This window comes from Heloderma suspectum, chromosome 1 (genome assembly GCF_057233095.1).
Source record: "Heloderma suspectum isolate Gila_16-S chromosome 1, 16-S_ref, whole genome shotgun sequence".
Classification (NCBI taxonomy): domain Eukaryota; kingdom Metazoa; phylum Chordata; class Lepidosauria; order Squamata; family Helodermatidae; genus Heloderma; species Heloderma suspectum.
The window spans coordinates 187,349,877-187,593,669 of NC_139458.1; the positions used below are offsets into that span (position 1 = coordinate 187,349,877).

The window sequence follows — 243,793 nt, forward strand, 5'->3', positions numbered from 1 at the left end:
GCTCCGGGTTATACCTTCTTCCAGCTTCCACCCTTTGAAACTGAAAACCCCCTCAGGATGTCTGCCTCCACTTTGCTCACTTGCCCTCACTGACACACAAAGCTTTAGCCCTTTTTACTCCCTGGGTTAAAGAGACACCCAATATGCCTAATTGGTTCCCTCTACCCAATAAAGGAGAAGTAACAAGGAAATAGATGTTCTAATGGTAGTACAATAAGGAACAATAAGGAGCCTTCAGCAAAGGAGATCGTTACCTTGTCGTGGTGCTGGAGCATGAGCACCTCAATGACATCATGAACTAAACTGTGAAAGGGACACCCAAGACGGGAAGGTCATGGCAGAGAGGTCAGACTAAATACGATCCCTGGGGAAGGAAACAGCAACCCACCCCAGTATTCTTGCCATGAAAACTAAATGGATCAGTACATCCAGAGATATGTTGGTATACCATCGGAAGATGGGACTCCCAGGTCGGAAGATGGTCAAAATGCTACTGGGGAGGAACAGAGGATAAGTTCAACTAGCCCCAGATGTGATGACGCAGCTAGCTCAAAGCCGAAAGGACGGCTAGCTGCCGATGGTGCTGGTGGTGAACGATGAATCCGATGTTCTAAAGATCAACACACCATAGGAACCTGGAATGTAAGATCTATGAGCCAGGGCAAATTGGATGTGGTTATTGGGGAGATGTCAAGATTAAATATAGACATTTTGGGTGTCAGTGAACTGAAATGGACTGGAATGGGCCATTTCACATCAAATGACCACCAGATCTACTACTGTGGACAACAGGACCACAGAAGAAATGGAGTAGCCTTCATAATTAATAATAAAGTGGCTAAAGCAGTGCTTGGGTACAATCCAAAAAATGACAGAATGATCTCAATTCGAATTCAGGGTAAGCCATTTAACATCACAGTGATCCAAATATGCGCCCCTACCACAGATGCTGAAAAAGCAGAAGTAGATCAGTTCTGTGAGGATCTGCAGCACCTACTGGATAGTATGCCAAAAAAAGATGTTATTTTCATTATAGGAGACTGGAATGCTAAGATGGGTAGTCAAATGACACCTGGAATTATAGGCAAGCATGGTCTGGGAGAACAAAATGAAGCAGGACATAGGCTGATAGAATTTTGCCAAGACAACTCACTGTGCATAACAAACACTCTCTTCCAACAACCTAAGAGACGACTTTATACATGGACTTCAGACGATCGACACCGAAATCAGATTGACTACATCCTTTGTAGCCAAAGGTTGCGGACATCTATGCAGTTGATAAAAACAAGACCTGGAGCTGATTGTAGTTCAGATCACAAACTTCTTATTGCACAATTTAGAATCAGACTAAAGAGAATAGGGAAGAGCCACAGATCAGTTAGATATGAGCTCACTAATATTCCTCATGAATATGCAGTGGAGGTGAAGAATAGATTTAAGGGGCTAGATTTAGTAGATAGGGTCCCAGAAGAACTATGGACAGAAGTTCGCAACATTATTCAGGAGGCGGCAACAAAAAACGTCCCAAAGAAAAAGAAAACCAAGAAGGCAAGATGGCTGTCTGCTGAGACACTGGAAGCAGCCCAAGAAAGAAGGAAAGCAAAAGGCAACAGTGATCGGGGGAGATATGCCCAATTAAATGCAAAATTCCAGAGGTTAGCCAGAAGAGATAAGGAATTATTTTTAAACAAGCAATGCGTGGAAGCGGAAGAAGATAATAGAATAGGAAGGACAAGAGACCTCTTCCAGAAAATTAGAAACATTGGAGGTAAACTCCAGGCAAAAATGGGTATGATCAAGAACAAAGATGGCAAGGACCTAACAGAAGCAGAAGAGATCAAGAAAAGGTGGCAAGAATATACGGAAGATCTCTATAGGAAGGATAATAATATCGGGGATAGATTTGACGGTGTGGTCAAATCTAGAGCCAGACATCCTGAAGAGTGAGGTTGAATGGGCCTTAAGAAGCATTGCTAATAACAAGGCAGCAGGAGATGACGGTATCCCAGCTGAACTGTTTAAAATCTTGCAAGATGATGCTGTCAAGGTGATGCATGCCATATGCCAGCAAATTTGGAAAACACAAGAATGGCCAACAAATTGGAAAAGATCAACTTATATCCCCATACCAAAAAAGGGAAGCACCAAAGAATGTTCAAACTATCTAACAGTGGCACTTATTTCACATGCCAGTAAGGTAATGCTCAAGATCTTGCAAGGTAGACTCCAGCAATTCATGGAACGAGAATTGCCAGATGTACAAGCTGGGTTTAGAAAAGGCAGAGGAACTAGAGACCAAATTGCCAATATCTGCTGGATACTGGAGAAAGCCAGGGAGTTTCAGAAAAACATCTATTTCTGTTTTATTGACTATTCTAAAGCCTTTGACTGTGTGGATCATAACAAATTGTGGCAAGTTCTTGGTGGTATGGGGATACCAAGTCATCTTGTCTGCCTCCTGAGGAATCTGTATAATGACCAAGTAGCAACGGTAAGAACAGACCACGGATCAACGGACTGGTTTAAAATTGGGAAAGGAGTACGGCAGGGTTGTATACTCTCACCCTACCTATTCAACCTGTACGCAGAACACATCATGCGACGTGCTGGGCTTGATGAATCCAAGGCTGGAGTTAAAATCGCTGGAAGAAACTAACAATCTCCGATATGCAGATGATACCACCTTCATGGCTGAAAGCGAGGAGGAGCTGAGGAACCTCATGACGAAGGTGAAAGAAGAAAGTGCAAAAGCTGGGTTGCAGTTAAACCTCAAAAAAACCAAGATTATGGCAACCAGCTTGATTGATAACTGGCAAATAGAGGGAGAAAACGTGGAGGCAGTGACAGACTTTGTCTTTCTAGATGCAAAGATTACTGCAGATGCTGATTGCAGCCAGGAAATCAGAAGATGTTTACTTCTTGGGAGGAGAGCAAAGACAAATCTTGATAAAATAGTTAAGCGCAGAGACATCACACTGACAACAAAGGTCCGCATAGTTCAGGCAATAGTATTCCCCGTAGTAACCTATGGCTGCGAGAGCTGGACCATAAGGAAGGCTGAGCGAAGGAAGATAGATGCTTTTGAACTTTTGGTGCTGGAGGAAAATTCTGAGAGTGCCTTGGACTGCAAGAAGATCAAACCAGCCCATACTCCAGGAAATAAAGCCAGACTGCTCACTTGAGGGAATGACATTAAAGGCAAAGCTGAAGTACTTTGGCCACATCATGAGAAGACAGGATACCCTGGAGAAGATGCTGATGCTAGGGAAAGTGGAAGGCAAAAGGAAGAGGGGCCGACCAAGGGCTAGATGGATGGATGATATTCTGGAGGTGACGGACTCGACCTTGGGGGAGCTGGGGGTGGTGACGGCCGACAGGAAGCTCTGGTGTGGGCTGGTCCATGAAGTCACGAAGAGTGGGAAGCGACTGAACGAATAAACAACAACAGCGCAATAAGATAAACAAACACCTGGGATTTTGTATTAACAACAAACAAATAAAATTTATTAAACACAAAAAGAATTCTATATAATATTATTAATAAATCCATACCTGATCCTAACCGACCTACTCTACCCCTTCTAAATTCTGGTTCCCAAACTCCACTAACTAGATGTAGCTTCCTCAATCCCTAAGGCTCTATCTATCTTCTAACTCTCCAGTTGGTTTATGAATTCAGAATCTGCACACAAGCCCCTCTCATCTTGCACTCCCTCCCTCCCTCCCACCCACCCACCCACTCTATTAACCCCATCTTACCTGGGTCACATCTAACAAACACATACATCAATATAACAGGCATACGTTACACAGTGAGATTGCACCTCTTTACTATAGTGCTAAGAAAAAACTATGCCTGGAGCAATATTTATGGACAGACACATGGCTGTTGCTAGGCCCGGGCCTGTGAGGCCCAAGCCCTAAATCTGTTTCCCAAAGCCCTGAGCGTCCCTGGGTGCCAACATAAGAGTTTCTCTCCTAAGATTAACTGCCAAACAGGGGTGGGGAGGGGGTGCTAATTCTAATGGCTGCTTCAACTGGTAATAGGTAAGTCCTAATTGAACTGCTTTGGGACTGGAACACCTCCAGCTGTCCAGCTTTGGATACCTTTGAAATGGGAGGTGGCCAGGAAGTGATGTACACACATTCAGTTATAGGATCACCTTGTGGGGCAGGGGGTGGGGAATCTCTCTCTCTCCAGCACGGGAAAGGCTGCTCCTGGCTTGCTGAGGAAGTGGTGCATGTCCCTCAGGCATGCGGGTGTTTAGCTTGGGCTGTGTCAAAATCCCGAACAGGGTACCCATTCTCAAGGCATGACACTACTTACGCCAGCAGCGGTGCAACGCCCCATCTCTGAACTGGCAGGGGCTGGAGGCTGGATGACTCACCAGACGCCGGTTGTGAAATCCCACTGAGCCTTTTCTGAGTCACTGGCCCAGTGTATTTAAGGTGTGGCAGTTATGATCCACAACAGAGCATCCTGACCTACTCCATCTGTGCTTTCTTCAACCTCGACAGTGCTGTGTTGCTGGCGGAAGTGCGTACCATGGGCGTTGTTATAGAAGAGGCACATCAGGGCATGTGCCCTGAATGTTTTGATCTTCCCCAAGGCCATCAAACCCTCCTCTCTGAGCTCAGTAGCCTTGCAGTCACCAGGAGACCTTCGGACTCACTCCCTTAGCAGACCAAGAGGGGGTGCAGCATGAAGGCACTATCCTTTCCCACTATAGGAGACACTCACCTTTCCTTCCACAGTCTGCTCATTGTTTTTCTCTCACCCTACCTTCCTACTCTTACATGTCTGCTGCTGGGAGCTTACTTGCAATGAAAGTTGAAGAAGGAGGGGGAATGGCAGGAAGAGCTCCCTGTGAAATACTGGTAGGTCACACAGCACCTGGTTTTACTGCCCCACACTGGAACTTTTGACTTCTGCAGAAGCTCAGTAGCTTCAGCATAGCAAAGGATTTAATTAGCCTCCACAGACTTGTACCTCCCACTCCAATTTTAACTTCTCTCAAATAACTTCCGGCAACAGATTGTACCAAAAGTAGGGTTAAGAGTAAGACACAGTGATGTCATGTTCCAGGAAGTACTGGGGAGGCTGCGTGCGAAATGCACCATGGTTCTGCCAGCAGGTGCTGGGCTTTTAAGCAGGTTTTACAGTTTGAAAAAGCAATAAAAGCCCTCAGCTACTTCACCTCAAAAACATAATTAACGTATGTTCATCCATCCCACCCACTCCCAAATTCCTCTGAAGCGCTACCCCTCTGAAAGGCGCCACTTGACTTGGCTTGTGTAATTCTCTCTCCTCTATTTCCAATCACCATTTTTCTTTTCATCTTCCCTCCCCTGTCCTGGTCTGTCTTTCTCTCCTTTATTTGAACCAGAGCAAATCTTGGGGAATTCTCAAGAGGGCAGGTTCATGGATAAAAGAAGTTCTGAACGGTATTTGACTTTATACAAACAGACAGGAGGATTTGTTTTTCTCAGTCTCCTCCTCTTTGGGAAAGTGAGTTCACATGGCTGGAGAGGAAACAATCTTGGCCTCTTTTGTTTGTCAGTTGCCATTAACCAGCAATAGTATGACGAGCTTGAATAAAAACAGAAGGTATTCTTTGGGGAGTGGGGGGGAAGATAAATACTTCTCACTTATACAATTCTATGTATGTCTACTCAGACATGTCCCATTATGTTCAATGGGGCTTACTCCCAGGAAAGTGTGCATAGGATTACAGTCCAAGTTACATTTACAGGGAGGTCTGCAGCCTGATTCTCATGTTACTCAGATATAAATCCTGAGTTGTGAGTGTGATACTGCTGGCTTAATAAACTGCCCACCCCATTCCATTCCACTGACTTTGCTACCCTTTCAGCCCAATCCTATGCCTGTTTTGTCATTTATGTTTTTTTTTCTTTTTGCATTTGTGTTTTTTCTTTTAACTGCAGTGGTGAGGGAAAAGCACTTGGTCCATGCTTAGAGGTACTTTCTCCATAACTTAGCCCTAGTATTGAAAGACTCTTTGGCTGAATTCTGGTGAAATCTCAGCACAAATTTATTTATAGCAAGGAGGAGACAAGGAGAGTTTGCACACAAGGAGGAGATAGAGGAGAGTTGAAATATAATCTGTTTTTATTAAGAGTTGCTGGAGGAAAGAAAAATGAAGAGAGATTGTTGTCCGGAGAGAAACAGAACGTATGAGATCTGGTTGTAGTTTTCTTGCAACTGGTGTGGTCAGTGCTTAAAAGGGAATGCTAAAGCTTTGATCGGTGTGGGATATATTCCATCACTATTAAGTATGTGGAGAGCTATAATTGCTCAGTGTGAGAGAAAAGTATTTTGCATATGCTCAGAAGCACTTTTGCTAACACTGATGAAATCTAAATAAATGCTAGCATTTCTGTGTGTGTGTGTGTGTGTGTGTGTGTAATGCAAATCTGTGTCATGGGCCTGTGCCCCGGGGCTTTTAAGTACCTAGCAATGCTGTAGCCGCTTTTCAATACTTGTGGATTTGTGTCTCCTTTGGACCTCCTTTGCACATAACCTCAGGTCACTGGGAACTGCTTTCCTGTCCTGTAGCTGCCGATTATCCAGTGTAACACACTGTGTGTGTGAATACTGCCACGGGGGGGGGGGGAACAGCAGGGCTGATCATGTGGGTCTTTCCCACCTGATTACCACCATGTCAGCAGGGAGGGCAATGATTGTGTAGGATCGTGACATTGGCCACACTTGGGTGGCCAGGTGCCCTACTTTAAGAGGACAGTCCTCTATTTTGAAAGTGTCCTGTATTTTAAGGGCTGCCAGTCCAAGTCTGGTTTAAAGTCAAAGAACCCTAAGAAGGGAGAACCTGGAAGGGGCCTTGAAGTTGCCCATCAAGAGTCAGCACCGGGTGGGACAGCACACTGAGCAGGCGCATGGGTCGCCTGGTTGCAGTCTTCCTCATGATGCCGAGATGGATTGGATTTCTATTCAAATCATACTTATTTCCAAATTTGTACATATACATGCGCATACGCAAATGAGATGCAAATTAGTGTCCTTGTTTTGGTGGCGCATTTCCTCTTTTTTGGTGATGCTGTAAGTGGCCATCCTACTACACCCCTGCATTTCCAGTACAGACACAGAGGGCACTGCTGTGTGGGGCAGCACCATGGGGAAGCAGCCTCAGCGTGGCCGTGGCTGTGGCTGTGTGTGTGCAAGGGACCCAAGGGAGACTTAAAGCCACAAGCTCTGTACAGCAGAATGATGATACTAAACAGCAAAATGAGTCAACCAAGCATTCGCTACGCTGGACCAACTACAGTTGCATTAAAGCTATTCCCTACATCAGACTTCCCTGATCTGGCGCCCTGCAGATGTGTTGGACTGCACCACCCACCAACCCCACCCGGGGTTGATGGGAGTTGTAGTCCAACACATCTGCAGGGCTTGGGGAAGGCTGCCCTGCTTGCTTTTCTTGGACAAAAGCATGATCCAGTCAAACAGCTGGTTTTTTTAATGCCAATTTGTTAGAAAGCCTACAGTATTCTTGAGTTATATACATACCTACACACCTACATACGTACATACATATATATATATATATATATATATATAGTAGATGTATAGTTATATTTTCTCATGAACAAGAGTGCTCTGATTTTCTGTGAAAGGGAGATCTGAACATATGATGTGATCTGCTTGAACAGCAGCTGGTGGAATGTGAGGCTTAGGCAGGATTTCAAATGAAGGCAAATTTGTTATGAGCGAGAGAGCAACTGTAAGCAGAAATAGCTTTTGCTGGGGTGTGGTGGCGGTGGCGGGGTGGTGAGACCTGCCAAATGGAAGGTGGCTTGACGTCAATAAGGTTCTGGCATTTTTTTCAGGTATGGAGTCATTTAACACGTCATCAAGGGGAAGAAGGTATAAAGTTTAACAATTAGCAAAAAGGAAGATGGGGATTTAGGTTGAAATGTGAAATCACACTGCAACTCCTCCTCCAGGACCCACATTTCTTGCTTGATATACCACTGAACCCATCCGTCTTTTAAAATGTTATAATTGTTTGGGCTTGTTCTCATCCAGGAATAACTTTGTTGTGTGAATAAGCCACTGCAGCTCTAACACTAGAGAGAACGTTCCTATTGCTTGATTTCATCTCAAACACGCTCTTTCTTTCAGTGGAGTCCATTCACATGTTCCGCTGCAGCAATCAAGAGATGCATGTGTGGATTTCACTGTAGGTGCTGAACACATGTATCCCGATCCAGAGCTCCCTATGTGCACAAAACTCCTGCACATGTACTTCTCTGTCCGCATGGACGGCAGATGCAGCTCCACAGGTACAGCCACCCCTCTGTGTCCATGGAGCACATGGTCTTGCAAGCAGAGGAATGATAGGCGTGCACTGGATTTCCTATACCTGCAAAGGATTCCTGCTCTGCAATGAATATGTTTTAGGATCCCAGCATTGGTACATCTGTACCATAAACCAGAGAAACAACTTCCCTAGCTTCTTTCCCTCTTGCACAGTCCAGCATAGATTTTGAAAGTAATTCCACTTTATTAAAAACTTAACACCAAATATGGCTGCACTATATTCACCTGGGGCAGGGGGGAACTACGTGGTGCTATTATGTAACTGCCTAATACATTTTGTGGGAATTGAGAAAACTGGTTTAAAAATATTACGGTCAGTAGACACTGTTTTGTGTCATGTTTCTACCTAGAAGCTTGTTTAATTAAGGTGGGATTCCACCGAAACATTCAGGAAGCGATAACTTAATTTTCACTGATGTTCACTGCTTCTTGATCAAAGGAAACATTTGTGAAAATAAATATTCTGTTCACATGATGACAAAGCAACCTAGTTGCTCCTGATTTCCAAAAATCCTCATATGTATCTCACTGGCAAAAGGTTCTAACATTGCAGCATTATCTTGTCTTTTTTCCAGTGTCAATTGCTGGAGTTTGAAAGCCCAGCCTATTAGATATCTAAATGGCAGCAGAGTCTGCCTGGGATTCTGGTCAGTTGTTTAGGTTCATAAATGGGAGTTACTGCCAGGCCATTAAGTCCTTTGCAGGCCCAGCCCTACCATTAGGCAGAGTGAGGCAGCTGCCTTATGGAGCAGATGCTGAGTGCCAAGGAGCAGACAAAGCTGTGTGTGCCACACAGCCTTCCCTGCATCCCCTGAGACCCCGTGTTGCCCTCAGGTGCAGTGGGGGATACAGTCCCATCACCAGTGCTGAAGTAAGGTTCAACGGCCAGTCTCGTCAGCTTTTGTACATAGAACAGAGGGAGTTCCCCCCTTTTTTTTTTACTAGGTAAAAAGTAATTTGCGGTCTAATAAAGGTATTGCCCAATTATGGATCTTGGATTTTTTCCCCTCAACACCACTGTCTTTGTATTTTGTATGTGCTTTGAAAAATACCGTATTTAGCAATTCAGGGAGGAATCTACCAGCAGAAGAAGGTTTCCTTCCACCTGAAGGGGGACTTTGCATTAAAGGATCCATCCCCTCCAACCACAGGTAATATTCAGAATTTGGCCTCGATAGGCTTTTTAACCTAGTGCACCTTCTAAAATCAATATCTGGTTTTGTATATATATATTTGTTGATATGAGGGCTGTCTTGTTTCGCTGCACTTCTGCTCTATGCCACCTCAGGGACCTGTGTTTTTGCCCAAGGCAAGAGGCAGATCAGAGGTACAGCCAGCTTTTGTGTTTTCGGAAATGGAGATCAGCCATTGCTTCTCTATCCCCAAATGCACTGTTAGGTGTAATCTGATACCTGCAACCCCTACCACTGACTAATTCATTCAGACAGCAAATCTCCGTTTTGAGACTGGGTCTATCTAAACTGCAGACTTCATGGCCACAGCACCTGGCCAAATTTTGGGACTTTTCTGTTTCTTTCCCCTACCCTCTGCTTTTTGTACCACTTAGCCTGATGAAAAGTTCTGGAGAACTGGAAAGCTTGCACATTATTATGGGATTTTAGTTGGTTCTAGTAAAGGTATTGCCCAACTGAGAGTCACTAACAGATTACTAATATTCAATGTTTCATGCAGAAAAAGTGCTGGGAAACTGTCAAAGGTATAAACTGTGGATACATGAGATGTGGCCATGCATGCTATTTATTTATATGACAGTCCAGCATAATCTACAGAGGGGAAAAAATCTGCTATGGACTTCAATGGGATTTTCACCACAGTTATATCCTTTTTGTTTTGTAAGCTTCTAAACATACCTTTCCTAGACTTGCTGAAAGTTTCAAGCTCTTGACCAACAGTTGTGTTGAGTTTATTTTTAAATAGGGCGAATGAAAAATGATGATTTGTGTGAAAGGTTGGTTTAGTTTTCATGAGAGTTCTTGTGAAACTAGCCCAGCCTTCCTCAACCTGGGTTGGACAACTCTCGTAGTCCTCAGCCAGCATGGCCAATGCTGAACTAGGCTAAGCAAGATTAGAATGGATCTAGCTCCTTCCTTCATGAGGAGTTAATGGTGTCCAAGTTCCTGGAAAATGCAACTGAGTTCAGTGCCAGCCCAACTCATTTTGTTGCCTGAAGCGGAACCCAAATGGCATGTTCTGCCCCTCTTTTCTTTTGAATGAAATTCTGGGCAAAAATGTCTGGCCCTGTCAAGATCAAAATTTAGCAGAGCTGTTGGGTGCCTGAGACAATTCCTTCATAGCCTGGATTTGGTCGACAGGCTGCTATCTGGCTATCCCTGGCTTAAAGGTACAAGAATGAAATAAAAATGAAAAAGTGCATTCACAGTCTTCTGGGAATGTAGTTACTAAGGTAGCAAACAGTCAAAGACACCAACAGTTTCATGAAGACACACTTGCTGCTATATATGAAGCTAGCTGATAAGCAACCCTATCACCTAAGAGGGCTTCCTATTTGCTGATGAGTAAAGTAACCTCCTTTCGAAGCATATCCTTTCACTCCTGCCAATTCCCTTTATCCGACAGCTTACAACTTTGATATGTTTCAGTGCTGCTGTCCTTGGGAGAGGAAAGAAAGTTCTCTGCTTGCCAAGCTTGCAGAAGCCACTCAATAATTGCTGAGGGATTTGAAATCTCTGAGCTCTAACAATAGCATACTTCCCAGCCAGCACCTTCTTAGTAAAGACTCTGGTTTGTTTCCTGTTATGGCAGGGCTTCTCGTTATTTCCTTAGCATGCTCATTAGATATAGCATGCTTAATGAAATCATGTGGCACAAAAAAGGAGTCTACTGGGCCTATGCAGAAAATATACCTCTGTCTTATTCTGAACAATCTAAAGCAGCCTTCCTGAACCTGGTGCCCTTGAGATGTGCTGGATTGCAATTCCCACCACCCCAGCCAAAGTTAAGTTTATGAGGTGAGGTAGCTGAGGGATTTTCCTTGATTTTTAAAAAACTGTAAAACATATTTAAAAGCACAGTGTCTGCTGGCAGAACCATGAGGTACTCTTGCACGCAGCCTCCCCAGTACTTCCTGGAACATGATGTCACATACAATTTTTGGTACAATCAGCTATGTGAGAGAAGTTAAAACTGGAGGGGGGAAAAGTTTATGGAGGGTAATTAATTGTTTGGTGTGCTGAAGCTACTGAACTTTTGCAGGAGCCAAAGGTTCCAGTTTGGGGCAGTAAAATCAGACGCTGTGTGAAAACCAGTATTTCACAGGGAACCTTTCCTGCTCTTTCCCTTCCCTCTTCAAAATTTCATTGCAAGTAAGCTGCCAGCAGTGGGCATGTAAGAGTAGAAAAGTAGGAAGAGAGAGAAAACAATGAGCAAATGGTGAAACGAAAAATGGCAGTCTCCTCTCTCGTTTAAAAGGTTGCTGTCTTCGTGCTGCACCCCTTAGCTGTCTGCTAAGGGAGTGAGTCCTATGGTTTCCTAGTAACTGCAAGGCTACTGAGCTCAGAGGGAAAAAGCGGACTTATGAAGACAGATGATGGCATTGGGGGCAGCTCTAAAGATCTGGGGCACAGCTAAGAAGATGAAGGGCACATACCCAGATGTGCCATGTACAATGATGCCCATGCACTTGAGGCTCAGGTGGTCCCAGTGGCATGGAGTTCCTTCTAGCAGCTTTGGTTGGTGGCCCAGTAACGCCCCTATTTGGACAGGGATAACCTGGCTTCAGTAGTCTATGCTCTGGTCATCTCCAGGTTAGATGATTACAATGTATTCTACATGGGGCTGCCTGTGAAGATGGTTCAGAAGAGCAGCTTGTGCAAAATGCACATATAACACCAATTCTGGCCTTCTTGCACTGGCAGCCTGTATATATCTGAGCCCGATTGGAGGTGCTGGTTTTGACCTATAAAGCCTTTCATAGCTCAGAACCATAATACCGGATGAAGCGCCTCTCCCAGTATGAACCTACCCATACACTACGATTGTCATCTGAACTCCTCCCCTGAGTGCCTCCTCTGAGGGAGGCTCAGAGGGTGGCAACATGGAGGAGGGCTTTCTCAGTGGTGCCCCCCAATTATGGAATGATCTAAGTGAGGCCCACCTGGTGCCAACACTATCATCTTTTTGGCTGCAGGTTATGACCTTCCTCTATTCTAAGGCATTTGACAGCATATGATAGTGTTTTTAACAGGTCCTGGGATTTCTTATTGTTGATTGTTAAAAATGGTGTGTGTGTGTGTGCGTGCGCGTGCGTGCGTGCGCGTTTGCGTGTGCGTGCATGTGTGTGTTTATATGTTGTATGCTAATGATCTTATATTGTGTTACAATATTGTATTTTAAGGTTTTTTAATCTTTGTAAATTGCCCAGAGAGCTTTGGCTATTAGGCAGTATAGAAATGAGATGAATGAATGGGAGCAAGCAGGGGGCCAGGGGTATGATGTGAAGGGGGCCCTGCCCATCCAAGCTAGTCCAGGGAGAAGGGCAAGGAGAGGCTCATTCTCTTTGATACTTTGGTCCTCCTCCCCAATTGTTCTGTGCTCTGTATTGTGTTTATTTTCTTACATGCCTGAATGTATGTCCTGGATAAGCTTTTTGTCCTTGTTTCAGAATATTCCTGTGTTTTTCCTTGGGGAGTCAGGAGCTCTGGCCTAGATCCACAAGCCTCAGCCTGCTTGTCTCTGCACTACTTTGATGTATTCTCCTTGACGAGGGTGGATTCATGCCAAATAGGAAAGGGGTGTGTTCAGACTCCACCTTAGTTTGGGTCCTGCTTTCACTTCTTTTCATTCTTGGCTATGCAGTGAAGTAGCAGACGCTCTCTTTAGTGAGGTGCTTGCATGAATGCTGGTTCCTGTTCTTGCATGCAAAATATCATCCACCTTAGGCTGCTTCACACCTTATTAGAGGGCGTGTATGTCACGATGCATAAAGCAGAGACATATGTTTCACTGCAGATTACACTTGGCGGGGAGCTCCGAGAGCTGCCGAAGGGTGCCCTCTTTTAAAGAGGGCAGTCCTCTATTTGAAGGGCTGCCAGAGGACTGCCTTCTGTTTGAAGGTGTCCTCTATTTGAAGGGCTGACCTGTTCAATTCCAGTTTAAAGACAAAGGACCCTTAGAAGTGCTGCCTAGCAACAGTTAGCATGTGAACAGCAGACTGAGCAGGCAGGCACACAGGTCCCCTGGTCATGGTCTTCTGCACTGTGGAGAGATGTACTGTATTTCAATTTAAATTATAATAATCATTTCTAAATTTGCATCTATGTATATAAAACAGCACATGCACATTTTATGCAAATTTTGTCCTCTTTCGTCTTCAGTTTTGGTGACGCATTTCCCCTTTTTTGGTGATTCATAAGTGGCAAACCTATATTTCTGTGCTGTTGAGAAGTAGCTCCAGCATGAAAGATGTGTGTGAGAGAGAGAGAGGGAGAGAGAGAGAGAGAGAGAGAGAGAGAGAGAGAACTCCTTTCATTATCTGGATTGAGGTGACCTTGTCCGATGTACCTGGCTCCTTGGGAGCACGCAGAAACTGCCATTTGGCTCCCAGCCTGGCAGCACTCATGCAAGGGTGCCATTGGTGTGAATCATGAATAGCATAATAAACATTGACTTTGACAGAAGTAGTTTAAGAGATAATGTGAGCCTGAAATAAGTGAAGAAAGACTAAAGTGTGTGTGTGCGCATGTGGGGGAACAATACACCCATCTCTGATCATGTCCAGAAGGCTTTGCTCTCACCACTCAGGAAACCAGATCCTTTGCAAATTTGGGATGGTGAAATTCCACATTGGTGGGGGGTCGGGGCATGTCTCTGAAAGCCAAGCACCTCCCAGGTGAGAAAAGAATTATGGATTAGTTTGCAGACAGGGGGTGCTGAACCCCTCTTTCAGCCCAAGGGACAAATTCAGTGCTGGAGAAGCTCTTGGGTGCCACATTTAAGTGGTGGGCAGGGCCAAAAGCAAAATGGGTTGGACCAAAAATACCAGCATATTTTATATTAAAGCTCTCACTGCCAGTAACTAAGCCTTAGGAGAGGCATTTCAATCTCTTAGAATTGGGGGGAAACCCCACAAAAGATGGGAAACCAACAAACTCTTGGTGGTCAGGAACCTCAGAGGGCCAGATTCGGCTCATGGGCCTGAGGTTCAACACCCCTGCTGTAAACCTGTTCAGATGGTAGTACTGCCCCAGCCTTACCTCACATCTACACACAATGGGATTTGGAGTATGATCGATAGGGTCTGTATCACAGGGCCATGTTTATTTATTTTAGGGTGCAATCCTATTAGGATAGGCAGCCGCCTCCAAACTTCGAGGTGACCGCCTATCCAATGCAGGGCAGGAGCAGCGTGGAGGGGATCATCCCCTCTGTGCTCCAGCTGCCCCGCATTCACGGCTAGACAGCCGATTCCAGCTGTCTAGCTGTGGGAAGTTGGACTGGGGGGCGGGTGGATGTTGGATGATGCATAGGAAGCATTGGAACGGCACGTCTGCCCTACCACCCTGGCACACCCTGTTTTCGCTGCTCCACGCTCCTCTTCCGAGCACGGAGTGCGGGGCTGTTCTGCGCTGCCTATGAGGCAGTGCGGGGCGGGGGAGTGGAGATCTGTTCTCAGGGAACCAACCTATCCTATGGCTGTCTAGCTGCTGACTAGCGGCCATAGGATTGCACCCTTATTTTATTTATTTAAAATATTTATATGCCACCCTATATCATTAGGATCTCAGGGCAGCATACAGATAAAATCAATTTAAACAGTGTAAAACAATAAGTAATTTAAATAGCTAAAAACATATTAAATCATTAAGCTAGCTAATACCAATTTAAAATCGAAAACAATAAAACAGTTAAAACAGTGTGCAAACTCAGGGAATCCAGATAGCCCTCAAAGGCTTTGGTAAAAAGCCATATTTTAACTTGGTGCCAAAATGCAACCAGTGTCTGTGCCAATCGGGCCTCTAAGGGGAGGGCATTCCACAACCAGGGTGCCACAGCAGAAAAATATTCAGATAAACGCAGTTTTATTGTGCACTTCCCTCCACAGTGATGGCTGAGGAGGAAGCTCATAAGACTGGGACCTGCCCACAATCTCACCATGAACAGAGGCAAGAGAGAGAGTGATGTCTGAACTGGCCCTAAGTGTGGCTGCTCCAGACCGACAGTTCCTTCCTAGCGCTGCCATTCAAAAGACATTCTGCAGCTATAGCATCTTTTTCTCCTTAATGGATTGTTCTGGTAAGAAGAAAGATGGAAGAAGCAGTGGGAAAACATGGGAGGGTTACAAGCAGAAGAAATTCCGTGTCTGAGGCAGGGTGATGGCACAGTAAAGGCCTCATCTGGAAGCACCTGGTGACAGAGCTTTGCAGATGACCCTGCCTATACAGGACAAAAGCGGTCTTTAAATTCAAGGACACATTTTTATTTAATCAAACTAGTCTAAATCTCCGTTTGTGCAGTGAGTGCTTGTTCAATGGTGGGGTTTGCGTGGAGGCGTGTGGCAAAACCCATAACTTTATTCATCAGTCCAGGCCGTTGTGGAAAAGGCAAAAGACTACACTATGCATGTTTTTATGAATTTTTATTCACATGGACTTGTCCATTAGCCAAATCGATCTACTTACATGAATGGAGGTTCAGTTGGTTATTTAATTAAATAATAAAAACAAGGGCTGTGTGTTCCTAGTGATTTTTTTAAAAAGCAAAATGTTGTTTGGCAGCCAAATGTTTGGCAGGTATTGCTTAGCTAAAATGGCCCTTTTCCCCTTCTAAATCGAAGCCTCTCAATCCCTTCTCTTTAAGCAAGCGATTTCAATGGGGACCATGTTGTCTTTGAGGCCTGGTAGCCTTCGGATAATGATTTATGTCAGTAATTAAAATGCCTCTGTAGGATGAGGATGAAATTGATTGATTGTCCATGCAGCCTAACAATAGCAGTTGTGTGTCTTCGTAGCTTGCTTGCCTAATGCGTTTCCTGGAGAGCTGGTATGTCCCATGGACGGCTTTTAGAGCAGATGTTGCTTTCGCAGTCTTATCTGGCCAATAATCCTTTCGTACAGCCTCACTGTTTTACTTACACAGTGGAGGATGCTACAACGCCTTCAAGACTACCCAATTTTATTGTGGCATAAAGATTTTGTGGGCTAGAGACCATTTCGCCAGTAGGCCAAATGCTGGGAGAATAAAACAGTTTTACACAGTGTGTCCAAAAAGGCCAAGAAAATGCAGTGTGCCATTTATGTGCCAATCTTACGTACAGCACAGATAAATTCAAGAGCGAAGCCAGTCTTGATAAACTGGGATATGTCAGAAAGGAAAGGTTCCTCCTGCGCAAGCACCGAGTCATTGCTGACTCCTAGAGGGACACCGCTTTCACTGGCGTTTTCATGGCAGACTGTAGCGGGGTGGTTTGCCATGGCCTTCCCCAGTCGTGACTACCTTTCCCCCAGCAAGCTGGGTACTCATTTTATCAGCCTCGGAAGGATGGAAGGTTGAGTCGACCTGAGCCGGCTACGTGAGACCCGGCTTCCGCTGGGATCGAACTCAGGTCGTGGGGAGAGTTTCGTTTGCAATACTGCTGCTTACCACCCTGCGCCACATGAGGCTCTTATGTCAACTCAGGACTTTTTTTTTAAATTTTGTGTGTGTTTGTGTTTGTGATTCTCTGAGCATCATCAGTTTGTCTTCTGTTAAGGTGGTATTTTGTTGGCGTTTGTGGGGCAAATATGTGATTTGGCATTTGGAGATCAGACCCTACCTCTGATCACAGTTCCTCAGCCAGGTTACTTATCTCTGAGCCTCCTACATCTGTGAAATGGGTGCTGGAAAGGAAAACAGTGGGTTCACCTCTCCCTTGTACTTAGGTTTTTGGGCAAATTACTTTTCTTTTAGTCTCACCAGATTGCCTTCTGGGAAATCGGTATTTTGTGACCTGCCATACCCACCATGGCAGCCATTTTGTGAACGGGCAAACCCTGTCCCCATGGCAGCCATTTTCTAAGAGTGCCCACAGCACTGTTAAATCTCCAAATCAGCCCACCAACCCCAAAAGTTTGGGAGCCCCTGCTATTGCTTGTGTTTTCTTGTCTCTTCAGCCCATGTAAACTATTTTTCCCCTCATGAAAAAATATACCCATGAATATATTTTCACATTGGGAATTCAAATTGCTTTCTAGACCACATCATGTATGTGGTGAAGTTAGATATAGCCCACAAAATGGTACTATGATTTATTTGTTTTTCAGGTGGGACTGGATTCTTAGTTGGTTTTGCTACAAGATTGCTGCCCTTCTAGTATTTTGCTCAACTAAGCACACAATCCTATGGAGATAGGCGGCTGCCCCCAAACTCGGAGGTGACTGCCTATCCAATGCCGGGCAGGAGAAGCACAGAGGGAATCATTCCCTCCGCGCTTCTCATGCCCTGTATTTGCAGCTAGACTGTTCATTTCGGCTGTCTAGCCACGGGACAGCGGAGCAGGGGAGGAGGCTGCCAGACAACACATAGGATGTGTCATACCAGCATTTCTGACTTCCCCACCCTGGAACACCCCCTGCAACTGCCTGTTTTGGCCACTCTGCACTCCTCTTCAGAGCATGGAGTGCAGGGCTGTTCCGTGCTGCCTGTGAGGCAGTGGAGAAGGTCGGTTCCCGGAAAACCACATATCTTATGGTCATCTAGCCACTGACCAGCGGCCATAGGATTGCTCCCTAATTTACTGTCTCCTTATGTAACCTCCATATGTCCGGAAAAGGTCAGTTAAGTTCACAGAATGTGCTCCTTTCCCAGAGGAGACATATACAAGCCTCCCTTCTTTATCTCAACAGTGCTGATGCTTTGCTTAGGGAAGAAATAAATAAATAAATAAATAAATAAATAAATCACTTCCACTCCAATCTTAGTTGCTGTGATAGCACAGAGAGTGGCTTATATTGAGGAAGCTAAAGCAGCAGCTTAACCTGCATTTGCCAATGCAGCTTCTTACAGGATGGAACTGTTCATTTTTTACGGTGTTGCCTGTGGGGATGATGGGCCAGTGCTTTGAGAGAAAAATCAATCAACAAGAGGCAAAATACTGTGACAAGGGCTCTCAAGGTGACAGGTGACAGGAAACCTCTATGACATTGGGCTTCTCTACACAAGGGTAAAATCCCTCACCCTTACTGGGGCTTCTGCTTCTGGATTCTTTGCAAGATTAATATCAACTCCTTTACATGGGCTGACACAGACTGTTGGGGGGGAATTTTCTTTCTCAGCAAATTCTATATGTTCAATTATACAGCCACTAGATGCTGCTGCTGCGGTATAGTGGTATAGCTCATTTTCATCTCGCTTCTATGGTGGGATATAACGGGATAGCGAGAAAATACTAGAATTCCGTCATGAAAATAACCTGCGATAATGGTTACAAAGAGCGGGAGAGGCCCCGGAGGATGACGACGTCGTGTAAAGGACCCGCAAACTTCCGTGAGTAACCAATCTCAATTGCAGGATAAAAGCCCCATGTGGAGAAGCTCATTATCTGTTCCTGGGATGTAGTCAGATTTCAGAGGGGGGAATCAAATGTTTGAAATAATAATGTCACCAAAGTGCATCATTACCCATTTTGGTATATGCATGTGTCCAGATCATCAAGCTCATCTTTATTCCAGAGTTGGCACCATTTTCCGCCAGATGTCCTCCCACAACTTGGGATGTTAAACAAAATTCTGTGTATGTACAGTCAACATCCAGAAGACCGGGCCACCAAAGCCAGCTGCGTTGAAGGTGCATACAAGAACATTATTTAATATTAAACCTTTTGTCTCAATGCAGTTGTCATTCATTGGTGGCAAACAATAGTCCTTTTCACCCATTATGTCCCTCATGTGAGTAGAACTGCACTGCAGGGAGGGTTTGGGATGCACCGGCTGGCCCTACCCTCTCTGTCCCATCCCTGTCACCTGGCCCCTCTGCTGACTGTGTGTTGAGGGCAAAGGCTTGCAGTGGGGAGTCAAATGTACTCATCTAGGTTCTCCCTGTGATTTAGAACCCTGCACAATCAGGGTTCTAAGTCATACAGGGAGCCTACTTAGTACAGCAGCCCCTCCCACCCTGTGCTGTAGACCTGCAGCCTCAATACGTGGGGAGGCCATTGGATTGGGTGACAGGGATGGTACAGAGTGGGCAAGGACAACCGGCGCATCCCTACTCCCACCCAATGGGATTCTGACCAATTTGGCTCTCTGGATTTCCCCAGGTGACTCCACACTCCCTCCCACCCCCCAATAGCCCAGTGTTTAATGGCTTCCTGGTTTTGCACATCCCCCTCCCCACTAAAAGATTGAAATTAGGGCTGTGCATGGGCCCCCTGCTTTGCTTTGGATGCTACTTCAGACCTTCCAAAGTGGCCCTGTTTTGCTTCTGACCAATTCAGACCCCATCCGCTTCAACTCGGATCTGAATCCAAAGCGGGATTCGGACATCCGAATCACTCATTTTTAGTGTTTTCCCATTGACTTGCATGGGAAAACACAAACAGCCATAACTCTTTTAATTTTCATGATACATACATGAAATTTGGGAAACTCTCAGCCCCTATGGAGGGGTATCCACCTGCCAAATCTCAGACAGTTTGGCCCAGAGGTTTCTGTGCTAGGTGCAGGTGAAATTTGATTTTTTCCACCAAAACTCTCAAAGCAAAGAGCTGTAACTTTCCACTGCTTGCACAGAAGTGCATGAAAACTAGGGAACCCCCAGCCCCCTGGAGGGCATCCCATCTGCCAAATCTCAGACAGTTTGGCCCAGGTTTTTTTGTGCTAGGCGCAGGTGAAATGTGCTGTTCCCAGAAACTCAGACCAAACTCAGAAGGGATAGAATCATAGAATAGTAGTCATAGAATAGTAGAGTTGCAAGGGGCCTACAAGGCCATCGAGTCCAACCCTCATATAATGTGCTGAAGCGGAGGTCACTATCCCTAATCTCTGCTGTAGGTTTCTTTGAAGTGCAAACAGCCCTTACTCAGAAAAATCACCGGCTCAGCTTGTCTTACAAAAATGATGCAAGAGAACTGAAGGAACTGAGAGTGTAGCAAGTGCACATCATTATCCAGTTTAAATGTTATATATATGCTGTTGGTGATCTCCGATGACCTCAGGCTCTCTGTGGTCTTCTGACAGAGGCAGGAAGACACCCAGGCATGGGGCATGTGGGCAGGCAGAGGCTGGTGGAGGCAGGCAGGGGGAGAGAGAGAGAGCGAGCCGTGGGTGCAGCAGGGTGTGAATATGCAATAGGCCTGTGGCATCAAAGCCACCAACCCCAGCTATTCCACCCAGGCACAGGGCAAGTGGCAGGAAGGTGACCTGGCTGATCCTGCAAGGCTTCTCTGACGGATAAGCCATGACTGCAGATGGGCGTTACAATGACACTGGGAAAGGCTCATCATTAAATCATTTACAGTCCCTTTGAGCGGGAAAGTGGATACTAGAACCCAGGGATCCAGTGAAGCTGAATGGTGGGAGATTCAGGACAGATAAAAGGAAGGACTTCTTCACACAGCACATTGTTAAACTATGGAATTTGCTACCAGAACATGTAGTGATAGCCACCAATTTGGATGACTTTAAAAGAGGATTAGACAAATTCATGGAGGGTAAAGCTATCAATGGCTACTAGTTTATGTAAATTTGTTATTAGTATTGTACACCGCCGAGAGTGGCCAGCCAGCTGGCCAGGTGGGCGGCTAATAAATCAAACAAACAAACAAACAAACAAATAGTCCTGATGGCTATAGGCCACCTCCAGTATCAGAGGCAGTATGCCTATGTACACCAGTTGCTGGGGAATATGAGTGGGAAGCTGCATACAGTTTCTAGTGTGGGTGTCAGATGGGAGACACTGTTAGAATGATCTCTTTGAGAATGATGGGATTATTTTGTAGTAAATTATTTTAGGGAGTCATCACTGATGCTGCTTCTCTCATAGAGAGCCATTTGCACAGTGATTTTCTTTCTCTTGATGAAATTGGTTTAGTTATCTGTGGGGATTGTTTTGTTTGGTTGTTTGGCTGTTTTTTTAAAAATAGGCTGGTTGCTGCAAAAGGGTTTCTAAACATCTGTGTTCTGGTGATTTCAGAAAATTGTCTGCATTTTTAAAGGAGAAAGCTTATAAATGTGCAACAGCTGCCCAGCTGCCTATGTCCCGATATTCTCATTGCACTCTAAAATGTCTTCTCAGCCAATCAGTCTGCAGTATGTTTACAGAGTACAAACTTCACTCAGTAATCCATGACGACTCCCTTTCATTTTAGTGGACTGCTGATGTTCCAAGGCTGTTTGTTATCTTTCAGCCAGCCTGTCGATAACAAGTGTGAGAAAGGAAAATCATGTTTAACAGGCTGGAAAAGGAAGACAATTGTTTGGTTACAAAGATGTGGCACTAATTTTTAAAACATATGTCTCCTTATCCTGGTGAAGGAGAATAAATATGCAGATGGAAACTTCAGATTTGCCAATAGATGGGAGGATATAGTCACAGCAATATGGAGACCCTTCTGATTTGGAATAAGTCATCTGTGATGGAAGGGAAGGGGTTGCAAATTAGGATGCCTGCAATTTTGCCACACAGTGGGAGGTGATGGGAGAGAATGTTGTTATTTAGTGCAAACAGAAACCTGTGGATCTCTTGTAGCCAAACTAGACAAGATGCTAAGTGCGACTTTGCACTTAACAGTGCAGGTTGGGAGCCAATGGGAAGGGGATATTTTGGCAAGGCAAATGCCAGATTCAGAGGAGGGATTCTTCTCAGGAACACAGCAGTGGAGGAAACTGTTACATCCCCCCTTTATGCCTGCTGTGATAATTATCAGCCCTCCTCCCAGGGCTGATGCCATCTGCATTTTTTAAAAACTCTGCATGTTAAATGTAAACATACATTTAAGTTGCAGTCCTGGGGTTCTGGTCCTTGCATCTCCTGGGAAGGTGATCCAGGAACCATTGGATCGTTTGGATCTCACTCTCTGAGGGCGGAGAGAGTGGTCTGTGCCCAGAGAGCATTATCCAACTTTGAACACACCCACACCCCACCTGTTCCAGCGGAAACCTCCGAGGCCCTTGCCTCTCCGATATTGGAGCTCTAATCTCAGAAGAGGCAAAGGAGTGGGAGCAGATCAGAAGGCATGTTGTGAGCGGATTGGGGGAGGCTTTAGATCCTACCGCAGATTGCCTGCAGTATATGTGTGCGTGTTGGGGGGGGGGGGTTAACTACACCAGCTCCAGGGCTTGCACATCTCTTGGCTGGTTTGGGGGCATGTCAGGAAAAGAGGATGACTTTGGATGTTGTGGCTCCAAGGCTTCCCTCAATCTGCCCCCAACCTGCCCCTTTGCAGACCCTGCCACTGTCGGAGCACTGAGGGTGGAGGAGTGATGGTGGTGGAGGTGTCCACAACTGTAATGAGAAGGCCACCAGTGGCAGCCGTCTGCAAGGTTAGCCCTGCATAGACCACATTCCTGTAATCAGTACAGGAGGTTACCAGAGCACGGATGACCATGACCAGGTCCCTGTCCTCAAGGCAGAGTTGCAGGTGACTCACCAGTTTAAGTTGGTCAAAGGCACTTCTGGCCACCACCTGAGGATCCAAAGCCAATCGTGGGTTTAGGAGCAAGTCTAGGCTATATACTTCTAATTTAATGGGAAGAATGGGAAGATGGCCCTGTCATGAGCAGGAAAACTCACCTCCTGTGTGTCAGCAGGCCTGCCCCCTTCAACACCTGTTCTGTCAAAGTTCAACTTGAGTTTGTTCACTCTCATCCAATCCATGATAGCATCCAGGAACTCTTGCTCTTGGGTCGAGTGAAAAAGAAGCATGCAGTTGGCTGTCCTAGGAAGCTGCTTTATACCAGGTCATATTATTTGTCTGTCTAGCCCAGCAGTATTGTCTAATTGGAGTGGTAGTGGCTCTCTGGTGGAGGTCTTTCGCATCATTGATCCTCTGAACTAGAGGTGCCAAGGACTGAACCTGGAACCTTTGGCATGGAAAGCAGGCACTCTGCCACTGAGCCATGGCTCTTCTGCAGCCTGAGCCATCGTCCATGTATTGACGACCAAGACTTTTTGATTAGTGGAGATGATCACATCTGTCACCCCCACCCCACCCCTTTCAGGCTACCTTCTTCCCTCTGAGCTCAGCTGCAGTCCTCAAAGTAGGTTTGCAGAAATGGAGCTGCCCCTGTTGTAATGCAAAGTACTTTGTGGTGGCCTGGTGAATGGGCAATTAAGAGCCCTTAGCTTTACAAAAGACCTGCTGGCTCCTGGTCAAGATGAAAACTGAAAGAACTGGTCTGTTGATATGGGTCAACACAGCTGCTGCATTTTTGGACTGTCTTTAGGGGCGCTCTGGGGATTGTTACAATTATTGTTGAACTCTTCAAAGTTTACTGGTACGCCACTGATGATCCAGCTCTAGAAACCGATGGAAGGTATCTACCAGTGGCTGTATATTGATATTTAAAATAATGGGGATAAGATGGAGCCTCATGGCACTTCTCAAGCTGATGAACAGCAGCCATCCCATAATACCCTTTGACACCAACTGATCAAATAGTATTGTAAGCAGTGCACAACTGGTTAGACCAGCCTTCCCCAACCTGGTGCCCTCCAGATGTTGGACCACCTCCCATCAGCTCCAGCTAGCATGGCCAACAATTAAGAATGCTGGGAATTGTAGTTCAAAACATCTGAAGGGTACCCAGTTGGGTGAAGCTGGGTTAGACCTAAACTATTACCATTTTACAGAGACATGTTGTAAACATATATTGTGATAGTCCAGACCTGATGAAGGCATCACAAGGTCTTCTGGTGGCAGAGCTTTGGAGTGGGCAACTTGTGGACCTCCAGATGTGTTGGCCTACAACTCCCATCAGCCCTAGCCAGTATAGCCAATTATGAGGAATTATGGGAGTTGTAGGCCAAAACAGGGCCACAAGTTGCCAATTCTTGCTCTAAATAGTGGAGCACATTATAAAATACAAATATATAGATGTACTGAAGAATCATGCATATGTCAAATTTTATTTTAAAACTTCTGTGCAGTTTTTTTGTTGCTGTGCCTTGGACAGAAGAGAAGGCAAATGTTTTGTTCTTTTATAAAGTTGCTTTGGACAGAAAAGGACTAAGTGAAAGTGACTCGCTTATGTAGGTCAAGTGCATATAGCACAGTCTAAAGGGAATATTTATGGCTGTGCTGAAAATAGGGGGGTGGGGAAATGGGATGGTTGAAACAACAAGCTCTTTTATACAGCACAGCAGACAGAATCCCCTATGAGCTGGGCTGGGGAAGAAAGGAAGAAAAGAGGCTGGTGATGTTTTGTTCAGCAGAGGAGCCTTCGTAGGAGTAGCTGCTGAGTAAAATGTGTGTGGCTCCATCAGTGCCATGAGCTGAAAAGCAAATCCCTGCCAACCAGATGGCCCCAGCTGTGCAACTGTAGCTCCATCAGCAGAGCACTTAGCAGCCATCTACCACCGGCACTGGCTGGCCATGCGGGAAGTGGAGGTGGAGCTGTTCAAAAGAAGGCCTCCTGCAGCAGCCGCATCCGTTTTTGGCTTCTCACTGCCTTGATTTCCCCTCATATCTCAGGCCTTCATTTATTATCATCGTTGGGGATAGGGCTGGAGTGGCATATTAGCTCCAGTATATTCTGTCCCATATATGGGCATCAGTTAGAAGTTAGCCAGAATTCCGTATGGGTCCCAAACCCTACAAGTTTCTTCTTCAGGAGAAGGATTACCTGAAATACAACGTTATTTGCTTTATTCTTCCAACAAAGGTAGGCATAAAACCCAATGCGATAGATCACCATGAGGTCTGGGGTGCAAGACACTTATTTTCTACTTCTCCAGTATTTTTATGTCAGCAGCTAAGACAATAGACGACAATGGTCATTTAAATATCAGTCGTGCTAATTTCGAATCTCTCTGTCTGCCTCTGTCTCTCTCTCTGCCTCCCTGTCTCCCCTGCTGCCCCATGTGTGTGTTAAAAACCAAACCAAATCTAACTTGCTTGACTATGCAAGCTTCAGCTAAATTAATCAGATACACCTTGCAAATAAGTACACAAAAGTTACTAGCCCACAATTTAAAAAAAAATTGTTCACCTGTCCATGAAGCAATTCTCATTTGCCTCAGGCAAATGGCAATGCATAACCACGATGCGATCCAGGGAATGGTCTCAAGGCTCCTTGTGTAGCAATCTTGTTAAGTAAGTTGAGTTCTGGTCAGTGTCTAGATGCAAGACTGCCTGGGAACCCTGTTATGCTGCCCTGGGCCCCTGGGAGCAAAGACAGGAGATAAGATGTCATAAATAATTTTACACACCTGCATTAGACATATTTTCTAGCAGCTCAGTTTTATTTAATTATATCTATCTATCTATCTATCTATCTATCTGTCATGTCTGTGAATTTCACAGCTGAGCAGGGCTTGGAACACGTCTTCCTTAACCAGATCCAGTGCTCTAGCCTTTCAGTTGAGCCAAACAACCATTTAATGAGATAAAATTGTGCTGTCATAATGAAATATAGCTAAGGGCAGAGCCAACATGGTACCTGCCTGATCTGTCTGGCTTTGTGCCTTTAGTGCTGTGTAGGAAGTATTCATGGGAAAGGCAGGTTCCTTTTGTTTCAGGAGCCTCCAGTGCTGAGAAGATCTTTATAAAATTTAAAAATGTGAAGATATTCATTCCCTCCACATAGACCTGATTGATGGTATACACAGTGTATTATTTATTACATGTTAACTCCACCATTTCCCTCAAGGAGCTGAAGGGCAGCAGACATGGCTATTTTATCCCTTCAACAATCCCGTGAGGTGAGTTAGGCTGAGAGATAGCGACTGGCCCAAGATCATATCATAGAACAGTACGAATAATAGAACAGTAGGGTTGGAAGGGGCCTACAAGGCCATATAGTGAGCTTCATGGTCTAGAGGGGATTTGAACCCAGATCTCCCCAGAACTAGCCTGACACTATTCCTGGGGTCTCCAAGTGGTGTCTGTGGGCACCAGTATGCCTGTGGACACCTCTCTCGGTTCCCGCCTGGCTCCCTGCCTGTCCTGATTTTTATTTTATTTCCTAATTTCATTATTTTTTAACTGAGAAGCTGGCATGCTGCAAAGCAAAGGGCTGTCCTCCTAGGGATGGCAGAGAATTTCTCCCTGAAACTTCGGGGGGCCGAGCGCCAACGTGTTCAGCCCCCCGAACAAGTTTCGGGGAGAAATCCTCCGCACCCCCCCGCCCCCCGCACCCCCCCCTGCGACGGGACTTACCTTCGCCGAATGTCCCTCCCGGTGGCGGGTCCAGCCAGCAGTTCGGCGGGTGTTCGAGCGGGGCGGGAGCGGCAGCCGGTCTTTTGACCGGCTGCCGCCGCCACCATTCCAATAAAAAACGCCCCCGTGATAGGCTACGTGGCGATTAACATAGCCTATCACGGCTAGATTTGCAAAGTCAGCCGTGATAGGCTACGTAAATCGTCACGTAGCCTATCACGGGTGACTTAAAAAAAAAAAGCGCGTACGGATAATGGCGGCCCCCATAGGGAGCCGCCATTCCCGTTCCTTATTTGGTCGCTGTAGTCTACGTAAAGATTTACGTAGACTACGGCAAAAATAAGGGCAACGCTATTTGCGTTGCCCTTATTTTCGCCGTAGTCTACGTAAACATTTACGTAGACTACAGCGACTAAATAAGGAACACGAATGGCGGCTCTCTATGGGGGCCACCATTAGCGTACGCGCTTTTTTTTTTTAAGTCACCCATGATAGGCTACGTGACGATTAACGTAGCCTATCACGGCTGACTTTGCAGATCTAGCCGTGATAGGCTACGTTAATCGTCACGTAGCCTATCACGGGGCGTTTTTAAAAAAAAAAAAAAAACAATGGAGTTCGCGGCCGGGCGAGGCGGGAAGCCTCCTCCCCGGCCTGAATTTTGGCCAGGCGAGGCGGGAAGCCTCCCCCCCGGCCTGAATTTCGGCCGGGGCAAGGCGGGAAGCCTCCCCCCCCCGGCCTGAACTTCGCGGGGGGAGCAGCGAAGCGCCTCCCCCCCACCGCGAACAAGCTTCGACGAAAGGTAAGTGCCTTTCGTCCACCCCTACCTCCCCCGCCACCTTGATTTGGGTTCCAAAGAGTGGTTTTGTGTTTTGGAGCTCAGACCCCCACCTCTGCCTTGTACTTAGGTTCTTGGACAAGTGACTGTTCTTTTAGCCTCACCAGTTTGCCTTCTGGGAAAAGAATGTTTTGTGACCAGTCATGCCCACCATGGCAGCCATTTTACAAATGGGCAAGACCCCTCTCACCATGACCACCATTTTGTGAGAGCACCCATGACACTCTCAAAATTCCAAATGTGCCCACCACAAAAGTTGGGGGGCCCTGCAGTCATCAACACTGACTCAATATGCAGCACAGTTTCTGTTCCACATAGCGAAGGAGAGCCTAATGCTGGAGCCACGTTTCTTTCTCAGCAGTATCACTCGGCCAGATTCCAGACTCTTATGTTGAATCTGCATTACAAGCACTGTAAGCGAAACATATGATGGCAAGATCTTTCTCAAAGGAGTCACATATTCCATTCTCCTCTTCCTGAATGTTTTATTCTCTATGTTTGACTTTACAAGGATTATGACTTTCATCACATTAGCTCTCAAACAATTGTGTCGGTTGTATTACTAGTGAGTGGCAGAGAGCATATCATTGCATGAATCTTTTCAGGCTCACGAGGGATTTGAAATCCTTCCCCTGACTTTCATGCAGAAAACTTGGACTTCACTCAAAGGCAGTTCCCTGTTCGCATCCCTGCTTCAGGGGCTGATCTGCCCTCGGACACAGCCAGAGCTAAGATCACGCTACCCGAGTTCTTTTGCTGTTCCCAATCAAATTCAATTCCTGATCAAATCATCCAGTGTTAACATGGGAAAGGCAACAGCAAACATACTAAAAATAGAGATAAACAGTTCAGGCAGAAATCAGCAAACTGATCAAATGAAAGTATGTCTGCTTTGGAGATGTGGGAAGTGATAGCATGGTTTTCCCCATCTTTTTTAGTAGTGTCTACTGTATGCATTCTCTGGATATCTTTGCTGCTGAACTCCCCCCTTGTCTCTCTCTTGTACCTCATTTCCCCCTTTCTTCTTCTATACTCAGCCTTTTATTTGTATTTACCTCTTTCTATCATGGTCCTTGTTCTAGTAGCCTATTACTTTCCCTCTATTGAGTGGGCTAGATTAGGGAAGGCTGTACCACCCAGCCTGCATGGGTGGCACAGGCTGTGGGCTTCTCCACATGGGGCTTGTATCTTGCTACTGCTATTAGTTACAGAAATTGGTGAGTCCTTTACATGACGTGATCAACCACCAGCACCAGTTCCATGCTTTCCTACCATTTCCATGGCTTTATTTGAAATGGAGATAATGAGGGGGGGGAAACAAACAAATTGAACTTGTCTGTGTAAAGAGGAAGTTGTGCTATAACAGCAGCACCATCTAGTGCCTGTATAATGAAACATATAGAATTTGCAGATAAAAACAACTCCTGAAAAAAAGAGAGGAAGTGTGCATGAAGGAGCAGATTTTAATCCTGTGAAAAATCTGGAAGCAGGTCCTGGTAAAGTTGCAGAATAAAAAGCCTGGTATGGAGAAGCTCTGTGTTTGTTGTCAGCTATAAGTCCCGCAGGACCTGATCCCCTATTCCTCTATCTGGCTCATTTCCACCAGGGCCAGGAAGGCAGCAGGGGCAGCCCAAGGCGGTTTGCTGCCTGAGGCAGAGCAGCAAATGGTGTCCCCTCCCTACAAGTCCGCTTGCCTAATTTCCCAAGTTTGAGCCAATATGCAAACCAAAACTCAGTTATCCTTTGAAAATCACACTTCTCCCAATGTTGTAATAGAATTCTCCAATTGAAAAATGAGTGGAAAAATGTGTATATTAGTGAAATAGTGCACACATAAATGTGTATTTTCATGAAAATAACATTCAAAAATGAATTATCTTAGGAAAATTGCTTGCAAAAAATGTGTGTACTAGGCAAAATTGCATTTAAAGGGCATCTATTAGGATAAATGTGCCCAACAATGCTTACAAATTTTCATGCAAACTTTTAAAAAAATGTTCAAAGTTCAGGATGAATCAGCCTTAAGATTAGAAAGATGCATTTGAACATATATCTCTGCATTTGAACTATATCCTACAGTCATCAATCTCATTTTGATGCTTACTTAGATATATGGACTGCCTATATGAATGTATACATTTGAAATAGGTATTGTGCTTTTTTTTAATTAATGGTGTTGTGAACAGTTATTGTGAATGGATATTTGTTGTTCTTTCTTTCTTTCTTTCTTTCTTTCTTTCTTTCTTTCTCTCTCTCTCTCTCTCTCTCTCCCCCTCCCCCCTTTCCCCCCTTTTTCTCTGTTATATTTGCAAATAATTTTTTTAAAAGACTGGAAAAATGCTCAATGTACAGGACAAATCAAACTCAAGATAGGAAAAACAAGAAGCTGGGAGAAACCATCCCTCCTAATAACCATGGTTACAGATGCGTCTTGCATGCAATAACCATGTGGATTCCAGCTGCACTTTTCAGTGCTTAGACTGTGAAGCATTCCAAGCTAGAACTCTTGAGAGCAGCATCATGGTAGATGCTTCCTATGGTAGTTACAGTACATGTGTGAAATCTGGAATGATGTGGGAAAAGCCAAGTGAATCGGTCGTTCCCATGCAATTGTTTCTCTCCTTCCCGAAAGACTCATGCAGTTGGCAATACCAGTGAGGTTCTGGAAGCAGCTTCCATATTGTTTTGAGTGCAATGAATACCTAAATCATGTGGGTGGAGCCAACTGCATAGGTTTTTCATATTTACTTGTCACCTTCATTCCCCCAAAGACCCACGTAACTGAACTCATGGATGCAGTTCCATACTGAAGCCATGTGGTATCACACCATGGGAAACAGCTCTCATTCTGCTGTGGGTAGGCATGAAGGGGACTTCCATAGTCTACCAAAAAACCAAACTACATAGAGTTCTGCATGCTGATGTCAGGGTTGGATCTGAGCCCACAGAGTCCCAAAGTAGCTCTGATTCTGAGGAGGAGATACAATCCGTGGGAGAGGAACCCTCTCAGGTTTCAGAGGCTCAGCTGGAGGGGGAGCCCCCCCCAGCTCACATTCCTGGGAGTGATACTGACCCTGGCATGGAAAGGGAGGGACAACTTGAGCTTTTAGACATGAGGCGCAGGTGCAGGCACAAGCAAGGGGTCGCGGGAGCCGAGCTGAGGTGCTCAGCCCGGTTGGCTCGACGTCAGCAGCTGCACCCCGAGGCCCCATGGGAAAGCGGGAGAATTTCCCCTCCTACTCCTTAAGTTCAGAGAGTTGCTGCGCTTTTCTCCAAACAGAGACCAACTGACGTCCTACTCTTAGAAACCGCTGGTAGGCTGTTCCTTTGTATTTCCTCTGAGTCTCAGGCAATTAGCATCTGTAAGCCTCATTAGGTTGAATGGAAATAAAGCTTTGGAAAGCAGCCCTTTTGTCTGACTGTTGATTCTGGCTGTTGGAGGGTTCAGAAGACAACAGGGGTAGTCCTGACAGCCACAAGCAGTCCTGCAATTACCTCAGGACCTGTCCTCTGCAGCTGGAAGTCAACATAGATTATCTCTAAAACGGCTGCCGTTTATGGAGAAGGTCGTGAGATACAGAGAGAGTGATGTGAACAAGCCTGTGAAAATCTAACCAACAGGAAACTCTGGAGGATGTTTGGCCATATAAACACTCCACTGTACTTCAAATCCTTTCCCCACCCCCTCTGCTAAAAAGGACTATTTTTCATCCCATCTAACAACAGTGTGTCTCTGAGGGGCAAGTGAGGTCTCTCTTATCTCAGAAGCATCTTGGCTTATTTTGGAAGGCAAGCCCTGTATGTGCAAAGTCTGCCTGGCTTAACAGAAGCTGCAAATGTCTTGTTTTTCATCAAATTTCCCCCTTTTCCCTGCTTCAGGAGAGGAAAGATTTTCTTCCTTTTCCCAGAGTAGTTTGAATCTTCCTGAACTATTTATTGTTTAGTACTTGATTTTAAGTCAGAAGTATCTGAAAGAATATAGGGCAAAGCACAGGCCAGGGCTTGCCAAATGTACTGCTTATGCAGTATTGAATGCATCCTTCTCCGCATACCTTAATTCCTTTTCAGTAGATATTACGCAATATTTTTGCTCTATTATGACTACCTGGTGCATGTATCAAATACCTTTACCTTATGAAGCATACCTACCAGGTAAACATTTGCTCTCCATGTCTCATGCTGAAGTGTGGTTAGCTAGAATTTCAGCTTCCCCACCTTGTTCCAAGAAAGCAACCAAACAATTGTAGCATGCTACATTCTCTTAGAATGATTTTCTTTTGATGCCAACAAACTATAATCAAGTGTCTGGATTCCCTTGGCACAGTCTGGTCAGCATTCATGTGGATTTCTAATGTTGTGCTCCTCATCAGTGACAATGGAGTATGACATAAGAAACCCAAGATGGAAAAATGTATCGTAATTGTGTTTTGTATGCTCACTTCTCTGCTTTGAGTACTTTGCAGGACCAGAGGGGAAAGCTGCTTACCGTGAGATATACAGAAATAGATGAGGTACTGGGGGGATTCTCTACATGAAGCTAAAATCCTGTGATCAAGATTGCTTACTGACAGAATTTTGTGGGTCCTTTACATGATGTCAACCTTTAAAAGATGTCATCAACCTCCCAAGGTTTGTGACCATTTCTGCAGCTGTATTTGTAACGACGGAAATGCGCTATTTTAAAATGGAGATTTGAATCTCTCTGTGTAATTACAGAGTTGTGCTATAATCACAGTGCCATCTAGTGCCTGTATAATGAAACATGTAGATAAAGGAAATCCTCAGGGGAAAAAGGGGAAGTGCGTGTAAAGGGCCGATCTTAATTCCGCAAGGAATCTGGAAGCAGAAGCCCCGGTAAAGTTGCAGGATAAACGTCCTGGTGTAGAGAAGCCCTTATTGGCTACAGTGAATCTTGTGAATTACGTTAAGCTAATAGAGAATGACTGACCCAAGATCACCAGCTTTATGGTTGAGTTGGAATTTGAACTCAGGTCTCACCTAATCCAATAAGCACTACATCACACTGACTCGTCACCACATGTTCACCGCTTGTACATTTAGCACAGCATGCATGAAGCTGTGTGAGGGAGCTGAGCATCTGCGGTGTCTGGATGCATGGCAAGGTGTCATGTACCACATGTACCAAAGGGGGGCTAAGTTGCTTCCCTTCTTTTTAGTCCCCATAGGGGGAGGGGGATTTTAAAGAAAAAACAGATAGTTGGGAAGGTTTAAACCTCCCCTACCCACATGCAGTGGTAAAGATCTGGACTGGGCCTTTGCACGCTTTCACAGAAGTAAATAAAACAGTGAGGACCAGCAGGATGCTATGTATTTAACATAGCATGTAATTTAGCCCTAAGTTGGAACAGATCTGTGCGAACTGATCCGCAAAGTGCCTCACACAGTGAGCTACTGAGCAGTCCCCCCCTCCGCCTTGTGAGCTAAGACATAACAGTCCTCTAACTACTAGCAACAGCTTCATTTTAGCTAGCTTTGCATGGATGCAAAGGTGGCAAAACAGTAGGATTTTTCTGCTGCCATTGCCGTTGCCACAGAGTAGGCTCTAATATGAGTTCTAACCTGTGTTCGATCCTATTTGTCGTGAGTATTCTGCTGGTGTCACGCTAATCAGCTTTCCTGCTGCTCCACTGCTGTCAGTTCCTGAGACTACCAAGGGGCTAACTTAGTTCCATGTCCAGGGAGAAGATGTTCAGGGGCAGCCATGTCAACTGCCCAGGCCATTCCTCCTCATTCTGAAGGCCAGCCAGGGCTTGCTTCCACAGAATTGCCAGCTTGGCTGGCAGGAAAATCCCCAAGAGCCACCAGAAAACCATGTGGATCCACCAGTCTCCTGGGGCAGGCCATCCCAGGAGATCCCCTGCCCCTCCCTCCTTTAACCTGGGCTCCCTCCTTACCTCCTTCTCTTCCTCAGCCCCCTTGTTCATAGCATGTGGCTGCAAGACGGAAAGGCAGCACGCACATGCCGCACCTTGGGTTGGATCCAGTTTAGCACTTAGTGGAGTTCTGCTTGAGGGCGGGGAGAAACATTTGTGATGCCTCCTTCCCCCCTCGGTGCCTCATGAAGAGCTGCTTTGGAGGCCTAGGGGATCTTCCGGAGCAGAATGAGCGGTGAGGCAGGGGACTTCAAGGGGAATTGGTGAAGATCGCGTCCCCACCCCCTTCCTCCAGCTGGGAGCCTCTGCTGGAGCTTGTCACCTTCTGTTCCCAGAAGGAGCTCTTCCATTCATGAAATAGTCAGTCTGGATCCAACCCCTTGTGTTTTTCTACTCCGCTTCAATTCACTTCCTTGAACAATTTGAGAGCCTCAGAGAGACTGAAAGCTACAGTTTGGCTTTCTTTTTTTGTGTGATATCTACCTCAGTGTCTCAGAACTTGTGATAAATAACATAGCATCCTCTTTAATCCAATCAGCTTCAAAAAAGGAAACTGATTTGTCCTGCAGTTAAATATATCACCAGCCTGTCAATACTGTCCCTCTTTCTGTTACCACACCTTTGCTATGTAAATATCCCAGATAAGTGTTTAATCAGAAATTTCAGTTCTCTGTGTCCAAGATTATGTTGTCTTTCAGTGCAATTAAACTAAATCTAGAGCTTTTTACACCAGCCTAAAATCCTGGGGCTTTCAGCTTCCGTTTTAAATGCAGGATCACAATGACTCTCTTTTTCACCCGCTTCCTTTCCCCCCTCCCTTTCCCCCCTCCTTCTCCCCATATCTGAGTCTTCCATATCTTTCATTGATCTCGCTCCTCTTCTTGCCACTTTTCCTCTTTTCACAGAGGGAACTCAAGCAGAACACAACAGGGTAATCTGATAGCTCAGTATCTGCAATCTATTTAAAAACAGAACAAAGGGGATGCCTTGGAGGTTCACAGAGTCATCTAAAGAGCCCGCAAACTTCCGTGATTGAGAGATCTCAATAGCAGGATAAAAGCTCCATGTGAAGGAGCCCCTAATCTTAAAACAGGCATAAATCCCAGATAAATCAAACATTAGGATACAGAAAAGCAATCCTTTACTTTTCAGAGAATGCACAGATATTAAAGGCAAACTACATGGAGTCCAATACATGAGACTTTTAGGGCGCAATCCTATTGAGATAGGTGGCCACCTCCAAACTTGGAGGTGACCGCCTATCCAAAGCAGGGCAGGAAAAGCATGGAGGGGATCGTTCTCCTGCCCTGCTTTTTCAGCCAATTGCGGCTGTCTAGCTGCGGGAGGGCTGAGCGGGGAAAGAGGCTGCTGTACGACACACTGGATGTGTTGTACAGGCATTTCCGACCTCCCCACCCTGGAATGCCCTCCTGGAATGCCCTCCTGGAATGCCCCTTTTTGGCCGCTCCGCACTCCTCTTCCAAGCACGGAGGATGGGGCTGTTCTGCACTGCTTCAGAGGCAGCGCAGAAGTGGGAGGAGGTCAGTTCTCCGGGAACTGACCACAGAGCACGAGCTCTGAGGTCAGTTCCCAGAAGACAACATATCCTATTGCCGCCTAGCTGCTGTCTAGCGGCCATAGGATTGCTCCATTGATCTACTTAGCAGGATCAAGTTGTATGATTTATATAGAATTAGAAAGAAATACAGCTAGGTTTTCATTGCATGGGAGAAATGCTGTATTCACGCCAGTCCATGGGATACTATTTAAAATTCTATGGTGGTGATCATAGAATCATAGAATCACAGAATAGTAGGATTGGTAGGGGCCTACCAGGCCATCGAGTCCAACCCCCTGCTCAATGCAGGAATCCAAGTCAGAACATCCTTGCAGATGGCTGTCCAGCCTTGTCTTGAATGCCTCCAGTGTGGGAGAGCCCACCACCTCCCTAGGTAATTGGTTCCATTGTCGTATTGCTCTAACAGTCAGGAAGTTTTTCCTGATGTTCAGCCAGAATCTGGCTTCCTGTAACTTGAGCCCATTATTCCGTGTCCGTGATTCTTAATAGCTCTTGTCTAGTGAACTAAAATTAATTCAGAGAGTTCTCATCACTCATATCTGTTATTATGCTGTGGCTGTATTTAAGCAAAATCACTTTGTATTTATGAGGAAGTGGAGAGGAATGGGGTGCTCATTTGGCTGCTTACTATAGCTTATTGAAACAAGCCAGGCTCAAACCAAGGTTTCTGGTCTTGACTTGTTCATTAACCATAGCGTAAGCTAACTGTAATTTGTCCAGGTGTAATGACAAATCATGGTTAGTTTAAAAATGGAAGTGGATGCTCATATCTCCTCCTTCTAGCTACACTGAAGGAGGAGTTAGGAGAGCCCACAGACTGAAGCTCACCCAGGTTCACTCTCCAAAGCTCACTTTTCAAACCAGGTCATGCGAGCAGGGAGACATCAGTACTAGCATTTATCACAATTAGTACTAGGATTTATCACATTTATTTACCTTTCAAAGTGATAGCACAAAAAATACGAATGGGAACATTTACCACCATAGTAACTTCCTTGAATTCATGTCACAGGTGCAATGTGACATGAATAACACCCTAAGTTATACTGAAACTGCTTCCACACAGTAACCGTCGGGCATGTCAGCTTGTAGGTGATTAGAAGGGTTGTCAGCTCTGTGCTAAGGAAGACACATAGCTGGCTGATAGGGACTATGATGGAGACATTCATTTCTAAGCCCAGTTGCTCTTATCTGGAAGACTGCATATGTTGGTACACTTGCAAACCTTACTGCCAAAGTGCTGGCACTGCAAATTTTGCTATGCAAGGGCACTCTTTCAAGCTGTGCCCACTTAAATCATATAATAGTCTACTTAATCTTGATGGCATGACTAAAGTCAGTGCAGTTGCTTCTAAGTCACTTGAGTGATTAGCTGCAGTGCCCCTCCCCCCGTATATTGGCTCAAGACTAAAGAGACACATTCATGCCAAAAGAAACGATATGTTAAGTTGCTACCATTGACTATTATTTATTGAAAACTTCCTGAAATCAAAAAAGAATCAAATCTGTTCCCAACATTGTTCATATTTTTTGGCCCCATATTCATATATAATTTTTAGTCTGTTGTTGCAAAACTGGTTTGTTTCCTTGTAAAGGCAGTTTCTAGTTCCAGAAGAGTTTGCTATAAAAATTTATCTTGGCCCAACATTTACATATTGCTTGATATCTTTGTTATCAGCCACTGGTCCTAGGCCCCAACTTTAGTTCAGCAAATATTGCCTTGCTTTTCCTCAAGGTGCATTCTAACAATCTTCCATTTTTTATTGCAGTTATTGAGTTTTATAAACTAAAAAAAACTAATTGGCTGCTGTTCAACCCCAAAGCTCCCAGAATGGTATACAAGGTATAAAACGCAATAGGTAACAACAGTGGTCATAGACAGGAAATGAATTCAGTTCAGTTCCATAGCTGGATTACTTTCATTCTGTAATTTTCTTCCCACTTGGAATTGATGTAAGAGTAGGACATGACTTAACGACTGAACAACAACGTATGTTGTTGTTCCTTAAGTAATTTACATCTAACTCTGCAAGTATTGCACCCTGCATCTGAGCCAGAAGTTCTGTTTGAACATGTGAATGAAATCATTGCCAGCTCCAGGTTTTTGAACGTCTGGAGCAATACACCCTCAGTGGGCCCCCTCACTCAGTGACTCATCGCCTTTGTCCCCAACTGCTATTGCTCCTCATCCTTTTTCTCATCATTGCTACCACTTGCATGCTTGATAGGCAGTGAGCAAGAAGGCAGTGGCATCTACAACAGCATCCTTAGAAAATGTCAAGAAGGGTTAAAAGGGGGTGTGCCAGTGGGCGGAATGGGGACAGTAATGAGAACACCCTATTATCCTTCAAACTCCCTGAAAATCCTCCCCATTTCAATTTCTGGGGTAAACAATCTGGCTACGAAGTCTTGCAAATTTGGCCATTTCCTCAATTTCTCTTCCCATCATATCTCAAAGATATGATTTGAGAGAAGCAATGTTAGCATCTTAGTCCTGAGAACAACCATAAGTCTATCTATCCACTGGTAGAGATAAGATAAAGGAGTTCAATCTACTTGTTATCCTCTTTCAAGAACTTGCAAGAAAGTCCGCCTTTAGTTTTTCCAACTACAAATGGAATATATTGTAAGCTGTGCCTTACATGTCTATGTACATTTCCCTCCAAATGTAAAGTGTTAACACAGAAGTTTGTTTTCACTCAAAAATTCCACATTTTTGAAGCATTAGCCATGCCCCAAAGTTAAATTAATCAAGGCTTATTTTGGCAAATTCCTGCTCCACCTACTTTTCTGGCAAGGGAGAACTGAATAGCAAAGCGAGAGGGCTGAAAACTGGAAAAGATGATCATCACGAGTGGTTTATTGAAACTAGAAATAAAAATCCAGGACGTACCTTAATTTAAAACATATTCAAGAACACAGAGCAATGGAGTGGTATTTAGCAAAACAAACATTGCTATTAACTTAAGGTATCTAGAACAGGTCTAGCCTCTGAATGGAGCAAGCAGGAACAGTTGCTTCAGGTAGATAATTCCAAAGAGGCCAATTCCTGCATCCCGTCTCCATCTCTCTGTGTGTCACTGAAAAGAAAAAGAAAAAAAACAAGCAAAGGAAGGATGGCATTCTTTGGTCAAGTCAAGTGATGCCTTTGGCTTACTGGCCCATTCAATACTCAATTTGGATGTCCGGTTGTTTATAATGCAATGACTCTATTGAATGCTGAGAAAACAGACTGAAATTTTGTACACGTGTTTGGGACACAATTCTAAATTTCAGACTCAAATACCAGCTTGAGCCTTTTTAAAGGGGATAGGGAAATGGAAAATATGTTGTAATGCCATATCTCCCTGGAAGACTGAGATAACAGAATGAAAGCTGGTGTGCATGTTCAGGACACCATTCTGTCTTTCAGGATTAAACCCTAATCTTGTCAGTCAGGAAAGATGCTGTGAGCTTGCTTGCAATGAAAGTTTGGATAGGGAGGGGGAAGGGCAGGAAGAGCTCCCTGCAGGGTCTGTGGCAAGGGTAGGCATGATTGGGCAACTGCTGAGGGCCCACACCCCAGCAGGGGCCCACTGACAAGAGCCCCCCAGGACTTGCTCCTCCTCTTCGCAGTTGCAACCTACTTGTTCAGCCACTTCTTGCCCTGGCACAGACGCTGGTGATGGTGAAAAGGGGGAGGAGTAGATGCTACTGCCTGTTTGATCACTGCTCTCTGCCTGTTAAGCAAGCAAATGGTAGAGAAAGAGGATGAGAAGCAGGAGCAGCTACTGACAATGGTGATGAGAAGGTAAACTCACTGAGGGAGGTGGCCAGTGGAAGGTATCTTGCCCAAGGCCACTCAAAAACCTGGAGCCACACTGGCTCCCTGTGAAATGCTGGTATTTCAAGCATGTGATCTGACCTTACTGCCCCAAACTGGAACTTTTGGCTTCTGCAGCAGCTCAGTGGCTTTACTACAGCAAAGGAATTAATTAGCCTCCACAAACTTCTCCCCCACCCCCCATCTTTAACTTCTCCCACATAGCTGCAGGCAGCAGACTAAACCAAAAGGAGGGTTAGGACGATGTGACATCACATTCCTGGAAATGCTGGGGAAGCTGTGTGCAGAGTGCCTCATGTCGCTACCAGCGGGTACTGGGCTTTTTAATAGGGTTTACTTAAAAAAAAAAAAAAAAGCAAGAAAAGCCCTCAGCCACCTCACCTCATAACATTAATTAAGGCAACATCCCCATAGCCCCCCTTCATGGATCACTGCCTTGTTGTGGCGAAGGGGCTTGCGTAACTCAGTGAAGCCATAAGCTATGCCGTGCAGGGCCACCCAAGACGGACAGGTCATGGCGGAGAGTTCTGACAAAATGTGGTCCACTGGAGAAGGAAATGGCAACCCACTCCAGTATTCTTGCCAAGAAAACTCCATGGAACGTATCACAAGGCTAAAAGATATGACGCCGGAAGATGAGCCCCTCAGGTCGGAAGGTGTCCAATATGCTACTGGGGAAGAGCAGAGGGTATTTCCAAGTAGCGCCAGAAAGAGTGAAGCGGCTGGGCCAAACCCGAAAGGACACTCAGCTGTGGATGTGTCTGGTGGTGAAAAGAAAATCCGATGCTGTAAAGAACAATATTGTTTAGGAACCTGGAATGTCAGATCAATGAATCAAGGTAAGCTGGAGGTGGTCAAACATGAGATGGCAAGATTGAACATCGACATCTTGGGAATCAGCGAACTAAAATGGACAGGCATGGGCGAATTTAATTCAGGTGACCATCATATCTACTATTGTGGGCAAGAATCCCTTAGAAGAAATGGAGTAGCACTCATAGTCAACAAAAGGGTGGGAAAAACAGTACTGGGGTACAATCTTAAAAATGATAGAATGATCTCAGTACGAATCCAAGGCAAACCATTCAACATCACAGTAATTCAAGTCTATGCCCCAACCACTGAGGCCGAAGAAGCTGAGGTTGATCGGTTCTATGAAGACCTACAACACCTTCTAGAACTAACACCAAAAAAAGATGTCCTCTTCATCATAGGGGATTGGAATGCTAAAGTAGGAAGTCAAGAAATCACCGGGATAACAGGCAGGCATGGCCTTGGTGTACAAAATGAAGCAGGACAAAAGCTAATAGAGTTTTGCCAAGAGAACATGCTGATAATAGCAAACACTCTTTTCCAACAGCACAAGAGGCGACTCTACACATGGACGTCACCAGATGGTCAATATCGAAATCAGATTGATTATGTCCTTTGCAGCCAAAGATGGAGAAGTCAGTAAAAACAAGACCTGGAGCTGACTGTGGCTCAGATCATGAGCTGCTTCTTGCAAAATTTCGGCTTAAATTGAAGAACGTCGGGAAAACCACTAAACCGTTCAGGTATGACCTAAATCATATCCCTGATGAATATACAGTGGAGGTGAGGAATAGATTTCAGGGATTAGCCCTGATAGACAGAGTGCCTGAGGAACTATGGACGGAGGTCCGTAACATTGTTCAGGAGGCAGCAACGAAATCCATCCCAAAGAAAAAGAAATGCAAGAAAGCCAAGTGGCTGTCTGAGGAGGCTTTACAAGTAGCTGAGGAAAGAAGGGAAGCGAAAAGCAAGGGAGAAAGGGGAAGATATATCCAACTGAATGCAGAGTTCCAGAGAATAGCAAGGAGAGACAAGAAGACCTTCTTCAATGAACAATGCAAAGAAATCGAGGAAAACAACAGAATGGGAAAGACTAGAGATCTCTTCAAGAAAATTGGAGATCTCAAGGGAACGTTTTGTGCAAAGACGGGCATGATAAAGGACAAAGAAGGCAGGGACCTAACAGAAGCAGATGAGATTAAGAAGAGGTGGCAAGAATACACAGAAGAACTATACAGGAAAGATCTGAATGTCCCTGATAGCCATGATAGTGCGGTCACTGAACTTGAGCCGGACATCCTCGAGAGTAAAGTCAAGTGGGCCTTAGGAAGCATTAGTAACAACAAAGCTAGCGGAGATGACAGTATTCCAGCCGAGCTATTTAAAATCCTAAAAGATGATGCTGTTAAAGTGCTGCATTCAATATGCCAACAAATCTGGAACACTCAACAGTGGCCACAAGACTGGAAAAGGTCAGTTTACATTCCAATTCCAAAGAAGGGCAACGCCAAAGAGTGTTCAAACTACCGCACAATTGCGCTCATTTCACATGCCAGCAAGGTGATGCTGAAAATCCTACAAGCTAGGCTTCAGCAGTATGCGAACCGAGAACTACCGGAAGTACAAGCTGGGTTTAGAAGAGGCAGAGGAACTAGAGATCAAATCGCCAACATTCGCTGCATCATGGAGAAAGCAAGAGAATTCCAGAAAAACGTCTATTTCTGCTTCATTGACTATGCTAAAGCCTTTGATTGTGTGGATCACAACAAACTGTGGCAAATTCTGAAAGTGATGGGAGTACCAGACCACCTTACCTGTCTCCTGAGAAACCTGTACGAGGGTCAAGAAGCAACAGTAAGAACCAGACATGGAACAACCGATTGGTTCAAAATTGGGAAAGGAGTACGACAAGGCTGCATATTGTCACCCTGCTTATTTAACTTATATGCAGAGTACATCATGAGAAATGCCGGGTTGGATGAATCAGAGGTCGGAATTAAGATTGCCGGGAGAATTATCAATAACCTCCGATATGCAGACGATACCACCCTAATGGCAGAAAGCGAAGAGGATCTCAAGAGCCTCTTGTTGAGGGTGAAAGAGGAGAGTGCAAAAGCTGGTTTGAAACTCAACATTAAAAAAACTAAGATCATGGCATCTGGCCCCATCACTTCCTGGCATATAGAAGGGGAAGAAATGGAAGCAGTGACAGATTTTACTTTCTTGGGCTCCAAGATCACCGCAGACGGTGACTGTAGCCATGAAATTAAAAGACGCTTGCTCCTTGGGAGGAAAGCTATGGCCAACCTAGACAGCATAGTAAGAAGCAGAGACATCACCTTGCCGACAAAGGTCCGTCTAATCAAAGCTATGGTTTTCCCAGTAGTAATGTATGGCTGTGAGAGCTGGACTATAAGGAAGGCTGAGCGCCGAAGAATTGATGCTTTCGAACTGTGGTGCTGGAGAAGACTCTTACGAGTCCCCTGGACTGCAAGGAGGTCAAATCAGTCCATCCTAAAGGAAATCAACCCTGAGTGCTCATTGGAAGGACAGATACTGAAGCTGAAGCTCCAATATTTTGGCCACCTAATGCGAAGAGAAAACTCCCTGGAAAAGACCCTGATGCTGGGAAAGACTGAAGGCAAAAGGAGAAGGGGACGGCAGAGGATGAGATGGCTAGATAGCATCACGGATGCAATGAATATGAACTTGAGCACGCTCCGGGAGAGAGCGCAGGACAGGAAGGCCTGGCGTGCTATGGTCCATGGGGTCACGAAGAGTTGGACACGACTGAACGACTGAACAACAACAACAAAAATAGGTACCGCCTCGGCGGGGAAGGTGACAGCGTTCCGTGCACCTCGGTGTTCAGTCATGCCGGCCACATGACCCCATAGCCCAGTAATGTTGACACTGACTGGCAGTGTCTCTGCCTGGAAAAGCCAGAAATTGAACCTGGGGCCTCCTGCATGCTGATCACATGCTCTACCACTGGGCTATGGCCTGCATCAGTTTGCAAGGCTGATTGGGTAGACAGATGCAAAATAGATTGCAATGTTTTATCCAAGGTACAGTCTCTTGAACACTGGGCTTCATTAGTAACTTTTTGCTAAAGGTCACAAATGTCTGAAGCTGCTGCTGACTGACCTAGACTGATTCATGTGATGACAAAATGTGAATTTTGGATTTCAAGAACCATCTATTTTGTTAAAGTGTTTTTTAACCCATTCAATGTGAAAGGGCAGGTGTCAGTCTACAACTGGAAAAATGAGACATTTGTGTAATGTTGAAGTCAAGTTCTTCTTTTAATCAGGCGGTTCCTCGCGAACACAGTTCACAGAGGAAAATCAAATCTAATGAAAGGTTTAACTTAGCCGAGTTTCCTGAAACATTCAAAGTGTAGGTGTATCTTAATTCCTTTATGATTTGTTTACAGGCCGTATGTTACTGGCATATCATTGTGCTTTGGCCTGCACCTGTGTTTATAAAGGTGTACAGAGACTTTTTTTGTGTTCATATTTCATTTTGCTCCAATTTGCAGTTAATTGTTTGTTTAATTATACTTGACATTTTTTCATATTAAAATGAATATGAATTTTAAAATAAAATATAATAAAACTTTATAGTACATTGTTATAGAAGATAGCTTAATTCTAAAAAACAACAACAAGCTTTATGGACATAAATAAACTCCTAACTTTGAATTATACTGAAAACCGTTGTTATTTCTTGGAATCTGCATGTCAAAAGCCTTCCAGTGAAGTCTGTTTCATGAGAATCGGTCAACGGGAAGGCTGTCAAAAAGGGATGACTGACTAACTCCCGACTTCGAATTATATATATATATATAAGATTACACAGTGCAGATCAAGAGTGAGTGATAAATACGAGAATATTTTGACTTCTAATTTAGGACAGGCAGGCTCAGGATGTAGCCTGCCAGGCTAAATGCAACCCAGCAACTATGTAGCTTATCAAGTGCTTAATAGCCCCCTCCCTGCCCTTTTGCAGTCCCAGCAGGTAGCAAAAAACTAGGACCTTTATTGATTGCCACCATACACAGCTAACAGGTTCCATTAGGCTTGGTGGGATATATTCACTTCTCGAGTTATTTTTTCCTAGATAACCAGAGTAAAAAACAGTCTTATGGATGCCTATATCTCTACCAGGAACTTCATCACCATCATTATCATGATTCATTTAGTGCAGGAATGGCCAATGTGCAGCCCATGGACCACATGTGGTCCCTACCACCCCACCACAGTGCAGCCCCCCGCTTCCCCCCACTGCTCCCAAGCAAAGAAATTACCAAGAAATTGTGTCCACAGCAGCTACAGAATGCCAAAATGGCCAAATGTAGCTTGTTTGCAACTTTTTGGCACTCCATAGCTGCTACAGAGTGCCACAAGGGTAAAATTTAATTTGTAAACAAGCTAAATGTAACCATAGTAGCTCTGTGTAGTGAATTTTGGCAGTAAACCAGCAATTTTACTTATCTTTCAGGTTGGGGTGCCCCACAGCCTGCATCACCCCACAGTTTGCGGCCTGTGGGTGAAAATGGCTCCCAGACCTCCCAAAGTTGCCAACCACTGATGTAATGGCTTGTGGGTTTCATTAAGACCCACCTAGGTCTCCCCCCATAATTTGAATGGTGAGGTTGTGGCAATCTCTTTTTGGATAAGAATTGCCATGAAGTGGCTGCTTCAGATGAAGTGAGAGGTGGCGGCGGTAATGGAGTTTGGGAGGCAGAAGGTACATCTGTGCTTAGGTCTAGGAGAGAGGGTTGCAGAAGTGTGCAAGTCTATAGGAAGCTGTGTGAGCTTTGGGTTTGAAGAACAGAACCAGGGAGGAGATTCTGGTAACATGAAGCAGGGTGAAATCATGACTAGAGAGAGACCAATAAGGCTGCAAGACAAGGTGCCACATCATTGTCCTAGGGTAGACAGCTTCTTAAGCCTCTCAAAACTGGACACAGATAGGGAGAGGTTTTCCTTTTCTGCTGCCATGGTGGCTTTCTTTTGTGGGTTCATGAAGTCCTTATCTGTCATCTCTCATTCCAAGAATAAAATGTGTCTGAAGAAACCCAGTTGACCATAGTGCCTTACGAACTCACCCCATTGTTGATCTCTGACATGCATGTTCTAGTCCTCAATTTCCAATGGTTGTTTTTACTGTGTTTTGTCTTTTTAATGACCGGTATTGTTCCTGCTGTCTACAAAAAGTAGAAATAAAATTCACCAGTCACAGCTCCCTTCCACTGGAACAGTGTAATGAAGAACTGAGAGGTTTCAGGGGTGGGTGGGGAACGGGAAAAGCAAACACAAATTCTTGTCTACCTGTGTGAATATAGGACAGGCTAATGAGCGTGGAGCCATCAAAAGCAAAAATAACATCAAAAACAGAGGAAAAGTCTACCTCAAAAACAGCCATGCATTTTGTTTAAAGACTCCCCCCCACACACACCCTCCCACAAAGCAGAATAAAGGTTAGCAATTTGTTGTATAAAATTGTCAGGAAAATGACAAAGCGAGCATTACATGCAGGAAACAACTGTTTCCTTTTTCTCCTTTTTGGGTGCTTATATAAACAGTGCAAAAGTTACATAAGGCAACATGCTCTCGTCTTTATAGCATTTTTTGTATTTATCTTATGCCAGCCACAATAAATACCACCACTGCTTCCCTTTCTTTTCTTTGGGAACCGTTTATCTACTAGGAGCAGTGTAAATAGGGAAGATAATTTATAAACGGTATGAGACACACTTGTCAAAAGACGCTCTGGAGAACCAACTCGGTACCAGTTACTATGCGATGTTTACAAGAGCAACTGTTCCCTGGTTTATAGTATAGAACATGAGGGGTGGTGGTTTTCGGATGTAGTGGTTTATTCACATCACAGAGGCTTGGTTCTTTCTCTCAGATACGGTGTCATCCCAGAATCCAGGGGTGACTTCCTCCTTGTCTTCAGCACCTGTTGTTATCCTGACAGCTGAAAAACAAGTAGCCTGGTGATCATGACAGCCAATGGGCCATCAACAGGTCAGTGCGATTCCTTGGTTTCCTCATTTAGAAAAGGTCACATTCCTGAGTATCATACAAGGAAGACAGATAGCGGAAGGCAATCCAAAAGCAATGGCTAGGCCTGATACTGAGGAATTGCCAAAGAAAAAAGGTGCCCACAATTTAGAAATCAGTTTGACTCTCTTCGCTGGAAAGCTTGTAAATATATTGGGCACTATCCAACATTGCCCACATGTCAGCAGGACCCACCGCCTGCACAGAAAGCTAGTGGATCCTGCAGCCATCAGAAATGAGCCAAAATGCTCATTTCAGGAACAGGACACGTCCATGGAGCTTGCAGAGGGGAGCTGTTCTGGGAATTAGGGCTTCCAGGGTTGCTTCAGAAGCATGAGTGGTGGGTGTGTATAGACAGACAAACAGACAGACACACACACACACACACACACACTCACCCCGCCCCAAACAACATAAAAATGTAAATCCAAAGAAGACGAGAAAATGCAGTATGCATATTACAAGTCAAACTGAACCTTGTTATCAGTGAAGACAGGTCTTCATAAAATAAGCAATCATACAAAAACAAATCCTTCCAAAAAGATCGCTGTTAGCAATACTGAAGGATTATTGCGTATCTAAGAAATAAAGATAAACCATCTATCAATAAATGAGGTGTAGAAGGGACTTCTGCTGACCTCTCCTGTTTTGGAAACTAGCATTTTGGCTTGTTTCTGGGGTTGCTCTTGAAAGTGCCAGCTTCCTGTTATGCCGGCAGTGGGTCCCACGGGTGCAAAACAAATGCCCCCACGCACACATATCTGTCTGACTAGGTTTCCATTGTAGTGCACATTGTCAAAATTCATTATCTATTTTTGTAACATCAGCCAAACAAGAACATCAACGCTTTTAATGTCTAGTACTTCTTGATAGGGGAAGTGAACACTGCTACTGAGCTAGCAGTAATAACAGAACTAGACAAAGTTCAGGTCTAGGGACAGGAGATCAGCTCCCTCCTCTAGCCCTCTCATAGGATCACTGCTTTTTTCTCTAGTCCTGCAGCTTTAAGAATAGGCCCACACAAAGCAATTAGCCAGACAGGTTTTTTCTGGCATGGAAATAAATAAAGACGAGAAATCTTCATCTGTGGGCAAAAACAGATATTACTTTATATCTGCATCTAGCAGCTATGTCTCCCCCACCCCATATTTACTCTAGAGTTGGTGCAGGGGACCCAAGCCAGATCTTAAAAGCCCCCCTATGCCCCATGTTCAGGTCCTAATCCAGATCAGGGGCCCTGTGCCTACTCTAAAGTAAAACATTTAAAAAGATGTAGCTGCTACAGATTTAAAGTAATGCTTGTTTAGGCCCCGTTTGTCAGGCTGCTAGAGCACAGCCCCACAAAGAACGTAACAAGCACTGGGCTGGATCAGTTCAAAGACCCATCTAGTCCAGCATCCTGTTACCCATACAGGCCAACTAGATGCCTCTGGAAAATCCAAAAACGGGATGAGTGCAATAGCACCACCCACTCATGTTCCCCAGCAACTGGTATAGAGAGGCGTACTGCCTCTGATGCTGGAGGGAGCATTTCACTATCACAACTCGTAGCCACTGATAGCCTTATTTTCCATGAATTTCTCTCATCCCCTTTGAAAGCCATCTAAGCCACTGGCCGTCTCCACATCCTGTGGCAGTGAATGCCACTACGTGACCTGAATCCCCCGCCATTGCTGGCACCAGGTTCTTGAGGGCCCTTGGGCAAGACCCCCTCCCTGGGCCCCCTCCCTCAGTGAGTCCACCTTCTCTCCACCATGGTCCCCAGCTGCTCTTGCTTCTCATCCTCTTTCTCATCGTTACTCCCACTGGCTTGCTTGACAGGCCAAGAGCCAGGGAGCACGCAGGAAGTGGCGTGTCTTGCTTCTCCTCCTCACCACCACTACCTTCTGGGCCAGAACGAGAGACAGGAGAACAAGCAGGTTGCCATGGTAAGAGGAGGAGCTACTCCAGGGGGCTCCTGACAGTGGGCCTCTCCTGGGGTGTGGGCCCTCAGCAGGTGCCCATCTATACTAATCCTTGAGGCTGGCCCTGTCTTCTGCTATTCATGGCATGGGAGCAGTGGCAAAAAAAAATAAAATAAAGTAACATCCTTGCTTTCTTCCATTTCTTGATCTCCCACTTAACCACCCTAGACTCTGCCTTAAGGGGCTTCTTCATACAGAGCTTTTATCCTGCTATTGAGATTGCTCACTCAGGGAAGTTTGCAGGCCCTTTAGATGACGTCGTGAACCTTCAGGGTGCCTCCTGCACTAAATGACCTTTCTTCTGTTTTTAAATAGATAAGAGATAATGAGCTATTAAATTACCCTGCTTGTGTTCTACTTGAGTTCCTCCGTGAAAAAGGAAAAGCTGCTGGAAGAAGAGCTGGACCAGTGAAACGTATGGAAGACTCAGATAAGGGGAAGAAGGAGGGGAAAGGGGAGGGGGGGAAGGAAACACATGTAAAGGGAGTCCGTTGTGATCCTGCACTGAAAACGGAAGCAGAAAGCCCCCTTTTAAATGCGGGATTTTAGGCTGGTGTACATATGCTCAAGTTCTCAATTCTGTAAAAATAAACAAAAATAATATAAAGTAAAAATGAAATCAGTACAATTATTCATGGACATGCCAATGCTACAAATTTAAACCAGTATTAAGAAGGTTTAACTTCCATGCTTCCCAAATAAAGAAACCTATAAACTGTAGTTCTGTGAGGGGGCTGGAGACGTGTAAGAAGACTGTTCAGGACCTTCATAAAATTACAGTTCCCTGAGTTCTTTGGGGAAGCCAAGACAACTAAGTGAATTTGAAACTAGTTAATTTGTGGTGTAAGGCCCATAGAACCCTGAAAGAGAATCCACAGTGCTCCCAATGACTAGGCTTCTCTGGGACAAACCTTCCCTAGTGGTAGAGCCAGTTGAATGTGTAGACACTGCAGAGTAAATGGGGAACTATCTCTTTAAGAGCCACTCTTTTTCGAATTTATTCTGCAGAGTGTGGTTTTAAAATTCAAAAATCCTGCAGTTCCTATCTAAAGACACAGAACCACCTCCCGGGTTTTTGGAGCACCAGGCTGGGTAGTATCTATTTGGATAGTGCAACATTTGCATACGTATCGGCTTGCATACCAATTAATTAGGGTTAGGTAATACTTGTAATAATGTCATATGTAATTACATGTTACCTAATGTAATAATTACCTTGGATTATTCAATATTTATTATGGAATATTTACATATTGGTCAGTGAAAAAGATATGTTGATTTGTGCTTCATCTATTCACCCAGCAGAATAACAGCATGTTGGCTACTTCCAGTTCAGTTATATTTTTTTTATTATTTTTATTTTTAAGTAATTTAAGAAACCAGCCATTGTAATTTCATGTCTGTGCATCATTATGCACAGACATTAAATAATTATAAAAAAACCAAGTCAACAAAGTGTTGTTGTCAAAAATAGCTCCCATTTTATTAGAACTAGAAGATCGGGCAGGAAATAACTTTTAAATCCAAATGGGAAACTATTACCAGTACTGTGATTGTTCAGGAAGTTTGGGAGCAGATCTTTATAAAAGGCTCAGCAGCTTGTTCCTGTATTAACCTTAGAGGAACTCAGCTAAAAAAAATCTGTAAAAATACTCAAGATACATGTTGACAAAGGGTTGGATCCAGGAACTGCCTTCCGCAAGACGAAGGGACTTTCCATGAGAAGAAGGGCTCTGCTTGCAGAATGTCCCTCTGCCTGATTTTGAGGGATCCCTCTCCCCCACATACCACAGTTTCTGCTTTCTTTCCACTTTGGTAAACAACCCAGGAAGGTCCTACTCCTGGGTTGTTTCTCTGTGACGTCCAAGCCCAGCACTATGGGCGTGGGAGAAACAACCCAGAGTTTTAACTCATGGTTTGTTGTTGGGTTAAAACTGGGTTGTTTCTTCCTCAACAACCCAGAGTGCTGGATTTGGACGTCACAGAGCACAACCCAGGTATGGGGCGTTCCTGGGTTGGTTACTAAAGCAGAAAAAAGCAGAAGCAGGCAAATGATTGGGAGGCAGCACTCTCACTCACTCCGACACAGTGCCAACTACCCATGGTTTAAACAACCGATTAGGGATGTCAGAAAATTTCTCCACGAATCTCGGGGAGGCCGAATGCCAGCGCATTCGGCCCCCCGAAATTGGTGGAGAAACGGTCTGCCCCCCCGCCCCCCCCGGGACGGGACTTACCTTGGTCGAATGTCCCTGGTGGTGGCAGCTCCGGCGGCGGTTCGTTGTCATCGTCAGCCGATCTTCTGACCGGCTGCCGCCGCCGCCATTTCCAAGTAAAACAAAAAACAAGCAAACGTAAAGATCTACGTAGCCTATCACGGCTAGATTTTTAAAAAACACCGTGATAGGCTATGTAAATGTTTACGTAGCCTATCACGGCTGACTTTGAAAAAAAAAAGGAAAAAAAGCGCGTATGCAAATAGCGGCGCCCATGGGCGCCGCCATTTGCGTTCCTTATTTTGGCACGTATAGTCTATGTAAACATTTACATAGACTACGGTGAAAATAAGGGCAACGCAAATAGCGTTGCCGTTATTTTCGCCATAGTCTATGTAAATATTTATGTAGACTACACGTGCCAAAATAAGGAACGCAAATGGCAGTGCCCATGGGCGCCGCCATTTGTGTACACGCTTTTTTTTTTTTTTTAAGTCAGCCGTGATAGGCTACGTAAACATTTACATAGCCTGTCACGGCTGACTGCAGGGATGCAAACGGCGGCGGCTATGGCCGCCGCCATTTGCTTCCCGGCAGGAGACAGCAGGAGACGAGGTTTCGCGGCCGGAGGGACGGGGCGCCTCCCCCCGGCCAGAATTTCGGTGGGGAGGGATGGAGCGCCTCCCCCCCCGGCCAGAATTTCGGCGGGGAGGGATGGGGCGCCTCCCCCCAGCCAGAATTTTGGGGGGAGGGACGGAGCGCCTCCCTCCCACGGCGAAGCAAGCTTCGGGATCAGGTAAAGGACTTTCGTCCATCCCCACAACCGATGGGTAGTTGTTATGTGTGAACTGGGTCTCTGTGTAGCATTTCCAGGGGGCTGGGGAGGCTGCCATGGGAAGGAGGGGTGAGGAAGTCCACTTCTATCAGCTCAGCTGATCCTGCATAAATCGGGATCCAACCCAAAGGTGGATCCCGAGCTGACTTTTATTCACATAATCAAACTGACGACCAATTCTGACATTCCTTTTTTACCTGATAAATATGGATTATGATATATGCATAATAAAATTAAGGAGCATCAAGCTCATATATGAAATCTCTTTTAAAAACGTGATGACCTCCAAATGGCATAAACCAACTGCTCCTGCTATTAGAGAATGATTGTGAAAAATGAGAAAATCTGCAGATATTGTGAAATTGACAGAAGGGAGAAGAAAACACAAACTTCTGAGCTACATTGTGTCAAGGGCTCCTTGGAGGCCTCTCTCAGTCTAATCCAGTAGCCAAGTCCAGACACAGACAAAGGGATTCTTTTCAAAGCTTTATTCCACTTTTACAACTTAATAACTCTACTGTTAGCAACTAGATATGAGCAGCAGAGTACCTATGCCCTAAGTTGGAACAGTTGGTCCCCGTTTGAAAGGGAATCACTGGCAGACCCCTGAACTTAAGGACTAGGGAGAGTCCCTCCCCTTTTCCCTTGGAGCCTCTGGGCGCAGCCGTTGTTTGTGCACCAACCTGGCATTACGCCTCCTTTCCGCGCCCTCCATCTGGCGCCGCTCTCTGCGTCTGTGTTGCGCATCCACCAAGTCTGCTATCTGTGCTCGGTCACTCCCTGGACTGCTAACTAAACTAGGAATGCTGGTGGGAGGAATCTCCGTCAGCTGTTGGTCCTGGGAAAGAGGAGCACGCTCCTCTCCCAGGAGCGACTGCTCTTCCTCAGAATCAGAACTACTCTGGGATTCTATGGGCTCAGTGTCCACCCTGACACATTGGTTGCCATTTATTAATTTCTTGGAGCAACATTATGATATAAATAAGAATTTTGTCATCTGTAATCTGTGTTCTATTATACTCTGTTTGATCTATTTATTCATTTACTGTATTTTTACTGTATTTTTATCCTGCATTTCAGACAATTATTGATAGGTTTCATAGAATAGTAGGGTTGGAAGGGGCCTATAAGACCATCGAGTCCAACCCCCTGCATGATCATTTTCAGCCACAGAGGCTTAAGTAAGCCACCATGGTTTGTAGCACATGCCAGAAATAGCCCATGGGTTCTGGGTGCCAACCCAGAACTATGTGAACAACTCACCCTTACCAGGTTTGGATGACACGACAATCTACTAGTGTGGATTGGGTTACAGAATGGGTGCCCACTGGTACCCAGCACATGCTGCAAACCATGGTAGCTTATTTACGCAACTGTGGCTGAAAGTAATCATGCAAACCTGCCCATTGTCTTCCAAAGCAGCTTGCATCAATAGCAAAGAGACATTTTAAGTTCATGATTCTTTACAGTTATTCATTTCCCATGTCTATATCTTGCTATTTTGCTTGTTTGACAGATGCATAAATGTTTAAAATTCAATGCTATGCAGTATGTCATAAAGACATATACATTATTTGAAATATCATTCGCTACAAAGATTAAAAACATAATGAGTAGTAGACTTGCATGTATGATGGTTTTGATGTGATCTCTTTTGTTTCTTAATTAGAACTTTGTAAAAAGATAAGCTTTTAAAAAATGTTCGTAATGCTGGTTTGCTGACATTATCTGTGAGGCTTGCTGTTTTCTTTGTCTGCTGGCTACTAAGCAAATTCCTTTTAAAATTCTATCATTGAAATGCTCTGCCTAAGCTAGAGCTGTGACAATCTGTACATGTAATTATAACCCCACTTGCCCTACTGGAGCCCCTTGTTGTGGAGCGAACTTTGGGACCTGCTGTGGGATGGGTGAGAGGGGGAATGCCACCAGCCCCCATCATGTTTCCTGAAAAGAAGTAGGGGGAACAATTAGTGGAGAACCACATGGAATTAGGGTGGTCATGACCTGGTTCACACATAACACTAACCCATGGTTTATTTAACCCATGGGTTGTTGAATTCCAGGTTGCAGTGTTGTGCAAACCCAGCCACACTAACAAGCAATGGTTTGTTAACCAGGAACAACCCAGAAAGAGAGCCTGTGGTTTGTTGTTGGGTTGTGAACTCTGGGTTATTTAACCTATGGGTTATTGTTATATTAAAGGCTACAGAGGCGGCAGACAAGAGTGGTCCAACAAAACAGCCACTCTAAATGCTAGTACTACAATGCCACCAAGGTATTTGGGATACAACCCAGGGACTGAGAAGACAAACCATGGTTTATTCGATGTTCTCCTGGACAAACCCTGGGGAGGACAAGATACCATGGGTTAGTGTTATGTACAAACCAAGTCCACATGTCCTACTTTACAGAGGCCAGTCTATTATCTGAAGGTATCCTCTATTTGAAGGGCTGTCCAGTCCAGGTGCCAATCTGTGGTAGAGCACATTGGGGTCATTTGCGACAGATGACACTGTTGCCAATCTGCTGCCATCCCTCAGCATCCGTCCCCAAAACTGCACATTTTCAGGAAGTCCTTTTACTCCGTTGTTTTTCTTAAATGCAGCTCTGGAACAGTTCTCCTGCAGTACGCCCAGTCCCTCTGCATTAAATCCTGGGCGTGCCTCCGTGACCTGGCAGTGAGGTGGTCAAGAGGTGGGGCTGTTCCTCCCTACTCCCCACTCCCTCTTTTTCCCCATTTGCAGGAGGGCTGCTTTCACATAAGTAGCCTCCTTTTCCCATTCATAATATCAGAAGCCCTGTTTCATTCACAGTAGGGGAGTAGCCAGTTAATATGTACTGCTCAATAAAGAATACACACAGCAGAAGGAGAAAGGGCAGCCAGTAGCAGGAGCCTCAGCCCCTGTATTTTGCAGTCGGGTTACTGCGATACATCTGCAAAGTCGCAGTCACGCTATACACCTACAATTAAGGAATACCCAGAAGGGAAGGAGAAAGGGTGGCCAGTACAGCAAAGGAACATGGACAGGGCTGGGACCAAACCAGTCCGATCACGAAATCACGCTGGGTTGCCCCTTCAATGTAACACAGCAGTTTGCTTTTTCCATTCACAGATAACAGCTGCTGATTCATTCATGTCTCCCTGTGAGGAGGCAGCAGGGGTCACTGTACAGTCACTAGGTATTCCTGGTTGCCTAGCAGCAGTAGCCAGCCACAAGGCATCTCTACACCAGCCTAAAATCCTGCATTTAAAACGGGGCTTTCTGCTTCTGTTTTAAATGCAGGATCACGACGACTCCCTTTTTCACCCATTTCCTTTCCCCCTCCTTCTCCCCTGAGTCTTCCATTATCTTTCATTGATCTCGCTCCTCTTCTTGGCACTTTTCCTCTTCTCAGGGAGGGAACTCAAGCAGAACTCAACCGGATAATTTGATAGCTCGGTATCTGCGATCTATTTAAAAATGGAACAAAGGGCATTTAGTGCAGGAAATGCCTTGGAGGATCATGGCATCATGTAAAGAGCCCTCAAACGCCCCATGAAGGCAATTGCAGGATAAAAGCTCCGTGTGAAGAAAGCCACAGTTAAGGCTGGCTAAACAGAAGAAAAGGGAATCAGGACAGGGGCTCTTTAAATGGGTCCAGGACTCTGACGGAGGAGGAAGAGATGGGGCAGAAGCACAGGATAAAACCCTGAAGGCTAGAAGCTCAAGGAGGAAGGAAAGGAGGAGCTGGAGTAAAGAGGCTTAGGAAGAGTGGCTGAAAAGAGCAACTAGAAGTAACAAAGACTGGAAGGTAAAGAAGGGGAGAAGAGCAGCTGGGCTTCTTTGAAGGCCAGGAACCTAACGCAGAGGAGGGTCTGCTAGCAAACCCCAAAGAGACCTACCTGTGCAGTCAGCAGCAGTCAGAAGCCTACAGGAACCAGTGGATGAGAAAAGACGGGCTTAATTCCCCAGCAAGCTCAGGAACAGGTCCTCCTGACCCTTTAACTACCCATCAACCTCAAGCAGCAGTATGTAAGCAGTCCCTCAGATTCTACTACTCTGCGGTTATGCACTCCAACCCACAGCTACCTGCACTGTACAGCTTCAGCAGATACTTACCAGTATTGCCCTGAGAATGTCCATCCCAGTTCTGCAGCTTTTTACCTCATGCTGTGACCTTGTATCCAGGACCCTACAGATACTCACTGTTATTGATGGGGAGACTCTGTGCCCTTCTCCTGGAACTACTTACTACAGGTGCCACAAGGAGATCCTGATCCTGCAGCTACTGATTTGACTGATCCTGTGCTGTAACAGGAATTAATAAAGTCTATAATTGCAGCATTTATGTGGTCCCCATCGTCATTTGGGATGGAAAGAGGACAGAAGGACATGTTCCCCTTGGTAGAGGGGACACACATTGTGACACTCTCATGTGTGTGATTTTCCTGCATGTTTGTGGGGAGGAGGAGGAGGTTTTGTTCCAGTCAGGGAAGTGGCTGCGGCGGAGGCTGCTGCTGACTCCAGAGTGGTGAGAGAGGGAGGCATTTCCAGCCCTTTCCCTCCATGCAGGACAGAGGCGCCTCCTGCCTGCCTGCCTGTCAGTGTATCCCTGGGTTTCAATATTGGTGGTTCACTGTGGGAGGATGGGAGGGGGAGAGATGTAGGGTAAACTATCCAACTTTACTCATCTCGTCCATTAAACTTCCCCGAGCAGTGGGGCATGGAGAAGGGCAGGGAGGACGCCTCTCTCATTGGCTGAGCAGTGTCTGTGGGGTTGATGACGTTCACTTCTAGTAGCGGGACTCCGCCCACTCAACTGCAAAGCAAGGAGGACTGAACTGCAGTTTGACTTCTGAAAAGTGGGTTTCAAGGTAGTTCAAGCCAATTTCAGGAAAATCCGGACACTACCGAAAGCACTTCTCATTCTGTTTCCATGTAGACTCCCCATCCCAGGTCTAGTTTAAAGATAACCATAAAAAGGGAGAGTCTTGAAGGGGTCTAGAAGTTGCCCATTAACAATTAGCACCAAAACAGCAGACTCAGGTCCCTTACAGTCTTCCCCACTATGGTGAGATGTGTCATGTTTCTATGGAATTATATTAACTGCTTCTAAATTTGAATCTATACTTCTAAATTAGCACATACACATTTTAGGCAAATCTGTGTTCTCCTTTGCCCTCTTTTTTTTGGCAATGTGTAAATAGCTACCCTAAATAGAAGAAAAAGAGTGCCGGGCTGGGAGAACACAAACATCAGGGTAGGAGTTAACAGGGAGGAGGAAAGAGGGGAGGAAGCAAGAGGAACAACTCAGGTAGAAACGACTCAATGGCACTCCATCTAGAATGTTCTGCTAGTTGTCCATATATTGAGCTGTGCCTGCCCAGTTTCAACATTGCTCTCTTGTAATGCAGTGATCCAGTCATTTGACTTCTTTTCTCAGTTGAGTTGCTTGTTTGGAATCTATTGGGTGGAAAGCTTTCTTTGCAGGAGATGTTTCCACATGCCACACAACATTAGACCATTCTGCTATGTTTGGGGGGCTTGTGAATTTTGCAGTATTCCTGTGGATTCTGCTGAGTGCCTATTGTTTAGATTCCCAACATCATCTAGATCTTTGGTGTTGCGGCATAAAAATGGGTTGCCAGCTATAGTCAAAGCCGAACTGGGGTGTTGCCAGAACTCCTTTGTAAGAACGTCTGTTTTATTGTTTCAGAAAATGCCTTTGCCATTTAGATACAAACCCCACATACAAACAGCCCAGGGGAAAACTGAGGGGAAAATGACAGTTTTCTATTGTCTACTGTTTACAACAGAGTTCTATTGTGCAACTTGCATGACTTTCCAGCATAGGCTTCTAAATTAAAGTTAATAGCTTTAAAAGCTTTCTTAACTTGCATGGTTATGTAGGTGAATTAAAAGTCTTTAAAATATCTACAGGATTTCAAGATTACAAAAGAACAATCCTTGTCCACCCATCCCAACAACCCATTCTCCGTTGATAGGGCCAAATCAATGAATAATGCCACAAAAATGCCAGGCTTCTGCCATCTAAGCTGAAAATACAGCAGAAACATAAAAGGGGAAAATCAGTCAGATCTGCATTTAAATCTGGTATAACAGAGTGGCAATTGTATTAACCAGGGGTTGACTGCAAAGCTGCTTTCCCATGTGTTGAATTATATTCAACATTAGGCAGTTTACGGACGGAGAGAAGAAGTAACAATGGAATAAAGTCTTCAGGTCAATAAGCCACATTCAAATAATTAAAGAGTTTAATCTTTGCTATATATCTTGAATCCATTACTGCCAGATCGGCAGTCTTAAGTGGTTGGACGCCCTTCATGGAGTGGGAGACTGTCTAGAAAGTGCTGTTGCTGCCACTGTGCAACCTTCACTCCTTATAACAAAGCTTCTCCGAGCTCTGCTAAAACCAATGGAGGCAACAAAGCCCCAAGAGTGCCAGATGAATGGCTCCCATAGGGCTTCAAGTCACCTGGCTGGATATCCACCAAGTGCTTGAATTAGTTAAGCATATTTCCATTTAACCGGTGGCCTCTAAATTATATGCTAAATATTGTTTACTATTATTTGAAACACATTTGTTGTTGTTGTTATCTAAACATTTTAGTGGTTAATAACCATACATATTTAATTTGTAGCAAATAGAAATTGCCTTATACTAAGTTACACCCTTGATCTATCCAGCCCTTGATCTGCTTACTCCCTGCAATAGGAACATAGGAAGCTGCCTTATACTGGCTGGGTTCACACAACACAACAACCCATACTCAAGGTTGAGTGTGGGTTGTCATTGAATTGTAGGTTGTTGTTGAACCCTAGGTTGTTGTGTGAACCCAGCCGCACTAATAAACCATGGTTTGTTAACCAATGAACATAGTTCACAACCCAAGGACAAACCATGGGTTCTCTTTGTGGGTTGTTATAACAAACCATGGTTTGTTAGTTCATCTGGGTTCACAAAACATAACTCATTTGTCAACAACAAACTACAGTTTAACAACAACTGTGGGGGGGAAATCAATATAGTGAGAGTGGGAAGGGCATTTGCAGAGGAGAATTGGTGGGTGAGGGAAAGGTTAAGCACCAGCCAGCATGACCAATGGTCAGGAATCCTGTAGTCAAAAACATCTGGAGGGCACCAGGTTGGGGAAGGCTGAATTACCGAATATGCATGCATATTGCAGCCCTGATCTCCCCTAGGTATGATCTAATCCAGTGCAGGCAGGTGGCTCTGTTTCGGTGGAGCTGTGATTCTATTCTGGGTTTTAGTCAGAACCAGCCAGTACTCTAAAGGAGCTATCCAAGGTGATGAACCCATTTGGGGATAGGATTCAGCACTTTGGATAGCTCCTTTAGAGTTCTGGCTGGTTCTGAGTGAAACCCAGAATGGATTCATAACCCCACCGAAACTGGAGCCACCAGCCTCCACTGATCTAATCCCAGATCCAGTGGAAGACTGGGGATTACCCAACTTTTGGGGAAAAGTCACAGCTTTGATTAACATTAGTCACAGCACTGCCTTGATTAGTTTGGCCCAGTCAAGATCTCCAGATGCATCTCATGATGAGTCATCCTCACATTTTGTGATTACGATAGTCTCCTTTTGCCCTTTGTGTTATTGTCATGTTAGGACTGGGCAGCGATTGTCCCTTTGAAGCCTTTGTTTTAACCATCCAAGAAACCTGGGTTTCAAGCCTGCAGTGTTCTGGTTCCATGCTGCTGAAATCACTGAATTCCTTGCCATCCATCCACCCTAGACAAGGTTCCACTCTGCTGCTGAAATCACTTGATTTCCTAGCTGCCCCACAGAGGCAGGTTACCATAACCTTTTTACCCAGTTGACCAGAGTCGGTCCACCTAGGTCTCTGCTTAGCCAAAGCAGTGACCTGGTGCAACCTCTTTTTAAAAGCCCCCTTTCCCCGTCACTGAAACCGCAGGAGTTTCGACATGCCCCAGCACCCTTCTTTGGGAAGGATCTAGTATCAAGACTCAGGGAAAGGTATCTTTCAAAGCACTTTCCTATCTTCTTGTGGTCCCTTCTCTACAAATGGTAGCCTCCACCCCTGTACCTGCTTTTCTATCATGTGCTGAGTGTGTTCAGTAACTTGGCCTATTTTTGAACCAGCATTTGGTTGGTAGCCCAGCCCCTTTGGCTGGTGTGAGTGCTCTGCGTTTAACTGTCCCAAATGTTAGGGTCTCCTCTTTTGCCACAGTAACTGTGCATAGACTAGTCTTGGCACACAACCTGCTCTGAAAGACCAGCCCCCGTGAGCTGTCTTTCCTCCCTGCTCTTGAAATCTCACCCTTGCATGCCTCTTTCTCCCCCTCTCCCCCCCCCAACCTAGTATTGTTGGGGACCCCAATTTGTTTAATCCCAACCTCCCTAACTCCCCCAGAACCATATTCCAGCCCTTTCTGACCTGGAGGCTTCACACATGTTTGCAGCCTAGACTTCCATGCACAGCAGCCTTTACAGTGGCACCCAATCGTCATGCATTTTTTGTGCTACCTGTGAACAGTGGTGCCATCCTCAGTCATCCACTTGCCCTTTCTTACATTGAGCTGTATACATCTGTGGGTGTTTTTGTGGTTGAATATTTACAGCGGTTTATTTCTGCAAATGTTTCAATTAAGAAACCCAGTGCAGACATAAGAAAGAAGGAAACAGGACATTATTTTTTCCATTTTACAGATCAGAGACATGTCATTTCATCATGCAGCATCAGTGGAGTCACCAAGTGGATTTGATACTCCCCCCCTCTATTTCTTGCCTGTACCTCAGTTTCTCTTTGGTCTCTCTTAATAGATGCCCAACGCCCTTACCCAATTCATCCTCTTCCTTTTCCATGACTGGACATGAGAAGCTCAGATATTTCCTTTAGAGTTCAGCCCCAGGTCACCCCACCCCAGTCTCTGATGAAACTGACATCCTCGTGAATTACACCATGTGTGCTTATTTTTCTTCAAAGGGGCATAAAAACTTACTAGCGTGGTTGAACATAGTAATTTTTTAATTAAAAAGAAACAAAGGAAGCATTTTGTGAAATTGACGGGTCTGTTCCTGACTCTGTCATTTTCACCTACCTTCAGAGAGAAGGTTCTGTGATATTAACAAAGATCCCTCACAGCTCGTCAATTTCATGGAGACCAGAGGGCAGGGACAGTCAAGGAAACCATGTCATGATGGGATTGAATCCAAATAGTGGTGCAGGCAGAGCTCAAGGCCAATATTCTGCACTTTTCGTATGTTTTCCTTTAGACAGCACCATTTAGTGGCTGAAATATAGCACTATGGCAGCATTACATGCTACCAATTCTGTGCATTACAAAAAAATACCTGATTTAATCCGGTGTTTTTTTTACAGGGGGATAAACCTGAAAAGGTGCGGGAGGGGCCCTGGATGTTGATGACATCATATAATGGACCTGGAAAATTCTGTGAGTGGCCAATCACGAGTGTGCAATAAATTCCTGGTGCAGAGAAGCTCATTGTATAGTTGGGGTGGCTGACTGGGCATGTACATGGTTATGGATGCTCATTTTGTTTACTTTTAAAATATATCACTCTTTTCTATTTCAGAATGGTGCTTATTGCCAAATAAATGTGTTTAGTATCAGGGCATCAAAAGCCAACTCCATTTTATTCCTTTAGTCATGATGGAGCTATGATTTAAGTAAGTTTAAAATGTGAAACTTCACATGGTCAAAGTATTGCTTTTTTAAAATGCAAAAAAACAGGGTTGGGAAACTGGGTTTTTGTTTGTTTTTTTGTTCTAACATATCAGGAATATAGAAGGAGATGTAAAGCATGGAATTGTAGTTGCAGGGCTGGAGGAAGAAAATGTTAGTTGTGTGCTTCACAACTTAATACACACAGCTGTCTAAAGAGGCCTCCCATAACACCATTACGTCCAGGGCCTAAAATTGCCTAGCTCAGGGGTGCCCAATACAGTGTCCATGGGCACCTCCAGTGGTACCCGTGAAGAGGTCTCCAACATAGTGCCTGCGAGCACCCAAATTTTTTTAATTTTATTTTTTAAAAAATATATGTACATGGATTTGTATGAAATGCATACAACTTTCTAGTAATTATACACAGGCTTCAACAAAAGAGGGCCAAATATCCGAATAGTATCCATTTGAAGGTGGCATCTAATATGCCAGCTGCTCAAATACTGAAAGCGTTGCAAGGTCCTCAATCCATTGCATTATAGGTGAGCGTTCATTCTTCCAGTGTTGTAATATCAGGCTTTTAGCTCCTGAAAGGGCACAGGAAATCCATTTACACTGACCATTTGTTAATTACCATGAAGCAGGTGAACAATTTAAAAGGGAGTGTACATCAGTGAATATTAAAGACTGTTCCAGTACAAAATTTATCTGTGTAATAACCTCCTCCGAAAAAGAAGCAACTACTGGTCACTGCCAAAACATACGTTCAAAAGAAGCATTAGCTGTATTTCACTACCAGCTATTAGCTGAATAAGACAATCACTTATTAAAGGGATGTTGCGGCATCCAATAGACATGAAAGAGAAGTTTTTGCTGACTAAGATGCAGCCTAAGATGCACCGATGCGACAGGTAGATGCCAAACCAGCGATCCACTGATAAGGCATTTTGTGGTGGTATCCACAGCAGTTTCTTGAATTCCCAAATGTGCCCACGGGTCCAAAAAAGGCTGGGAACCCCTGGCCTAGCTGCACCACTGCATCCAAGCCTAGCTACAAGGCTATATAAGCTAGGAAGCGGGTACACAAGCTGAAGGGGCTGCGGTGATATTTAAAGCAAGAAAAACGTAAGTAAATGGTAGTAATGCACATTCCCTGATGCTGGGGAAGATTCCTGAGTGATCATTAAAGCATTTGAAAATGAATGTGTGATTTTGGCCTTAACCTGTATGAAAACCCAAATGTGCTGACTTGTGTGGTTTACAGATTTGGCTGACTGTGACTCAGTGAAAGCTAATCTGTTTGATATTAAAGGATTGCTGGTTCATGACGCTAGAGGTAGTATTTGATTCATTAGGAATTATTGCTTAACTCTCATGCTGTTTTCTTCCACCCACTTCTTGAGTACATAATACATACCCAGGAGCAGCAGTGGAAATACCTCACATAAAAGCCACCGGAGGGCATGTATCTTCTCCAGCTTTGACATGTGGAGACAAAACACACCAAAATATTTAGGTGTTGGCTCATTGTAGTCATGATGAAGAAATGTCTTTAAACAGGAAGGAAACCTGTGTCTGGCATTTCAGAAAGTGAAGGCGTATGCTTTCCTCCAAAATTATTTATTCAATCGGTTGGATTCAGACTTAGCCAAGCTTAGAGTAGTCCCATTGAAATCAATGGGACTTAAGTTAGCCATGACTGATTTGTCCCATTGATTTCAACCCTAAGCATAGCTAAGTCTGGATCCAATCTAGACTTCTCTTATCTAAGATCCTCCAGATGTTTTGGCCTACAACTTCCATCTACCCTAAAAAGAGCCTATGCCGAGGGAACAGGGGAGTTGTAGGACAAAACATCCGGGGGGCCATAAGTTACCCACCCTTGGCATAAATATTTAGGCCTGGGATAATTCTGGAACAGTTTTCATTACATTGGGACTTTCCAATATCTAATAAAATAAAGCTGCAGTTCATATGAACAATTAACTGTGAAAAAAACCCTCTATGATGTTTTGACCCAAGCTTCTTAGATCACTGAACATAAGAAGACCAATATGGAGTCTGTGCAAACAAGTGATTATTAGTAACAAAATATTGCACTTTGATTTAGAGACTGGGAGGAGGATCCTATGAAAAAAGTTCCTCTATGAATGATAAACAGTATTGCTGAGGACAACTTTGAACTTACCTGTGGATAGTCTTCTGGTAATAGTTGTACCAAAATGATGAGGGTTCTTTCTAGGTTCCATGGATGATTTTTCTGTTTTCTTGAAAAGTCCAATGGAGTGAAAGCTTGGAGAACAGATATATGGAGGAGCGGTAGAAGAACTGAATCATAGCAAACCCATCATGTCTTAAATGCTTCTTTTAAAAGAATGGATTGAACGATCTTGAATGGGTTGCTTCCCCTCTTCTTTTGTGAGGCCTGCACATCAGTAATTAATGGTTGCTTTGTTGCTTCTTTGGCTCTTCTGGATAAACTAGTGAATCACTTGAAGTCAGTGAAGCCAGCACAACTATTCCTATTGTTTGCCCAGATCCCATGAAACCCCTTGTGCCAAACTGATTAGATTTACTGTTCACTTGCTAAGCTTGTCTGTCCATGGCAGCATAATGCAATCAAGCTTTTCAAAGAGTGAAATTGGAACTCCACAGAGAAATGGAATCCTCTTACAAAGTGTGTGTTACGTGTATTCCAATATAGCCCTCTCCCCTTTTCATTCAAGAATGGTAGAGGCTAACATGCAAACTCATCTACTTCCTGTCCGGCATTTCTCTTTATCTGGAAAAGTATTTGGCCCTTTAAAAAGTTCCTAGCATGAAATAGTGAATGAGTATTGCTTGGCAGGGGGTGAGAGTGTAGATAAGGACGTTAGAAAGGAGAAAAGAGAAGAAAAAGGCAGGACTTCCAGATAGTGGGATTTTTTAACCTCTACACTTAGGACCCAATCATGCAAAGATCTGGGTAAATGAATTCTAATCAACCTATTTAAGTAGTTTTATTACTTGGAGTAAAACCTCTTTTAGTAAATACATTTAAGCATAAAAAGAAGCTCCTTTGGTCTTATAGTTGGAAATAATTGGGTACATAAGATTTAATTAATTTATTTTAATGTATTATAAGTATATTTATAAACTGCCTTTTGGTGCTAGCAAGACATAATGGCGGAAAATGTAATCCAACAGAAAAATTCTTTTCTGAAGGCAAGTGTACCTTTAAAGGTTCCGATTCTCTCTCTGTGTGCATGTGCATGTGTGTGTAAGATGTCACAAATACAAGCAATGTTTGTGGTTGAGTATAAGAGAATGAGTGGCCTAGTTCACCCATTGGGGGAATTTGGTACTTTTTTTTCTGTTTGCACTTGGAAGAGGCATAGGGCCAGTTGCCACTTCACAATCTTTTTAGGTTCATACCTCAGGTTATTTAAAATGGACACCTAAAATGTAGAAGTGTTCATGAGAGAACTATATATTTGGACACATGTATATCATACAGATACACTCATCAGAGAGCCAGGATTGGCTGCTTCAGCTCCCAGTCAGGACTCAGTGGCAAAATCCAGTTGGCTGACTTGTAACGCGTGGGAGTCCACAGAGCTACTACCTTGTTAATGTTGACATGTTGTTCATGTACTCATTCTGAGGAAAAGTTATCAAACCTTTTCACTAGCTTCCTGTCTCCTTCAGTGTCCAGCACAAACTCCTTCTCCTTACTCTAAACCTATCAGTGGCCTTGCCCCACCCTCCTTTGGACCCTTGTTTCTCATTATATCCCTACTTATGACCTTCACTCTTGTCACTCTACTACCCCCAGGTGACTGCTGATCTCGTACTCCCTTAAAGGACTCTACCCATACTCCCTTGCTGCCCCTGATACACATAGTGCCACCTCTCTCCCATATTTTAAATCCTGCCTCAGAATCCATTGTTTTTGTGTGGCACTTGGCTTAGCTCCTTCATCCTCATTCCTGAAGTCAACCAAGCTTTCACCACCTTTCTCCCTCTCTAGGCTTATGTGCCCTTGCCTCTGTTGTTTCCCCACTGTCTATTTTAGATTAAGCTCCTTGGGAAAAAGAACTTGTCTACGTACAATAGGGGTGCAGAGCCTCAGGTCTGGGGCCAAATCTGGCCCTCTGGGATTCTCCAGGTGGGCACAACCCCTTTTTCCAACCACCAACCATTTTGTGGTTTCCCGGCTTTGGTTCAGCTTTTCCCCATTCTGAAAGGTTGAAATGCCTCTCCGAAGGCTGAGTTACTGGCAGTAAGACCCTTGAACTAAAATAGACTGGTATTTTTGGCCCAGCCCTTTTACTTTTGCCCTCTGCACTCCATCCCGCCCACCACTGGAATGTGGTCTCCGAGAGCTTATTGGAATGGAATTATCCCCTGGGCTGAAAAGGGTTCAACACCTCTGATGTATATCTGTATCTATCTAACTAATAAAGAATGAATGTCCTGAATAATCCCCTAAAGTGATTTTTTTTTTAAGGCCACCTATATTACTTTTTGAAAATTTGGATTCTCCGATTATTAGTTAGTTGTGCTTCCATGGAAGTGTCTAAGTCAAAGCACCTTGCTTCAATATTAGGCTTCCATTTTATTTGTGTTATTTAAGTAAATCTGTGGTTTCTTTTGTTCTCTTTTTTGGCAATGCCACCTTATGTACAGAAAGCACGCTAATTGTTAATACTGAAACACACAGTCAACATTCACTTCAACCCACATGCTAGTTGCTACTTCTTTGTAGAAAGAATTCGAATTATATATCGCAGCATAAAATAGTCCTAAAGCTTAAAAAGCACCAAATCAACTCAGAGCTCTCCGGATATGTGTGTGGTCCATTACCACATTTCTACAGGTCTTCTCAAATGAAATACAACCAAATTCCAAAAGGAATCCTAGATATGGAAAGCCGTGATGCTTTGAGAGGTTTGCATAGGCAGCATCTGAATACTTAAATCCAAATATTGGGTGTGTTGGCATGCTGCAGTCTACAGTAAAGCTGTTTCTTACGATTCCTGTGTTAAAGTTTAGATGTTACTAGTGGAGATGTTAAAAAGGTTATGATCTTCCCAAATTCCTCCTCATGTAACACCACTATCCAGGCCAGCTGACAGAGCTCTCTGCATTCTGGTGATGAATGGTAACCAGGCAGAGGTTTTGCTTCCACAGCGAAACTATGCAGTTGTCTCTGGTGAAGCAGCTTGGGCCTTCGTTTCCCAAAATGCTTTGAGTGTGCGCTATGTGCTGACTCAAACCTTTGGCTGTTCTACATCAGAGGAGATAACATCCTGTTTGTCAGATAGGTCCCATACTAGGATGAGAAGGAATGAATGGACCTTCGTATACTGGGTTTTTAAAAAGTATAACATTTTTACTGAGAACAAGTTGTGAATTTACTGGGGTGGGGTGGGGGCTCTATCTAACATACACTCGACATTACAATGATCTTATATCATGCGCTAGCTAAAATGCCCATCATTATCATGTGAGGGACTGAGAGAGGGCAGAAGAACATTATTTACATATTTATTTTATTTACTGAAACATATCTATGCCACCTTTCAGCCCTAACGAGGACCCCCAAGGCAGTTTACAAATTAAGACACTGCCTTATATCGAGTCAGAGCATTGGTCCCTCTAGCTCAGTATTGTCCACACTGACTGGCACGATGTAAAGCAGGAGTGCAGAACCTGGGGACCCAACTTGGCCCTCGGCCCTCTGGGGTTCCCTTGATAGCCCCTTTCCTCTTCTTTCCCTGATCATTTGGTGGTTTCCCAGCTTTTGTGCAATCCCACCCCCCACCCCTTCTAAAAGGTTGAAATGCCTCTCCTAATGCTTAGTTACTGGCAGGAAGACCTTTAAGCTAAAACAGGCTGATTTTGTTGGCATTTTGGCCAAAATGGAATTTGTCCCTCAGAAGTTGTTGCACACATCAAAACCACACCATCTAAAAGAAATATGGAAGAGTACTGCTAAGGCAATCTAAATCTGCCAAGAGGTTCAACACCCCTAATGTAAAGGAAACCAAATTCATACCCTGGGCAGATCTCACAGAATACCATGAGAATCACTGGAACCCCTGTGCCCCTCACCCCACTTTAATAACCATGATTTTAATGGCACTTATAAAAAGCTAGACTGCCAATTTGCAACTACCACCATTTAAGGACAAATCTATCAGTTTTACAGATGTTTATTCTGAAATGTACCTATTGTCATCTGTGTTAGAACCATGTATATTTTTCAGTTATAAACTTGTTTCACCTGCAGGCAGCCTGAAAGATACACAGCTGTGTGTTCACATATATACCAATAAATTATACACTGCACTTTAGGCCAAATACATGTGCAGTTCTGGGTTTTTTGTCCCTGTGACAGATGAAGATTTAGCCATGAAAGAGACCATTCTTCCAGTGTCTCCAGAAGGAAGATTGGAGTGCCTCATTTGGCTCCAGCTCCCCATCCACCTTTTTTCCTCTCCTTAAAAATGACAATTTTGGCTTCAACCCTATCATTAGACAAAGAATTGTTACATTGATGAGGAGAGCATTGCTGGCACAGTTGCAGCTGAATATGTAGGCCCAGCAGGCTCACATCTTGTAGGGTGTTTGGCAGAAGACCAACATGCCACTAATAAACAGGCAGCTGAAAATTCAGCAATGGCAAAGCACATGTCAGCAAAAAAGACTCGCAGCTTCATCTCGCTGAGAAACCAGCTTTGGCAAGGACTTGTTCAGAAACATATTTATTACTGTTTTTCTCCCCCAAAATCCATTTCCCGCCATTTCTCCCCAAAGGCGCCTCACGGTAAAACTGACTAAAATATATTAACCAGATTACAACCACATCAAATAAATTGAGACACACATTTTTAAATAGCTAGTGGTAGAAAATATTATAGAAATAGCACTGGACAATGGGTTGGATGGATCCAGACTAAAGTCAAGCTTAGGGTACACCCACTGAAATCAATGTGACTGAAGTTAGTCATTACTAACTTGTCCCATTGATTTAAATGTGTCTATTCTAAGCATGACTAAAGGTGCCACTCTATGCATGTTTGGACAGAAAAAAGTCCTACAACTCCCAGCATGCCCCAGCCAGCATGGCTGGCTGGGGCATGTTGGGAGTTGTTAGAATTTCTTCTGTCTAAACATGCAGCCCCACTGAACTCAATGGGACTTAATTCAAAGTAGATGCGCATAGATTGCACTGTACGTCTGCTCTAACCCAATAAAGCAAAAATGTCAAAATGCCTGGTAGAATAAATACATTTCTACAGCTTGTATGGAAAACCCATAAAGAGTGATCTTGGAGGCCTCTCTTGGGCAGGAGTTCCACAAGAGTGGTGCCAACACAGAAAATGCCCTGTTGTGTGTTATTGACATTCTGGCTGGATACAGGCAATGCAGCACTGAGAGGTATGCTGTAGTGGCTGAAAATAACAATGTTAAATGTTCATTATATTTGTCGACAGGGTCCAAGCTTGGGGTGGAGAAAGGGTATACTTTACCAGGTTCCAGGGTGTTGCACCTCAGATTGCAACCCCACTACTGTGAGGAAAAAAAATTGAGGTTAAATTTTAGATCATACTTGAGGATATTTATGGAAATGTATTTTACTGTATCTATGAGATATTGTCCAAATTGTGCAAGATTTCCTGGAGCCAGTCAGAAGCAGTGTTAGAGCAGAACAAACACTCTGAACAGTAGAGATGGCAGAAGAATTCAGGAGTGGTCTGTGTCTGGGGTTTGGAACAAACTCACCTGAGTTTCAGCTACTGAACTGACTTGTGGATCGGAATGTGTTCCATTCCAGAATCTGCACCCCTGCTGAATCCTATGTGGTGGCCAGAGAGCAGACTTCTAAAGATAGATAGATAGATGAATGCTTTTAATACATTTTCCTAGCAGCTTGGAGCGGCTAGAAAATACATCAGCTGCCACAAGGGTTGAAATGGGGTCAGCAATCCCCCTGGGAGAGATGGTACCTGAAGATGTACTGTTTCTCACAGGATACTGCATGGGAAAGAAGATGGCTACCTCCATCACTACATGGGCAGCCATCTTTTCCCCTCATACAGTGTCCCTGTGAGGAACGGTACATCATCATGTATTGTCCTTCCCAGCGGCATTTTCAAGCTGCTAGAAAAAACTAATAAAAGAATTTAAAATTTAAAGGGCAGCCCTTGGCCAGCCTCATGAGCTTGTTGTAAATACCTGTTTGTTTTTAGAGAATTTTATGTACATCTTTTTAAAAGAAATCCACACATGCTGGTTCAAATGGGACAGAACAGACTTAATATCAATCACAGGTGAAATCAGCCAAATTGAGCCCAACCTGTCCATCCCTACTGAACTGAGGTCCTGCCCCAGGCCCTTCTCCAGAACAAAGAGATATGCTTGTGCAGTTAAAACTGTCATTTGACAGAGATCTGAGCTTCTGTATGTGACATGCTCTCTTAAGAACTACTAGTCCCAGAGTTCCTTATGTAAAGACAGGAGGTACAGCTAATAGGGGGCAGGGATCAAAGCACCATAATAATCAGGGATGGGCCATGTGTCCTCTTTTATAGAGGAAAGTCCTCTGTTTGAAGGGCTGTCAAAGAACTGTCTTCTAATTTGAAGGTGCCCTCTATCTGAATGGCTGTCCAGTCTAAAAGTCTGGTTTAAAGCTAAAAAACCATCAGAAGAGAGAGCTGGGCCTTGAAGTTGCCCATCAACAGCACCTGAACATCAGAATGAGCAAGGCACCGGGACATCAGACTGAGCAAGTCACACAAGTCATTTGGTCACAGTCTTCCATATGATGCTGAGATGTACTGTATTTCTATTATATTTACAATTATTTCTAAATTTGCATGTATACATATGTATTAGCATATGCAAATGTTATGCAAAACAGCATCCTCTTGTTTTATGATGGATTTCCTCTTTTTGGCGATGCATAGTTGGCCACCCTGTCCTAGTGACAGTGGAAGGCAGTACTGCTAGTAGGATTTACAGGCCCCAAATATATGTGAGTAAATGGCCTGGTTTGCACAACATGAGGGTGGTTAATAAGCCATAGTGGCTTGTTAAGCATCCCCGCAAGTGCCGGTTGCATGCTGCCCGATTTACCTAATTACCCTCGCCAACTTCAGCTTGTCATAACGTCTTTACCCAGCAGGGTTGTGTGGCTGGAGTAGTTAACAAACCACCCAGAACCCATGGCCTCTTCTAGGGTTGCTGGTTGGTTTGTTAACCACCCCAGCCACCCACCCACCGTGGGTTTGGACATCATGACAAGCTGCACTTAGCGAGGGTAATTAGGTAAAAACAAGTGGCATGCATAGGGGTGGTTAGCAAGTCACAGTGACATTACTCACCCATGCGTCATATGAACTGGACCACTGTCTTAACCCTCTCTTTCTTTCTCAGACACACACACACACACACCCATACTACCATGTCTAGCTATAAACACAAATCATGAGTTTGTATGCATGGGATGGTATTGTAGTACGTGTGCGGAAGGGGATCCGTGTTACAAGTTTAGACAGGCCGCCCAAAACGATGCTTGGGCCCTGTTTGACAGTTTCTTACAGGGCTATCCTATCTATGTTTATTCAAAAGTAAGTCCCACTATATTCAGTGACGCTTACTTCCTAGTAAATGTGTTTTAAGATTGCAGCCTAAAGCTATACACAAAGCTTATCTGGAAACGAAGCCCCACTGAACACAGTGGGACTTACTTCTAAGTAAACATAGATAGGAATGCACTACTTGTGCCTGATAACATTTTAATAGGCAAGTACTCTCTGTAGATTCTATAGCTCTTATAGGGGATACAAGAGGAATCCAACTGAAATTAATGGGAATGAATTGCATTACTAAGCCCTTCCCTTCTACTTATTTTAATAAGAACACCCAGTGTACACACACACACACACACGCTCTCTCTGGTACCCAGGAGGTCTAGGAAATTGCATAGTTTTATTCATAAACTAAAACAGAGTCTTTGGAAATCAAGATTCAGAATTCCAGCACTCCATACAGCTCACTGCTTATTCTCTGGGCTACAGTTCTTGGGTGATTCCAGAGTAGTGGCTACTAGACCTATCCATTAATTGCTCTTCTGCTGAGAGATACATGTGTAATTGCAATTGACTTTTCATACTTTGAGGAATACAGCGCTTTGCGTATGTGTGTATATGTACATCCTGTAAGTTCTGACCACAGAAGCCGTAGTGACATAGTTGCATGGGCAGGGACACAATAATTCACATGAGGATACCATTTTAAACCACCTTTAAAAAAACCCAATTATTTAAAATTTAATTTTAAAATGTGCACTAAAGCACTTTTTAAATTTAAGTGCTATTGCAAAATTAATTTAATAAGGGTGTGGTCCTATCCGGATAGTTGCCAGCCTCCAATCCTTTGCAGGGCAGCTGGAGCATGGAGGAGATCCCCTCCTTTGCGCTCCAGCCTGCATTTGGCTAGATGGGTGATTTTGACCGTCTACCTGGGGCTTTGGGGAGGGGGAGAGAAGGGGCTTGGAGACCCGATAGGAAGCTGTGTAAAGCAGCTTCCACTGTCTCCTCCCCTCCCCCTTTTCCCCGTCTCCACACTCCATTTCTGAGCGTGGAGACGTAGCTGGTGCGGAGGGAACTGTGTCAGCTATAAGTGGGCGGTGGAGGGGGCGGGGAGTGCGGTTTCTGGGTTCCGAGGTCAGATCCCTGGTTCCAACCTCGGATTCCAGAAACTGAACAATCCTATGTCCCCCCAGACATGGTCTAGGGGCCATAGGATTGCTCTCTCCATTTATTAAAAGACAGGCTAAAAATGGTTATAGTGCTAATTTAAAGATCAGAGGGAAAACATAGTACTTTTTATTTTAAACAGTACAATGTTACTGACCAGAAATGCATGGTTTTTAAAAGATTTTTTAAAAAATGTGTGCTAAGACACTTTTCCATTTAAGTACTATTGCATGCATATTTTAATATTTTTAAATAGGCAAAAAGGCATTTTAATGCAAATGACAGGATTTATTTTTTTTAAACTACACTGATAAAATAGTGCCACGTGGAAAGGTATCGGTGAATGGTGGTGATAGGTTCGCCTCCCGTAAGTCATTGCACATGACGTAACCACACCTTCTAAAAAATATGGAAGAGTAGCGTTAAGGCCATCTATAACTGCCGGAAATTGTGCTACTGTTCTATTCTTTTTATAAAACTTGGATTTTCTTCAGTCTGAGAAAAGACAGAAGCACAGAGAACACTCACCAGTACAACAATTTTATGATGACGACATCATGCAGATGCCCTGTAAGAAGTGAGTGAACAAAGCCTGGCAATTCGAGGTAAACACCTAGAATGGAAGAACCTATGTCTTTGTAACCTTAGCCCTCAGCCCTAGTTCTCCTTTCCCTATAATAATTACCTGAACATTATTGAAAAGGCCAAGTTAGATCTGACATATGTAGGTTTGGTTCACACATGCAGCATTAAGTAGTGGTATGTATGTGTGAATAGACCATCACAGCTCTGAAACCACAGATAGAACTTTTGTATCACTTCAGACTAACTTCCTCCCCTCCAATGGAATCAGTCACACATTTAGTTTCCAGTCATCAAATGGGATTGTTTGCCCCAACGTGCATCACTTTACACTTGCTTACATTGATCCACATTTGCCATTTTGATGCCCATTCTCCCAGGTTAGAGAGACCCTTTTGGAGCTCTTCACAATCCCTTTTTGTTTTAACCACCCTAGATAATGTGGTGTCATCAGCTAACTTGGCAACCTCACTGCTCACTCCTAATTCCACATCATTTATGAACAAGTTAAAAACGAAGTATTGGTCCCAATACAGATCTCTGTGGGACCCACCCTTTACATCCCTCCATTATAAAAATTGACCATTTATTCTTACTCTGTTTTCCGCTTTTTTAATCCGTTTCGATCCATAAGAGGACCTCTCCTCTTAGCCCATGACTGCTAAGTTTGCTCAGGACTCCTTGGTCGTGGATTTTTTCTAAAGCCTTTTGGAAGTCCACGTAAATGATGTCTACCAGATCACTCCTCTCCACCTGTTCATGGACAGTCTCAATGAGCTCTAAAAGGTTAGTGAGACAGGGACTCTCTCTTCAGAAGCCATGTTGATTCTTTTTCAGCAGGACTTGTCTATCTATATGCTTGATAATGTTATCTTTAATCATGGTTTCCACCAGTTAAGTTAACTGGCCTATAACTTCTCAGAAATCCCTTGGATTTCTTTTTGAAAATTGACATTACATTGGCCGTTCCTCAGTCCTCTGGTACAGAGGCTGGTCTTAAGGACATATTATATATTTTTGTTAGAAGGTCAGCAATTTCACTTTTGACTTCTTTAAGAACTCTAGGATGGATGCCATCTGGACCACTGATTTGTTAGCTTTCAATTTGTCAATAAGGTCTAGAACATCACCTCTTGTCACTACTACTTGCTTCAATTCCTCAGACTCCCTTTCTGAAAACACCAATTCAGTTAATACATCTTCTGTAGAGAAGACAGATGAAAATAATTCATTCAGCTTTTCTGCAATCTCCTTATCCTACTTTAGTACTCCTTTAACTCATTTGTCATCCAATGATCCAACTGCCTCTTTAGTCAGTTAATATATATATAATTATTTATTGTTGGCCTTGACGTTGTGACATGCTCCTCAAAATACTCCTTTGCATCTCTTATTTTCTGCTTGCGTTTCCTTTGTAAAAGTTTGTGTTCTTTTTTGTTCTCTTCATTTGGGCAAGACTTCCAGTGTCTCAAGGAAGCCTTATTTTCTCTAATAGCTTCTTGATGCTGATTGTTAACCACGCTGGTGACCTTTTGGTGCTGTAATATAAATTCTTGCTGCACTCCTACTTTTGTGGTTTTGAGTGACCTCCAAGTACTTTGGAGAGATTTAACCCTCTTGACTTCCTCTTTCAAATTCATTTTTACCAGTTCCCTCATTTTAGAGAAGTTTCCTCTTTGACAGCCAAATGGACTTCTTTCGCAATTTTCTACTTAAATATAAATTTGATAGCACTGTGGTCACTATTGAATCACTATTTCCATGGTTCAACAACACTCACATCTTGCACTGGGTCTTGGGATTAAGTCTAGGGTCGCCTCCTCCCTGTTCTAAGGCACAGTCATTTAGGGCATAATCCTATTGGGATAGGCGGCTGCCTCCAAACTCAGAGGTGACCGCCTATCGCAGGGCAGGAGCAGCGTGGAGGGGATCTTCCCCTCCACGCTTCAGCTGCCCTGCATTCGCATTGTCATGACCTCTTTGTCTTTAACCTCTTTGTCATGACTGGAACATGTATTTATCCAGTTAATGTGAGGGCAGTTGAAGTAATCCTTTACAACACTTCTTCGTTTGGATGCCTTCCTGCTTTCATTCTCTATCTCAAGATCACCCCAGGCATTTTGGTCAGGGGGAATGAGGGATAAAAACATGTCCCAGTACTAAATTACTTTTGGAGCCTTGTATTGTCACCCACAGTAATTCTGTGGAGGAATCTGCCCCTTTTAAGGTTTCTAGTTTTCTTGACACTATGTCCTCTTTGACATACAGAGAGACTCACCTCCAATACATCCTTCCCTGTCCTTCCTATAGAGTTTGTATCCAGCGATGACAATATCCCACTGATTATTTTCATTCAGCCAGGTTTCCTTTATGCCCACTATAACTACGTTCTCCCTTAAAACCAAGCACTCTCTCTCTCATCTTGGCTCAGAGGCTTCTAGCATTAGCACAGAAAACACCTGTACATGGTGTTCCTTTTCAAATGTCTCCGGAGTCTTTTTTGCCATGGCCGTAGGCCTCTTTGACTGGCTGTCATGTTTCACTATATGCTCATGGACTGTTTCTTCCCATTCGGGCATTCAGCAACATTTTTATCTTGAACATGTACATTGCAAATGACATCCTTAAATGCACATGTACTTACAGAGAGCTGCAGTGTGTGTGTGTGTGTGTATATATATATATATATATATGATGGGCATTTAAGGAGGTGTATCTGTCATCCACACTTTATACGGCTGTTTCAGGACACACCAGTATAACACCAGCATAGCTGAAGCAAACAGGATTGCCGTGTAAAGTGGTCCTAAGTTGCCGGATAGTGACCGGGTCAGATACGTAAAATATGTAAAGCAGGCAGTTTTCCTCAAACACCTCGCAGGATATTCGGCGGGGCGCCGCGGAACTTCTCACCGCAGAGCAAATGAAGAACGTCTGAGCGATTTACAGGCGGCTTGACTCAGTTTTTCTGGGCAGGAGGCGCCTGGAGCCCAAGCGCTCCGGCAGGCTGGCCGGGCCGGGCAGGGCAGGGCCGGGCAGGGCCGGGCCGGGCGAGGCGAGGCGGCCTCCCCGCGCGCTTGGCGAGAGACGGGGCGGGGCTCCGGGCTCGCCGCTCGTCACTTGGTGCGCAGCCCGAGCGAGTCTCTGGAGAGAACAACGGGCTCATTCAGCGTGCGGCGGCGAGGGGAGCGCCGCGCCGCGCCCAGCCGAGCCAGGGCCAGCAAGGCGAGGGGCGCCCCGCGAGTCCGGCTTCCCGCCGCCCGCCCTCTTCTCGGCGATCCCGCCTCACCGCCGGGGGCCAGAACATGCTGCCGCTATGCTACCTGTGCCTCTTGCCCGGGCTCGTCCTCGCCTTCAACCTGGACACGGGCAACGTGGTCATGTGGAGCGGCGAGTCGGGCAGTTACTTCGGCTTCTCCCTGGCCATGCACCGGCAGCTGCAGCCGCAGGACAGGAGGCTGTAAGTGGCTCCGCGGCGCGGCGGGCGGGCGGCAGGTCCTGGCTGGAGCTGGACCTCGGCTGCCGCGGAAGGCGGGCGGGAGAACAGCGTAGCTCGGCCTGCCCGCCCCTAGGTGCTCCGGGGCTTGTCCAGACCGTTCTTCACCTTGTGCTGATCGTCCGCTCCGGGGCCGCTTGAGCGGGAGATTCGCGGCTGGGTCGAAGCGCTGACCGGCAGGTTTCCAGCTCGGCTCGAGCTGTTCCGCCGCCCCCCGTAGCCTATAACGTTGCACTTTGGGGGTCCTGAGCGGGAGCGTCTCGGGGAGAGCCGCAGGTGGTGGGATCAGGGAGCAGGAGGAGTCGCACAGGCTGCAGTTGGAAGCGGCTGCTTGCTTTTCCGCCCCCGGCCTGCGCATGAACGGCCCGATCGGGCTGAAGGAATTCTGGATTCGCTCCACTTGGGGAGGGAGCGGAGCCGGAGCTTTTGAAGTTTGTTCCTGACGGTGCTGCCCGGTTTCTCCACCAGGGGATGGAGGTGTGGAGTTGGGTGAGGCGCCGAAGTACACTCACTTCCGCCGGTGTGTGGTGCAAATCTCTCCCCCCCACAGAAAATAGGTGTGTGTGTGTGTGTGTATGTATGGTGGTGGTTTTATTAAGCAAAGTGAGAAGCTGAGGAGGAAGGCCGGCCATCCACCTGTTAGCAAGGGCTGCTTAGATCGGAAAACCAGATGGCACGGCGAACAGATGGGACGGATCAAAATGTCGGAAGGGAGCTGATATTTTCAAAAGCTGCCTCTGACTGATGTGCGATTTCCGATAAACAACCCCCCCCAACCCCCCAAAAAACACTTTCCGGGGAGCCCTGCCTGGTTTCAAAGGAGAGTGGTTTGCACGAGGCTGTTTTTTCAAAACCCGAAAACAAAATGCCAAATCGTAAGGAGACTCTAAAGGCCGGGTTTGAAACCAACCCAGACCTGCCCGCTGTGATTTTGCATTCTTGATCCTTGCTTGACAAAGAATGCAGAGTGGGGGTGTACAGCAACAAAAGGACCATCCCCCCAAGGGAATGCAAAAAACTTCTCAGGTCAGGTCAGCAGCAAGGCCAAAGGGCGGTGCTAAAATAAGCAAGGGTGTTCTCTTCGGCAGGAAAACAAATGTAAAAGACAGGATGCGTACTCTGCACAGCATTTGAATGCTGGCTTCTTTGAAGAAAGGGGGGTAAGATGAATGAGAATCCTTTCCCTTTTGTGAGTGTAGCTTTGCCCTGTGTTGCCGCCACCACCACAGTCTTGCTGAGCCATCACAAGAGACCCTGCCCCCAACTTCTCCTTCTACTGATATATGGACTAATCGGGCAGCCACTTCACCCAGGGAGAGAGTTTAAAATGGGACTTAAAATTAGTTGTGGGGAGCGGACAACCCAGCATGCTCCAGTGCCATTCACAGAAGTTTGGCCTGCAGAGATCAGCCAGTGAAGGTTTTTACAGAGTTAAACGGGACGGCTCCAAGGGCAGGTTCCCAAGTTGGTAATCCTAGCTGTTTTAAATGGTATTGTCACTTGTATGTTTGGCATAAAGGAAAGTTGGGCGCAGGGCTCAAGTGTATATATTTGAAGTCAGTTTTGTACTGGAGAAGAATGGTGGTAAAGAGTAAGGTAAACAACTGAAGTGATGACACCGTTAAACTAAGATGAAAACAGTTCTATTTACCCACAGATAATTGGGGAAGGCAGAATTGCTGAAACCAACATCAATTAACTTGAATGTGTAAAATAATTTAGATTTTTTTTTTTTTAGAAATGCAGCATTTTCATGCTTAGTATTTATATAGCACTTTGGAATGTTCAGTGTGGTTTTGCTTTTATTATCTTGTAGTCCTTATAACAAAGTTGTAAGGTAGGCCAGTATTATTATTCCCATATTACAGATGTGGAATTAAGGCTGAAAAGAGAGTGTCTTGCCTAAGGCTGTTTTGAGTTCATGGCAGAGGTAACATTCAAGCCAGGACTTTCCTGACTTGTAGCTCACAGCACGATCCTATACATGCCTACTCAGATGTAAGTCCCATTGAGTTCAATGAGGCTTACTCTCAGATAGGTTTGCAGCCTTACCAGGCAATCCTATGCATGTTCACTCAAGCACAAGTCCCATTGTGTTCAATGGGACTTACTCCCAGGTAAGGGTGCAATTCTGTGCATGTTTACACAGAAAAAGGTCCTTTAACTCCCAGCATGCCCCAGCTAGCCATGCTTAATGGGGGATGCTGGGAGTTGTAGGACTTTTTTCTGACTGATTGTGTCCTTAGTCACTACGCTACACCAGTTCAAGAAAACTTTGTTTTCCTCATGACTTACATTGAAACAACCTGAATCCTGTCAACTCTTAAATGTTTTATATGAAATAATATATATGGTGGTGGGGGGGTGTATAAAAGTGGAAAATGCTATTTGGGATTTACTTTAGGTTGCCTTTAAGGGTAAAAACCTTCACAATCATACTTGATAGTCATAGGAAGCTGCCTACTGAGACAGACCCTTGGTCCATCTAGCCCAGTAGTACTGACACTGACTGGCAGTGGCTCTCTAGGGTTTCTGGCAGGATGTTTTCCAGCCCTACCTGGCTATGCTGGGGATTGAATTTAGGACCTTCCACGTGCAAAACAGGTGCTCTACAACTGAGGTAGGGTCCCTCCCTGTGGCCCTAATCTCTGAAGTACAAACCCCATGACACTTTCGCTGCTTTCACAAATGCCTCCCACAAGTTGCATTTCATTCTGAAGCAGAAAGGATGAGGGTAACTCTCCCTTTTCTTTGCCCTAGAGGTTCTGATGAGTTACCACAAGTGGGAGCAAGTACTTTCTTTGGGTATGGCTGACTCATACCCCTGTTGGCCTCAACCCAACATTTATCAACTTGCCTTTGGGCTGTGTATTTTTTTCTAGTTCCTTTTCCACTTTCTTCTTCTGTGGGTCCATATACCACGGACACTCCAAAAGCTTGGTTCCAACTATGTGCATGCAAGCATGGTTTATTTTAAGAATGTAATTCCAAACACTTACTTGGCAGTAAAATCCAGTTAAATAAATGGGATTAAACCCCCCCCCCCCAATACATTGGATTCCTGCACTGAGCAGAGGGTTGGACTCGATGGTCTTGTAGGCCCCTTCCAACCCTACCATTCCTTAATTCTATGATTCTATTATGGCATAAGCTTACACGGTCTAGAGTCCACTTTTTCAGATGCATGAAGTGTTACGCTAAATTGGCATGGATATATACAAATGTAAAGGGAAAGAACGTAAGCAGTGAGGTCAGAGGGAAACATAATACAAAAATACAGACTGTGCTAAGGCTGTTAAGGCTTAAATGGATGTAAAATAATTACAGTGACTATTCACAGTCTAACGCAGCTGCCCAAATTCACCCAATAATTTAATTTAGGCTGTTTCCATGTTAAAGACTAGTTCACATTTGCAGCTTTCTATGTAATAATCAGTTTACCCCAGGATGTGCGCCATGCAAAGCAATTCCGTATTTATAAGTAAAGCAATAAATAAAATGCTCCTGTCTTGTGCTGATGAGCTGGTAGTGGAGAGAGAACTTTTTTTTATTTATAGTTACATTTTTATCTCACCCTTCCTTCATGGAGCTCAAGAGCAGCTTACATGGTTCTTCCCAACCAACCACCCCAATTTTATGATCACAACAATCCTATGTGGTAGGCTAGGCAGAGAGAGAGAGGGAGGGAGGGAGGGAGGGAGGGAGGGAGTGAGTTACTGGTCCAAGATCACTCAAAGAGCTTTGTGGCTGAGCAGGGATTTAAACCTGGGTTTTTCCAATCCTAACGCAATGCTGTAGCCACCACTCTGGGTCTCAAAATGACCCCCAGGGTAAGTCTTTCCACTGCTCAGTGCAGTTGTCAGCTCCTTTGGCCATGCTGGCTGGGAGATGATGGGAGTTGTAGTCTAACACATCTGGAGGGCATCAGGTTGGGGAAGGCTGGGATACTTTGGTTGGCATACTGTGGTATCAATTATTCTATCCAGAGTTGCCTGTTACAGATTCTGGAGATGTCAGAATATCCCCCGTCTGGGGACGGGGATATAAACTAACATGATATAAACTGTCATGATATAAACTAACTTAGCTATCCCCGGTGCCCTCCAGGTTTCTTGGACCACAACTCTCATCATCCTCAGCCAGTGTGGCTGATGGTAGTTGTAGTTCAACACATCTGGAGGGCACCAGGTTGGGGAAGAATGGTATAAGTACTGTCATCATAGTAATGTCTACCTGGGTAGTTGGAGATCTGTCTGTAGTTTTTTGAAAGCTGACCAAAAAATGACGGTGTAACGGCGTTAACTGCATGGGAATGGCCTCCCTAGTGAATAATTTGCAAGCATATATGCCTGGAGAACATTCAAATGAAGTTCCTGAACAGCTTAAAGTGTCCTGGCTGGAGTTTTATTTTTGCCTTAAAAGCTAAGCAGTAGGCTAATTCAAAGGTGTGGCTGAAATACATTGTCATCTGTGGCCATTTTCTCCCCCATTTGGCACACGGGAACAGGCTACATCTGCAGCTCCTGTTAGTCCGCCTTTCTTGAAGTTACATTTTCTTATTACAGGAAAGCAGCAAAGAACTTGCTAGTTGGCCTTAGACAAGCCACTCTCTTCCAGCTTAGAGCCCCCCCCCCCCCGCAGTATGTGGTGTGTGTGTGTGATAATTCTGACTTGCCTTACAGCACGGATGAGCGACGTGCACCCTCCTGCTGTCCCCCAAATTTAGCGAAAAAAAAGTTTTTTTGGGGGGAAAGATGTTGGCAGCAGCTATGAAGCATTCAAAGGCTCACAATGAGCTTGTTTGCTAACTCTATAGCTGTTATGGACTCAATTTTTAAGGAAAATTATTTTTATTTCTTGGTGCCCACAGGATGTGTGTGTGGCAAAAATAGCCCCCAGACCTCCAGAAGTTGTCCACCCCTGCATCACGGCCAGGGTAGCTGTAAAGATTACAACTGGAGAATGCATGTGAAGTGCTTTGAATGCTTGAAAGCATTATATAAATGTTGCCATCATTAGATCAAAACAAATGTCAGAAACTGTGTTTGCAGTTTGATGGGAAAGTTGGGTATCTTGACAGTTGGGATATTAGGTAGCATGGTACCAAATGTTTGCATTGCTTTCTTGTGCATCTTATTTTTTATAGCCTTCTTCGCATGAGGTTTTTTGCGTATTTACTGCAAGAGGCTACAGTTTGGGGGGATTTGTTTACTGCCAGAGGCTACAAATTCATGCAATGTGTCCTCTGCCCCAATCCAAATCTAACACCCATTTACTTCTTCCCATTGTCATAGTGTTGGCTACATCACAGGTGGGCAGAAGTGGGTTGGGACCTACTGGTAGATCTGAGGGTGATTTGTAGTAAATTAGCGAAGGGTTTCTGACTGCCAATAATTTAACAACAGCGACAACAAAAAAGTCTTTTTTGCCCCTCCTAAATTAGGCTGCCTAAATCTAGAAAACGGGCGGGGGGGGGGCGAAATAGGAATAGAGTTATGTGAGAAAGGATTTGTGCATGAGCTTCAATTCTGGTACTGCAAACAAATTCCTGGGTTGAGCATGTGCTCAGAGCATCATGTTCTTAATTCCACATCCACCTTCCTGAGCCACTATTTAGCACCCAGCTCAGGTTGGTAGCCCTCAGTGTTCTAGCGAAAAACAAAGTAGATCCTGGAAGCCTTCCTCCCCTGGACTACATTCTTCTCCTCTTCTCGTATCATCCATATAAGCCAGGTTAACTCTTCTGACCCAGTCTAATAGCAGGTAGAAGGTGTATGTCTGCAAGCTCTTTGCTGAAATTAGTGGAAATTTTTGTTGGCGTAAAAAACAAAATCTAATGTAAACACAACTTTAAGCTGCAGTCTGTCTGGTTCTACTGCTCCACTGATTCCCGTGTGACTTGCTTGCAAATCCCATGTAAGCCGCACAGAAAATGGGTGGCTATGAAAGGCTAGTGGCTAAGAAACCCGATGGTCTTATAGGCCCTTTCCAACCCTACTTTTCTGTGATTCTGTGACTATTCTATGAAAGGGTGGAAGGGTTGGTAGTAGCGATGTTTGATGGACGGTGAAGTGTTATGCTGCCAAAGCACCAGTTGAAGGATGTTTGCTATGCACAGCAACTGTTCATATGTAGAATGACGTGGATCTGTCTTTATTAATTAGGCTTGTCCAACCTGGTGCCTGCCAAATATTTTGGACTGGAGCTCCCATAACCTCTGACCCTTAACCATGCTAGCTGGGGTTGATGGGAGTTTTGGTCCCCCCAAATGTGGGGGCACCAGGTTGGAGAAGGATATGTATTTGTTTCGTGTGAAAGAAGTGCTAGCTAGGCCTGAGACCACCTAACAAAAATGGGGCCTATAAAACAATATAGGCATTCTTTGGGTTAATTTGTATGTTGTTGTTTCTTTCCATTAGGAGTATTGTTTCTAATACATAACTGATGAAAATGTAATAAGTGCTCTGGTGACACACACATCTCCTCCATGGTCAGGTTTATATTTAGTGTGATCTCTAATTATGGGTGAGATTTGTGTGATAGTACTTTATGGTGCTTTGTTTTTCCAGATATGCTGAAGCGCAAGTCTGTCTTACGCCTGCAAAATCCAGAGGGGGAAATGCATATCAAATATCTCTCTGCTAGTAGGAGCCCCACCCCTCGCTAACTGTCTTTTGTAATTGAAAAATAATCCATGTGGTGCAACTGCAAGTCTTTAATAAGTGACTCGGGGGAGGGAAAGCAGCCTTAGAGGTACAGGAATCTGGCTGGGGCTAAAGCTGAAACTGCACGTTTGTGTCTTGTGTGGGGTGTATGTGCCACATAAGTGGGTGGGGTTTAGAAGAAAATGGGCGGGGCCTCATCTGCTGACATAGCCTCACAGATTTTCAGCAATTTGCTCTGTCCATCAGCAGTTGTGTCATGTGGCTAGACTTATGACTCCCATACTGTATATTTCCAGATTCCAATTTCTAGTAATAAAAGCCAGGAGTGTCTCCCAACTCAGGAGCCTATTGAGGGAGTGGGAGCAGTTAATATATGTATTTAAAAGAGATTAGTTACCCCTTAACATACTGTTTGTAGGTTAGTTTTCCCTTTACACAGGTTAAGTGCTCTTACGTGCACACATCAAAAAGTGTGCATTAAAATTCCAAAGTATGTATTAACAAGTATGGTGAGTGATAATCTTAACCAGAGTAAACAATTGGGAGGACTCTTCAGATCAAGAGTACTTTAGGGTGCAATCCTATGCATGTTTAGATAGAAAAAAGCCCTACAACTCTCAGCATTCCTCAGCCACCATGGCTCGCTGGAGAGTGTTGGGAGTTCTAGGATGTATTTCTGTCTAAACATGCATAGGACTGTGCCCTTAAATATTTCTTGGAATACAAGGCTATTGGTGGCTGCTAGTTATAATGGCTGTATAGTATCTCTAATGTAGTGTGCCTCTCAATACCAGTTGCTGGGGAACACAATCAGGGGGCTCCTATTGTGTCCATATCCTGCTTGTGAGCTTCCCATAGAAGCTGGTTGGCCACTGTGGGAACAGAGTGGTGCACTAGGTAGGCCTTTGTTCTGATCCAGCATTGTTCGTGATATTACTGATTAACAGAGACATATGAAAAGCTCCTCTCGAACATATAAGATTAGAAGAACAAGATAATTTGTTTTATGGCAGGGTAACCATCTTGCTTATGGAAAATGCAGTGCAACTATTGGGCAATCCTATACATGGCTATTTGGAAGTAAGTCCCACTGGGGCTTACTTCCAGGAAATTGGGTATAGGATTGCAGCCTTATGCCTCTGTTTAATTTTTACAGTTATATTAGATTGACTGGGTTCAGATGACGCACCGCAGGTCGTCATGGTTATTTAACCTATGATGAGCCACAGTGCCTGTGGCGTACATCCCCAGCTTGGAGGTTGTGGTGTCATGTGAACCCAGCGAGTGTGGGTTATACGAGGGTTAAACAACCCTGTAGGTACAGACGATGGGTTATGATGGGTTATAAGTGTCGGGAGGTCGCCCTGCCACCTGAAATCCTCAGGTAGCCAGAATCAACACGCAGATAATAGGGCTCTTTTCCAAGGCTTTATTCCCATTCAGCCTAATGACGCTTACAGATGCTAATTGCTTGATCCTACCAGTGAGACTTAAGAGAGCTGCCTACTCGGGCAGCTGAAATGGAGATCAACTGAACCTTAGGAATCAGTTGATCTCCATTTGGAGGGGAAGGTGGGAAACCTCTGTACTTATGGACTAGGAGGAGAGAGTCCACCCTTTTCCCATGGGGCATTGGGGCGCCGCTGTTGCTGTCACGCCCACTGGGCTGAGCACCTCCTCTCAGCGCCCGCCATCTCCCGCTTGACGCTGCGCCGGTGCCTAGTGTCCAGAAACTGCTGTTGCTCCTCCCTCTCCCTGCCAGGGTCGCTATCACTCTCAGGAATGTGTACCGGGAGGGGCTCTCCCCCTGGCTGCTCCTCTGAACAGTGCGCGGGTTCCTCTCCTGTGGTTTCTATTTCTTCCTCAGAATCAGAACTGCTTTGGGGCTCTCTGGGCTCCGATCCAACCCTGACAATAAGAGGGCTGGTAACACTCACATAACCCACGCTCACCAGGTTCGCACAACACAACAACCCCTCAGCGGCAGTTCCATATTCAAAATGGCAGCTGCATGCAGTGTCATGTCATGTGAACAGCCCTGTTGTTTTTATAATTTTATGTGCGCCCCTGGAATTGCCTTTGGTGATGGAGTGGTATAGAAAATTTTAAAATAAATGAATAAACAAATTGAACTCAGTGAATTTTACTTCCAGGTAGACATGTATAGGATTGTACTATAAAGCATGTTACTGGGTAGCAACTATAGCTAGTTCAAGTGACCTTGAGAATGTCTTAATTAAATGTTTGGTGATGCAAATCCACTTTATGTTATGTTATTTATTTATATATCTATTTATTTGAATGATTAAGCCACACTTTTAAGCAGGGGGGATCTGAGAATTTTTAAGCAATCATAAGAATTGGTGGTGTTTTTTCAGAAATAATTTGATAGCATGATTTTGAGACTTTTAATTCTAGTCAGAGAAAGACATACTTCTGGTTCTCAGCTGTGCTCGACTTGCATAGTCTTCTATCCCCACCACAGCCTTTTCTGGAAAGCTGACCATCCTTCCTGTTTTCGCCTCTCTACGCAGCTCCCTTCATTGAGTCAACAGCAAAAAAGACTGACATAATAGCAACAATAAGGTGTTGGTTTCACCTATCAGGATGAATGGGTGAAACAAACTTCAAAGTCCAGTTGTGGCTATTCAGATGTGACGGGTTTTGTTTTAGAAGAGTTTGTCAAAATGCCAGAGCCCAATTCTGCGGGGGGGGGGGGAGATATTAAATTCAGGTGACAGCTGGCTTCTATCCTGGTGTGGGCTGTCAGTCTATAATCCAAAAAAACAAACCAAGCCCCATCTGTTTTCTACCAGGCAAATCGGTCCTAGCAACAAATAAACCACAGAGCAGAAGAAAGTAAGACATGAGAGCCTCTTAATACACCTAAGGCAAGACGCGAAGAACTTGGTGGAAATCTGTATAGATTAGCAAGGCTTTACTGTCTGTGCATTGGCCATGATTCCGAATCTAATTTCTTCTTTTGTCACACAGGTTTTATAATGATACGATCTGAAACTGTAGGAATCTGTAACTTGTGTCAATTTGTGAATAAGGCAAAGAAGTTTGACCATAATTCAGTGGAAGAGCACCTGCTTTGCATGCAGAAGGTCTGCTGCCCCTCCCAGTCGGCCACCTGAGGCATGGGTCTCACTCTGCCTCATGGAGGGCTGACCCTGCTGGTTGGAGTAGACCAGGGGTGGGCAACTTCAGGAGGTCTGGGGACCATTTAGGCCCCTGGACCCCTCCCCTGTGGGCCGCACCTCCCCCAACCCCGATGGTGATGTTTTTTTTAAGGTGTCTGGAGTGGCTGAGAGCACCAAAAGGGTCAAAATAAGCTTCATAGGGTGATCTTTCAGCAGGGCTGGTGGAATGGCCCCACTTCCCTTTTATCTCCTCCTCTCATCTACCTCTTTGTAGCCTGCTGGAATGGCTGCTGGTGGTATTAATGGTTTCCATCTTTATTAGAAACCATAGGAAGGTCTTCTAAATAAATAAATATCAAATAATAAACATAAATATATCAAATAAGGGCACAATCCTGTGGCCGCTAGTCAGCAGCTAGACAGCCATAGGATAGGTTGGTTCCGACCTCCATCCCCTCCCGCGCTGCCTTGTAGGCAGCGCAAAACAACCCTGCTTGGAAGAGCAGCATGGAGCGGTGAAAACTGGGGGCAGGGCGCAGAGGGAGGAAGTGCCTTTCCGAGGCTTCCTATACATCGTCGGGTGTCTGCCTGCCCCCCTGCGCTGATTCCCTCCACACTGCTCCTGCCCTGCATTGGTTAGGCAGTTGCCTCCAAGTTTGGAGGCGGCTGCCTATCCCAATAAGATTGCTCCCTAAATAAACAAATCTTGGAGAACTCCTTGAGTTTTCAAATTAGTTTCTTTTTGTTAGACTCTTTGTTAGACATGGCCAAACCATGACTTGACTGTTAGGGCCGTGTCTCAGGCTTGTATGCTCCCTCCTCCCCTTGTGCACTCTGCTTCTCTCCTGCGCTTCTTAATTCACAATTACCATTGTTCGCTGTGAAGTCCAAGTCAGGCAAATTATTGTTACCGCAAACCAGAATTTGCCTCTAAATCGTGACTAGGAATCACAGTTTGGACTGGGTTTCCAGCTGTGCTTTGGAGGCAAATGACATTTTGTGGTAGCAATTGCTTGTCCTGTTTGGACATCATTTCAAGCTAGGTTACCATGAGCCAGGAAGTGTGGGAGGGCCTCAAAGTACATGAAGAGGAGGGTTGAAGGTGCAGCATGTTAAGCCCAAGGTGTTGCCCCAATGCCTGGGCCATGATGTCCTCACAAGGTGTTTGAAGGTGTGGCAGTTTTGATGCCGCCTGCAATTCTCTACAAGCCATGGCGTTGCACTGTGATGACAGTGTGGAAGTATATCATCCTTACTGGAATGCATTTCGGTTAGAATGGCTTTTCAAAAGCACACACACCACAGTAGCTTGGGTTTTCATTCATCGCTTCTGTTATTTTCATTTGGGTAAGCAATAGGCAGAGGCAGGATTGAGATCAGTGTATTGAATACCAATGCATTTCTTATTTTATTAGCATAAATAAATCAACCTCATGGCGTCAGATGAAGTAATGTCCTCATAGTATGAAAAGCGTCTCAGAGGACAAGGGGAGTGTGTCTGAAAATTACTCTTGAGACGTGGCTAGACGGAGGACTGATTCACACACTTGGGATTGGATCCTGAAAAGCGGTGCTTAGAGTAGACCCACTGAAATCAACAGAACTTCGCTTGGTTGTCAAGACCATGTCCCATGAGTGGGTCTGTTCCATGCGTGATTAAATTTGGATCCAGCCCACTGGGCAGCAGGCATGCTGGCCACATGGATGCTGATGCAGTGTACACCGTAAAGCAGGGGGTGTAGGACCTTAGGCTCAGCGGCCAAATCTGGCCCCCCTGGTGTCCCAGCCTGGCCTGCCTGGGCTCCCCAGATGGCCACACCCCATTCCCCCAACCACCAATCGTGGGGTGGTTTCCCGGCTTTTGTGCAAGTTTCCAAGCATTCTAAAAGGTTGAAATGCCTCTGCTAAGGTTTAGTGCCTGGCAGTAAAAGCCTTAAGCTAAAATATGTGGGTGTTTGGGGTATTTTGGCCATGCCACCTTTTGCCTTTGGCCCCGCCCACTCCTGGAACGCGGTTCCCATGTATAGGATTGCACTGAAAAGCCCTAGAAGAGAAATGGGAAACGGTAGCGAGTCTACACTAGCCTTCCCCAGCCAGGTGCCCTCCAGAGGTGTTGGACTACAATTCCTATCATCCCCATTGTGGGCTGGTGTCGACTGCCCACACAAAGACTAATCAGCATCTTGCTTTTGAAACTGCCCGGGTTGACCTTCATAGTCATTCTCATTTAGGGCGCAATCCAATGCATGTTTAGACAGAAAAACGTCCTACAACTCCCAGCATGCCCCAGCCATGCTGGGAGTTGTAGGACTTTTTTTCTGTCTAAACATACATAGGATTGTGCTCTTTATATATCTGATGGGCTTGGAAAGCTTCCTGGGCAACGATACATTACTTTTCAATGGGGTTGAGTACGGGTTGCTTGTGGGTTCCTGGTCAACAGCTGGCTGGCCACTGTGTGAACAGAATGCTGGACTAGATGGACCCTTGGTCTGATCCAGCATGGCCCTTCTCCTGTTCTTATGGGTGGATAATTTGTTCCCAATTCAGTAGTCTTCCTTGGAGCTATTAAAAATAGTAAAATTGCAGAATGGTGCAACTACGAGATAGTAAGAAGGGAGACCAGATTTTTTTTTTTAAAAAACCAAACCACATATACCACACAGCTCTTGTGTTCTCCTTTTCAGACTGGGCTGATGTAGACACATACAGACAGATGGGCAGACCTTTGCCATATAGCCCGAGACATGCAACACAGTCCTGTCTGTTTTTTAAATGTAAACCTTTAGTCTTCAGTGGACTTGTTAAAGAATCATCCTTCGGCTAAATGGGTCCTGGTTTTGAACAAAGCTGTCCTAATAAGGAAAGCATCTGAATGAAGAATTTGAAATTTATTGGGATATGGTAAAACTATTCTGAAAAGGCTAGTTATCACCCACACAGAATCTGTGGAAAGAGGAGGGTTGATGGTGCTTCTCTCCTCTTCCCTCATCCTACCATCTTCCCTTCAGTTTCTCTCAGTGTCCTCTGTAGCCTGGAAATTAGAGGCATAGCGTTTGCTGGGATACACTGGTGCTCCTTTTCAGCTTTGGAGAAATGTCTTTGTTTCAGAGCCAGTATTTATTTAAGGTATCATTCTCCTCCCACCCCCACCTGCTAGCCAAAGCTTTTTGTTTTATTTATTAGGGCACGATTTTATTACATTTCTGTACCACCCAACAGCTGAAGCTCTTTGGGCGCATCACAAAACAGAGCTAAAATCTTAAAAGATAAAAACTTAAGACATAGTATAAATGCCAAAAACAAAGCTAGACCAGGTATAACAAAACACCAAAGTAAAACCAGCAGCAGCTCTTAAACCTAAAAAGCACAAACCCATTTTTAAAAACGGAAGGACTAAAAAGCCTGGGAGAATAAAAGGGTCTTTGCCAAAAGAGACCACAATGTAAGTACCAGGCGAGCCTCTCTGGGGAGGGTGTTTCATGACTTGGATGCCACCACTGAAAAGGCCCTCTCCTTTGTAGCCACCCACCTCACCTCATTCGTCTGTTGGATATAGCTTGGGATGCCTGAGGAATTCAGTCTTTGTGAATTCCAGTGCAAACTGACCTGGACTCATGTGTGGATGGGAACATAATTACATAATAATGTAAAGGAAGGCCTGTGGCTCAGTGGTAGGGCATCTGCTTTGCATAGAGAAGGACTCAGGTTCAATCCCCAACAAATTAATGTGGAATGAGGTGGAGCAGATTTATTTAGATATGTATTAGATTTGTATACTGCTCAATGGGAAGGGGTGGTCCCTGCTGTCCTTAAGGAGGCAGTAGTGTGGCCACTCCTGAAGAAGCCCACTCTGGACCCAACGGTATTAGACAACTACTGCCCAGTCGCAAATACCCCTTTTCTAGGGAATGTACTTGAGAGGGTTGTGGTGGACCAACTGCAGGCACTCTTGGAGGATACTGATTATCTAGATCCATTTCAATCTGGGTTTTATCCTGGTTATGGGAGTGAATCAGCCTTGGTTGCCCTGATGGATGACCTTTATTGAGAGAGGGACAGGGGGAGTGCAACCCTGTTAATTCTGCTTGATCTGTCATCGGCGTTTGATACCATCAACCATGGTATCCTCTTGGATCGACTCCATGGGATGGGTATTGGAGGCACTGTGTAAAAGTGGTTCTGGTCCTACCTACGGGGCCGATTTCAGAGAGTAACTTTGGGTGACTATTCCTTGGCCCCTTGGCAATTGAGCTATGGGGTGCCGCAGGGTACCATCTTGTCCCCAGTGTTGTTTAACATCTATATGAAGCCGCTGGGAGCGGTCAATAGGGGATTTAGAGATAAATGCCATCAGTATGCTGATGACACGCAGTTGTATCTCCCTGTGACATCTGAATCAGGAGAGGCTGTGCAAGTCCTGAATCAGTGGCTAGACTCAGTAATGGGCTGGATGAGGGTCAATAAACTGAAGCTGAACCCTGGCAAGATGGAAGCCCTGTGGGTGAGTGGTTCCCAGGTCCAGGAGATAGGCTCTTTACCTATTCTGGATGGGGTTGCACTCCCTCTCAAAGATCAGGTCCGTAGTCTGAGGGTACTCCTAGATCCATCATTGTCGCTGGAGGCCTTTTGAAGTGGTTGTGGCAGCTTGGAATGCCTTTTACCAGCTTCAGCTGGTTCACCAGCTACGGCCTCTCCTGGATAGGGATAGCTTGGCTATAGTGGTACAGGCATTAGTAACCTCAAGACTGGATTACTGCAATGCTCTCTATGTGGGGCTGCCTGTAAGGCTGGTCCAGAAGCTGGAGCTAGTGCAGAATGCAGCAGCTTGGCTGTTGTCAGGAGCTGCCCCTTTGCAGCATGTAACTCCCCTGCTGAGGGAACTGCACTGGCTGCCTATTTGCTACTGGGCCAGGTTTAAGGTATTAGTACTAGTGTACAAAGCCTTAAACAACTTGGGACCAGGATACCTGAGAGAGCACCTCCTTCTTTACCAACCTGCCCCGTCACTGAGGTCATCAGAGGGCATGTTCCTGGTGGTTTCACATGGACCCATGGCCTGGTTGGAGTCTACCAGGAAAAGAGCCTTCAGTGTGGTGGCCCCATTCCTGTGGAATTCCCTGCCTTTAGAAGTCAGGCAGGCTCCAACATTGTGTTCCTTCCGGCACCTCTGAAGACGTTATTTCAAGAGGCCGTCCTTACATGACCAGCCGTGGTTTGTTAAATTCCACTTTATTGGGGTTTGTCTTTTAAAAAAATGTTTTAACTCTTTTAACCTGCTGCTTTATTATTTTACTGTGTTGTTCACCACTCCAAAATCTTCTAATGTGGAGTGGTATATCAATATTGTAAATAAATAAATAAACTGGCAAATGCCCTCAGGATGGTTTGCAGTCATAAAACCAAACAACAAAGTTGCAACAACAAAAGTATCATCACAACACTGTAGTTTTAAGTCTTTATATTTTATATTGTTTTTATGCTGCACCTTGTGGTTTTGTGAACCACCCAGAGAGCTTCGGCTATTGGGTGGTGGTGGTGATATAGAAATGTAATAAACAAACAAATAAATAAACAATATTAAACATTAAAAACATTTTTTAAAATATTGAAAACATTGAGTAGCTGGCAGTCAAATTAATAATCAAGCAACAGATTAAAGGTTAAATGCCTGCTTTGAAAGGAAGGTCTTAACCTGGCATCTCAATGTATACGATGAAGATGGCAGCCGGATCTGGCTTATGAAGGAAAACATGCAAAATCGACATGGACGGGAAATACACTGACATGCCCTGCCCTACTTGCCACATAATTAAAACCTAGCAATAAAATATAATAAAACAACTGCAGGATTGATTGAACAGGCAGTTTATCATTTAAATGGGACATATAATCTAAAGAGCATCGAACATCTGCATAAACAACCATGTTTTTATGTTGCACTTGAAAACCACCATGGTTGGCACCAGACACATGGACCTGGGGAGAAAATTCCTTAAGTGAGACATCACCACCAAGGAGGCCCTGTCCCTGTTACCTTGCCCCAGAAACGGTGGTGGAGAGAGTACCTGGAGTAGGACCAATAGGGATCTTAACCATTGGCCAGGTTCACATGATAGATGGTGGTCCTTCAGTTACTCTGGCCTGATCCCAGACCATTTAGGGCTCTGTGGATCAAAACCAGCACTGTGTCAGAAAACAAACTCTCTTAGTATCGTATGTTGTTGTTTCACTATTTTCTCCCTTGGGCTATTTCACTTTGAAGTCACATTGGTGCCTTCCTGTAATGTCCTCTCCATCCATAGCTCAGTGGCAGAGCACCTGCTTTGCATGCAGAAGGTCCCAGGTTCGATCCCCAGCATCTCCAGATAAGGCTAGGAAAGAATCCTGCTTGAAACCTGGAGAGTCACTGCCAGCCAGTGCCGACAATACTGAGCTAGTTGGGTCAATGGTCTGACTCAGTGATAATCAGCTTCCTGGGTCGCTGTCCCTCAGAAGCTTGAGCAGCCCCCAAGGGCTTTCTGAAACAGGTGTGGGGAAAATCAGTTTCTGCTTTCCCCATCGTTGACTCTGACCTAGCCAGTGGAAGTCGATGTACATTCTTTGAGATGAGGACTCAGTGATGCAGCTAGAGCTGGACCTTGGAGCCAAAGTCTGGGATCCAGCATCTCCCCACCCCACCCCTAGCCAACGATCACCCAGGCAATGTCCGGTGATGAGGGCATCATGGTAGCATTTTATTCCTGCAGTCATGGGTGGTGCTTTGGTTTAAGTGAGCTTAAAATGCACAACTGCACATGCTCAAAGTGTTTTGTTTATTGGGGCTGGCAAACATTCTAACAGACTAGTGTAAAGCCCATGTTGCCATGGGTGCTTGAGGGCGAAACATACTGCAAATTGGAATTCTGGGTAGCGCCAGGCGATAAGAAAATCGCACTCCTTGGGAAGCCTGAGAGGTGCTGGACTTTTTAAGTCTCTGTGCCAGCAGATGACATGGGTGATGCACTCCTGACTTTGCGGAAAAAGAAGCGGCTCCGCTTAGCCCAGCCTGTTCTGGGCCTGCTCCATGCGCCTTCTGAGTCCAGCCAGAAGGAGATGGCGCCTTCACGGGAGCTGCTGCTTCCCAGCCTGTGGGCTTGCTTTCAGCAAGTTGTTGTTGTTGTTGTTAATTATTATTATTATTAGTTATTATTATTAAAATTGTTTTAGGCTGGCTGGAAAGAAAGCACCAAAAGCACTCTGCTTGAGGCACTTGGGAAAAGGAATTGGGGAAGCACTAACAATGGGGTCGTGATGAGGGACCTAAGAGCCCAACCCAAAAAAGGAAAGGGGCAAAGAGGGCTTCTCTTTTCGGGGGGGAGGGGTGTTGGATGTTTGTGCCCAGGCACCCTCTGAGAGATAGAGAGGGAAAGGAGGCCCCTTCTTGGCAGGGGGTGGGGGCATTTAAAGATAGGAGGATGAAGAGATCTGGGGAAATGGGAGGAGGGCTTGCTATACATTCCATTTGGCATTATTGCCATTTATTTCTTTTTCTGAGGGTGTTGATGGTGTTCTATTCATTAGTGAACCATATTACCCTGCCTCACAGTCACTTGGGAGGGTAGAGAGGGGAGGGCCAGAGGAAGGTGTGGTGAGTTGCCATGGCAATCGCGGGGCCTCTTCACTCACCTCCGGGAGGCCTCATTTGCCCATATCTGAGTAAAGTGATAGCCCTGCCACGTAATTCACTGACATTCTCTTGCCACTGCTGCCTCCTCCTTTCTCCCTGTTTTATTTATTTTTATATCAATAAAGTTTTCCCTTGTTAACTTCCGGTTGGGGGAAGCCTTTTCTGCGCATGCACAGCATGAAGTGTGCTTGAGGGGAGGATGTATAAACGTGGTGGTGAGCACCATCTTTGTCTCTGGCAGTGAGGCTGTTCTTTTTTAAGGGGCGACAGCAGGTCACACCATCTTTTCTTCTGGCTGGGATGGGTTTTTCATTTTTAATGGAGACAGGGGAGGGAGAGAGAAACTGACCAGCAGGAGCCGCTATCTTTGTTTCTGTCACAGAGCTTCACTTGTTAATGCAGCAACAGCAAGAAACACCATTTTTGCTTCTGTCAGAGAGGCTATTCTTGTTAACATACTGTTTGGCCATTAAAGCTCAAGCTTTGAACTTTTTTGAAGTTTCAAAATTTTCTGCGCATCTACACTGCTCAAGCTTCCGTTTAAAACAAAAATGACCAAAATTGGTCTGGTAGAGCTCTAGGAATCAGCCTTACACTACCGTATTCTTATATAGATAAGGAATGTAGAAGCAGGTATAAAGCACGGAATGGCAATTGGGGGTAAGCAGGGTAGTAGTGGAAACAGAAATGTTAGTGTGCTTCACAACTGAAGTAATACACATGGCCATCTCAAGGGCCCCCCAGAAGACCAGTAAATCCAGGGTCTAAAATTGCCTAGAGGCACCACTGTGAGGACTACGGCTAGTCTTTGCTTTGGGCCCATTCACACAACTGAGCAGTACTAATACTCCTCCACACAATCGTATGCCTGGGTGCACAGTCTTATGGAGGAACAGTAGTGTGCACAAGCTGTATACACAGGCAGCGCCCCAGCAAGGAAACTGGCATCCTATAAATGTTATTTCTTCTAAGGCTAATGAAAGAACAGAATGTTTTCTTAGATTCAATTCAATCCTGTCTGATTCCCCCTCTCCCACAAAAAAAAAAAAAAAAAGTAAAACAGACCATTTCCCACATCACTGTCTCAATTAAGGTGTTTGGCATCTTAACAGAAGCACATCTTTTGTAAAATTGCAAAGTGTGGCAGATTCCAGTGTCGTGCCCCTCACACCCACACTTTCTTTCTCCTTAAAAATCTAGCCAGAGGCTCCACCAAGAATCCTCTTACTCCTTTACAAGACAATTATCCAGGAAAGTTCTCACAGAAACAGCCAACCCCTTAGCCAGAATTAAAATGAAAATGGGTTTTCTGCTGGTCTGAAGCATCTCAAAATTGGGTTGAATATTGGGGAAAGGGGCATTGTTCCAGAACTAGTAAATCCAAAGCAAGATGGAAGCAGAATAAAAATGAGCTGAAATAAAAGACATCTCCTCAGTGAGGGACTTTTTAAAGGGCGGCCACACCAAAGGCAGGAATTGCTTTTAGGGTTGATTCCCCCCCCCCTTCTTTTTAACAGTCCAGGCTATAAAATTAATGGGTTGGTATGGAATATATTTAGCTCTGAATGGTAATTACAGCTCAGTCTTTGCTGTTTAGTTCAATGGGAATTTTACTCCCAAGTAAATAGGCTAACAGTGATGTTACGCAGCCTGATTCTGTTTATTGTAATTAGAAGTAAGGGCCACTGAGCTCAGTTAGGATTTCCCCCTCTTCCTCTTAGTTTACAATATCTTATGGTCACAGCAGCCCTGATCATGGAGCGTGACTAGTTACTCAAGGATCTGCACTGGGACTGGTGGAGTTTAACGTGTCCATCGGCCTTATGGAGCCACAGGCAGCCAGTGAGGTAGCCAAGTTTATAGGTGTCGGCAAAAGAACGTACCCCAAGTGACTGGCAATGGATTGGCAGATGAGACTTCTTGTGAATGCCAGGGATAGGGCACCCTGATGCCTGCTAGGTGTCTTGGTAGAATCATTTAAGAAACTTAGCCAGAGCCAAGCCAGGCAAAGGTAGGAAAATATGACAAGGCTATTAGCCAGGTGATTCTGCCCGAAGTCCAGCATTTCTGGAGGTCATGTATGCAAGGCTAAATTTAGCAGCGCCGCTAAAATCAGACCTGCATGCAATCAAGAGCCCCCAGGTTGGGTGAGCGACAATTGGATTGCCGCAGCCTTCCCCAACCTGGTGACCTAATGTTTTAGACTTCCACTCCCATCAGCCCCAACCAGCATGACTAATGGTAAGGTATTACGGGAACTGTAGTCCACAGCATCTGGAGAGCACCAGGTTGCCTACACCTGGCTGGACCATCTGTGGGGAGCTATGATAGCCAGCCTTGACTCAGTTCCATTCCCAGTCCCCTTAGCAGCTCATGGTAGACAATATGACCACCAGAGTTCATATCAGTCACCAGATAAGCACCCAATCAGGGGCTTATAACAGAGGTGTTCCATTTTCTGTCCTGGGTGGAGAACAATCCCTTACCTTCAACACCGATGCCTGTCCAGAGTTTGCATATGCTCTTAAGGTCATGGGCACGGTGGGGAGCAGACATGAGAATGTGTATGCCCTCCATTACATGAATGAATTGTGTGAACTGGGCATTTGTGTTGTACACATTCCCTCCAATTTGGCTCATGTCCCTGGTCCTAATGCCCCTGGTGGGAGCAGGAAGGGCCATGGAAATCAGGCAAATATGTACAAATGCATGGTTTGCACATCAGTTTAACCATGTTGTGACAGCTGAGCCCATTCCCAAGAAAACATTCGTATTCAGAAGCTGCTTTGATTGCCAGAGGCTCATGACAAATAGCAGGGAATGGCTTCCTTCACCATGCCCTGTTCGTGAACTTTCCAGGAACATCTAGCAGGACATTCCTGAAGATAAAGTGCAGGACTAAATGGATGTTGAGTTGGATACATCAAGGCAAATAAGTTCCAATGAATCACTACAAACAATTACTCCCCTTTGCAAGGGATGGTGTAGGACTGTGACGGGTGGGGCTGATGCATCCAGAATCCACAAATCCATGGGGTGTTTTCATAATACAGTAATCTATCATTTTCTTCCACAGTGGGCAGAAGCAAATACTGTGTATAGTGATGCAAAGTGCTTAGCTTCCTCCCCTGCCCTTTTTCTCCAGAAGTTGACCGCTGACCTCCCCTGTAGTTAAGCATTGACCAGCATACTTACATTTATGACAAGCTACACCTGCTGAAATGCCCTCTTCTTCACAACTGTTAAAGGCACAGGAGCCCTTGTCCTCTTCTGCACCTGGCTACCATAGTTGCATTGAGTCGGATCCAGATTTGGGCATGTGCAGCTAGGTAAAGTGACATGCCCACCCTCACCTCCCCACGGCAGTCCCTTCAACACCCCAGAGGACCTTGCTTGAATGGGGTAGGCCAGCCTTCCTCAACCTAGTGGCCTTCAGATATGTTGGACCACAACTCCCATAATCCCCAGCATATCTGGCTGGGGAATTATGGCAGTTGTAGTCCAACACATCTGGAGGGCTCCAGGTTGGAGTAGGCTGGGTTAGGCTGTGATTTGGGGAAGGGGGAGATTCCCTGAAATGGAGTGGAAGCCCCTTTTGGGCATGGCGCTCTTCTGTGTAGCGTCTGTGGGGCACTAGAGGGGCCACCATAGGGAAGAGGGGTTTGGGGAGGTCTGCTTTCATCAGACCAGTTGCTTGTGCAATCCAGCTCATTGGCAGCAATGTTAACTACTTCTGGGGATTGCTCGGGTTTAGGCTTATCCCAAATTTTGCAACCTACTGGTTAAGGTGTCTGGTGGGAATTCATGCTTGACGAAGGCAGCAGGGGAGGGGGTGCATGATTCCGTGGTTTATATAACCACAGTGAAGCAACGGGTGGTGTTATGTCTGCACCACTTCAATGAAAAGTCTGCTAACTTTAGCCTTGGGTCATTATTCCATGGATCTTGATCAGTTCAAGTTTGGTTCATTATTCCATGGATCTTGATCAGTAAATCTGTCTGTCTGTCTGTCTGTCTGTCTGTCTGTCTGTCTATCTATCTATCTATCTATCTATCTATCTATCTATCTATCTATCTATCAGCTGTTGTGTATGGTTTTAGCTGCCCTGGCATTACAAGTGTAACATTTAATTTCATACCTTCATTTGCTGAGGCTAGCCTGGGGAAACCTGTAGGAATTTTATGTTAGACTGGGGACACCTGTAGGAATTAAATTGTCCCCATAGTGTTTTCTGGAAGTACACACTTCAGGAATTTGAAGAAAGAATTCACAGAGTTTTGTGCAGAATCCCACTGGGATTCTACAAGATTCTTAAGGAAGGATTTGAGCTCAGTGGTGGAGCCCCTGCTTTGCATGCGGAAGGTCTCAGGTTCGATCCCTGGCATCTCCCGGTGGGGCTAGGAAACAATCCTGCCTGAAACCCTGGAGAGCCGCTGCCAGTCAGTGTTGATAATACTGGGCTAGATGGAGCTCTGACTCCACGTAAGGCAGCTTCCTGTTTTCCTAATTTCATGCTTAGGATCTGACTTTTGAGCCAAGTCCTGTTTATATATAGTACTATATTGGCTGTATTTGGGGAAAATTGCATTGTCAGGATTTTCTGTGATCTCTAGGTTTGCACAAATGAAAGCTGTGGGTTTTCTGGATCTGATCACCTTAGGGTACACAGCTATTAAAGATGCAGGAGCCCTCTTTTGAATCTGATCACCTCAGGGTGATCAGATTCAAAAGAGGCTTCTGCATCTTTAATAGCTGTGCAAAAGAGGGGACTTCAGGGGCTGTATGTTGGTCACGCATGCCACATCTGCTGAAATTTCCTCTTCTGCACATCTATTAAAAGTGCCAGGACCCCAGTTGATTAATAAATTTATTTGGAATTATGTAATGTAAGAATAAACTGAATTCCAAATTGAAAATACAGTAAAATAAAAATAGAATAAAGGTGCAGGAGCCCTGTCCTCTTTTGCACCTGGCCACATCCTGTCATCCCAAGAGGTCTTTCATTCACCTGCATTGATCTGGTATCTTTAAACATTGACCAGGTATCTTTAAACTTATTGCTGCTTTGAATCGGCAGCAAGAAGGAGCTGAAAGTAAGGTTTTGAATTGCCCTGAGCATTTTCCCCAAGCCAAACCGAGTCAGTTCACCACACACTGCGCGGGTGGGTTGAAGTTCAAAAGGAAACATATATTTGCTCAGGGAACACCCAAACCTGGCTGCCAACTGCTGTTAGCAGGCTTATCAGTGACATGTGGTAAATTTCACCTTGATTCCTCTTTCATTACCTTTTAAAAATGTTATAAAACAAACTTGTCTACATTGCCCTTTAAGAAAATATTTATGAGAGTAAAAGAAAAAAGGAGTGTATATATTTTAATGTAGTGACAGCCATTGGCTCCTTCTGCATCTTGTGTTCAGTCCAATCGTATGCGCAGTTACTGAGAAGTAAATCCCACCGAGTTCAATGCAGCTTGCTCCCAAGGTAGAGAAATGAAGTTCCAGGGGAGACATTTTTGGGAAAGAAGTTGGGACTTTCCCTTTTCAGGGAAATGAAAAGGAGGAGAATCTTATAGAATCATAGGGTTGGAAGGGGCCTACAAGGCCATCGAGTCCAACCCCCTGTGCAGTGCAGGAAGCCTGATTCCCAGGCGGTCTCCCATCCAAGTACTAACCAGGGCTGACCCTGCTTAGCTTACGAGATCAGATGAGATCAGGCACATCCAGCCCTTTGCTTGCGATAAAGGTTCATGGCAGGGTGTTCAAGGTAGACAAAAGGAAGTCCTTCTTCAGACAATGTGTAAGTAAGGCTGCAATCCTATATGCACTTACCTGGGAGTAAATCCTATTGAACTCAGTGGGGTTTGTTTCTGAGTAGACCTGTGTAGGATTGCACATTTTGTTATTGAACTCACGGCCGTAAGATGTGGTGATTGCCTCTAGTTTTAGATGCCTTTAAAAAAAGGATTAGATCACCCTTCTTCAACCAGGCCTCCTCCCAATAAGTTGGACCATAAATCCCACCATCCCCAAATGACCTGTGCTTTTTTGGGATGATGGGAGTTGTAGCCTCAACACTTCTGCAGGATGCCAGGTTGGTGAAGGCTGGATCAGAGTATTAGACATTTTCCACAGAGGATAGTCTTATGGTGGCTGCTAGGCAGGACAGCTAAATGGAACCGTTGTGTTCAAAGGCAGCATATCAAGGGACAACCTTCCAGTGATGAGGTTGCCAGGGGCAATTTCATGGCCACCCCAGAGATACAGATACTAGATGATACAGTGATACACAGAGTGATACACAGAGATGATACAGTGATACACAGAGATACGGTGCTAGATGGTGAATGCTAAACTATCTGGAGTCTGTCACTACTCTGACATTTCTCCTCTGGTACCATTTCTGGCAATTGAATGTATGAAATGGCCATATTCTGAATTGGACTATTAGACCCTCGAGCACAGCACTGCCTCATCTGATTGACAGCACCTCAGGCGGGTGCTTTTCCCAGCCCAGCTTCCTTTACTAGCAACTGAATCTGGAATGTTTTGCCACAAAGTATGTGGCAGCTTTCCCCAACTTGGTGCCCTCCAGAAGTGTTGGACTACAACAACAGTCACCCCTGGCCAGCATGGCTATTTTGGCTAGGGATGTGGGCTATGGGTCCTCCCCTGGCTAAAATAGAAATACTCAAGAAATGCCAGGGTTAAAGTTGAACAGGAGGGTTGCATCCAGACGGATTTCAGACATGCTGCTTAAAGCATTTGTAGGACTCCATATTCAGAGTGCATATGTGAAAATCAGAAATGCAATGTAAAATGTGCTGTTATCAAGTTTTAATCAACTGACAGCCTTGTAGCAAGGTGGATTTATAGCTGCGTTTCAATCTTCCTGTAGGTTCCGGGGGGGGGGGGGGACGGGGACATTTTTTCCATTGTTACACTGTAGGATTTTGTTCACATTTTAACCCCTCTTCCATATACAGAAGTGTGTGTTTGTGCGGGGAGGGGGGGGACTTGTCAGATTCACCCATGTCAATTTCCTTCAGGGTCTGTATTCTCTGATAAAACTGACAGGCTTTGTGTCAGTTTTATCATGCCTGTTTCTTTCACCTTCCCTCCCTCTCTGCTCCCCAGATCTTGTTTATTTGGAGAGACGAAGGGACAGGATGGGTGAAGAAAATGGCAACAGGGCAGGCTAGAAAGAGCCTTGTGATGGCATCAAAGGCCTGGTCTGCTCAGTTAGAAGAATGAGGGGGCAAACTGCTGAGGTGGGAGAATGAACTGTGCCACTGCAGACTGAGGGGTGGAGAACGCCATTTCTGAATAGCCTTCCATGTTAAACAACAACAACGCTGCAGATGCAAAATTATTACACTGGGGTGAAAGTCTTTTAGCTTTGCTGTTTTAAATCTGTTCTTGTATTTTAAATCTCTGCTGCCAGGTTTTATTCTGGTTGTATTTTTATACTGTTGTTTTTAAGCTGTACTTTGTGGTTCACATTTTTGTGAACCATCCCAGAGAGCTGTCTGGCTTTGAAGTAGACAGCTCCCTAGTGCTGAGCTCCCTAGTGAGGTTCACCTGGCACCTACATTGCATTCCTTCCGGCGCCAGGTGAAGACCTTTTTCTTGTCCCAGGCATTTTAGCATTTTAGCTTTCTAGTCTTTTAGCTTTGGTGTTTTAAATCTGTATTTTAAATCTCTGCATTGCTGCTAGGTTTTATTCCGGTTTTATTCTGGTTGTATTGTTATACTGTGGTTTTAACGTTTTTATATTTTATATTGTTTTATGCTGTGCTTTTTGGTTTTCATTTTTGTGAACCGCCCAGAGAGCTTCAGCTATTGGGCGGTATAGAAATAAATAAATAAATAAATAACCAATAAGGCAGCCAGAAACACGTAGAACTTAAACAAAGGGAACTAAATGAAGGTAAATGACACCAAACAATCATCCTTTTTTTTCCAAGTCAGAAGACACCATTCTCCCCCCCCCCAACCAGACACAGGATTGGGAGGGGGCTGACACCACATGTTTGAACCAGGCTCAGAGGCATGATGCTTGGGCACTGGAGGTGACATGCCACCACATAAAGAGGAGCTGGGATATGAAGCAGGTGCTTCACATCCCTGATGGCATATCCATGTGTACTGCACACAGAACCTGGGTTATGGGTGGGGTATAAATATTGTAAAATAAACAAGTAAATGGAAAATAATTAACGTCCTTCTCCTAGAACAGAGGTGCAGAACCTCAGGTCTGGGGCCAAATCTGGCCCCCCTGGAGTTCCAGTCTGGGCCTCTAGGGTTCCCTAGAAGGCTCTGCCTTTCCCCCCAGCCCGGCCCCTTCCCCCCAATCACCAGTCGTTTGGTCATTTCCCAGGCTGCATTGGTCTTTTCCCTATTGTAAAAGGTTGAAAAGACTCTCCTAAGTTTAGTTACTGGCAGTAGGAGCTTTAAGCTAAATCTGCTGCTATTTCTGGTGCTGCCCCTTCAGCCTTGCACCCCACCAGCCACTAGCTTCTCTGAAATGGAATTTGGCCCTTGGGCTGAAAGAGGTTCTGCACCCCTGTCCTAGAAAGTAGCAAAAGGATTTACAATGACATTTTATTTTCTTCCCCTCATTTTTTTTTTTGAAATTCAAGTTTCTCCCTTTGGCAGTCCTTCTGCGAAACACCAGCTATCCGTTTCTTAAACACCCTCTGCTGTTCGTCTCTCAACAGGTTGCTGGTTGGTGCACCTCGTGAAAAAGCCTTCCCATCCCAGCACGCCAATAGAACTGGAGGGCTGTATAGCTGTGACATCGTCTCTCCAGATGTGCCATGCACACGTATAAAATTTGATGAGGACGGTGAGCTCAGCAATATCTAGATTTTGTTCTGTTCTAGGGCAGAGTTCGAATATTTATTTTTGAAACCACTGGGGGAATATTATTTCTCAGTTAACTTAATTGATGCTTTGGGACCTACTGACAATTATTTTTCAGTTCTAAGCATTGCTTTGGAGCTCCTTAATTATACTATTCAGGTGCTCAGCATGGGCACAATCCCCAAGTTCTCTTACACAAGCAGGTTAGGAATGTAGGAAGTTGCCTTATACTGGGTCAGACCATTAGTCCATCTAGCCGGTATTGTCAAGACTGGCTGGGTTCAGACAACATGATAATCCACACTCATGGGTTGGGTGTGGATTGTCATTGAACCATGGGTTGTTTTTGAAACATGGATTATCACGTTGTGTGAACCCAGCCAAACTAACATACCATGGATTGTTAACCACGAACAACCCATGAAAAGAACCCATGGTTTGTTGTTGGGTTGTGAATTGTGTTCAACGACAGTTCAACGACAACCCCCACTCAACCCACACCCAACCCTTGAGCGTGGGTTATTGTATTGTGTAAACCCAATCATTGACTGGCAGTGGCTGTCCAGAGTTTCATGCAGGAGTTCTTATTAACCCTACCTAGAGATGCCAGGAATTGACCCTGGGAGCTTCTGCATGCAAAGCAGGTGCTCTGCCACTGAGTTACAGCCCCTGTGCTTTTACGCAGCTCCCATGATAGAGGTGTACAAAATTATGCATGATGTGGAGAAAGTGGATTGGGTGACATTTTTCTCCTTCTCTCATAATTCTAGAATCCAGGGTCATCCCATGAAGCTGATTGGTGGGAGACTCAGTACAGTTAAAAGGAAGGACTTCTTCATACAGCACATGGTTAAGCCATGGAATTCACTTCCACAAGTTGTAGTGATGGCCATCAATTTGGATGGCTTTAAAAAGGGATTGGACAAATTCATGGAAGATAAAGCTATCAATGGCTACTGGTCCTGATGGCTCTGTTCTACCTCCAGAATCAGAGGCTCTATGCCTATGTACATCAGTTGCTGGGGAACATGGGTGGGAGGGTGCTATTTCACTCATGTCCTTCTTGCAGGTTTCCCACATTCAGCTGGTTTTCCCCTGAGGAAATAGGATGCTGGAATGCTAGACGGACTCTTGGTCTGATCCAGCATGGCTCTTCTTATGTTCTTCATTTCCATTAAGGTTCCAGAGAAGAACTTCCTGTGGGTTGTGTCCTTTCGATAGCCATGTTCAGATAATTTAGGCATTTTGCAGAGGAGTCACAATTACATTATACTTCTAAAAAGTTCAGAATCTGCTCAGAATTGTGGCCATTGTATATATTAATAGCCGTCTCAATTGTCTTGAGTGCTAGTCCTTTTGTTGCCAAAATGGCACCACCCACACACAGGAGGGAGGCATCAACAGAATTGGGGGTACCCTGAGGTTTGCAGAATATTTTCCCAAAAATATTTAGGGAAAAATCCTTGAGGGAGAATCCCCCCCCCCCACACACACAGCAGCCCAATGAGGGCTGAGCATGCTCAGTGGGCATAGAATGCTGACTGACAGAAAACGAGGAGTGGGGGGAAAGGAATGGAATGGAGTTGCTAGATTCTGAACATAGAGCATTCTGCACTGCAGTGTTTTGATTTTGTTGCAGGTCCTACTTGTATAGGATATACCAGGGGTCCCCAACCTTTCTGGACCCATGGGCACATTTGGGAATTTGAGAAACTGCTCTGGGAGCCACCACAAAATGGCTCCTGTGATGGATGTGGCTAGTCACATAATGGTGCCATGGGGCCTGTCTAGTCAAAAGTGAGCTAAAGAGGTGGTGGAGGGGTGGGGGGAGAAATAGCAAGGCTAGAGGCTGGGAGGGAGGGGGAAACAGCAAGGCAAAGGGGTAGAGGCGAGAGAAAGAGCAAGGCTAGAGGCTAGAAAGGGAGAAAAAGAAGACTGCACTAATGTTTTCCAAGGCTTTTCTTAAAACAATTTTTTTTAAAGGGGAGTGCTCTGTGGGTGCCATTGGAGGTCCCTTGGGGAGCCCCTTGGGGACCCCTGCAATATAATATTGATGTTCCCATAGTGCAGAGGGGGGCAACTACAACTCCCATGATCCCTCACCATTCTCTATATTGGCTAGAGCTGATGGGAGTTGTAGGCCAAAACATCTGGAGGGTTCACAAGTTTCCCATCCCTGTGATAGAGCAATGTAATATAATATTGATGGATATATTGTAGACAAACAGTGCCATCTACAGATTGTTTCAGGTACAAAATGAATTTTGTCAATGGATTTATAGTTAAAATAATATATTTGTAAGTAAATTTGCTTTAAAAAGAAGCAGCAGCAACATATGGAACCACCTTGTGTTGATTTTTCAGTTGATCTGAAGAAAGAAAGCAAGGAAGACCAATGGATGGGTGTAACTGTCCAAAGTCAAGGGCCTGGTGGAAAAGTAGTGGTAAGTTTACCAGGAGTCACCAGCTTATAAACATTTTGTAGGACTTAATTAATGGTGTTTTCCCCTACATTTGTACTGATATTTTAATGAAGAAAAAAAACACAGGGAAAGGTATAACATCTGCCGTAGGAGCTGAGAAATATTTAATTTCCTCTGTTTTTGATGTTCAGGCTGTGGGTGCCGTTGCTGTCATTAACTAGAAAAGCATCCACAATATTTAGGGTTTCTAGCAGTGCAATCTTATCTGTGTCTACTCAGACATAAGCCTCAATGAGTCCATGGGACTTACTCCCAGGTAAGTGGCTATAGGGTTGCAGCCTAAGCTTTTTTTTGCTGTTTTTTAAGGGTGCAATCCTATGCATGTTTAGACAGAAAAAAGTCCTACAATTCCTAGCATCCCCTGGCCATCCATGCTCTGTCTAAACATGCATAGGATTGCAGCCTTAGACATTTCACCAAAATAGAGCTATTTCAAAGTCTTTTGGTTGATTGATTTGCTTCATGTTGCCTCCATGATTTGTTTTGTGGTTGATATTTGGGGGTAGTGGGGTTGATTTGTGTATGTGTAATTTTGTATTGGATTTGTTTTTATGTATTGCATTACGTGAGCTGATCACCTCATGAAGAAAAGTGGGATATAAGCTACTAAAATAAATAAAATAAACTATTACATGCCTTGCAGCCCAATCCTTCCATCCCCACCCCTGAAGAAAGTCCCACTGAATTTGGTGGGATTTACTCTTGAGCAAGTGTGCATAAGTGTGTAGATGATCATTAATATATTTCTCAGGTATAGTTAGGCTGATCACATGATTTTGTTTTGGTTAAAGCAAAGGGCAGTTGTGTGCTTCCATGCATAGATTTATATAATTAAAAGCTGCAGTGGCCATTTTTCATTTCCTTTGCAGAGGAGGTGGTAACTCTGCTGGATCATGTTTTGCTTATCTATGGGAGGCTTTTTTTGTACCTTACAGACCTGTGCACATCGCTATGAGAAAAGGCAATTCACAAACACAGAAATGGAAACCCGAGATATCATTGGAAATTGCTACGTCCTGAGCCAGGATCTCACCATTGACGAGAATGACAGTATGGATGGTGACGCATGGAGTTTTTGTGATGGGCGGTTGAGAGGCCATGAGAAGTTTGGTTCATGCCAGCAAGGCGTCGCCGCCACTTTTACCAGGGATTATCACTATATTGTATTTGGGGCACCGGGGACCTATAACTGGAAAGGTACGGCTTTGTTCTTCCAGTACTCCTCTTGTCTATGTCCAGATCAAGGGCAGTATCCAGTCCTATCCTTGTGCTGGCGGAAACTACCGTCAGCGCAATGGGAAGATACCGTTTCTTGCAGCAAGAGGAAACTAGCTGAAACTAGTGCTTCTGGAATGGAACGCGTCAGCGGAGCTCGGGGGAGGGAGCTCTGCTGACCTGCCCCATTCCAGAAAAAGCTAGTTTCGGGTAGCTTCCACGATTGCTGCAGAAAACGCTAGATTCCCGTTGTGCTGGTGGCTATTCCCACCACCAGCACATCCTGATGGGCACTGGCAGAGTACCAACGTTGGATACCACCCCTGAGTATTCAGCTCCCTACAAAAGAATCAGTTCTGTGCTTTGCAAACTCTTTAGCTGTACACATGCAGCTTTTTATGCTCTTCTCCAAAAAGTTTAGAGAACCCACAAACCTTGGGCATATCTGCTTTCCGTACTGTGGAATTGGCGCTTTAGCTAAATTGTGGGAATAGAAAGGTGGCGGCTGCGTCTGGCCAAGGTCCATCTACTCCTTTACTCCATCCAGCAGGAGCCAGGCTGATACTCCAAGGAACCAGAGCACTGCTTGTTTCCTGGGTATGGAAATCCCAGGTATACGGCCCCTGAAAATGGAGGTTGGAAGTGTGGGAAACGGGACCTGAAAGAAGGGAGCAGACTGTTGCAAGGCTTTCTCTGTGCGGTGTATGGTGCCTCGGCTGATCTCCAGTTCCAGTTGTCCTGGAGCATCTCTACACCAGGGCTTTCTGCTTCCATTTTAAATCAGGATCACAATGGACGCCCTATCACGTGCTTCTTTCCCCCGTCCCCTTTCCCCCTCCTTCTCCCCCTTATCTGAGTCTTCCATATGTTTCATTGGTTCAGCTCCTCTTCTTGCAGCTTTTCCTCTTTTCATGGAGGGAACTCAAGTGGAACACAAGCGTGGTAATTTGATAGCTCATTATCTGCGATGTATTTAAAAATGGAACAAAGGGCATTTAGTGCAGGAGATGCCCTGGAGGTTCACAATGTCTTCTAAAGGGCCCGCAAACGTCTGTGAGTGACCAATCTCAATAGCAGGATAAAAGCTCCATGTGAAGAAGCCCCTAATCTGGCTGCAACGTGCTAGGTCAGGGGTGGGGAACCTCAGGCCTGGGGGCCAAATCCAGCCTTCTTGGGATTCCAATATGGCACTCCGGGGTCCCCCAGATGGCCCCTCTCCCCCGACCACCAATTCCTGGCTTTTGTGCAGTTTTTTCCCCATTCTAAAAGGGTTAGGGTTAGACTTTCCTCTGTCTAAACATGCATTGGATTGCAGCATTAGGCATTTGGCCAAAATAGGACTCTTTCAGAAGTCTTTTAGTTGTTGAATTCAGTTCATGTTGCCTCCATGATTTGTTTTGTGGTTGATATTTGGGATTTTTGGTTTCTTGGCTCCAACCACCACTGGAACGTGGCCCCTGAGAGCTTCTTTGAAATAGAATTTGGTCCTCAGGGTGAAGGAGGTTCCCCTCCCCTGTGCTAGGGGATCAACATGGCTTATGCTCCAGGGTGTCTGGGGAAGAGGCCCATGGAACTGAATGTGTGTGTTTTTAATCAGAGCCCCTAAATATGCGAACAGAAATATGGACATGTCCTTATAATAAGAAACCAGAAAGGGCCCTGTATTAGATTAGGCAAGAAGAAATAATAGATATACATAGAAACAGCCTAGATTATTGTTAGATATTTGTAGCCAGGTAAAAATGCATTGACATGCTGAGACAGGTGATAATCATGACAGATTGCAAATTAAATTAAAGAGCCGAGGGATTTGCCTTAGCTTATTTATGATGAAAAGCTGTGAAAGACTGCCCTCCCCTATTCTTTTTCAAGAAAGCATTGTTTTTCCTGCTGCACTGTGTCATGCCGACAGCTCTGGAATTCTGTTCTCCTCTGACCTTTCCTCCCTGTGATAAAATCCTTGTAGCGTATGCCTAGGCCTGACACACGAACCATGCAAGATCTCTGTGCTTTGGCACAAAGTGTACTTGAGAGAAAACCTACCCTTCCCCATACTGGCTGTTTGTCAAGAATATTTGGCCATCCCAATTTGGTATTTCACTTGACTTTAATCTCAGATATTTACTGCTGTGGCACTTGGTTTTAAAGAGTGCTCTTTGATGTCCTGGGGAAAGCCCGAGTGTTTTGTGAGGGTGTATCGTTAAATACACCTATCAAATTAGAAAAGTTTGTTTTTTAAAGTGAGCAGAAGTGAGTTGTCGCAGATAGTGGAGAGTTAGTTCTTCGTCTGACAGAAGTAGGGATTTTAAAACAATAAACATTATCAAATGTTATGGTGCTAGCGTTGGAAAAAATACAGGGTGTTTCAAAATAATGGACCCAATTTCAAAGCAGTATATTTCACGATGGCAATATGTTACAATTACACCAAAAGTTCCAAATGGTTTAATGAGTTATCAAGTTTTACTAACCATTTTATAAATGCTCTATGTGCCCTCCACCTGCTGTACGGACAATATCGATACGATAGTTGAATTCGTCCCAAACGCCTCTCAAAGTGTCTTCTTCCACTGAAGTCACGGCTGCCGTGATTCTGTTTTTGAGGTCATCCAGATTAGTCACTAATGGTGGCACAAAAACATGTTCTTTGACGTATCCCCACAAGAAAAAGTCTCAGGGTGTAATGTCTGGAGATCTTGGGGGCCATGAATGTAGCGCATAATTTACGGGTTTGGTCTTGCTGTACTGCAGAACGCAAAAAGGCCTTGTGTTGCGGGGTCGCCATCTTGCGAATGACTGAGGCTAGGGGCTGTTTGTGCGCTGAGAGAGGCATCTAGCGGTAATCATTTGAAACTCTATGCCCCACCCTTTCGAGTGGCAAGAGTTTCATTCATGGGCGGTTCGTGGTTGCAGAGATATAGCGATTTCACATCGGGTCCATCTTTGTCAAACACCCTGTATTTTATTAAAGGCACCATCCTATGCATGTTTAGACAGAGAAAAGGCATAGGCCTTTTTTCTGTCTAAACATGTATAGGCTCGTGCCCTAAGTTTACAAATCCAGGTGCACACTGAAGAGCAACAGTGGTGCTCTTATAAGTATGGAATGCCAGCTTGTATTCACATATGTGTATGCTAGGAATGAGTCGATTCCCCAATTTCTGCTGTGCTACTGCTTTATCCAGGGCTGAATAATGTGTGGCCCTCCAGATGTTTTGGCCTGCAACTCCCATGATCCCTCACCATTGGCTATGCTGGCTAGGGCTGACGGGAGTTGTAGGCCAAGACATCTGGAGAGCCACAAGTTGCCTACCTCTGGTTTTATCCATTTCTCTGCCTTGTGATCTGCTTCACTTGCCTTCCAGTTTAGTTCAGAGAATTCATAATATTAATTTTGGAATTAGAGTATTGGAATTACAGTTCGTTACAATTTTCAGACTGTGCTTATTTTGTTGACAGCAGAACCTAAGGCTGACCAAGTTATTTTGGCACCTGAGGCAGGAAATCCCAGAAGTGCCTCCCGCTGGAAGTAAAAATACTCATAATAATACATTCATAAGTAACAATTTGGTGCCCTTCATGATGCCCCAAATCAGCTGCCCAAGGCAGCCACCTCACTCTGCCTAATGGTAGGGCCGGTCTGTAACAGTATGCTCCAATTGAGTTACAGCACAAAAATGAATCTTTATGTTATATCAGAGTGCAGAACCTCTGCACCATTGGCGTAATCTAGCCCACAGGGCATGCCAATCCAGCCTGCACTACCTTCAGAGAGGCTTGGGCGGGGGGGCGCAGCGAGCTACAGTGGAAAGGAGGAGACAGGAAGCTGTTCTGTCCTTCTTTAAATTAACTTACCTTAGGATCCAAGGCAATGTTTCGCCCTCCCCTCCCCTTTAACTCTGAGTAAGTGGGACGACGGGGATGGCTCTGTGATTGCCACCACGGCCATCCAGTCAGCATTCTGCGTAGCCAGCTTCTCCTTGAAACAGGAAGAACCCAACGTTCCTGGGCTCAGTTCCCATTGAAAGTTCATTCTTCTTTCCCCCAAAGGGGTGACTGTGTGATCCATAGAGGGCTCAAACCCTCAAGGTTTGTATGTGTACCTTAGGCCTAAGGGACTGCTGGGCTGCAGTGTGCATGCTCCTTGTCAAAATCTTCTGTCTGGTCTTCTCAAGGTTTCTGTACTATCCCCATCTTTGTGTTCTTCCCTGCAGCTCTGGTCCCCCTCCCTCCTTACCTGACTGCTTCTTTCCCTTCCTTGCCCTTGGCCATCCCTGATCCTGCCAAGATAATCCAGATTTTGCAAACCCCAAACATCCAAAGTAGAATGAGTTATGGGAATGTGTCTAGGTGGCAGGCTTTACTAGCAACACAATATGTCGTAGTTTGTTCATAGGATGTATATATTACCCTCATCATACATTTGAGAACCTTTCCTGGTATTGTGGAACTTTCAAACCAAGTCTAGAATTGGGCTCATTATACACAGTGTTGCGTTATGATTCTTGCCTCCCTCCTCCACAAAATTATACCATTGTTGTGTTTTCTTTCTTTTCTTTAAGGCTCGCTGTTTTATTTAATTTTCCTGCCCTGCTTTTGTCATTCATCCCACTTTTGTTTTTGTTTTGTTTTTGTTTTTTGCCATCTCATTCTTCTAGGAGTGGTTCGTGCAGAGCAAAGGAATAACACCTTCTATGAGAGGGATTTCCTTGTGGATGATGGGCCTTATGAAGTGGGTGGTGAAAGACGCCAAGATGAGAGCCTAGTTCCTATTCCAGCCAACAGTTACTTAGGTAGGATTAAGCTCTTCAGAGACATCCAGAAAATCGCTACCCAAATACGGAGCAATAACTTAAAACACTGCTGGAACACAATTCAGTTATGGACCCCCCATTTGCATTAAAGCCAAGAGTTGGTCATTCATGCCCTCTTCCTCCTCCATTTTTATGGCTACTTTGAAGTGTAACATGGTACTGTGGCTGAGGTAGGCTCTAAGAGCTGCTAATGTGATGAGACATTTGAGAGCACCGTTGAGGGCCCACACATTCTTGTGCTGCAATTGTAATCGTTCTCCCTCACACACGGTAAGTATGGGATGAGGCTCAGTAGCCTGAAGTCACATGACCTCAAGCATGGAGCATTGAAAAGTCTGTAAAATCCTCTGTCACTGAAACCAGCCTGTGATGGCTGAGAGAGACGTCAAGATAGCGCTCCTGAATGGCCAGCTGACTCCTGAGGCTGCTTTGCAAGGCTTGAATGGCTGTCTTGAAAGATTGGCGTGTCACACGGGAATGGCCAGCCTATGTTTAGATGCCCTGGTTTGGGGATGTGGATTGAAACTCTTAAATGGTGAATGGACAAACTAGTACCCCTTTTTGATGCAAAAACCAAGAGAGCAAATGGCATCTTGCAACTCGGGGACCTTAGAGATTTTGAAGGGGACTTGCATATTCTGAAGAATTGAACAGTGACTTTCCATAAGGCTGGGGAACCTCCAGCTTTGGGGGCAAATCTGACCCTCCTGGAATCCCAGTGTCAGGTTCCCCAGACAGCTATGCCCCTTTCCCCCAACCACCGATTGTTTGGTGGTTTCTCAGCTCTGTGCAGTTTTTCTCCATTCTAAAAGATTGAAATGCCGCCACCACCACTCCCTGGCCGCCCTAAGGTTTAGTTACGGGCAGTCAGAGTTTTGTGCTAAAATAAGCTGGCATTTCTTTTAGTATTTTGGTGCCACCCCTTTTGCCTTTGGCCCTGCCCACCATCAGAACGCAGCCCCTAAGAGCTTCCCAGAAACTGAATCTGGCCCTTGGGCTCAAAAAGGATCCTCACCCTAACTGCAAGTAAATGTTGGCTTGAGAAATAGTGCCGAACACTTCACCAAGGGCAGTCCTGTGCTACTTGACTCATCCAGGGCGGGAAGGAAAGGTCTGGTTATGAGCAAGCGGAGTTAATACAGTATTACTCAGTATTTTTGAACTCTGAGAGGGGCCCTTCCATATTTATTGTATGATCTAGGGCTGCTTCAACCCCCACACCAACCATCTATTTGTATGCAGTGGTGTGCATCCCACTATGCCACATGTGAAAATCTCTTTATCTGTATATTCAAGCAGGGTGGAGAGCTCTAGGCTCAGCATCCTCATCCCGGGCTGAAAGAGGTTCAGCACCCCCCTGTGTGGAAAGGCTAGCAGTGCTAACACCTTTCCTTCATCCCCATACTCTTGCCTGGCCACAGGGCATGCCTGGCTGCTCAAGGCATTGGGCCAAAGGACAGGAACTGAGGAACCTTTTTGTCCAAGTCCACTTTGCAAATTTCCCACTCTGGGTCTTGGAGAGAGGACCTTCTGTACTGTCCTGCTGCTTTTTCTCTTACTGCATCATTGAGTTATTGTCACAGTCCCAGTACTTGCAACCTTCCTGCAAGTGGGGTGGCGGGCTCCTGGCTCCAATTTTGAGAATGCATCATTGCAATTGATAAGGGTTATATTTTGCTGCTGCTCCTCCTTGAACCCCCCCTCCCCAAATCTGATGGTAAGCCTGAGGAAAACTTGGAAGTGAATTGAAAAAAAAACCTTCCCTGCAATTCAGATTAGACTGCTTGGCTGGGATTGTACAGGAAACTGACTGGGATTTGGTTGTAGGCAGCACACAAGTCAATGCTGCAGGGAAGGTATTATAAGGGAGGAATTTATATAATCAAAGAACCAAACGAGTTTGTTTCTTTTATCTGAGATGAGTTTTTGGATTCAGATCCCCCAAGGAAATAGGCCTCCAAACATGCTCTGGAATAGCAACCCCCCTCACAATGGTCATCACGTGGTTGCTTTTTTCAGGCTTCTCCTGCAGCTAGCAGTCTGTGTAGCGAAGTGTTTAGGTAGGAATCACTGAGCCACTGCGATGCATAAATTTATGCGGTCATTGCAGCAACTTTACACCAACACTGCAGGCAGACAAGGCTGTGCGCGGTTGCATGCTGAGAATTGCCCTAAGAGTGGCTTTGGACATTCGCTTGAAGTGGCAACAGAAGATGTGTGAGTTACACTGCTTCCAGGCATTATAAAACGGTTTCTGATACTCTGGAATAAATAGGGCAATGACACTTTGCGATGTTTGCTAATAATAAAGCTTTGTTAAAAATCTCCTGTATTTACATTCCTGAATCTCGTTATCTGTAGACTTCTCATTTTGTTACTATTGCTTGATTAATGGTATGTAGTGTCACAGTGACCTGGTTTGCATGACACGACAGCCTGCTGTGGGGTTGTCAAGTTGTGCCAGGTGCCATTTTTGCATGGCACCTGTGGGCACCCACCATACCATGGGTTGTCATGTTGTGCAAACCCAGGTGGCAGGGGCTGTTTGAGGGTTAGACAACCCTAAAATAACAGTCAAATAACCCACGACACAACAACCCATGGCAAGCCAAGCGCCCGCAGGCCTCTGGCACGACGCGACAGCCCACACTGGTAAATTAACCCACAGTAGACTGTCAAGTCGTGTGAACTAGGTCAATGTGTCTCTTGTACTAACCTGTATGTCCTTTGGTAAATTCTTCTGCTGTACTTCAGGTCAACCCCAAGGCTCAGTGTCGTTATGGTCTCTGCTTAACTTGTCCTTCTTTCTTTTCTGCATCTTCTTTTTCCACTCACATTTACAGGTCTTCTTTTTATGACAAGCATGTCTTATGCTAACCCTGATCAGTTTGTGTACAAAACTCTGCCTCCCAATGGCAGAGTAGACAAAACCACTGATCTGATGATGAATAGCTACTTAGGTTTGTGACCTCCGAAGTGGTGGCCCCAGTCACTTCATTTATTACAGCGGTGGGGAACCTCAGGCCTGGGCTCCCACACCGGCCCTCTAGGATTCCTGAGAAGGCCACACACCCTTCCCCTGGCTCCAGCCCCTTTCCACCCGATCACTGATCGGTTGGTAGTTTCCTTGTTTTTGTCCAGTTTTTTCCCCATTCTAAAAGGTTCAAATGCCTCTCCTAAGGCTTAGTTACCAGCAAGAAAAGCTTGAAGCTACAATATGCTGGGGTGTTGGGGTTTGTTTGTTTTTTTGGCTCCACGCCTTTTGCTTTGTCCCCACCCACCACTAGATGCACCCCCATTGAGCTTCTCCAAAATTGAATTTGGCCCTTGGGCTGAAAGAGGTTCCCCACCCCTGATTTATTACATTCCAGACTTTCCAGATCATTATTTGATTTCCATTTCAAGTAAAGGCATGTCACAGAAGTTCAGATGAGATGAAAGGACTTAGGAAAGAGGATGATAGTTTTTGGTGAAGAAGCATCAGAGCTTGAGCTTTCCAGGCTCACACTTGTTTAGGGGCCTGTGGGAAGTTATATCATTAAGACCAGAATGTCCTGTGCTGTGAGGCGCCTTTCTTTCTCCCCCCCCAACAAATACATTGATAGAGGGGAGATGACAGGGTGAATGCAGTAGCACTAAAGGCAGAGTACTCGAGTTGGGAATGTTTGAAAATTCCAGTCAATACTGCCATCTTACCTGAACTTCTGGTCCCACAATGGTCTTCTCTCGTTGACAATTGGAATGGCAGTGGTGAAGCAACCATAGAGTGTTGGGTGGGGCACAATGCTTTCTTTCTAGCTTGTCATGTCTATTCCCTCAGAATTGGAAACTATTCTTTCTAAAATAAATAAACATTGGGATTTGTAGCACCAGTTCACCTCAACGACGCCTGCACGAATTTTAGAACTGAATCTAACCCAAATTAAATGGAGGAGGGAGCTATGTGTTATGCATAATGCGGGTCTGCCACTGAACACGTTATCCCTGTGCAAGGTTCTCTCTCATAACATGTTGTAGTGCTCTACCCTGTAATGGTGTCACTGCATTGTACACACCCAGCTCTTGCTCCATTCCTTTGATTACCACCGACAGTGATTTGGAAATGCATGATTGATGTTACCACATGGTATCAGTGATGCTATGTGTTGTAGTGCAGAAGGGGAGAGAATTCAGCCATTTCTGGCAGCAGCCCATGTTGTGCAGTAATGGTTTTTACCTCTCCTTTTTGACTACCTTTAAACTTCCCGGTGCGTATCCACAGGAGGAAAACGCTCAGTCCAAGCCTGGTCAGCAATTCACTCTGCTGATAAGGGCCGTTATCAAGATTTCCCCCATGTGTCCATCTTGCTGCAAACATTGGATCCTCTCCTCCACATTATACATGATTGGGGCAGACGCATATCTAAAGAAATATGTCTGCTGCCATGAAGTGTAGTTTGAGTCTTGGTGGTGAGATGACCTCTGACCATGTGCGTAGTGCATGTGTCACAGTTCCATGACTGCCTTGGCATTGAAAATAGCTTCTCATGGTAAGCTCTAGTGAGACCTGGCTCAAATTAAACCCTTATCTCTCTCCATGTCACTGACATTTTAAGTAAAGAAGTGGTTTTGCTTTTTCTAGAGGCCCAGTGGGTTTTATTTCTTTAAAAACCCTGCATGCAACAAATTCTTTTTTGTGGGGGCTCTTTTGTTGTTGTTGTTGATATTGTTAAAAACAATTGGGAGTCAGAAACCCTTGCTGATCTACTGCAAATCCTCCAATGATAGACCAGTAGATCCCAACCTACTGTGCACTGAGATAGAACCCCCACTTTTTAGCCATTAATATTAGTATTAGTATTATTTTCATTTCTACACCACCCAACAGCCAAAGCTCTCTGGGCTGTGCACTAAAATTAAAACACTAAAATACAACAAGGTAAAAGCATGATATAAAGTCTTTAACATACAAACTAACAATTTAAAACAGCTAAAAACAATTAACAATCACATATCAGGATCTAATAAAACAACTGAAATTAAAAGCCCCATCATCGTCTGGCAAATGCCTGGGAGTTGAGAAAAATCTTAACCTGGCACTGAAACCACGTTTCAGAAATTCACCAGATGGGTCTCACTGGGGAAAGCATTTCATAATCGGGGTGGGGGCACCACTGAGAAGGCCCCCTCGTTGCCATCCTCTGAACCTCCCTTGGAGGAGGCACTCAGAGGAAGGGTTCAGATGTTGATCATAGTGTATGGGCAGCTTCATCCTGGGAGAGGCGCTCCATCAGGTATTGTAGTCCCAAGCCATGTAGGGCTTTTTTAGGTCAAAACCAACACCTTGAATTGGGCTCAGAAACATACAAGCAGCCAGTGCAAGCGGGCTTCAACTCCCACTCCACCACTGCTCTGGGCCAGTTAGAGCTGGGGTAATCATTAATGGTATCCTCTTAGGTCAGAATACATTAACATTTACACTGAGAATCCCAGGAAGGACAGGATTAAACAAAGTAAAGGAAACTCAGACATGTACCATTTAGGAGTGGCTATTTAGAGTCGGACACGACTGAACGACTGAACAACAACAATTTTGCAATTCCATGTACAATGGCCAAAGATAATCATGTGTGCATAACATGTAGTTCTGTCCAGAATGTTAAGTATATTGTTAATTAAGGGTTTTACCTTTTTTTTAAAATGGACACTGTGGACTATTATTTTCTTTTATGCATTCTTTATGGACCTTTCCAGAGTAACACTGATGATTTCACCACTGCTTTTTTGTATGTTTCTGTTCATTGTGTGCCGTGCCTGTGTGAGTCCTATAGAATTGAATGTAGAGGTACAGTGTCAGTGCTTGAGGAGGGGAGTCACCCCCTAAGTCATGAAATTCCACTTGACATGCATGGCAAAGCATGCCATTGTTGTGAAATGTGAAGAGCATGATTCATTTTCATGAGGTGCTAACATTCATTTAACATCATAGATGTGCTATGTTAAAGTGGTACAAATGAAGACACTACAAAATGCATACAGTTTTTTTTAAAGAACGATGTCTGAAGGTAGGCAGAATGTATTAAGTGATTAGTCAATGCATCTGATCATCTGTGCGAAGTTGTCATGGTTATACATCAGAGGTGGGAGGCTTGTTGGCATCTGCATGCAACCTGTGACATCTCTGGCAATTCCACGCTCTCCCTGGATCCACACTTTCAAAAGGTGTCTCTTTTGTAGTGTGTGAATAGAGGGATGATATATGTGTGCGTGTGACACACACACACAGTCACACACACCCTCAGTCAGAGAAACAGTGTGGGGTGGGCATAGGGTTCCTGACAGATTACCTCAGAGGGAATGCAGCCCTCAACAGAAAAGGCATTCCTCACTCCTGGTTCATATGCTTCTTTGGGTCTTCAGTGTCCGCCAGGAGCACTTGGGCTTGTGCTTTAATATATGTGAAGGTCATACAGACAGGATTCCCTTTACACTGTGCCTACTGTATAACATTATTTAAATCATTGGGTTTAAAGTCTATGAGCATAGCTACAGTACTCTCGACCACCGCTTTAACATAGTAATAATTGCAAAGCCTTTCTAGGGAACAGAGTAAAGCTGTCAAGTGTACATTTACACTTGTTGTGTTGTGTTGCAGGTTTTTCTTTGGACTCTGGAAAAGGTATCGTTTCTCAGGAAAATATCACTTTTGTTTCTGGAGCACCGAGAGCAAACCATAGTGGAGCCGTTGTCCTCTTGAAAAAAGTTAGTGGCATTCAAATGGAATTGTCCCTCGTGCATAAGTTTGAAGGCGAGGGGCTGGCCTCTTCATTTGGCTATGATGTGGCAGTTGTGGACCTCAACAGTGATAGGTAAGGTTTTCCTCTAAGATCCTACTTCTTCTAGTTCCTCCTCTGTGGTGTGGTGTGGTTGCATCTCTTGCAACGTGGGAGAAATGAGGTGGTTCCTCATTCGTTTTGGGATCTCAGAAACAGCCAACAACGCCAGCAACATAAAATGTACTATACTAGGGTGGCCAGGTGCCCTGCTTTACAGAGGACAGCCCTCTGTTTTCGACATCTGTCAGAGAATAGTCCTCTATTGAAGACGTCTTCTATTTGATGGGCTGTCTAGTCCACGTCCAGTTTAAAGAGAAAGAACTACCAGAAGGAAGAGCAGGGCCTTGAAGTTGTCCATTGAGAGTTAGCACCTGGGCAGCAGACTATTTAAATAATATTATTTCTACATTTGCACCGATACATATAAATGTGCATATGCAGATGTCATGCAAATTGGTGTCCTCGTTTGTCCTCTTCCTTGGCGCGGCATTTCCTCTTTTTTGGCAATGCGAAAGTGGCCACCCTACACTATACCCTTTTTTTTTAAAGAAAAGCAACCTGCCAGTTGTCTTAATACTTAACTGAACGGTTGTTAAATGTTTTCACACCCTCCCCTCCCCTGCTCATCTAATTTAAGAGGTTTGACTCAGTTTTATTGCAAAGATTAGGTGAACTGTACGAAATTCAGCTAAATTAGTACTTTTCAGAAAATTCCGAAACATCGCAAAGATCCAAACTCGGGTAGGGAACCTTTTGGGGCACATCTGGCTGTTTGAGAAACTGTCCTGGACACCATCATGAAGCAGCTGCAATGGGAAGCGTGGCTTGCCAGACAGAAGTGGCAGAAATCCCTTTTTCTTTTTCCTTGGTGGCTGGATGCAGTGCAGAGGAAAGCATCACCCTGCAGCCCCCCGCCATCTTCATTTCCTGAGAATGCCTCTGAGACCTACATGCGGCCCAACGGGATTAATGGGAAGTGAAGAGGGCAGTGGCTGTGGGCCCTCGCTTTGTTTTGAAGCAATTCCAGCTGCCAGTAAGGAAATTAGTGTTTTCTTTTTAAGTGGGAAGAAAGGTAGGGCACCTTGGCAGGCACCAAGAAAGGTGTCCAGGGTGCCCTGGTGCTCATGGGCATGACATTGCCAAGCCCTGACTTGAATCAGACAACTTCTCTTCTTATTTCCAGTGGATAATGCTGGGCTTGGATTTGGGAGATCTGGGTTCCAGCTACGCCTTGGTCACGTACTTTGACCGAATCTGACTTCTCAGCCTTGCAGTGTAATCTTGTACATGTTTGCTCAGAAGCAAGCCTGATTGTGTGCAGTGGGGCTTATTCATAAGTGTATTTAGGCTAGTTCCTTAGCTAAATAAATGGAATAGTAATGACTAGCTTTGCAGGACTGTTGTGAGAATAAACACCAGAGAACTATTGTGAAGAACTATAGCAGTCTTTCCCAAGCCTGGGGCCCTCTGGATGTTGGACTACAAATCCCACCATCCCTGGCCAGCATGATCAGTTGCCATGCTGGCTGGGGATTATTGGACTTGTCCAATACATCTGACAGTCATCAGGTTGGGAAAGGCTGTACTATAGAAGTGATTCAGTAAAAAAAAAAATCTGGTTATTTATCATCTAACCTCTTACATTTCCATTTAAGGGGTCCTTTTCAACAGCTGCTTTCAGGATGGGGGGGGGGTGTTTGTCTCATATTGCACTGTGTATTGGATTGAGCTTGTAATCATTCAGGACTACTTCTTTCACCTGCTTCTCTCAGTTACCTTCAAAATAAATGTACTTTTCTTTTGTTTTTCTCAGTTGGCAAGATATTGTTGTTGGAGCACCACAGTATTTTGACAGAGATGGAGAAATTGGTGGTGCTGTGTATGTTTACATTAATCAGGGAGGCAGGTGGGAAGGGGTAAAACCAGTTCGGCTCACTGGACCAGCAAACTCCATGTTTGGAATTGCAGTTGAAAATATTGGGGATGTTAACCAAGACGGCTTTCCAGGTAAGAAGGAATGAAACCTGCCTACAGTATGCTCACTAGTACTGAAAGGGACATTTGATGACTTTCTGTGGATTTTTCCACATTCACAATTGCTGAATATACCCATTAGCTAATCTTGAATCCAACAAATTTTGTTTTTCATGTCTTATTTGTACATTTACTTTTCTATTTGTACCTCATTTTTCATTTATTTTAAAGTGCTCAAGGCAGCTAATAGTTTAAGAAGAATATAATGCAATAAAATGTTTTTAATGTCTAGCTCTCTATGAGTTTTGAACTTGATAAGTTTATTGTTACAAAATTTTGGCCTGGCAAAGCGTGCGATGTGTGTGAAATGTGTGTGAAATGTCACATTGTGGAGTTTGATTGTTGCAGCTTCAGATTTCATTTCATTTATTACATTTCTATACCACCCAATAGCCAAAGCTCTGTGGGCAGTTTACAAAGATTAAAACCCTAAAAATGCAAAATATAAAACCAATGTACAAAAATATAACAACTTTAAAACAATCACCAGTAAATCCCAGGACCCATTAAAACCCTTATCATGCCTGGAAGCAGAGGAAAGTCAGCCTGGTGCCAAACATATGACAATAATGTTGGTGTCAGACTTTTACCGTTGTTTCCCTCTCTGCTCATGCTTGTACAAGCTCCATTTGCAATGCCTTATTTGACCTGTTCATGTAGCTTTTAAAAATTGTAAGATCGCTTTGAATGTTCTGTGTTCTTTTCTTTTTTTAAAACACACACAACAGATATTGCTGTGGGGGCTCCGTACGATGGAGATTTTGGCAAGGTGTATATATATCATGGCTCCAAGAATGGAATAAATACAGAGCCAGCACAGGTAGTACTAACTTGTTGTGTCTGCTTCTATTTATACTGGAACTAATGTATTCCTTGGATACTCCGCTTCGCCTGATTAGCTGCCCACTCATTTCTCTCAGCTACCAGCACCTACCTGCCTCTTATTTGCCTTTCTGTGCTGCGTTCAGCTCTGACTACTGTTGCATTCTCTTCATGCCCCAGTGATTTACCTGGCTAGCGGCTCATGAGGAGAGGTCTCCATCCCTGCGTCTTTTCTTCCAGCAAGTCTACACAGCCTCTTCTCTGCTTTTTATCTCACAAATCTTTAGCCCTATAAACACCCCCCCCCCCCGACAACAGATTCAGCTGCATTGAGCAGGGGGTTGGACTCCATGGTCTTCTAGGCCCCTTCCAACCCTACCATTCTATGATTCTATGAACACATGAAGGGGAAACAGGAGCGCACCAACTAGCCATGCAGTCTGCCCCCTGCCAACATGGTGTTGTGAAAAAGGGCCTACATGCGTTCAGCTCCTCTCTGCAGGCAGGAATCTCTAGCCACAGTACCCATACACACGGAGCCTTGCATACATCAGTCCCTTTTCACGCTATCCTGAACATCTAGCCACAGGGAAGGCATGGCTGGCAGGTCCATTGGGAGGCTTGGCTAATGCACACAACCCTGCTCTCCTCCCATGTGTTCGCTAAGTGTAGGGTGGGGCGATGGGCACTCATCTGCATTCTCCTTCCCACTCGCCCTTTCCTGTGCTCCAAGCCATCTGTGGCTTTCCCTAAGCCAGCCTTTGCCGACCTGGCAGCCTCCAAAAGTGCTGGACTGCAACTCCCATTGCTCCCAGCCAGCGGCCCCATGGGCATGCTGGCTGGGGAATGATGGGATCCAGTGGAGGTTGGGGGCTCGAATTTCAGTGGGGCCATGAATCCATTCCGCATTTCAGTCAGAAGCAGCCAGACCTCTAGAGGAGCCATCCAAGCTGCAGAACTTATTTTGGGGGTAGGATTCAGCACCTTGGATAGCTTCTTTAGAAGTCTGGCTGGTTCTGACTGAAATGGGGAATGGATTCACAGCCCCAGAAATCGGAGCCACCAGCCTCCAACGATAGGATGAGTAATCCAGCTCTCCTGCAGGGCGCCCAGTTGGGGAAGGCAGCCTTAAGCTGACAAGCCAGACGGAGACACATGGAAACAAAAAAGAAACATGTACTCTGTAATGAGTAGGATTTAGAAGTTTCGCTGGCAAGAAGCAAGCAAAATTAAGTCTTTTGTTTTGCTAAGCTACTACTCTAACAGAAGCTACTTTACATTTAGGTGGCAATTCTATGCCCACTTACCTGGGAGCAAGACCTATTGAATTCAGTGGGAGTTACTTCTGAGTAGACTGGTATAGGATTGTGCTGCTTAAATAAACCTATTGACTTTAACAGAATATATGCATGGCACTTTTTGTGTGCATGCAAAATTCCGTCATGGTTTTTTTTCTCTTTCACTGAAGATTTGCATTCTCCTTTTCTGTATCGAATTATTTATTATTTCTTCTATTTTTGGTATGTGTGGCCTCTCATAAATGTAGATGTGATGTTCTTTTTTGTTCTTTAACGGCTATTGATTCTTCAGTTTTTAACAGCTTTGTGAAGACAGGAAATCTGGGGAGTGGGAAGAATTGACTGTTCTGAGCATTCATCAATAAACTGGCTGGCTGGGGGATGCTGGGAGCTGTAGGACTTTTTTCCTGTCTAAACATGCATAGAATTGTGCCCTAAATCAAATCATTCTTATAACAGCATACAGTGTCAGAGGTCAGTGCTGAAGAAATGCTTGGCTAGTTTTCTTTGGTGGGGAGCGCTTGCATAATCTGCCTAGCCTCTGGGTTCACACAACACAACAACCCACACTCAGGGTTGAGTATGGGTTGTGTGTGGGTTGTCTTTGTTCCATTGCTGAAACATGGGTTGTGTTGTATGAACCCAGCTGTGCTAACAAGCCATGGTTTGTTAACCACAAACAAGCCACTGTTCACCACCCAAAAACAAACCATGGATTCTCTTTGTGGGTTGTTTGTGGTTAACAAACTGTGGTTTGTTAGCACAGCTGAGTTCACACAACACAGCATTCCACACTTCAACAACAACCCACAGTTCAATGTCAACCCACACTCAGTCTTGAGTGTGGGTTGTAGTGTTGTGTGAACACAGCCTTTGTGTCAGGGCTGAGCAATGAGCAGCCGTAGTAGCCTGGGATGGGCTAGGAGCTGTGGGAAACATCAATAGTCAGAACCAAAGAGTAAGTCAGAACTGGAGGACAAACCAGGAGGTAGGACTAGTGCCAGCTTTAGGTTTTGGCGGGCCCTTGGGCAAGATCCCCTCACTGGGCTCCCTTCCTCCATGAGTTTACTTTCTTACCACCATTGTCTCTAATTGCTATTGCTCCTCATTCTCTTTCTCATCATTGCTACCACTTGCTTCCTTGGCAGGCAGAGAGCCTGTGAGCAAGTAGGCAGTGGCATCTACTGCTGCTCTGTCTTACCAGCAGGGCAAGAGGCATGTGAGCAAGCAAGCTGCAATGGGGAAGAGGAGCAGCAACTCCAGGGGACTCTTTTCAGTGGGCCTTTGCTGGGGTGTGGGCCCTCAACAGGTGCCCAGCCATGCCTACCCTTGTTGGTGGCACTGGGTAGGTTAAGAAAAACAACAACAACTTAAGATACAGAAACACATCACAGCTCAAGAAGACTTTGTTGCTTGAACAAAGACTTTGTTACTTGATCAATAAGCTAGGACAGGAAGCCGTCTTATACTTCTTCCTGTCCAGAAGGGTCCAATGACCAGTCCGGGTGGGTAGAATCAGTCCAGGGCCAGAGAATTCTTCACTGAGAATCCAGGGCTGTCTCAAGGTATTTTGATGCCCTAGGTGAGGTACAGTTGTGCTCTCCCCCATGCTACTCTGTTAGTTCCTGAACAGCATAAAATGGGGGCAGACCTCTAACCACTCAAATGCCCTCATTGGCTGCACTTACCCAGAGTTAGCAAGCTGATCGGTTCAGCTCGCTGCCTCTCACAATAGGGAAAATATTATGGTTTACAGTGGCACAGGGCCAATGTAGAGCTTCCCTTTACTGTGTGCCAAAGCTTGACCAGCCACTATTGCTGCTGCTTGCCTGGGGGTCATTTGGTGCCCTGGGTCTCTTGGCACGCTAGCAGACCATCCAGTTTGCCTGCCCCCCCCCACCATCAGAATCAGCTGTCTGAGAAGCTGCCACCTTCCATTCAGTGCTTCACCACACAGAACTGGAGGAGCAGGACAAATGTTGACCCTATCTTCAAAAAGGGCAAAAAGGGAGATCTGGGGAATTAGAGACCAGTCACTCTGACATCAATATCTGGGAAGATTCTAGAGCAAATTATAAAGCCCTCAGTCTGTAGGCACCTTGACACTAATGCGATGATCACTGGAAGCCAACATGGAGTTGTCAAGAACAAGTCCTCCAGACTAATCTTATTTCATTTTTCAATTGGGTAACTTCCTTAGTAGATTGTGGAAATGCTACAGACAAAATATATCTTGACTTCAGCAAGGCATTTGACAAAGCACCCCATGATATTCTGATTAGCAAGCTAATTAAGTGTGGGCTGGATGGCATTCCTAATGGTGACAGAGATATGATCGCACTTTTTGAGTACCTAAAGGGTTGTCACAAAGAAGAGGGCCGCAATCTGTTCTCTATCATCTTAAGACTGCACAACACCAAATAATGGGCTTAAGTTACAGGAAAGCAGATTTTGGTTGAACATCAGGAGAAGCCTCCTAACAGTCAGAGCAGTCAGACCAAGGGACCAACTGCCTAGGGAGGTGGTGGGCTCTCCATCGCTGGAGGTCTTCAAGCAAAAACTGAGCAGCCATCAGTCAGGGATGCTTTTAACTGGATTCCTGCACTGAAGAGGGGGTTGGACTCAATGGCCTAAATGGACCCTTCCCACACTTTGATTCTATGGTAGATGAGTGGCCTTTATGGACATCACTCATAGATGCCAGCAGCTCTTGCTGCTATAATGGTATGCTATTTGACAGCATGCTTTTCTGGGCTGTCTATCCCATTATGGTTCCTCTCTGGCTTTCTTTGGCTGTGGCTGTTCTGTCCCCTCTTCCTTGTCACTGTACCTGATTGACTCCCTGCACTGTTCTTATTCACAGATGGATGGATGAAGCCACTAATGGTGTAATCTAATGCTGTGTGGCATAGCAACTTGTGTTCTCTTGTTTCTGGTTTTTAGATTCTTGATGGAGAGGCAAATAAAGTTGCATCCTTTGGTTATTCTATCGCTGGAAATATGGATCTTGATAGAAACACCTACCCTGACATCGCTGTTGGGTCTCTCTCAGATTTTGTATCTGTTTACAGGTGTGTGGAGTCCTGTGGTATAGCTGCCTGCATGGGTAATTGCGGGTGGAGGGTTGAGGTTTTTACGGCATGTTAATTCTGGAACAGCATGGGCATTGTCCAGGCTTGTGGGATCTAGTTTCGTTTTTGGCCAGAACCCCGAGATCCATCATTCGGAGCCAGCTGGCAAAAATATTGGTTGAGGGCAGAGCCAGATGCAAAATGGTGGCTTTAAGGGGTGGAGCCAGTTACCTACTGTGCTTTGTAAGCCACTGGTATGACCTGCATGTAGGGATGCCCGGATTGTGTGAAATCTGTCCTGTGTGTGTTTCGTGAATTGTGCGGTTTCAGACGGATTCAGTTTTTTTCCCTTATGTGGAAAACTACACAAATAATTCTGTAAGAGGGTTTGCAACAATTTACGTCATTTACCTTAGTATGTAACATTTAGCATATTGTCCCCCATTCCATTCAACTTCCCTCTGTGTACATTTACCAGTCTCAGCAGAAACGTGCATATTTTCCTAGTCCATGGACTCCGTGCAGCCTGTGGCGGCTGATCTGCAGAGGATTCTGCAGGTCGGATTCTTAGAAATCCGAACTCATTTAGTCCATCTTGAATTCTCCAGCAGCCCTACCTAAATATAGACAAACAAAACTACATTTAAGTTGTTACAGATCCAGGATTCTATGAGCCTAATATTTTGACAGGGATTGGGGAAGCCTATTGGTTGTTGTGATGGTCAAGTAACTGGGAGTCAGAAGCCCTTGGTGATCTATTGCAAATCCTCCAGTAGATCTACCACAGGGGTGTCGAGCCTCTTTCAGTCCGAGGGCCAGATTCAGTTTTGGCGAGGCTCTCGGGGTCAGCATTCCAGCGGTGGGTAGGACCAAAGGCAAAAGGGGTGGAATCAAAGGCAAACTGGGCAGGGCCAAAATACCAGCCTCTTGTAGCTTAAAGCTTCCAGTGCTGGTAACTCAGCCTTAGCGGAAGCATTTCACCCTTTTAGAATGGGGGGGAAACTGCACAGAAGCTGGGAAACCACAAAATGGTTGGTGGTTGGGGGAAAGGGGGTGGTGCCAGGGAAAGAGTCAGAGGGCCAGCGTGGGACTCCAGCTGGGCCACATTTTGCCTGTTCATCTGAGGTTGGTCTGATCAGCCATTAGATCCCGATATGCATTCTGCCCACCCCAGCTCTAGAACACTTGCAGGGAGATGATTCTGCTGTTTCTCCCTCTCCCCCCACCCCCTAATATTTGTTCATATACTTGGGGGGGGGGGAGTGCAACATCCATCTCCCCCAGCAAACAAACGTAATGGACTGAAACTAAACTTCATCTTCCCTTTGTCCTTTCTCTCTAAGCGATGCCTTTGTTTCTTCTCTCCAAGCCCTTTTGATGGTGTGTCTCCTCAGGGTCTTAGGCTCAGCTAACTATGGGTCGGTAGGGGCTGAGAGGAAGCGAAAGAATAGGGTAAGAGAGGTGGCAACAAGCAACACTCTTCTTCCCGATGCTGAGAGAAGCACCACAGCCACTGCCGCCGCCACCCCCGCATCTTCCTTCTCTCCAGCGTGGGCCCCGGGGACATCGGGGATAAGAAAGGACATGGCGGCAGCTGTATCTGTCGCATCCCGCACCGTAAAGAGCTGGGCCAGGCAGCTGCACCCACCGTTGTCTTCCTTATACCCAGTGCCTCCAATGTACGTGTTGGGGATGAAGCCCAAAGGCTTTGGAGATAAGGCAGATGATTGCATCCAGTTCTTCTCTTTACAGTGTTAGGCTGAGGGAGCACTGGGCAGCTGAAGCTGTGCTGCTTTCAGCACTACTGCTTAGTCCCGCTCCTGCCACCAGTCCCCCCTGCTGCTCACCACCACCGATGCCTAGGGTGGCCACTTGCACATCACCAATAAAGAGGATGCCAATTTGCATAGCATTTGCATATGCTAATGTATATGTGTAGGTGCAAATTTAGAAATGATAACTATTATTTAAAGACAAATACAAGACATCTCACCATAGTGGGGAAGAGTGTGACTAAAGGACCAGCATGCCTGCTGGTCAGTCTGCTCTTCAGGCGCTAAATGTGGATGGGCAGCTTCAAGACCCCCTGATCTCCCTTCCAATAGCTCTTTATCTTTAAACTGGACTTGGACTAGATAGCCCATCAAATAGATGATGTCTTCAAATAGAGGACTGTCCTCTGCCAGATGTGCAAAATAGAGAACTGTCCTATGTAAAGTAGGGCACCTGGCCACCCTCCTGGCCTCCCTCCTGGTAAGCTTTGGGGGGCATACTAGGGAGGTCCCAGGGGGGAGGGCACCAGGGGGTACCTTGCCCAGGGCCCTGCCAAACCTGATGCTGGGCCTGAATGAGGTGGCAAAACCTGTCTTGGACTGTACCATTCAGGCAACGAAGGGGGAAGGCTATGCTAGAGACCTTCTCCCTAACATCTAGTTTTGTGTGTTTGGGGAATTGGTTTTCGCGTGGAGGATCAGTCTGTCATGTGAGCCTTCTGCCTGCTGCCAGTAGTGGAACAGTCCAGACATAGGTCTGTCATGTCCTATGATGTTTGTGAAAATTAGGCCTAGATTACCACTGGTATAGGAATAATTGCTATGACTTTTTCAATCTTTGGGGTATAAAACAGAGAGAGAGAAAGAGAAAGGCCTCCGGACTGGGGAGAAGGAGTCAATGATTTCATTCTAAAGACAGAACCTTGTTTATCAGGCACGTTGGATTTTTTGACAAAGTGTTTTCCTTAGAAAAAAGAAAAAGAAAAAAGCTGTGGTGAAAAGGGGATTCTGGTGCGCTTTTGATGGTAACGCATCGCAAAGAACAAAGCTACCTTTGCCTCTCCTCCCTGCACCCCATATGAAGATGGAAGACCCAGTGTTGCTGTTACTTTTACCAGCATAATGCATTTCCCTTTCATAGAGTTTCATTAATTTTCATGCCTGTTTCTCCCCCCACCCCACCTTTCCCTCAAACATACAAGATCAAGGCCTGTGATAAACATTAAGAAAACCATCAAGATAACTCCAGACAAAATCGATCTGAACAAAAGGAATTGTAAGGACAACAATGGAATTTGGTAAGCCACTGAACGTTTAATCTGTGCTTCCAGTTTTAGCGCCTCTCGTGCATTTCATATGCATGAAAACTTCAATTGTATGGTGAGATGGTGTATTGCAGTGGAGGTTCCTGTTTTAGCCTGCTAATACTACATTTCTTGGGCTGGGTCCTTACATTGCTCCAGTGGTGTTGAAATGGAAGTAATGTCACTTCTTCCCACGTTGCCTGGGTAATGTGAGAAGCATGGGAATCCATGGTGCCAGGTTTGGGGGCCCTTTGGCAAAACGCCCTCTATCGGGCCCAAGTGTCAGGTTTGGGAGAGCCCTTGGGCAAGACACCCTCAATGGGCCCCCTACCTTCTCACCACCGTTGTCACCAGCTGCTGTTGTCCCTCCTTTTTCTCATCATTGCTACCATTTGCTTGCTCGACAGAGAGAGCCAGCGAGCAAGTAGGCAATGGCATCTACTGCTCCTCCTCCTCAGTGTTATGATTGTCTGAACCTGAGCGAGAGGCAGGTGAACAAGCAGGTTGCCATGGTGAGGAGGAACAGCAACTCCAGGGGGATCCTGCGAGTGGGCCTCGCAGGTGCCCACCACGCCTACCCTTGACACTGTCAGGGTTGTATCTGAGCCCATAGAATCCCAAGGCAGCTCTGATTCTGAGGAGGAGAGGAACTCTCTCATACTTCAGAGGCACAGCTGGAGAGGGAGCCCCCCCCACTCACATCCCTGGGAGCGACAGTGACCCAGGCATGGAAAGGGAGGGACAACTTGAGCTTTTAGACGTCAGGTGCAGGCGCAGGCACAAGCGAGAGATTGCAGGAGCCGAGCTTAGGCGCTCAGCCTGATTGGCTCGACGTCAACAGCTGCACCCCGAGGCCCCACGGGAGAGGGGGAGATCTTCTTCTCCCACCCCTTAAGTTCAGAGAGTTGCCGCGTTTTTCCCAAATGGAGATCAACTGATATCCTAACCCTTAGAGACCCCTAGATGGCTGTTCCTTTGTAGTTCCTCTGTGTCTCAGGCAATTGGCATCCGTATGCTTCATTAGGTTGAATGGAATTAAAGCCTTGGAAAGCAGCCCTTTTGTCTGAGTGTTGATTCTGGTTACTGGAGGATTCAGTAGGCAACAGGGGCACCCTGACAGCCACCAGCCCTGGTGCGGCCCCTGCCCAGGCAGGCTTGCCTCCTCCTTCCTGCTGGTCACTCACTCACCTCCTCCCTTTGGGTGCAGTTCACACAGCTGCTGGCTGCATGCGTGCTGGAGAGCATGGGAAGTGGAGGCTGCTGCTCCAGCTCTTGTCACTGCTGAGATGCTTAGAGGGGACAGGGAAACAGGCAGTGAGAGCAAGGAGCAGCAGCAGCAGGGCCAGGGGGCTCTATGGAGTAGCAGTGGCCCCCGTGCTGGGGTGTGGGCCTTGTCAGGTGCCCAGCAATGCCTATCCCTGGCGCCGGCTCTGCATGCTGCAGCCCCTTCCGATGCCAGTGTTAAAACTCAGCTTCCTGAGGGGCGATGCTGGCAGCCAGAAGAACCACAGTGTGGGATCTGCACCAGGGGCCCAGGGCTTCTCATGTTGCCCCAGCGGTGTCAGAAGGAGTGATGCTGGTGCAGCTCCCTTGCTGTTAAGGTAATGCAAGCACCAGACCTTAGATCCATAGAAGACGTGTTGATGGCACCACGTCCTTGGCCACCGAGGAAGGTCCCACAGGCACTCTGTTTTCCTCTTGAGCTTCCAGCAGCTCTTTATGAATGAACCGTCTGCCATGTTGAACTCTCTTTTTAAAGCCCGTTCTACTCTTTTGAATTTTGACAGCATGGACATTACAGCGTGTTTTGAATATACAGCTAATCCCAGTAACTTCAACCCCCAAATAAGTAAGTTGCAACGATAATACTTGCATATCACTAAGTGCGTGTGTGAGTGCGTGTGGATAATTTCAGAAAAATCAGTTTTCTCATCATGCTTTTTTGTGGGGAAGTGTCTGTCATTCAGAGGCTCACAGTGACTGTCCGCATCAGACTGTGTTTCATTTAAAGTGAGTTTCTCGGCTACCGTGCTGCTCACAAGCGAATTGCCCAAATATTAGTGTGCTGTTTATGGAGAAGTTCACACAGTGGCTAAACAGTGTTGTGTATCCCTTTTAACCAATTCCTGCCAATATTCTGGCCATAGCATTCTAAGCTATTACGTTTCTGGACATTCTTCAAAGGTAGGCCCATGTAAGGTGCATTAAACCAACTATCTACTTAAAAGAAAACCATGTTCCAGATTTTTTTTTTTTTTTGAGCAGTAGCCATGTTAAATCTGTTAGTCTTCAGGGTGCTGAGGTGCTCTCTTGCTTACATGGGGGGGGCAGCAAAGGGGTTCCTTTATCAAATTCTTCTTCTTCTTCTTCTTCTTCTTCTTCTTCTTCTTCTTCTTCTTCTTCTCATTTCTGTACTGCGCGATAGTCAAAGCTCTTGGGTAGTTTACAACAATTCATTAAAAATACACGAGCATTACAGAAATACAACGCGATAAAAACAGTATAAATTTTTTTAACACAAAAAATTAAAGTATAAACAGCTAAACACAATTTAAGTAAACAATGTTTTCCATAATAGACCTGTTCAAAACAGCAGACATAGATGCCTCATCATATGCCACTGAATTCCTGGGAGTAGAGGGCAGTTTACACCTGGCGCTGAAAAGAAGACAGTGTCTGCGCCAGGTGGGCCTCAAATAAAAAGGTCCCTTAGAGTCGCTTGGATAGACACGCAGAGGATGGAGGAAATCTCGGAGCCCTCCATCCCTCCTAAGTCTTGCCAGCAAGAGCAGGCAGGGCAGGAAGAACAGCAGAGGCTTTCTTAGCCTCTCTGTCTTCCCATTTAGCTATTTCTGCCAAACAGGCATCTGAGCCCCTCTAGCTCAGGGGGTGAGGAGGTGGCTGAGAGGCCTTTGGATCTGGTGGATCTGCGGCATCTTCTCTCCCCTCCTTGCCTACCAGCATGCCCCCACCCCTCCCTATCCATCCTCTACCTGAGGTCAGAACTCAGCCCTCAAAAGAGGGAGCAGCCACAGAGCTTTCTGTGGTGGCTGGGAGGTGTGGGGCTGGGTGGGTGGGTAGGTGGAAATCCCCGCATGGATTTTCCCCTCCAAGGTCGTAGCTCTGTCTCTGGCCTCGGAGTGGGAAATCCTCAGCATCCTGTGGCCCCTCGCCCTCTGAATTGTAAAGCCCCTTACATCTCTGAAGTCCTTGATGTTGTCTATCATCAAGTCCCAGGGCACGGTCTGAAGGCACATGAGGCAGCCACCTTGCTGAAGCTAAGCAGGTCTGGGTCTGGCCAGTGCTTGGAGGGGAGACCCCCTGGGAACCACAGGTAGCCACCTTGAATTCCATGATGGAAGAAAGGTGGAATATAAATGTAATTCAACAGTTAAAACATCATAATTTCCCTGAAAAACCAGCTTGTAACACTGTGCTCAGCTATAGCGATGTGTGTTCCCTGTGTTACGCACTTACGTAAGTTGTCTCAAGTCTGGTGCCTTACAAGGCAAGGGTGCAGGGGATGTGGGGATTTGGCTGGTTAACATACAACAACCGTAAATACTATATAATTTCCAGGAACATTTGAACAAACCAAGAGCAGCGAATAAAACATAAATGTACCGGTTGGCAAGGGTCTGATTTCATTCTCTCTCTCTTTTTCTTTCTAGAGGTAGCATGTTCAGAGTGCAGCCTTCATGGTGTAACGTGTCTTCCCTTCCTATTTCTGAGAGTTTTGTTTCTCTCTCTCTCTCCACCCAACCCCTTCCCCCTTCGCAGTTCTGAACTACACATTTGAAGCGGAAAATGAGAGGAGGCGATTAAGTCTGCCCTCGAGGGTACAATTTCCCAGACCTTCCACCGATCAGTTTAGCGGAAAGGTGACTCTCGCGGGACAGAAGAGGAAAGAGTGTGTGACGAGCAGGCTTGAGCTGCAGGTATGCCAAGCACAAAGGCACACCTGGCCCTATTTTAGCCTTGTCCAGATTAACTTCTGGATGGCCAACCTGTGGTTCCTGGGCCACATGTGAGAGCTGGTGTGGTGTAGTGGTTAGAGCAGGGGTGCAGAACCTCAGGCCTGTGGGCCAAATGTGGCCCACTGGGGTACCAGTATGGCCCCCCAGGGTTCCTCAATTATCCATGCCCCCTCCCTCTGCTCCATGCCCTTTCCCCTGACCTCCGGTTGTTTGGTGGTTTCCCGGCTTTTGTGGCATTTTTCCCCTTTTCAAAAGGTTGAAATGCTTCCCCTAAGGCTTAGTTACTGGCAGTAAGAGCTTCAGGGCACAATCCTATGCATGTTTAGACAGAAAAAAAGCCCTACAACTCCCAGCATTCCCCAGCCAGCATGACGGAAAAAAGCCCTACAACTCCCAGCATTCCCCAGCCAGCATGATGGAAAAAAGCCCTACAACTCCCAGCATTCCCCAGCCAGCATGACGGAAAACAGTCCTACAACTCCCAGTATTCTCCAGCCAGCATGGCTGGCTAAGGCATGCTGGGAGTTGTAGGACTTTTTCTGTCTAAACATGCATAGGATTGCACCCTGAAGCTATAATATGCAGATATTTTTGCTATGTTCGACCCCATGTCTTCTTCCTTTGGCCTAGTCCCCTTTGGCCTTGGCTCCACCCACCACTGGAATGTGGCTCCTCTAAAATGGGATTGGGCCCTCCAGCTGAAAGAGATTCAAGACCCCTGGGTTATTAGAGTGTTGGACTAGGACCAGCGAGACCTGCATTCAGTGACCTTGGCCCAGTCACTCTTTCTCTCACTCTACCTTACCTGGTAGTAGTAGCTGGAAGTAACCCACCTGTCAGGGGTGCAGAACAATGGGCCTGGGGGCCAAATCTGTCCCAGCTAGGGTCCCAGTTGGGCCCTCCAGGGTTCCCCATAAGGCCACACCCTGTTCCCTTTCCCTAACCACCGATCATATGGGGATTTCCCTGCACTTTTGTGCAGTTTTGCCCGCATTCCAAAAGGTTGAAATGCCTCTCCTAAAGGCTAGTTACTGGCAGTAACAGCCTTAAGCAAAAATATGCTGGTGTTTTTGACCCCACTGCTTTTGCATTCAGCCCCATTCAGCCCTGGAATGCAGCTCCCAACAGCTTATTGGAAATGGAATTTGGCTCTTGGGCTGAAAGAGGTTTGACATCCCTGCTTTCTTTGGTGGCACACAGCACATTTGGACTTGGATTGCTTGTTACCAAACCCAGTGTGTGTGTGTGGGAGGGTGGTATCCTGTGTATTGATGATACCTTTTTCATATTTCTTAGGACAAAATTAAAGATAAACTGCGTCCAATTCCTGTAACAGTTGGCGTCACAATGAATGATCCCATGTCCAGCACACAGTCGAGGAGGAAGCAAGGAAGGTCACTTCCAGAACTTGTTCCAATTCTAAATTCAAATGAGCCAAAAACAATCAATGCAGAAGTAAGTGATTCGTTGCCTGTTTATCCATAGATCTATTCCGATCTTCATCTTTTATGCTGCACCATATTTCAGAAACACGTAAAGAGAGGGGAAGGGTTATCTGAGCAACTTATCCTAGCTCCGTCTGTACAGTTCCCGTTCAGACATCTGCATTCGTTCTGTGGGTTGCTTATTGCAACTCATCCTGAGCCAAAATGGGGCAGGGGTGTGTGTGTTTGCATTTCACAAACCCCTTCACCCACGCAAAAAGCATCTCAGCCTTTAGCAATTTGTCACGTCCTCTTGAGAAAGGATGCTAAAGTGATTGCCAAGGAGTGAGTGCTAAGAAGGGAGAGTGGCAAACAGGTCTGGATTGCAGAAGCAACTGGGCTAGTGCTCCCTTGTCCCATTCCAGTGGCACAGAATGGACTAGCTTGGGCAGAAGGTATACGATGGTGATGCTCATCTGAGTGTAGAGCCCATTGAAATAATGCAGTGCAGATGCACAATATCCATGTTTGGAGGGCTGCTGCCGGTCAGTATAGACAGGGATGTATCTAATCCACATCTAGTTACATGTAACTATGCAGAGCTAGAACTGGGTTGGGGCAGAAGTCTTGCCGTACAGCTTTGGCAGACAATGAAACCACCAGCATAGCCTGTCAAGACAGGTAGAGTCAGCCCAGTAGTCTCAGCAGTGGTGACATGTTCCTTCCTTTGTCTTCAGTGATGTCATCAGGTAGCCGAATCTAATTGGCTATACAGTGACATGATGTCATCACATTCACTATGTGATCCCTGGCTAGCTGAGATCAAGGAGTCAATGGTGCCAAAGCAGCAGCAAATAGAAGCTGTGAACAGATTGAGAGGAAAAAAACATGCAAGATTTGGCGGAGGAGGGGGGCCGACCGCCTTCACACCCCTTGAAAGCCCACTGTACACCTTGAAAATATTTGTGTATAGAAATTTGCCATAGCACTCTTTGTAAGTACACAGTGGGTTACAACGAATGTAGGTGTTGTCAAAAAAGGAATGGCACACAAGACAGAAATAACTGACCTCAATTTCAAATGTGGCTGTTGTAATTTGTGTGATTTTGATTACCACAATACTTAAGTGGCTTAATTCCAACTGCTGAATGGTATCATTCTTTGTTCCAAGACTAGTATCCTTTTCCTTGCTGGTGTTAAGGGTGCTTTAAGGCATTTGCCTCCAACACAGGACTCATCATGCATGGAAAAAATAGCGCCACATCAGTGAAGAATAGTGGAAGTTATTTTGTCAAGAAAACACAGCTGTAGGCAGTGGCAGTGAAGTTTAGATGCTTCTGGTCTTGTTGGGGGTTTTGTAATGGCACTTCCAGTACAGATAGACATGAAAGTAACAGGTGAGTTTTCCACAGGCATTCTCAGCACTGTCCTTTCTGTGGTTCCTCACTTTTCCCCTCCTCCCAGAAGACTGAGAGCTGATTCACATGTTACTGCCATAACATGGGAAGCTGTTCCCCCTTGGTCTTGTTCAATTGCACTCTGATGGTGTTTGGATTCAGGGCCGAAGGCCCCAAGATCAATCCCTGGCATCTTCTGGTAGGGTTGGGAAAGAACCCTGTCTGAAACCCTGGAGGGCTGCCCATCAGTACAGACAGGGATCTGCAAACGTTTTGGGTTGGTGGGCACATCTGGCATTTGGAGAGTGTCACGGGCACTCTCACAAAAGGCTGCCATTTTGGGCACAGCCAGTCACAACACACTCGTTTCCAAGAAGGCAAACTGGTGAGACTAAAAGAAAAGTAACTCTCCCAAGAACCAGAGGCGGTTCTATTTTGGGGCAAATGGGGCAGTGACCCTCCACTTTCCCCCACCCACTTGTGGCAGAGAGATCCCCCCCACAACGAGGCATGCGCAGATGCCAAGTGCCACGCATGCTCTTCTCCTGTCCTCCTCCTCTGGCAATCTCAGTAGAATCCTGAACATCTGCCCTGTCCTCCGCCCTACCAGCCCCAGTAGGCACCAGCTGCCACTGCAGAACCTAAGTACAGCACAATAGTGGAATCTGTGCTCTGAGACACAAAGCCCCTCTTTTGAACCCAAATCAAGATGGCACTGGAGAGCAGCCCATCACTTTGCAGCATGCCAGCCTCCCAGGTGATTTTTTTTAGATCTTAAAAAACAGAGTAAGAATCAGGGGCAGGGAGACTGGCACGCTCTGAGAGCGCTAAGAGCGGGCACATCAGTGTGCACGGGTACTGTGTTGGGAGACCCCAGATGTAGACAATACAGAGCTAGCTGGACCAGTGGCGTGACACTGCATAAGGCCGCTTCCTGCGCTCTTGACCAGTGGGTAGTCGAATCAGTTCTGCCGCTTGCTAGCACCCAGTCGTGGTCCAGCTGGAGAGTGTTTGACCGATCAGGACTTCAGTCATGGATGTGTCCATGTGGTTCTTGGATTCAGACATTACTGGAGCAGTGCGTGAGATAGGGCTGTGGGGAAGCATCTCCACGTCCACCCTGGCCAAGTATAAATAGGTATAAATGTTGTGGTAGAACCAGTAGTTGGTGGAAGGGAAGAAACCAGGGTAGCAGGAACTGGTGACTTACTATGTTGCATCCCATGGGTTGGATCCAGATATAAGTTAATCCCATGGACCTCAATGGCTCTACTCCAAGTATGGCTAGGAGGGGCTGTAGCTCAGTGGTGGAGCACCTGCTTTGCATGCGGAAGGTCCCAGGTTCAATCCTTGGCATCTCCAGGTGGGGCTAGGAAACAATCCTGCCTGAAACCCTGGAGAGAGATGCTGCCAGTCTGTGTTGACAATACTGGGCTAGATGGACCAATGGGATGACTCGGTATAAGGCACCTTCCTATGTCCTTATGTCCAGTATCTAGATTCAGCCCCATGTTTTTTAAAACATTGTGATAAATCAAATGTGACATTTTAAACTCAAACTGCTAAGCTTGGGTTCTTTGTAGGTGCAGTTCCTGAAAGAAGGTTGTGGACCAGACAATATATGCCATAGCAATCTGAAGCTTCATTACAGATTTTGCTCCAAAGAAGGAAATGAAGACAGATTTGCCTACCTCCCAGTGTAAGTCTTACGGGATGTGGTGTTGGTTTGAAAAGGAAGTGTCTTTTATGTCTTGGTGAGGCGAATCTCTGAAACAGGACTCGATCTATTTCCCTAGGGAGAACAACATTCCAGTGCTTGTCCTCAAAGACCAGAAGGATATCGCCCTTGAAATCACAGTGACAAACAGCCCATCGGATCCACGACATCCCCAGAAAGACGGTGAAGATGCTCATGAAGCTAAACTCATAGCTACCTTTCCAGATAGCTTGACTTTCTCTGCATTCAGGGAGCTGAAAGGCTTTCCGGTAAGCATTTCTTCCAGGTGATGAGGACATTCAAAGACATGGTTATTTCATTAAGCTTTGCCGTGAAACTGCCCTTTTTTCTTTAGGACAAACAGCTGACCTGTGGTGCTAATCCCAATGGTTCTCAAGTAGACTGTGAACTTGGAAATCCTTTCAAGAGAAATTCTAATGTAAGTGGTGTTTTCTATCTTGGGCTGGGATGTTTGAAAATCAGTGTATCTGCTAGCAGAGGCACACTTCCCAACTGTAACATAAGTAGCCTACATCAGTAAGGTGAAACAATAACTGGTTTGTTTCTTCATACAGTTCTTAGTTTGGCATCCATCTTGGAACCATACCCAAAGCACTGGCCTGGAGCATGCTCAGTTCCAACTTTTCTAAAAGAAACACTCCTGCCTTTTCACTACTAGGTGGCAACAATGTAAACATATCTTACACCAACCACTACCACTCCTGCACTGAAAATGGAGGGATGCTTCGTTCCTATGCCCCATATAAGTTCAATTTTAAACTATGCCCGAGCGAGCATTACAAGCTCCAAAAGATCCCTCACTCTTGCAGGCCCAGCATTGGCACCTGACATGGTCAGGCAAATGCCAGGACCCACTGGAGCTGACGCCAGGTTTTTAATTTAAATAAGTCATTAAAATTAATGTAATTAATTTTAAGGACAGTGCTGTTATTGCAAAGAGAAGCACCAGCATGCACGGCCATAGCAGCCGCCATTTACCCCCCCCCCAAATACCAATGCCTCTGGACTCTGCCCAGGTGGGGGACCAGAGGCATTTGGAGGAAAGAAAATGGCAGCTTTTGCTCAGCCTCTTCTACCTTCTTTCATCGCTGGGTATCAAAAGGAAAAATAACATGCTGGGCTAACACAATTGTTTACCTTTCTGGGACCTGGCACTGAAAGAGGATGCACCAGGCCCAGCAATTCCTACCTGTTTGTTCCTGCATGCTTCTACCACCTGGTAAGCTTACAGGGCAGGAGAGAATCACCCAGGACAGAGGCTGATGGGGAGGTTTACTTACAATGATGGCAGCTGGCCAAGGGGGGGGTCACCTGGTGGGGGGAGAATCGAATGGGAAGCAGTTGCTCCCCAACCCCAGAGGGCACCTAGCCCAGGGCCTCCGCAGACCAGCCTTGGGCTTGCCTTCCTGTGTGTCTCTATGAGCCATTGTTCTGGACGGTGTCCTGATTGGAAGGAGGCAAGCTTAGAATGGTGGTTCACGCAGAGATGCAGTGGGGTGGGTCTTCTTGCAGAAGAATTACCTTTTTCTGCGGGTGGGTAATTCTTCTGCAATGCATGATGGATCATACACAGTACAGACCTGTGGCAGAATTACCATTCTCCACAGAGGAGCCTAATTGGTAGGAAAGAAGGGCAGAGCCAGAAAATTATATAGACATAGTGAGCAGTTTTCTCTGTGGCTCACTGGTGCCTTCGAGTATTTAGTTAATGTATGTCTCATGGCACACCAGCTGTGTCTTAGAACCATGGTTACACAAATTACCTCATTGGCTCACCAGCGGCTAGCACACTTCCCCCATCTGGCAAATCCTTGCACCTCCAGAAAAAGCCCTGCCTGTAGGAGAGAAACTTCTCCTTTCCTCTAGGGCAGCCGTCTCCAAATGGGCACCCTCCAGATGGGTTGGACTATAACTCCCATCATCCCCAGCTAGCACACTGTTCTGGGGGTTGTAGTCCAACGTATCTGGAGGGTGCCCAGTTGAGGAAGGCAGCTCTCGGGTATACTTGACGGGAAGAGAAGAAAAAGCCGGGATGGTTTCTCTTCCTTCTGATGGGGTTTTTGCAGAAGGCAGCAGCAGCAAAGCACTTTGTGATGAATGTGTGACTACTGCCACACAATGCCTTTGGCTTAGTAAGTCAAGCAAACATTTGTGGAACTCTGCCCAGAGCACACTTTGGATATTACTGGTTTAAACCTCTGGCATTGCTGTATAATTGCTTTTTCTTAACCTTTTGGAAAATGTTTGACCAAGTAAGCATAAGTGCTTGGTTCATGATATTCAGCGTGAGCAAGTCAAAGCCTTTAAATAGCCAAGGGTGCCTTTTGAGGAACATCTTACGCAGAAATCCCAAACGATGACTGCAAAATGAGTTCCAATGGAATCAATACAAACTATTTTATTTCTCCCCGCCCCAAGGGCAAGGGTGGAATTTTGTTACAGAATCAAAGAAAGCATTTGTCAGGAAGACGGTTGTCCAGTTATTGTATGGGGCTGAATTTAGGGGTGGGGTGGTGAATATAATTCCCTAGTGACAGACAATACAAATTGTTAAAAAAAAAAAAAAAAAAAAGCTTACTGACCCCCCTTAGTGGTACATCTGCTGCTCTACTGAGAGTAAAGATGGGTCTTCCTTCCTCTAGGGCAAGAGCACAACAATCATTTCACTTCAATATTCTGTTGAATTTAAAAAAATAAAATAAAGCAGAATATCCAATAAAATACAGACAACAGCTTCATCGTCAGAAATGAAGCAAAACAGCTATTCATTACCATCTAGCCAGCGTGGAAGCCGTAACAATTAAAAGGAAAGAGAAAAAGCTTTTGCAGAAGATGTGAAAAAATACAAGTATCTTCAAGAATGCAGTAAATGATACTTAAAACCTCTTGCTGAGTATTTGCATACACCTTTGGTCGATTCTGATACTTCCCAAATGACTGCCAGTGCTTCAAGAATCTCTCTCTGATTTTAACCTATCCCAGTACATAAAGCAATTTTGTCATATAAGATTCATGTCTACGGTCTGTCTTAACTGCTCTGCATTTGTTCCTTTTTTAGGTTACATTTTATGTGATTTTAAGTACAACTAAAGTTAATGTGGATACAAGGGACCTGGACATTAATCTGAAATTGGAAACGTAAGTTTTTTTTAAAGAAATTGTATTCATCACCTTCCCTAATGCTTGTAAATATTCTGAAATAGCTGATCTGGTTGTGAAGGCAACTGAATTATGGTACAAAAATAGCTGATGCTTTTTATTAAAAAAAAACAGCAACCCACAAGTATCCTTTTGTTTCCTTTTTGCTGCAGAACAAGCAATCAAGTAAATTTGGATCCAGTTACCGCTAGAGCTAAAGTAGTTATCGAACTGCTTTTGTCACTCACGGGGTAAATGTCATCGTTAGCATAACAAATCAATGCTAGACACAAAATGGTCACTCTTTACAATGTGATGTTTCTTTTAACAATAGGATGGCTAAGCCTTCCCAGGTGTACTTTGGAGGCAACGTCAGGGGCGAAAGTGCTATGAAATCGGAAGATGAAATTGGTAGCTTAATTGAATATGAGTTCACCGTAAGTTGATCAACATTAAGAAACAGTTCTCTTTCACGCATGACAGTTTCAAAGGGTGGTCTTGTCTTGGCAATACAGTGGTGGCTTTTAAAAATGGGCAACCTTCAGTATGGAGGCATTGGGGCTGTTCACACAACACGCTAACCCACACTCGGTGGTTGAGTGTGAATTGTTGTTGAACCGTGGGTTGTTGTTGTACCATGGGTTAGTGTGTTGTCTGAACCTAGAAGATTTTCCACAGGGTGGCTTGTTAACCATGCAGTGTGTCTGGTTAACCACGTTGAACAACCCAACAACAAACCATGGGTTCTTAAGATGGTTTGTTCGAGAATAATAAGCCACACTGCACGGTTAACAAGCCACACTGTGGAAAATTTCCTTGGTTCAGACAACATGCTAACCCAGGGTTCAGCAACAACCCACACTCAACCACTGAGGGTGGGTTAATGTGTTGTGTGAATCCAGTCATTGGGTTATATCCAGTACTGGCCATCAGCCAGCAGAATGGCAACTGTTGCTGGGAAGGCTTTCCCCTCCCCTTCCCGAAGCCCCCCAAATCAGCTTCAGAGAGTGGAGGACCCTCCTGAGCAGATGTGGGGATTGTGTGGAGGGGATCCAGGTGAGAATGAGAGGCTGGGGAAGCCCCATCATGTGAGCAGAAATAGGATTTAACCTATTGTGGCCATTGATTTTTCAAAAAATGGAAGCCAGCCCTGTGCATGAAAATATGGTTTGGATCCTGTGTTTCAAAGAGGAGAAGGGGATGCTCCTGCAGGGACAGGGAGGGGAGGGGAGAGGTCATGCCTCCCCGAGAAGCTACTCTGGAGGATTGGGGGCCTTCTGGAGTAGCATGGGAGGTGGTGCTGAAGACTAAATAAATCTCCCTTCTTCCTTGGATCTGAGCCTCCACTGGATCTGAATCCCCTTGTGTGAACGGAAGGAGCCCTTCCACTCATGACAGTGTGACTCGAAATCCAAGCCAACATGCTTATGAGTTAGTGGTATAGGAAATGGTCATTTTATATAAACACTTTATATAAACAAGATTTGCTTATATAAAGCTTCACTGCCTTCAAGATCACAAATTCTCCAACTGGTTGTTTTTTTAAAAAAAATTATTAGATTTTTTTAAAAAAACACCAACAACCACCCCCAAACTTTGTAAATTTGAAAACTGAAATGTGATTTACTATATGTTTGTACTACAAGTAAAGCTTCTACATTGTATTCATTCATAGTAGTCAAAACTGTTATAAGAAAATGGAATAGAGATTTATAGTAAAGTTGGAATCATTGCTTTTATGGTACATTATATTTTTCTTTTTAAAAAATAGATGCCTGTAAATCTAAATCTATAAGGTCTTATTGGATGAGTAAATGTGTCTAGTTTTAAACAATTATTCCCGGCAGATAACTAACTTTGGTAAGCCACTGAAAACGTTTGGTACAGCTTTCTTGGACATCCTGTGGCCAAAAGAACTTAAGGGAGGCAAGTGGTTGCTGTATTTGATGTCAATACACTCCAAAGAATTAGGAGAACTCCAATGTGACCCTCCGCATGAAACAAACCCTTTAAGAATTGAGGTAAACGAGTTTTTGTCTGAATATTTTCTGAGGTAAATTGCCAACCATCAGCTTAGTGGTATTTTTTTTTTAAAGAAAGTATAGTGTTTGGGAGGAGAGCCTCGTGTGGCGCAGAGTGATAGGCGGCTGTATAGCAACCGAAGCTCTCCCCACAACCTGAGTTCGATCCCAGCGGAAGCCGGGTCCCAGGTAGCTGGCTCAGGTTGACTCAGCCTTCCATCCTTCTGAGGTCGGTAAAATGAGTACCCAGCTCGCTGGGGGAAGTAGTCACGACTGGGGAAGGCAATGGCAAACCACCCCGCTATAGTCTGCCACGAAAACGCTAGCGCAAGCGGCGTCCCTCTAGAGGTCAGTAATGACCCAGTGCTTGCACAGGAGGAACCTTTCCTTTAGGGGCCGCGGTGGCTTAGTGGTTAAGACGCTGAACTGCAGACCGGAAGGTCAGCAGTTCAGCAGTTCAAGACCCGAGTGCTGTGTGACGGAGTGAGCTCCCATCTTCAGTGCTGCGCTGGCTCTTCGGCTTAGAAATGGAGATGAGCACCACACCCTAGAGTCGGACACGACTGGCTGGGGACACCTTTACCTTTACCTTTATGGTGTTTGGGGCATTTGGTTGGCTTCTTGAATATGGAATGCAACAACAGTAGAATGTTTCAGTGTTGGTGCTGTCAAGAAAGAAATGCATTTTTTTTACCATATATAGTAGAGTTGTCCTAAGGTGGTACATTTTTTGGAGAAAAACAGTAAACACAGCTACATTTTTGTTAGGTTATGAGATGCCATTAGATCCAATTGTGTGTATATCCATATTAGGATATGTGAAAGAACTGGTGTTAAGTAAACGTCAGGAGTTAGTTTGGAATTTATTTGTTGCAGCCACTAAATGAAGTAATAATGAGGTACCCATGGTTAAAAGCTGGTTATTGAAAGAATGGGAAATAGCAAAAATGGTAAAATTAACAGAATATATGCAAATAAGAGATGAAAGAAGGAAGTAGTGTTTTTCAATAATTGGAAACCCTCTTTGGAACATATAAGTCAGAAATATAATTTGGATATTGGTAATTAATATTTGTGTTGACTGCTCTTCTATGCCTGATCATTTTTCTAGAAATCTCGAAGCTCGAGAACAAAACGTGAAGTTGCAGAGAAGCAGACAGAGGGTGGCAAAGGCTTTTCTTTGTTTCCAGAAAGAAAATATAAGACCTTGGTAAGCACTGACTTTAAACAGCTTTGTGGCTTTTCCCTCTTCCCCTTTATTTTGGGAATAGTGATGAAGTGTGTGTACCAAAATAATGTGAGCTTTAACCTTGCTTTGTTTCTTTAGAATTCCAAACTACACTAAATATGATGTATTGTGGAACAGCTTTATTAACCTACATTTAAATTCTTAAGAACATTACTGGGTCTCCCACCAGGTCCACCTGCCAGTTATATATGGGCAGAAGTCGTAGTAATGCGAATAATATACTCCATTTGGCATACTGTGTTCTTTTACCTCCTTAAAAATGAAATGCTCGGCTAATGAATGAAAAACTAAGTGTGTAGCAGAGCAGAGAAGCTCCGCTGTTAAAAACAGTTGGTTAATAAGATGTGAAGCAAGTTTGAAGAAATGTCGGCTTGACCCTAAAGTGGCAGCATCTAGTGATATACAAAACAGCCGCCAGTCTATGAAAGAACAGGGGCAAGAATATTATGCAGGATTGGACACTGAAGTAGTTAGGGTATCCAGATTTTCCTCTTGTTACCCTTCCCCAAAAACATACCATGGGGAAGAGAAATATCTTTCTGAGAGTACATCCCTCTTTCTTTGCAAGGCCTTTATAGCCTTATGCTTCCAGACAATGAAAACTAATTTTAGGGACAGGAGATATAAGAACATCCTTAGGGAACGACGTTTCTGTATTTCTGGTAGTCACGTGGTTGAGGATACAATACACTATGTGTTACATTGCATGTTATGTAAAATTCCAAGAGATAAACATTTAGTACCTGTAGCTTACCTTAATAATATGGATAAAATTATATATTTGTTGTCAAGCACATCCAAGTTTGTTATGCTTTACACAGCTAGATTTCCAGTAAAAGCAGTCCAGCTCAGAATAGCCCAAGAGGATAAATGTTTTACTTAAGAAAAGTGGTCTCTGCGAACACGTAGTCTTGTAAGGCACTGAGTATTTGTATACTGTATACTGAATTTTAACTTGGTGATAGAATTTTTATTGTTAATATTCTGTATTGTATAGATAGATGCCTGTTGTTGGTCTCTTTGGCTATAACCTGTACTTTGTTGCCTAATAAATAAATGAAAATAACCTACATTTAGCATGTTGTTTAGAATAACTGTCTCTTTGAAATGGACAGTTTCAATGTTTAATGTTTAAAGACATTAAAGCGTGAAATGTTTAAAGACATCAAAGCGTGTTCTAGCACCTTAAAGGAGAACAATTTTGTGGGGGTATAAACTTTAATGGAATGGAGCCCACTTTGTCAGATTCAGGATTACAACATGGGCTGTAGTCTGCGTTATCTTATGGCACCATAAACCTGGGAGCATTTAAGGTGTCACAGGACTCTATTGTTTTTGGCCAGAACAAAACAATATAGCCATTCGTAACTTTAAAGAGGGGCAGAGGTAATGTAAGGACAGCAAAGGCATTTTGCTGAAATGTTTTTGTTATTATATCTTGATTATATTGACATTTTGAAAGTTTTGTCCAGTGGCTCTAGTGGAAACAGGACTTTCTCCCCTCATACGAATAGTGGCTTAAATGAATTTAAGGGTGCAATTGTGTGGTTCCAGGAGGACCTTGCAGGGGCCATAGGATAGACTGGATCTCCCACTCTGAAGCCAGAGAGGGAAGTCTGCCTTCGGAGAAGCGGTCCAACTTCCAAGCCTCCCCTGTACAAGTGTGGAAGCCTCTGCTGGCATTGCTTCTTGGTTGGTCCTCCAAACTCAGAGCGGGCAAAAGGGAGACATGAGGGATAGATGGAGGGGGTGGGGGAAGGATTACATCCACAGCATCCAAAGCCTTCCCTTTCCCTGACTGGAAGCAAAACTATGCTACCCTGGAGCTGGCATTGCCAGTTTCCCTTCTGTGGGAACCGAGGTGGGAGGAGAAGGAACTGACTGGAGAAAAGGGTTAGAAGCCACCAGAGCCCGCATCTTCTGTCCTGCTGGTGGAAGCCCTATCTCAGATTCTCCTTCCCTCACGCCGTAAGATTGCTTTGTAAATAGCTTTCCTCCTGTTTCTAAATGTTTGTTTTGGGCTTCCTTATGGCTACAGAATGGCATGCTTTGCCAAAACCCTGAATACCTTCAAGGAGGTGCTTTTGAAATGTGTCTGTGTATTTCATGCAGGAATGTAACGGGGAGGCAAACTGCGTCAGCATCAGATGTCCCTTGCAAGGCTTGGACAGCAAAGCATCTGTTGTGTTGCGTTCAAGGCTGTGGAACAGCACTTTCCTAGAGGTACATTCCCTAAACTTATCCCTCATAGACTCAGCCCCTTTTATTGGTTCTAACAAAAGCATATCTTTATTTTACTTTCCTAGAGGTACGTTCCCTAAACCTATCCCACATAGACTTGGATCAGCCCCTTTTATTTGCCCTAACGAAAGTGTATATTTTTTTTTTCTTTCCCCTCTTACCAGGAGTACTCTAAGATGAACTACCTAGACATTCCCCTGAGAGCTACAATCAGTATTGATTCTGCAGCAGATAATATTAAGCTGACAAATGAAGCTACTAATGTGAGTCTGTAACATTTCTTTAATGATGATGGCCGTACATTTCATAGACTGGACACTGTTTCTTCGAATGAGATCAACAGACCAGGAATACTCCAGTATTCTGAACCAGGAATACTCCGGTCCATCCAAGTGGCTGATTCTGTTCACCACCCTCAAAATATGCATCAGCTAGTTGGCCTCTGCTGGCACTTGAGGACTTCATTGTTTCTTAAGCTGGCTTCCAAAGACTGTGTGCGGTACTCTTTATGGGAAACAAATTCTGTGGCACGTGGCTGTTGTGAATGTGTAGAAATCAGCCTTTTCCAACCCTGCCGCCCTCCAGATGTGTTGATGTGCAGCTGCCATTCCCAGGAAGCATCTTGGCAGCTATTGTCCAACATCTGGAGGGCAGCAGGATTGGGGAAGATTAGATGGAGGACAATGGGCTACATTGGAAATACACATCATGCTGATAGGGGAGGCAAATTTCCATCAGTTCACATATAGTTAACCTCAAGATCGATATAAACGCTGTCTTGAGAGGGTCCGATCCTTAAAGGAAGCCTAAAAATAATTATAAATAAATAAAATTTAAAAACCGGGTCATACCTAATAGACCTATATCGTCTTCCTGTGATGCTGTTGGCAAGATTGTCATTTCCCTGATTATGTCACAATATCCAGTTAAGGCTGAGCAATAGAACTGCATCCACTTGTTGTCATGAAGGCTCTCTTGAAATAGTGGAATTTCTCAGACTCAGCATAGTAAAAGTGGCTCCCCTCCCAGCCACCCCATTTGCCTCTTCTAAACTTGTAACATAGCTGTCATTTTCCCCTCTGCCACAGCATACAGCAACCCAAGAGGTCTAATAAGAGTTTGCAGAATGCAAAAGATGTGTGTGTGGGGAGTGGAGAGCACACGTTTCTACTTTTAGATGCTGTTGAGAAATCATCCCCAAAATAGGTTTGATGTTGTCCACTATGGTTTCATAGCTGAAAGGCAGCCTTTGGCAGCTCAGTGCTCTCTAGATGCCTTGGACTACAACTTCCATCATCCCCCATGCTGGCTGGTGATTATGGGCTTTGTAGTCCAAGACATCTGGGAGGCGGCAGTCTGGGGATGGCTTGTCAAGGGTCTTCAACATGGATGTAAATCTGACATTTTAATATGTTTGAACACCTGAAGCTCCCTTCTCTCCATTGACATCCCTGTTCTCCTGTAGGTGCGGGTTACTGTCTTCCCTGCAAAGACGATAGCGTTGTATAAAGGGGTCCCTTGGTGGATCATCTTAGTAGCCATTCTTGCAGGATTGTTAATGCTTTCTTTGCTGGTGTTCTTACTATGGAAGGTGAGTTATTTTAGTAATATGCTATTTTAATATTTGCTCGGATTTTCCTTTTGACATTTTTTTTACAGATGGAAAGAAGCCATCATCAATTTAGTATAGGGAAATGTGTTCCCTCTTCATTTTGGTTGAAATGTTTAGTAAAATTACTTTCCTAAACAAGCAATTATTAGAGAGAATGAGAGAGACATAAGTAGTTTTAAATTCCTCATTATTTAGCCTGGAAGAGACCAGATGCTCATTTTAAACTAATTTGATTTTTTTTAAGACAGAAAGGCGTAGGATAACATTTGTTTATCTTCTAGGAAGCAAAATAGTACTTGGGAAATTCTTATAACATGCAAATATTTTAAATGTTAGGAAATGGGGAAGCAATTCCTAATTTTAAAACACATATTATAGAGATATATAATTTCAAATGAATCAATCTAGGTAGGATTGATTGTCAGCATTGCGTCTCTGCATGTCTACAAAGGCCAAGATTCTGAAACTGACCAAGATCATGAAAGAAACTGGCTTGAGATAGTTTTTGCTTAGGACTCATCCATATATCTATAGCTACACATACACACACACACACACGCACTCACATTGGACTCTGTGTGTCTGTGTGATTGTATGTGTGTGTGTCTTAATTATTTTTGACATGTTAACGTTAAAATATAATAGGCACAATCTTTCTCCGTGTGAAGATGCAGTACCCAGGATTGGGAGAATTTCTATAGGATTTAATATTTCTTCCCTTCTGCTGCCTTGGCGTACACGCAAATGCAGTGTGCCAAGACATTGCAGGGGATGGGAGGTCTATGTGCAGCTCCCCTATTCTCATGCTTTCCTCCATCTTAGTGCTGAAATTACACAGGATCTTAAGAAAGATCTTTCTTGCCTGCAAGAAATGGGATACAAGAGTCCTGTGGGAATCCTTTATGCGTAGGCACTTCTAAAAAGCTTTTTATCAGGTAGCTTTGAATACTGAATTGAAACCAATTTTTTTCGGACTTTACACAATACCTTCTCTCTCTCTCTCTCTCTCTCCTTATAACACCAAAGTTTGATTCTGTAGAAAAGTGAGTTTTGATACAGAAGGCAAACATCGCATGATTTCAATTGTGCTATCCCCATGCATTGAACATTTGTGTCAGGCTCCAAAGAATGAGTAAAAGAAATGTTTATGAGTTTACTGATCTTTATTGTGTCATGCACATAACTGAGGGACTGAAGCAGTAAAGAAGATAGCTATGGAAAAATCACTGCAAGCATGTCAGCTCGAAAGGTTATTGTAGAGTTGTGACATAATCGGATGCGTATTTTCAAATGCACATACAAAGAAATCTGGTTCACCCATTTCTTTTTTGCTTTCCACATTAGTCTATAATATTGACTAAATGCCTTGCTTCCTTATAGTGTGGTTTCTTCAAGAGAGATAAGAAAGATCATTATGATGCCGCATATCACAAGGCTGAGATCCATGCTCAGCCATCTGATAAAGAGAGGCTTACTTCTGATGCATAGTATTGATCTACTTCTGTAATTGGTAATTGATCGATTTTGTTTTTTGAATTTGTTAGCTGCGGGACATGCTTTTGGTTGTGGTGGCTAATGGCTGGAAGCTTGCTGCATCTGTTCCATTAATTGCTTCGTTTCCAAAACATCAATTTTTGCTTGCTTACATTGTTTATAATAATCCCCTTTCTCAGTGCACAATGATGCAAATCCTTTTGTCAATTGTTCTTTAACAGCTGTCTACTTGTGCATTCTTCCTTGACATTCTGAAGGCTTCCCTCTTAAGAGTGGTATCCCATCCTAAACTTGTTGGTTCACAATCCAGAAGACAGAATGTGGCTCCTGGAGCCTTTTTATTTTGCTATGAAAAAGGGGGGGAAATCCTGCTCTAAGCCAGAGGGAAAATCCCATGCTAAGCCACGTTATTTGTCCCAAAGAACCCTGGGCTCATTTTCTCAAGGCAAAGATCAGCAATATCAGACAAGCTTTCCTGAAGGGCAGCTTGACAACCACTACCAATCTTTTTCTGCAAGGGGCAGGAAAGGGTGGGACGTGGCCCAGACCACACACTCTCAGTCCACATGCATCTAGGAGGATTTGGTCTGCACCCCATGTAAGCTGTATGCACATCCTAGGATATGGCCTAGAATCCCCTGCAATGGGCAGAGGATCCATAGCAGACAGCCAGAGGTAAATTGACGGGGAAAGTGAAGGGGAAACACTAAGCTAAGCTGTCGTCTCCTGGTAAACAATGAGAAACCAGGAAATTTTGTCTCTCTCACCTGCATTTTCATATGCAAGGTTTACTTATTTAATAGATTCATATAATACTTACCATATCTAGAAAAAATATTCTAAATATTCTTTACCAAGCAAAGAATAAAATACATAATTAAAATACATAATTATTAATACAAAAACAAAAAAAAACATTAAAACCAGATACTCATGACACCATAATTAACAAACAAATTGGGCAGCACAGTCAGTCAGGGAAGGCCTGAGTGAAGAGATGGGTCTTTAATACTTACTAAAACATGTCACAGTAGGCACCTCCTGAATACCAGCGGGGAGGGCATTCTATAAGGTGGGCACTACCATGGAGAAGGCCCACTTCCAGGTTGCCACAAGATGGCAAGCTGCAGGTTGTGGAACAACCAGAAAGGTCTCCTACAATGCTCTTAATGATCACACAGGTCTATATTGAGGAAGGTGATCCGCCAGCTAACCTGGTCCCAAGTTATTTAGGCCTTTAAATGCCAACAGCAAAGACCTTGAACTTGGCTCAGTAGTTAATAGGTAGCCAGTGCTTAAGGCTGTCTGGGGCATGCTGGGAATTGTGGGACTTTTTTCTGTCTAAACATGTTTTGAATTGCACCCTAAATAGCCTTAGAGTAAAGGTAGGCAACCTGGTGCCCTCCAAGTGTTTTGGACCACGACTCCCATGGTCCCTGGCCATTGGCCATGGTGGCTGGGTCGTATGGGAGTTATAGTCGAAAACATCTGGAGGGCATCAGGTTGCCTACCCCTGCAGGCTTACAGCTTGAATGATAGTTGATAATATGAAAGAGAAAGCAGAAGAGAAGTAGCTGCAGATGGAACGAGCATCCCAAAAGCCAACTTAGCTTTTGCTTTTAAAATGCAAACCTGAAGTAAGAGCCTCTTTAAGCTTCCTGTGTGGAAAGAACATTTTCTTGCATTGATTTCAATAGAACATAACTTTCTGGTGCTTATGCTTAAGGTTGCAGCCTTAAAACATGCATCTTGTTGTCATACAAGTAGTCAACGAAGCTACTAAAGGTGATAAATTTAAGCCTGTCTGTGTGAGTTCTCCCAACATGAAAGGTAAATGCGTGTTGATGGGCAGCCGTACAAATATGGTAAACAAATAAATAAAAGAAATAAACTTTAAGAAAGACAAGAAGTAAATTTTATATGCTGTTGTTAAATGAGCATTTTCAGTTTTTACGTACGCAGTGGCCACAATCCAATTAAGGCTGCAGTCCTGGGGGTAAGCTCCATTCAAGCCAGTGGGACTTACCTCAGAGTAGACATGCATAGAAGTGTGCTGTAAAGTTATAACCCTAAATTCACTTACTTGGGAGTAAGCCGTATTGAACCCAATGGGAATTACTTCTGAGTAAACAAGCATAGAATTGTACTGCATGTGCACTTAAGTCCATTGGGATTATGGCCTATGTAAGTAGTCCACAACCACGGATCAATGTGACATTTGTGTCACTGGCTTCAACAGGATGTGGCCTGTATCCTGTACAGATCTCAAGATTCAAGACATACTTTGATTTGATATTAGAATCTCCTATGTTCAGAAGTTTAAATGGCTTTATTAACCACTAATGCATGTCCAAAGGCTTTGCTGCTGCTGCTGCCTTTTCCAGGACAAGATTGTTCTTGGTTCTCAATTTCTGTGGGATATTTACTGGAAACTTTTCTGCCTTTATTTTTCCTATACCTGAATATGCATTTCTCCACTGAAGCCTGCTACTGCATGATACCTCATGCTCTTGCGAAACTTGAACTCATCTATGTAAATATGCATTGTGTTTGCTGGATCGCCAGGATGACCACTTTCATTTGCTACATCACTGCCAAAGAAGCCGAAATGTTATGGACGGGAGGAGAATGAGCTGTGCCTCAGACAAATCTAGCAGTTCTCTCCAAATCCTAGTCCCCATGGAAATAGCTCAAGGTCCAAGCATGGGGGCAGGGGGACACGTTTTGTGTGCCCCCAATCTAGGCTGCAAGTCATTACTATGAGGGGAAAAAAGAGATTTTCTGATTGGCTCCAAGCAGCTTTAGAACAGAACGAGCAACATTGTAAACAATGGCCAGGATCAGATGACCAGCAGGGGAAACAATGCAGCGCTGGATGTTCCCTGCATGTGCCAGCCACGCGACCAGGATTACCCTAATTACCAGCACCACGTCGTGGGTTGTCGGGCTGTCCAAACCCATCATGCAGCGTGGCTGTGGTGGCTTTTCACCCACCTTACAACCCATGGCTTGCAATGGGGTTGTAGGATGGGTGAAAAGTCACCACAGCCCCACTGCGTTTGGAGAACACAGCAACCTGTTGCGCAGGTAATTAAGATAATCCCAGTCGTGCGACCGGCACGCTCGGGGCGGGGGAAACAACCAACGTTTCAGAGACAGAGAGAAGTGTGCTTTCCTACATGTCTCTTAAGATCTACAAGTCCCCCATTTCCTGGGTTTCTGCTGGCATTTCCTCTATATAGGCCAGAAGAGCCAACCAGGTCTGGCAGGAAGAGGAGGAAGGGATGTGCATCGTGATGATGAACGCTTATGGAGATTCCAGGGCCAGTGGGAGCCAGTGCTCCAGATAATATTTACAGGTTCCAGAACACCCTTCCCCAACCTGGTGCCTTCCAGATGTTTTGGACTTCAGCTCCCATCAGCCGCAACCAGGACAGCCAATGGTCAGGAATGCTGGAAGTTGCAGCCCAAACATCTGGAGGGCACCAGGTTGGGGAAGGCTGCCTAGAATACATATGAGTAAAGGCATGCCTGGCACCAGGTTGGAGGGGGCCTTAGGCAAAGTTCCCCCAGGGCCCCCCCCAAGCACTTCCCTGATAGCCCCCCCCCCCACCTTGATGGTAGTCTCCATCATCTCTCCACAAGCTTTCATGGATTCCCTGGTAGCTGACTGACACAAAGTGAGATACCAGTCCCCATTCCCCCACTCGAGTGCTCTGTGATGGGTAGAACACAGAAGGCGAGACATGTCTCTTTCTTTGAGTGTATAAAGAAATACGGGTTGCCAGGAGGCTCCCACTCGCATTCACTTGGAACCTCAGTAGAAGCCCTTGCGCGATCAGGATCCCTGCTTCAACACCAGGGAGGCAGGGCCAGTGTACGCAGGGACATTGGGGATGGGACTTATGTATATGCCCTTAGTCCACTGCCCTTTGAGCCCTCTCCCATGCAGGCTGCCCCCATTTGTGGGGCTTTGCTTCCCAGACTTGTAAGCGAGATCAAGATGGCTGCTAATTACTATTACTCCAAAGGACTATTACTCCAAAGTCCACAAGCTCGCCTCGGTCTTGAATATGTAGGAGGTATTACCATGCTGGCCCAAAAACCAATTTTCAATTTTTAAAAATATATTTGAGATTAGTGAATGTGTTTTCTGCTTACATGCTTCAATTGCACTGTTTGCTCTCTCCTGTTGCTATTATCTGGGGTGTCACATTTTGCAGCTGCCTCTCTGGAAAGGGACTAGTGGAAGGACGTAGTCACCCATGTAACGGTAATCTGGATTTTTCCCCCCCTCCTGTAGTGCGGGTTCTTCCAGCGTTCCAGGTACGACGACAGCATCCCCCGCTACCATGCTGTAAGAATTCGGAAAGAGGAGAGGCAGATCAAAGATGGGAAAACTAAAGAAAATCATGCAAAAAAACAGTGGATCACAAAGTGGAATGAAAATGAAAGTTATTCCTAAGGATCCCCCCCTTGAACTGAAGGGTTAAATGGTTTTAAAGTGTTTTTGATTGACATGATGGATGGACAGAAGGAGGAAGACCTATGTACAGAATTGGCTCCCCCCACCCTTTTGCGTGTGTGTAGGTTTTTTCCAGAGCTTTGTTGTTTTGTTTTACAGGCCTAAATTTTAAGACTGTCCAAACCTATATGTATGTATGATCTAAACTGGTCCAATCCTTTAAAAAGACTCCATTTAAAATCCAGACCATCAGTCCAGAGAGGGAGAGAGGATCCTGCAGAGGAAGTATTGCGATGACTCGGGTTGCCTTTTCTTTCTATAGAATGGAGCCATACAAGTCCCTCCCAGGTAGCAGGTCTGTTTTCTCCCAGCTACGCCTCTGCAACTAGAATCCTGGCTGTCTCCTAGCTTGTGCTTCACCACCACCTCTCTGCAAGGCACGGGCAATGGCTGCCTCTTGGGCGGAATCCAAAAAAGCCCATAGCCAGTTCCTCTGGCTGCAGCCCAAAGAGAGATGAAGCAACCCGAGCCATCATGAGGCTCGTTAAAAGTCCCTTGCCAGAATCTGAGCTGTATGTTCCATCTTGGCTCCAGAGTTTGAACTGCAAATTCAGTTTTGCCTCAACCTGTCTTGAGTTTTTGGACTCCACTTTCTTGCCCTGCATCACGCACCTGAGTGGCTAGATCCTCCCTCCCATCTGCATGAAAGATACTGAGACCATTTTCCTAACTATGAGTGCTCCTACATTTCAGTGTATTAGTCTTTGTTATTTAAATTACAGAAGGGGATACCCTATTGCATTGAGTATCACTGCTTTGTAGGGAGAGTTGTCGCTCGCCACAGTTTTTTTGGCGGGGGGGTTAGAAAAATGGTATGAGACTCTTAGTTCGCACAAATAGCCCACCATGGCTTATGTAATTTATTTAAGCCACAGTGGGTTCCAGCAGCATAAGCGGCCATTTTGAATATTCGAGCCACAGTTTGTCATGTCGTCCAAACCTGGGGACTGCAGGTTAAACGACCCTCACATAACCCTAAAACAGGCCATTGGTTGTGTGATGGTTGTTTAACCGTTGCATAACCCACTGTCTCCGGGTTCGGACAATACAACAAGCCATGGGTTGAATATTCAGGAGCTCATCGTGGCTTAAATAAGCCACGAGCCACAGCAATCATGTGAACCCAGTCTCTGAGTGTGTGAGAGAGAGTGGTATAACCTGCCCCCCACTCATACTTGTAGAACAACAGGCTGGCCGTTTCTCCTCAGTTGTAGCAAGCAAGATATCGGCTTCTCAGCTTGATTTGTATTTGCTTGTCTGAGGAACTGTTTTGTTAGTGAATTTCTAAAATGAAGAGTCTGTGGTCTCAAACCTGTCTGGCTATCATGCTGCCTGGCAATCTATTGCACCTCGAAATCTGGAAGATATATATATATATATATATATATGTGTGTGTGTGTGTGTGTGTGTGTGTGTGAATGAAGGAAGGAAGGAAGGAAGGAAGGTTGTGATTATTCAGTGGTGAGAGGTACTCTGCACATGGTCAGAGGTTATTACCCACATTAATAGGATTAAGCCATGGCACCGAAAAAGGTTCTAAACTCTAGTGGGCCCTGGTTCAAATTTAACCTTTACTCATGTTTGCTCAGTTTTAGGGGAACATGTGGTCTGGATTTTGAGAGGCTGGAAGTATTTTATTTGTGTGGTTGTTGTTTTTGCTGAAAAAACTGCATGTGACCAGAAGCAAATATTTCCTGACATTTGTAAAGCTTTGATGTTTTTGTTTTGTTTTTACAATGTGTGTGTGTGTGTTTCCATAAAATGCATGAGTTGGATCCAACCTACATTAGTTGAACTTAGTCCCCATTTAAATCAATTGGGTTTAAATTAACTCATGACTTAACTTGTCCCATTGATGTCAATGGGATCCAAGTTCAACTAACTTACATTGCAATCTATACATGTCTACTCAGAAGTAAGTCCCATTGAGTTCAGTGGGGCTTACTCCCAGGTAAATTGGTATAGGATTGTAGCCTTAGTCTCGATTCAACCCCATGTGTTTAAGAACCGATACAAAGTGGTGTGGCTCAATTTCTTAACAAGAGGTGCTGAAGCTCAACTTTGTCTGGAAGTCATGCTCACATGGAAGCCTTTCCTCCTATTTGTGGGTGTGTAGAGAATAGCTGGTGTTTCTCAGTAGGGAGACCATGGCACTCTGCACATGTTTAAAAGAACTCTCTTTCCTTTAAGTACTGTACCAGTCCTAGTGCAGGGAAGAGAGGGGAGTTTAAAAATTATAGACCCACCATTCAGATGTTACCACCATTGTTCACAGTGGCGTGGGCTTGTGTTTTTCAGGTAAATTTGAGATCTCTAAAACTGCTAATTCCTTGTTCTAAGACTTATGTGTAGCTATGGTAGTTAGTGTGATCTTAAATGTGCAATAGATCATGTTTCAATAATGTTTTAAAAATCAATTTGTGTGAATCTGTTGCTCACACCAAATATACACAGGTTTGTTTTTTAAAGCTTGAATATTGGTTGTACTTTTTTGTATATACTGTAAGTCATCTTTATATATTTATTTTTATCATAAATCTTTGCCTTTAACTAACTGTTAAGCCAAAGATTTTTAACTGAACTTTAAAAATAGGGAGCAATAGTATATAAAAGAGTTCAGTGAATTAAAAGCAAATACTTTCCGCCAAATGTGCCAATACTTTAACCTTCAATGACTAAGAGCATAATCCTATACATGTTTAGACAGAAAAAAGTCTTCCAAGTCCCAGCATTCACCAGCCAGCCATGCTGGGAATTGTAGAACATTTTTCTGTCTAAACATGCATAAGATTGTGCCCTAAAACATTCTTGGAAAGCTCTTCTTTACACATTTCTGATTATGTAGTATGGAGGTATTGTATCTTCTAAATAATTTGTGCACTAATTCATACCTACAGAAGTTTTATCTATAGAAGTTTTATATTACTAACTTAATGGAAAATATGGCAAGTGTTCCTTGGGGTGGGGAAAGGTTTTCTAGTTCTGTGTTTGAAACAAGATAGCTACTGCAGATGTCATAGCACTTGAAACAAAACATAAGTTCCAAAATTTAACTATGGATCTATACTGGTCCAGTTTAAGACTACTGAATAAATGTCCTAAATACCTAAATTTTAATTGTAAGAATTAATTAATTCCATACGGTTGTGCTATTTGATACTCGTGATTATAACAAAAGTATTTACAGTTTTTTAAGCTACATCTAAAAAAAAATTGGTACTGGTAAAGTAAGAATTATAAATGTGCTCTAACATTTACTGTACATGAAATATCAACAGAACCTTTACTATGTGGATATTATTTGAGAAAGGATGAAAACTATGCAAATCTTTAAATATTTACCTTGAAACACCAGATGCTATATGCGTTGTACTCTGTAGTCGCACTTCAAAAATTCATCAGCTGGGAGTGGTTATTGTCCTTTCTAAGGTTTGGTTTCTGCTTGTTAATTTTAACTTTTCTCATTTCACTTCCGATGGTTATCCAAATGACTCTGACCACACATTGTATAAAAATTCTTGATTTTTCAAAAAGCTTTGTTTGCTAAATGTGTAAGCTCTCTTTTGTTAAACTTCAGTTACGATTCTGGTGCCTGACACTATAATCCACCAAACACGGCTGCTTTCTCCCCACCCCACCGACCCCGACACATTGTTTAAATTGGGCTTACACAGGAGCCCCACAGCAGCTTGCACGTGGACAGCACCTTATCGTTTCAAATCCCATCTTGGTGAATGGGCTTAGTAACTTGAAGAAGCAGAACTCTGAAACACTACTGCATCTTTTCATAAAAACACAGTTGTGTCCTGGTATCTTATTAAAAAACAACAACAAATATATAGGCAACATTAAATTAGGGCTGGTTTTAAGTAAAAATGTCATCTCATGTCACATCACTGGTATATATTCATTTTTATACATTGACTGCTACTAACATCTAATGTTAAATCATGGCTAAAAATTACCTGTGGATATTTCTATAAAAGTGTGAAATAAATTTTGTATGAAAACCTCTTTCTGTGCTGGTTGTATTTGTGTACTACACATTTTTAATTTCTGTGAATGCATTACAAACACTTGTTTCAGTTAGGGCCACTCCACACATTATACACATCAAAACACATGCCCAGGTCAGCTGAATTTTAAAAATACTCAGTATTCATATACAGCAAAAACCAAATTATACTCTTAACCAATATATTTTGAGTGCAGAGACAAATCCAGTATATATGTTAAATGTGGTATGTTAAATCAAGTAAGGGCGCAGTCCTATGGCTGCTAGACAGCATTTAGACGGCCATAGGATTTTTAGTTTCTGGAAATCGAGCTCGGAGCCAGCGCTCTGAGCTCAGAGTGCTGGCTCCGAGCTCAATTTCCAGAAACTGAAAATCCCAGAAACCTGAATCTTCGCTCCCTCCCCCGCCGTCTTGTAGGAAGCCCGGGTCACCCCCAGCTCCGTGCTCGTAACAGCAGTGCGGAGCGGCTCATAAGGGGGCATTCCTGGGAGCAGGGACTGTGGAAGTGCGGTTACAATGCTTCCTATGTGCCATCCAGCCTTCGCTCCTGCCCTGAGATGCCCCACTTAGACAGCCGAAATCGGCTGTCTAGCCACAAATGCAGGGCGGACGGAGAGTGGAGGAGAAGATCCCCTCTGCACCCTGCCCACCCTGTATGGGGTAGTTGGCCACCTCCAAGGTTGGAGGTGGCTGACTATCCCCATAGGATTGCACCTTAAATATGTTTCAGACTCAGAGTAGAGACCTATTCGAGCACTAAACTAAGCCAGTGGTAACTGCATGCTTTTGACAATATAAGATTCAAGAATTCTTAGCATACTATATGTGTCAACTAAACTTCCTGTATGAGATAATTTAGTTTATAGACAGAACTAACAGAAACACAAGGAAGTTTAATGCACCTATCAGAGAAGAGAGGGAACAGGCTATAAATTTAAAATAAAATAAAGCACCTGGCTCAGTTGGTTATACCAATAAATTACACAAAGCCTTTAACATGCAGTTAATCCCAAGATTAACTGACTTGTTTTCATACTGTATAAAAACAAAGATATTCCCAGTAAATGGATGGATGCAAATATGATACTAAAACCTGAAAAGGATTTATCAGGCGTTCAGATTCAATAATGCACAGTATGACTGGTTTATAAAATTCTAGCCTTATTATTAGCAGACAGATTAAATAAAATCATGGGTTCTTATATATCAAGATCAGATGGGGTTTAAAAAAGAACCATTGGTTGAGAAAAAACATCAAGAAAATTAATGATACAAGAATACTTATTTGGTTCAGTATGACAGGTTGCTGTGTTGATCCAGCAAAAGCTTTTGATATGGGAGAGTGGCATTTTTATGAGGGGTCTCTGCTTGGGGCTACTTATAGGGGCCTGGATCACTTTATTAAATAGTACCCACTTGCCTAGGGTTCTGGAAAATGGACAGTTGTCAGGAATTTCACAGTTTAATAGCGGGTAAGGCAAGGTTGCCTATTAATATTCAATGCCCTAATCCATTTGGTTAGATTAAACCCAAAATATAGAAGGAATTAACACTGCCAACCAGACTTGGAGTGCAATCCTATGTAATTCCAATCTTTAGATGGAGGGCTCTCAGACTGGAGCACTCTGCCCATCCAAACCCTGCTGGCAGTTCCACCTCAAAGAACATTTACAGCTAGACGGGCCTCTCAACCCATCTAAGAGACTTGATGGGCAGGTCGGATGATGGAGAAGCTCTAGGATGGAGTGGATCCAGCCCACTCCCCGCCCACCAGAATAGTCCCTTTCCACCTTCCCTGTCCTCTTCCAGGTTTGCTATTGCAACCTCAGAAAGGGGAGCAGCTTTGGGGCGGGGGGATCCACAATCATATCTCCTCTGTGCTTGTAGCATGGAGGAAGAGATCAGCATTTTATGGCACCCCAGACATCATCTAGGGGCCTTAGGACTGCTGTGTTACACTCTTTTTTCCATGAGATAGTTTGCCCAACTTAACTACTGTAGTTTTGGTGACCTAACAGGTTACAAAGCTAACCTGATGGAAGGTGTAAGAAATCAATACATTTCTTACCTAGATGTAAGCCCCATTGAACTTGTTGGGATTTACTTCTGAATAGATATGTATTGGATTGTGCTTTGTGTTTTTCTAATTATATCAATGAATTTATTAAAAATAATCTTGATTCTATTGTAGCCAGGATGAAGCAAAAGCTGTTGGAATGGGTAAAACTAAAAACGTCTTGCCTTGGCAGGATTGCCATGGCTAAGATGTGTGTGCTGCCTAAACTTAATTGTTTTGTTAAACAGGGCAGTAAAAATACTATTCAAAAGTTCAACTTGATTCAAACTAATATGAATGAATTTGGAATTACAAGATCCCCAGAATTTAAGTGAAAGTATTACATAGCAAAAGGTCATTGATGAACAGATAGGATTACTAAATATGACAGACTATTATTATGCAGCTGTTTTGACTGTTTTAATGCTACTGGTGGGAGGACAGTCAGGATAATACCTGCCAGAATATAGAGCAAGTGGAATTTACTATGCCTCTGAAAGAGTAGGCATGTTGTGCCTACACAATGAGTGTGTATCTTAAAAGTCTGGAATAAATAACATAAGGTCCTACAGGATACAAAAGATGTACTGCAGTGAATCTAATCAGTGTTGGCAGTGTCATGCCCATAAAGTCGACTTGTTGAATAATTGGTGGAATCCAACAATTTTGGGGGGAAAGTGGTGGAAATTAAGTACTTGGTGACTGAGAATAATCCTAACTGGACTTGTGGTGGGGAGCAATCAGCCACTTTCAAAGCCCAGTCCGCTGGTAGGTGTTGTGGAGGGTGGGACAGCTTTCCTGGGCTTTTTAGTCTGGTAGATCTTGACAGCTCTGTGCTACCTCCAGTACCAGAGGCAGTGAGCCTATGTACACCAGTTGCTGGGATCATGGGTGGGAGGGTGCTGTTGTGCCCTCTTCTGAATTATTTCCCCCTCTCCACTGAAACTTAGGGTGCAATCCTATGTATGTTTAGACAGAAAAAAGACCTACAATTCCCAGCATCTCTCCAGCCAGCCATGCTGGCTGGGGCATGCTGCGGATTGTAGACCCTTTTTTCTGTCTAAACATGCCTATAGGATTGGGCTGCTTCCAGACAGGGAACTGGTGTGTGTGTGTGTGTGTGTGTGTGTGTGTAGGTGTGTGTGTGTCAGATTTTCTGCATTAAGTATAAAAAAAAATAGACCCGGTAAGAAAACACAGGAGGCTCATGAGTAGAAGACGAGTGTACACTAGGTTGCAACCCAAACTACAAGTTTTTTTTTATTATTACATTTATATCCTGCCTTTTTATCCTCTTGCAAGGAACCCAGGACAGCTTTTCAACCTGTTCATAAATGATCTGGAATTAGGAATGAGCACTGAAGTGGCCAAGTTTGCGGATGACACCAAATTATTTAGAGTGGTAAAAACAAAAAGGGATTGTGAAGAGCTCCAAAAAGATATCTCCAAACTGGGAGAATGGGTGTCTAAACGGCAAATGTGGTTCAATGTAAGCAAATGTAAAGTGATGCATGTTGGGGCAAAAAATTCCAACTTCAAATATAGCCTGATGGGATCTGAGCTAGCGGTGACCGACCAGAAAGAGATCTCGGGGCTGTGGTGGACAGCTCAATGAAGATGTCAACCCAGTGTGCAGCTGCTATAAAAAAGGCAAACTCCCTGTTGGGCATAATTAGAAAAGGAATTGAGAATAAAACTGCCAATATTGTACTGCCCCTATACAAATCAATGGTGCGACCACACTTGGAACACTGTGTCCAGTCCTGGTCACCACACCTAAAAAAAGATATTGTATTGCTGGGAAAAGTGCAGAAAGGGCTACTAAAATGATCAAGAGGCTGGAGCATCTCCTCTATGAGAGAAGGTTACAACAGCTGGGATTGTTTAGCCTGGAAAAAAGGAGGGTAAGGAGAGACATGACAGAGATGTACAAAATGATGCATGTTATGGAGGATATGGATTGGGGGACATTTTTCTCCCTCAAACTACTAGAGCCCTGGGTCATCTTATGAAGCTGATTGGTGGGCAATTCAGAACAGATAAAAGGAAGTCCTTCACACAGCACATAGTTAAACAATGGAATTTTCTATCACAGGATGTACTGATGGCTACCAATTTGGATGGCTTTAACCCAGTTTGGATGGGTTGGACAAATTCCTGGAGGAAAAGGCTATCAATGGCTACTAGTCTTGACAGCTATGTACTACTTCCAGTACCAGAGGCAGTGAGCCTATGTACACCAGTTGCTGGGAACATGGGTGGGAGGGTGCTGTTGTGCTCATGCCCTGCTTGTAGGTTCCTGGTCAACAGCTGGTTGGCCATTGTGTGAACAGAATGCTGGACTAGATGGACCCTTTGTCCGATCCAGCATGGCTCTTATGTTCTTATGTCCTCCTCTCCATTTTAACCTCACAACAGCCCTGTGAAGTAGGTTGGGCTGAGAGTCAGTGACTCACCCAAAGTCACCCAGTGAGTTTCAGGGCCAAGTGGGGACTAGAACCCGGATTTCCAGAGTCCTGGTCCTACACTGTAGAGGTTGGAATTCTTTGTACTTATTTGGGAGTAAGCCCCGTTGAAATCAATGGGACTGCCTTCTGAGCAGAAATGTAAAGGATCACACTGTAAACATCCTACTTCACCCTTCTGCGGATGGGACCCTGATGACAGAAGCGGAACATGAGCCACACACACAGACGTGCTTTGGTCCGCTCCAAAAGGAGTCGTTGTGGCTTTCTCACAGGGAGCTTTTATCCTGCGATTGAGATTGCTCCTTCACAGAAGTTTGCAGGCTCTTTACACGATGCCGTGATCGTTCAAGGCGTCTCCTGCACTAAATGCCCTTTGTTCCGTTTTTAAATAGATCGCAGATGAGCGATCAAATTACCCCATTGTGTTCCGCTTCAGTTTCCTCCGTGACGAGTTAAAGCGGCAAGAGGGGGGGGAAGGAAGCGCATGTAAGGGGAGTCAGTGGTGTTCCTTCATTTAAAGCCGACGCAGAAAACCCCCTTTTAAATGCAGGATTTTAGGCTGGTGTAGAGATGCCCACAGAAGCCATGCATGGGGGGGGGGGTGTCACATACCCCAGTTAGCTAAAGAAGAGGAGCCAGTTACCTAGGGAGGCGGTGGGCTCTCCCACACTGGAGACGTTCAAGACGAGGCTGGACAGCCATCTGCCAGGGATGCTCTGACTTGGATTCCTGCACTGAGCAGGGGGTTGGACTCGATGGCCTTGCAGGCCCCTTCCAGCCCTACTATTCAATGACTCTAGGGCGCAGCCCGCCACAGCTTTAAAAAATGGGAGGGCTTAACTGTGGACTGCACGGCCTGGATTCCCCCAGGTTGGAGGAGCAGCCACCGCTCTCTCCGCCTGTCCGCCCTCCCAACCCACAGCAGGCCCGCATCTCCCCACCTCCCCGGCGGCTCAGCCAGCACCGCCTCTCCGCCCCCCTCTCGGCGGCAGGGGTGGCGGAGGAGGAGGAGCTGCTGCCGCGGCTACTGCTGTCGCCCGGCCTCTTGTCCCTGCCTGGGCGTCCCACCCGCCCGTCTCTCGCCCTCCCGCGCGTCCTTCCCGAGCACAGCCCGCCTGGGAAAGCGACGGGCTTGGGCTGGCAGCCGCTGAGCCTGGGAATGGCGGCTGGGACGAGCTGAAAGGGGAGAGGAGAGCCGAGCCCGCCGCGGCGCCCCCTTCGCGAGCGCCCCCCCGTGTGCTTGCGCCGTCTCTGGCGGGGGTCGCCATGAGGCTCCTCCGGGCGCTGCTGAGAAGCGCCTCCCCGGCCACTGTCCCTCAGCAGGTGGATTTCTACTGCCGCTTCTCCCCTTCCCCGCTTTCTATGAAACAGTTCCTCGACTTCGGTGAGTGAGCGGGTCGGAAGGCGTCGGTGCCCCCCCGGCCCCACGTCACCCTTCCGTAGCGTGCCTCCGCCTCCAGGCGCGCATCTTTCCTCAGCCCACCATTTTCTTTTCCCTGGCGGGACCTTAGCAGGAAGGACGGGAGGGTCTAGGCCGCCCGCCAGTGTAACTAAAAACATGCAACTGCTAGATTCGGGTTTAAAGTACTGCCTGCCCTGGCCTCGAGGAGGAAGACCACAGCGCAAGGGCAGAAGGACACAGGCGGCCCTCTCCTGCGGGGGCTCGTGGGGCCCGAGCGCTGCGCAACCAGTCGGGAAGGGCGCCCCCTCCGCCGCCGCTCCTCACGCTCGCGTTCCTGGGTCCGAGGGAGGCCTGACGCTGGCGCTTTCAAGAAGACCAGCCCTCCCCTCCCGCCCAGATATCTCAGGCGACGCCTCCCGGCATTCCTGACCATTGGCCATTCGGGCAAGGGCTGAAGGGAGTTAAAGGCCAAAACATCTGGAGGGCAGCAAGTTGGGGAAGGCTGCCCCGGGCTTGCTCCTGCCGCGGTTAGCCCTGAGTAAGAAAGGCAATAAGACCACGCATTGCCCTTCCAGGCACTCACTGCCGAGGAAACGTAGTTAATTAAGAATTAGGGCTGTACGTTTAACGAGAGGTGTCATCGATGGGGCACCTCAATCCTGTCCTCACGATGAGCCCCTAAAGCAGCTGTTTCCAGCAAGGGAAATCTCAACGCAGCTATTCCAGACAGACAAAATGCCAACAAAAGAATCCTTACAAAAGGTATTGTGGATTTTGAACAGAGAGATGTGTTGCAGCGCAATGAACCCTGATTTATTTGGTGTAGCATCCTTTAGTTTCTGGCCAGATCTTGCTTTTAAAAGTAATTGCCCTCATTTTAAAAGGCTGTGTCTTATTCTGGGACGTTTAAACTCTGCTCTGGATGGCCCTTATTTCATAGGACTGCACTTCCCAATCATAGTTTAAAATAGGCCCCGCAATACGGGCGTTCCATATTTTTGAAGTTTTCTCATGGGGGTTCATAGTGTGGGAAGTTGGATGTGCAAGGCCACTAAAATAAACTATATATAAATGTGTGTGTGTACATATATATTATGGCTATTTTTTCTTATTTGTTAATATTTGTTGCAGGTGGATTCACTTAAACATATTGCTTCAGCTAAGCTGTGTACCCATTATCTCTTTAGAAACAGTATTGTTCCACCTAATCAGTCTGCAAGCACCAGGCTTACAGTACAACCTTGTGCATGTTTACTTGGAAATAAGTCCCATTGAGTTCAGTGGGGCTTGCTCCTGGGCAAGTGATTATAGAATTACATACAGCCTTGTATAATACTTAACAGTTTCAGCAGCGTTGCTCAAAACTAAATTGGCTTGAAGAATGTGATGTGCCTCAGTGTATCTGATTGCAGCACTGTTGTAATACCACCAATTGTGAAGTTAGTGGGATGGCAGCTGGTATGTCATATTCTTATAATGTATCTGGTAGCAGAAGAATTCTCGGGGTGATTTTGATGTTATGTAGGCATTTTGCTTGCTCTATGCACCTCAGTGTTTGGTGTTTGCATGGGTCAATAGTGTCAAAGAAATTGTGAAGGGAAATGCCTATCTCTTAAGTATTTGGAGATGTGCATGTGCCAGGTAGGTGTGATTGGTGAATCAATCCTAAATTGAGTATTAGCCAACCTTACAATAATGAGCAGTATCCAACACCGCCTTTGTGCTTCATAGCGCAACCGCAGAAACTAGCTCAAACGAGCTCTTCTGAAACAGGACAAGTCAGTGGGACCCCGCTGACTTGCCCCATTCTGGAAGCATTCACTTGGGCTAGTTTCTTGGGTTACACTATGAACTGCTAGCTTCCATTCCTAGCAGCTATTCCTGCTAGCGCAACATGACTGGTGCAGGTGGCCTGCCAGTGTTGGATATTGCCCATTATCACCAGGAAGTGAAAAATCCTTTAGCTATAAGTGCTTCTGAGCAGTTGTGAGTAGCAGCTGTAGTGGGGGTGACTGCAGAGTTGCATGAAAGAAAGTGGAAGCATCCTTGGAGGTGAAAATACATTACAGTATAGCGGTCTCTATTTCACTGCTTATGGAGCACCCAACATGGGTAGGATTTGTGCTAAACATGAACAAGACTGCATGATCTTATATTGTCTCAGCCACTTTTGGTAGGCTGCCGTATTTTTTTATTGTGTTGGCATGGTGAAAGCATCATGCTCAAAGCAGACTGCATCTACACCAGCATGTGACATACAACACGCATGGGATAACAATCAGTAGGGGCAGAGGCTAGTGATTGCCTCTGTGCGCCCTGCTTACTTTTGGCACATACCTTGTTTACATTACATTACACAATTCCGTTGCATGCAGGTGCTTTAGCTGCTGGACCTTCTCATCCTCCCCCAAAGTATTCCTGCTAGTGCTTCTTGCAAACAGCCTATATGATCTATATGAAGTGGACAACATTCTTCAGTCATGCCCACACAATCTGCTGAAAATTTACCTCTCTCTGCCAAGTAGTACCTGAGAAGAGCTAACCTATTCCAAATAGTCGTTATATATAAGCTTGTGGCAAAGAGACACTCAGCAGAGGAAGATTTCTCTTGCCCCTGTGATATTCTTTCCAACCCTCTTTTTTTCTACTGTCATATCAAGCCATGCTCCAATTGCTTTCTTCAAAGGGCAGGCAACTATCCCATCCAGTACTTGTAAAGAAGAAAACACTTTTGCAGAATGTCTCCCTGCCCACTGATTTTTAAAGAAATAATGTCTGCAAGTCTGAAGATGGTTATGTAGCAATCCATAATGTAATCTCTTGAAGTCTTGAAAATTTAATTAGATTTTGGTGTGGTGGTAGAAGAACAACTGAGATCAGTTTCACTAGAAGTACAGTTCTGAGCATCTATTTCCTTCTTCGCCATGAATCTGCACAACCACAGTTAATAATATCTGGGCTCAGGATCTCAGAGGAGAAGTTATTGGTATTTATTTACTACCATCCTGATCCAGAATGGATCCACCTAATTGTATTATTATCATCATCATCATCATCATCTCTATACCGCCCAATAGCCAAAGCTCTCTGGGCAGTTTACAAAGATCTATAATCTGTCAGCTGTGCCTATTTTCCCTGTGACACTGCTTACTTTTCCCCCTTAGGATCTGACAATGCTTGTGAGAAAACTTCATTTATGTTCCTGCGACAAGAGTTGCCTGTAAGACTGGCAAACATAATGAAAGAAATAAGTCTGCTTCCAGACAACCTTCTCAAAACACCTTCAGTTCAGCTTGTCCAGAGTTGGTAAGAATCCACTTAAAAAACAGGCCCAAAACACCGGATCATTTAATGAGCATATGTGGTTCTATCTATCTATCTATCTATCTATCTATCTATCTAATCTATCTAGGATATTCGGAACCCAATCCTAAGTGTATTTACTTGGAAGTAAGACACACTGGCTTCATTCATGTGTCACGGTAAATGATTGTTTAGCATAATGAGCATGAGCAGGAATGGGCCACAGCAAGCCCAGTCCAACACTCTAGCCACTACACCACACTGGAGAGCCAGTGTGGTGTAGTGGCTAGAGTGTTGGACTGGGAGCTGGGCAATCCGGGTTCTAGTCCCCACTCGGCCATGGAAGCTCACTGGGTGACTTTGGGCCAGTCAAAGACTCTCAGCCCAACCCACCTCACAGGGTTGTTGTTGTGAGGATAAAATGGAGACGAGGAGGATTATGTACGCCGCCTTGAGTTCTTTGGAGGAAAAATGGCGGGATATAAATGCAATAAATAAATAAATAAATAAGCCTCAGGCCTTTCCCTCTTCTCCCATATGGCTATCTGTGTGGTGATGGTGGGGAATGTCAGCCCAGGCTGCGAACCTACCACCCAGGCCTGAACCAGCCACCTGCTCTGCCCACATCTAGGAAATTAAGTAGCAGTCTGAGTGTTTATGTGTATCTATAAAACCAGAAGATTTTCTCTAGTGGGGATTGACTTTTGGACAAGCCCTAACTTCTGCAGCACTGACAAAGCAGTGCATAAGACTGGCACTTAAGACTGCTAAAGGTCAATGTTCTAGCTTGTGATTTTGCACTAGAACATAGCATTGGCACCTTAGTTGGGACTATTTTGTTGACAGGGACTCCTTGCTGGCTGGGGATTGCTGGGAGTTGTAGGCCTTTTCTCTGTCTAAACATGCATAGGATTGTTCCTTAAGGCAGTAAAATAGGGAAGCAGACTCTGGCTTGGCAAGGACACTATGCTAACTGTGGCAGTGTAAGCCATTGCTTGGAACCCCAGAATGGTATTGGCATGTCCTTCATTTTCTTCCTAATGGTCAGTCTGCTGTCAGAACTACTGGATTGCAAGGAATGAGTGAGCGCTTTTCCCCTAGTAGAACGATATATTTTGAACTTTAATACTTAGCATCTTTTTTATATGAATGATAGGAATAACACACATTTACAAGGATGTTTTCTTCTACTTTGTGGGAAAAGATAAGATTATGCTGGAAGTTGAAAGCAGTCCCTTTAGTTCTCCAGAATGTTATTTTAGCAGACTCATGTTCTTGTCCTTTAGGAAGAAAATGGTCAATAATTTCAGACAAAATATGTATCACAAAGCCTAACATGCAGAAATTGTATTTGTAGGTATGTCCAAAGTCTTCAGGAGATCCTTGGTTTTAAAGACAAAAGTGCTGAAGATTCAGAAGCCATTTCTCGGTTAGCACATTTTGGCATATTAATGTATTTGAATATACTCTGGCAACGAATTCCCTAAGCTCTTCCTAGGCAAATTGCATTCTAGCATGAGAGGTTGAGTGCCATCCTTCTATACCATTGTGTAGATCATGAGTAGGCAAGCCCCGGTGTAGATCTCAACAGAGAATGGGGGAGTATTCTGAATGAAAAGAAATCGTAGGCAAATAATTTATTTCTTGGAAATAATCTAATGGCCCTAATTCTAGATGTACTTACTCAGAAGTAAATCCCATTGAGTTCAAGTGGGACCTATCTCCTGGTAAGTACGGTTAGGATTGCAACCTCAGTCATTTTACCTGAATCAAGAGAGATCAGAGAAGTTTACAGTGCCACTATCTGTGCTGAAGGCCCATTTGAAGCAGCCAGTTCTGATCTCAATATTCAGTTAAAGTTTTAATTGATGGAGGACATTGCTCTGACAATAATCAGGACTATGCTAGCAGGTGCAGCCCCATATCCGAATGTTCATTCTTTCTATAGGAAATTCTCCCCTTCTTGTACTATGTAAACACCACCTATTATTGTGGAATAGTGAGATGCTTTTTGATGTTATTTAGACCATTAATTTTGCACTGAGTAGTTAAATGGAAGCTGTGACTTTCTTCTAATGGCAGGTTTGCTTATCTTTAATATGCCTTAAATTAGTTTGACAGAATATACTTGATTTCAGTTTTACAGATACTGTTATAACAATCCGTAATCGTCACAATGATGTTATTCCTACCATGGCTCAGGGCGTGATAGAATATAAGGATAACTATGGTGTCGATCCAGTGACCAGTCAGAATGTGCAGTATTTTTTAGACCGTTTCTTCATGAGTCGCATTTCAATCAGAATGCTTCTTAATCAGCACAGTAAGTACTTCTCTTGACTGGGGTGAGAAAGCTTTTGTGTAGAGCAAGTGAGAGGTGTCCTTTAAGAAGAAAAAAAAACATATATATGTGTTGTTCTTTTTAGTATGGTAAATGCTTGCCAGGTGATTTTAAAAAATTATTCTTTGCCCTTTGAATGTAAAATCTGCTGTTCACGTGGCCTGTAAATTGTGAAATCACTTGTAACACATTCTATTTTCTTCTTTTGTTGGCAGCTTTGTTGTTTGGGGGAAAAGTTAAAGTTAACCCAGCTCATCCAAAGCATATTGGAAGCATTGATCCGAAGTGCAGTGTTGTCGAAGTTATAAAAGGTAAATTCAGGTGGACCTACCAAAGAAAATATATGTGACAGTAATATAAATGGCCTGTTGTCTAAGGTCATTCCATCTGGTGCTCAAAGTTTTAGTTCTGATTATTTATTAATAATAATAAAAATCTGTACAAGTTGACCCAAATTCTTCATAAAGAAAACCTGAATTATGGGACTTATATACAATTTCCATAATTTCAATAACTTAGGGCACAATCCTCTGCATGTTTAGACAGAAAAAAATCCTACAACTCCCAGCATACCCCAGCCAGCCATGCATTTTTTCCATCTAAGCATGCATAGGATTGTGCGTTTAGTATAATTTAGGTTGCAGTTCTACAACTAGAGAGACAGGTTACAATCCTAAGTACACTTACTAGGGGGAAACCCTCATCAAGATCAATGGGACTGAATTCTGAGTAAACATGGATAGGATTATGCAGTTACTTGTTATATTTTCTATTGCAGCCTTGTAAATAAACCCTCAGAAGTTGCTAGCCTGCAAAAAATTCTACTCACCTGCTGGGAGTCGGCAGAGGAGGGATGGAGAGCTGCATTTCCATGCTAGGTGCAGAGGTTGGGGCTTCCCTTCTCTAGCAGCCCACTTGGTTTCTATGAAAGGTGCAGAGGAGGGATACTTCACTCCATCTTTGCTTTGCTGGTCTACTTACCTGCCTGCATGAAATTCCTGGTCACTTGTGGCTACCCAACTAGTACTTAAATACAAAGCTGCTATTCTGTATAATTCAGTTTTGGCTAGTTGTGATGGCGGCCATGGGACAGATGGACAAAATGCTATGAAAGGCACTGAAGCCCAACCCTCTGACCACTGAAAATCTTAATCCACAGTGCCTCGGACTTCAGAGATTTAGCTAGGCATTGCCCACATCCTTTCAGACACATTCATTTCAACTACAGGCACTAGATACTTTCTTTTAAAAAAATAAAGCAAGCTAGCTCAGTTTCTCTGGAAGCTGAAGTATTGGCATAGAATCACACCATGGACACAACTCTGGTTAAAGTAGTAATTTATGTTGATCAGAAATATGCAATCCTCAGAATTTTACTCCTCTGCAGTGAAAACTGGACAGTCCTTTAAGAACTCTCTGACATTTTGAAGACTGCTGCCAGCAGATTGTGTAGGCTGGGAAGAGTTAATGTTGTTGTGGCTTTAATTTTCTGCAGATGGCTATGAAAGTGCAAAAAGACTCTGTGACTTGTATTACATGAGCTGTCCAGAACTTGTACTTGATGAGCAGAACGGTAAGAGGAATGGCTTATTGAAGGAAATCATAAGTTCTTAACAAGACTGCAGTAGAAGGATTTTTCATATCCCTTTTCCTTTCTGTACATGTCTCATTTTAGGCCATGTCTATGGTAATGCAAGTCTGTCCAGTGGCTGAACATCAGATACATGACTGGCCTGCAATACTGACAGGTGCTGGCTCTAGGGCATTGCCTCTGCGGGAGAAAGACCAGGGCTGCTTCACTTGTTAGAGACACAGGGGATTGAATCCAGATTTAGGTGTGTGCAGTGGGCCTGGTGGAAGTGGACTTCCCTGCCCCATCCTCCTGCTCCAGACCCCTGAAAATGTTGCACAGAGGGTTGGGGGACCTTGCTGAATGGAGTGTGCAAGGGTTAGGCGGGATGCCCAAAAATTGGGTGGAGGTGTCTTCCTTTCTGCCCACAGAAGGGAGATCCTGGATCCAACACAGACTGCTTGTCATATGTTTGGGGTATATCCCATAACATCAAGGGCTGAAACTTGTGAAGCTGCCTTCAGTGCTGAGCTGTGCCATAGTGTATAGTTTCTCCAGGTACATCCTTATCATGTGATAACTTATCCTACAATGACACTGTAACAGCCATGCTGTGGGAAAGATTTTCTTCCACTTGCTTGTATTCTCTACTCTTTGAGATAAGCTGGCTAAGCTTTACTTGGAACATACAGATTCTGAAACTGAATCCATTGCAATATGAATAGCATAGATATATAATGCTGCTACTTCAGGATTTTCTTTCACTGGGCAGTTCTGTAGGGAATAAATGGAGGAATACCTTATGCATCAAATAGGAACCTTTTGGCTCATGGGAAAGCTGCAGTATCCTTCAGTGGTTACTATTGTAAGGAGAAGTTGTAGTTATGTCATTAAGGCCCAATATAAACATGACACAAGCCATAAATAAAGTACTGACCAGCTGATACAGTGTACTTCCAATATGAGCCTGCCTGAGCAGTAAAATTGTCAGCAGAGGCTCTACTTTGTGTCCCCCAACCCTCTGAGATGGGGCAGGTGAGAACACATGAAAGGGCCTTTTCATTATTTGCCCCAGGCTCTGGAACCCTCTCCCCCAAGGAAGCCAGTTGTCTTCCTCCCTCTTAGTCTTCTGGTGGATGATAAAGGTCCACTTTTTCAGAAGACATCAGTGATATTACAGCATAGTTACTTATTATGTGCTGCTATTCATCTTTATTGTGTGGTTGCTGCTAGTTATTTATTGTTTTTAACTTACTATATTGCTATGTTGATTTTTTTTAATGCTATTTAAAGTTTATTATTGCTAATTGTTTGAACATTTCTATTACCTAGTTGTTTGGCTGTTTCAATTTTGTTAGCCGCCTTGAGCATTTTATATAGAAAAGTAGGATAAAAGTAAAATGAACAAATACACATGCAATATTAGTGTGCAAGCAATGCAGCAGGCCAGGCCAATGAGTTGCTGGTGTGCATATGTGCTAGTGTATGTATCAGTCATGTTTAAATGATGTGAGAGTTGTGTGGAGGTCTTAACACAGATAACTGCTTTACCTGTAGCTTGCATCATGTTTAAATAAGACTCCTTTTGTGACAGGGCACGGCACATAAAGTACAGGGGTGGGGAACCTGTGGCCCTCCAGGTGGTTGATGAACTACATAACCACTCGCTATTAGCAAGGCTGCCTGGGAGTGATGGGAATTGGAGTCCAGCAATGTCTGGAAGGCCGCTGGTTCCCCACCCCTGACATAAAGGATGCTTCATTCTTCTGCTGCTCTATGTATAGATGGAGAAAATTATTCTAGAGCAAGGAGGTAGAAACTCCAGCGATCCACATCAAGTTGTGTAATAGGAACATAGGAAGATTCATTATGAGAGCCAGTGTGGTGTAGTGGCGAGAGTGTTGGACTGGGAGCCGGGAGATCCGGGTTCTAGTCCCCACTCAGCCATGGAAGCTCACTGGGTGACTTTGGGCCAGTCACACACTCTCAGCCCAACCTACCTCACAGGGTTGTTGTTGTGAGGCTAAAATGGAGGGGAGAAGGCTTATGTCCGCCAGCTTGGATTCCTCAAAGAGGAAAAAAGGTGGGATATAAATGTAATAAATAATAAATACCAAGTCAGATCATAGGTCCATCTAGCCCAGCATTGTTGACATTGACTGGCAGAGGCCCTCCAGGGTTTCAGGCAGGAGTCTTTCCCAGCCTTACCTGGAGATGGCAGGGGTTGATCCTGGGACCTTCTGCATGCAAAGCAGGTGCTCTGCCACTGAGCCACGGCCCCTCCCATACTAGTTACAATCCCACTTACTCTGGCGATATTTTTAGTTGTTTCTTATAAATATAGGGTAAAGCACGTATACAAACGCATACATTCTCCACACCCACCGGGTGTACAGCTAATATAAGTTTAAATAAATACTTAATGTTGTGTGGATTCTCTTATAAAACCAAATCCAAGCTTGGATGGATGGATGTGATTATGTATAATTCAAATAGATATGTTGGTATGCAACCAGAGTACTTGCCTTATAGCATGCTCTCAGTAGAGACAGCACATACCACTCATACATAGATATGGCTTAATTTTAACTGTGAAGATTTATGAAGTATTGATGGCTAAATCTAATCATTATGAGAGAAGAATAAACATGCTTTCCAATGCACTGGCTCTAACAATAGACCAAAGTGCTCAAAACAACCTGAGATAAGGGAACAAATGGGGAAAGAAGTGAGAGACCGACAACCTGTGATGTCCACAATTAATCTTGTTCAGACATTCTGTGTCTTCAGTACAGTGATAAGCAGTTAAAATTGTTTTTTTAATGTGCTTTACGGGACAATCCTATGCATGTCTACCCAGACGTAAGCCCCTCTGAATACAATGGGACTTACTCCCAGGTAAATGTGCATAGGATTGCAGCCTTGGATATCTAATATAGAAAACAAACTTTCTAGAAACTAGATATTGAACAATAAAATATGCCAGGATCCAAATAAGCTTGCATCTGGTTCCACGTGCCCAGTGAGGCTTTGGACTTTTACTTCTTGAATAGCAGTCCCACCCACCCACATGACAAACTACTTTTGAAACTTGGGGTTGTTTCATAAGCAATTTGTGATATAGCTAGGATGGAAGGTATCGAGTGTTCAAAGTGCGGGGCGAGGGGCGGGGAGTGGTAAAAATCCCACTGGACATATACAAGCCCTTGGGCATGCCTAAAGTAGTTTTTTGGATCCAAGCCATGGAAAACTTCTTAAAGGACCACATTATTTAGTCATGATCAGGCCTTGCCAAAACTGATAGTGGCTGTCCAGCATTCAGTTGATTGTTTTTGTTCCCCTTTTTTTGCAGTAAAATCACCAGGGCATCCCATGCAGGTGGTGTATGTACCATCACATCTCTACTACATGGTTTTTGAACTTTTCAAGGTTTGTACAAAACATTGATATGTTGTGTGTATTCTTTTTTTCTGTTTTCCGTAGTTATACTGTCAGAAAAGACAAACATGGTAATTCCTCACACTTGATATGTTAAAAAGTAAGTAGAAAAAAATATTTTTTAAGACAAGCGCCTGAAAATAACATGTGGCATATGCAAAATCTTTGCCTTCAAAAGAGTTCTCCATAGACACTCTTTTTAGCCATCATCCCTGTCTGGCCTTCATAGCGGTGTATGGCCATTCCGCTGGTCATTTCTGATAATATGAGCCCCTCCCCTGGATGTTCATCACCATTAACTTCTAAGCTTCTAGTGAACCACATCACATGGGAATAGCCTGTGCACTAAAGACCCTGCAGAAGGGCTGATGGCTAGCCATAAGAGAGTGACAGTAAGGCATCCCGCTATTGGGGCATGTCTAGGTGCCTGGTACAGAGTGCTACAGAGTCCAACAGCAGTGGGGTCCATGCGCATCTCGATGTATGCAGTGTTACATTTGGAAATAGTGGGGTTGCTCCCTAGATATTTTGTTCAATGATTACCCTGTAAATAAATGGAAACACTTTTATTTTTAAAATACAAAAATACTTTGGCCATATTTGAATTCCAGGTGAAATGACTTTCAACATTTTAAGGCAAGAATTCTGTGCTTGCAGAAAATCCTCTGCTTACAAAACCGGCCAAATACACACTAGTTAAGCTGGTAGAGTAACTGTTTTTAAAGCAGGAAACAATTCACCTGAATGCATTATAAAGTAACCTTGGACCAAAATGTGTACACATGAAAGGAAAAATGTTTTCTCAAGTTCTAGTAAGCAAAAAAAATGGTATAAGGATGTAATTTGACTGTTACTTTAATATTTTTAAATCTTAGAACGCAATGAGGGCTACTATGGAGCATCGTGCTGATCGAGGTGTCTACCCTCCAATTCATGTCCATGTCACATTAGGCAACGAGGATTTAACTGTGAAGGTAACAACTTTGTTTATTCTCATACTTCTTGTTTCATAGTCCTGGCAAATGCCTAATGGAGCAATCCTAACCTGGCCCAGTGGGGAGATCTGCTATGGAATCACCATTCCATTCACTCTGCTGGAACACAAGCAGCGGGGGGGGGGGGGGGGGTGTTCTCTTCCAGTGGATCTCAGTCCTTCTGCCCCCACCACTGAAATCAGTGCGACCCAATTCTTGGATCTCATTGGGAATGGAGGAGCTTTGGATCTGGTGCATCCAAAGCCACCTCTGCTTAGGAGGGAAATAGGAGGAATTTGTTTCAGTTCATTTTTCATCAGGATTTACCCCAGTTGCACCTTCTGGACCAAACAGGGATGCAATCTATGGCCACAAGCTCGGAAATGCACAGACTTCAGTGTGATTTGCAACTGAAGAAAATGTGTTCAACAGCATGCACGCATTGGAAAAATACACATGAAAATAGCCATACTTTTGAAAAATGCACATAAATACACTTTAAACTATGGGAGATGAATGCGTACAATTGATGCATGTATTTGGGAAAATATGCACAGATTTTCATGCAAAAAGAAAAAACAAAGCTCACAATCTGATATGAATTCAAGTCAGAATGAGCTTCAAGATGGAATTCTGAGGACTCTGGCAAGTTTCATGGTTTCACACATCCCTACCCTTACTCTACAGCTTCATGGCCTTCCACTGGATACCACCAGTTGGAGTTTTATGCCTTTGGAGCTTTCCGGAGACATAAATGGGGCCTCTGGGTAGGTGGCCCAACCAGTAGGGAAGGACCTCTGTGGCCAGATTGCACTGTAAAACCAATAAGGATCTTCCAGTAATGTGCGTCTTTAGGTGCATTGACTTGTGTGTCAAAACATGTGTTTTGAAATTAGTATTTTGATTTACTAATGGATAATCTACTTGAAACACTGCATCATAAGATAGCAAGTGGAAGCAGCATACTATGGTTTGACCAGGACCATTACAGCCTGCTTTACCAATTAATTCAGATGAAAAAATCCATAAAAGGCAAAAGCACTATCTCTGGGGATCTTCTGATCCAGGATTAGGAGTTCAGCCTATTTTTGAATGTAGCTGCACTTCCTTCAAGAATCAGGTGAGAACATTAGGGATACTCCTGATCCCAGCATTGCTCCTGGCAGCTATGGCCAGGAATGCCTTTCTCTAACGGCGCCCTTTTTTAATACGACAGACCTGGGCACAGTCACTCATGCCATATTGGACTATTGCAATGCATTCTATGTGGGGCTGCCTTTGAAGAGTGTTGTGAATCTTTAGTTGATCCATACTGTATTTATTTAGAAGGTTTATATCTTGCCTTTTGGTCAAATGATCCCCAAGTGTCTTACAACATGAACATATAAGCAAACCCATGCATCCAGTTACCCTTAGTTCCCTAGCAGATGGATGGGACCAGAGTGTGTTCCCTCTCAGTTCTGCAGTTCCAAGGCAACTCCAGTTTTCTCAGGCTTTGATGGGGCCAGGGTGGTCTACCCTTCCTATGATGATCTGGGGAGGTGGGGTGCAACTTCCTAGTTGCCCTTAATCCCCTAACTGATGGAAGAGGCCAGAGAGTGCTTCCCTTCAGCTTTGCCACCCAAGGTAACTGGCAGTTGGAGCTGGGTTTTCTTTGCAGCCAGGGAGGTGGAACACGTTACTCTTATACTATCTCATCTGTGTTGGTTGCCAATTATATTTCCAAACCCAAGTGACAGGGCTGATTCTTGCCTTTAAAGCTCTGCACAGCCTAGGCCTAGGATAGCTTAACTGCCTCTTCCCATCTGTACATACTCCTACGCACATGTGCTGTTTAGCACAGAGACCCTACTCCATGTCCCTTCTTGGTCACAGCACCTTAGCTGTGGAATATTCTCTCCAGAAAGCCTGTTGTATTCTTTGCCTGTTTCCCAGCATGTGGCTTTTTAAGAAGGCTTGGGGGATGCTGTGTTCTGATTGTTCTTGGAGGTCCTGTTGAAATGCTTTCAACTGTGTTTACTTTTGGCATTAAAAAATGTAATCTTGATTGATTTGTAATTTGTATCATTGTTTATCGCATCTGATTTTTGCCATCTTGAATATCAAAACTGGGAGAAAATATTTTAAATAAAATTATAATACATGCAGGCCAACGTTCACTTTGTGGAAGTGGGTATTTTGTAAGGTGGAGGTGATTATGCTGGCATCTATTTTTAGCCAGTTCCAAGATCTATGAGTCAGCCTCAAGTCCTAATAGTTTGTGTTGCTTCTTTGTGAAACATATTCATAAGGACTGATGACAGGAATTCATATACATGTAGAAACTCAATGCAATTTTTTATGTTCTAGATGTGTGATCGTGGCGGTGGTGTTCCTTTGAGGAAAATAGATCGCCTGTTTAACTATATGTATTCAACGGCACCCCGTCCCCGTGTTGAGACATCACGAGCAACGCCGCTGGTCTGTAAAACTGTGTGATATCTTACATGATCAGCTGAGACATGAATGAGTTAATTTTTCCTTATTTCTCTAACAAAACTTTCATGTACAACCATAGCTTATATATAAATGTAAACTGGAATGTTCTTTAGTTATACTAAAATAACGCTGCAATCCTATAGCACCTGGTGAGGATGGGGGAGCATCCCAGAGCCATAGGAAAAGCTGGATCACTGCACTCCCCCAAAGGTAGAGAGAGAGGTCTGTTCTTGGATGGGGAGATCCAACCTCAGACTCTCCCTCCCAGCCACCTTGGAAATCTCCGAGGTCAGTTTTTCTCTAATGTTGGAACGCCCATCTCAGAAAAGGAGGCATGCCAGGGATGTGCCACGCCCTCCCAATTGCTAGCCACCCCCCATCACAACTGGTTGGAGATCAACTTCAGCCCTGGATTTGCTGTAGATTAATTCCCTCCCATTGGTTTCAATGGCAAGGAATTCTTTAAAAAAAAAAAAAACAGACCAGAAAGGGGAGTGAAAAACAGAAACGCTATTCCTTCGTCACTTCTCTCCTGGCAGCATGAGCCCAGCAGGGCTTTAGATTCTTTGGAGGCTCCACCATTGGAGCTTTCCATGCCTAACAGTAGGATTGCTCTGTTAATTAGCTGAAGGTGCAATCCTAAGCACGTTTAGACAGAAAAAAGGCCTACAATCCCCAGCATGTCCCAGCCAGAGTTCCTCTTCAGTATGTAGAAACAGACTTCCAAATGCAAGAACCTTCCATGAAGAAAATCAAGCTTGAGTCAGGGACTTGGCTGCTTCTGCAGGAGCCTCCTTCATACAGTTAATGACACATATAGCTTGTTTGAAATCCTGGGTAGGAACATTCCGTTGACCTCTCCATTCTCAGCCTATGAGAACACTGGCCAAATGTTCGAAAGGCTGCTCATCTTAACTACACTCATTGTTGAGCTGTTGTGAACTGGTGTCAATGATATTTTGGTGGCTTACCTGGATGAGTAAGCTGTTCAGTTAAGCAATCTATTTGAGTGTTGTAACATCAGGGCACAGCACTAGTTAGGAGATCACCCCTCCACTTCCATGATTACAAAAATCACATCTTGTGATGGTTTGCTAGATGTGAAAAACATTCTAACACAGAAATGGAGCTGTAATCTTCTGTGAGATCCTCCTCACTGCCCACATGAGTACTCTATTTGCATGAGCAGTTATGTATAGGGTTAGCTGATTGAAGTAATACCCATTTTAGCTCATGTCTTGAGAGATTACAGAAACTGCTGCAGTAAAATGGATGTAATATTAAGGGTTAGTAGTATCTATTCCTAGAACAATAGCGCTCAGAAAAATGAGCAGAAGAAATTAATTCTGTTTCCTGACCTCTTCTTAAAATACATTATTTTTGTTTTCTTTAACACACACAAACCATATTCTCATATGGGTCAAGTTAATCTTGTCACCATGACTAAAGTAAGCGATTCATCATTTTTGTAGAACAAAGGAGTGCTAATGCGCAAAGGGTTTGTTTGGTAGCCTTTTTATACTAAACATTTCAGCATCCCAGTCATTCAGAAACTGTAAACAGTATTCTGTGTTGTGGCTGCAAAAGGAGGTTCTCTTATCTGAAAGGGAACACAAGACAGATCCTTTCTGCCTTGCTTGGCAAATGCAACCTGTTAGTAGAGTTGCCAGCTGCCCAGGAAAACTGTTTGACCTGTTCCTGTATCTCTAATAGCAGCTTGATCTGCAGACATCAGCAGGTGAAACTTTTCATGGCCTAGACATAAGCATTATCACCTGTTAATGTCTGAAGAACAAGCTGCTGTTAAAATCGCAGGAACAGGCACGTAAAAAAAGGTTGACAACCCTTCCTTTAGGTACTAGTGATCAGTGAAAGCATTTTTTTTATTTAAGGCAGCAATCCTGAATCCACTTACCTGAGAATAAAGCCCATTGAACTCAAGGACACTTACTTCTGAGCAGATGTACAGTACTGTGCAAAAGTCTTAGGCCACCACCAGCTTTGTTGTTTTAGCAAAGTTTTAATGACCATCCATAATTATTTTTCGGTCTCTGTATTAAGATACGAACAGAAAATACAGGAAATATGTACAGGCAAAAGTCAGTATTTAGTGTGACCTCCCTTGGCTCTAAGCACATCTTGAACTCTTTCGGGGAGACTATCCTGAAGTTTTCTGAAGTAATCTTCTGGTATATTATACCAGGCTACTTTCAGCACTTCCCAGAGTTCTTCTTTAGATGTAGGTTGTCTTTTATTTCTTTCTCTGTCCAGGTAATCCCATTTGTTTGTTTGTTGTTTATTTGGTCAGTTGTTGTTTTAGCAAAGTTTTAATGACCATCCATAATTATTTTTCGGTCTCTGTATTAAGATACGAACAGAAAATACAGGAAATATGTACAGGCAAAAGTCAGTATTTAGTGTGACCTCCCTTGGCTCTAAGCACATCTTGAACTCTTTTGGGGAGATTATCCTGAAGTTTTCTGAAGTAATCTTCTGGTATATTATACCAGGCTACTTTCAGCACTTCCCAGAGTTCTTCTTTAGATGTAGGTTGTCTTTTATTTCTTTCTCTGTCCAGGTAATCCCATTTGTTTGTTTGTTGTTTATTTGGTCAGTTGCTTCCGACTCTTCATGACTTCATGGACCAGCCCACACCAGAGCTTCCTGTTGGCCGTCGCCACCCCCAGCTCCCCCAAGGTCGAGTCCGTCACCTCCAGAATATCATCCATCCATCTTGCCCTTGGTCGGCCCCTCTTCCTTTGGCCTTCCACTTTTCCTTAGCATCAGCATCTTCTCCTCATTATGTGGCCAAAGTACTTCAGTTTTGCCTTCAATATCATTCCCTCAAGTGAGCAGTCTGGCTTTATTTCCTGGAGTATGGACTGGTTTGATCTTCTTGCAGTCCAAGGCACTCTCAGAATTTTCCTCCAGCACCACAGTTCAAAAGCATCTATCTTCCTTCGCTCAGCCTTCCTTATGGTCCAGCTCTTGCAGCCATAGGTTACTACGGGGAATACCATTGCTTGAATTATGCGGACCTTTGTTATCAGTGTGATGTCTCTGCTCTTAACTATTTTATCCAGATTTGTCATCGCTGTCCTCCCAAGAAGTAAACATCTTCTGATTTCCTGGCTGCAGTCAGCGTCTGCAGTCATCTTTGCGCCTAGACAGACAAAGTCTGTCACTGCCTCCACGATTTCTCCCTCTATTTGCCAGTTATCAATCAAGCTGGTTGCCATAATCTTGGTTTTTTTGAGGTTTAAGTGCAACCCAGCTTTTGCACTTTCTTCTTTCACCTTCGTCATGAGGTTCCTCAGCTCCTCCTCGCTTTCAGCCATCAAAGTGGTATCATCTGCATATCGGAGATTGTTAATGTTCCTTCCAGCAATTTTAACTCCAGCCTTGGCTTCATCAAGCCCAGCACATCGCATGATGTGTTCTGCGTACAGGTTGAATAGGTAGGGTGAGAGTATACAACCTTGCTGTACTCCTTTCCCAATCTTAAAGCAGTCCGTTGTTCTGTGGTCTGTTCTTACTGTTGCTACTTGGTTGTTCTACAGATTTCTCAGGAGGCAGACAAGATGACTTGGTATCCCCATACCACCAAGAACTTGCCACCATTTGTTATGATCCACACAGTCAAAGGCTTTAGAATAGTCAGTAAAACAGAAATAGATGTTTTTCTGAAACTCCCTGGCTTTCTCCATTATCCAGCGGATATTGGCAATTTGGTCTCTAGTTCCTCTGCCTTTCGAAACCCAGCTTGTACATCTGGCAATTCTCGTTCAATGAATTGCTGGAGTCTACCTTGCAAGTTCTTGAGCATTACCTTACTGGCATGTGAAATAAGTGCCACTGTTCGATAGTTTGAACATTCTTTGGTGCTTCCCTTTTTTGGTATGGGGATATAAGTTGATTTTTTCCAATCTGTTGGCCATTCTTGTGTTTTCCAAATTTGCTGGCATATGGCATGCTTCACCTTGACAGCATCATCTTGCAAGATTTTAAACAGTTCAGCTGGGATACCGTCATCTCCTGCTGCCTTGTTATTAGCAATGCTTCTTGAGGCCCATTCAACCTCACTCTTCAGGATGTCTGGCTCTAGCTCACTGACCACACCATCAGATCTATCCCCGATATTATTATCCTTCCTATACAGCTCTTCCGTATATTCTTGCCACCTTTTCTTGATCTCTTCTGCTTCTGTTAGGTCCTTGCCATCTTTGTTTTTGATCATACCCATTTTTGCCTGGAATTTACCTCCGATGTTTCTAATTTTCTGCAAGAGGTCTCTTGTCCTTCCTATTCTATTATCTTCTTCCGCTTCCGTGCATTGCTTGTTTAAAAATAATTCCTTATCTCTTCTGGCTAATCTCTGGAATTTTGCATTTAATTGGGCATATCTCCCCCTATCACTGTTGCCTTTTGCTTTCCTTCTTTCTTGGGCTGCTTCCAGTGTCTCAGCAGACAACCATCTTGCCTTCTTGGGGTTTTTTTTTTTCCTTTGGGACGTTTTTTGTTGCTGCCTCCTGAACAATGTTGCAAACTTCTGTCCATAGTTCTTCCGGGACCCTATCTACTAAATCTAGTCCCTTAAAGCTATTCTTCACCACTACTGCATATTCATTAGGAATATTAGTGAGCTCCTATCTAACTGATCTGTGGCTCTTCCCTATTCTCTTTAGTCTGATTCTAAATTGTGCAATAAGAAGTTCGTGATCTGAACTACAATCAGCTCCAGGTCTTTTTTTTACCGACTGCATAGATGTCCGCCACCTTTGGCTACAAAAGATGTAGTCAAGTCTGATTTCGGTGTCGACCATCTGGTGAAGTCCATGTATAAAGTTGTCTCTTAGGTTGTTGGAAGAGCGTGTTTGTTATGCACAGTGAGTTGTCTTGGCAAAGTTCTATCAGCCTATGTCCTGCTTCATTTTGTTCTCCCAGACCATGCTTGCCTATAATTCCAGGTGTCGTTTGACTGCCCACCTTAGCATTCCAGTCTCCTGTAATGAAAATAACATCTCTTTTTGGTGTGCTATCCAGTAGGTGCTGCAGATCCTCATAGAACTGATCTACTTCTGCTTTTTCAGCATCTGTGGTTGGGGCGTATATTTGGATCACTGTGATGTTAAATGGCTTACCCTGAATTCAAATTGAGATCATTCTGTCATTTTTGGATTGTATCCAAGCACTGCTTTAGCCACTTTATTATTAATTATGAAGGCTACTCCATTTCTTCTGTGGTCCTCTTGTCCACAGTAGTAGATCTGGTGGTCATTTTATTTATTTATTCATTCATTCATTTCATTTCTATACCGCCCAATAGCCGAAGCTCTCTGGGTGGTTGGAACTTCATCAAACTTCATTTGATGTGAAGTGGCCCATTCCAGTCCATTTCAGTTCACTGACACCCAAAATGTCTATATTTAATCTTGACATCTCCCCAATAACCACATCCAATTTGCCCTGGCTCATAGATCTTACATTCCAGGTTCCTATGGTGTGTTGATCTTTAGAACGTCAGATTCGTCGTTCACCACCAGCACCATCAGCTGCTAGCCGTCCTTTTGGCTTTGAGCTAGCTGCGTCATCACATCTGGGACTAGTTGAACTTATCCTCTGTTCCTCCCCAATAGCATTTTGACCATCTTCCGACCTGGGAGTCCCATCTTCCGATGGTATACCGGCGTATCTCTGGTTGTACTGATCCATTTAGTTTTCATGGCAAGAATACTGGGGTACTGCCTCTATAATATTCAGGTCTGGACTCTGTAGAGGCCAGTCCACTATCCATGTTTTATCAGCTGTTTCCTCGCTAAATGTGATTTCACTGCATTAGCAGTGTGCTTGGGATCGTTATCATGCTGAAAAATGAAACCATTCCCAATCAGGCGCTTTCCAGAAGGAATGGCATGATGAATTAAAACCTGTCTGTACTTTTCAGCATTCATGATCCCATCAATACGGACAAGATTTGCCCGCACCACTGGCAGAAATGCAGCCCCAAACCAGGACAGACCCTCCACCATGTTTCACTGAAGGCCGCAAGCACTCATTCGTCCATCTCTCTCCAACTCTTCTTCTCACATATTGTCGACGGTTGGACCCCAAAATTTCAAACTTGGATTTATCACTCCATAATACTCTTTTCCACTAATCCTCATTCCAATCTTTGTGAGCTTCAGCATATTTTAGCCTTATCACCCTGTTCCCCTTCCGCAAAAGTGGTTTCTTGGCTGCTACCCTTCCACGAAGACCATTCCTGGCCAGGGGTCTGCTTTTACTCTAGTGTAAGGAGAGGTCACACTAAATACTTGCCACTTTAGCCTATGGAAGCTGTTTTTTCTGATTTTTGTTTTTCTATTGTTGAATACTGCATACAAATTTCCTGTATTTTCTGGTTGTATTCTAATGAAGAGACTGAGAAATAATTATATATGGTCATTATACCATTGCTAAAACAACAAATCTAATGGTGGCCTAAGACTTTTTTACAGTACTGTATATAGTGATGTAAAAGATGTATATACTGCCGTTCAGCAGAGCTTCCAGGGTGGCTTAGAAAAGCAAGATAATACATTAATAAAATATAACAAACAACATGTTGAGAAGAGAAAAAGACGTTAATACACATTTTAAAACCTATCAGAATGAAAATATTTGCCCGATGCTGGAAGGATAGCAATGTTGGCGCCAGGTGGATCTCTGGGGAGGGAATTCCACAAGATGGATGCCACCATTGACAAGGCACTCTCTCTGGGTGCCACCCACCTTAGCTCAGATGGCAGAGGCACCTGGAGGAAAGCCTCTAAAGATTACCTCCGTGTACAGGCTGGTATGGGAGCAGGAATTCCTTCGGGTACCCGAGTCCCGAGCTATATAGGGCTTTGAATTGCACTAAAAACAGACCCAAAGTCAATGATGTTCTTTCAGTATCAGTGAGGTATGTTTCTCTACACTGGTCCCAGTCAACAGCCCGAAGGCTTTATTTTGAACTGACTGAAGTTTCCAAGCAGTCTTCACAGGTTGTGCTGGGCAGCGCCTGTAGCTCAGCAGTAGAGCTCTTGCTGTACATGCAGACAGTCCCAGGTGGTTCAGTCCCTTGTACTTCCTGATAGGGCTGGGAAAAACTCCTTCCTTAAAATCCCGAAGAGGTGCTACCAGTCAGTATTAGGCTAAGTTGGTATAAGGCTACTTCTTATGTTCTACAGCAGCTGAAATGATCAGGTTGTTCAGTGAGACAAATTTGTCAACAGGTGGATCTGATTGTGCTCACACGTCTTCTGTGGTGCTTTCTGCTTCATGATCTAGCACTATCTTTATGCATATTTGACGATGAGGGTTGTGCCAAACGTTATGAAATTAGTAGGTATCCGGCGCAGATACCTGCACATATCCCTGCTGCATCCTGTAACACGAGAGAATGAACACTGCATATATGCATTACAGAGACCTGAGCCAATGATAACACACATCCACAGAGCATGTATGGAGTTTTTTAAAAATCTCCGATGCAATGTCACTCCTATTCTCACTTAAATGACTTCACTGGGGGTAAGGGAGTATCAGTGTGGGGTTGCTATAGCGCAGCAGGTGAGTTCGCATGTCATGCTAAGCCGCTCTGAGAATCACCCATGGTGGGCGGGTGGTGTGTTTTGTTACTCCTGACAGATGATCACCCACTGAGCAGCTTGCTGGGGCTTGTTTCTCCCTCGGTCCCTCTCAGTCCTGGCTGCTGCTGGAATGTATCCCAGGGGCCTTTGCAGCAGAAATCTTCATTTCTTTGTTCCCTATGTCGGCAGCCTTTCTGCAGTTGGTCTGCTGGGGTTGCCAGCTCATGAGCGAAACTCTTCCCCCTCCTGCCTCCGCATCAGACCACCAAAGGGTTTAAGTTTTTGAGCCCTTATGAATGCAGGAACGCGTTTGCCAACTTTTAATTTGGGGGTCTTGCGCAAGTACACAGGACCGCAAGACCACCTGTCCACTACTGAGCCCAGCACAGCCATATCCCACTCTTGTGTCTTTGTCAATTTCATCCTTCACCTCCATGTTTCCTGAGCAAAACCACCACCAGTAGGTTAGACAGTAGAGAGTAATTATCAGAAGTGCTGCCTTTATTCTCTCTTCATTGTAGAAGTAACAACCTTTTCTGTGTGTGTGCGTGTATGTCCAGAAATATATTTGCTTTACTCTAGGAAATGTTGGCTACATCAGTTCTTTATTTTTCAGATGCTCTAATTAACTCGTGTGTTTGTTCTCCTAGGCTGGATTTGGTTATGGCTTGCCGATATCACGTCTCTATGCTCAGTATTTCCAAGGGGATCTGAAGCTCTATTCTCTAGAGGGTTATGGGACAGATGCTGTTATCTTCATAAAGGCATGTCATTTATCACCTATTTTTACAAACTTTTCATTTTAAATACAGAATCCAATTATGCCAAGTTATATTAAATTTGCCCCCTCTCTCTTTGCAGGCATTATCAACAGAATCTGTTGAAAGATTGCCTGTATATAACAAATCAGCTTGGAGACATTACACAGCAAATCATGAAGCAGATGACTGGTGTGTCCCAAGTAGTGAACCAAAGGACATGACGACATTCCGCAGTACTTAGCAGTATGGGACAGATTTGCTAAGCTGAAGATGGCCCTTAGCACACCAGTTTGTGTCAACTGGTTTGTCTTCTGGCTTACTCCAGCACTACTCTAATATTTTGTATGGGGGAGCATACAGTTCCACTCGGCAGAAGTAAAACAAACAAATACGTCTTTCTGTAGTGTATTGTGCAGTGTTCATTTTAAAAAGTGAATATTCTATATTTTATTGCTTCGGCAGGTGGATCTAGATTAGATATAAAGAGACCAGCGCACAGCTTGTTCAAATATTGTATTTAACTATCAAACATTTGAATGAAACATTCATGGGATGTATTGTTTCTTTATAAACCATCTCTGGGAATCAGTTGCACTAGCACAGCACTTTGTTCTCAAGGACTCCAAAAGTGCTTTACGATGTGAGAGATACTAAATAAAAGGTTATCATGTTTTGTTTTGTTTTAATGTTTCTTGGAATCAATCAGTTTGCTAATTTTAGTGTTAAGCCTAGGCAAAGAACTCTTTAGCTTTAAATTTTGCACATGACTCAGCTAAATTTAAAAGTGGTTCAATCTCATTTATTTTAATGGGAAGTTAAGCACATACCACTAAAATCTATGGATTTTGAAAGCGTTGAACTTTGGATCATGTCCTATGTTTTCGCAGCCCTGGGAAGCTGGAATTAAAATCTCTAAACTGCAGAAAAAAGTCATTAATTAGCAGATTAAGAATAAATGAATTTGATTTTTAAAATAAATGTGCTTCTACTCAAAATTGTCAGGCATTTTGTATTTAGACTTTTGTCTATCAGCAGCTTCAAATAAAAAAAAAATACTAAGCACCAAGTGCTGCTAATTTCAGCTAGAGAGGATTAAGCAGGTCTTCAATGGTGCAATCCTATACATTCAGAAGCAAGTCCTACTGAGTTCAGTGGGGCTTATTCCCAGGTAAGTGGCTCTAGGATTGCAGCCTTACTCTCCTATAGAAACTAATGAGATTTAAAAGTGCTTAACTCTGGCTGAGGGCTGCTATCACTTTTTAAGGTAAATCAGTGATATTGATAAAACCCTGCCTTCCTTCTAATTGCATACTACTAATACTTGCACTAGTTTTGCAAAGTACAGCAGGCCTCAGATTGTTAAAGCTGTCTGGCATTATGTGCACTGTTCTTTTGACATCTGATTGCTATGGATTTGTTTCTTTGCATATTTACAGTATTTCTCTGAAAACATTTTGTTGGGCTCACTTGCTTAGAAATTGGAGCATTTACAGCCTATCACCTCCCTAAATTTCTTTCAGAGCTGATGTTTTATACTGCTCTAGCCTGTTAAATACTTCTGTACATCCCTAACTTTCAGCTTATGCTCTCCCCATGTTCTTCCATACAAATTTGACCAGCGACCCAGTTAAGCTAAAGTAGTAGCATTAAACCAATTTCATTCCACTGAATTCAGTTGAATTCTGGTATATTTGGTATTCATTTACTATGGTCATGGTAATTTTTAGAGTGCAATCCTGTATGTCTACTCAGAAGTATGTTCTGCTATGTTAAATGGGATTTACTTCTAGGAAAGTGGGTGAAAGATTGCAGCCTTACTACAGAGTAAGCCCTATTGAACATAGTAGGGACATACATGAGATTGCTTTGTTAATGAATTTAATGCCAGAATTGAAAAGAAAAATTACAGCTCACAGAAGTATTATCTAATAAATTATGCATACATCATATAGAATAGTTGTTACCTACCAGTGGTTCCAAGTTAGTCAGCACAGGAGTACATGCCATTTGCAACTATTGTTACAAATCCAGACATCTAATTCAGCTGAGGTATATTTGTTACCAGATGTGCAGAAGCTCATAACCTTTCTGTGCTGCATGAACACTTCGTTAGTGCTGTACTTAATATACAGCAAATGTGATGTTCAGGGCCTGTTTGCACATGATAGCAACAAATCTTGGGTTAATTAACCCATAATATGCCAGGTTGTGTGCCACACATGAGCTACATTTGATTGGACCAATCAATGTATAAACCTGGACACTATGGATTGTTCATGGGCTAAACAACCCAAAGTTAACCTATAATTAGTTCTTAGATTAACTTTGGGTTGTTAGCCCACAAACAACCCAGTGTCCGGGTTCATACGTCATGAAGCATCCTACGATTGGGCTGATGGGAGGGTGCATATTCAAAACAGCAGTGACCTGTGCCATTACTTGCGAACTGTATCACAAGCAAGATAGAATTGCTGTAACTCTTCCTCTTTTCTCATAAATTATTGTAACTACCTTTAATTCACATCCACAACTTCAATTTAATTGCTCTGTCTGTAATCCTCTATTAACATGTACTTCCAGAAATAAGAATATAGTTTTAGCCAGTTTGCACATACTGAGCAGAAGTCAGTGAGACAGAAGTATATTTAGAGCAGGGGTGCACAAACCTTTCAGCCCCTGTGGGTGGCAGAGGTCCCACATGTGCAATTCACACATACCACTCCTCACTCTTGCATACATTATATTTTTTTTAAAACCTTCAGTTTAAGACAGGGCTGGGCAATTTGTACTGCACTGCAATTAATCCATCAGGCTGGGAGGTCCCACTATGCATACCCATACATAAACTCCCCTAACTCACAGTCACTTCCTCCCAGTAACTCAAGCATACACAGACCTACTCAGTTTTTAACCCTTTCCTCTGCCGCCACCACCAAAACAAGAAAAAAAAATGTTCTAGAAACAGGCTCTATGGTTCCTCCCATAGAAGTTTTTATATTAGGACACTAGGGATGAGGTCTGTATTGCAGGAAACATACAGCCTGTTCCTAGAGTGGTTTTCCTTTTTTTCCCCAGGCAGCAGCAGATGCTGGGCATCTCAGGGATGCAGACAGGGCTTGAGGAGTGTGTGCACCCCTGATTTAGAGTTTAGTGCCTAACACATTTTACTCAGGGAAAAAACCCTTTTACCAATGTCTGCAAAATTATGTGTTTAGCTTTTGGGGGGGGTGGTGGAACAGAACAGAACCAACCCTCTTATTCTTAGAGACACATTTTATTGCATAAGGACTCCCCCTCCATTTCTTATCAGTAACGGAGCTATGTGGTTTGGATCATAAAATGTGCTGTAAAGAATGAGGATCCCTTAATCCAGCCAATACCAGTTCAGTATACAATTTTCAGATGAGACATACATAATGCCTGCATTAATCCATTGCCTGAACCAATAATCTTCGGAAGTAAACATTTCTGTCATGTGAGTTGGTCCATCAAGGGTTTTAGTAGGTTTAGTACCATAAAAATGGTCCCATTTGGCTGTAGGCACATACTCTCCCTTTAAGAAAGTTTGATAACATGAGGGTGAGGAAGAGATGAGACTGGAATCAGTATTCTCTGTCCCGGAATGAAATCTGAATGCCACACTCATAAATGGGACTAAGGCCTTGGTCTTTAACAAACTGTAGGAGCAGCCCTCTCCACTTGTTTGAAAAACTATGTTAGCAAACATTAAACAACCCACACAATTTGCAAGCCATAGGTCTTGATACTCATGCAAATTGTCCTAACTGAATTGGGATGAGATCAAGTGTGTTCAACATTTTAAACTACTGAAAGTTTAGGAAAAAAACCATAATTGGTTGTGGTGGGAAAGAAAAATGTCCAATCATAGGCACTCATTGTTATTTTTAAGTTTGATACCCTTTAATACAGCATTTCAGAATATATAATTTATAATGTATATATGAATTGTACACTTGCTACTGGTACTAGAGCTAGGCTTAAAAATAATTTTGCTTGCTGCTGGGAGAATCAAATGGAAACAACTCATACCAGACATTTTGTATTTACTGGAATTTTAATCTTATACTGTGAAAATAAATTTGGCTTGCAAGAAAATAAGCATATGGTGATTTTTGTAAGAAACAAAGTCTAAGCATTTAAAAAAAACATTTTCAGCTGATTGCATGGATAATTACTGCTGTTAAAATCAAACAAGAGGCCTTCCCCTTGCAGACAGGAGATCCTGGACTCAACGCTACAAATATTTTCGTTTGCAAGATTATGTTGAATATATGGGAATACATTATTTTAAAATTTTGTATGTTTAAGTTTTTTATATTATGCCTTTTATCACCCAGAGAGCTTCAGCTATCAGGCAGTATAGAAATGAAATGAATGAAAGAAATGAACAGGTGCTATTGCACATTTACATTAGACTTCTATGATTTCTAAACTGTTTTGTTCAACAAAAATTTCTATGACTTCTAAACTGTTTTGTTCAACAAAGATTATTTGGTTAATCAAGTTGTTTAGAAGAGTGTTGGGGGGACCCAACTTCTAAAATCTGTACATTTTTGTCCCAAAATCTGTAGTAAATCCCTCCCACCAAGAGGCTGCAGGTACTATATTAGCGTAAAGGTTGGGAAATAAACAAGAGCACCACCAGTAAGATCATTATTTCTGCATCCTTACCCTAGTTATTTGAAGGAGCACCATTTTCTATATGTTACTGACTGAGCCCTGAGATCTTCCAGGGAAAGACTGCTGCAAATGTTCCCATCTTTTGAAATACAGCAAGTGGGCAGAAGATGTAGGGCCTTCCTACGTATGGTGCTCCACAGAACTCTAGCCAAGAAGGTTCATCTAGACAACACTCTTCTCCTTTCACAAAAGTACTCTTCTAAACAGGACATTTTCCCTTTATAGTTAAGCTTTTTTCTTGAGAGAATTCTAGAACAAGCCAATAAACAGATTACTCTTGCTCCTATTTTTATGGTTTAAGTTTGTATAGATATTAAGACTGGGAATTTATTTTTGTATATATATATATTTTTTTACCAAGAATGTGGTCTAAGTCCCATCAGAATTTCAAAACAGGTTTTCCACACTGCAAGCTGATTTAAGCTCTATCATAAGACTACAGCACTTGACTTGAATAATGGAATAAGTTCCCTTGTTAGCAACAGTCCTTTCTTGTAGCTAATAACTGAGGGGGGTTTTAAGTGCCTTTTGAAACTTCCACTAACTGAATTTACTGCAAGTTTCAGAGTCCCACATGAAATAGTTATCTGATTTTTAGAAATTAAGCATACGTTCTGGATTCTCCCCAAGCAACGTGAGAGGATATTGGTCTGAACTGCCATTAGTACAATTAGCCCATATATCTACTCAAGTAGCGGCTTGATAGGAAGCAGCATTCATTTCAAAACTACTCCTCAGATCTCTGTCAACTTAAACTTAATGGCTGGGACCTATAAGGTGCCCTTCTGCTAGTGGAAAACTTCCAAAAATGACCCATTTCTGACCTAGCAGAACAGCAAAGTGTGAAAAGTGACTCCAAAACTAGAAAAGTTCTTCCATTTGTACCAGTTCTCTTTCCCAATACTCTTGATAGATCACTAGTTTACATGCTACTTCAAGCTTGTACCTTCCTTTTTCATATTTTTCACACTGTGATGCAACGTCCAATACAACAGATAATTGCACAAAAAGAAGTCACACAAAAATTCACATGACAGCATTTCCTCCTTCCACTCATGGTTCTTTGACTCTACATAATTTAAGTTTTATTTTGGAAATGCTCAATATTTCCATTTCTATTTAGTCTTTACAACTGGCAGTTCTAGGTTTTAATACAAAATCATTTTCACCTTATTAGAAAAGAGTATGTCACTAATTCATATATTTAAATAATAACTTCCTCCACATTACTGGCATACTAAAAATTAAAAACAAGTTCCTCTTTTTTGAATGAAGTTTATTCTGTTTTTCAAAAGTGTCAACTCTAATGTAGTGTATTTTTCTACAACAGATTGTGCTCTTACCCAACAGCAGATGGCGATTGTGTTTTACACTATTCTGGAAAACAAACACTACTCATGAAAAGGAAGACATTTTGTAATCCACAGTGCAATTACATACAATGCAGAAACCCAGTGCTTCATTAATGCTTTTTCAGATAATTCCCATTCTGGAATAATTTTAAGTCTGGAAGACCAATAGCATGTAAAAATTAGCGAAAATATAATTTTGGTCCTCAAAATATCTTGAGTTGTAATGCATGTACTACAATCTGAACTTATTCATCACATGAACTATAAAACCGTATTGCATACAAAAGTGTATAAAATCGATTGATAAACTTTGAAATCCTGCTTCAACATACTCAACCATTTAGAAACGTAAGTATTATCTTATTTTAGAAAATAAGAAAGTAAGATACAAGTCATGAATTATATTACTACAATATGTTTTGAATTTAAAATGAACTCTGGAAAATACAGGATTTTACACTTCATTAAATTTGATTAAATTAATTTTCTATTACTTTTTAAAACTTAATTTTTCTCTATACAACACTAGTGGCAACGAACTATCTCCAACAGAACATAACGACCTGATATTGTTTCTATGCCAGAAACCACTCAACATTATACTGTAATTTGTGTCACACTATTTTTCAAAAACTGTATATACCACTTTCAATCGACACTTCAGGGAGTTAGATCAGCCAGATACTTATATACACATTACTTCTGACAAAGTTAATTTACTTTCCATTAGTACAATTTAATGAGCTAAATATAAAACATTGAAATATTTCATTTAAATGAATCATATAAATGGGGAAGGATTATGGAAATTGGATGTAAAAAGGCCTATGTTGTAAAACTATCATTTTCCCTCTCCCCCCTTCAAAATTATACAGTAATATACAATTGTTACACTTCTTCACGCTGAAGTCTGATAAGATAAAGATAATGAAGCGTTACACTGGTATAGCTGCACTTTACCCTTGAGACTACACCAGAGTAAGCAGCTGCATATGGCATCAAATCATTTTAGCAGCTTGATTCTACAGTGGCTGCCACTCTGCCAGTTCTTCGAACGTCTCTCTCTTTCTTCTGAAACTTCTCTTTCTGTTTCTCCAGTTTTTCCTGGGCTTTTTTAATATCTTTAATTTTCTTCTTTATTGTTGATCGGTCATTTTGACTGGATACTCCCAGGGTCTTTCAAATAAAAGTATATTTTATTAAATTCTAGAAAAGGAGCTGTGTTTGCAGCAAAAATAGTCAATGCGGCATGAACTTTCACAGATAAGAGTTTTAAAAACATTTTAGCTGTATGAACACCTACAGCCAGAAATTAACACAGCAAAACCAACATACAAACTGAATCTCACTTTACAAACTATAAAATTGGGCTGGTCCATGAAGTCACAAAGAGTCAGAAGTGACTGAATGAATAAACAACATAGAAGGAATACATGTATTTAAACATGTTGAAAAGAGATTAAGTCAGGAGGAAAACAATATTTTTTTAAACACAAGAACAGAGGTTTTGCAAGTAGTACAAGTTAACTGCAAGAGACTGTTGCTTAATATTATTTAGAGTTACATACCTTAATTTCTAAATACATTGGGCAGTATCCAATGCTAGCAGTCTGCCAGCGCCAATCACGTTGTGCTAGTGGGAACAACTGCTAGCGCAACGGGAAACTAGAGCTTCACAGCGCAAGCCCGGAAATTAGCCCAAACGAGCACTTCCAAACGGGACAAGTCAGCAAAGCAACCTTCCATGAGTTTGAATGACTTGTCCTGCTCAGGAAGCACAAATCTGAACTAGTTTCCAGGATTGCCCTATGAAGCGCTAGTTTCCCATTGCACTAGCAATTGTTCCCACTAATGCAAGGTTATAACTGACCAAAGGATGGTTCACACATTTTCCTCATATTTGTTTTAAAATAGAATAAAAATTGTTACCCCTTCTTTCTGATGCCTACACATCCCTCAATTTGTCTTACTTTAATTAAAATTACAATATGTGTGAACAATCAGGACCTCTCTGCACTTGTTGTGTGAACAGGACAGCATGGATAACACCTGCAACAATTACTGGGACTGTAGGAGCAGAAGAAAATGCTTCACTAGTCATGGAAATTGCTGTCAGACATCTCCAGATACAGACTAGTTTACCCAATCATGACACAGTGGCGGGTCACATGTCAGAGATCTGATTGCATTAGCTGTGCTTAAGCAGCTGTTAGAAATCATTAGGACAAGTTGGTCGTAACCAAGTTAAATTACATTTCAGTGGGCTGACTCTAGACTTAGTCATACTTTGAATAGACACACTGAAATCTATGGGATTTAAGTTAGTCATGATTAACATGATTAATCAATTTTGTTAATTCCAATAGGTCAACTCTAAGTATAACTAAGTCTGGATCCAACCCAACGGGCTTAAGTGCAATTAAAGTTCCTTGGACTAGGTCCAATCTCTTCAGAACATCTCTTTAAAAACCTTGGTGTAGCATCCTATAATTAGAATCTAAAGAACCAAGTGACCAGTTCTAGATATTCAAATGGGGTTTGTATTTGTATTTCTCAATAGTAGCAATGCTCCCCACCCCCAAACTGCTGTTAAATCTGAGGGAACTTTCCATTTATAATGTGGCAGAGAGGTTTACTATTCAAAGGGAACAAAATCAGACTCACTCTAGGCACATGCAAGCCCTTGGGTGTATGTAAAGTAGTGTGATAGAGCGTTTGACATGAATTGGAGAGACCTGGATTCAAATCCCTTTTTGGTCACAAAGGTTGTTGGGTATTGTCGGGCCAGTCACCATCTATCAGATGATCCAACTTCACAAGATTGTTTCAAGGATAAAAAGGGAACCTCACATATACCACCCTAAGTTCCTTAGAGGAAGGGCAGGTTATAAATTCAACTCCTAATAAAAATGCATCTGCTACCATAGCATATGAAAAGCTAGTTTCATGGTTTACTTGCTTTAGTTGTTAGCAGGGTGTAATATAGTTTTTAATCAGCAGATGGCAACATCTGATAAGAATGGAAAGCCTTTTGGCTATTTTTGAAGATGCTAATATTCCATACTTTTTAAGCTTACTGTATCACCATAAGATACATTTAAAATTCTCACTCCTGTTCAACCCAAATAAAACCTTTAAAGTGAACCTATTTTATGTAACAGAAAGTGTAGGCTGTAATCCTATATCCACTTACCTGGGAGTAAGTCTGGTTGACTCTGTAGGACTTCCAAGTAGACATGCATAGGATTGTACATGCTCAGCAGATATGTCAACTCCCAAAGTTATCTTACAGCATAATCCTGAGCAAGTCATTTCCTGAGAAGTCCCACTGAGTCCAATGGGATTTATTCCCCACTAAGCATACAGGATTGCAGCTTTAAAGAATGCACAAAGCAAGCTTTATCACTTGGAGCTCAACAACATTCAGCTGAACAGTGAGCCTTTTGTCCTCAGAGGAGAGCAGACAGAATGTAAAACCAAGCTAGTGCTCCAACATAAAAAGTCCTAGAAGAAAACTAAAAACCACCTAACATTTTAAAAAGAGCCTTTTACCTATAAACAAAAACAAAACAAATTCAAAATTAATATAAAAACTACTTAGAAAGAAGAGATATTATGATAGTCCAGTTTTACCATAAAGACATCCTCTGGTTTAACCCATTTTTTGTTTAATCCAACTTTTGCAAGTAGGTTAAAAGGAAAGGAGAATTTCAGGGACAGAGATATAGACTGAATATGGTTAAACACTTCAGCAATGAAACAGGATGCTTATGGAACTTATGTCATTTTCTCACTTTAAAATGCTTAGGAAAAAAGGTTGAATAGAATGGTTTAGGCACAGGATAGTCTGTTTTATGTCCAAGGGTTGAGCTGCTTCTTGAGCAACATCTAACAGTGTATCTAAATCGAAGTGATTAACTAGTAGCTTTTTGTATCCTGGGCAGACACAAATTTTCCACACTAAAAATTGTTTTCCAGGATTAAGTGGGGAGGGAGGGAGAGTAAATAGGATTTACTTGTGCCCTGAACAAGAGCCTATGCTGCCCACCATAATTTATACTACTGATCCACACAATCATCATTATACTACACAATTCACACTGGGACACAAGCTTACCTTCAACTTATCACTGTCAAGCAGCATTAACTGTTGCCCATCTATATTCTTGGTTGTGAATTCTGCGATGTACTGCTCCATGTTCATTCCCATTAGCCAATGGCATACCTGCTGTGTTGTCCATTCAGAAATTGGCCTACTGTGCCACTGGTTTTGTTTCCCTGTACTTGATGGCTCGTCATCTAAAGTCTGACCAAGCAAAACCGAGCAAATCAGGTTTTACAGTCATTTAATTAACTGATTTTAATAAAAAAAATAATTAGCATTTCTGACATGTAAAATCGTCAGACTTTCACAAAGACAACGTGATGTGTTTTTCTTAATATATGCCAATGTCAAAACAAATCTACATAATTAGTCTTCGAAAGCGGAGCTTCTCTCCCACCCACACATTTTAGTTTAGTATATTTTGCAAGACACAACATTTTCACTACACTTTAAGACTTAAATCATAAAATTCCAGAACATTTCGATGTGCATGGAAAGCAATTAAAGAATTCTCATCCTAACTGAAGCAGGTCTTTAGAGGGTAAGTGGGTCTGTTGGGTTGGATGCGGTTTTTATTGTTATTGCTGTGTTTTAATGTATTGTTTTATTATTGTTTTAATCACGTTATATTTATGATTGTAAGCTGCCTTGAGTGCTACTTTTCTTAGTAGAAAGGCAGGGTGCAAATCACATTGAATCAATAAACCCTGAACACCTTCATGAAAAAGTGGACTCCATTAAGTGGATGATCCAAGTGTTACCATCCAAAACATTCTGTTGAACTATAGTATTTCAGGCACTATTTGATAACTTAAAACAGCTATCGTCAAACTCATTCACTGTATGATCAAACTGACCAAATGTCAGCAAAATAAGTTTAAAATGACTGTAATGGGTCTTTCAACTTCTGGTCTTCTAGGTGCAGAGCTCTATATTTCAGTCATATATAGAAAAGTCCACTTCTAATATGGCTTTACAATACATACACTGCAAAACATTCTTGAAGCTGATGCAAAAGGGAAGAAGAAACTACTAGTGAAAACTGATTTCAGAGTGAACACTACACTAGGCAAGGAACAAAACATCCTTTGTATCTATTGATTTAGACAGATGCTGTCTGCTACTGAACTCATTTTGAGGGACAGTGGGACTCAGTTTTTACAACTCAGCATTTAAGTTACGCAAATAACTCCACCTTGGTTTAGATGTGTAATCAACTGCAAAAAACAAAGATGATGTATCTATTTTTTACTTGAGTGCCATGGTTCATTTGCACTAGTTCCCTGAGACTCCTTACAGGCATGTAGCTAAGGGGACTGTGGACCCCATTTCCTCCCATCCTCACCTCCTCTGGCGATGTTATGATTTCCAAAACTAGAAACAAAAATTGGTGCTTTGTTTGTATAAAGCTATTAACATATAATCTTTGACTAAAGACTGTATTATTTCTTACTCAAGGTAATATACTGAAAACTACATGGGTCATTTGCTACGCCACGAAGACAAGCTTTACAATACAGCAAGACTTTGTTATGTGTCTTTGTGTTCTTGGAACTTTCACATGTGCTCAGAATAATGTAACTGCACCTACCATATGCACTCTAATAAAATCAATTCTATGATATAAATTTGACCTATATCGAGTTGCACCTCCAACTCCTTTACAAGTAAAAGGCTTGTTTCTTGCTGTAACTGGTTTGATGAAAAGTGGTATTAGATCAATGCTTTTCCTACTGGACTTCCATCTTATTTCCTAGATAGTAGCTGTGGCTTGTGAACGAATTTAAGACCACTATTCTGCTCTGTGTGCTCTTTTTGACTCAAAACATATTTTTACCTTGCATTCACCATGTGGAAGGAAGTTTGAAAGGCTCCCAATTTAAACACAACTAAACTATACATGGACATGGGAGAAAACAGTGCATATAGCCACAGGTTACTTTCAAGCTTCCACTGCAACTGTTTGCAGTGATGAAGAGGCAAGGCTCTTTTCAGTTAAATGTGATAAACTAGAAAGTGAGCCCTTCTTCAGTATGAAAGTTTACATAACTTGAGATAACCTCCCCATTGGCTTTTCAGCACTTCCTGTTACTTTCAACCCAATCTAAAAGTACAGCGGGAACCACTGGTTATATGAATTTAAAAGCAAAATAAGTTTCAAGACTGTAATATAAAAACAAGATATTAGCAAGCAATACAGAATACCTCTTCCCTAGTCAGTTTCAAAAGTTCAAAAGACAAGACGGGATGTTTTTGTTGTTGCATTAAAACATTCAGAATAAGGAAGTATCCACTAGATTAATATAAGGGCTCTAACTCATCCTTCCTTTGGAGATGAACATTCTATTCTTAGGAACCAAGCAAAGATCAACGGCCAGCTCCGGTGTACTAAGAGTCCTTTGGCAAGCCACCCTCAATGGGCCCCTTTCCTCAAGGAGTTGACCTCCTCACCACCATTGCCACAAGCTGCTATTGCTCCTCAACATCCTTTGCATCATTGCTACCGCTTGCTTGATTGACAGGCAGAAACCCAGTGAGTAAGGAGCGGGGGGGGGGAGCGGTGTCTACTACTCCCCTCCTTCTCGCCACCACCACTGTTATCCACATCTACCTAAGCTGCGCCTCTACCATTTATGTGCAGACCATCTTTCCTGGGGAGGCACCTCTGCTCTGTCTTCTCCATCTCTGGGGGGTCGGTTCCTGGTCTGGGGTGGCGCAGCCTCACGCCTTGATGGACCCACCCCTCCACAGTCTACTGACATGGGTTTCTAGCCCATCCTTTTAAGGGGTAGATGACAAGGCAACTGTGCTAGCTTGCACATACTCATCCCCACACCTGTGCCTGATTGCTAAGGCCAGTCAATAATAATGAGGGAGTCTTTTGCACTCCACAGGGCAGGCACCCTTAAAGGGGAAATCAGTTTCAGTACTACTGCTCCTTCTCAGCACCACCACTGTTGTCTAGGGCACAGCAAGAGGCAGGTGAATAAGCAGTTCGCAATGGGGGAGCAACTGTAGGGGGCTCTAGTCAGTTGGCCCCTGCTGGGATTTGGGCCCTTGGCAGGTGCCCAACCATGCCTACCCTTAAGTCAGCCCTGCTGATACCAGTTGTTACCAAGAGAGAAAATGAAGAGTGAATACAATACAGTTGTTCTGAAAGTGGAAAATCCTCAAGACAGTTGGAAGAGAGACACAAAGGATGGAACCTGTCTAAATTCTGAACAGAGCAGCTTTGAAGAGGGTCAACACAGTGCATAAATACAAAGGTCACACAAGCAAAATTTTTTCATCGGACTGGAGTTCTGCAGGCTGGATGCTAGAGAGTAATTCTACATGAGGAGCTGTGAGTCTCATCAATGAAGGCTGACTTAGCTTGCACCACGTAAACCTCCTCATTATATTATGAAAAGCTGTGGAAGATCTAACGTAGGCAATCCAAAAACAGTTTGGCTTCAAAAAGGATCTAGAACAATTTCAACACTAACAGAGTACAGAACAAGAATTATACACTATAGTCAGACTGAAAGACTGAAGCACCACGATTTAGAAATAAGTAATACGATCTCTATATTCTGTTAGAAGCATCATCACATGCCATTCACACAAGTTATATAAGCAGCATGCTCGTATAAAGTACACTCCACTAGCGGTAGCAATATTCATCAATAAGCGGTTTTCCGGTGAATTGGGGATATAATTAAAATTTAATTGATTTACAGAATCAATTTTTTCTTCGGTAACATCACCATCAATTTCTTCAAAGGTCCAGTTTCCTAAATGTACACTTTTTATGGCTAATAAAGTGAAGTAAACAGCTAAGTATTTAAAGACTGATTTTCTAAACTGCATTAGTTGAGGAAATCACCCTAAAGTACAAAATGTTGCGATTTCCTCTAAATACTTAACTTTCACTTAAATATCAATGATCTCTACACATAGAAATACAATTAAAACATTAAGGCTTAAATCCGCCCGCTGCAGCCCCTCACATACACCCCAAATCTGCTCTGGAGGGTTGGGGTATGCAAGAAGTTGCAGCAAGGAAGAAGGGGATGGGGAAGTCCTCTCACACGACGTTGGATTTAAACCTAAATATGCACAACTTTAATTGGGCTCTGATGAAAAGTGCTGCAATTTAACATTCAAAGCTTCTTTTACTTTATTTATAAAATAAACGTTAGAAAAGAACAAGCAATAGGACTAGGGCGGATAGCCAAACATTACATACAATATATTGAACTAAAAATTGGTAAGGGGCAAATGATGCCTCAAAACTGTGATCCTTTCCTAGGTATGTATTCCAGTTTTAGGTTGTAAAAATATTTAAGGTGCAATGATGATAACCTACCGTTTTCATTTTAAACAAACCCAAATGGCATAATATAGTCTGAATGGTGACATCAACAATACACACAGACACACTGAAACTCACCTCATTTGAAGAGAAGGTTAAAGTGTGTGAACGCCCTGAAAGAGTTGGCTCTGTCACTAACCCTGACAGATCACAACTTGGCTTGCTATGGTATGAATCATCTATGACAATTCTACTCTGCAAACAAGTGAAAATAATGTTTTGTTAAATTACCCCTTGGAATAATAAATCACAAGGAGACACAGTACTTCTTTAAAAAAATTAAAGCACCTAATAATTTAGGAGCAAGTTTGAGCTAATTATACAGTCATTCATATACTATTCGCTCCCACCTTACAATATATAAATATTGAATTCTTTCCACTTGGTCTCTAGGAACACACTTCCAGAAAGTTATGCTAAGTACATTATTTTCAGCACACCAGGTTAGTGGCCAAGTCATTTCCTTAAAACCTGAATGCATCTTACATATGATCTTCAAATTCAAACTGAAATCCCAGATTCCACCAGCACTTTTGGCACTTCCAATTACACAAACGAAAAGGTGATTTTTGCTGACCCCACCCACGGCCCCCATGCCATTTGCCATCCTGTCATGGAGGTTTTCTGCAACCCCCGGGATGCCCATGCTAGTCACTCTGACCAGGAACTGCTCTTTTCCCCCTTTGACCATGCTTTCCTGCCTAGGGGAAGGATCTAACTGTAATTGTGCTAGTGCTGTTGACACTGCATACACATAAACCAAGGATGCACAGCTTGGGTGGGTCTGGGGCCAATCCCCTACCCCAACCTACTGGGAGTCGCAGCCCCCCCCCCCGCAATTTTCCTTTAAAATAAGGTGTGTACTTCCCATGCATCTTGTTTTAAAGGAAAGTAGCCCTGTTGCCACCGCCACACAATGTTTTTGTTGTGCTAGCAAGCGCTACTGACATGGCACAAGCATTGGTTTATGCTAGCATAATGACAATAGTGCTAGCTCATGGGCACCGTTGGATTCTTCCTTGAAAGAGGACTGGAGCCAAGGACTGTATCACTGGCACTCCTGTCTTGAGGAACAAAACCTAGACTCTTCCTCTGAAGAGCTCAGCTGTGGGTACAGTCATAGCAGCAACTACTGTGGCTTCATGTTGTGAGACCCTTTCATTTTGCCATTCTTTTTGCAGAACCTCCCCCGTTCAGTGCAGGCTTCCCTGATCTGCCATCCTCACAGCTGCTTTTTACAGCTAATGAGCTATGTCACGGTAAGCCAACATGGGTTAATTAACCTGCAGAGCTCCAAGATGCACACCAGCCATCATTTTGAATACGTAAGCTGCAGCGGGGGTACAGCACAGCTTGTTGTGCCATGCAAACCCAGGCATCATGGGTTACTTGAGGATTAAACAACCCATGGGTTATTCTACAGTTATCCAAGGGTTTAACCCTCCAATATCCCACAACGGTGGGGTCACAGGACATGACAAACCATGGCAGGACCCCCAAAATGTGCATTCCCCTATAGGCTAAAGTGTGAAAATGCACATTTCCAAGGAATTTGGGACATTTTCACATGTGCAAAATTGCATGATTGCACAGTTCGCACAAATGCAAATTTGCGCAAATTTGGAAAAAAAAAGTCCAATTCCGTTGATGGGAGGACAGCGGATTGAAAGGCTGTACTATAGACTTTGCGCTAGTGAAATGACACAATTGGATACAACCCAATCAGCTTGAACTTAATAAAATTTAAGGTATTTTTTTGTATTTAATATAGTTAATGTTGTAACTAAATACATAACAGGCTGCTCAAATTGCAAAATATGAACCAATTCTGACAGAAAAGTCAAGGAAATATCCCTACCAACCTAACTACTGATAACTATCATACCTAAGGCAGAGAGAAGACGACGCTCATTTGTGACAGACTGGCTATATGTTCTCTTGAATTCATATCAGCTGTATCAAACTCAGTGTTATAGTTTTGGAGGTTTGCAAAAAGAGATAATATTTATATATCTGGACATAAAGGAATGAGCCACTCTCACATAACAAAAAGATACAAATTAAAGAACAGTAAGGTGCTTTTCAAACCAAGTTTTTTTAAGTGAGTTTTTAAGCATCAATGTCCTTGTGGTTCTTGCAAGTATCAACCCCTGGCTGAGCTTGCCAGGGCCAGAGATACAAAATTTGAGATGTTCTAAAGACAAAACTAAGATCATGGCATCTGGCCCCATCACTTCCTGGCATATAGAAGGGGAAGAAATGGAAGCAGTGACAGAGTTTATTTTCTTGGGCTCCAAGATCACCGCAGACGGTGACTGTAGCCATGAAATTAAAAGACACTTGCTCCTTGGGAGGAAAGCTATTTGGGCAAACCTAGACAGCATATTAAGAAGCAGAGACATCACCTTGCCAACAAAGATTCGTATAATCAAAGCTATGGTTTTCCCAGTAGCAACGTATGGCTGTGAGAGCTGGACTATAAGGAAGGCTGAGCACCGAAGAATCGATGCTTTCGTACCATGGTGCTGGAGAAGACTCTTACGAGTCCCCTGGACTGCAAGGAGGTCAAATCAGTCAATCCTAAAGGAAATCAACCCTGACTCCTCATTGGAAGGACAGATACTGAAGCTGAAGCTCAAATACATTGGCCACCTAATGCGAAGAGAAAACTCCCTGGAAAAGACCCTGATGCTGGGAAAGATTGAAGGCAAAAGGAGAATGGGACGGCAGAGGCTGAGATGGCTAGATAGCATCACCGATGCAATGAATATGGACTTGAGCACAGTCCAGGAGAAAGCGGAGGACAGGAAGGCCTGGCGTGCTATGGTCCATGGGGTCACAAAGAGTCGGACACGACTTAACGACTGAACAACAACAACAAAAGACAAAGACTTACAGCTACAGCATGACAACTTTGGATGAAGACGTCACACACTGGGTTAGATCCAGATTAGTTCATAGTGAAGTGCCACTGACAGTGCAGGAAAAGGGTGGGGAGGTGACTGTGGTCCCTCCTTTCTTATAGCTCCTTTTGCTTGCTGAAGAGTTGCTTTGGTGGGCTGGGGGACCAGGGTGGATTGATTTAAATCAGCAAGAAAAAAGGTCAATTTAAATCACTGATTTAAATCAAGTTTCCCATTGAAACATTTTCATATATTTCCTGAACAATGGGACAAATCTTATCACTAAGCCATGTTAATTTAAGACTAGAGTATTATTTACACTGTTTCTTATGACCAGCACCCATGACAATTTGAGCTTAACAGCACAGTCCTATATTCTCTCCTCATAAATAAGTTCCGCTGAGTTCAATGGGACTTACTCCCAGGTATGTGGGTATAGGGTTGCAGCCTTAGTGTGAGAATACAGGAACATGCAAATGGGACCATTTTGTCTCCTCTTTTAGTTTCCAGTGCTGATCCTTTCTGCTTCACTCAGTCTTAGCCCAGCCTTGCCCTCACCCCCCACAAACAACAAACAACAACAACAAAGCAGGAAACATTAAACAAAATGTCCATGACTGATAGTTCAAAGCAAGGTTTGATAGTTACTGGGCTGAAAAAATCCAATTTAATTTTTTAAATCCATTTATTTTTTTAAAAAAACATTGATTGTTGTCTACCCTGCTATATCATCTTTCTGTCTTAACTCCTCTGTCTTGCTCGGCCCAACTCCACCACCACGTAAGCATAGAACAACAATCCTATCTAACCTGTGTCTTTATACATGTGACTGTAGCCAGAGAAACTGAAAGCCCAGAACTTTCAAGAAGCAAGAGCTGGTAGTTAGGCTGGCCAGAATCATTTTCATGAGATGAAAAACTGAAATTAATGTCCATGTTTAACTGGCAGGTAACTTAATTTTTAGGAGACTGTAAGTGTAGGTTTAGCATGTTTATAATGAGAATTGTAACTATGTTATTTTGTAAGTTAGAGATATATTAAGTATTTTATTTCTGACTTAAAAAATAATTTACAGTTTGAAAATTCAATTTAAATTAAAAATCTGATTATCATTTTTTTTAAACATCCATTTTAATCAAACCTGTGGGGGGCCCTCTGCAGCAGCATGAGAGAGGCAACTCAGGGGCTGTAGGGGAAAAGGAGAATTAGTGAGGATTGCCTCGCTGCCCCCTTCCTCCAGTGGGGAACCTCTGAGGAATCCTGGTACCTGTATTCATTCTTGGATCCCACTCAATTTGTTTTCATTGACTGACAGCGCTATCCCATACATGTCTACTCAGAAGTAAGCCACACTGAGTTCAATGGCACTTACTCCCAGTTACGTGGGTACAGGACTGCAGCCTGAGTCACTTTCCCACATGGGTGAAACTACAGCCACATTCACCCTGTCTTGCCAACTGACAACTAAGAGACAACATGTTTCCTCAACATGAGAGGAAACTGTTTAACCCCCTGCATCTATAGACATAAGCAGGCATAAAAACCATTATGGAAGTTAATACCTTATATAGGTTAAACTTTTGTTGGCAAATACTGTGCAAGCTTCCAAGTTATACATTTGCCAAGGCCAAGACAGAGAACGAGTAAGGATGGATTGAAATTCACACACAAGATTAGCATAAACAATGAGGCAAACTAAGGAAGTTACAATCTTTGGAAAGATTCACAAACTAATTTTGTTTTGTCATGGTTATTACCATACTGAAAGGATCAGGCATGCAAGAGCATATATAGTCACTGGGAGATAAAAACAAAGAAAGTAACAAAAAACATTACAACATTATGCACCCGCCAACAGTCTCGCGGTAACCAGTCTTCAGGTACAGAAAAACATGCAACTTGTCATGGCTTTAGCAAGCACTTTAATCTATGTAAGTGTAGAGATTTTTGTTTTAACATGCTAAAAATGTTTAGCCATACAACTTTCAATAAGGGGACCTCCACCATAATCTATTTTTGGTATGAAACAGAAGAATCTAAGAATATTCTCCCTGTCAGCATTTAAGGACAGTAAAGATACTTAAGATCCTATATTATTAAGACTTTAGGAAAAGCAATCACTTCAAATCTTACAAATAATATTGAGCAACTGCACTGCTTTTAATAAGCTAGCTGTATCTTATCTGGGAAAGTTAGAGAAAATAAGTTGGTTCAAAAAAATACTTCTGAATGCTATAGGAGCCCATTGGTATTACACAGCCCATTATTTACTAAGATTAATACTGGCTGAGGTACAGCAATAGGTAACAAATGAGGCCACATAGATCAAGTTTCTAAAACTAGTACTTTCAAAGTTTGTCAGCCCTCTACAATGAAAATCAGACAGTTGAACAGAAAGAAATATTTGTTATTTTTAAGAATAAAAACGGAAACAAGAGGGCTAGCATGTACTTGCAAGTTTCTACATTCCATATGCTGATCTCTATATGCTGACAGCCACCCACTGAGGTCTTGTGTCCATTACTAATCAAATAGATTTGCAGCCTGGGCATGTGACTTGATTGATTGTATTTATACCCCACCATTTTTCCTCCTGCAAGGAACCCAAGGCGGCTTACGTTATCCTCCTCCTCTCCATTTTATCCTCACAACAACCACCCTGTGAGGTAGGTTGGTCTGAGAGTCTGTGACTGGCCCAAAGTCACCCAGTGAGCTTCCATGGCCGAGTGGGGACTAGAACCCAGATTTCCTGGCTCCCAGTGCAACACTCTCGCCACTACACCATACTGGCTTCCACACTGGAATTTAGTGCTTTCTGCTGTACTTCCAGTTAGTAGTATTAATTGTGGTATGATTTTATTGTTTTATTTTTGAAAATGTTTTGAAAAGTGTCATATATAACTTGAATTAATTTAACAGATCATAGTTAAAGTGTCCTTATTTTAAAGAACTGGGAGTGCAAGACAGAAAAATAAAACAAGTGAAATGTGATTACAACCTATTTTGTTTAAGCGGTGCTTATAAAATGCTGTGGCTTGTATCCAGGCCTTGCCTTCTGTACATGGAAGGGCTCCCCATCCACAGAAGGCTTTTGATCCAGCAAAGCATTTCCACTGGAGGAACCGGGGAGAAGGTGATTTTCACTGATTCCCCCCTTCCACCCCTGCCCCTCCCCAAATCTGTTCTGGAATGTTAGGGGATCCTCTGAAATAGCATTGGAGGTGGCAACGGGGGGGGGGGGAGGTTGGTTGGCAAAAATCACCTCCACCCTTCCCACTAGTTGGCCCATCATGAGAGGAACTCCACTCAGGGAGCGCTCCCACTGGTAGAAGCAAGCTCTAAATCCAGCCCTATATGTTTTATGAGTTCAGACTTCCTGATTCTAGCAAAAATACATTTCCTTTGCACTTTTATCTTGACAACATATCATGTGGAAAATTCATGCATTAGGATAGAGGTTTGGAGCTGTCACGTTAATCTTACTAGAACATTTGATAATTCTCTAAAGTATTGGATATCTGCTTAAATAGTGCTGTGTTTAATAGATCTGCCTTCACAGCTATAGCATGAGTGACAAGTATAGTAAAACCCAAACATTTAACTCTTGATCCATAGTAAGTGAATATCAATGTGCAAAACTGAATATACAAATAAGCTACATTTACCTTGCTTCTGTTCTTCTCTTGGCTCTGTTCAAAGACAACATCATGCCCACCCTGGGAAATACTCAGGGTGCTACTAGAACTATGCTCTTTATGGCTGTCTCCAAACCAAGAGAAAGGCATGCAAGTGGGAATAGGAGAATCTGAATCTGATGCAGATAAGTTGTTGATAGAGTCTTCTAGTAATTCTCGGGAGCCCCTGAAATAATATAATTTTCATAAGTGATATGTAAAAATCTGTTTCATACTGTGTTAAATGTATTTGACTTAAGATTCATACAATTCAACATTCAGTTTAAGATATATTTTACAGCACACAGTTTAAAACATTTAATATTCTTCTAATTGGTAAGCTGATATTACTATTTTGAAAAGTATTTCAAAAGTAGCTTTGTTGCTATGTTATTTTTGCATTTTTATTTTACTGTGCTCTGAACATTTCACCATTCCAGAAGGCTGTTCCTCAACGATGGAGCAAAACAAAACTGATAATGACAGAAACTCATTTAGGGTGCAATCCTATGCATGTTTAGACAGAAAAAAGTCCTACAGCTTTCAGCACCCCAGCCAACCATACTGGCTGGAAAATGCTTGAAGTTGTAAGACATTTTTCTGTCTAAATATGCATAGGATTGCACTCTTAATGTTCTTGTTCCAAATCCATGTCTCAACTTGGAATGCATAGTTAAGAATGTATTATGTGTCTATAAATACCGGCTGTCGAGAGAGCCCCTTGTATTTTCTTTTTCTTGCTTCTTGCCTTTACCGCCAGATTTTCTTAGGCCCCTGAAATTAAAGAAAATAGATAGTTTAAATGTTTTATAAAACCAAATCAAGTCTGCCCCAAGACATTTGTGACATACTGCAAAATACAGTAATTGTCACACAATTGTCAATTATAAACCCAAATATGTTTCACATTTCTAAATATTACATTGTGGGAACACAATATAATAAATGTTATATTATACTTCATTCTGAGAAGTTATTTGCTGAAGAAAGCAGGTGACTCATCATTATATAAACTATTAAACACGGTTTGTATTCTGCAGCAATGGGCTGTCACTAGATATATGTTGTCTGTCCCAATCCAAGCACTGCCTCAATACCCACAGCTCAACATTCCAGCTCACCTGTGCCTTGCCTTGCTCTGTGCTGGAATGCTGGCTGCTGTGATGAACCAGAATTCATGTCCTGGGTTTTATGGGAAAGAAGTAAAAAGGACCCATTTCCAGATTTTCCAGAATGGGGATGTCACCTCATGAGAACCATATTTCAGCTATGTGCTGTGGAAATATACCTTAAGTTTGATCCTCTCTCTGACAGAGGTGGACTCGAGCATCTTTCTATGCAGAGGTGCACAAAGTTACATAACAATGAAGTCACCCCAGTCTAAAAGCAGCTTGGTATCTATCTAATGCAGAATCAGTTGCTCTCTTGTTACATGCTCAATTATCTCAAATGTTAAACATAAAAATCCAGCTCTAAAATATAGCCTCTGTATTTTGTCATAATGTCTCAGAGTAATTGACTTATTTATTTTAATGTGTATGTTGTTGTTGTTCAGTCGTTCAGTCATGTCCGACTCTTTGTGACCCCATGGACCATAGCACGCCAGGCCTTCCTGTCCTGCGCTCTCTCCCGGAGTGTGCTCAAGTTCATATTCATTGCATCGGTGATGTTATCTAGCCATCTTATTCTCTGCTGTCCCCTTCTCCTTTTGCCTTCAATCTTTCCCACCATCAGGGTCTTTTCCAGGGAGTTTTCTCTTTGCGTTAGGTGGCCAAAGTATTTGAGCTTCAGCTTCAGTATCTGTCCTTCCCATGAGCAGTCAGGGTTGATTTCCTTTAGGATTGACTGATTTGACCTCCTTGAAGTCCAGGGGACCCGTAAGAGTCTTCTCCAGCACCACAGTTCGAAACCATCAATTCTTCGGTGCTCAGCCTTCCTTATAGTCCAGCTCTCACAGCCATATGTTGCTACTGGGAAAACCATAGCTTTGATTATATGAATCTTTGTTGGCAAGGTGATGTCTCTGCTTCTTACTATGCTGTCTAGGTTGGCCATAGCTTTCCTCCCAAGAAGCAAGCGTCTTTTAATTTCATGGTTACAGTCACCGTTTGTGGTGATCTTGGAGCCCAAGAAAATAACATCTGTCACTGCTTCCATTTCTTCCCCTTCTATATGCCAGGAAGTGATGGGGCCAGATACCATGATCTGAGTTTTTTTAATGTTGAGTTTCAAACCAGCTTTTGCACTCTCCACTTTCACCCTCAACAAGAGGCTCTTTAGATCCTCTTCGCTTTCTGCCATTAGGGTGGTATCGTCTGCATATCTGAGGTTGTTGATAATTCTCCCGGCAATCTTAATTCCGACCTGTGATTCATCCAACCCGGCGTTTCTCATGATGTACACTGCATATAAGTTAAATAAGCAGGGTGACAATATACAGCCTTGTCGTACTCCTTTCCCAATTTGGAACCAATCGGTTGTTCCATGTCCGGTTCTTACTGTTGCTTCTTGACCCTCGTACAGGTTTCTCAGGAGACAGGTAAGGTGGTCTGGTACTCCCATCTCTTTCAGAATTTGCCACAGTTTGTTGTGATCCACACAATCAAAGGCTTTAGCGTAGTCAATAAAGCAGAACTAGACGTTTTTCTGGAATTCTCTTGCTTTCTCCATGATCCAGCGAATGTTGGCGATTTGATCTCTAGTTCCTCTGCCTTTTCGAAACCCAGCTTGTACTTCCGGTAGTTCTCGGTTCGCATACTGCTGAAGCCTAGCTTGTAGGATTTTGAGCATCACCTTGCTGGCACGTGAAATGAGCACAATTGTACGGTAGTCTGAACACTCTTTGGCATTGCCCTTCTTTGGAATTGGAATGTAAATTGACCTTTTCCAGTCTTGTGGCCATTGTTGAGTGTTCCAAATTTGTTGGCATATTGAGTGCAGCACTTGAACAGCATCATCTTTTAGGATTTTAAATAGCTCAGCTGGAATACTGTCATCTCCGCTAGCTTTGTTGTTACTAATGCTTCCTAAGGCCCACTTGACTTCACTCTCTAGGATGTCAGGCTCAAGTTCAGTGAGCGCACTATCATGGCTATCAGGGACATTCAGATCTTTCCTGTATAGTTCTTCTGTGTATTCTTTCCACCTCTTCTTAATCTCATCTGCTTCTGTTAGGTCCCTGCCTTCTTTGTCCTTTATCATGCCTGTCTTTGAACAAAACGTTCCCTTGAGAACTGTCTTTCCCATTCTATTGTTTTCCTCCATTTCTTTGCATTGTTCATTTAAGAAGGCCTTCTTGTCTCTCCTTGCTATTCTCTGGAACTCTGCATTCAGTTGGGTATATCTTTTCCTTTCTCCCTTGCTTTTCACTTCCCTTCTTTCCTCAGCTACTTGTAAAGCCTCATCAGACAGCCACTTTGCTTTCTTGCATTTCTTTTTCTTTGGGATGGATTTCGTTGCTGCCTCCTGAACAATGTTATGAACCTCCGTCCATAGTTCCTCAGGCACTCTGTCTATCAGTTCTAATCCCTTACATCTATTCCTCACCTCCACTGTATATTCATAAGGGATATGATTTAGGTCATACCTGAATGGTTTAGTGGTTTTCCCGTCGTTCTTCAATTTAAGCCGAAATTTTGCAATAAGAAACTCATGATCTGAGCCACAGTCAGCTCCAGGTCTTGTTTTTACTGACTGTATAGAGCTTCTCCATCTTTGGCTGCAAAGGACATAATCAATCTGATTTCGATATTGACCATCTGGTGACGTCCATGTGTAGAGTCGCCTCTTGTGCTGTTGGAAAAGAGTGTTTGCTATGATCAGCATGTTGTCTTGGCAAAATTCTATTAGCCTTTGTCCTGCTTCATTTTGTACACCAAGGCCATGCTTGCCTGCTACCCCGGTGATTTCTTGACTTCCTACTTTAGCATTCCAATCCCCTATGATGAAGAGGACATCTTTTTTTGGTGTTAGTTCTAGAAGGTGTTGTAGGTCTTCATAGAACCGATCAACCTCAGCTTCTTCGGCCTCAGTGGTTGGGACATAGACTTGAATTACTGTAATGTTGAATGGTTTGCCTTGGATTCGTACTGAGATCATTCTATCGATTTTGAGATTGTACCCCAGTACTTCTTTTCCCACCCTTTTGTTGACTAGGAGTGCTACTCCATTTCTTCTAAGGGATTCTTGCCCACAATAGTAGATATGATGGCCACCTGAATTAAATTCGCCCATGCTTGTCCATTTTAGTTCGCTGATTCCCAAGATGTCGATGTTCAATCTTGCCATCTCATGTTTGACCACCTCCAGCTTACCTTGATTCATTGATCTGACATTCCAGGTTCCTAAACAACATTGTTCTTTCCAGCATCAGACTTTCTTTTCACCACCAGACACATCCACAGCTGAGTGTCCTTTCAGCTTTGGCCCAGCCACTTCACTCTTTCTGGTGCTACTTGGAAATTCCCTCTGCTCTTCCTCAGTAGTATATTGGACACCTTCCGACCTGAGGGGCTCATCTTCCAGCATCATATCTTTTAGCCTTGTGATACGTTCCATGGGGTTTTCTTGGCAAGAACAGTGGAGTGGGTTGCCATTTCCTTCTCCAGTGGACCACATTTTGTCAGAAAACTCCACCATGACCTGTCTGTCTTGGATGGCCCTGCACGGCATAGCTTATGGCTTCACTGAGTTACGCAAGCCCCTTCGCCACAACAAGGCAGTGATCCATGAAGGGGCACCTAGTTATTCCCAGGTACCAATTATTCAGATGAGCATCCAACTCCTTCTGCGTATTGGTAGAACTGCACTTCAGTCAACTAATATGAGAACTTAAATATTCTATTGTTGAAAAATGAAGAAGTCCTACCCAAAATCTGGAAAACGCCTTTTGGACTTTCCCCCAGAAGCACCTTCACTGGATTCAGTTTTTTCTTCAGTTCTTTTGTCATCTGTGTTAAATGAAAATACTGACATAGGGTGTTTGGCATGAATATACTTCACACGTCAAAAGAAATGTAAGCAAAACATACTTCAAAAGAAATGTAAGCAGCCTCTTCATATAAGAGGAACAGAAACTGCATGAAATCAACATACAGTTTCATGCAGAAAATATACTCTAAGGGCTCTGACCTGGGTATTTCTTACAGACACAAGAACGCCTTTATACATTTCATTTACATTAACATTTAGAATGTTTATAATGTTGTTTATATTCCAAGAATAATGTGGAAGAATAGGGAGCATTTGTTTAACTTTTAATCCCAAAAGGCAGAAACAGTACTTATTCACTGTCATGTATGAATTTCATATATGTATTAATTTTAGTGCGTTTTAGTGCTTGAATAAAATTGCCTTCAGGGCTCACTCATAATTGGAAGAGTTTTTGCTAAGGAGTATGATTGATTTTACATAAAATGTGTTTTCTACTTTCTAAGGGGAAAATTTGTTTGCAGTTGCTTCAGTGGAAAGCACAATTGCCAATCTGAATCTGGCATGTGTAGATGTAATCTTAACTTCAGTTAAGAAATTTTCACAGAAGTTCTCTTGACATCTTTACTCATTCTTTGTCATTACATAGGCACAGAAGTGAACAATACTTAACACTAAGGAGGTAACCTAGTGTTAACTGTACACTGTAACGTAGTTTGAAGCCATCTGAAACCCCATGTTACAAATGCACTCTACTTGAGTGCATTTCCATCTATTATAATCCATCTATTTTCATGGATTAGTTAAAATCCATGCACGTATAACCGTAAGCCACGGTTAAGGGCAACAGTTGAGGGAGAAGAAACTTTTACAGTAGAGAGAAGACACCAAAGGGAGGAACCATATGATCTGCTGAGGCTATCAGAGGGAGAGGAAGCAGCAGTCAGGCATTCTCCATCATGCCTGGATACTGCTCCAGCTGAGAGCCACCCCCATTCCTGCTACAAACTGCCATTGCTGAGGTCATCAGAAGCAGCCACCCTTCCTTTTTGTTTAGATCCATCTCCATGACCTGCTGAGCTTAACAACTAAGAATTTAGTATCTAAATTTGCTTTTTTCCCTCCTCCTCCCACTCCTTTCCTTTTGTGTTATGTCTCTTCGAATGTAAACCTGATGGCTTATTTCTGATCTTTGTGAGCTGCCCTGAGAGCAATGGCTGAAGAATAGGATAGAAATGCTTTAAATACAATCTTTTGATGTATTCCCAATTCCTTAGCCATGGTCAACAGTTGTCTGTACCAGTCATATGAGCCACTGCACTGACAAAAAAGTGTGTAGGTGGAGATGCAAGGGATAATGCTTCAATACAATTGCTTCATCATCTTGATATATTGTAGTAATATGCTATAATAGGCTTGCAATGGAAAGCCTGCTTAATAACACAGACTTTTCCTATTTCTTTTACTACATTATGCTGTTTTTGTGCCATTGTAGCTATGCAGCTCTCTAGAAAGGAGTGGTGCATGGAAGAATATTTGGCAATTATTACTTTTACATACAAGGATTTTAGTTACCTTTGTTCACTTTTCCTTTGCCTTTTGATTCTCTGTGCTTAACATTTCTGCAGTATCCTGAAGGAGAATTTGCAGTAGCATCATCATTAGGAGCTGACTGGGTTGTTCCAGAACTATTTTCTGTGTGTGGTTTATACACTGGGGAAGAGTGCACAGAAACAGATGGACTTGATTCTAACAAACTGTCAGTGCTTTCAGCACGCTCGTGTTTATCAACTCTTTGATCTACATCACTCTGCTGTGATGAAGTTATCTTTTCTGCCATTTCTGAAGACTTGGTCTGGATATTTTCCTCGATATCATCATCATCCACATCCTGAAAACAAATGTTAAAATAAAAGTATTTAATTTAATCTCTAAGCAGCCTAGGACCAAGGTATCTGAATGGCCCTTTCCTGTATTGATATGCCCATTTGCTGAGGTTGTCATCCAAAGCCTGCCCTAGAAGGCTAGCAGCAGCATTAGAGAGCTAAGTGAGGTTACACCCTGACAGGAAAAGACTAGATGCACAATGCAATAGTGTGAAGTGGAACTTCTTGGTTCCTTTTGGCATCATTCTTTTCCTCCTCCCCTAGGGTCGAAATGAGAGCTGCTCATAGAAATACAGGTATTTAGCTTGAATAAGATTGAGCAGTAGCATATCCACAGGGAAACAAAAAAGGCAGCAGCACAAATAAGAGTTCATGCCTTTCCAATTAAGGTCTTAGTTTGATAAACTTGATTTTATGAGTTTTTAAAGTGTTAATTTTAACCTTTAAAGCCCTAAATAGCTTAGAACTTGGCTATCTAAGGGATCACCTGTCTCATTATGAACCTGTTCAGGTATTAGGATCTGCAGGAGAGGCCCTTTTAAGGGCACCGTTACCCACAGAGGCCCAATTATCGGACACACGTGAAAGGGCTTTCTCCTGTGTCATTCCCAAACTGTGGAATGTGCTCCCTCAAGAACTACAGCTGGCCAACATTCTCTACAGCTGACTTTTAGAAAGGGTGTGAAGACACATCTAATTTAGCCTTTTAAATTATATATCTGTTTTAATGTTATTATTTTTATTGTTTTAAGGTTTTACTATTTTAAATTGCTGTGCACTGCCTTGATGGCTTTTTAGAAAATAAGATGATATATAAATGTTAATTTAAAAATTACAATAAAAATTATCCTTTAAATACCAATGCAGTTTATTATCCCCATAATGCAGATAGGGTGGGGGTCACGCCAAGAATGGTTTCCAACAGTTCTGCAGTAAAGCTATCTGTTAATCAGGGTTGGAAGGGACTTCAAAGATAAACTAGTTGGTGATAATGCAGGAATAATGCAGGTTAATGGTGGGACTGAGGCTGGTTTGGACTTCCAGCCAGATGTCTCTTACATAAATCATCCCTCAGGTTGCAGCATAGGTCTACTTTAATTGCCCCTTCTGACCCTTGCCCATTCCAAATTAAGTAGTCAATTGTGTACAGAACCCTCGTACTTCACTGACTTAAAAATGCAATGTGTCTACACACAAATGCTAAAAACTTTAAAATTATATTTTTCAGACAAAGACAGACCTGAAGCTGTTTTATTAGTATAGATTCCAGGGCTAAACTGAGATACACAAAGCTGAGTTATTTTTTAATTTACATTTTTAACAACTGTTTTGTGAAAATGCCATAACATTTCTTTAATCAGACTATAACCCTAATGTTTAGGTTACAACAGCATCCAATTAACTATTTTACTATTTAGGATTTATATGCAAGATGGTTATTTTATCTAGGTGCTGCTGAAAATCACTTCTCATATAGGCAGGTTCCATACTTGAATCAGCTCCCAGCATCAATCAGATCATGTAGTAAAATTCCAACACAGACAAGCAGTAACATTCCCTGAGGCCTGGCAGCACTGGGCATTCTATCACCAGATGCTAGTGACCTATATGTGAAGTGGATTCAAACATTCCTGTGTCATTCCCTATCACATGGAGGTGATGTTCACTGCATAAGCATATGAATTAGCCTATAAATACCATTGTATTAAGCTGCTTCTAGGGGTTGCATCCCACCTTGCTTTAATTTTACAGATAACAGAACAGACGTAGCTATGCTGAATTTCCAGAAACTGAGATAGTAATTATAGGGGTATTCATCTTGGTGTAAGTCTCCCTCCCCTTTAATCAGTTACATACATGCTTTCAGAAGGCTGAATATTCTTGTTAGCAAAGTCTGCTAGTACACCAGCCCTTGAGACCTGACAACTTGTGTACAGCAGCAGAAAAAGTGAACACTGCCTATATATTACTTAAGTGAGGATTAAATCCACTTGTTTTGCTTGCCTTTGTTTGCTTGTTTGGAAAGCTAGCAGAACAAAGACACAAGGGACCTTCTATGCCACCTGCCAGAAGTGCTGAGTAAATGATGTAATTTATCTCATGAATGCATTCCTTATAGACAAAGTTACAAATTGTACCTGAAAAAAAATCAATGGTGAGAATACTATACCTGTGAGTTTATATCTTTTTGTCCAGCCCCAAGAGATTCTTTTAGCTTTGACCGAGAAGGTGGCTGACGTTTTACTTTCAAGGCAAGCTGAGCTTTTGCTTTATGTGCACTGGTGTCCAACCTTGGTGTGTCCCCAACAAAGGTATCAAAATCTACAACAAATTCATAGTTATCGTTAAAACGGATATTCCAGCATTCCAAACCTCCCCTCATTTCTCTGACAACAAAAGTAGCCAGTGCTCTTTTATAAACTAGTATTCAAAGTTTTAAGTAACCTGACTATCTATAAACTGAAAGGAAACATTGTAGATTCCAGCTCTTTCAATAACACAGCTGGTCCAATAAAATGTTCTTTTATTTGTAACTCATACTATAGAACAAACTTAACTTCTGTATACTACATTTTACAGTATACTGAAAATTTCAGTATACTGAATTTAAATTTTTTAGACCTTCTTGAACCAATACAAATAGATTGCATTTCGACATGGATCACAAAGAACATTTCTAATAGATACAGTCAGGGCCAGAAATATTGGAACAAGGATAAATGTTTTGGCAGTTGGCCTCTGTACTCCACCACACTGAAGTTGAAAGGAAACACACCCAGATGGGAGCAAAGTCAGGACTTTCAGCTGCAATTCAAGGGGTTTGACAAAAGTGGGGCACTACCCATTCAGGAAGGACAGTCAGTGGCATACACACACACCCATCATTGGTGGCTCATAAGTAATGGAACAAACCAACATCATCTCAAACTTAGGGATCGCCTTTAATACCTGGATGAAAATCCTTTGCAGTCAATGACTGCCTGAAGTCTGGAACCCATGGATATGACCAAATGCTGAGTTTCCTCCCTCGAGATGCTTTGCCAGGTCTTTACTGCAGCTGCCTTCAGCTGCTGCTTGTTTGTGGGTCTTTCTGCCTTCAGTCTTGTCTTCAGTAAGTGAAAAGCATGCTCTATTGGGTGGAGATCAGGTGACTGACTTGGCCATTGAAGAACATCCCACTTATTTGCCTTCAGAAACTCTTGGGTAGCTTTTGCTGTATGTTTTGGGTCATTATCCATCTGCAATATGAATCGGCGTCCTATCAGTTTGGCAGCATTCGGCTGAATCTGAGCAGAAAGTATAGCCCTATACACTTCAGAATTCATCCTGCTGCTTTGATCAGCAGTCAGGTCATCAGTAAACACCAGTGACCTGGTTCCATTGGCAGCCATACATGCCCATGCCATAACACTGCTTCCACCAGGTTTGACAGATGATGTGGTATGCTTTGGATCATGAGCTGTTCCTTTCCTTCTCCATACTTTTCTCTTCCCATCATTCTGGTACAAGTTAATCTTGGTTTCATCAGTCCAAAGAATCTTATTCCAGAACTGAGCAGGCTTTTTTAGGTGTTTGCTGGCAAAGGCTAATCTGGCCTGTCTGTTCTTGAGCATTACCAGTGGTTTACACCTTGTTGTGGAGCCTCTGTATTTACATTCATAAAGCTGTCTCTTGACTGTAGATGTTGACAATGACATGCCCACCTCTGCAAGAGCATTCTTGACCTGGCTAGATGTTGTGAAAGGGTTCCTCTTCACCATGAGCAGAATTCTGCGGTCATCCACTTCAGTTGTCTTCCGTGGTCTGCCAGGCCTTTTGCTGTTGCTGGGCTTGCCAGCTAATTCCTTCTTTTTCAAGATGTTCCAAACTGTTGTATTTGGCCAGTCGCACTGTTTTTGCTATATCTCTGATGGGTTTATTTTGTTTCCTCAGCCTAATGATGGCCTTCTTCACTCTCATGGACACCTCTTTGGACCTCATGTTAGGAGTTCCAGTGAACAGCTACCAAATGCAAATGTAACACTCAGAACCACCTCCAGGCCTTTTCTCTGCTTGATTGGTCATGGGGTACCCAGGAAACAGGCCACACCTGGCCATGCAGCTGCTTGTCAGCCATTCGTTCCATTACTTATGAGCCACCAACGATGGGGGCGTGTGTATGCCACTGGCTGTCCTTCCTGAAGGGGTAGTGCCCCACTTTTGTCAAACCCCTTGAATTACAGCTGAAAGTCCTGACTTCGCTCCCATCTGGGTGTGTTCCTTTCAACTTCAATGTGGTGGTGTACAGAGGCCAACTGCCAAAACAGTTATCCTTATTCCAATATTTCTGGCCCTGACTGTATAACTTCTGTTTTGTATCCTTTGCGGCATTCCAACTGTTGTTGAAAATACAGTATCTTTACCTATTCATTCACTGCTATTCAGGCTACATTGCGCTCAATTGTTAGCTTTAAAGCTGCTCAATCTAGAAACTAACATATCCACTTACTATCAAGACTATCAAGACATCTTTCACAGCAAAAATTCATGGTGACTTTGCTTATTGCATATATTTAAGAAATCAAAGGATTGTTTTAGAACTTTTACTTACCAGAAAAATCTAATTTCTCCATTGAAGACTCGATTTCCTGAACATCACCTTTCACTTCAAAATGTTCTGTCAGTTGTTCAGGAATTGAAGTGTCAGTTTCTAATAAAACACTATTTCCAAACAGATAAGGGAGTCTCTCATATATTTTTAATTTATCTTCAAGCGCTGTAATCTAAAAATGTTACAACACAATTTTAAAAACCAAGAAGCACCTGTAAATATTTTGAAAAACGATATTTAAGAAGTCAGCTTGCCTAACCTTCTCCTGCAATATTTTCAGCTGATCTGCATGCTCCTGGTTTCTCTCTTCAAGAATTTTTGTATGATCCTCTTCTTTTTTTATGAGTTCTACTTCTCTGGTTCAGGGACAAGAGATAACAATGTTATGCAGTATAGAAAGGTTTCATCTGAAAAAGGAAATTTACTAGAAAAGGGTTGTATTAACACTGCACTACCACTAATATAAATGACATAGTTTACACTAGCACAATCTCAAGCACAACAGCAATAGCTCTCGCTGGCACATGTTTTCTGGGAAAACCTGTCACACCAGCAAGTGGTATTGGCATTGTGCTAGATATCGTTTATGCTAGTGCAACGTCATTTACATTAGTGGTAATGCAGCGCTGGTACTGACCAAAGCTTCCTATATTACACTGAGCTGATTATCATTTCTTCCTACTAGCTGAAGCTATTTCCAAGCATTCTCTTTCTTGTTCAGTTCAATAACTGAATCTGACCAATGAAGACAACTCTCTACAATTTACACCCTGTCTATATGTCAATGTCTGTTTCCATTCCCACAGGCACTGAATTCAAATGGTCTTTAATTCTTCTGTATCATCTAAAACGAAGCATTGAGACTAGCATTTCTGTTACTTTGAACCTATGCTGGGGCAGCGAAATGTTATATATACACATAGCTATCAATATAGTACATGCATGAAATAACAAACATAGACCTGTATGAGCTTCTGAAAGTAGACAATAATGAACTCACTTCTGCTGATATTCTTTGAGCAATTTCTTGGCTTTGTTGTATTTTTTCTCCAGGGCATCATATTGTTCCTGAGTTTCTTTAAGATGCTCATTTACTGTTTTACATAAACTTTGTGCTTCTAACCAATAGGTCTCCAACTTCTTTATTTTTTCTTTGTTCTCATCTAAAGTTTCCTGGAGCTGAGATTTACTTAACTCCCATTCAATCTTTTCAGCTTCTGTTGCTTTTAACTTTAAAAACAATTCATCAGAGTATTAGCCTTACTATGATCATTCGTCACAATCTATTAATTTTTTTTAAGAAGTCAAAGTATAACAAGTTTAGTCTCTAGTAGAATAAGGAAAATAAGAAAAAATGCATACAACACAATAACTGGCTGATGTTCTTCCAATAGACATAATCTAATAATACTAACAATTAATATTGCCACATACATTTCTAGAAATCCTTCTGTACAAAACCTGCACAGGATCATTAATTTTATGACAACTTGTCTCAGTTTCCATCTCTGGCCTTATCTAAACAAACCTGACAACTACCTAACTTAAAATGCAGACTGCTCTGGTTGTATGGAAGACTACTTTCAAACTGCCTATAATAGCAACAGCTAGGTAAATGTTTGATGTACCTCAGCCTTCCCCAATCTAGTTCTCGCCAGATGTTTTGGACTTCAATTCCCATTAACCCCAGCCAGCATGGCCAACAGTCAGGCATTATGAGAGTTGGGAGTTCAAAACACCTGGAGGGCACCAGGTTGGGGAAGGCCACCTTAAGTTTAGCTCGTTTTCCAGACTATCACAAGGATGTTACGCTTCTTGTCTTTTTTGCTGCTATGCCACCTTAAGAATTGAACTGGTTTCTGCATCAGCCAGCTTCCTTCCAACAATTAATTAATTAAATTTATTGATCACCCATCTGGCTGGTCACCCAGCCAGCCACAAAACAGTATTTTGAGGGCTGCATGCAAGCCATGGAAGCTACATCTACACTCAATCCATGTCTGCATACAGATAGGCAAAAAGATCCTATACAGGGTTTCCAGGTCCTAAGCCTGAGTAGCTCCTATACATTTAAGAGATGCATGTAAGGAAAGTTCTACCAGATGTATTGCAGAAGGCTGGTATCTTGTCTATATGCCGAGTGCTTTGTTAAACTGCTAATATTATAACAGGTCCTGGTTTTTTTGAAAAAGCAAATAAATACATACACACAAATGGTAGCAGAAAAAAATTCTACTGGCTGTGTGTTCTTGTATCACTGTGTTGGCAAAAGATACTTCAAGCAAAGTTACTCCTCTTATCCAATTTTAAAGGCACAATATCCTCTTGGGAAAGAGATCTGGCAATTCTATTCCTACATTATTTTTTTTACTAGCAGAGAGGCAATATCCCAGCCTTCCCGCTTATTGTGTAGAAGATCTACATATTTAGGTATGGCAACTCCTTTTCCTTCTCTCCTATCCAGAGTGTACTGCTTAAAGTACATCTCATATGGCACTGGGACACCTGCTTATAAGGCACAGAGAAAACAGGAGCCTCTGCAAAAAGGTCTTCTGAGTAGGAGATAAATCAGAATGCATCATGCAATTCTCTTATCCTATGGATCATAAGCAAGGAAGACGAGGTGCCCCCGCCCACAAAGGAATGCATTATACTCCTCACAAAATGAGAATGGGACGCAGACATGGATGTGCTGGAGGTAGACTAGGGAAGCAGGGGAGAAAAACTGAATGCCCCCTGCCCCCCCAGTCCATTGGATGTGTCTGACTGAGCTTGTTTTTTGTTTCAAGAATTTTATTATCTGAAGTGATTGAATAAACACATCATATTCATATTTATAACAAAACACTAGGAGAAACATGAAAAAACATAGAGGCCAACATTCTTTATAGATCACCAAGAATTATTTAAATAGTGCTATTATATTTCAGCTAAATATTCTGGGCTGAATTCAAGTGTTTGGTTTTATTTTGGTTGTCCTCCTTGTACTCAGTTTTAATTTTACAAATATCCAATACAAACCAAAAGAATATTCCTAATCCTACCATATATTAAAAGCTTACCTTTTCCTTAAGTTGGTTAACTTCAGCAGTTGTAACTGCATGTTTTAACTGTAGCTACAAAAGGATATAAAAAGATTTGTCAAAAGGAAAAAAAATTATGGGCATTTGAAACATTGTTTTTGTAAGATCTGTCATTATGTCTTTATTTAACCATTCTAAAGTAATGAGATTGCTGTAGTCCTAGCAGCTGAGACTGCTGTAGTCCTAGCAGATGTTTGAAATATTTATAAAACTTTTCCAGTAAACTTGAACTACTTCATACTCCATGTAGTCCTCAACAAATTTAAGGTCAGTTGTCCTGTGGTGTATCATCTCATCCCCACTTTCATTTTTTTAAAAAAATTACGTATAACTTATTAAACTATCAGGGGTCCAATTTACCCCATTCCAATGAATGGGAAAGTGAAACTACCAAACACCTAAGCTAACTGGGGTCCATTCCTTCTGCAGCAACTCCTCAAAATAAGGTAGTGAAAATAACGTAGCATTTTGCTTGTATCGTAAATTCCACTTTTGTAGTTATACCACTTCAAGAGTACTGGAGTAACTTTTTTCTGTTTTTATTTACAAAATCTTTTATATTTCTGCACACAGATACAGAACACTGCAGAGATCCTTTAGACTACAGGAATAAATTTTACTCTATGGGGTTTATAGCACTCCAAATTGGCGTTATCTTGACACATGAGTTAACACTCCGATAATGAAACCCTGCAACATTGATTTCTTATTTGTAAAGTTCTTTTGAAAAACAACCACCCAGTTAGGCTATTGGGGGATATTGGACCTGTTCCATCATTCACTATGAGCCCAATATTTCACTTAGGCATTTTAGGTTTTGCTTTCTCTTTTGTTTTCTCCTGCAGGGGCTTCTTCATAGGTCAGGAGTGGGCAACCTCTTTTGGTCCAAGCACTGGGTTCCCCCGCCCCGAGCAATTGGGGCACAAGCAATGCAGGGATGGACTCAAGTAGGCACTTGGACCACCTCCTGCAAGCACCTGCCGAGTCAGGTGCAGTGCCCCCCCTTCAGGAATCTCCATGTCACTTCCGATCAGTAATTCCTCTCTGCACTGCTCCCCTTTCCATTGGGATTCCCCTTCAGGCTGCTCACCCTCCCCTTCTTCTGACAGAAAAAGAAAACTAAATTCTTGACAATCACTGATGAGGACAGTGTTAACGTTGGGGGTTCCAATGGACCCCAATAGTTTTTGTGTTAGACTATATTTTTCAAATGTGATATTGATAACATCTATTTTGTTATGTTAAATTGGAGCCATTTTGAGATCAGTCATGACTTTATTTCCAGTCTAGGCCTTTAAAGGGGACTGCTGTACTCTAATAGCAGACTGATACTGTAAACAACAACAAAATGGTCCAGAATACCATGGAAAAGTTAGGACAGTAATTTACTGCTAAAATTTCTTCTCTTGTGTTCACAGTATCTCTAAAATTTAAGAAGCCCAATGGAGCAACACAAGGGAAATCCATGCACACAACTGAATTATTGTAGTCTGTTGATAGTAAGACAGAGTCCAGTAAGTTAAATCTCCTGTTTACTGTTTTACCAGATCGAAAAAATGCATTGTACCTCTTTAAACTTCAGTAGAAATTGCGTAGAATCCATGTCTAGTGGCAAATTAATATCTTCATTTTCAGGAAGATAGAATACTTCAACAGATTTTCCATGTAAATGCGATTCAAATGAATCTTCGTCATCATCATAATCATCATCCTGAAAAGGTATTAACTACTATGTTATTGATGTTGAATATAACCTTTTCTAACAAAGACAACTGCCATAAAACATAAAATATATAAAAGATGAAATTCAAAAGTTATATTACTATTTTAGTTCTACATGCTACAATTTAAATTTTTCTTCTCTATAAATGGAAATATTTTTTCTAAATCTGCAACTTAAAATCTTCAAACACAGCTTTTGAAGAGATGATTAGACCACCACATGATTACTAAAGTAATTGGCTGCTTTCACGTATCATGCTAAGCTATCAATCCTGGCTTAATAAACCATGATGTGCACAAGCACCACGCTGGTGCACACAGCCTGATTGCTCCCACTTGGCTCCTTCTTTCACATAAGTGGGTAAACAAATCCAGAAGCCACAAGTAAGTATAGCTTCCCATTTGAACCAGAGACTATGTAAGCAAGCAAGGATTTTTAAGCCAACTTTAAATCAGGAGCGATTGGGCTGCGTGCACTAGGATGCTACTCATGCACTTCATGACTGATTAAGCCAGAACTGATGGCTGTGACATGTGAATGCAGCTATGGACTTAATTCAGCAAGACTTTACAGCATGAACTAAAGACTACATGTGCTTTTGCTTGCAACTGCAGTCAAATAGCCCTTCCTAATAACACTCACACTGTATTTGGTCAATGTATGAAATGTTGTAAGGCACTGCTCAGGTGCAAAAATATCCAAAAGCTTGCAGCTGCATGTATAGATTGCTTGGCTACAGCTTTTAGATTAAGCATCAGCAACTGGATTCCCCTTGGAGCAATTCTGGCGAATTGGAGAATGTCACCTGTCCCCTTCAGCTGCCAACTGCCAGGCACCCTGGCTGAAGGGCATCTATGGCAACAGAATGTGCTAACAGTATACCTTAGGGGCTTATGGTTAAGGAACTGGTCCACTAACTCTGACCCACTCACTTCTCAAAGTAGCTCTGCAGGAAAACTAGTTGCTGATTAAGGATATAGATTAAACATACTTGTTCATTCAACATCTTCTAGGGAAGGTAAAAAAGTTAATTTGCTAGAACATTTTGAAGTGTGTGTGTGTGTGTGTGTGTGTGTATAGATATATCACTGACAAACTGTAATCACTCCCTCAATTAGTGATGCTCAGGGATGTGCTGATCCTTGTGTAGCTAAAAAGTCACCACCCACAAAGAAGTATGAACAGGGGAACCTGGGAAGTTTGCAGAAGCACACCAACCCCACCCCACCTACAAAGTATAAAAAACCTTAAAAAAAAAACCTTAGGGAAGCAACAGGGAAAAACAGACTGTGCATGCATTTGTTTGCAAAGTGAATGGTGGGGGGAGGAACAGGACACACATGCAGAGGTGAAGAGGCCAGTATGCAAAGTTGCTCACTCACATGAGCCAAATTTGACCATTAAGGCTGAATGACTGTGCTAGCTCTATGTTATATGTGCAGGTAACAGGAGATGGAGGAGGGAAGGTTGAAGCAGAAAGGATAGTGAGAAATGGGGAAATGAGCAAGAAGGGACATGGAGGTGATAAAAGCGGAGGCACAGGGGAGGAAAGTTGCAAATCAACAAACACAGCAAAGAGAAGGAAAGAAGAGAAAAACAAAATGGGAGCCACAGCAAGGAACAAGGAAGCAACAGCAAGAAATGGTGGGGCAGGGGAGAAAAACAAGGGGCAGAACTGAGCAGTTCTGTGGGGTACACTGGGAATACAGTGCCCTTGGCACCTCCTTGCTCTTCCTCATCTGCTTGGCCTTTCTACCAGGGCTCCTCCCCACCTAGCTGGGGATCCCTCTGGGCTGCCCTCTAACCTCCCCAGCAAATTTCTGGAGTCCAAAAATAGGTGTCAGAGGGCAGAAGGAACCCACGTTTCCTTTCTCTCTTCCCAGCTTCCTGACCACAGCCAAGGAGCTTCAACAGCTCCTTTTCTCAGTACCCCCAATCCACTTTGCTTCATTGTTGCCCCTTCTATTGTCTTCAACTCCACCACTTCTTACTATCCTCTTCCCTGCTCCTCACCTACTACCTCAGCCCATTATCACTTTAGATAGGAGCTAGGGAATGGCTGCAACCTGGATTCACTTGCCAGCATAGAGAAAATCTGCTGGCCTTCCCTAGCTCTCTACAAATCTTGCTTCAACTTCTTGAAGCTTGTACTACTCTGGAGATGGAGCATGCTGGCTATTACCCTAAATAGAAGCACTCTTGTTAGAAGCAAGAATCCACAGTGACATTTTATTGCAGGTCTCGTGTGTGTGTGTGTGTGTGTGTGTGTGTGTATATGTGTGTGTGTGTATATACACACACACACACATGCAGTGTTACATTTTAACTGATACCTGTTCTGTGTCATCATGGGCAAATTGCTGCTCATATAAGCATCTCTCCTGTTCCAATGTCTCACTGATAAGGCGAGCTACTTCACTCTGAGTTCCTGGTTTTTCTCTTCCAATCAGAAACCTAAGGAGATCAACCATCATCAGTAAGTCAATATAAAATAACTTCTTATACTAGTGCCTCCAGCAGGTAATTATGCAACATTTCCCCTTCAATTTTATTAATAGAAATACACATACCTGACTGTGCCTTTTGTATTTTTTAGTACAGTTGCTGCAAAGAACTGGGTTACTCCTACAAGACTTATACCATCAACCTCAACGATCTGATCATTTACTTGGATTCTGCAAGACAATGAATAAACATTAGGCTTTGCAAAGGCACTACTACTCAATCCTAGAAGAATAAAAATTCATATTAATAAAAAGCCTCTTTGGTCGTTATATCCTACAGAAGACTTTCAACTTGGTATCAGTCTTGGTCACACGTGCTCCTCCCTACAGGGAAAAAGTAATGAATACACCAAATCAGACTCAAAGATGTTTTTATTAAATAATTATATGGCTTTAAAAAGAAAAAACAGGTTTGTCCCTGGTTTAATATGTTTAAATACAAATATTGGCTAGAATATGTACTTAAATTACATAAATTCTCCTTAAAGGAAGAATATATGCTGGCTTAGGTTCCAACTGATGCCATCTTTGCTACAGAGTGATTTTGTAAATTACCATATGTCTCCCTTCTTACTGTGGTAATAATCAAGTTGAGGATCTCCCTCACTGTTTGTTTAGTTGCCCACTGTCACAGGTATACTGAAGCATTGTGAACACTGGACTGTCTTTCAAAAAACAGATTTGTTAACAGTAACACTGAAGTAACTTTTAAAGTGGCTTTATTTGTCTTGTCTTTAGCCAAGTCTACTGTTGAATCTGTGTACTATCGCGTTATACATTACTCTGCAGAGATCTAACATTTTCTGGCAACTGACCAGAAACACAAGCTATCAGCTGGTGTGTAGCCAACACACTGGATTAGATCGAGATTCAGGCTGCAATCCTAAAGACACTTACCTGGGAGTAAGTAAGTTCAATGGAACTTACTTCTGAGTAGACATGTATAGAATGGCACTACGAGTTTGTTGAAATTAGTTCCCCAATGGGAGAAGTCATGACTAACTTTCCCATTTATTCCAACTGGACCTAAATTCAATTAACTTTGTCTGGATCAACCCCAGCCTAGGTGAGGTGTGGGCTCACACCCTCTTCCAAGGATGCTAATATTTCCATTTAATATAAGTCTGGTACTCAATTGAAGGAGGACATTTTACAAGAGAAAGCAGAGAGTAATTTGCACCTAGCTTTCACTTTAGTGATATTAGTGTGCTTGTCCTCCAGTGATTCCTCCATCCATCCTATAATAGGTCATCAGGCTACTATCCTTGTGTAAAGTGCAGTTTCAGTGTTTATTTCAGTAGAATTTCAAAGAAAGCAGGAAGTATTACACCAGGGAAAAAGCCTGGAGTTTTACAACAGAGTAGTCAGTCAAAGCTGGACACAAACATTCCAAATGGAAAACACGATTGCATGTAGCCAACAGAAAATCTACTTCTGGATATTTTTTAAGAGGTTTTCAGGGGCACAATATGTTAAGACACCTCAGTAGTGTATGATATACAGGGTTTTAAGCAGGAATGGAATAGGGAACTGCATTGTCCCATTCTGCCTAATCACTGGATCAATGCTTTGGTGTATATACTTATCGCGTCTACAGATCTTCAGCTGCTGCTTACTCAGCAAAACAAAAATGTTTCGTGTCTACTGGACAGCATAATGTCTTTTTTTAAATAAGGGATTGACTAATTCAGCTAATTGCTAGAGATGCAATACAACTAATACTTCTTTTAAACATGTTTTGGCAATGTCCAGTAGTTGCTTCGTTTGGGGAGGAGGTTATTATACGGATACATTTTGTACTGGAACAGTCCTTAATATTCTCTGATGTACATCATGCTCTTTTAAATTATTTACCTGCCTCATGGAAATTAACGAATGGTGAGCATAAAAGGATTCTCCACACTCTCTTGACAGCTAAAAGACTGATACTACAACATTGGAAGGATAAAGGTTCACCTCCTGTAATGCAATGGATTGCGGACATTATAATGCTTTCAACATTTGAATGGATGGCATATAGATGCTACCTTCAAATGGATATTTATTTGGCTACCTGGGCTGCTTTTGTTGAAACCTATAATTGCTAGTAAATTGTATATATGCATTTCATATGTATTCATTGCTATGGATATATACAAATCTATGGATGTATATTAAAAAAACTCAAAAGAAAAAAGACACCTTAATAGTATTAAATGACACACATTTGCAAATCAATCCAAGTTGTCAACCCAAGTAGTAAAGAAGATGCACAAAAACCAAGGGTTCTTCCAACCTACAATTTTAAATGGATATTACTTAGGGTAGTATCCAATGTTAGCCCTACATAGAATAGACCCAGTGATATGAATGAGACTTAAGTTAGTTGCAGCTAAATTAAGTCCCATTCATTTCAGTGGGTCTACTCTACATAAGACTAACATATTTATTTATTTATTTATTTATTTATTTATTTCATTTCTGTACCACCCAATAGCCAAGTAATATCAGATACTACCCTTAGTTTCCAAAGTTTGACTGCGGTCCTGTACACACTCAGGTGGCGTAATTCCCATTAAAATCAGTGGGATTTAAGCAGCCTAACCACCGCATGCAGGATTCCAGATTTACAGTACAGTCCAATACACGTTTGCTCAGAATAAATCCCATGGAGTTTAATATGGCTTACTCCTAGGTAAGTGTGCAAAGGATTGCAGCCTTAAGCACTCTGTAATTAAAACCATTTCTACAGCAGCACATATTCGGCATTCTTCAGTATACACATTGTTTGCTTACTGCATTTCTCACTGCTTAAATACAATCCTTAGATTAAATCTGCCCCATATGAGCCAGCAATGGGCCTATTTCAGATGTACCTCTCCCCCTCAAACCACTTTGTGCTATGAGATAGAAAGCAGCTGCCAGACTCTCATGCCTCATGAGCCACCACTCACTACATGCAGACAGAAGTGACCACACTGAGATCTCAGGTTTGGAATGCTGGATCTCTCAGTATAACCAGGAGGGCACAGGAAGGAGCATGCAAGCCCAAGAGCTACTTACAATCTCACAGTGTAGAGAAGTTTGGGAGAAGAGATAGCAAAGTGACTCAGTGACTGAGCAGCTATAAACATGTCATGGCTTGGATCCTAAGGAAAGTTAGCAAAATTACTCTTGTGGAATGGGGCTTTCCTGCCTCCCCCATTTTGCAGACCACTGTGCCCCCTGAATAACTGCTTCTGGGGATGGGAAGATCTTTTGGAATGGTGTTTGACACAGTTTGGAGACTGATTCATGGGGGAATCAAAGGAAATCAGAGACATCCCCACTTTGCACAAATGAAAGTGCCTTCCCCTCACACTAGTGGCTCCAAGCCTGTGTTTTGCATTTCTCTCCCCTTCTGCATTCAGACAGTGTCTCAGCTTAGTTCCCAGTTCAGCTGAAACAGGAATTATTGGATTTCCTGGTTTGTCTGCTCACTTGCAAGAAAAGAGGAGCAGAGAGGCTGTATGTGCAGGCAGAAGGCTTGTTCTGGTTAGGCTGCTTAAATCCCACTGATTTTAATGGGAATTACGCTACCTGAGTGTGTACAGGACCGCAGTCAAACTTTGGAAACTAAGGGTTGTATCTGATATTACTTGGCTATTGGGTGATACAGAAATGAAATGAAATAAATCCAATAATTCCTGTTTCAGCTGAACTGGGAAACTATGCTAAATAGCTTCAGAAAAAGACAGGATTTGTTCTGAGAACAGCAAAGGGGATGCACGACTCAGAAAAAGACTACCGCTTATTAAGTCAAAATATGATCGTCTGCACCAGTATCCCCTTTTTCTCTCTCATATATATACACATACACACAGCTCAAGTGTGTGTGTGTGTGTGTGTGTGTGTGTGTGTGTATGTATGTATATGTATGTAAGGGAAATGCAAAGGTTCTGTCATGCCCAAACATCGGCATCTGAAAATATGGGTTGATTCTCATTTGTTCTCACTAATCATAGTCTAAGCAAACCACATTTGCCAAAGTTCAGATGTCACAGGCAACTGTATGAAAGTTTATCCTCCTCGTGCACACAAAAGAGGAAAAGGGAGCCGGGAAAACAGATGAGTCTGAGGCTCGACATGGCTCATTCTCATAGCAGAAGGTCATGGTTTCCCATTATAACTGAACCAAGCCAAGGAAATGTCCAGATAGCAAAGAGTTGTAAAGCTTTATGCACGTAGAGTTCTTGACTGTGAACTTTCTCTTGCAAAACAAAACAAAAAAGTTTGCAAAACAAAACAAAAAATTTTGCAAAACAAAATGAGCATTTCTCGTGAAAACTTACCGGCCATCTTTCTGAGCAGCTCCACCCTCAGTTATCGTTTTTACAAAGATCCCCAGCTTTTCCAGTCCCTGATCTGCACCAACGCCCATTCCAATTATACTGATACCTAAGCCACTGTCACCTATAGATTACAAGAAAAACATGTGTTTTTAAATCAGCTTCATGAGAAAAATGATGTATCTTACCGTAATACATTATTTACATAATGAACTCATTCAGTCTATACTTACAATTACAAGAACTGAAATAAGAAGTGCATTAATACATTCTTTATATATAAAAAAGTAGTACTATGGTAACGCAATTAATTTGTCTATCTGGTTTTTTGCAGACATTCCTGTACTGTACATAATTTCATTTTATTTATTTTTAATGATTTTACATACTTATTACATTTGTAGTCCCTCCAAATAACCAATTTTCTCTTAGCAATTTGGATATGATATGAACTTGAAAACATTTTCCAGCTCAGAAAACTTCATAGAAACATAGAATAGTAGGGTTGGAAGGGGCCTACAAAACCATTGAGTCCAACCCCCTGCTCAATGCAGGAATTCAAGTCAGAGCATCCCTGACAGATGGCTGCCCAGCCTCGTCTTGAACGCCTCCAGTGTGGGAGAGCCCACTACCTCCCAAGTTAACTGGTTCCATTGTCTTATTGCTCTAACAGTCAGGACGTTTTTTTGTCATGTTCAGCCTGAATTTGCCTTCCTGTAACTTGAGCCCATTATTCCGTGTCCTGAGCTCTGGGATGATGGAGAAGAGATCCTGGCCTTCCTCTCTGTGACCACCTTTCAAGTACTTGAAGAGCGCTATCATATCTCCCCTCAGTCTTCTCTTCTCAAGGCTAAATATGCACAGTTCTTTCAGTCTCTCTTCATAGGGCTTTGTTTCCAGTCCCCTGATCATCTTTGTTGCCCTCCTCTGAACCCTCTCCAGTTTGCCCGCATCCTTCATGAAGTGTGGTGCCCAGAACTGGACACAGTACTCCAGATGAGGCCTAACCAGTGCTGAGTAGAGGGGAACTAGTACTTCCCGGGATTTGGAAGCTATGCTTCTATTAATGCAGCCCAAAATAGCGTTTGCCTTTTTTGCAGCCACATCACACTGTTGGCTCATATTCAGCTTGTGATCGACAACAATTCCAAGATCTTTCTCGCTTGTAGTGTTGTTGGGCCACGTATCCCCCATCTTGTAACTGCGCATTTGGTTTCTCTTTCCTAGGTGCAGAACTTGGCATTTATCCCTATTAAATGTCATTCTGTTGTTTTCTGCCCAGCGCTCCAGTCTATCCAGATCACTTTGAATTTTGTTTCTGTCTTCCAAAGTATTAGCTATCCCGCCCAATTTGGTGTCATCTGCAAATTTGATCAACATTCCCTGCACCTCCTCCTCCAAGTCATTAATACAAATGTTGAAGAGCACTGGGCCCAGGACTGAGCCCTGCGGTACCCCACTCGTTACCTCTCCCCAGTTGGAGAAGGTCCCAATGATAAGCACTCTTTGGGTCCGATTCTGTAGCCAACTGTGGATCCACCGGATCGTTGTTTCATCTAGCCCACTTTGAGCTAGTTTGCCCATCAGGATATCATGGGGCACTTTGTCGAAAGCTTTGCTGAAGTCGAGGTATATGATGTCTACAGCATTCCCATGGTCCACAAGAGAGGTTACTGATCAGAAAATGAGATCAGATTCATCTGGCAGGATTTGTTTTTGACAAATCCATGTTGGCTTCGAGTAATCACTGCATTGTTTTCAAGGTGCTTCCAGATGGATTGCTTTATCATCTGCTCCTGAATTTTCCCAGGGATTGATGTCAGACTGACTGGTCTGTAGTCCCCAGGTTCCTCCTTTCTACCCTTTTTGAAGAAAAAAATTAGCCCTCCTCCAGTCATCTGGCACTTCACCCGTCCTCCATGATTTCTCAGAGAGAATAGACAGCAGTTCTGAGAGTTCTTCTGCCAGTTCCTTTATTACTCTAGGATGCAGTTCATCTGGCCCTGGAGATTTGAACTCCAGGTGCAGAGTTGAGATGATTTTTGATACAGAGTACCTAATTCAAAGTAATTAGGTGTTCCTTGACCATATGCCTATTGATCTCAAGCTGCAATCCTGCCCCTTCAGCCTGCACTTCGCCTTTGCCAGGGGGGTCATGGACTCTCTTTTGGGAGAAGACTGAGCCAAAGTAGGAATTGAGCACCTCTGCCTTTTCTTTGTCATCTGTTATCATTTTGCCATCCTTATTTAATAGGTGAACAACCATTTATTTCCTCTGCCTTTTACTATGCACGAAGCTGAAGGAAGCCTTTTTGTTGCTTTTAGCATCCCTCGCTAACCTCAGCTCGTTCTCACCTTTAGCGTTCCTGACACCATCCCTGCAATTCTGTGCTACCTGCCTGTACTCTTCCTTTGTTGCTTGGCCTTCTTTTCACTTCCTATGTGTGTCCTTTTTTGTTTTCAGGTCATCTCTAAGCTTCTTGTGAAGCCACATTGGCTTCTTCTGTTGTCTTCCACCTTTTCGTCTTGTTGGAATTGTTTGTAATTGTGCCTTGAGAATTTCTTTTTTTAAACGCTCCCACCCATCTTGGACTCCTTTTCTCGTTAGCGTCGCTTGCCATGGCACCTTATTGATCATTGTTCTGAGTTTATTAAAATCAGCTTTCCTAAAATCCAGGGTACGCGTTTGACTACACTCGGCTTTTGCTTCCCTTAGAACCACGAACTCAAGTACAACATGGTTGCTTTCCCCCAGAGTTCCTGTAACTGCTACCTTTATCCACTAAGTCATCTCTGGATCAAGTCAAGGATAGCTGATCCTCTAGTTCCTACCTCTGCTTTCTGTAGGAGGAAGTTATCCACCACACAAGTCAGGAATTTCCTGGAGGGGCCACATTTTGCAGAATTTGTCTCCCAACAAATATCGGGGAAATTGAAGTCCCCCATTACTACATCATGCTTCCTTAAAACACTGGCTATTTGCTTTTCAAAAGTTTCATCCTCATCTTCTCCTTGAATGGGTGGCCAGTAGTAGACTCCGACCACCAGGTTCCTTTTATTCTTTGCTCCATTTATTTTGATCCAGATGCTCTTGATGGGGCTACCAAGCTCATCCTCCTGTATTTCTGTGCAGAGATATGTATTTTTCACATACAGTGCAACCCCACCTCCCTTTCTGTTCCTCCTGTTCTTTTGAACAAGTTGAAACTTCATCAAATGGTTAGGAGGCAATCCTATACTAAGCTGTCAATGGGCAAGTTCTCACGACATGACAGCCCATCATGGGTTAATGTACCCATAAGGAGCTGCAACACATGCTGTTCAGCACTATGAATATGCAAGCCCCAGTAGGGGGTTGCAGTGGCTTGTCATGTGAAGCCAGCCAGCGGGGTTATTTGAGGATTAAACAATCCTCACATAACCCTAAAACAGGTCATGGGTTTTGCAAGGATTGTAGAACCCTTAAATAACCCCACTGGCCGGATTTGCATGACACAACAAGTCACAGCAACCCCCAGCTCCGTGGGGGTTACATATCCATAATGGTGGACAGAACACGCCACGGCATCCTAAGGGTTAATTAAATCATGATGGGCTGTCATGTCATCCAAACCAGGTCAATGTATTTAAATTCCTTAACAGTGCAATCCTGTACATATATAGTCAGAAGTGTCTCAACTATGTCAATGGGGCTTACTCCCAGGTAAGTGGGCACACGCCTGCAGCTTAAGCAGCACATTCCAGAGATATTGTGAGTAGGCCCCTGACATTTTCCAGCTCTAATAATGAACCCACTGTGACTGCTTGGGCCTGAAACTGAAAATACTTTGAGCAAACATTTAACTTCTGCACCTTTTTCAATTTCCACAGGAAAAACTTCCATTTTCTCCACCCTTTTCTCAAGTTCATACTCTGCTGATGCTGCCACAGGGTCAACCTCTTCATTACGTCTATCATAGTCTTCATTAGAGTAAGTACTGAACACCTGAAAAAAATAAAAGACTATTTTAAGAATAGTTTTCACTCATGAATGTTGACTAGATCTAAAACCAGACACTATTTGCATTTAAATACTAATTTAGAACATTACATTTTCATGGTCCCTTGCAATCTCGCCAACCAATAATTTAGGGTGTATGTACTCTGTACCAAAAATCATCTCAACTCTGCACCAAATAAGCTCACATTCCATGGCAAAGGAGTACAAAATTTAGTTTTAACTTAAGAAAGTGAGGCATCTAATACTGAATATACTTGGATAATGAAGTTTGCTTCCATAATCCAGGTTTTCAAATCAGTAAAGAATCCAAATTAATTTTATTCACAAAAACAAGGAGAATGAAAGGATATGAAGATTAAGTATAGGAAGAACTGTAGGGTTGTGACAAGAGAAAAATAGGCATAAGCAAAAAAGAAAAGAAAAAAAGTAGCTGTACACGAAAATGAAGTCCTACTGCCTGACTGCTGACGGCTCTTCATAGCTACTCCGTGTGAGCACATTTTATGGCTCCACTGTAATGATGTGGGATGGAAAATCTTATAAACTGAAAATTTTCTAGAGCGTTAGTTTTCCAGAGAAAATTTTCCATTTCATAAGTTCAATGGTAAAAAATGCAATGTATACCAATTGCAAATACAATATTAGGCATGCTTGGCAGTTTCAAACTTGTAATTAATGTTTTCCAAGTGATTACTCTGAGCACATATGTGAAAGAAAACAGATATGTCACTGAAATACATATATGTCTCAGAGTGAATTGGAACTAATAAATAGTGACAGTAAAACTGAAGGTGCCACAACCCTAGTAGAAGAGAGTTGAACTCTGTCGAAATAGATGACTAGTTGTCAGCATATCATGGACATTTGGGGGGGTTGCTAAAATTAGCCTGTCAATAGTTTTCAGTACCTTTGGTTTCCTCCCTTTAATTTTAAGCAATGTAAGCAAAGTACATGGGACTGTATTAAAATATTTACAAATATTCCAATAAAACTCCATAATCGGCTCCTTCGTAGGTTGTGCAGTGTAACGTGTGAACCCAGACTGCTGGGTTGGTTAACCCATAAACAAAACATGTGTTAACTGCTGGGTTATTTAGCCTCTAAACAACCCAGTGGTCCAGGATCACACACCACACTGCACAACCTACAAAGGAGCTGATAATGGAGTTGTGCTGTAAAGCAGAAGAGGCAGGTGTGTTACAGGCAGCGTGCCCATACATCCCCAACAACCCACTGTTTTTTAAACCCATGAGTTGTCGTTACATGTGAACCAAGTCATTGTATGCATGTGTCTATGTGTGGAGAAATGGACAGTAGAACTTCTCTTGGCTGCTTGCCAAGCATGCACCCACCACGCATCCTGAACAACTCATCAGTTGTTGCCATTACATGCTAACAGTCCCAATGAGTTCCTACAAGAACCATGAAACTTACCCAATGAGGCCTTATAAGTGTGACAGGCCTGAGCTTATGCTGAAACTAGGGGCAGAAAGGAACATACACTTATGTATGCCTAGGCGTAAGAGTGCAGGGCTGCTGCTTACATGAACAGTCAGAGACAGTCATGCAAACCTCAAGTGCATTTTCTGATGCATTTTTTTGCCAGTTGGAAATATGCACCCTTGAAGTATTTCCCTATACCCAGGTTAGATTTTGAACACATAAGTAAGAAACTTTTACTGAGTTTTCCTTCATTCTACCACCAATCTCAAGGGAAAAAAACACTCTTCTTCTTAGCACTTCATCATTATGTTTACTTCCCTTTATACAAAACATAAGAAGAACCCTGCTGGATCAGACCAAAGCCTATCTAGTCCAGCATTCTTTATCCAGTGGCCAACCAGATGCCCCTAAGAATTCTAAAAGCAGGATACTGCTGCAGTAGTGCACTCCTGCTCATGTCCCCAACAACTGATATAGAGATGCATCCCCAGCAACTGGTATTAAGAGGCACTGGACTAATAGCCATTGAGAGCTGCGTAAAACAATGTCATTGCAAATGTCCAACTCTTTCTATTCTTCCACACATCCATTTCAAGTGAAATAAAACTTTTACATTTCACCCTTCCAGAAGATACACAAGCTAAAGTCAGTGTTTTTAATCTATCATAATTATGAATTTTAGCTTTCAGTGACGATCACGATGTTGTACAAGTTTATCTTTCAGGGTAATCTAAGTGCACAGAACTGGTGTGGTTAAGCTGAAACAAACAGTTTATCCATGTGGTTACAATTAATCATTTAACAATGATTAAACTTCAGTTAGGATCAGTATAAAATTTCCTGTTAATATATTTTGATGTGGCAACATAAGTCAGTTTGGATGGCATTAACATTCCATTTTAAGCTATTTTAACTTGCTCCATCTTCTATTTTCCAGATCTTGTTCGATTTCTGCCATTCCTAGCAGACAAGCCCCCCACCCAAAATAACCAAGGTAATTAGTAGTCCTCTGTAATAGAAACAGAATTCTACTTCTGACATTTTAAACATGTGTTCATCCAAGACACACTAAATAAGTTATCAGATCCTCCTCTGCAATGGCAATTCTTCCCAATTAGATCTGAAAAACTCTTCACTATTGAAAGCCACCAACTATAATTATGCTAATATTGGTTAAGATTTTTCTAAGGTGCTGAATAAGTGGTATGAGCTGTACTTCACATCACCAGCTATTTCAGCAATAACTAGTACTCAAAATGTATGATATGATACCATGGCTATGGCTACTGTTAGCACTGTGCAACTACTAAAGGTAAGAAAACTTCCCAGCCCTTCACATGTAGCAAATGCAGTTCATGGGTTGCCTAAAATTACTTCCAGTCCCACTTAATATTAAAAAATAAGCCCCAAATGCAAAATATAACATGCATGTTTTTAAACAAAAACAAAATTCACCTTTGAGGATATCAACTTGATATTAAATGAGACATGTGTAATATTTCCATCATGATAACCACGAATAGCCAAAGGGACACAAGAATTTTGATGAAACGATCTTCCTCCCCTGCTTCACATAATCCACCAACAACCCAAAAACGTCCTGCTAGGAATTCACTTGCACTGTGACGCCTCCCCTACCAAGCAGAAGAATTCCCCATGACTCACCTCCAAAGATGAGGAAATAACTGCAGGGGGTGTGTATGCCCCATACTATGACAGATTTTGATAGGTTCTGATTTGAAAAGTTTAGGAAACAATGATTTGATATGAATTGGGTCAAGGAAGAGAATGTCAAACTTTTTAGATAAATTAGATCACATATACAATGATGTGATTAATTTTCATTAATAGTTCCTTTATGCCTATCATATTTGTTTATCATTGTCCAACTGAGAACAGTGCAAGATGTATAAGCTATTTTGCACACCTGTGTCAGTTACAAGATAGGATGCTGCTTAGAGAATACTGCTACATATGTACATACCGCACACAGTAATAAACAGAGATAAAACAGCAGAGAATAGGCTGAGCCTGGAGGACAGTTCAGATCATCCCCCAAACAAGACAGTCTGTGGTTGTGCATACAAATCAGCTAGGAGGATTTTCAAAGTTCTTTGAAATTACGTAAACACAGAGAAAAAACAGACACAACAGTCTACTCACGTACAATCACCAAACTCGATTGTATTTGTGTATGTATTTGTATATATAATTTTCAGATATTTTAATAATTTATTAAAACAAGTAGTGATATCCTAAAATTCACACCTCAGACTAGTATTCCAATTAAAATAAATTAAGTTACAACAAAAGTTACCATAAAAGTTGAGGAATAAAAAAACTCCCTCAGCTAGAAAAAAATAGTATACCAGAACAGATATTCATTTCTGTGTATACAACTAACAGGGAACCATAACAAATCATATACTTTGTTGGTTAAAAGGAAACCTTAACTTTGTGTTTTAGGAAAAATATAAATAGTCTTGTGGCACTTTAAAGACTAACAAATAAGCTAATGGCAGAATAAACTTGTTAGTCTTTAAGGTACCATAAGACTGTTGGCTGTTTTTGCTGAAATAGACTAACATGGCTACCCCACTGGAACTGGGAAAAATATAGTGATGCCCATAATTGAGGGGTAGGTGTACTTGGTCCAACATACGAAACACTTAAGGAATAGTCAGATATTGTACATTATGAATTCATGAACTATAAACACTGTCTAAAGAAACATTCTCAAATGTCAAGTAAAGTACCATTTGTTGGCATTTTTAAAAATCCTTTAAATACATTAAGAGATTCTGATCCAGTTCGCACCATCACCGTGGCTTAAACAAATACAGTGGCAAGAAAAAGTTTGTGAACCTAACAATAATTATGGAAATTCCATCGTTTTGCTATGATAGTCTTCATGAATCAAAACCAGTCCTTTCCTAAATATCAGTTTCAGTTTTACCGCAGTTAGCACTAGAGCAGATGTAACACTGACAAGAAAAGTGAGAAATCATGCCAAGAGCAGACTGCATTGACCATTCATGATTAAGGAATGTGCCGAAGGATTAACCTGGTTCACCAGGTGTTATTTTGTTTTTTACTCCTTTATTTGTGCTCTAAAAAAGTATTACATTAGGGGCACTGTGTACACATGGTATAATACATATGGTATAGATATAATGTACCTTCTAATTTCTGGTTGTATAAAATGGCTGTAGAACAGAATTTATGCAGAAAATTGGCAAATATGAATTGTGCAATTTTTCTGCATAGTAGAAGACAGTTTACAGCATGATGCAAAGTATGTTTATTCGGAACCAAGACCTGCCAATTTCAGTGGGAGTTCAGTTCATTTATTGTATGGTCATAGACCCATTAAACAATGGGACATATTCAGTATTAAGTATACTTAGGATTGCAGCCTCAGACATCTATCCACAGCTCAGGAGTTACTGCATATTAGCGGGGCATTATAAGACTTTTTAACAAATATTTCTTCAAATCCTAGAGTGTACATTATGATGGCTGCCTAAGGGTGCAACCCTATTCAATCCACCCTGGGTACTTGTAAGGCCCCACTCTACATTTTAGCTAGACGGGAGTTTTTGCCCATCTAGCGGAGGCTTTGAGGAGGAAGGAAGCTGGGGACAGCTTGGATCCTCACATCCCTTGTCTCCTCCCTGCCCCCCGGGCACACCCTTTTTCACCCCTCTACGAGCTCACATTTGCGAGCTCATTCAGGCAGCCAGCGTGGTTTTCTCTGCGCAAACTGCAAAGGGGTGGGGAGCTCAGACTTCTGGCTCCAAGGTCGAAGCACTGTCTCCAGACTTAGATCCAGCAATCCAAAATATCCTATGTCCCCAGATGCATTTTAGGGAGCAATCCTATGGCCCCTAGTCAGCATTTCACACACTTTTCTTTGTTTCTGTAAATATCAAGGCTATCAGACATAACTGCACAAGTTAAATTAATAAAGCTTACCTGTGTGACACATAACCACCTAATTAATACTATTTAAATATTAACTTTCAGCCTTTAAAAGACATACCTGATGCACACTTGGAACCCAATTAAATTCTAAAGTCTAAGAAACGTCTTTTAGGAAGCCATAAGAATCATATCACACTGGGCAGATTTAACAAAAGGAAATCTTGGTTAGCAGTACTGTCATACAAACTATATTATTATTATACCTTTGTATACCATAAATCAATCTAACACTAATCTGGCTTCACAGCAGTACTCACACAGCAACTTTCCTTACCCTCTGTAATACACAAGAAATATTCACACATGCTAAGCTAGACCATGATTTAGTATAACATGAACAAGCAGGAATAAGCCACAGTGAGCTTCCGGCTTGCACACTCCCACCTTCTTTCTCTTCTTCCCAGGAGTTTGGGAGCTTTTGCTTCCACTGTTAATTAAGCACAGCTTGCTGTATGATCCAGACTTGGAACTGCAGTTAGTCTTAGCTATGGTTAGTTTAAACTAGCCAACTTTGTATATCAGTTTGAAGTCAGTTTGTTTTAAGCTAACCATAACTATTAACCACAGCTGCAGGAGGTCAAGGAGGTCAGGTCTCCAACTCCCCCTTCCGAGGCCAGACAGTGTCTATGGGCCAAAGGACATAGGCTTCCTTAGTATCTAATCACATGTATAATTATTTGGAAGTTCTATTGATAAAAGAGACTAACTTCTGAGCACATATGTGGATGGACTTCTATAGTTATATTCAGTATTACTTATCACTATAATTAAATAAATAACGATAACCATACCATACGACATTTAAATGTCTGGAAAATGCATAACCAAAACAAAAGAAAGGAAAATAAGTCTATTCATGACACTTTACCTTGATTGGGGCTGAGGAAAACGTCACTTTCCTATCTGGATCAGGATCCTCTTCCTCAGAGAGTCCAGGAAATTCCTCATAATCACTATCATAGTTGTATTCCTCCTCTGGCAGAGTTTCTTCTCCTTCAGGGCCTTGACTATATGACTCTGTTTCTCTCTCATCATCAAAAGCTGCATTCTCTATCCCAAAAGCACTGGAAGAAAATCCACTAAAATTCTCTCTCTGTTCTTCTTCTTCATCTTCACTATCCCCTACTTGTTCAGCATGGTCCTGCTCTTTTGTTTGAACTTCCTCCAGAGATACTACCTCTCTCACTCCTTTCTGACTGGCCTCAATGCTTCTCACTTCTTTCTGACTGGCCTCACTGCACACACTAAGTTCCTCCATTTCCTCAAATGTAAGGCCATTTCCTTCCCCTTCCCAACTTGGGAATCTGAGTGGTTTCTCTTTTTGGAAGACATTAACTTCTCCCACAATTTCACTGTCATTCCCTAAAGTTCTATTCTGCACCATAATCAATTCAGCTCTAACTACTTCTACCTGGGAAATTTTTATGGGGGCTCTATCAACTTTAGTGGGTGTGTTGGTTGTATACTGTTGGTTTCTTTCAGAAGTCGCTTGATCTCTTTGAGATGCTTCCTCAGTGTTCTTACTCAGCTCATCTCTTTTGCTAACACTGCTGCTACTCAAAACGTCAGGTGCCACAACAGGCTGATTCTGCTTCAAGCATAGATCTTCTGTAACCACTGGAGATTCCCAGCTGCAAGACACTGTCTGGACAGGGCTAGGAGAGTCATTTTTCAAAGTGTCTTTGGACTCCTCACTGTCACTATCAGCCAAGAAACTTTCCAGTCTTCTAGAGATAGGTCCAGCATTCAGCGAGGAGGATCTACAGCTACCACTTGATTGCTGCAATTTCTGTTCACTGCTTCCTTGACTCTCTGCTTTGTCTATGTCAACCTGGGAGCTCATATCAGTATTGAAATTAAAGTGATCCATCACATTACTGCAGTCAGAAGAGGCAGATCCATGTCTTCTCCTGTCTTCAGTCTTTTCGCCTTTGCTGGAAGTACATCTGTCCAGTGAGCTTGGCTTTATGTTCCTTTCAAACAGTTTCCTAGTCTCAGAAAACTTCTCTGCTAGGGCAGCTTTGTCGAGATTTCCCTCATCATTGCTGCAGATAATTTTGTCAGTGAATGAAGCAGAAGGTAAAGAATCCTGGGGACCGGTGAAAGGGACAGAGCTAATATTGATGAGGTTATTTTTTTGAACACAGAGGAAAGATGGGCTACTGGGAGAAGGAGGCGCAGAGTTGGTTGAAGCTGTTTTGGTGATGATTTGGGGCTCAGAGGATGGGCTGTTCTCACAACAGGATGGCGTGGAAGAGCCACCCATCTGCATGAACATGTTTTTGATCTTGTGTACTCTGTTGCCATAGGTAACAGCTCTGCCACGAACATGGGGGTCATTACCTCCTCCATTGGATGAGCTTGCCAGCTTTTGCTGAGGGCCAGATTTGTTTGAAGCATTATCAGTATTCACTGAATCAAAACTGCACTTAATAGCATGAAAATCAGCTTTATAGGCATTTCTGTGTGGAGAAGCACTTCTCAAAGTCCTCTCTCCTTTACTTTCAGTCTTCATCATTGTCAAAAGGAGGGAGATTTGAATCTTTTATGGTGGGGGGAATGAAAACCAACAGCACCTGCCCCTGCTGCCCCCCACAATGCTTGGATAGAAGCCTATTACAGATTGGAGAGCGAACGAGACTGAAAGACGCCTCTGACCAGCTTATTCTTCCGTGCAGGCATTGAAGCGAGTTGAGTTGCGAGAAAAGAGAGAGAGGAACACACACAGAGAACAAGCGCTCCAGGAAAGTATCTGGAAAAACAGGATGCTAATGCCACAGCTGATCCACTCCTATCCAGAAGCCATCTGGAAAAGGAAGAAAAAAAGAACAAGTTAATGAGCCCACGACCTCACCCATTTATGCAAGTATTTCAACGTTGTGTCAAATGGAATTCTATACCCCAAGGAGCAGTAAGAAACTCGTCTTGATTGTGTTCTATCAGCCAAAGGGTAAGCAAAAGACAACAAAGAAAAAGAACAGGGTACAGAAATTAAATGAAACTTCTGGATCTCAGGATATAACATGAGTCCAAACTCACTGGGGCTCTGACCAGGAACATGTTTTCACTGCCAAACTCAGTTCTATAACATACAAAGTAATAAATAAGGGGGGATGGGGCAGAAAATGTCCTTAAGTATGTGCCTCTTCTTCCTTCACCACTGAATAACTACAGCCAGCTCTTCCTCGTCTGGGATCAAGGCGAAAAGCTTCCAGGGCACCGGATGCGATTTCCAGGCAGGCTTGCGCCTCGGCGCTTTTCACGAGGAAACACTGTTCTCACGCTGCACCGTTGTTTGGCTTTTTTCTGGCTCGAAAACGAACGTGAAGGTCCAAAAGAGCTCTCGGCCTCTGTCTGCCCAATCCTCTCCCTCTTGCTCCAAGAGTCGAGCTCTCCGTCCAAGTCTACCTCGCCGCTTCCTTAAAGGCCCATCATCTCCAGCTCTAATTCCTGAGGGAGGCAGGCAGGCAGGCAGGCAAGCGGAGCCCGAGGAGTGGAAGGGGAGACGTGGACTCGACGACGGCTCCCCCTTCCCTGCCCGGAATCGCGGCTCCTTTTGCCTCTGGCCCGGCAGGAATGCAAACGACCTCGGCCCGAACTTGAGGCTTCCTTGGGGGGGAAGAGCGAGCTGCCCCCCCCACTCCTCCGCGCCGGCCGCCGCCGGGCGGGAATGCGGAGGAAAAGTCAGCGCCAGCTCCTGCGGCTCACAATGGAGCCGCCGCCAACTCCGAGCTTCTGCCTTCGCTCCGGCTTCTGTCTTTGCCGCCTCGCCTCGCCCCCCCCCCCGCGAAAACTTTCCAACCCAGCCCCTCCGAACTACTCACCTGAGGTAGGTGGGTACGGCGGCGCTTTCCCTTCGCCCGCTCCCTCGCAGCGTCCTACTCGCGCTTCCCCAACCGGCGAGCGCACAACGGGTTATCCCATCCGCCCCCTCCTCTTCCTTCGACAGCTGCCCCCGGGCTCCTCTTCTGTTCCTTTCTCCTTTTTTTTTCGGTCACTCCACCCCCTCGCAAAGTATTCGCCCGCCCACTCTTCCACTACTACCTCGACTCTCTGTCTCGCGCGCCCGCCCGCACGGCCAGTTTATAGATCAATGATTTCTTTCTCCTCTCTCATTCTTTCTCTCCCCCCCCCCTTTTTTTTTTTTTTTAAGGGCCGCGCGGGCAGGCGCGCGCGCTCCCCCACACAAAGGGAATAAGCTAGCGGGGCGCGCGCCCCGCGTCTTTCTCGAAATCCGCCAGGGAGACAAACGCGAGGGGCGGGATCAGAGGTGAGGGACCTCGAGCGGGACGAGGGCGGGCGAGCAAGCCGAAGTTCTAAAAGGAAACTCCTGCATCCGTTGGGATGTACCATGCTGGGACGAGGGGTTCGGGCGATACCATTTGAGGGAAGGAAGGCCAGGGAACAGTGCCTGGTGTTCCAGGGTTGCCCCTGCTGCTGGTAGCATCTGGAACTCTTTTTCTCTCTGCAACGCAAGGGGACCCCCGGGATTTATTTATCTCTGCATTTCCATTTCCGAGACGCCTCACGCGGCAACCCAGGGAGGGAGGGAAAGGGGTTGGCGTTACAGTGCCAATCCCAACAGAAGCCAGTGGGCTGTTGTTGTTTTTGGTATGGCTAACAACCCTTGATTCATGTTTCACGAGACAAAATAAACATTTTAAATGGGGGAATGGAAATGTTTGAACCCTAACAATAAACAGCAGGTATAACTGATTGCTGGTCCATGGGGTCACGAAGAGTCGGACACGACTTAACGACTGAACAACAAAGGGCATGCCACTGGCGTCTGTGAAACAGAGCTAGAGACTCACTTCAGGGCCCAATTTAAAATGATAATGTAATACAATCCATGATGATGTTTTCATCACACAACCTTATGTATCTGCCATTGACAAACTGAATCTAGTGCTCTAATCGTGTCCTGGATTTGGCTTATGCTTGATTGTTTTAGATATATTTTGTCTGTGTATGTATAATGGACTTGTACACTTTGTAAACCGCCTCAGCTATGGGGCGGTAATAATAATAATAGTAATAATAATCCAATGCACACTGATTTAAAATCAGTGGAACTACCAAATAAACCTAGTAAGAGTGCACTTTGCAGCTACAATCCTATGGCAACTGTAAATAAGGCTCATTTAATATAATGGGTCTTATGTGTGCGTAAACATGCAAGAAAGGCTGTTAAGGGCACAATTCCATGCTTCTTTAGACAGAAAAAAGTCCTACACCTGTCAGCATTCCCTAGCCAGCACTGCCCTTGCTGATCTACTGCAACTCACCCAGAGATCTACCAGTGGATCCTGACCTACCTTCTGCTTACCCCTGTTCTACATCATTGTCTTGCCACAGTTGTGGTAACAAAGACCAAGATTACAAACTACTGAAGAAAAGAGATGGAAGCAGAGCAAATAACTATATGGACAAAAGATGAGAGCTCAATTTGATGGGCTGTCAGCTACGAAATAGTAACTGAAGCACAACTTACTTTTGAGATACCTACAAAAAAGTAACTGTGCTGGTAAAAGCTCTTTTTATTCTTTTACTGATCCAGTCAATACTTAAGTGGTATATATGACATAGATGGAATAAACATGTCATAAAAAAAGGAAATCACAAATAGGAAAAATCAACAGGGAGTAAAAAGTGCATTGTTAAAACTCCCAAGAGCCGAAGCTGCTTGTATATCATGTCTCTTGTATTCACTGTAAACTATCTTATGTTTACTGTGATAAAGACATTCATTTTATCTGACATGAGGCACAATCCTATGCGCGTTTACTCAGAAAAGTGTGACTGTGTTTGGTC

At 43.5% G+C, this 243,793-nt stretch overlaps 4 protein-coding genes across 12 annotated transcripts; 3 read left to right on the forward strand and 1 right to left on the reverse strand.

Moving 5' to 3' along the window:
- The first annotated feature begins 45,268 nt into the window (after window positions 1-45,268).
- LOC146358520 (uncharacterized) lies at window positions 45,269-50,126 on the forward strand. Of its 3 annotated transcripts, XM_084812856.1 has the most exons (4): window positions 45,308-45,389; window positions 45,560-45,678; window positions 47,536-47,642; window positions 47,994-50,126. In XM_084812856.1, the coding sequence occupies exons 2-4, from the start codon at window positions 45,654-45,656 to the stop codon at window positions 48,225-48,227; spliced, it is 366 nt and encodes a 121-aa protein (XP_084668982.1). In that variant the 5' UTR covers window positions 45,308-45,389; window positions 45,560-45,653; the 3' UTR covers window positions 48,228-50,126. The 3 variants fall into 3 exon arrangements, 1 of the variants encoding a protein (XP_084668982.1); XR_014784720.1 differs by lacking the exon at window positions 47,536-47,642 and having other exon boundaries at window positions 45,269-45,389; XR_014784719.1 differs by lacking the exon at window positions 47,536-47,642 and having other exon boundaries at window positions 45,308-45,678.
- Window positions 50,127-74,315: 24,189 nt separating this feature from the next.
- On the forward strand, window positions 74,316-156,034 carry ITGA6 (integrin subunit alpha 6). 2 transcript variants are annotated; one of them, XM_084812879.1, is made up of 26 exons: window positions 74,316-75,196; window positions 101,432-101,559; window positions 103,941-104,020; window positions 104,995-105,256; window positions 109,933-110,067; window positions 116,723-116,936; window positions 118,717-118,910; window positions 119,666-119,757; window positions 124,001-124,128; window positions 127,103-127,198; window positions 128,992-129,053; window positions 130,985-131,142; window positions 132,478-132,636; window positions 135,586-135,701; window positions 135,799-135,988; window positions 136,075-136,158; window positions 138,799-138,878; window positions 139,052-139,129; window positions 139,213-139,315; window positions 140,726-140,899; window positions 142,011-142,109; window positions 144,261-144,371; window positions 144,554-144,652; window positions 145,855-145,980; window positions 147,382-147,511; window positions 151,799-156,034. In XM_084812879.1, the coding sequence occupies exons 1-25, from the start codon at window positions 75,042-75,044 to the stop codon at window positions 147,487-147,489; spliced, it is 3,231 nt and encodes a 1,076-aa protein (XP_084669005.1). In that variant the 5' UTR covers window positions 74,316-75,041; the 3' UTR covers window positions 147,490-147,511; window positions 151,799-156,034. The 2 variants fall into 2 exon arrangements, with proteins under 2 accessions (XP_084669005.1, XP_084668999.1); XM_084812873.1 differs by lacking the exon at window positions 147,382-147,511 and having other exon boundaries at window positions 151,799-152,050.
- Window positions 156,035-161,550: 5,516 nt separating this feature from the next.
- Window positions 161,551-187,674, forward strand: PDK1 (pyruvate dehydrogenase kinase 1). 3 transcript variants are annotated; one of them, XR_014784726.1, is made up of 12 exons: window positions 161,551-161,944; window positions 165,127-165,268; window positions 166,623-166,694; window positions 167,404-167,588; window positions 167,822-167,917; window positions 169,102-169,179; window positions 172,529-172,605; window positions 173,490-173,588; window positions 175,938-176,048; window positions 184,330-184,443; window positions 184,541-186,410; window positions 186,778-187,674. XR_014784726.1 is itself a non-coding variant. In XM_084812933.1 (11 exons), exons 1-11 carry the CDS (start codon window positions 161,827-161,829, stop codon window positions 184,679-184,681), a joined length of 1,233 nt encoding a protein of 410 aa, XP_084669059.1. In that variant the 5' UTR covers window positions 161,563-161,826; the 3' UTR covers window positions 184,682-187,674. The 3 variants fall into 3 exon arrangements, 2 of the variants coding, with proteins under 2 accessions (XP_084669059.1, XP_084669049.1); XM_084812933.1 differs by having other exon boundaries at window positions 161,563-161,944; window positions 184,541-187,674; XM_084812923.1 differs by lacking the exon at window positions 161,551-161,944 and adding an exon at window positions 162,054-162,724 and having other exon boundaries at window positions 184,541-187,674.
- A 2,742-nt stretch (window positions 187,675-190,416) lies between these two features.
- LOC146358523 (neurabin-1-like) lies at window positions 190,417-241,971 on the reverse strand. 4 transcript variants are annotated; one of them, XM_084812889.1, is made up of 19 exons: window positions 241,804-241,971; window positions 238,848-240,785; window positions 232,405-232,537; window positions 228,556-228,676; window positions 224,312-224,416; window positions 224,075-224,195; window positions 221,586-221,729; window positions 219,998-220,051; window positions 217,936-218,165; window positions 217,195-217,291; window positions 216,936-217,107; window positions 214,515-214,666; window positions 212,034-212,349; window positions 210,397-210,478; window positions 206,232-206,303; window positions 205,521-205,716; window positions 199,031-199,147; window positions 194,611-194,799; window positions 190,417-191,669 (listed from the first exon to the last, which is right to left on the reverse strand). In XM_084812889.1, the coding sequence occupies exons 2-19, from the start codon at window positions 240,495-240,497 to the stop codon at window positions 191,502-191,504; spliced, it is 4,119 nt and encodes a 1,372-aa protein (XP_084669015.1). In that variant the 5' UTR covers window positions 240,498-240,785; window positions 241,804-241,971; the 3' UTR covers window positions 190,417-191,501. The 4 variants fall into 4 exon arrangements, with proteins under 4 accessions (XP_084669015.1, XP_084669009.1, XP_084669031.1 ...); XM_084812883.1 differs by having other exon boundaries at window positions 210,397-210,496; XM_084812905.1 differs by lacking the exon at window positions 199,031-199,147.
- Between the last annotated feature and the right edge of the window lie 1,822 nt (window positions 241,972-243,793).

Coding starts and splice junctions, on each gene's coding strand:
- LOC146358523 (XM_084812883.1), bottom strand. CDS start 240,497: ATGATGAAGACTGAAAGTAAAGGAGAGAGGACTTTGAGAAGTGCTTCT. Junction 199,148..205,520: donor AAGAGAAGAACAGAAGCAAG/GTAAATGTAGCT, acceptor ACTTGTTTGCAG/AGTAGAATTGTCATAGATGA. Junction 191,670..194,610: donor TTGACAGTGATAAGTTGAAG/GTAAGCTTGTGT, acceptor TTTATTTGAAAG/ACCCTGGGAGTATCCAGTCA.
- LOC146358520 (XM_084812856.1), top strand. CDS start 45,654: ATGACAGCCAATGGGCCATCAACAG. Junction 45,679..47,535: donor AGCCAATGGGCCATCAACAG/GTCAGTGCGATT, acceptor CTTGCTTGACAG/GCCAAGAGCCAGGGAGCACG. Junction 47,643..47,993: donor AGAACAAGCAGGTTGCCATG/GTAAGAGGAGGA, acceptor GTTTTTAAATAG/ATAAGAGATAATGAGCTATT.
- ITGA6 (XM_084812873.1), top strand. CDS start 75,042: ATGCTGCCGCTATGCTACCTGTGCCTCTTGCCCGGGCTCGTCCTCGCC. Junction 105,257..109,932: donor GGGGACCTATAACTGGAAAG/GTACGGCTTTGT, acceptor TCATTCTTCTAG/GAGTGGTTCGTGCAGAGCAA. Junction 140,900..142,010: donor CAAACCCTTTAAGAATTGAG/GTAAACGAGTTT, acceptor TCATTTTTCTAG/AAATCTCGAAGCTCGAGAAC.
- PDK1 (XM_084812933.1), top strand. CDS start 161,827: ATGAGGCTCCTCCGGGCGCTGCTGAGAAGCGCCTCCCCGGCCACTGTC. Junction 169,180..172,528: donor TGTACTTGATGAGCAGAACG/GTAAGAGGAATG, acceptor CTTTTTTTGCAG/TAAAATCACCAGGGCATCCC. Junction 173,589..175,937: donor ACGAGGATTTAACTGTGAAG/GTAACAACTTTG, acceptor TTTATGTTCTAG/ATGTGTGATCGTGGCGGTGG.